At 44.8% G+C, this 288,358-nt stretch overlaps 1 protein-coding gene across 3 annotated transcripts; it reads right to left on the bottom strand.

Moving 5' to 3' along the window:
- Positions 1-34,833: 34,833 nt before the first annotated feature.
- On the bottom strand, positions 34,834-192,895 carry TEX2 (testis expressed 2). Of its 3 annotated transcripts, XM_029600740.1 has the most exons (13): positions 192,628-192,895; positions 169,406-169,706; positions 159,317-160,981; positions 135,684-135,884; positions 124,742-125,087; positions 115,436-115,683; positions 110,101-110,247; positions 101,384-101,483; positions 85,073-85,205; positions 73,670-73,792; positions 68,043-68,252; positions 57,177-57,297; positions 34,834-36,747 (listed from the first exon to the last, which is right to left on the bottom strand). In XM_029600740.1, exons 3-13 carry the CDS (start codon positions 160,955-160,957, stop codon positions 36,631-36,633), a joined length of 3,387 nt encoding a protein of 1,128 aa, XP_029456600.1. In that variant the 5' UTR covers positions 160,958-160,981; positions 169,406-169,706; positions 192,628-192,895; the 3' UTR covers positions 34,834-36,630. The 3 variants fall into 3 exon arrangements, with proteins under 3 accessions (XP_029456600.1, XP_029456601.1, XP_029456599.1); XM_029600741.1 differs by lacking the exon at positions 169,406-169,706 and having other exon boundaries at positions 73,670-73,786; XM_029600739.1 differs by lacking the exon at positions 169,406-169,706 and having other exon boundaries at positions 192,628-192,894.
- Between the last annotated feature and the right edge of the window lie 95,463 nt (positions 192,896-288,358).

The raw sequence follows: 288,358 nt of genomic DNA on the forward strand, positions 1-288,358 counted from the left end.
TTCATCAGGAATGCCCAAGATGTCTTTCATATAAAATCCTCTATAAAGTTCAAAGTATGTTTTTATTCTTTAGGCATTTTGAATGTCCAATCGGAATGGAGGAGTAGCCTAGGGGTTAGAGCAGCAGGCTACAAACCAACAAAACCAGCCTTCAACTCCCACTGCCACTCCTTGTGAACTTGGGCAAGTCACTCTACCCTCCATTGCCTCAGTCTACAGACTTAGGGGTAGATTTTTAAAAATTGCGCAAGTGTGCACACATGGACACACACGTTATAAAATGCCGGGTCAGCGCGCACAAGGGGGGGGGGAGGATTTTGGCAGTTTTGTACTGCGATGCATCAGGGCCTTCCCTAGTTCCCTCCCAGTCCGCTCCAATTAATGAGTGGACTGGGTAGGAGCTTCCCAACCCCCTAGCCTGACCTCCCTTCCCCTATCCTAAACTCCCCCAAAATCATTAACCTACCTTTTGTGCCTGCTTCTGAGCAGGCGCAAGTTGCGTGCACCGGCATGTGATCCCCCAGCACAGCGGCAAATGGCTGCTCTGCCGGGTGCCTCTAGCCACGCCCCGCCCCCTGGACCGGCCCTTTCACAAACCCTGGGACTTTCATGTGTCCCGGAGGTTTACGTGCGTGCTGGGCCTTTGAAAATTGGCCCGGTGCGCGTAGGTGATTTAAAATCTGGCCCTTGGAATATAAGCCCTTGAGGTATAGGGAAATATCTACAGTACCTGAATGTAATCTGTTTTGAAGTGTCAAAAAGCAAAATATAAAATTAAAAGCATTTCTGATATACTCACAGCTACATAGGGATCAGTAGAATATTTATTATTCACTGTACTACCATAATACTCAAAACAAGGCACAAGGTTATCAGATGGTTTAAATAAGATAGATAAGGATTACATTTAATACAATAAGTTACAGTTACATAAAATAGTTATGATTTCATATAAGCTAAACAGCATAGGGTATATGCTGGTATAGTACAGTTTATACAGGACTGGTACATATAATACAGAACAGTGCAGTGTGGAATAAATTAAGCAATCATGTGCTAAAAGGATAAATATGGTTTACTAGTTTGGCAGTCTAGTTGGAGAGGCTGTGTTTTGCTGCTTTGTTTAATTTGGCAGGGCAGGGGATCAAGTGAACTGGGTGATGGGATGAGCTCAGACAGGATCTTGTTGATCGGGTTGTTGGAGACCTCTTGGAAGTATGAGTTGGTTATTAAAGGTTTCTTGGTTGTGCAGGTGGACAGGGTTGGTGAGTTTGAGTGATGATGTGCCTGGTTTTGCAGTAGGGCTCTCTAGGTCTGGATGGAGCTTCAGGATTATGTTGGCAAAGTGGCAAGCAAAGTTTTCAAAGTCAGGGGAGAGTGGTGGGCTGTTATGTTGGGGTGCAATTAAAGATCTTGGTGGATTCTGAACAGTTCTTTAGTGTTGCTCTTGGCATTTGCAGTTAGTGATGAGAAGCAGCTTTCTGGCAAAGACAACGGCTCTGTTGTAGGCAGCTCTGTTTGTTGGATGTGGAGTTGGATTCTGCCAGTCTAAGCATCTTCTTTTCTGTCATAGAATGCAAAGATCGATGATGAACTATGGCAGGAATATATGTAGCTTTGGAACACAAACTCTCCTTGGGGCTAGTATTTCAAGGGTTCTTGATAGTTCTCTGTTTCAGAGATATTATAGGTCATCTGCTGAGTTGATTATTATGTGGCAGGTTCAAAGTGGAGATTCTCAAGGAGGAGTTCTGGGGTGATCCCCTTGGTGTTGTAGGTTCTTGTAGCAGATGGCAAAAAATGGTGGTGTTCAACTAGGTAGATGAGAACCAGCATCGCTTTGTCTGACCAAGATAAGGGGGATGATGAGGGGATTCAATTGGTGTATGCCCAGCTTTTGTGTGTGGGTGTTTACACACTGGGTAAATCCAAGGGTGGTCAAGCCTTCAATGAAGTCTCTTGCTGATTTGTAAGAGATCGATTAAGGAGAGGTAGTCAAGTGGAAAAGATTAGTTCAAGGAGGTCAGAAGTGTTATTGGTGGGTGAATGGTAGATTAGGAGGAAGGCGAGTTTCTTTTTGGAATCTGATGTTGCTAGTAGGCATTCACAACCTGGTATTTGCAGAATGGTAGAGCATGTGAGTCTCAGGGTATTGTGGATGAAGATGACAATGCCTCCTACGCACTTGTCACTTCTGCTGTTGAACAGGACTGAGAAGTCAGGGGGCACCAGAGCATCAAAGCAAACAGGCATTGAATACATCCTTGGGGTTTCAGGTTTCTATGAGGAATAACAGCTCTAAGATGGTGGGTATCTTTTTACTGACTGATTTGCTGTTCAGAATTCTTGTTAGATGGGAAGGATGAAAGGGAAACTGCTCAGGGACCAGTAAATGGGAAACTTGAAGGGGACGGTCCTTGGAAATCCCGTCTGTGCTTCCTGTTTCCCCAGACAGTTTTTATGGTGGTTGAAAATTAGCATGCCTGATGGCCTTCCCCGGCTGCAGGGGCAAGACATTGAGTGGATTGGCAGGTGCTTGTTAAAAACTGGGAGAGTGGGTGCAGGGAGTTGTGTGATTTGCTCCTGGTAGGACCGGTGAAGCAGGGGAAGTGCAGCTGGGCAGATGCTGGGTGGGGTCCATTTCCCCTTCCAGTTCAATTCAGCTCCTGTACCCAGTGGAGCTCCTAGAGGTAGGGTGTATATTGAAGGGGAAATCCATTGGGGGTGTGTCCTTGGACCTTCAAGCTTGGGAAGGAGTGTGCAAGGGAGGCAGCCCTTCTTCTCTGGACCCTGCAGTACCGGAACCATCTCGTTTTAGAGGCTGGTTGGTTCTCCCTAATGACATCAGCACAAGGGGGGTAGGTTAAGGAAGCCTTTGTTCTAACACTGCCTCTGGGTGAGGGGACACTGCCAGCTGGCTCTTGCCTTACCCCTGCTTCAGTTGCCCAGGGTCATCTGGGGAGGGGAGCCATAGGGTCCAGCAGTTTTCTTAGAGAAGTACACAGAAAAATATGCATAATAACAGATACATAAGACGATGAATTTGCACAAGTTTAAAACGTGATCAGTAATGCTAATTGTCAAGGCTTCAACCCTGGCTACTGTCCATTCACACATCTTTCATATACATTCATAATGCAATAATCTTGTGGCAGAAATCATATAACATGTTATGAAAGTTAATGGGAACAAATACCACCACCTTGACCTTATTATACAAATCATACCTCATGTTAAAGGTCTGGAAGAGCTCTTATGTAAAAATAGCTTCTAATATACAAATCCAAGTTCCCATTTAAAATTTCTTCAATTGCTATTCAGAATAATGTGTCTCCCTTACTTTAAAAATAATTGAGACATATACTACTCTGATTTCTTGGACAATGGGACTTTAGAATGTCCCTGGGAATATTTTTTATGGCAAAAGTTTAGAAACTAACTGCTATTAGTTAGTAGAAAAACCCCAGAAATAGCCATTAGATAATCACTTTGGGCTTGATTCATCAAGCCATTTTCCCATAGACACAGAATGGAAGAAATGCTTTAATAAATCAGGCCCTCTAAAGAAACAAAATGCATATCTGATGGCAAAAACTCCCCCACTATTCTTACTTGCATATGTACTTATGATTTTTTTTTCCTTCTCTGTTTCCACAGCCCTCGAGCAGGAATGTGCCGGTCCCAGCCAGAAACACCCAGGGACGAGCCGGGATGTTCCTGGGACCAGCTGCCCAATACAGACCCTTAGCCATATATGCACAGACACAGTGTGAGGAGGAGCAACAGGAGGCACAGTGATCACAGGCCCTTTATGTTATGCAGTCCCCAGGCTCCAGAACTCCAATTAATGTTGACCTAGATCTTGACAGCTTAATAGACTGGCAACATTTGGAGGAACAGCTGCCAGGAACCAGTACCCCATGCCACTCTGAGACAAGCTCAGCTATGCCCACACTGGAGCCTCTGACACCATCTTCACCACTGGTACCAACACTGCCACCATTGCGCCAACCACCAGCAACATTCACATTGCCTCCATCAGGGCTCCCACCAGCAGCACCCACACCGCCGCCATCAGGCCCGCCCCCTGGAGGTGCTGGTGGTGGTATCTTGTCAGCAGAGGTCCGGCAGTTGCGGGGAGAAATAAAGGTCTTGCGAAGAAGTATACAGTGGCAAAACAGGATCCACCAGCAAAGTATGGCAGCCAGCACCCAAAATGTAATCATGATTGCTGCTGCCATTGGCAACCTTACTAATGTGATAACACAAATCCTGTAACACATGGCAGACCAGCCATCTGAATCATCTGCGACATCCCTTGGCTAGACACCCTGCAGCAGTCCCGTAGAATCACTATGGCACAGGGGTCAACGCCCCCAAAACAATGCCCCTCCCTAAGTGGGAAGTCACGGTGATGCAAGGCGCCTTGAAAACAGGAAAGGCCTTTTTAGTAAGGGCCAATAAAGCAATGTAATGAAAATGCAGAGTTGCTTACCTGTAACAGGTGTTCTCACAGGACAGCAGGATGTTAGTCCTCACATATGGATGTCAGTGGATGGAGCCCTGACACAGAAAACTTTTCTGTCAAAATTTCTAGAAAGCTTTGACTGACACTGGCACAAAGTGCACTGAGCATGCAATTATCCCTATGTCCACAGGTGTCTCCCCTCAGTCTTGTGTGTAGCAAAAAGTGTGAGCGAAAAATAAAATAAAACGTATGTAGACCCAACTCTGTGGGGCGGCGGGCGGATTTCGTGAGGACTAACATCCTGCTGTCCTGTGAGAACACTTGTTACAGGTAAGCAACTCTGCTTTCTCACAGGACAAGCAGGATGGTAGTCCGATGGTAGGAATGAGCTGAGGATGCCCGAGCAATGCACCAAATGCCCCCAGCTGTGCAGCAGGCACAACAACAGGGGTGGAATTTGGTAAGGAGGGCATCCTGAAATCCTGAACGGGTTGGTGGAAGGATGTTGGTAGTTAAATTGAAAAGAAATTGCATAGAACAGATTGGCTGAAGATGAAATCTTGTCTGCCAGCTACATCTAAGCAATAATGGGCTGCGAAGGTATGGAGAGAGCTCCAGGTCGCGGCCTTACAAATATCAACAAGTGGCACAGACTGAAGGTGAGTTACTGAGGTTGCCACGGCCCTAACAGAGTGTGTTTGCACACGACCTTGTAGCGGAATGCCTGCTTGCTGGTAGCAAAAGGAGATACAGTTTGCCAAGCAGAAGGAAAAGGTCTGTTTGCCCACTGGAACTCGCAGCTTGTCTTTTGTCAAGAAGGAAAGAGTTAGGTGTAATTCCTATGGAGTGTAGTGCGGTCTAGATAGAATGCAGTTGCACTCTTACAGTCCAAGGAGTGGAAAACCCTCTCGCCCTGGTGAGAGAGGTGTTGGGAAAAAGTGGGCACAGTATATGCTGAGTATGGTGAGAGGCTGTGTCTACCTTAAGAAGGACATGAGGGTGATTACGTAGAACCACTTGGTAACGGAGGAATGCAGGGTCGGGTGAGTATTTAACAAGGTGTGGAACTCACTGACCCTGTTGGCAGAAGTGATGACTACGAGGGAAAGAGTTCCCATGCCAGAGTGGTAAGTGAGAAGAATGTAAAGGCTCGAATGGGGCACATAGGAGTCTTGTAAGCCCTAAATGTAGGCCCCATTCCGTAACCAGTGAAAATGGAGGCGGCTTAATCAGTGGATAACCCATGGTAAGCTGACTCAGAAGGGGATGAACCATTAATCGGGCATCCTACTCCCAAGTGGTCCAACAAATTGGAACTGAGGTGTACCCATACGGAGGATGTGTGGAGAGCAGAATCTGAGGGAGTAAGAGAAAAGAGTGGTGTAGAAAAAAGGGGGTAATACCCTTTTGTATACGCCATGTGGTAAATCATGCCATTTGGAATGGGAAGATTTATGTGTGGAAGGCTGCTGTGATGCTACCAGTACCTGAGAACATCAGTGAGTCCGTGATTTGAGACTGACCTGTGAGAAGGTGAATTGGTTACTGGTGCGATAGGTAGAGAAGTATGGGAAAAACATACTTGTCACGGTCAGAACGTGGGGCTGAGAAATAGTGAACCTTGTCCTGCTGCAACCTAATGAGAGTTTTGGCTATGAGAGGCATCGAAAGAGACACAGAAGAGGCCTTTGTTGTAGAACAAGCAAAGGCGTCCATGGGAACGCATTCTGAGACATGTGTAGGGAGTAGAATCTGTCCCCAATAAGGTTTGGTTCAGACAGAGAGGGCAAGGGCAGTTGACCTTAGCGCTAAAAGATTTCTCGCTACACCTGTAGTCTGAGATCATTCGAGAGGATGGAAACATCTATGAATAAGGTCTGCTAGTGCGTTCAGCAAGTCTGTTAGACAAGTGGCCCGGGAATGCATGGAGTGTGCAAGGGCCAAAGGCTAAAGCTGCGCAGCTTCCTGGCAGAGCAGCTAAGAGGTTGTGCATGCTTGTGTATTGGAATACCACATTGCCACTATGCTATCTGTATGCACAAAGGTTTGTTGCAGAGGCAGTATTTTAAGCATAAAAGGCATAACGCATGGCTGGAAGATCCAGGAAGTTGATGTGAAACTGAATGGAGCAGAAGAGATGCATATTGGGTTGGGACGACGTGAATTCGAACTCTTCAACCCTAAGAAAATGCAATCGTGACCAGGACCATCTGAGGATTTGGTTCTAGATTAGTAATATGGATCAGGAACAAAAGCGATTGAACAGCTTAGAGCCACTGATAATTGAAAATTTCACTGAATCTTACTCATAGCCAATCTGGGCAGATGAATAAAGTGGATAGTGAAAAAACCCCGTGGCCCATCAATGAAAGAATGAAGGGCTGAGGTTATTTTGCATGTGTGTAGGAAATTGTCAGTATGTCTGCGCAGTTGGTGGGCAGGAATTTCATTGCGACTGTAGTGCCCAGAACTGTTCCATATGGATTTATAGTACTTAAACCGCAATCCCAGGTAGAAGATTTATAGTGAGTCGTGGAGAAGATAGAGCCCCTTGCTTGGATTGACTGCTGTTAGACAGTTATGCATGCAAGGAAAGCGTGAATGATGTTTTACTCCGTAGAGAAACAGCAGTCCCTGCTAGTGAGTTTGGTGAAATACACAAGTTGCTGAAGCAAGTGCACCCGGAAAAACTTGGGATTGGAATGTTGTTGACTCACTATGAAACACATAGAAAAACTAGAGGAGAGAGGCAACCCACTTATTGCGGTAAGGGAAGCATGGTGACGAGAGACACCATTTTACCTGTCCCTTCTGAAGAAAGTTGACATTTCTGAGGTCCAGGGTGGGCAGAGAGCATCTACTTTCTGTTGAAAGAAAGAATAGTGAGATTAACCCCCCCTCCCCCCACCACCACCACTTTGTAGCATCTGGGGGACTGTACCCTGAACCCAGGTACTAAATGGGGTGGCCACTCTGATATCCAGCAAGTTGGGAGACCAGGAGGTGTTCAACTGGCAAAGCTGATGTAATCTAGATATCAGCTAGTCTTCCACAGGAGCATGAGCAGTAAATGTTTTACCTGCATCTCTGTCTGCTGTGCAAGAAAACATCGAGAGCTGTCACCAGGTCTCGAGGTGGGCTTGCAAGTGAGGCAGTGTCTGCTGGATTTTGTGCCTAGCAGACCAGCTGGTGTATCTGGGACTTTGGACCGTAATCAGGATCCAGAAGTCAGAGTATTATCAAAAATGGAGTCCCGTTGCTGAAAACGGGAGCATGTCTCGATGCAATCCCAATTATTGGTAGAGAGATTCTCTTGGCGTTGTGTCAATCATAGCCAGCAATAGCGATATGTGATACTAACACAATTCTTGGAAGATAACACGACCTAGAACCTTACAAAACCATGTGGCCTGATTTATGACCAAGGCTCAATGGGATTGTCGCTGAAGCGGGTGTGACACTTTCACCAGTCCATACACCGTCAATTGCGTCAGTTCCAGGGTCCAATCCCTGAACGAGCTTTTCTGACCACTCAAAAACTCAAATAGAAGTTCAAGGTTACTTATCTTTACAAATCCTCAGGCGGGGTTTGAACCCTCCCAGCCTAGACGGAAGGCAAAAGCCCTCCCCACTGAGCCAGCAACTCAATTTCCAAAGGCTGGCTTCAGAAGTTCATCTCACAAAGTCCAAAGTCTGGCCCCATGGGCCTAACTGCCACCTCCCTCCGTACCTCTGGGATATCAACTCTTCCCCAAAGGTACAACCACCCACTGGCAGTCTCTCAAACATTATCCTTAAGTAGGCACATCCGGATAGTCACACAGCCTGTATCTCCCAGCTCACCTTCCTGGAAGTCACACCAGTCATCTATCTTCCATCTAAGCAGGCACACCAAAGTTCCAGTCTTGTATAGCAGCAGGTAGCATGGTCCTTCTCCTTCAGTCCCCAGCAGGAGACTAAGACTGCTCTCCTAGGGAGTCCGTTTTATCCTGTGGATACTCCTCCTCCAACCATAGGTGATTGGCTCGGACAGGATCCTCCTCAATTTGGCCCTCCTCAAGTTGGAGCTCTGGGAACCAAGGATTGGTTCCCAGAGCTCCAACCTCAACCTCCCACACCTGTGGTTCCTCTGGTCTTGTAACATCCGGGGGAAGGAACCAAGGGACGTCTCTAGCCTGGTGTTGCCGTATTTTCCTTCCCCCCCCTTCTCTTGAATCTTTGGTTCCTGGGTTTTTAACTGACCTTTCAGGTTTGGGACATAGACCCTGTCACAGCGGGATTAGAGAACTTATCGTCCTCCGTGGTGGATCACAGGACAAATTGGTGAATCTCGATGGCTCCGTGGATTTCGGGAGGCATCGAGGACAGCCTGAAGGACGGAATGTCCAAATCGATTCTGTAATCTGGTATGGTAGCGCAGCTACAGAGGAGACAGGCTAGGCATGTCTGGCGCTTCCACATTATTTTCTGGTGGCTCAGAACCCCGCCCCGGTGTCTGTTGGGAACACCTTGGGGCCTCGGGAGCAGAGGAGCACATGACTCATGAACCCGGGCCCACTTTGCAACTGGCTCAATGTACAATGACGCCAGTGCGGAATAGGTATACCTTGGAACTTGGCCCGGTCATTCTCCAGCACCGAGGAACTGCCACTGATGTGTGAAACAGAGGCTGTGGCAGTGGCGATGTCTGTCTCGGCACTCGGCCCGGTCATTCTCCAGCACCGAGTAAGGTAGCACCGATGTCCTGGATTGCGTTGGTGGCGGACGGTCACCGTGCTGGTGACGATGATTGCCATGGTGCTCGGCCAGGTCTTTCCCCAGCGCCGAGGTGGATGCCCTTGCAGTCTTGGATGGCTAGTGGTAACAGACTTTCAGCAAGCCTGCACTGCTCCTGGCACTGTCTAGTGCCCTAGGATGATACGGGCTTTGGTTAAGACCCCGAAGCATGGAGCATTGTTTAGTCGAGGGCATTGTGTTTAGGTGCTATGATAGTATTGACGGTATCGATGGCGGCATTGAAGGCGGCCTTGAGGGTAACGTCAAAAACATCGATGAAAGTGTCGATGGCACTGGCGGAGCACTGATAACATTGACAGAAGCACCGATGGTATCTGTGTAGGTATCGATGGAATTGAAGAGCCATCGATGGCATCGGCGAAATCGATAATGGCATCGTTGGGATCAATGGAAGCATCGACAGCATCAGTGGAATCGATGAAGGCAATGATGGCATCGATAGAATCGATGATGGAATCGATAGAACATCACGGTTGTCAATGGCATCGATGAAATTGACACTGCCCTCGATGGCATCGATCCGGGCCTCGATGGCATCGACGGAATGGACCCAGGCATCGATGGCAACAATGGCACCGATGTGGGCATCAATATCATCGACGTGGGCATCAATGGAATTCATGGAGAGAACAGTGCCATGGATATAAACATCGATGGCACTGTCAGAATCAATGTGGGGATCAATGGCATCGATGGACCGGGGGGGGGGGGGGGGGGCATCGATGGAGACAGGACGGCATAGGTGGAGGCACCGATGGTATCGATGGGGGCATCGACCGCTACTAAGGTACCGAGGGAATCTATGGAGGCCTGGATTCGACAGCGGCCCTGGTGGCAATGGTAACCGTGGATGTCCCTATCCCACTAGCCCTAATAACCAGGTGGAGGATCGCAGGAGGACACTTGTAGGCTTTGTGGGGCTAAAAACATGGGGAGAGGGAAGGCTGCAATTCGGTTGGTAGGCCTGGAAACCATTAGTGAGGTGACAGGAACCTACCAAAAATCATGGCAAAGTACTCACCAAGCGTCGAATAAATGTACGTGAAGGGAGACCCGTATAGGGAAAAATTATTTGTGAAGTAAAACTTCAAGTGTTTCCATGAGGAAAAGTTGTGAGAGTTTCTCACAGAGCTCCTGACCGTGATGCTAACTGCAGTGCGGAAAAAAGAAGACTGAGGTGAGACACCTGTGGACACAGGGATAATTGTTATTTATTTATTTAAAATCTTTTTATACCTTCATTAAGTTATTTACCATCACAACGGTTTACAGGAAGGCACATATAGTAAAAAAGAGTATTTAAACCAGGTAAAACGTTATAAAAAGTGCCAAAAATGGTTCGGTAACAAAGTATATTCAAATATACAATTATATGATGAGTTTGTTTGACTTGTCCTTTTGCTACATGTGTTAAAGTTTACCTTAAATGTAGGTCTCTCTTGTAATTCATATTCTATATCAAGTTATCAGTGAGATGTTGGATAAAAAAAATAATAACTAAGCACAACGTACTCTAAGTGCTGCGTGCTGAGTATATGATGCTTGCCTTTATTTACTTTCTCCGTTCTCTTTGTAAAACGCCTGTTTAAAAAGCCATGTTTTTAAAATTCCCTTAAATATTTAAAAATTTCTCTGTAATCTTATCTCATGCTGAGTGCACTGAGCATGCTCAGTGCACTCAGTGTCAGTCAAAGCTTTCTAGAAACTTTGACAGAAAAGTTTTCCGTGTCAGGGCTTCGTCCACTGACGTCACCCATATGTGAGGACTACCATCCTACTTGTCCTGTGAGAACCACATGGACACACTCTTGACAGAGTTGCTGTGCCATCTAGATCAGTGGTTCCCAACCCTGTCCTGGGGACCCCCCAGCCAGTCGGGTTTTCAGGATATCCACAATGAACATGCATGAGAGAAAATTTGCATGTTATGGAGGCAGTGCATGTAAATTTTCTCTCATGCACATTCATTGTGGATATCCTGAAAACCCGAATTGCTGGGGGGTCCCCAGGACAGGGTTGGGAACCACTGGTCTAGAAGGAAGAAACCGGCTCATCATCTGCTCACAACAGAGTTGCTGTGCCATCTAGATGGAAGAAACCAGCTCATTGTGTGCTCACTACAAAGTAGTTGTGCCATCACGCACATGGGATGCTGTTATGCCAAGCATTTTCAAGCAGCAGTCACTAACAAGCAGTCCTTCAGCCCCTGGGCCTATTAGGGCATAGTTTAAGTAGCCTACAATGTCTTGCCAGATGCTGTCTCTTGTGAGGCTGTCCTGTCTCCGGCTCCAAACTGCGGGGTGTCCTCATCTCCTGCACATGCTGGCTCCATGCCTCGGGGTGTCATCTTCTCATCTTCTGCAAGTGCTGGCGTCATGCTGCTATGTCTCATCCATGGCCTCCTGCCTCTATGCTGCTCTTGCAATGGTGATGGCTCACTCTGTAGTCTGACTCCTGCTGCCTACGTGCTGGTTCTCCTGCTGCGTACATACTTAACTGTTTGCTCTTTGTCCTGCTGCCTACATGCTGAGCTGTGCTGATCTGGCCCCTTAGGCTGTCCTCTTTGAGTGCACTCTTTGAACAGGCTCTGTCTGGTGACTTTCCATGTACACACAGTTGTGCTTTTTGTAGCTGTAATTTGACAGCAATACTTGAGTTGTAGGGGTGCCACTTCCTCTTTCGGGGGCTTATTTACTAAATGATTTTTCCCAGTCTATTTCAATGGGAAAAATGCTTACTAAATATCCCCCAATGTAATTGGTTATAATAATTCTGGATTAAGGATAACATGCAATACCTGTATATGTCATGATGCTGCTTGCATGTATTAATGTACAGGTTAACACAGAATGTACTGTAAATGAAATATACATTGTTCAGTGCTATTACCTATCTTGTCCTTGCAGAATGTGATAACCACAGAAATTGGCTGAATTTAAAACAGTGCAGTACATGTGTTTGTTAATAAAGTGCTCACTGTTTGGAAAGCTTTATTTCTGGTGGTGGTGTTTCATTGTGTGGTTTTACTGTTTATGGTAGCAATGGTTAAAGGTTTGCTCTCAACATGACCTTGCATGCTCCAATGCCTTGGCACATAAAAAATGTGCATTTATGGAGCAAGGAAGACCATAGGGGCCATGGCAGTACAATAAAAGCTCAGAGGATGCTGGTTAACAAGACATCCAGCGGTAAATAAGACGACCCTTACCGTGGCCTTTCACTAGTGCCTCTTGTTGCCTTTTTCACATACCATAAAGTTTGCTAACTTCTACTTACATAGGCCTGAATGTCACGAGCTCTGTACCTTAAAAGCCAACATATAATGTAGTGTGTATGTAGAGGCTGGATGGAGAAAAGGGTGAACTTAGTGTTCAGCACCCAACTTCTTTTTTTTTCTGTCCAATTATTTCAGTCAGGAGTGCAAGGGTATGTGACCCCATACATTTGTAAACCCTAAAAGTTGGGTACTTACTTTGTCTTCTTAAAAAGGCAAGGCAATAGTCTTATAGGCAATGTTGCTAGCAAGGTGTGCAGAAATGTCATGCACAGAATTAGTAAGTACGATTGGCAGTAATTTGAGTATTTGCATGTGTTTTCACAATTCCTTGCTTTCCCCCCATGACACGGTGTTTTGGCGTGGCTTCTTCGGTAGGAAGTATGCATGTATGCTGCTATGTGTCTTTCGATTATGTTATTACACATAGCAGCATGAATACTTCCCGATGATGAAGGCACGCCAAAACACCATTCCCTGGGAGGGGGGGGAACCAAGGATTTGTCAGAACACATGCAAATGCTCAATATACTGCCACTAGTAATTACTAATTCTGTGCATGGAATTTATACACAACTTGCTTGCAACATTGCCTATAAGAATGTCCAGACCTCAGAACCTTTCACAACACATGCCATGCCTTCTTACCAATTTGTAGATGTTGTCATTTAACATTCTTACACATCCTTGGTGATGCTTACTTAGGGTTGGTACACAAGTCTCAGCTGCTGGCTCCAAAATAGGGATGATGAGTGAGGGAGTACCATGTGCTGTAAAATGGCCATGGGAGATCAGCAGAGGCCCTAGAAGGCTGTTGCAGTTGATGGGGACCAGGCTGCTTTTTTACACAGTTAGGGTGATACCCCGGTACTGGGCTGACTTTGGTATCTGGAGGCAATGTGAAAGGAGAGCTTAAACTTACATGTAATCTAATGCCCCCCTAAGGCAGGACAGTACAGGCATAGCAGGCTGGCTGCGGAAGTCTGCCTTGTGCACAGCACCAGCAGCACACCTCGTCCTGTGCTCTGCACCTCTGCAGATGGTGTAGCACACCGTAATCAGTCACTCCTCATCCCTACTTGTCATACAGCAGCTGAGTCAGTGCTGCACGATTCACCAAGTACACAGCGTACTGTAACACAATGTTTGCATACTGAACGTGTGAAGCTCCTACAGCGTTCAATAAACAGTGGCCCATACTTTTGTACGTAAGTACAGGCGGAACATATGTAGGTTGGCTTAGAAAAGGTATTGTTTCATATGGGCGATAGACAGCAGACATTCCCTTCCTACGTGTACACAGCACAGAGGGAGTGATAAAAAAAAAAAAAGGTGCCCTGGTGTGGCTACCTCTATGTCAACTATGGCTGATATTAAATACTTTAACCAACAAACATCATACATGGAAACATATATTGTTGTTATTGTGGGTGGAGACCTCATATGTGGTACCGAGAGCTTCTATGTGATAACTCTCGTCTAGAGACTTTGCAGTCTAGGCTTTTTCCACCACAATTAAGTCAAGATTAATGATTCTGGTTTACTTTTCAATCATTGGTCTCCACACACTAGTTTTTACAAACATTTTTTTGAAATTTTTAAGAATTTTTTGAACTTTCTCAGTGACAAGTGAGAAAACACTTATCGTTTCTTTGCGGTCTTTCAAAGGCGATTGAATGCTAGGGGAGCTGCCCAAATGTCCTGCCTGACATGGCTCATGTTTCATTACTTCATCAGGGGCATCGGATATATTCTAAAAATCATCTATAATGTAAAGGCAAAAATCACTTACTCACATTCACACCAAGAACTGGATTATCATGAATATTTTTAACCTGTAATTCCATACGCTCCATCATTTCTTGTCACCCGCATACATCTTGCTTCAGCATTTCCAAACAAGATCCTCCATTTTGATTTACAAGGTATTTAAACCTGCATTCCACTTCAGCTATAGCCAAGCCCTAACCTCCAAGGACATTCCCATCAGCCAGTAGGGGTTTACCAAATACCTTCAAATTAACGTCATCCGCTTGATGCTGTCATTCATACCGCCTGGAACTTGAGAAGACAATTTAAAGATCCACCATTGCTCCCAGTAATTTAATTGATGTTGTGAATCTCCTCCCCGATCTGAAACCTGCAATTTATCTAGGATGGTCTATTGAAGTTGTTCAAACGTGTGTTGGTTTTGAATACAATGTTTAACTATAGATGCCTCGACGTTCCCAGCACGTAAGCGGCTCCTATGTTCCCTCAAACTTATCTTAATCTGTCTGCTGGTATGACCCACATAGATGGAAGGGCATGTGCATTGTATTAAATAAACAACGGTTGAGTCACAATTTGTTGCCCATTTCTTTTTAAACAATGCTCCCGTTTTTGGATGTTGCCAAATGTTTCCAGTAATTGTGTCAGCACACATATCACACTTGCCACAAATATTATGATTTCCCTCACTGCATTCTTGATCAACCTTTTGTAGAGAAGCGTGAACTACTTGGTCTTTGGTGTTTCTGCTTCTCTGATATGAGAACAGTGGTAAATCGGAAAAAATGCCAGTGTGTAATTGCAAAATATGCCAATGATGTTTTATGCTTTGGGCTATTAGGTATGCCTTGTCAGTGTTTTGTAAAACACAAACATTAGTGGCAGTGCTGCGTTTTGATTGGTATTCCAACAAAGCTGTATGGGGAGAATATAGCGCTCGCTTATATGCTTTGCGTACTACCGAATGTGGGTATCCTTGTTCAAAAAATCTTTTTGCCATCTCAAAAGCTTGTAATTTGAATTCTTCATTTGTTGAGCATAATCTCCACATCCTAAAAAATTGGCTAACTGGAAAGCCGTTTTTGAAGGCTTTGGGTGAAAGCTGTGATACATTAGATTATTCCTCTCTATAGGTTTGCGATGTACAGTTGTTTTCAAAATCCTTCCATCTTTTTTAATCAGAATATCCAAAAAGACTATTTCATGCATACTATATTGGAAAGTAAATTTAAGGTACAGAAACTTCTTTAAAGCTTGTTCATCCGATGTCCAAAAAAATAGTAGATTGTCTATGTATCTGACCCAAAACAAAATTTGTGAAAACCAAGGATTATATAAATGCATTGGCATTCTAGACAGTCCATGACCAAATTTGCAGCAGAGGGGGCAACCGACGACCCCATTGCAATTCCATGTATTTGCAAATAAAAAAATCCATCAAACAGAAAATAATTGTGTTGCAATACCAGTTTGGCAATTTCAAGCAAGAATGAATCTGGTGTTCTTTTTTCATCTGATTGGTTTATTAGAGTTTCCCCAATAATATCCAGTGCCACTTCCTGAGCTACATTAGTATACAAGGATACCACATCCATGGATACCATCATAACTAATGGGGATGGTAAGACCTCATTTTCCAATTTATTTAGTACTTGAGTGGTATCTTGCACATACGATCGCATCTGTTTAACACATGGATGTAAAAATTTGTCTAGAAATATTGCCAAGGGCTCCAATATCGCACTGTTGCTTGAAATAATGGGGCGCAATGGTGGATTTGATAACATTTTATGGATCTTCGGGACTCCATATAATACAGGAATCTGAGGATGTTCAACCATTAAATATGCCCATTCTTTCCATGTAAGAAAAGGAGTAATTTTCTCAGCAAGTAGGTTTTTAATTGTTTGCTGTAATTCTGAAGTGGGGTCATGCTCTAATTGGCGATAATATTTTGTATCTGATACTTGATCTGTCAGTGCTTGGATATCTTCACAATCCTGTATCACAATGCTACCCCCCTTATCTGCGGGTTTGATTACAATCTGTTGATTGTTCGCTAGTTCTCGTAATGCCAGCTTGGATGAGGTGGTTAAATTCACATATGGCTTAGTGGGAGTATGTTCAAAGTTTTCAATATCTTTTAAGATTAAATCACGAAATGTGTTGATTTGTGGGTCCATTGGTCCCGGTGGGACCCATTTCGATTTAGGTCTTACAATGGACAGTGAATCAGATGGAATGTCATTAGTTGCACAGTGTAATTTGATCTGTAGTTTTCTAATGAATCTCGCAATCGATATCCTGCTTTCAAAGGCAGTCAGCACGCGATCCCTCGACACAGCGGCAGGCAGGCGCAAAAGGTAAAACAAACATTTTGGGGGTGGTTAGAGTAGGGCTAGGGGGGGAAAGGTTAGCGGAAGGGGTGGGACGGTCAGGTTAGGGGGGAGGGAACGAGGGAAGGCAGTGCAGCTCGGTGCACCCCCTTGCGCGTGCCGACCCTTGATTTTATAACTTATGTGCGCAAGTTATAAAATCCGGTGTACATGTGCGCGCGCTGGGTAACGCGCGTACCTTTTTAAAACCCACCCCTAAGTGTTTTGCATAGAGGTGCTGAGGCTATGTACTTTTCAGGGCCTCAGAAAGAACACCTGCACTGTTAACAGTAGTAGGTGTAAGTAGGTTAATACTGAACATTGTGCTTATGTAGAGGGAACAAACATATGTGCATACTGCTGCAACACATGATTATCTGTGATGTATTACCCATTATTACATTCCAGCAGATGACAGTGACCCTATGTGTGACAGGCCAGTTAAAGGCACGTAAACCCTTGGCCTGTATGAGGTCAACAGTTGATGAGGAAAGATATGGCTGCATGAAGAAGGGGGCGGTGCCAAAGAATCAGAGGACCAACTTGAGAGGAGGGGAGGGTGGGTGAGAGAGAGAGTTGGTACTGGAATCCTGCAAGGCATCTGAGGCCAGGAATTTTGCTACCCTAGGTACAGGCCTAGTGTCTCTATGTAAATCTAAACCTGTAATAACATCTAGCATCCACATTAGAGGCACTAGGTATTTAATTTCTGCAGAAATCGGTTGGGAGTCATGAGAATAGACAAGAGTTGTTTTAATTTTAATTTATAGAACTAGGTTTGTCTTTAGGTGCAATCACGGACAGATCAGGAGCAGCAGCAAATGGAATAATAAGCACTGAAACTGCTAAAAGTTAAGAGATGGGTGCTCCAACAAGATTTTAAGATATGCAAATCTGACCAGACACTTTGACATTCCAGCATGTGAAAGCATACATTTTATCCTATTTAAACAATTTGTTTTAAAAATAATTTTAAATACTTTTTTATTCTAACATATTGTGATGTTTAATTGTACTGTAGCACTAAGTGCATGGAGATAGTGTTAAAGCTGTGCAAGTTAATAATGAAAATACCTGGATAGATAACTCTTTCCAGCTTAATCTCTTCAAATAAAATAACTATACTGCAATTACATAAAGAATAACCTATTTTAACATTGTAATTTACCTGAATTGTTCTGGAGTGGCTACAAAAAAAACCCAAAAAACTACAGACTACATTTCTTTCCTCAGGTCAGTGCAGAATAGCTTGCTAAGGATGATGTATCATGTTAACCAAAAGGGACAGGTAAATTGTAGGGTAGATGACAGTGGAGGTGTTTGTTTCCAAAGCTGTAAAAAGATGTACAGGAAGAGGTGTGGGAAGAGGCTATCAATTAACAAAAATTCTTGACATACAGAGTCTTTTTGCTCTGAATCTAATAAAACCAATTTTGATAAGTACAGGATCATAAAAAAGAAATTAAATATAATAACCTGGCTATAAATTGCCATACAGACAAGCAGTCTTTCTAACAGATTTCCAAAACATTCAACATTACAAGAATGCTGTACAATTATTTGGTATATTGTTCCAGGCCCTTGTCATTTTCACCACAACTTCCTAAGCCCTCACATTTTGGTTTTATACAAACAATGGTCAGTGAACCATCTATTATAGCAATTACATTTAATTTTCAATTTCTATTCCACAGGATTAGAGGGATTGCTACAGCAGATTACACTGTTACCATTACAAGCAGATTACACTATTTACAGTTAAAGTGTCAGGCTGGGGACTGTATGCCTACATATTGCCGGCTGAAATTGTATACAGAAGCAGCAAAAAAAGAACATCAGACAAGTCTGTAGATGTACTTGGTTGGCCCGATGGGGGGAGGAAGTGTGTCAAAGGCAGATGCGTTGGGCCTATGGCTTTGGTGGCCAAAGAGCCATGTTTTCAGTTGGCAACAAAATGCCATGTAGACATTAGTGGCCTGCAAGGACTGGGGGAGCGTTTCACAAGTCAGGTGCTCTTCATTGAAGCTTATGAAACTTTTTTTTTTTTTTTTCAGCCAGAGGGTCTTGAGAGGAGTCATCTCTGGCTTTCAAAGATTTCAGGTAGGATAATAATACTTAACTTTCTCTGTCAAGTAGGTGGGTCTGATACCCTTTATTACCCGAATTGTAGGAGTTGATGTGATGCTTCAAAAGCTATAAACTGGCGACTTGGCCTATGACCAGAGAAGGAGTAAACGTCCTAAAATACTGAGGCTAGGAATGTTTATTTTTCAGCATTACAACATCAATGTAACAATTTGGGTTTTGTAATTGGAAGAGGGAGGAGGTACTTTCTGGCATTTTAATATTGGCAATCAAATATTTAAGTTTTAGTGTACACATGTAACTTAATGCCACTTTATAGAAAAGAATACAAAAGAATCTATATAATTTATGTCTGGAAGAGGTTTGAGTTGGCATGCAACAATGAATCTCTGTCCTGAAGCAGATAATGTGATTTATTAGCCAGGTTCAAACAGTAAAGTTCATCAGTGGTCATATTTTGAAAATGTCTTATTGCTGTATCACTTTTATTCTTTTCAGTTTAGAGAAGAAAGCAGATTTCCAAATGTGCTCATTTCATTTTCATATGGTAGGTTATTTGCTTTCTTACCAGTAACCAGGTTTCACCTGATTAAAATTGTAGCTACTTGTATTGGCTAGCTTGACAATGCTGTATTGTTCCTGGCGGGGCAAGATCTCTAGCATTTTTCCAAATTACAAACTAGGGGTCTAGGTTTCTCTTCTATTCTGGGTTTTTGGGAAAAATGATTAGTAAATGAGGCCCTAGAACCCTTAAAATTGGAGAAATTACTTACCTGATAATTTTGTTTACCTTAGTATAGACAGATGGACTCAGGACCAATGGGTATAGTGTACTTCTGTTAGCAGTTAGAGATGGATCAGATTTCAATCTGACATCAGCCCTAGTACATATACCCCCTGCAGGAAGTGCAGCTCTTCAGTATTCTCCTCGAAAAGCATTGTGGATATATGTGTGACTGACTGATTAACTTAATAATATGATTAACTTAAATAACTTCATAACTTGTTAGAACGTTTAAAACATGATTAACTTGAACTGGAGACCGCAGGTGTACTCAACCGGAAAGTGTCAACACCTGGCAGGGTGGATGCCCTAGGTAGATGAAAACATGGCTTACCCTTGATTCATTGACAAAAAAAATGTATAACGGCAGCCAAGGGTGGGATGCTGAGTCCATCTGTCTACACTAAGGAAAACGAAATTATCAGGTAAGTAATTTCTCCATTTCCTAGCGTGTAGCAGATGGACTCAGGACCAATGGGATGTATAAAAGCTACTCCCGAACCGGGTGGGAGGCTGCCCCTGGTCCACTTAGAATTGCCCTTGCAAATGCCGTGTCCTTCTGAGCCTGCACGTCCATACGGTAGAATCTGGAGAAGGTATGGATGGAGGACCACGTTGCCGCCCTGCAGATCTCGGCAGGTGACAACATTCTAGTTTCTGCCCAGGATACCGCCTGGGCGCTGGTAGAATGGGCCTCGACCTGTAGAGGTGGAGGTTTTCCAGCTTTTACGTAGGCCGCCTTGATGACCTCTTTGATCCAGCGGGCAATGGTTGCCCGCGAGGCCGCTTCTCCTTGCCTCTTTCCGCTGTGAAGGATGAAAAGGTGGTCCGTCTTTCGTACTGGTACCGCCATTTCCAGGTATCTGGATAGGAGTCTGCCGATGTTGAGGTGGCGTAGACTACGGGCTTCTTCCGAATTCTTCAAGCCATCCATCGTTGGTAGTGAGATGGTTTGGTTAAGGTGGAAGTGGGAGACCACTTTGGGAAGGAAGGAGGGCACCGTGCGTAGTTGGATGGACCCCGGGGTGAGTCTGAAGAACGGTTCACGGCAGGACAGTGCTTGTAGTTCCGAGATGCGGTGGGCCGAACACACGGCCAAGCAAGAACACCGTCTTTAAGGTTAACAGGCGGAGAGACAGGCCTTGGAGGGGTCTGAAGGCAGATCCCGCTAGGAACTCCAAGACGAGGTTGAGGTTCCATAGAGGTACTGGCCACTTTAGTGGTGGGTGGATGTGTTTGACTCCTTTCAGGAAGCATGATACATCTGGGTGTGAGGCTATGCTGTTGCCCTCACTCCCGGAGCCGTAGCATGACAATGCTGCCACTTGTACCTTGATGGAGTTGAGGGACAGACCTTTCTGTAGTCCATTCTGTAAGAATTCCAGGATCACGGGGACATTGGAGGAGCATGGCCAAGCATCAGTGCAAGAATATCAGCTTGTTAGAACTGGAAATCTAAATAAAAATGTGTGGTTTGTTTTTTTTTTATTTAAAGCAAGTTATACTTTTGGCATTTTCTTACCAACACAAACACTTGTATTGTTAATCAGGCTTATTTTTGATACAAAACTTTATGTAAAAATCCATTTCTTATTCATCTTTAAGGTAGAAAAGTTTAATGAGCCTGTCTTTCCATAGAGGTGAAAGACAGTGATGGGTTTGAATTATTTAACATTTTTATATACCGACATTCGTCCGGAAACATCACATCTGTTTCCAGTGACCTAGATATGCAGCTAACGGAGCTTTACAGAGAACGGTATTAGAACAGTATTTAAACAATATGGATACATTAATAGTTAATAGGGGCTGAGGGGAAACAAATACCAAGATCATTCTAGTTGTAGAATATGTAATTACAGGCATGATTAAAATTGCATAAATACAGATATCATTAGTGTTGGGTAGGGAATTAAAAGTTGCTGATTAATAGGGGCTGAGGGCAGTAAAGCGTAGAGGGGAAAAAGTTAGAGGAGGCTGAGTGAAAAAAGAAACTTGGAAGTAATATGTAGAGGGGGCTGAAAGGGCTTGTAGAAAAGAGAATCACTGAGTAAGGCGGGGGGGGGGGTGGTAATTACAGTAGCCTTCCAGGAAGGAATATACAGGATATTTACAGGATATTGAAGAGATGGTTAGTGGGTGCTGGAGGCGAATAATGAAAATTGAAGTAAAAGTTAGTGTGTGCTGAAGGTGATTATAGAAAAGAGAATCATTGATTAAAGGCCGGGGGGGGGGGGGGGGGGTAATTACTGGAAAATTACTAGGAAAGTATTTAAAGGGAATTTTATTATTTTTTTTTAATTTGGGGAAAGGGGTCTGACATTCAGAAATGGTGCTGAAATTGGCTCTAACATTTCCATAATTTTATGATCCATTTACTCCTGGGGGAATTCTGCGCAAATAAATTTAAAATTCTGCAAAATTTATATTGGTCAAAATAACACAATTTACATGACAGTCTTTAAGTCATGACAAAACCAAAATACCACAAGTACTGTAAATGTATAGAAAAGACGCTTATGGTGAATAATGACCAGTCATAATAGGCTTCATCTTATAAGCAGCATTGCTAGATGATTGGCCTTATTCTTAATCATCGGTCAAAGGCCCAAGTGGTGGGTTAAAATTTTTTTTTAAGTATTTTCATTTGCAATATGTGTACTTCATGCAGTTCATATAACTTAACTTGTAAATCGCTGAAGCCCGTGAGTTGTCAACAAGCCCGACATGGGTCCATGTTTCGAACGCTTGCCCGTTCTTTATCAAGGGCTAGAGTTCAGCGTTGTACTTGTAGTCCTTCAGGATTCAACAATTCAACAATGGTGTTTCCGCTTTCATTTCCTATCTAATTAATTGTTGAATTCTTGAATCCCGAAGGACTACAAATACAACGCTGAACTCTAGCCCTTGATAAAGAACGGCAAGCGTTCGAAACATGGACCATGTCGGGCATGTTGACAACTCACGGCTTCAGCGATTTTACAAGTTAAGTTATATGAACTGCATGAAGTACACATATTGCAAATGAAAATACTTAAAAAAAAATGTTGACCCACCACTTGTGACTTTGACCGATGATTAAGAATAAGGCCAATCATCTAGCAATGCTGCTTATAAGATGAAGCCTATTATGACTGGTCATTATTCACCATAAGCGTCTTTTCTATACATTTACAGTACTTGTGGTATTTTGGTTTTGTCAGATCTGTGTTTTACCTCAGTACCAATATTCACTAATATTGGGTTTCACATGAGTCATTGTTGATAGTCTTTAAGTAATTACATTTTAAATTAATACAGAAAAAAATTATTAAAGATGCAGAATTTTAAATATTTTGGGCAGAATTTCCCTAGAAATTCATGTAAGAGTGTCCCTTCCACTCACTCTCCCTACTCCCCTGGCCACTTTGCCCTCTCAGGCTCCAACTCCTCCACCTCTAGGCTCAACCCCTTCCACTCTATTGCCAGTCCCAGATTTGACCACATTCTCAGTACTGCCCTTCACACAGGCTCCCCTCTGTCCCTCCCTCTCTCACACACATGCGCTCTCTCTCTAATACACCTACACACACCCTCATACAGGTTCCCTCACTCTCTCGCACACACATGCCCTCATACAGGGCCCTCTCTCTTACATACACACCCACACAAGCTCCCTCTCTCTCTCACACATACATCCTCATACAGGCTACCTATGTCTCTCTCTCACATACCCTTTTACACAGGCTGTCTCACACATACACAATACCTTCACACAGGCTAGCACCCTCACCTACACACAATCCCTATTTCATACATACGAGCTCCCAATCTCTCACACACATACACACTCCTTCACAATCTCCTCATATAGGCACCCTCTCTCTGAAACCCAAACTCAAGCATCCCCTCCGCTCTCTTACCTCCCATGCTCTCACCCTCCCCTCCCCTCATATAGGCTCCCTCTCTGAAACCCACACTCAAGCATCCCCCCACCCCCCTCTTACCAACTATGCTCTCTCTCACACCCTCCTGCTCTCTCTCACCCTCCCCTCCCCTCTCACACACATTCTCTCACTGGCATGCCATGAACGGAGCACATCCCACGTCTATTGTGTTAGTCCTCACAGATGGCTGACACCATCAGATGGAGCCCTGACATGGAACACTTTTGTCAAAGGTTCTAGAACTTTGACTGGCACACCGAGCATGCCCAGAATGCCACTAACCCATTCAGTCTCGTTTCAAAGTAGAAAAGTACGAGCGAAAATAAAACAACAAACTGTAGGTGAACCCAACTCCGCGGGATGGCGTACGGGTTTCGTGAAGACTAACATCCTGCTGTCCTGGGAGAACACCTGCTACAGGTAAGCAACTCTGCTTTCTCCCAGGGCAAGCAGGATAGTAATCCTCACAGATGGGTGAATAGCAAGCTACAGGCTGCTCCTGAAACAAACTAGGCCAAACAGCACCCAACCATGTGCAACAGGCACAACAACTGGGGTGCTGTTGGCAACAGTGGGGCAACCTGAAATTCACAGTGGGCCCTAGGTAGGAAGAGTTGGGTTCTCACACTGGAAACAAATTACATAGGACAGACTGGCCAAAGATGCTGTCTTGTCGACCATTCTTGTCCAGACAGTAATGGGCTGCGAAGGTGTGCAGGGAGTTCCATGTTGCGGCCCTGCAGATGTCGGCAATAGGCACTGATCGGAAGTGTGCTACTGACGTCGCCATGGCTCTTACTGAGTGTGCTTTTACTCGTCCCTCTATCGGAAGGCCTGCTTGCTGGTAGCAGAAAGCAATACAGTCCACCAACCAGTTAGAGTCTGCTTGCCCACCACAACCCCAAGTCTGTTCTTATCAAAGGAGACGAAGAGTTGGGTTGACTGCCTGTGGTGCAGTCTAAATAAAAAGCGAGTGCACGCTTATAGTCCAAGGAATGCAGAGCTCACTCACCGGGATGAGAGCGTGGTCACGAGAAAAAGGTGGACAGTACAATGGACTGATTCAGGTGGAAGTTAGTCACTACTTTCGGCAAAAACTTAGGGTGAATGTGCAGTACCACCCTGTCGTGGAGGAACCTTGTGTATGGTGGATAGGTCACCAGGGCCTGCAGCTCACAGACTCTTCAAGCAGATGTAATCGCCACCAGGAAGAGGACCTTCCAGGTGAGGTGCTTGAGCTCGTAGGAGTGCAGGGGTTTGAATGGAGGCCGCATGAGTCATGCCAGCACAACGTTGAGGTTCCAGGCTACAACAGGGGGATGTAGTGAAGGATTTAGCTGTAGTAAGCCTCTCAAAGCGCCGTACCAGGGGTTGCGTCATTACCGGGGCATCCCCTACCCCTAGATAGTAAGTCGCAATGGCACTGAGGTGCACCTGGATAGAAGTAGTTTGCAGACCAGACTCCGAGAGGTGCCAGAAGTAGTCCAGGAGCCTCGGTGTGGGGCAAGAGAAGGGATAAAGACCTTCTTGTGTGCACCACAAGGAGAATCTCCTCCATTTTGACCGATAAGATTTCCACGTAGAAGGCTTTCGTGAAGCTACTAGGATCTGTGAGACATTAGTAGAAAGGTTGAGGGATCGTAAAACTATCCTTTCAACTTCCAGGCTGTCAGGGACAGGGACTGGAGGTTTGGATGGCGCAATTTGCCCTGATCCTGTGTGATGAGGTCGGGTGCCTTGCCCAGGCGAATGGGCTCCTGGACAGAGAGGTCGTGGAGTATGGGGCTATGAGGATCATTGAGCCTTGGTCCTGTTGTAGCTTTACGAGAGTCTAGCTTATGAGTGGAATCAGAGGGTACTCAATATAGCAGGCCCGCACTCCAGGAATGGTGAAAGGCATCCACAGCTGGTGTCCTTCGATCCTTGGGTAGAGAGCAGAATCGGTCCACTTTTCGGTTGTGGTAGGGCGCAAAGAGATCGATGTCCAGCTGACCCCAATGGTGGAAGATCCTGCTCACGACAGAGGGATCTAGGGACCACTCAGAGGGCTGGAAAGTCCTGCTGCGGTGGTCCGCCATCACATTCTTTGTGCCCGCCAGGTAGGTGGCTCGCAGTAGCATGGAATGCAACAGGGCACAGGCCCAAATCTGTGCCACCTCTTGGCAGAGCATGTAAGAGCCCGTGCCCCCCTGCTTGTTCAGGTACCACATAGCTACCTGGTTCTTAGTCTGGATTAAAATGACCTTGTTGGACAGGAAGTCCTGGAATGCGTAAAGGGCATACCTCATCACCCGGAGTTCCAAGAAATTGATCTGGCAGGCCGCTTCGGCCCTGGACCACACCCCCTTGTGTTTGTAGGGCGTTGACATGAGCTCCCCAGCCTAGGCTGGAGGCGTCCATAGTCAAGGTCACCTGAGCAGCCGGTGGTTGGAAGGGAAGCCCACTGCGCAAGTTGGACTCGTGCGTCCACCAAGCGAGGGATAGTCGAAGCTGGTCAGTTATTTGGACAACTGCTGAGAGTTTCTGAGTGGCTTGATTGCACTGAGACCTCAGGGTCCATTGCGTGACCCTCATGGCTAGGCGGGCCATTGGGGTGACGTGGACTGTTGATGCCATATGACCTAACAACGTGAGGAGCAGGTGAGCGGAGGCTGTCCACCGGCAGCGGATAGAGCTGACCAAGTTGAATAGTGTGGATGTGCGTTCGCTGGGGAGGAACGCCTTGGCCACGGTGGTGTCTAGGTCTGTTCCAATGAAGGAAAGTTGGTGGGATGGAGTCAAGTGGGATTTCGGGTAATTTACCAGAAAACACAGTGACTGAAGAAGTCGTATGGTCAGGTGGAGGGCTCCTTCTCTGGATGGGCTTTTGAGGAGCCAATCGTCCAGATACGGGAAGACATGGACGCCCCTGCGGCGCAACCGTGCTGATATGACTGCCAGGCACTTGGTGAACATTCTGGGTGCCGAGGCAAGGCCGAATGGCAGTACTCTGTACTGGAAATGCCGGTGTCCCACTACAAATTGCAGATATTTGCGATGGGGAGGAAAGATCACGATATGGGCGTAAGCGTCTTGTAGATCCAGAGAGCAGAGCCAATCCCCTTGTTGTAGAAGCGGGAACACGGTGCCCAAGGACACCATTCTGAACCACTCCTTGCAGAAGAACTTGTTTAAGGCCCAAAGATAGAGGATAAAACGGAGGCCGCCGGTCTTCTTTGGGATAAGAAAATAGCGGGAGTAGAACCCCCTTCCCCGCTGAGCCTTGGGAACCAGTTCTGCGGCTCTGGCTTGCAGTAGGGCCAAGAGTTCTGACTCGAGGAGTGCTGTGTGATTGCTCAGGTTCCATGCCGGGGCGGGTGGGAAGTCTGGGGGCACAGTAAGGAAATTTAGATGGTAACCGTGGGTGATGATGGACAATACCCATTGGCCGATGGTGATCAGGTGCCAATTGACTGCAAAGTGACACAGGCGGCCTCCCACCGGTGAATTGAGTGGTGTGGTCAAGGGGGGGTGGCTGCTGCCCTCTGGATGCGAGTCAAAAACCCAATGTAGGTCCAGCTTGGGGAGTTGGCTGCGCTCTAGGAGCCCTCTGCTGACATGGCTGGGCTCTCAGAGGGCTGGGCTGTACTAGTATGGGATGCAGGAGGGTAATACCTCCATGGCCTGTAAAATTGTTTACTGGTGTCCCTATGTGGGCCCCTAAGTGCTATGGAAGGGGCATCTGAGATGGTAGTGGATAGTTGACGCAGGGTTTCATGATGGTCCTTGAGCTGGGCCACTGCATCCTGAATCTTGTCCCCAAACTGGTTTTCTCCTGTACAGGGGAGATCAGCCAATTTGTCCTGCATCTCTGGGCATAGGACCAAGGCCTTGAGCCAGGCCCAGCGCCTGGCATTAATGCCCGCTGCCGAGACTCTGGATGCTGTCTCAAAAGAGTCATTGGCTGCTCTGACCTCGTGTTTTCCAGCTTCCAATCCTTTCTGGAGGATGGAGGCCAAGCCCTCCTGAACTGCTGTGGCAGGGTCTCTGAGAATTCTTGGACTTGTTTCCAGAGATTCCTATTGTATTCGGTCATGTAAAGTTGGTACGCTGCTATGTGAGCAAATAACATAGATCCTTGGAATACCCTGCGGCCTAAGGCGTCCAACGCCTTCTGGTCCTTTCCAGGAGGGGCAGAGGGGTGAGGATGGGTCCTTTTAGCTTTCTTCTGGGCTGATTCCACAACCACAGATTGGTGGGGTATCTGGCTCTTTTGAAACCCCAAGGTAAGCTGTACGAGGTAGGTTGCATCGGACTTCTTGCTGACCGGAGGCACCATACCTGGATGTTCCCAGAGATGGTGCAAGAGGTTGAGGAGAACCTCGTGCCCCAGGATTGCCATAACCTCTTTTGGGGGATCCACAAACTGTAGGACCTCCAACATTTTGTGTCTAGCGTCCTCCTACATTAGAAGTTTGAATGGAATGGTCTCAGACATCTCCCTTACAAAACTGGCAAAGGAGAGGTCCTCCGGAGGGGAGCGCTTCCTCTCTTCCAGGGGTGGAAGCTCTGACATAAGTTCCTCGGAAGCCTGTGAGGAATGGTCTGAGGGGGCATCGTCCCATGGATCATAGGGAGGCTCCCCTTCACCCATTAGATCTCCAGATGGAGGGAAAAAGCCAAACTCGAGGGAACAGGAAGGCAACACCGATGGATGGTGAAGCGGCACAGAGGGCACCAGGGTCAGGGAGGGGTGCCGAGGCACTGGTAGTCCTGACGGCTCTGGAATGGGTTCCGGCATCGGCGGGTCCCGTGCAGGGGATGGGCCAGGGGCCGCATCTTCTTCCTCCAAGGAAACCGGAATCTGAATTGAGACTGGGGGAGGCATCGGTGGTTGGCTCGGTACCAAAGGAGCCGATGGAATGGGTTGCGATGGTTGGGTACCGATGAGGGTGTCCAAGTGCTCGAGGGGTGGTGCCAACACAGAGGGTGCCGGTTCTAGTGCCGGTATAGGAGCCGGAGGCGACTGGAAGCCCCGAAGGGCATTCAGCACTGCCCGTTGGACTATATGGTCAAACTCCTCCCTAAAGGCTGGTGTGGATAACACGGCGCCCGGGGTAGAAGGCAGGCTAGGAGTCACCGGAGCTTCCATGGGAGTCTGTGGAGGCTTGGTGCCCGGCACCGATGTCGGTGGGGAACACCTCGGGGTCCTGGGTCCAGAGGAGGATGGGGGCTCCTCTCCCCGGGCCCTCTTCGGAGGCAGCTTGGCTGAGGCTGCTCCAGTGTCTGTGACGGCACTGGATGGCGATGCATGTTGGTGCCGGTGGCAATGTTTTCCATGATGCTTGGTCCGTTCTTTCTCCGGCACAAAGGACGATGACACAGAGGCCTTGGAGTGGTTTGATGTCGGGGACGGGTGGTCTCCTGCTCCTCGGTCCTCTTGACGGAGTATCGACAGAGATGGGTCTGAGGAAGATGGACCCCCTTGACTCGGCACACCTTGCACCGGGGGGAGGGGGGGGGGGGGTCGATGGAGCAGAGCACTTGGATTCAAATAAGTGCTCCATCTTCCCCAGTCGGGCATGGCGGCCTTCGGGGGTCATCTGGGTGCAACTCGGACACCGATGGATGTCGTGGGAAGGCCCGAAGCACAGGTCACAAACGTCGTGCAGGTCCGTTATGGACATCTCACACGGGAACTCAGGGCACTTCCGAAAACCGGCCGCCATGTTTGAAAAAGGGCGGTGTTCGGTCAGTCACCAAAGGTAGACCACCGGGAACCGACCACCGGGAACCGACCACAGAAAAATGCGGAACAGACTAACAGAGTGTTGGAGGAGTCTGTGTGCGATGGGGGACCCCGGGACGGGGAAGGAGTCGAAGATAAATGTAAAAAATTTCCGTGAAGGAAAGTGTAAGAAAAAAACTCACAGAGCTCCAGTAACCACAAGGCAACTGCTGCACGGAAAACAGAGTTGCTTACTTGTAATAGGTGTTCTCACAGGACAGCAGGATGTTAGTCCTCACTTATGGGTGTTGTCAGTGGACGGAGCCCTGTCACGGAAAACGTTTCTGTCAAAGTTTCTATAAAGCTTTGACTGACACTGGCACACTGAGTGCACTGAGCATGCTCAGCCTGCAATTATCCCTGTGACTACAGGTGCCTCCCCTCAGTTTTGTGTATAGCAAAAAGTGCAAGCGAAAAATAAAATAATAAAACGTATGTAGATCCAACTCCGCGGGGTGGCGGGTGGGTTTCATGAGGACTAACATCCTGCTGTCCTGTGAGAACACCTGATACAGGTAAGCAACTCTGCTTTCTCACAGGACAAGCAGGATGGTAGTCCTCACATATGGGTGAGTACTGAGCTGAGGATGCCCGAGCAGTGCACCAAATGCACCCAAAGACGTGCAAAAGGCGCAACGACAGGGGTGGAATTTGATAAGGAGGGACATCCTGAAACCCTTAACGGGCTGGTGGAAGGATGTTGGGTAGTTAAACTGAAAAGAAGTTGAGTAAAACGGACTGGCCAAACATGGAGGCTTGCTGGCCAGCCTTGCCTAAGCAATAATGGGCTGCAATTGTATGGAGAGAGCTCCAGGTCGCAGCCTAACAAATGTCTACAAGCGGCACCAACTGAAGGTGAGCTATTGAGGTTGGCACGGTCCTAACAGAGTGTGGTTAACACACGGTGTTGTAGCGGAATGCCTGCTTGTTGGTAGGAAAAGGAGATACAGACCGCCAAGCAGGAGGAAAAGGTCTGTTTGCCCAGTGGAACTCACAGCTTGGCTTTTGCCAAAGAAGGAAAGAGTTAGGTGTGATTCCTATGGAGTGTAGTGCGGTCTAGATAGAATTCAAGTGCACTTTTATAGTCCAAGGAGTGGAAAACCCTCTCGCCCTAGTGAGAGAGAGGTGTTGGGAAAAATTGGGCAGAATATATTTTGAGTAATGTGAGATGCTGCGTCTACCTTAAGAAGGATGAGGTTGAGTACGTAAGACCACTCGGTCATAGAGGAACGCAGGGTCGGGTGAGTATGTAACAAGGTGTGGAACTCATTGACCCTGTTGGCAGAAGTGATGACTACGAGGGAAAGAAGTTCCCATGCCAGACTGTTGAGTGAGAGGAATGTAAAGGCTCGAACGTGGAACGTATGAGTCTTGTAAGCACTAAATGTAGGCCCCATTCTGTAACCAGTGAACATAGAGGCGGCTTTATCAGTGGATGACCCATGTACGCTGACTCAGAAGGGGTTGAACCGTTAATTGGGTATCCCCACTCCCAAGTGGTACGGCAAATTGGAACAGAGGTGTACCCATGTGGAGGATGTCTGGGAAGCAGAATACGAGGGAGTAAGAGAAAAAGAGTGGTGTAAGAAAAAAGGGGGTAATACCGTTTTGTATGCGCCATGTGGTAAATCATGCCATTTTGAATGGTAAGATTTATGTGTGGAAGGCTGTTGTGATGCTACCAGTACCTGAAAACATCAGTGAGTCTGTGATATGAGAATGACCTGTAAGAAGGCGAATGGGTTACTGGTGTGATAGCTTGAGAAGTATGGGAAAGCATACTAGTCTCAGCCAGGATGTGGGTCTTAGAACAGTGAGCCCCAACCCGGTGCAGCATAATAAGAGTGCTGGCTATGAGAAGCGTCGAAAGAGACACATATAAGAGGCCTTTGTTGCAGCAAAGGAGTCCATGGGAACGTATTCCAAGACATGTGTAGGGAGTAGAATTTGTCCACCGTATGGTTCGATTCAGACGAAGAGGGCAAGGTCTGTTGACCTCAGCGCTAGAAGATTTTTCTCACTACCATGTAATCAGAGACCATTCGAGAGGATGGAAACATCTATGGAGAAGGTCTGCTAGTGCGTTCAGTAAGTCTGTAAGATAAGTGGCCCGGGGATGCATGGACTGTGCAAGGGCCAAAGGCTAGAGCTGCACAGCTTCCTAGCAGAGCAGCTAAGATGTTGTGTGTTCTTGTGTGTTGGAAATACCACATTGTCACTATGCTGTCTGTCTGTATGCACAAAGGTTTGTTGCAGAGACAGTATTGTAAGGCATAAAGGCATTACTCATGGCTCGAAGCTCTAGGAAGTTGATGTGAAACTCTGCATGGAGCGGAATAGACACATACTGGGTCAGGAAGATGTGGATTCGAACTCTTCAACTCTAAGTAAATGTGACCATGAGCAGGACCAGCCGAGGATTTGGTTCTAGATCGGTAATATGGTTCAGGGACGAAAGCGGTTGAACAGCTTAGATCCATTGACAATTGAAAATTCTACTGAATCTTACTCATAGCAAATCTGGACATATGAGTAAAGTGGATAGTGAAAAAATCTCGTGGCTCAGCAATGAAAGAATTGAGGGGCTGAGGTTATGTTGCATGCACGCAGAGATATGTAGGAATTTGTCAGAATGTCTGCGCGGTTGTTGGACAGGAAGTTCGTTGTGACTGTAGTGTCCAGAACTGTTCTATATGGGATTTATGGTAGTTAAACAGCAATCCCAGGTAGTAGATTCATAGTGAGTCGTGGAGAAGATAGAGCTCCTTGCTTGGATTGACTGTTAGGCAGCTGTCCATGCAAGGAAAAGCGTGAATGATGTTTTACTCCGTAGAGAAACAGCAGTCACTGCTAGTGATTTGATGAAATACCCAAGTTGCCGAAGCTTGAGCAACCAGCAGAACTTGGGATTGTAATATTGTTGACTCACTATGAAGCACATAGAAAGACTAGATGAGAGGCGCAATCCACTTACTGCGGTAAGGAAGGCATGGTGACGAGAGACACCATTTTACCTGTCCCTTCTGAAGAAAGTTGACATTTCTGAGGTCTAGGATGGGCGGAGAGCATCTACTCTTTGTTGAAAGAAAGAATAGTGAGATTAAAAACTCCCTCCCCACCCCCTGTGCTTTGTAGTGTCCGGGGGACTGTACCTGAACCTTGATACTAAGAGGGGTGGCCGCTCTGATATCCGGCAAGTTGAGAGACCAGGAGGTGTCCAACTGGCGGGGCTGATGTAATCTGGATATCAACTAATCTCCCACAGGAGCGTGAGCAGTAAAAGTCTTACCCGCATCTCTGTCTGCTGTGCAAGAAAACGTTGAGAGCTGTCGCCAGGTCTCGAGGTGGACTTGCAATTGAGGCAGTGTTTGCTGGATCTTGTGTCTAGCAGATCAGCTAATGCATCTGGGACTTCAGGCCTTAATTAGGAACCAGAAGCCAGAGTATTATTGAGTACAGAGTCCCGTTGCTGACAACGGGAGGGTGTCTCAATGCAATCCCAAATTATTGGTAGAGAGGTTCACTTGGTATTGTGTCCAACATAGCTGGCAATAGCGATATGTGATACTAATACAGTTCTTGGAAGGTAACACGACCTAGAACCTTTTGAAACCATGTGGTCCGATTTAGCGACCAGGTCGCGATGGGATTGTTGCTGAAGCAGGATTAGAGTACTTACCGTCCTTCGTGGATCGCAGAAGGACGAGCCGATGAAGATCGATGGCTCCATGGATTTCAGGAGGCATCGAGGACAGCCTGAAGGACGTAAACGTCTGACTCAACTCTGTAATCTGGTATGGTAGCGCAGGTACAAAGGAGACAGGCTAGACGTGTCTGGCACTTCCACATTATTTTGTGGTGGCTCAGAACCCCGCACCGGTGTCGGTGGGGGAACGCCTCTGCGTCTCGGGTGCAGAGGAGCACATGACTCATGAACCCAGGCTCGCTTCGCAACTGGCTCAATGTACCCTGATGCCAGTGCAGAATCCCTCGGAGTTCAGCCCGGTCATTCCCCAGCACCGAGGACTGCCCACCGCTGTGCAGAACAGTGGTGCTGGCAGTAGCGATGCTGCTCGGCCCAGTCATTCTCCAGCACCGAGTAGGATAGCACAGACGTCCTGGATTGCGTCTGTGGTGGACGGTCACCGTGCCAGTGACTATGATTGCCATAGTGCTCGGCCCGGTCTTTCCCCAGCATCGAAGTGGATGCCCTCGCTGTCTTGGATGGCGAGTGGTGACGGACTATCAGCATGCCTGCACTGCTCCTGGCACTATGTAGTGTCGTAGGATGATATGGGGGCTTTAGTTAAGAACCCGAAGCATGGAGCATTGTGTTTAGTCGAGGGCACTGCATTTAGGTGCTATGTCAGTATTGACGGTATTCATGGCGGCATTGAAAGTGGCCTCGAGGGTATCGTCGAAAACATTGATGGCCCGGGCAGAGCAACGATAACATTGACGGAGGCTCCAATGGCCACAGGGTTAGTGGCAAGCTGGGCATGCTCAGTGTACCAGTCAAAGTTCTAGAAACTTTGACAAAAGTGTTCCGTGACAGGGCTCCATTTGATGGTGTCGCCCATCTGTGAGGACTACCATCCTGCTTATCCTGGGAGAACTTCACATTTCCTTACCTCACAGATAAGCCTCAGTAAGAGAGATCTTGGAACTCAGAACTGAGCCAAAAACCAGAGGAGTGAATTAGAGAAGCAAGATGAAAGTATTGGTGTAGTGGATTTTTTAATCAGATGAATCTGCTGCCATACAGATTACAATCTCAGCTAAGGAGGGAAGAGCACACTTTACCTATACTCTGCCTCTCATAATAGCCTACTTTCTTACTTTTACCCCTATTCTTTTGATGTGCAGACTTCTTTTGTTCTCCCAAAACATGGAGATAATGTGAAAGAAGCCAAATTGTCTGCTTACTGGTATCCCAAGGTTACTTTCTAGAAAACCCTGGCTCAGTCCTGGGCATCATTATGCCAACAGGCCTTGCAATGCTATGTCCTAGGATACTGCACCCACAATACAGCTCTCAGATTGCTGGGATAAAGCTTTTAATATCACGTTGTCATTAATTAGAACAGAACATGAATTAAATATAAAGAAGAATCCCACTAGGCTCTAGTCTTATCACTTCATAATCATGAACAAAGCTCAATTAGGGATGGATATTGTAGTACCTTTTCCAGCACAGATTTAAACACACTTCCTTTAAAATGATGATTCCACCCAGTTTTGGAAAGCACCTGCCTTTTACACCAGTACATAAAATAAAAAGTAAAGTAACATAACTAGTTCTTTCAGATGATGCTTGCTGTTAATGGCATTCACAACAACAATCTGTAATAATGTTCACTTTAAATATCTAAAAATGAAGACCAATTTCCCTAAATGAAATCCATGCATAAATGAGGTATTCTTCTTTTATGGAAAAATACCTAGAGACGGTCAATTTTACATTTTCATGAAATCTATGACAGAAAGCAGCCTTATACCAGATCTGCCCATAAAGGACTAAAGCATAATGGTAATAATTGTTGAACCGTTCATCCAAAGAAATATTTCCAGAAGTAACCATGCTATATCCAGGGTCAGACAAGAGAAATTTATTTCATAAAACAAAGCGAGCAGATTGTAATGACTGACATATAATTGTGATTATGAATAACAATCTGATGATCATGTTATAAATCTGAATACTGGATTACACATTAGTGCATCTAGTCCTTGGACTTGAGTTATTGCACACCAATGAAATCATATGGAGACCTGCGTAAGACACATGCCAAGTTCATGAAAAGCAAATAGTGCCTTCAGAATTAGAAAAATCAGAATGCACAATAGTTCTAACATATTCTGATACTGGAATTAAAAGTAAACAGAAATGTATTAAAATATACCAATTTTTAAATATATTAAATGCTAAATCTTTTATTATGTTTACAGACAAGTCCACTTAAAAAACAAACGAACAAAAACACCTTCACTTATATTTTGCCAGACAAGGTAAATCATTGAAACATTTGCAAATTAATTTTGCTTTGCATCATGTGGTGCTTTGAACACAAATACAAAAATTTTAAAAGATGTTAATTCTTGACAAAAATATATTAAATTTATAAACTAAATTAACATTCTCTGACAACCATAAAAAAACAACAAAAAAAGTTGGCAACATTAAATATTGGAACAAATTTGACAGCTCAAAAGTGTCAGATTCATTAGTGTTCAGGTATTGATTTTACAATCTGATCACAAAACAAATTGGAAGCAGCTCCCTTTTGCACAATTTTGGCCATTTAAATAGAGAAGGGAAAAATGTTCTTAGCTATGTAGTCAGTTTATGGTCAACTTTATTTTACGAGTCAATTCACATTTCACATACAAAACTTGCTGTTAAATTTATATAGCCTTTGTAAGCATGTATTGGCATTAGGGTTAGTTCACAGTAATTGCAAGTCTCCTATGAGAAATGTATGGTTTCTTCAGTCTATTGAGGCTGTCTATACTCAAACAAGATAATATTTCTTGTCATTAAGTGCAGTGTTAAAATATTTTTACACGTGCTCTGTATTATCTTTACTAAAACATTAAGGTTAGGTTTAGCAAAGGCTTTTCCTGTAGGTACCTTTGACAAACAGTCCCCTATTTTATCTGTCACAGTCCATGGTGATTGTCCCTCACTATACAAGGCTTGCTCTGGTTTGATCTCATAACTTTGCCTAAATCTCTTCAAAATCACAAAACTCCTACATCTTTCTCTCTCTCATATGCTCATATCCTGTATGTTTTATGGCTACTTGTTTCCAAAGCACAATTTTATATTTTACAGATTAATAATTTACAATACATACCCCAGTTTATAAAATTACCTACATGTCCTTTGCCCCTGAAAATATGTTATGTTTTGATTGCTTGAAACAAGCTAAGGACTGCAGAAATGAAAATAAAAATAAAGTAGTTCAAACTGTGCATCTTTCTATGCCAAAGTCTAGGAAAAGGTTTCTCTAATTGTATCAAATTCTTTCGTTCATGAGTGCTCATTTTATTGGGCATGTGGTGAATTATCACACGGAAATATCCTGTGTGCTGTATGCATAACCACACTAAAAGAAACAATCTGATTACCGAACGCTCAAATTTAGTACACTTAGTACAAGGCATGGGCTCCAGTGTTTCATTTTGAACCTTATGGCAGACTTGCATAATTAACAGAAAAATGGAATGAAACTGAAAGAAATCAGCCAGGCAAACTGAGCAAAAACATAGTACAGCTGTTCTCTTAAAAAAGGGTGGCACAAGCTAGGAACCAACACAGCACAGTTTAACAAACATGAGAAGAAACTTCATAATACTGTAAACTAAGTCTTCACATTCACTGTTAGCCAACAGCCTCGGTGGTGAGGTCCTTCAGAGAACTTGTAGAGGAACGGGGATCCATGGCTGAGTGCATTATAGGGATATAAACATCATCCATGTTTGGCATGACAAAAATTTTCTAGGGAATATACACACAAGAACGTTACAAACATCCGTGACAAATTTCTAACATTGCACATACAAAGGTAAATCACTTTTTAGGCAGGAAATATCTGTACCACAGTATAAATATTATAATCATTATACATCTTATATATATTTTTAAGCTTTTATCCTTTTTAAGGCTCTTGGTTTTGAGGAATTAGAAGTGAGTGCTTTTCTGGTCTTGGGGACCTGCTGCAACACATCAACGAAGCTCAGGAATACGAGGTGCCAGGCATCTCACTTAAGCAACTTCCTTTACACTTTCTCTTGTTAGGAAGGGATGGAAGTTGGCTAGGAATTGCACCAAACACCATAAACAACAAAAATATGAATTTAAAGCAACAGATGGTTCAATCAACTGATAAAGAGAAAATGTTTTCTTTAAATTTAAAGGCCTTTTATGCAAAAAAAAAAAAAAAAAAAAAGTTTCATCCTCCCATGGTACTCTGAATAGGCAAATAAAGCAGAGTTACTTACCTGTATAACAGGTGTTCTCCGAGGACAGCAGGATGTTAATCCTGACATATAGGTGACATCATCGGATGGAGCCCGGTCTGGAACTTTGGTCTCAAAGATTCTAGAACTTTCAAACATGTCCTATTGAACATGTGCAGCTATTGCATTACCCTGCCCCCTAGGCAGAGTCCCTCAGTCCATGATATAGCTCATACTTTGAGAAACCAACTCCCAGGGCAGGCAGGTGGGTTTCTTGAGGACTAACATTTTGCTCTCCTCAGAGAACACCTATTACAGGTAAGCAGCTCTGTTTTCTCCAAGGACAAGCAGGATGGTAGTCCTCACACATGTGTGATTCCCAAGCTATAGGCTGTCTGAGCAGGAGAAAATAGGAAACCGCACAGTGCTGAAAGCACCACCTCTCTCCCTTTTGCCTGTGAGGCAGCCAACCCAACAAAGGGGTCTAGGTAGGAAAAGAGTTCGGTTCTACAAAGAGAAAACCATGGAAAAGACTGAGACACAAAACCCCAATGCGTAGCAGAGGTGCTCAAGGTAAGGAAGTGATGCGAATGCCAGCAAGAAATATACTCCACATCATAGAAAATATTACAAGCAGGGTTTCAGATCAGTAAACCCTGACAACGACAGTAGGTCTAGAACCTCCTGGACACAGGAAAAAGTCTAGAGATGCAAACAAGAGAGAACTCTTGGACGAAGACTGAATAATTTCCATCAGTATTACAAGACAACCTAAAAATCAACTGGGACCTGAGAGCTCTCCAAAAAGACACTGCGGTCCACTGGCATCTGAAGGACAGAATGCATCTGCTGAAGAATGCCCCATGTATGGTTGATAGGCACAATGGGCAGAAAAACCCAAGCAATGCTTGGAAGAATAATCAGCAACAACGGCAGGGTCTGCCAAAGTACTAGACTTAGCTGACCACACAGGACAGCATCAAGAGTTTCAAGGGATGAATGCAATCCCTGAATGGGATCGCTAGTCCAAACTCTCGATCAGGGAGATAAGTTAGGCATGAAGCATACCCACACACTGCACTCTGTCAAGGGCAGAGCTATCTTTCTTCTACAGGATAGTTCAGGTGAGCAGGATAGCACTTTGGACAACCCAGTTAAGTGAGAACAGCTAAAGGCAGTAGTGGCCAGAACTTGGTGAAAAAATAGGGAAAAAATGGTGTATTGTTCCCTTCAGGTATACACTAAGGGGTAGATTTTAAAAGAAGCGCGATCAGCCTACTTTTGCTTGCGCATCAGACTCAAGCAAAAGTACGCTGGATTTTAGTAGATACGCGCGGAGCCGCGCGTATCCACTAAAATCCTGGATCGGCGCGCGCAAGGCTATCGATTTTGTATAGCCTGTGCGCGCCGAGCCGCGCTGCCTCCCCCCGTTCCCTCCAAGGCCGCTCCGAAATCGGAGCGGCCTCGGAGGGAACTTTCCTTTGCCCTCCCCTCACCTTCCCCTCCCTTCCCCTACCTAACCCACCCACCCGGCCCTGTCTACACCCCCCCCCTTACCTTTGTCGGGGGATTTACGCCTCCCGGAGGGAGACGTAAATCCCCGCGCGCCAGCGGGCCTGCTGTGCGCCGGGCCGCGACCTGGGGGCGGGTACGGAGGGCGCGGCCACGCCCCTGGGCCGTAGCCACGCCCCCGTACCCGCCCCCAAAACGCTGCCGACACGCCCCCGGAACGCCGCGACGACCGGGCCTGCCCCCCGACACGCCCCCGACACGCCCCCCTCCGAGAACCCCGGGACTTACGTGAGTCCCGGGGCTCTGCGCGCGCCGGGAGGCCTATGTAAAATAGGCTTCCCGGCGCGCAGGGCCCTGCTCGCGTAAATCCGGGCGGATTTACGCGAGCAGGGCTCTTAAAATCCGCCCCTAAGATATACCATGAATATCCTAGCTTTTTTCCCCCTCCCCTCGACATTCCAACTGGAAGTCGGAAGGAATGAAGAACACAAGAAGGCACACCACTTGACTACAGGGGTAAGAACAAGTCAGTAGGTTGTGTATCTCAACCCCAAGTGAATAATTCACTGCTGATTCCAATACAAAGTTACCCCCCCCCCCCACTCGAGATAGAGCTCTCCGCTTGCTTGGAACAGCTGAAACTGAGAGCAAATCCCTAAGGGAAGAAATCCAGAAACACTCCACCAAGAGACAGGAAGCTGGGGTGCCACAAGGGCAAACCCCTGTAGAACAGGATTCCTTCACCAGCCTGGAAACTTAAGGCTGGTGAAGGAATCCTTACGATTCCTTCACCTTAAGTGAGACCTTAAGGTCTCACTGACCCTGCCCTGCATATCAGGGCAGGGTCAGTGAGATCTCGGAATAGACTGCCCACCAACCTGGTTTAGGTATTAATCTCTCAACCATGATTACATATACTTCCCCCCTGGAAGCACATGGTCCAGTAAATGGAACAACCGTTGCATGAAGGGTTATCCCTAAAACGGGAAAGTATAACTTGCAAGCTACTGTAACCAAAACGTAGCACCTCTGTTGCGGGGACCCTCATCCTCCAACTCCTTCAGCCATGGATATGGTGAGAGGTTGAAAAGCATACTTGCCAATTAGATGGACTAGAACCCTCCTCACAGAGGTAGGGTCCCACAGGCCCACTGAGCTCAACAAGTATCAAAGGTGACTCCTGGATGGGAGAAACCCCTAATCTTCACTGGGGAGCTATCACTAAGAAATGACTCCTACTATGACAGGGAGTCTGAATCTGGAATGGCTCCCTCGCAAAACAGACCTACTGTACTTTAGGACGACCTAGGGAGAGCTCTACCACCCGACTGGCTCTCGGATCTCATGAGGAACAGAAAGCGACTGCCAGTCAGAAGCAGTGACATCCCTTCTCCTGGAAATGGAGAACAAGGGCCACCCATTGTAGGAGTGGACAACTAGGCAATGGGAGGAATCCATAAGGGTCACCCTGGAAACTGAGTCATATCTCCCCTTCCTGAAGGGACAGGAAAACAACAGGAATTGGGGTTTTCCGATCCCAAAAAACCTTCCAACTCTCCATGTGAGAGTTGGGTTACAGTCACTGATTGCTGAGGTTCACAAGCGATCAAATCTCCCACTTGTTGCCACCCTCAGACGGGGTAAGCCACCATGGTAATCAACGAAGGGACCCCAGCAAAACAGTCCAATGACCACTGCTGCTGTCGCCTGGTCCTGATCTACAAGGAGATGTACTGATTCAAAGGAATCGAGGGTCTAGTTCAGCGATAAACCTGCAAGGGATGGAGCCCCTGGTGCTTCCCCACAAAGGGGATTTCTAACATGGGAGGAGTTGAAAGACATAGTTCTCTTCTGAGGAAGGGGAAGACTCCCGACACTACCCTCATGGTATCCACTTTCATAGGGGTTCGACCAGGAATGCAGTCACAGATCTGTCCTGTGGCTGCTGCACACAACCTGTTGTGCTCTCATGAGGGAAACATACACACACCCATACAGTAGAGGGCAACTGTAAAGGCACGCTGACCAGTACTCAAAGTGGTATCCCATCCTATGGATGGTGGCATATCTACAAAACCCACTCACCGTGCTTGTGGTTAGAATCCCACGCACAACAAGGACCGAGCCACCTGTTAAAGTCAGTGGCTGCATGCTGCTAAAAAGCAATCACAGAGTGTGTGATGGTGCCTTCTTCGCCAGCGCTCCCTAGCAACTTATGGTGCAGAATAGATGAGGAAGCTGATACACTGACGTGACGATGGCAGAACCCTAGCATCGTTGTGTACTGCACAGAAGGAAAGAATGTCTCCTGCCAGTGCCCGAGGCGCTTACAGAAGTAGATGATCCTTGCTGTACCTGACCGCGCATGCTGTACTCCACTGTCGCACTAACTCCCAATGGAGTGAATAGGAGCAGTGTGACAACAGCAACCCCAGTACCACTGGGGCTCTGATTATGGCATGGTGATGGGTGGCATTCTATGGCATCACCTCTATGTTAGCTCCAGTACTTGATAATGCTCCAAGAGGCTGAACACAGCCCTTGAAGTGGCGTTGGGAATGGCTTACAGCCATTTCCCTCATGGAACGGCAGCAGTGAAGAAAATGGCAACTGATGGCACCCATAGTGCTCTGCGGTAGTGTCCTGTGGCATCTGACCACATCCACTGGTGCCCACCATGGTGATGGTGCCCATAGCACTCTCACGCTCACCAATGATGGATCGCATCAATGGCACAAATGATTCTGCACCCAGGGCTTTGACGGGGCTTGATCGTGTCTTGACCAGTTCGATAGGTATATAGCTCCATCCCCAGCGTCCCAGGCACCTGCAAACATTGACAACCTGGCAGAGATAGAGATAGAGACCCCAGTGCCTGAAGGCACTGATGGACTGGCAGTAAAGAGAATGCCACGGGCGCCTGCAGGCAGAGGCTCTATGGCCCCAATATGACTCATCAGTGCCCAAAGGAACCGATGACTTCCAGCAGCATCAACGGTTCCCCTTCGCTCACCTATATTTCTGAGGGTGTCTATGCTGCAAACTCGATGGTGTCCCTCGCCAGTGGCTATGGCTGACGATAGACTCGACAGCAGCCCTAGTGCTCATTAGCACTGATGATGCATGAAGCCAGACGGGGCCTCTGATGCCCCACAATCCCAGTGGCTCAGGGCCCCTGAGATCATCGGCATTCATGGTGCCCGATAGCTGTAGGCCAGTGATGGGACACAGCACGATGCTCCTTGGTACCCCACCTGGACACTGCAAAGGAGCCTCAAGGGCACTGGACCACTGCACCTGGATGCCTCAGTGCTCCAGGGTGCCTCGGGTCAAATGATGACCCTGGTGCTCAACAACATAAAGGTCGTCCAAGGCCTGAAACTCTGTCTTCCGAGGGCATCAGTGGCACTCGAGGGCTGTCAGGATGCCCTGCAGTCAATGGTCTTGAGGGTGACCAGGATGCTCAATGGAAATCCCAGTGTCTTGTCAATAGTACTAGACATCGTTGAGAGTGGTAATGAATGGCATTGCTGACCTACATGCCCGATAGACTCGATGGAGGATCTGCACCTCAATGACACCGAGGGATTGAGGGCAGCTACGCACACACCTCGAAGGGACTGAGGGTGTCAATGGCAGCTCCAAAGACATTGAGGGGGAACATGGCACTCAATAGCAGTCCTGTTCCCAGACGTGAACCGGATCAGGACAGTGGAGGTTGGTGCTGCTACTCTGCAGCATCGAGGCCCAAGGCGCTTGATGATGCTAAGGTTGTTGCTATTCCTCCAGTGCGAGACTCTGTGGTACCCAACACCTACAGCACAGAAAGCTCAGCCAGCATGCTCGAAGTGTGCACAGCGCTTGATGGTGGCCACATGGCCCTTTTGACATAGAAGACAGCCATGCACTTCAATGGGATCGAGGGCGCCCCGGCACCTCAACGATATCAAGGGTGATCATGGCAGTCCTGGTCCCCGATGTGGTGCTGACATTGACATGTCAGACCATCGGTGCACTTGCATGGATGTACACAGGCAACAGTTACTGGGCAAGGCATTGAAGGTGCAGCAGCAATGCTGCTTGCCGAGGTTCCTGCTCTCCCTCTCTCACAAGGAGACTGCTCTGCCAGAGGCAAGCAGGAGGGGAGGCTATGTTGTTCAGGGCTTCTGCCCATGGAGACTAATTCCTCTGAATATGGGGAGGATGAGCTCTTCCCCCCACTGGAATGGTGTGGTCCTCGATCTCGTCTCTTTCCAAACTTCCATTGATGCTAATTGATTGGTAAAATGACATGGAACTCCTGCCCGGGTAGAACTCAGGTGAGTCCCCAGACTCAGTGGCCTACATAGTTCACCCGAAGACTGCATTCTGACAAGGCTATGAAAACCAGACAGAGCAAGGAAGGGACATATATACTGCACCTGCAGTTTAGTATATTTAATAAGGGTTAGTATTAGACTCTGCTAGGCTACACAGTGACTAAGGCTCGCCATGCAGCCGGCAGACAGTGGAAAGAAGAGGAAAAGAAAAAAAACCCAAAACTCCTGTAAGTTAAAGGAAAGAAAAAGCAGAGTTGCTTACCTGTAACAGGTGTTGTCCTAGGACAGCAGGATGTTAGTCCTCACAGATGGGTGACATCATCAGATGGAGCCTGGCATGGAAAACTTTTGTCAAAGTTTCTAGAAACTATCCATGCGGAGTCCCTCTTCAGTCTTTTATCTTAGTGAAAAAAAGACGAGCAAAAAAATAAAATAAACTGATGGAGAACCCAACCCCATGGGGTGGCGGGCGGGTTTCCTGAGGACTAACATCCTGCAGTCCTAGGAGAACACCTGTTACAGGTTAGCAACTCTGCTTTCTCCTAGGACAAGCAGGATGGGAGTCTTCCCAGATGGGTGAATACCAAGCTGCACGCTGCCCCCAGCAATAAAGTGACCAGCAGCACTAAACCATGTGCCAATGGGCACAACAACAGAAGTGCTGTGGGTTGCAACGGGAGGCAGCAAGAACCAGATACTGGGAAGTAGGTAGGGAGAGTTGGGTTCTTATGCCTGGAACAGATTCCAAAGGACAGACTGGCCAAAATTATTGTCATGTTGCCCATCCTTGTCCAAACATTAATGGGCAGCAAATGTGTGTAGGTAGCTCTACTTCACAGCCCTGAAGATCTCAGCAATGGGGACCATACAAAAATTTCGTATAGGGTGGATACGTCACCAACACCTGAATCTCACTGACCCTGCGTGCGGAGATGACCGCAACCAGAAAATGACTTTCCAGGTGAGATGTTTAAGCTCACAGAAGCGCATTGGCTCGAAAGGAGGCTGCATGAGCTGTGCGAGCACCACATTGAGGTCCAAGGCCACAACAGGAGGACATAGAGGGGACTTCAGTTGCAAGAGGCCCCTCATGAAGTAGCCCACCAAGGGCTGCACAGAAATGGGTGTACCACTTATCCCCTGATAAGCACTGATAGCACTCAGGTGAACCCTGATAGAGATGGTCTGTAGTCCAGACTCTGAGAAGGACCACAAATAGTCCAACAGTCGCAGAGTGGAATACGAGAAAGGGTCTAGGCCTTTCGCCTCACACCAGATGGAGAATCTCCTTTACTTTAACCGGTAAGACTTCCTGGTGGAAGGCTTTCGAGAAGCCACCAATATCCGCGACACGTTATCAGAGAGGTCGAGGGACTGCAAGACTACTCTTTCAAAATCCAGGCAGTGAGGCTCAGCAACCTGAGGTTCGGATGGTGCAATCTGCCTTGGTCCTGCATGATCAGGTTGGGGGAGGTGCCCAGGTTTATGGGCTCCCGAATTGAGAGGTTGCGCAGGACCGGGAACCAGACTTGTCGCAGCCGATATGGGGCAACCAGGATCATGGTGCCCTTGTCCTGCTGGAGCTTCACGAGAGAGTCTTCCCCACCAGTGGAAACGGAGGATACGCGTACAGTAGACCTTTGCCCCAAAACTGAGCAAAGGCATCAGAGGCTGGTTCTCCGTCCTCCCTGTTCAGGGAGCAAAAGCGGGTCACTTTGTAATTTCGAGGGGAGGCAAAGAGATCCATGTCCAGACTGCCCCACAGGTGGAAGATTCTGTAAGCCACTGCTGGGTTGAGCAACCACTCATGGGGGTGGAACGTCCTACTCAGGCGGTCTGCCCCCACATTCTCGGTCCTGGCAAGGTAAACTGCTTGCAAAAGCATGTCCTTGGACAGGGTCCAGGCCCAAATCTGTACCGTCTCTTGACAGAGCAGGAAGGAGCATGTGCCCCCCTGCTTGTTTATGCACCACAATGTGACGGTTGTCAGTCTGGATCAGAACCACTTTGTGGGTCAGGTGATCTTGGAATGCAGAGAGGATGTATCGGATTGCACACAGCTCCAGGAAGTTGATTTGACAACTTGCTTCCTGCTCCGACCACATGCTCTGCATGTGGAGACTGCCCACATGAGCTCCCAAACCCAAGGTGGAGGCGTTGGTGATCATCACCAGTTGGGGGGATGGCGTTTGGAAGGGAAGACCTCTTTTCAAGTTGGGCAGACTCTCCCACCAGGAGAGGGAGGCCCAGAGCAGTGAGGTAACTTGGACTGGTGCTGAGAGGGCCTTGGAACCATTGAGAGCGGAGAGTCCACTGTGCTACTCACATGACCAGCCGGGTGAGTGGAGTGACATGCCCCGGTGCTGCCTTGTGGCCAGTAAGCGGAGCAGTACTCTGGCAGAGACCGTCCGACAATGGCGGACAGAGTGCGCCAGGAACGCCAGGGTTTGGGCACAGTCCCGGGGAATAAACCCTCTGGCCAGGGTTGTGTCCAGCAGAGCCCCAATGAATGCGAGCAGTTGGGATGGATTCAGCTGGGAATTTGGGGAAGTTGATCACGAACCCCAGTGATTGTATGTAGCAGCTCAGCTGTTAAGCGGAGGGAGTGAAGAGCACCGTCTCGCGTTGCGCTCCTGATGAGCCAGACTAGGAAGGGGAAGACGTGCACACCTACTGTGGTGCAGATGTGCTCCTACCACTGCCAGATATTTCGTAAAAACCCATGGGGCTGAGGCAAGGCCGAACGGCAGCACCCGGTATTGGAAATGTCTGTGGCCCACTTTGAAGCGGAGATACTTCCTGTGAGGTGGGAATATCGCTTGTGGGCATAAGCGTCCTTCAGATTGAGAGACTAGAGCCAATCTCCTTTTTGAAGGAGAGGAATCAGGGTGCCCAGGGAGACCATTTTGAAGTGTTCTCGCTGTAAGAACCTGTTTAGGGCTCTGAGGTTGAGAATGGGTTGAAGGCCGACTGTTTTCTTTGGTATCAGAAAATATCTCGAGTAGAACACCCGACCCTCCTTGGAGTGGGGTACAGGTTCTACTGTGCCTGCCTGCAACAAGCCTGAGAGTTCTAACTTGAGCATTTCCTGATGCTCTGACAGGTCCTGCCCTGGCAAGAGCGGAGAATCCACAGGAATTGTCTAGAAATTCAGGCAGTAGCCGTGTTGTACAATGGCCAGAACCCAGCGGTCGGTGGTAATAGGGGGACAGCGGTGTGCGAACAGGCACAGCCAGCCCCCGACCAGTGGGCAGGGATCTACGGGCATCGCAAGGTGGGTTCCATCCTCTCGTCGCCAGTCAAAAACCCACAACTGGACTAGGCTGCAGCACAGGCTGATGCCTGGGGGTGCGCTATTGGCGAGGCTGGCATCTGGTTGGAGGATGGGATACCCTGGTGTGGGACGCTGGAGGGTATCGCCTCTGGAAGTAGAAGGATTTGCGAGGATCCTGTTGCAGGGTCCTATGCACGGAGGATGGCAGGTCTGAGTTTCTGGCGGAGAGCTGCTACAAGGTCTCATGATGGTCCTTGAGCTAAGCGACTGTGTCCCTGAACTTGTCTCTGAAGAGATTCTCTCCAGTGCAGCATAGATCCGCCAGTCTGTCCTAGACCTTCGGGTGAAGGTCAGAGGGTCGAAGCCAGGCCATATGGTTGGCTCTAATGCCCACGGCTGAAACCCTGGCCGCTGTCTCAAAAACATCATAAGTGGATCTCACCTCATGTTTGCTGGCCTCCAGTCCCCTTTGGACGATTGCCTCCAGCACATCCTGCTGCTGTTGAAGCAGATGCTCTGCCAGTTCTGAACTTGTTTCCACAAGTTCCTATTGTACTGGACCATGTACAATTGGTAGGTGGTGAGATGGGCAATAAGCACTGCCCCTTCAAAAACTCTCCTGCTTAAAGCATCCAGGGCTCTATGTTCTCGGCTTGGGGGGGGGGGGGGGGGGGGGGGGTGGAGGAATGCACACGAGACCTCTTGGCCTTTTTAAGGGCAGATTTCACGACCACAGATTGGTGGGGGAGCTGATGCTTCTGAAAGCCCAGGGTTTGTTGAACTAGATAAAGGGCATCAGTCTTCTGTTTAACTGGGGGTGGGGGGGGGGGGGGACGACAGAGCCTGGGTGCTCCCAGAACCTGTAGAGGAGTTCCAACAGGATTTAGTGGATTGGGATGGCCACCACCTCCTTCAGTATGTCCACAAACTGGTAAGCCTCCAGCATTTTGTGGAGGGTGTCCTCCTCTGTGAGGAGTTGAAAAGGGATGGCTTCTGCCATTGTCCTAATGAAGCCCGTGAAGGAGATGTCCTCTGGGGGAGCGCAACATCTTTTGTCCAGCGGAGAAGGCTCAGACGGCAAATCGCCAGTGTCCTCGGACAAGGAGTCTGAGGTATCATCACCCAGGGTTCGTAAGGCACATTCTCCTTGCTGACGTCCACTGGGGGATGGCGAGGAGCCCAGCACCCATGCTCTTCGGCAGCGGCATCAAGGGTGGTCTTGGTTCTGGAGGCCACAAGGGCATCAATGGTGCCTGGGGCACCGAAGGCCCAGAGGGGACCAAAGGCTGCAGAGCTCCCGATGGCCTGGGGACATGCTCAGGCAATGGAGGCACCATTGAGGGCTTTGGGCGTGACACAGAATCTTCCTCCTCCTCGGAACCAGGGATCGGTATCGCTCCGGAGGGGGACCTTGGTGGCCGACTGGGAACCGAGGGAGCCCCAGGAACCAGTTGCGTTGGAAGGACTGTCAAGAGGACATCAAAACACTCCAGCAGTGGTGCTAATAGTGCAGGCGCTGGTTCCGGTACCGGTATGGGAGCTGGCGCTGGGGCAGTTCAAAGCCTTGGAGGGCCTGGAGCACCGCCTGCTGCACCCTGCAGTCTCCAGGAAGTCCAGTGAAGATAAGGTGGACAATGGGGGAGGAGATTGAGACATTGCCAGAGCCTCCACGGGGGGCCGAAGAGGTTCCTTGCCCACCACCGCACTCGGTGGGGAATGCCTGAGACTCCCGAGTTTGGAAGAGAATGGGGCCTCTTCACCTCAGGGTCGCTTAAAAGGAGGCTCAGCATGGGCCGGTGCTCTTCCGGAATCGGCACCGGTGCCGTGCGAGGGCGACTGTCGATGTTTCCCTCGGTACTCGGTCTGGTCTTTCTCCAGCACCAAGGTTGATGATGATTTGGATGCCTTGGACCGAACCAATGATGGAGAGGGCCAGTCCCCTGAGCCCCTCTCTTCACAAGTAGGAACCAAACGGGATGTGGAAGGTGACGGTGCGTCACAAGGGTCTCCGCGGCCCTTCGGTGTCGAGGATCCTGATGCCGAAGTCGATGGAGCTGACCTTTTGGCGCCAAAAAGCTGCTCCATCTTGTCCAGCCAGGAATGACAGCCCTTAGGGGTTATCTGAGCGCAGTTGGGGCACCCGCGGATATCGTGGGAAGCCCCCAGGCAGAGGACGCAGACCTCATGCGGATCCTTGAGAGACATGGTCCGCGAGCACTGGGGGCATTTATGAAAACCGGGCAATGCCATAAAAACAATCCAGCGAGTGGTCGATGGCCAGCAGCCTCCGGGACGCAACATGCTCAGGAATCGACCACAAAGAATGAAGGAAAAACACCTATCGAGACGCCAAGGGAATCGACAATGAAGGGGGACCCCACATGGAGAAGAACAGAGGAAAAAAATCCTCAAAGGAATCAGAAATTGAAAATTTTGGAGAGAGCACCAAGGACCGTGAGGCAACTGCTTTGCGGAAAAAACGAGACTGAAGAGGGACCCTGCATGGCCACATGGATAATGGCATGCTGGGCATGCTCAGTGTGCCAGTCAAAGATTCTAGAAACTCTGACAAAGGTTTTCCATGCCGGGCTCCATCTGATGATGTCACCCATCTATGAGGACTACCATCCTGCTTGTCCTAGGAGAAACAGCTGCAGCTCTAGAAAAAGCAAAATTGCTTACCTTATAATAAGTGTTATCCCAGGACAGCAGGATGTAGTTCTCACATATGGGTGACGTCACCAACGGAGCCCTAGTGCGGGAAAACTTTCTGTCAAAGTTTCTAGAAACTTTTGACTGGCCCTGTGAGGCCACTGAGCATGCCCAGCATGCCATGATATTCTCTGCCACAGGTGTCTCTCTTCAGTCTCGTATGTAGCAATAAGCTTTAGCAAAAATAAAATAATAAAAGGTATGAGACCCAACTCCGCGGGGTGGCGGGCGGGTTTCGTGAAGACTACATCCTGCTGTCCTGGGATAACACCTATTACAAGGTAAGCAATTTTGCTTTATCCCAGAACAAGCAGGATGCTAGTCCTCACATATGGGTGATTAACAAGCTAGAGGCTGAATCATTTTGTAGTGAAGCAACAGTGAAGTATTGTTGTTGAAAATGAGGCAGCCGACGATCACAGCAGATTGGATGTAGAAGGAGTTGGGATTAAACTGGAAACATGTTCTTTAAGACAGATTGTCCATAGGCTGAATCTTGTCGTCCTTGCTTGTCCAAACAGTAATGAGCTGCAAAGGTGTGAAGAGAACTCCATGTTGCTGCTTTACATATGTCAAGAATTGGCACTGAACGATAGTGTGCTACAGAGGTTGACATTGCTCTTACTGAATGCGCCTTTACTCGCCCTTGGAGAGGAAGGCCTGCTTTTTCATAGCAAAACTGTATGCAATCTGCTAGCCAATTGGATAGAGTATGTTTACCCACTGCTTTTCCTGGTTTGTTTGAATCATAAGATACAAAAAGTTGAGTGGATTTTCTGTGGACTGCAGTGCGGTTTATATAAAATGCTAGTGCACGCTTACAGTCCAAGGTATGTAAGGCTGTTTCTCCTGGGTGGGAATGAGGCCTTGGAAAGAATGTGGGTAAAACTATGGATTGGTTCAAGTGGAATTCCGTAACTATTTTGGGAAGGAATTTTGGATGAGTATGGAGAACCACTCTGTCATGTAGGAACTTTGTGTAGGGTGAGTACGTGACAAGTGCTTGTAACTCACTAACTCTTCTAGCTGATGTAATGGCTATGAGGAAGATAGTCTTCCATGTAAGAAATTTAAAATCACATGAATCTATGGGTTCAAAAGGGAAACGCATGAGCCTTGTTAAGACTAGATTCAGGTCCCATTCTATGACTGGTGGCTGAATTGGTGGTTTTAGATGCGTTAAACCTCTCATAAACCTACTGACAAGAGGTTGTGTGGAAATAGGTGCATCTCCTACCTTGTTATGGTAGGCTGAGATTGCACTTAAATGTACCCTTACCGACGAAGTCTGGAGACCAGAGTCTGAAAGGTGGTATAAGTAGTCTAGTAGAGAAGTAGTGGGGCAAGCAAAAGGGTCAATTTTTTTCTGCCTACACCACAAAGTAAACCGTTTCCATTTGAAAGAATAGTTCTTTCATGTGGAAGGTTTACATGAAGCTAGAAGCACTTGAGATACATTGGTTGAAAGATTGAGTGGCTGTAAGATCAAGCTTTCAACATCCATGCTGTCAGGGATAGGGATTGAAGGTTGGGATGGCGCAACCGACCCTGATCCTGAGTTATGAGAGTGGGAGCTACTCCCAGACGAATTGGATCCCTGACTGAGAGGTCTAGAAGTGTGGGAAACCATACTTGTCGAGGCCAATATGGGGCTATGAGTATCATGGACCCCTTGTCCTGTTGTAGCTTCACTAGAGTTTTGGTTATGAGTGGTATTGGAGGATACGCGTATAGAAGGCCTGAGTTCCAAGGACGAGAAAGGCGTCCTTGGCTGGCTGGTTCTTCTGTTTGTGAAGAGAACACAATATGTCCACTTTGTGATTCAGATGTGATGCAAAGAGGTCTATTGTCGGTTGACCCCCAACGTTGAAAGATCCTGGTCTCTACTGAGGGATCCAGGGACCATTCGTGTGGTTGGAATTGACAACTGAGGTGATCCGCTAGTACATTTTGAATGCCTGCCAGATAAGTGGCCCGGAGAAACATTGAGTGTGTTAGGGCCCAGGCCCAAATCTGTGCAGCTTCTTGACAAAGGAGATACAAGCCCGTACCTCCCTGTTTGTTGATGTACCACATGGCTACTGTGTTGTCCGTTTGGATTAGAACAGTCTTGTGTGAAAGGCAGTCCTTGAACGCATGTAGCGCAAAACGTATAGCTCAAAGCTCTAGGAAATTTATTTGAAATCTTGCTTCGAGGTTTGTCCAAGTCCCCTGTGTTTGCAGATTGTCTATGTGAGCTCCCCAACCCAAGGTGGATGCATCTGTAGTTAAAGTTATCTGTGGGACTGGTTGCTGAAAAGGTAGGCCTTTGCGCAAATTGTCCATGTTTGTCCACCAAAGTAGAGATGATCTTAGTTGGTGGGTCACTTGAATTGGATAATGTAGTGGTTGAATGGCCTGGATCCATTGTGATCTTAAAAATCCATTGGGTAACTCTCATGGCGAGCCGTGCCATAGGAGTGACATGAACTGTGGAGGCCATGTGGCCTAGAAAAGTTAGAAACTGATGAGCTGTCGTTTGTTTCTGTAAGTAAATGGATCTTGCTAGTAGAGTAAGTGTCTTTGCCCGATCTACGGGTAGAATGGCCTTTGCTAGATTGATGTTCAATTCTGCTCCTATGAATTGAAGCAGGTGAGTTGGAGTGAGATGGGATTTTTGATAATTGATGAGAAAGCCCATGGAGTGAAGTAGGGCAATTGTTCGAGTCAGAGAAGTGAGAGCTCCTTGCTGAGATTGACTCCTGATGAGCCAGTCGTCCAGATATGGGAAAACATGGACACTTTCCTTGTGCAAGTGTCCTGCTATTGCTGCCAGACGTTTGGTGAAGACTCTGGGAGCAGATGCCAGTCCGAATGGCAGAACTCTGTATTGGAAATGTTGATGGCCCACCATGAAGCGCAGATATTTGCGATGAGGAGGGAATATGGGAATGTGAGCGTAAGTGTCTTGAAGATCCAGAGAACAAAGCCAATCTCCTGTTTGGAGTAGTGGAAGCATGGTGCCTAGAGAAACCATCCTGAATTTTTATTTTCAGAAATTTGTTGAGATTTCTGAGGTCTAGGATGGGACGTAGGCCTCCAGTTTTCTTTGGAATGAGGAAATACCGGGAGTAGAATCCTCTGCCCTGCTGAGTCCGGGGCACTGGCTGTACAGCCCTGGCTCTCAGATGGATGGATAATTCTACTTGTAATTGAATTAGTTGAGAATTTTGTTGTGGGAAGAAATTTGGTGGAGATTCTGGAGGAATTGAGAGGAAATTTAGTTTGTAACTTCGAGAGACTATGGAGAGTACCCATTGGTCTGATGTTATGTTTAGCCAATGGGGCGGATTTTAAGAGCCCTGCTCGCCGGTGAGCCTATTTTACATAGGCCTACCGGCGCGCGCAGAGCCCCGGGACTCGCGTAAGTCCCGGGGTTTTCTGAGGGGGGCGTGTCGGGGGGGCGGGCCCGAACCGCGTGGCATTTTCGGGGCGTGTCGGGAGCGGGCCCGGGGGCATGGCTACGGCCCGGGGCAGTCCGGGGGCATGGCCGCGCCCTCCGGACCCGCCCCCAGGTTGCGTCCCGGCGCGCGGGGATTTATGTCTCCCTCCGGGAGGCATAAATCCCCCGACAAAGGTAAGGGGGGGTTTAGACAGGGCTGGGTGGGTGGATTAGGGAGGGGAAGGTGAGGGGAGGGCAAAAGAAAGTTCCCTCCGAGGCCGCTCCGATTTCGGAGCGGCCTCGGAGGGAACGGGGGTAGGCTGCGCGGCTCGGCGCGCGCCGGCTATATGGAATTGATAGCCTTGCGCGCGCCGATCCAGGATTTTAGCGGCTACGCGCGTATCTACTAAAATCCCGCGTACTTTTGCTTGCGCCTGATGCGCCAGCAAAAGTACGCCAAATCGCACGGTTTGAAAATCTACCCCAGCGTGTGTGAAAATAGGATACTCTTCCTCCCACTGGCAGGTCTGGTTGAGGATTTAGGGGATGGATTTGTTCTCTGGCCTGTATTTCAAAAGCCCGCTGCTGGGCCTGTCTGTGCAGGAGGTTGCGGGCGGGTAGGCCTAGGCTGTCTGGCCTGGGACCATTGTTGTGATCTAGTTGACCTACCCCTAGAAGTTTGGGGGTAGTATCTTCTTGGCCTACAGTAAGAACGCCTGATTTCTCTTCGAGGTAGGCGACGAGAAGGTTGTGTAGAGGGGTTTTGTGGTATTTGAGACAGTTGACGTAAAGTCTCTGTATGGTCTTTAAGCTGTTATACTGCTTCTTGGACCTTTTCTCCAAACAAATTGTCTCCGAGACATGGTAGGTCCACAAGTTTTCCTTGGACCTCAGGCCTGAGGTCCGAGGCCTTAAGCCATGCCCATCTACGGGCGGTGATTCCAGCTGCTGCTACTCTGGAAGCCGTCTCAAAGTTGTCATAGACCGCTCTCACCTCATGCTTTCCGGCTTCTGGGCCTTTGTTGACTATGGCCTGTGCTGGTTCCTGGAATTGGGTAGGCAAAGAAGTAATAATTTCTTCCATCTGCTTCCATTGGTTCCTCTGATATTGTGTTATATACAATTGGTAAGCAGAGATTTTTGTGTTCAAGATGGCACTTTGATACACTTTTCTGCCTAATGAATCGAGAAACCTATGGTCTTTACCAGGTGGAGTTTATGAGTATGGGCTGGTACGTTTAGACTTTTTCTGTGCAGACTCTACTACCACAGATTGGTGTTGTAGTTGTTGTTTTTGATATCCTGAAGTTGTCTGCACTAAATAGGTTGTGTCCACACGCTTATTTACTGCGGGGACAGAAGATGGATGCTCCCAGATGCGGCGTTGAAGATTCAAGAGAACCTCATGGATTGGAATAGCCAACACTTGTTTAGGCGGGTCTACAAACTGTAGAACCTCTAGAGTTTGTTGCCTAGTATCTTGTTCTGCTGTTAGCTTGAAGGGAATGGAGTCAGCCATGTCCTGTATGAATGTTGAGAAAGATAAATCTTCTGGAGGTGATTTTTTTCTCTGGTCTGGAGGTGAAGGTTCAGACATGAATCCCTCAGAAGACGTAACAGACTGCTGGTCATCCCAAGAGTTGTCTGGGTCATCTCTATAAGGAGACTGTGGGGAAGATCTGGGAGGGTAATGAAGGCCTGAAGGGCCTGGTTGTGGATCATCGGAAGAAAACAAATGTGAAGTGTCCTGAGGCTTTGTTGTTGGCAGGTTGTCGATGACATTTTGATATCTTTGTAAAAGACGTCGATAGAATGCGAGATCCTGAATTTCAGGAGGCTCAGATGATTGTTGCCTCGATGATATAGTAGTTGTCATCGATGTAGTCGTCGGTAGAAGTGTTCTCGAAGACTTCGACGTCGTTGGAATCGAGATCGGCATCGAAGAGCCCGATGGTATCTGGGCGAAGATGGACGTCGATGACGTGATGAGTCTCAATGTCGTAGTGATCGACTCCATGGTTGTCCTCGGTGCCAACAAGGACACCGGCATCGGTGGGCCCACCGGCATCGGTAATACAACTGGCATCAATGCTGGTGGCATCGGCGGGATCACCGGAGGTGTTTGATCCTTTAAAGCCTGAATGACCGCTTGTCTGATGAAATCAGACAATTCTGGCTGTGCAACTGATGGAACCAGAGCAGTTGTAAGCAGTAGCGGAGGCTGTGATGACGCATCCTGTACAGAGGTCTGCGGAGGATCTGGCATCGATGGAGGCAAAGGCCGAGGTGTTGAGGGGACCGCTATTTCCTGGGTCCGTGGCCGCTTTGCTGTCGAATCCTCCTGGGACGTCGACGGATGATGATGCAGATGGCGATGCTTTAATTTAAGTTGGTCGGTCGACTTTGTCGATGCTGTGGACGATGGCGAGGACGGACGATCACCCGATCCGTCCGGACGAGATTTCTTAAGTAATGCTCGCTTAGTCACTCCGGCCAGAGACGACTTCGATGATTTTGAAGGGGAAGGAATCAGTTGTAGTTGGAACAAATGTTCCATTTTTTCCTGGCTAGCCTTTCGCCGTCATCTCAGCGCATTTAGGACAAGTATTCACGTTGTGCTTTTCACAGAGACAGAGGACACATTCAAGATGTGGGTCGGTGATCGACATGGTTCTGTTACATATGGGGCATTTTTTGAAGCCCGTAGCCATTTTGTTATTGATGGCCGTCGAAAGAGAATGGGAACTCGTGAGAAAAAAAAAAGTTTCCAAAGATGAGAAATCGAGACAGAGGTACTCACCAGCCGGTGAAAGCAAACCCCAGGAGACTTCTAAGAGAATATTGGAAAAACTATGACTTTTCAGTCAGAGAATGTTGTGAAAAAATCGCAATGGCTCCTGTCCCGCGATGCCTGTAGCAGCACGAAAAAACAAAGACTGAAGAGAGACACCTGTGGCAGAGAATATCATGGCATGCTGGGCATGCTCAGTGGCCTCACAGGGTCAGTCAGAAGTTTCTAGAAACTTTGACAGAAAGCTTTCCCGCACTAGGTCCCCGTCTGTGACGTCACCCATATGTGAGGACTAGCATCCTGCTTGTCCTGGGATAAAATCAATTACAAAAACTGTAAGGAGAGAGCAAAACTGAATACCATGACACACACGGCTCCACGGAAAAGAAAAGAGACTAAGGAACTCTGCCTAGGGGTCAGGGTGATAACTACAGCTGCACATGCTCAGTAGGGCATCTTTTAAGGTTCTAAAATCTATGAGATCAAAGTTCTGGACCAGACTCCATCTGATAATGTCATCCATGTGTGAGGTCAACCATCATGCTTGTCCTCAGACAAAATAAACCTTACCATATTTTACTACTTAATATGTGCTAATTATGGTTTTAGGAAAAAACCCTAATAAGAGTGCTAAAGTTAGCTAACCCCTGTGATCTTCAATTAAATTAATTTGCACAGTTCTAAAGTTTTAACATGAATTTACAATTTGCAAAGTATTCCATCATTCAGATGTTCAACTGTGGATTCAGCATTAAGACCAGATAGTGCATGCTTAACTCCATCACCACAAAATGCATTGGGTGTATTGTCAGAAATAAAACCAAAGAAAAAGGGGCTCAAAAAATGCTGTAATGTGCAAGCACAATATGACCTGACATGTCCTAATTTAAAATATCTGATATACCATATCTGCCTGACAACAGATATATTATCCCTAAGACGCTTCATTTACCATTCACAAAGCAGTTTTCAGCCATAGCCACATTAGACACGTAGTAGGGCACTCTGGATTGTATGCTGTTGGTGAATATTGTCAAATCTTACAAGTGTTCGGCATCCTGCCTTTAAAATTCAGAGATTGCCTGGACAGAAACCAGTGTTATATTGTACCTATTGTGGGACTGTCATCAGCACTATCAGGACAATACTGTAAAGTGCATGGCAAAATAGGCGCTCAGAGTTGAGCACTCGCTTTCCTAATGCATGCCCAGCCACCTCTCCTGGGCGCACGATACCATATTTAAATGAGGGTGTCGCGCTGAAAAGGAGATGCTAGGGGCAATAGTGCACCCCTAATGCCTCATTAGCAGTGGAAGTCCAGGAGAGGTGGCTGTCAGCGGGTTTGGAAAACAGACACTCAATTTTTTCGAGCGTCCATTTTCCTAACCTGCGCACAGCCATGAGTTAGAAAAATGGACACTCATAAAATTGAGCGTCCATTTTCCTAACCTGACCCACCGGCACATTTTTTAAAATTTAATTTAATTTTTTTTTACCTTTTGGTTCCTCTGACTTAATATCGCCATTTTTCCAGGCTGCTCAGAAATGAATGCCTGCCCTTTGGCAGGTGCTAATTTCTGAGTGTAAAATGTGGGGATCGGGCGCACATTTTTCTTTCTGTATCTCGGGCGAATAACTAATAGCCTCATCAACTTGCATTTCCATGTGATGAGCGCTATTAGCTTTCGGGGGGTATGGACGCGCTAAACCCCTTATTGTATAAGGGTTGTGGACATGCGCCCAAAACGCGTGTCCAACCCGAGTTAAACAATGCACTCAGCTAAGCACACTTTACAGTATCAGCCTGTATGTCAGCAATGATTGAACACTGTCAATTAATATTGTTTTGAATTAACATTTTTTAAATAAAAAACTGGTCTAATAAAAAAAACCCAAAAAACCCCTAAAATTCATTTATGGTTACTCAAAATGGCTTTACCTGAAATTCCTGTTCCAGTTTCCTCTCTATCCAGTCAGTTACATGAACTAATGTTACTTCTCGCTCACCAAGTTTAGGGCGAGCTTTCAGTTCCAGGAATGGCGGTTTTCGGAAACCATACCTTTGAAAACAATGGGAGAAAATAGCTGTATATTAAAATGGAGTATAGTATTTTATTCATCTAGAGGGCTATTAGAAATTTCATTAAAATATTTTGCAGTGAAGGATGTCTTAGGGTAGGGCTTCCCAAACCTGTCCTGGGGACCCCTACAGCCAGTCGGGTTTTCAGGATATCCACAATAAATAAGCATGAGTTAAAAATAACATATACTGAGTGTCTATGATAGGCAAACGTGTCCTGGTGATTCCCGTGTCCTGGGGGTAAAATACTAATGCAATTTCAGGCATTAAAATGGAAAATGTACACATTTATCACAGGCTTTTGATTTATGGGCCTGTGTGAATGATTTATGGGCCTAAGTGTGAATGTAAAGTGGGATGTGAGTGAATGAAAATTATAAAAGTAAAGGGGGAGGGTAATGAAGATCTGAAATGAAAATTTACAGAGAGGAATATGCAATGGATTTTGTATAAGTTGTATACCACTGTACATTGTGGCTGTGATAAAATGTATTGTGAACTTTTTATGTTTAGATTTGACTAAAATTATAAAAATATATGTAACTGTGTTTGCAAAATTTTGCATGTGCTATTTTCCATTTTAATGTATCTAATTTAGTGTTTGCTAAGTCATTTGTTAAAAAAAAAAGAAAAATTGAGCTGAAAAGCTATACAAATCAGCTCATTAGCAATTCTGCATGAGTTAAATCACACATGAAACATTTTGCAAAAGCAAATTTCTTTGCAAAACTACTATGTCAGGGAGATATAGTTACTTTTTTTGTGATAAAGTCTGTGATTTCATGCTACCACAAGAAAAATGCCACAATTTGAATTTGCATACTTAAATGAGCCAGCACTGCAAGAAAATCTTCTTGTGATGCAGGCTTTCTTTTTTACGAAAAATCATTGAGGTCTATATTCAGTCACTGTCCAGATTACAAAATTAGCCAGATAAACTTACCCAGCTGATTTTGGAGGGATATTCAGTAATGTAGCCTTATCCAGCTATCTTTAGAGATGCTCTCTGGCATGACCCTAGTTAACTGGATATATTATCAAAGTTAGCTAAATAACATATCTGGCTAACCTAAGTCCACCAGAGAAAAGCCCCTGAATGCCCCTATGATATCTGGCTAAATTTTAGCTGGATAATAACCTGGCTCTTTACATTAGCATACCCAGACGTTGACCAAACTTAGCTTGCACTTTCACCCCGCAGCCCACCCTTTCCCCCCTCCTCCTCTCTGCCTCTCCTTTTCTCCCCCTTTATTCACCCCAAGCAAAGACTCCAAAATATAGTGTTTCTCCCCCCTAAGCAATGACGCCTAAATTCTGTTATAAGTTTCCCCTCACCCTCCTTTAAGCCTACCCTACCATTCTCACCCCCCCCCCCCCCACCTCTCCCTGTCACTGCCATCACTGGTCTGGTACCTACCAGCCCACCTGAACATATTGTCTATTGTTAATTTATTTTCTTCAAATGTTCCTATCAAATTTCTCTCTTTCCCTATCCTTCCTATTGCTGTCCTCTCTCCTCCTTCATTACTGCTCTCCCCTTCCCTTCCCTGTTTATTGTATTTCTCTCTCTTGTTATTTGGTTACAATGTAAACTGGCATGATGTTCTGACGAATGTCGGATTATATAAATATCAACAAATAAATAAATATCTATAAGTGCCCAAAATATTCAAAAGTCAGCATTTAGCCAGATAACTCAGACGTAATCTGCCTAAATGCTGCTGAATATGGACCCCTTTGCATTTTACTACATCAACCCCCGCTAGAGATGTTTGCATCTTAAATGAAGGCAAATAAATAGCATTATAACCAAACTAAAAATATTTTCCACTTCCCAAGAATTTCTGTTGCTATTCGATATACACTCTAACAGACAGACTGTGCCATTATCCTGATTAATGATGCATTAACAATATCCGCCCAGCAGGCATTTAAAAAATATTTTGCCATCTTTGATGCACATGTACTGTTAAAAGTGAAATTCTTGAGATCATGTGGTGGTGTGAGAGGGGAGCGATGTAGCTTTTCTCTCTCAGGCTTCCCTACCCTTCATCCACCCCCATCTGGCTATATTTTCTGGTGACCAACGAGTTCAAACAATGGGCGAAAATATCTGCAATCGGATTCAATCGAACAACAGGTAAGTCAACTCGTCTGGCTAAACAGGAACAGGATAAAGATAAGCCGAAATCTGGGGATTCCTAAAATGGCAGATGCCCATTCTAGTGAAGAGCAATCCCTGAAATGAAGACCGTGGTGAGAAGCACTGGAACCAAAGTTCAAAAGAATTTTTGACAAGTTCACTGAAGTTTCCTTTACCTTGATTGGTTCTGAATGCTGCTTTACTGAGGTGGAGCTGCGCATGTCGAATACGCAGGATACTTTGCACCAGCCCAAGACCGAGGTAGCTGAGCTCCAAGCGGCCCTGCACCAAGCATGACGAGCGGCTAGAGGACCATGAAAATAGGTCTCGCTGCAAAAACCTACAATTTATTGGATTGCCAGAAGCTTTGGGGGAGAGAGGGCTGACAGGCTTTCTGGAGCTGTGGTTGCCTCAGAAGCTAAATATTTCTGGAATGTATGGTAAGCTGCATATTGAACAGGCTCACTGGCTAGGCTCTCGTAGAGATAATGTGGACAGGCTGCATGCAGTTATTGCTCGATTGCTTAATTTCTCACACAAGGTAGAAATCATTCAGTCTCTCAGAGCGGGGAAACAAATTAACTATAATGGAAAAACAAATCTGTGTATTTCAAGATTACTCAGCAAAATTGTCAGCGCAATGTGGTGAGTTTACACCTTTGTGCTCAAAGCTTTTTTTGCTGGGCATATGCTCGGCGCTACACTATCCTCTCAAACTTAGAGTTGCTCATACTGACACGATTTCAGATCCGTCCTCCAAGCCATTCTGTTCTCCAAGATCGACTATTGTAACTCCATTCTGCATGGTCTTCCAGCCTCTACCATTAAACTGCTTCAGCTGCTACAAAATGCAGCGGCAAGGATTTTGACAAATACCAATCGGAGAGAGCATATTTCTCCCATCTTAAAAGATCTCCACTGGCTCCCAGTAAATTTCCGGATCCTCCATAAATCTCTCACAATCATTCATAAAAATATCCACCATCAAACCCCGCTTGACCTGTCTCATCCTCTCAGACTGCACTCGACAGCCAGGCCTTTAAGGGATGCTTACAAGGGATCTTTACACGTTCCTACTATCAAATTAGTGCACCACGCATACCTCAGAGACCGGTCTTTTTCTACCGCAGGCCCTTCCATGTGGAACGCCATGCCTCCGGACCTCAGACTGGAGACTTGTCTAACAACTTTTAAAAAGAAACTAAAGACATGGCTGTTCAGCCAAGCCTTCCCCTCTACAAACTCCAATGCCTGATCTAGAATTGTACACCACACATCTCTGTAAACAAAACTCTCCAAATTTTTCATACATAATATCCATTAAAGAGAGGTTGGCTCCTTGCCCCCTCCTCTGTATATAGTATTTATTCTATTTTATTGCACTTTATATATTTATTGCTCCGTTCACCCCTTCTTTATTTTCCTACTCCAAGTTAAGGCTTCCTTGTTATAATGTAACTGTATGCTCCGTATCTCTTGTTGATTGGTTAATTGTATATTCTGCTTAGTTCATTGTAAACCGAATTGATTTGATTTGTATCAAGAAAGTCGGTATATAAAAGCCTTAATAAATAAATAAATAAAAAAATAAATGATAAAATGGTTCCAACTTGATCACAGAGGCAAAATATGTTGTGGAAGAATAAGAGAAAAAGAAGCATTAGTCACCAAGGATCAGATGGGTGAGCTGACTCTCCCTTGAGCTGGCTCCATACTTGTTGCCTAATTTGGACCTGGTCAAACTGTTAGAACTGTTGAGGTACTTCATAGGAACAATCCAGTTATATACAGCTTTTTGCATCTGATGGTTGAACTGAACTAGTAATGGTTACCCAATTTTGTTTTTTTTAAATGGGGACTGTGCTTCAATCTTTCGGATTTTGATCCTAGCCTTTTGCTTTGCGAGGTTTATGCAATACTAAGATACAGGGTGGTGAGGAAAGGGAGGGAGGGCCTTATACCCAAAACTTGATGTCCAGTAAGGAAATGGATGATACAGGGAGTGGAAGGGAAGGGGGTGAGTATTTTTGGGGTAATTACAGAGGTAGTAGATATGAAAATAATCTCCATATTTCCATGCTATAGGAAGACAGGAGTTCCTGGGATGGTTCTTAGGTGGAGGCCTGGGCTGAGAAGACTTCATCCCTTTCATTAAGTGATGTTTATTGATACTGCTTCTTATGCCCTTGGTTTAATGGGCTAATTTAATGTCTCAAACTGATGTCAGCATAATGTCTTGGAATGTATGCAGGATTAACTTGCTGATCAAGAGAACTAAAATACTGATGGCCTTGAAAAAATAAAAGCAGATATTGCTCTGCTGCAAGATACCCACCTGAGTGTGGTAGAACACCAAATGTTAAAGATATGGTGGGTCGGAGAAGTTAAATATGTTTCAGCTACTACTAGATCAGTTGGAGTGGCCATTCTAATTTGAAAAAAATCTTCCTTTCATGATCAAGCAAGAAATTGTAGATCCCAAGGGCCGTTAATGTGATTTTGATTGCTGAACTATATTGTAAACCATTGGCATTGTGTAATCATTATGCTCCTAACACTTATGACCACTCCTCTGTGGAAACTTTTCAATATCTTCTTCCCTATTTAGAAGATGGTTTGGTGGTAGGAGGAAACTTCAATCTAGTTTGTGATCCAATTTTGGATAGATCTCAGAAGACCCAGGGAGATAGAGTATGAACTAATAGAGGGATCGCTTTTTTGGAGGAAAGTTTGAGTTTGGTGGATTCTTGGAGACTTCTTCATCCTCAAGAAGGGGATTTCACTCACTTGTCTAGGGCTTATTCTTTAAATTCTAAGATTGATAACATTTTAGTTTCCAAGGATATATTTCCTCATGTCACTTATTTGGGTATAGGTGATATCACTTTATCAGATCATGCCCTGATATGGATTCATATGACTAGAGGAGATGGGAACCATCTGAGCTGTCTATTATTTCCATATTTTATTGTCACTGAGCCACACTTCCAAGATTATATTAAATCTAAATAGTTAGATTTTGAGCGCCATAATGCCTTACACAAAGATGATCCCATTCTATATTGGTATACTGCAAAGGCAGTAATCAGGGGAGAAATATTATTTATTTATTAGGTTTTATATACCGTCACTAAGACAAGCCATTGTAACGGTTTACAACACGTAGGGGCCGATTTTAAAAGTTACGCGCGCGGGTACATTTGTGCACACCACCTGGCGCGCACAAATGTACACCCGATTTTATAACGTGCGCGCGCTGCTGCGCACATTATAAAATCCAGGGTCAGCACGCACAAGGGGGTGCATACTTGTGCACCTTGCATGCGCCAAGCCCTAGGGGAGGCCCGATGGCTTTCCCCGTTTCCTCCAAGGCCGCTCCGAAATTGGAGCGGCCTTGGAGGGAACTTTTTTTTTTGGTCCCCCTCACCTTTCCCTCCCTTCCCCTATCTAACCCACCCCCCAACCCTACCTAAATCCCCCCCACCTTATTTCGTCGAGTTACGCCTGCCTCTGGTAACTTGCACGCGCTGGCCAGCTGCCGGCGCGCCATGCCTCGGCACAGACCACTGTGCTGGAGCACTCGGCCCCACCCCTGGACCACCACCCCGCTCCCGGCCTTCCCCTTTTTCGAAGCCCCAGGACATAAGAGTGTCCCGGGGCTTGCGCGCGCAGGGGTAGGTTTTCGGGGGCTACGCGCGTAACCCTTTGAAAATCTACCCCATAATTTCTTATGTAGTGAAAAGATGAAGAGATCTTGATAAAAGATTGAGAACCTTGGAATCTGAGCTCAATAAAGCTAAACATCTCCTGATAAGATCAAATACAAGGATCAATAGCTTATCTAGCTTTATAAGCAGCTTTGAATTCTCTAGTACATCAGAGAACTAAAAAAGTATTAATTACTATAAGTTGAAACGCTACCAACATGGTAATAAAACTGGCAATTTACTGGCAAATTTAATAAAAAATAATTCGGGCTCTAGATTTATTGCCACACTAAAATCATCTAAGGGAATCATGCCAACTCTAACCAAGAGATTGTTCAAATTTTAAAGGGTTTTTACAAGGAATTATATACATCAGAAAGGGGTAATATGGATGAATGTAATTATTTTTTTAATAGGATAAATCTGCCCAAATTTACTGAGGAAAATCTAGTCTGGTTGAATAGGCCATTCAGCCTAGAGGAGATTATGGTAGTATTTGGGAGGCGAAACTTTTAAGAGCCCCGGGTCCTAATGGATACAATGCAGAATTTTATAAGATTCTAATAGATAGATTTTAAATTCCCTTGTGTCTTACATAAAACTGCTTTTCTATGCACCCTCCGACTTAATATCATGGCTTTATTAAGTCGGAGGCCCCAAAAGTAAAAAAAAAAAGTAAAAATTAAAAAAAAAATAAAAATTTAAAAGTCGGCCCACAGCTCTGAAGAGGGACGCTCAGTTTTGCTGGTGTCCGTTTTCCGAACCCATGGCTGTCAGCGGGTTTGAGAACCGATGCCAGCAAAATTGAGCGTCTGCTGTCAAACCCACTGACAGCCGCCGCTCCTGTCAAAAAGGAGGCGCTAGGGACGCGCTAGTCCCTAGCGCCTCCTTTTACCGCGGGCTCTAATTTGCATAGACCACCCTCCTGAATCATGCGCCCAGGAGAGTGGCGTGTGCGCGCGCCGGGAGAGCGGGTGCTCATCAGTTCTCCCGCGCGTTTTTCTGAATTGGCCTGTGGGTCAGGTTGATTTTGTCTGCAGGAGATATGCTTTGATGAACATGTCTTTTACCGACTGCCTTTTGTTGAGTAGATAGCCAGATCCCCTACTTGAGAGTCAGCTTTGACTCTGAAAAGGCGTTTGATAGAGTGGAGTGGCCGTATCTTTTCTATCATCTAGAATACATGGGGTTGAGAGAGAGAGTCCAGCAAGCAGTAAAATTACTGTATAGGAACCCAAGAGCGAGTATAGCGGCTAATGGCATTCAATCTGAATTATTTCCCATAGGGAGAGGAACCAGACAGGGCTGTTCCCTTTCCCCTGTTTTGCTTTCTTTAGAACCATTGTTGAGCATTATTCAAATGTCTCAGGAGATAGAAGGGATACAATTGGGTGTGCAAGAATTCAAATATGCAGCATTTGCTGATGATATTCTAGTACTCCTTATTAACCCCAAATCATCTCTGTCTGCTTTAATGAACGTGTTTTTTGAGGTTTGGGGATTTTTCTGGCTTCCACCCCAATAAAGATAAGTCTGAGGCTTTGGCTTTCCTTAGATCTCTCAAAGAGCTCTAGGCTGATAATTTTCCATTGAAATGGGCTGCAGATAGCTTTAGATATTGGGGTTTGCAGATGACTATGGACTTGGGATATCTTTATGCCTTAAATATTTCTTGCTTTTAGATCATACTAAAGTGAAGCTTTGAGCTTGGCAAGGTTTGCCATCATCTCCAGTGGGAAGGATCAATTTATGTAAAATGGTAGCGTTTCTGAAGTGGTTCTATATTCTCCAAAATCTACTGCGTTTAAAAAAAAACCAAAAAAAAAAAACGACATGAAAAGATTGGGCATATTGTTGATTACTTTATTATGACAGGGCAAGGAACCCAGTCCCTTTGAAATGCCTGAAGAGTGCTTGGAAGAGGTGGGGTTTAAGGCTTCCAGATTTGAAGACTTATAATTTGGAGAATAATTAGGGACTTATACAAGTTTGTCTATGTTAATTTCATGGGAGAACAAGCATTAACTGCCCCTCTCGACTTGAAATTTGTTCTACATGCTGCATATGGTAAATTACCAGATGGTTGGTGTAAGCCTATTTTGATAGCCCCTCTAAAATGGGCTTGGGTGAGATTGACTAAACTGCTTAAAAGGTCATCAGTTTGCTCGCAATTATTACCGATTCAGGGAAATTCAGGCAATGCAGATTTTCAGCACTGGAAAATTAAGGGCATAACTCAGTTGCAACATGTTTTGGAGGAGAGAGGTACGATTTTGTCTTTTCAAGAGTTGAAAAATAAATATGCTTTGAATAGCAGCAGTTTTTTTTCTTATGTTCAGTTAAGTCATTTTGTAGTCTCGTTACCTCTAAAAGACCTGGACTTACTTTTCCTTGATTCCCTTGAAGCTATCATCAAACATCAAGAGACAAAAAAATTATCCTTATCTACAATATGTCGAGGCCTTCACAAATTTGAGTCTAATGCTGACTTCAAAACTGCTTGGATTTACTGGTCTCGTGAGAGTGGATTTGCTATTTCAGAGCAATATTACAATACTGTCATAAACATATCAAGGAGCTCAGACGGCTGAGGGGGAATATGATAGAGGTCTTTAAGATCATGAGAGGTCTTGAACAAGTAGATGTGACTCGGTTATTTACACTTTCGAATAATAGAAGGACTAGGGGGCATTCCATGAAGTTAGCAAGTAACACATTTAAGACTAATCGGAGAAAATTCTTTCTCACTCAACGCACAATAAAGCTCTGGAATTTGTTGCCAGAGAAGGTAGTTAGTGCAGTTAGTGTAGCTGGTTTCAAAAAAGGTTTGGATAAGTTCTTGGAGGAGAAGTCCATTAATGGCTATTAATCAATTATACTTAGGGAATAGCCACTGCTATTAATTGCATCAGTAGCATGGGTTCTTCTTAGTGTTTGGGTAATTGCCAGGTTCTTGTGGCCTGGTTTTTGTCCTCTGTTGGAAACAGGATGCTGGGCTTGATGGACCCTTGGTCTGTCCCAGCATGGCAATTTCTTATGTTCTTATGTTCTCTCAATATGGATATAAGAAAGTTACAATATAAATTTTTGCAAAGGGCTTATGTTTCTCAAATACAGGTCTTCAAAGCTGGTATATCACATATGGAGATTTGTGTTAAGTGCAATGTGGCAGAGAGCTCTTTGACACATTGCTTTTGCTCTTGTACATTGATTCAGCCTTTCTGGACGAAGATAGTGCATTACACTTCTAATATACTGGGTTATGAGTTTGTGAAAACTCCTAAAGCAATATTATTTGACCTCCAAGGTCACTTTGGAACAAGAGAGATGGATTATTAATTAGAAAAGCCTGTATTTTAGGTAAAAAGTCTATTTTTATAAAATGGAGAGAGACATCTTTTTGGAAATGGTGTAATTTGCTGCATAAAATGATGCAGATGGAAAAAATGGCATCCAATGCCTCTTTTAAGCAATGCTTAGGGCCAGATTTTAAAAGCCCTATGCGTCTAAGTCTCGGGGCTTTACTAAAGGGGCGGTCCGGGGGTGGGGTCAGAGGTTCCTGGCACTGTGGCCATTTGCGGCTGTGCCAGGGATCGTGTGCCGGCAGTCAGTCAGCTGAAGTAAGTTTTGAAATTTAAAAAAAAAAAAAAAAAAGAAGAGAAAGGTAGGGGGGAAAGTGTGGGGGAGGTAGGGGAAGGGAAGGTGGTGTGGGGGGGTAGGGAACGGGGGAAGGCAGTGTGGCTCGGCGCGCAAGATGCACAATTGTGCACCCCCTTGCGCGCGCCGACCCCTGATTTTATAACATGCGTGCGCCTACGCGTGCATATGTTAAAAAATCGGGCGTATCTCTTAAAATCTACCCCTTACTGTTTATGACCATCTGGGAAAAATACATTCAGACTTTACCACCGAAAGCAAGGAGTTTGGTTCTAAATACTGGTTCCTAATTCCTTTTAAAAAAAATTTTCCCATTAAAATGGAAGTATTCCATTTTAATGGGATCAATGAGGACGAGCACATCTACTGGGAACTTTTCTCTGAGTTGTATCCTACCTTGAATTTTGACATTTTATAATTATTATTGGCATGTATTCAACATAAAGTGACTGTGAACTTAATATGTTATGTTGGGGAAGGGTGGGGGTGGAAATGGGGGGAAGGAGATAGGGGTTTTCTTTTTTTTTTCTTCTGTATTGGGTACAAATACAAAAGGTACAAATGTTATATTTGTAATGTTCACAGACACCTTTGGAGTACATAAGAAAACTTGTGCTTTGAAGGTCAATATGCTTTGTTACTTTACATCTGATAATAAACAGTTTAAACTAAAAGTGAAATGCTTTTACAGAAGGGAGACATTATATATCAGTGACATCATCAGAAACTCCAGTGGCTCTCTGCATCCTTTTACAGAACGAAAACTGAAAATTAAAACAAACAGCAGTTTGTTATTAGTTGAAAGTATAAATATTATGGACTGAAATATTTGTTCTCCATTAAATTAAAGAGGCAAAATTTTAAAGACAATACAAATATTAAAGCCACAGTATTTGCTTTTAAGGTTAAGCAAAAAAAACCATAACTAGTGACCATTGTTTTTAGTTTGTATTATATTTTTCCTGGGAATTTATTATTGTTTATAGTAACCAACAAAAAAATGGGAGAAAAAAGTAGAAAAACCATGAGTCATTTTTTCCCCCACTGATTTTCTCCCATTTTTGTGTATTACCATAAACACCAATAAACTCCTGTGAAAAATAAAATGAAAATTGAAAACAAAGATCTATCACCCTTTTATGTAAGCATGCATCTCTGAACTTTCATGCTACAAGAATACTATTCACGAGCTACCCCATCTCTTATCCTCATACGTACCAGATCCTGTCTGTAGGAGGTGGAGGAATGTTTACTGCTAGCATCCCTTTACACTCTTGTACTTCCACTGTGAGCAGCAACGGAGTATTTGAGACTTCTTCAATCTTTTTTTTAATGAATTCTGTCTCTGTGGCCTTCTGAAAATATTTAGACTTGGTAATTTTATCCACAAATCTCATGATTTTGCTTGTTCGGTGTGGTCCAGCATACCTACAAAGTTGGAATGAGAAAATATACTTCAACCAAATACATAATACAATCATATATCATCATAGCAGTTGGCATTTGGCCCATCAGTCTTACCATTCAGTATTTGCATCTGAAAAACATACTGTAACTTATCCAGCTCACAGTCTTCATTAAGAAAACAGATGTGCTATGTGCACTAAAGCAATTGAGTAAATGGTAAACTGGAATTTTATATACTAATACCTTATCAAATGAAGCATTATTCAGCAGCTTCTTTCCCCAAATCTATAATTATAAACTCACCAGTATGTGTAAATGCACTTCCTATTGTCTTTCATGCAAGGTTGAGGGTCTTGAAAGGGTAAAAGCTTAATTTTTCCTAAAATTAGTAGGGTTTTCTTTTTTTTAAATATGGACTTATAAAAAGAAACAAAATAGGACTCCATACAGCTGCTGTTACAGCAGCCAGTGTAAAATAGGGCTATTGCATGGCTCCCACAGGCCTGTGTATCACAGGATGCAGGACATTCCCTCCCCAGGCCAGGGGGCAAGAGGGAGGGAGGGAGAGAGAGAGAGAGAATCAGCTTGGGTTCAGGTTGTTCACTCCCTGGACCATCCAGGGCTGGGGATGCTGCGGAAAGAATCAGTCATCGTGCATTGGTAACATCCGCGGTCTATGATTGTAGGTAGTCTAAGAATCTTGGTGCATGATCCCTGGCCAAAGATTGTCACTGAAATAATTGGACTAAAAGAAAGTAAGTTGGGAAGGTATATAAAACAGGGAAAATCCTCATCTAATAGCCAATGAAGGCTCATAGCCCCATAACCCAGCCTTAGCTCCGACTGACTGGAAGCACAAAGCAGTAGGTTCAAACTGCCGGGCTTCCCCTGCTTTTTAGAAAAAACATCAGTGCAGGCCATGAATTTCCCTTTCCCTCTGCTCATTACCAAGAGGCAAGGTGATGAGCAGAGGGATATGCTGTACTAGATATGTGGTGTCCATTCTTCTATTGACTGGCGGGACTGAACATGGATGTTCCCACAATCTATGTTGGATCTCTACCAGGACCTCATGAATAGGGATGGCTAGGACTTCCTTAGGGGGATCCACAAATTGAAGAACCTCTAAGGTTTGCTGTCTTGTATCCTCCTCAGACACTAATTTGAAAGGGATTGTGTCTGCCAAGTCTTTTATAAAAGTGGTAAAGGATAAATCCTCTGGAGGAGACTTCTTTATTCCCTCAGGAGGAGGTGGTTCAGACATTTATTTATTTATTTAGCATTTTTCTATACCGACCTTCAAGGTTAAATACCTTATCAGGTCGGTTTACATCGAACAGGGACATAAAAACAGTAAACATAAACAACTTATTATAATCAGGAGAAACAAAGTTACATTTAACAAGGACTGCAAAACTTGGAAGCTTAAACAGCTGGAAAGAAAGGCTTAAGAGGGTAGTAAATTAAGAAACTAAGACCTAATGATGATGAATCAGTGATGAATCAGTGAATGATGAATCAGTGATGAATCAGTGAATGATGAATCAGTGTTCCTAACCTCCCAGGAGTCATATGGTGTATGTTTGGAAGGAGAAGCCAGAGGAGATCTCGGTGGTATCGACGTTATAACTGGTCTGGACAGTCCTGAAGGTCCTGGTTGAGGTTCATATAGTGGGGATGAACTAGGAGTATCTCCTATACCTGCTGGCTTAGTAGGGATAGGTTGTGATGGAAAAACTCGATGCCCTCATCTGTGCTATGCCATTAATGGTTGAAAAATCGATGCATCTGGTTGTATTGGAGTCCTTGATAAGGGTATTGGCATCGGGAATGGTGATGGTATTGGTGATGGCATCGGTGCTGATCCCAGCAACGGTGCTGGTCCTGGCATCGGGGATGACACCGGCATCGACAATGGTGTCGGCTTCGACGAAAGCATTGGAGGAGTCATCGGTGTCGATGGATGTAAGTCCTGAAGTGCTTCTCGCAGTGCCTGTCGGATGAATCCGCTAAGTTCCTCTGTTATAGCTGTTGCAGGCAGAGCAGCTATAAGATGGTGGCAGTGAAGGTGTCATCGGCTCTACCACAGGGCCCTGTGGTTGCTCGATGTCCGGCACCTCTAGAGGTGGGGAATGCCTTGGTGTAGCAGGCCTCGGTGTTTCCTGTAGATGAGGTCTCTTGGCTCCTGGCTGTTCCGGTGATAACAGGGCCTCCAGAATCGAGGAATGTCGATGCAGATGTCGATGTTTTAGATGATGTTCAGTGGCTTTTTCAAGCCCGGATGTTGACTTTGTCGATGCCGCAGACGGGGTCGGTGATGACCGGTCTCCCAAGCCCTCCACTCAACGTTTTTTAATAATCAAACGTTTCGACACTCCGGCCGGAGACGAATGGGTGGACGTCGACGTGGAAGGCAGTACCTGGATGTAGAAAAGGTGTTCCATTTTTTCCTGACGTGCCTTTCTCTCAAGCAAGCTTTCTTGAAAAACATCACATAAAAGTCATTATGCCACAGCATCAATTGTGTCAAAAGAAAACAAAAGATATATTAAAAAATACAAAAACAAGGAGATGTTGAGTACTGAACCTCATCGCGTCAAAAGTTAGGAACACAGTTGACTACACTATGATGTTCATCCCGCGTTGTCTTTAGATGAAAATGACTCACTGGAATTTCTTCTCAGAAGACATCCTCCCTTCCCCACTCTTTGCCACCACTGGACTGTAATCGCACCATGTCCATCACAGACCACTGTAGATCTTCTTTGAAAACTGATGTTCTGGCTGTTCGCTGAAGCAAACTTGGAATGGTGATTCCCGCGCTGGACAAAATGGCTGCTGCTTCTTCAATAGTTTTCACTTTAGATGTAGTACCCCGGATCGTCATCGCTATGCCGAAGGGTTATAACAAACAATATTTAAAGCCCTCTTTTTGCAAAGTAGAGATAATTTCTTTAAATTCCATTATCTTTTAACAGTTACTGGTGATAAATCAGCATAAATAGAAATAGTGTCTCTCCCAGGACCAGGTGAATTGCTTCCTTGCTGCCGTCAACACTTGTTCCTTGACTACATATCGATGGAAACAAGCAATTATATCCCTAGGTTTATTAGCCACTTTAGACCCTAATGATAGTGTGCCCGTTCCAATTCCACTCTCGGAGGTTCAGTCAACATGTTCTCCGCTCCATTTTGCTGTAACAGAAACTTGCAAATTTTTTGCACTACTTCAACACAACCAGTATATTTGTTATTTTCCAGAAGACTGCGAAAATGCAAATTAAGAACATAAGAACATAAGAAAATGGCATACTGGGTCAGACCAAGGGTCCATCAAGCCCAGCATCCTGTTTCCAACAGTGGCCAATCCAGGCCATAAGAACCTGGCAAGTACCCAAAAACTAAGTCTATTCCATGTTACCATTGCTAATGGCAGTGGCTATTCTTTAAGTGAATAGCAGGTAATGGACTTCTCCAAGAACTTATCCAATCCTTTTTTAAACACAGCTATACTAACTGCACTAACCACATCCTCTGGCAACAAATTCCAGAGATTAATTGTGCGTTGAGTAAAAAAGAACTTTCTCCGATTAGTTTTAAATGTGCCCCATGCTAACTTCATGGAGTGCCCCCTAGTCTTTCTACTATTTGAAAGAGTAAATAACCGATTCACATCTACCCGTTCTAGACCTCTCATGATTTTAAACACCTCTATCATATTCCCCCTCAGTTGTCTCTTCTCCAAGCTGAAAAGTCCTAACCTCTTTAGTCTTTCCTCATAGGGGAGCTGTTCCATTCCCCTTATCATTTTGGTAGCCCTTCTCTGTACCTTCTCCATCGCAATTATATCTTTTTTGAGATGCGGCAACCAGAATTGTACACAGTATTCAAGGTGCGGTCTCACCATGGAGCGATACAGAGGCATTATGACATTTTCCATTTTATTCACCATTCCCTTTCTAATAATTCCCAACATTCTGTTTGCTTTTTTGACTGCCGCAGCATACTGAACCGACGATTTCAATGTGTTATCCACTATGACACCTAGATCTCTTTCTTGGGTTGTAGCACCTAATAACGGAACCTAACATTGTGTAATTATAGCATGGGTTATTTTTCCCTGTATGCATCACCTTGCACTTATCCACATTAAATTTCATCTGCCATTTGGATGCCCAATTTTCCAGTCTCACAAGGTCTTCCTGCAATTTATCACAATCCGCTTGTGATTTAACTACTCTGAACAATTTTGTGTCATCTGCAAATTTGATTATCTCACTCGTATTTCTTTCCAGATCATTTATAAATATATTGAAAAGTAAGGGTCCCAATACAGATCCCTGAGGCACTCCACTGTCCACTCCCTTCCACTGAGAAAATTGTCCATTTAATCCTACTCTCTGTTTCCTGTCTTTTAGCCAGTTTGCAATCCACGAAAGGACATCGCCACCTATCCCATGACTTTTTACTTTTCCTGGAAGCCTCTCATGAGGAACTTTGTCAAACGCCTTCTGAAAATCCAAGTATACTATATCTACCGGTTCACCTTTATCCACATGTTTATTAACTCCTTCAAAAAAGTGAAGCAAATTATAGCGCCTCTCTCTATTTTCCATGTCCTCTAGTTTTTCATGTAAAGAAGTGCTCTCCAAATCCAAGTGTGCACATTGAGAATGCAAATTCTTAATATCATCTGTGTGATGGTCCAGCTGGACATCGCATGCGTGCACTCGATTACCTATGTCAGCCATGTCTTCCCACAAGCCAGTAATCATAGAAAGTATTTCTCTTTTATTATCTTTCATCATTTTCTGGAGGTCACAAAACCACTGATGGGATTCATCCCGAGAAGGGATTTGGCTCATGTCAGCACTTGCATATAGCTTACTACTTTCATTCTCACTTTCTGCAGGCGACATGCAAACGGCCTCCTCCATTTCCCTCAAGCTTCTTCATTTCCGTCGTGGTTTTTACATATGAAAATTGTTTAAAATCAGGAGTTTTTTTCCTTAGAAAACATGGCTGTAACATTGTAAATCAAGTTCAGCAATTAGCAGTTCAAACTGATGAAGAATGTGACAGATCTCTAAAAGATTAGCTTGCTCAGGGGCAGGAGTTCAGTTCCTAAGCTGCCATTGCTATCAGTCGGAAGTTAGGGTTTCTAATTCAAAACTGGACAGGACAAGTACATGCTTCTATGGACAGTTGTCTATCACCCCCCCCCCCCCACCCCCCAAGTTCTTGGCAGACAGACACACAAAAATACCCATATCCATGCACATAAACAGGTATTCTGCTAATTCTAATCTAATCTGTAATAAAAGTAGGGGGACACAAAATCTTATAACCTTTTCACATAATGCACCAAAACCTTGAAAGACTAGCTCAATCTACCTGGAAGGAAAATCAGATTATTTAAAATCTATTCTAAAACTTACCCTTCAGCTCCTGGAATTTGTGGCTTGTCTCCAGCGACTTCAAGAGCATCATCTTCATCTGAAGACCCTGCACTGGATGATTCCTCGTCACTGTCAGCAAGACAGTATGCTCTTGGTCTAACCCTGACCGAGAGAATTAATTTTTGGTGTCAGTCATGATTTATATTTAAATATCAGCTGTCCTGATGCTTTGCACATTGAAAGATGCATCCTTGGGCATGTTCACACCAAATTTGTAACTATAAAGCTACATGACAACTTCTAGGCCACACCATACAGTCTAGACCATCTTTCACTTGACATTAACCATCTTTTTTTTCGCCAGCTTTACTTTTATTATACATGAAAATGATGTGATTTCTTAAAGCCGAGCATGCAAATTTAATCATGCACTAAAATATGGTTCTGTATAGTAAAATGCTATAATACCAAAATACTTATGGACTCTAAAATATAGCACCATATTAAATAATTCCAAGAACTCTGATCCTCATATGACAATTTTCTTTACACTCCATTACAATTTAATCATAAATAAGTTATGATATAACTGCGGGACACATAGGATGGGCAATTCCGATGCTTAAGAGCCACAAACAAGTCTGGTTTTCAGAATAACCAAATTATGCTAATTAATGGTTTTTGGAACAAATGTGTGATAAATATTCATTCTGGAGTTTATGAAATCCACACCTGTGTGTCTTTTGAGGCCTGGACTTGCCTACCCTCAACCACCCATGCAAAAATATATAGTTAAGATAATGACAGGTTTAGATGGTGCTTGTATTTGGAAAGAACAGAATGACATGGTAATGGATCTCTACTAATATAGCATTTCACAGCTTGTTAAGAACATGCAAAGACTTTGGGTTTTCTTTCCTACATACTAAAGTTACAAGACATTCTCTGCTAATAAGGAAATTGATACCATCAAGAAAATCAAAATACTTCAATAGACATGTCTTCTCACTATCCTGGTCTTACCAATTGGCCAAGATAACAACATTCGTGACAGTGGGCTGAAGTTTGATCTGGGATAAATTTCAGAATTATTATTTTTTTTTTTTTACCAAATTCTTAATGCAAAAAGGGCATTTATAAGATGTCCCTGCTGTTTTTGTTTGTACTGCATTTCTTCAATGCATAGATTTTTTTTCAATATAAAAGAAAGAAAACCCAACAGAAGGTTTATTATACTATTAAATGAAAATAATATACCCCATACATAATGAAATGCTAAATTTTATATTTGCTAAATACCACTCACCAAATACACATCCACAAATTGATGAAGCCAAAAGTGAAGGAAAAAATATATAAAAATATAAATTAGTGCACATAATATACAGTATTTAGGTTCTCTATCCTCAAATACCTTTCCTCAATAGAAGATTCAATTAATTTAGCACACTAAGAAAATGAAAATTTGTATATTATTATATTTATGTTTCAGAAATTACGTGGAGGACATGTAATTTAGTAGCATTCTCTATGATAGAAAATCTGATGACCAGACAACCGCATATGTCTGAAGTTAGATGTCCTAAGGCAAGGGAGTTACTAGACTACTACTTCTTAACACTTCTATAGCGCTACTCAGCACACAGTCTCTGCTCAACAGAGCTTACAATCTAATCAAGACAAACATACAGGGCAAAAGAGACGTGGGGAATTTCATTTAAGACAATGGTTAAAACTAATGAGGCTATAAGTGGGACAATCAGGGGTTAAGATTTAAAAACAACCTCAAAATACTGGGTTTTTAGACAGGATTTAAATAAGACAAGAGAGGAAGAATGATGCACCAGCTCAGGAAGTCCTTTCCAAGCATATGGTACAGCCAGGTGGAAAGCACAGAGTCAGAAATTGGCAGTAGAAGAGAAGGGCATAGGAGTGACTAGCCTGATTAGTGGAGTGCATGAGGAAGTGTGAAGATAGAGATAAGAGATGAGAGGTAGTAAGAAGCTGGAGAGTGAAGGCTCTTGTAGGTAAGAGGAGCTTAAACTGTATACAGGAACAAATAGGGAAACAATGAAATGACTTGAGGAGTTATATGAGTGTAGTGATTTTGGCAATAGTTCTACAACTGAATTTTGGATAGACTGCAGTAGAGACAGATAGCTCAATGGGAGACCAGTGAAGAGCAGATTGCAATAGTCTAAGCGAGTTCAGAAAGGAAGGTATGGATTTTGGTGATGTTATACAGAAAGAAATGGCACATTTAGCAGTGTTTTAGATATGTGTAGAGAAATAGAGAAAGGAGTCAAAGATGACTCCAAGGTTATGAGTTAAGGGGACTGGGAGGATTACAGTGTTATCTACAGAAATAGAGAAAGGAGAAAGTGGGCTTTTTTTTTTTGGGGGGGGGGGGGGGAGACAAGGAGCTCTGTCTTGGTCATATTGAATTTAAGGAGGTGTGATGACATTTCTGGTGTAGAGGGGTAAATCTGGGAATCACCAGCATAAAGTTTGAATTGAAAGCCATGAAATGAAATCAGAGCACCAAGTGAATTAGTATACAGAGAGAAGAGAGCCCAGGACAAAACCCTGAGGCACACCAATTGATAGTGGTATGGCAATAGAGGAGAATCTGCCAGAGGAAACACTGAAAGTGTAATGGGAGAGGTAAGAAGAGAACCAAGACAGAAAAGAGTCCCAAAATCCAAGTGAGGACAGAGCATCAAGGAGTAAGTGTTGACCAACAAGCAGCCAATACGTCAAAGAGGATAAGGACTGAGTAACAGCCTTTGGTTTTAGCCATAAACAGGTCAATGGAGACTTTGGGAAGGGCTGTTTCTGTGGAATGTAGAAGCAAAAACAACATTGGAGTGAATTAAGAATGGCTTGAGAGGAAAGAAAGTCAGGACAGCGGTGATGAACAATACATTCAAATAGTTTGGAAGCAAAAGAGAGAAGGGAGAAGGGTCAATAGCTGGCAGGACAGTTGGGGTCCAGAGAGGGTTTTTTGAGGAGTGAGGTGATCACAGTATGTTTGAAGGCAGCAGGAACAGTAGCAGTGGAAAGTGAGAGATTGAGAATATGAAAGATTAAAGAGATGACTGCAGTGGAGATACAGCTGAGGAGCTGGGTAGAAATGGGGTCAGAGGAACAAGTAGTGAGTTTGGAGGAGGAGAGAAGATGGGCAGTTTACTTCACTGTGACTTCAGAAAAGAAGGAAAGCATGATGAAGGCCAAGGGAAGAATAGTGGAAAGAACTGGGGGAGAGGGTGGTAGAGGTGTCCTGGTTGATAATTCAAGACTACTTCCATGATGAGATTCACAAAATTAATTAGCCATAGTTTGGGCAGAGAGTGAAGAGGGGGGAGGGAGACTAAGGAAGTTTGAGGAGGGAATTGAGAATGGCAAAGAGATGGCAAGGGTTGGATGCAAGAGAGTTTGTCAGATGGTTGTAGTAGTTTTGCTTGACAAGTGCAACAGCAGACTGGAAGGAGGTCAGCAAGAATTCAAAATGTATGAAGTCTGCATGGGTATGGGATTTTAGCCAGAGACGTTCTACAGAGCAAACACAGGAACTTAGGAAGTGAATTCTAGAGGTGAACCAAGGCTGGTGTTTGGTATGCCTTACAGGGCAGTAAGGGGAAGGGCAAGTGTGTCTAAAGCAGAGGAGAATACAGTGATGTAAGAAGAAACTGCTTCATCAGCTGACTCGGACAATGTAATGGAGGAAAGGAGAAATGAAACAGTAGTGGAAAGGATATAAGAAATCGACAGCTTGGCAATTCCTGAAGGTGTTAGTGGTGACCAGACAAAGCTTCGGGGGATGGTAGTTTAATGTGAAAATTATCAGATGATGGTCTGAGAGAGAAAGAACTGAGGTGGAGAAGTCAGAGACAGCAGCTGGAGGAAAGGACTAGGTCAAGGCAGTAGCCATGGTTGTGCTTAGGAGTGGCAGAGCAGAGTTGGTTAAGGAAAGGAGTTTTGATGCATAAGAGTCATCAAAATGGAGGTTAAAGTCACCAAGAATAAGAGAAGGGGGAAGATAGGTAAGGAAGAAGGAAAGCCAGGAATCAAAAGTTGGTGAGAAAGGAGGATGGGACTTTATCAGAAGGTCCATAAATGACAGAGGAAAATTGGTTATTACCTGCTAATTTTCGTTCCTGTAATACCACAGATTAGTCCAGACCAGTGGGTTATATCCTCCTACCAGCAGATGGAGGCAGAGAACAAACTTCGAGGCCCAGCTATATAACTCTAGTGCCATCTGCAGCTCCTCAGTATTGGTCGATGTCCAAGCAACAAACCATTGAAAATAGCTTTTAAACATCTATTCACCCTGAAGGTGAACATCCAGAAAATAGGAAAAACAGGAGGGTTGGATTCTCCTAAGGTTGGAAACCCTACCCCGACTCCGTTAATATTGGTAAAAGGAGCACTTCCTTCAGAATTCTTCAACACAGTAGCTCCCCTAAGGGACAGCCAATCTTTCGGCAGCCACGTCTGGGCGGGCCTCTGGACTGATCTGTGGTATGACAGGAATGAAAATTAGCAGGTAATAACCAATTTTCCTTTACTGGACATCCCCAGATCAGTCCAGACCAGTTGGATGTACCAAAACCACACTACACTGGGGGGGTGTCCCCGAAAGACCCGCTCGAAGCACTTGTTCCCCAAAACTGGAGTCCTCTGACGTCTTAACATCCAAGCGGAAATGCTTGGAAAGGGTATACAGAGAGGACCAAACCATGGCCCTACATATCTCCTGTGGAAAAACCAGCTGGCACTCTGCCCAAGAGGCAGCTTGTGCCTGCGTCGAATGCGCTGACAAACCGACCGGAACGGCGCGGCCATTGCAAAAATATGCTGAAGCAATAGTTTCCTTCAGCCACCTAGACAAAGTGGCCTTGGATACCTTGTCCCCACACCTAGGACCACCAAACAGCACAAAAAAGAAGGAATTGGAAATCTTCAAATAGAGCAATAAAAACGTACGCAGATCCAACAAATGCAGGTCTCTATCTATTGCCGAATTGCAGAACCAGTCTGGAAAGCCAGGGAGCTCTACCGCCTAATTCATATGAAAGGCGGACACCACCCTAGGCAGAAAGGACAGCACTGTACATAAGGACCCTTTGTCCGCTGAAATCCGCAAAAAAACGGATCCTGGCAGGACAACGCCTGTAATTCCGAAGCACATCACACTGAACAAATAGCCACTAGGAAGACAGTCTTCAGGGTCAGGTCCTTGAGAGAGGCCTGACCCACTGGCTCAAAGGGTGGTACATACAACGCCCGTAGGACAAGGTTCAAGTTCCACTCTGGCCATAGTTTCCAAACAGGTGGATTCAAATGCTTGACTCCTTTGAGGAAGTGAACCACATCGGGGTGGCAGGCCAGGGATCTGTTACCTATTTGTCCCTAAAATCTCAGAGTAGAAACTTGAACTCGTAGGGAATTAAACTCTATGCCCCTGAAAAATCCCTGCTGTAGAAACGCCAGAATATGAGGGACAGACGCAGACTCTGGCCCAATCTCCTGTTGTGCACACCAGGACTCAAAAACTGACCACACTTGCACGTATGCCCTGGAAGTGGATGGGCACCTGGCCTGTAGCAGCGTGGCAATCACTGGTTCTGAATACCCCTTCAGTCTCAGACGCTGCCTCTCAAAGGCCAAGCCGTAAGAGGGAATCTATCCTCCTGATCTGTGAAGATAGGGCTCTGGCGCAACAGGCTCGGTAACTGCTCCAGCCTTAATGATTCGACTGTGGCTAGTCGTACCAGATCTGCAACCATGGGCGATGTGGCCATTCTGGAGCCACCAGCACTACCTGACCTCTGTACTGTTCCACTCGTCTGAGGATTCGCCTGATGAGAGGTCAAGGAGGAAAGGCGTACAACAAAATCCCTGTTGGCCCTTTAGATACCAGGACATTGAGACCTACCGACCCCATCTCTTTCCGTTGACCGAAAAGAACTCGTCATCTTCACGTTGAGGCTGGTCACCATGAGGTCCAACTGGGGAGTCCCCCATCTGGTACAAATGAGGTTCCACGCTTCTCTGGACAGCTTCTATTCCCCTGGATCCAGCTGTTATCTGCTGAGGAAGTCCGTCTGGATGTTGTCCATGCCTGCCATGTGTGAGGCAGAAATGCCCTCCAGATGGCGCTGGGCCCAGGCAAAGAGAAAATGAACTTCTCAGGCTATGGCAGGGCTCTTTGCACCGCCCTGGCAGTTGAGGTATGCCACCGTGGTGATGTTGTCTGACAATACTCGAACCATCCGACCCTGACCCAGATCCAAAAATGCTTCCAAAGCCCTGCTTTGTTCTGATTCCAGCCACACGTCCTGTGCCGCTCTGCCCAGGCACATCGCCCCCCCACAGCCTTGGAGGCTGGCGTCCGTGGACACTACTACCCAGTCTGGGGTTTCGAGGGGCATTCCTCTCTGGAGACTGGAATCCACAAGCCACTATATGCCAGGCTGGATCTGGACTGTGAGGTGAGGGGCAGCTGACCCTAATACTGCTCAGACACTGGGCTCCATCAGGACAAGAGAGCTTACTGCAATGGCCTCGAGTGAGCGAATGCCCATGGGCCGAGATCTATTGCTGAGGTCATAGATCTCAGAACCTGAAGATAGCCTCACGCCTTAGGAGTCTGTGTTCTTGAGTAAATCACCTGCTGTTGCAATTTGCGCATCCATTCTTCTGTCAGAAACACCCAGCCCAGATGAGAGTTGAAGCGAGCCCCTAGGCATTCCAGGACCTGGGAAGGAACCAGGTGACTCTTCACAAGGTTGATCACAAATCCTAACGACTGCAGCATGTGGGTCACATGACGAATAGTCCGCTGACAGTCCTCCTCAGACTTTGCCTGGAGGAGCCAGTCATCGAGGTACGGGTGCACCAATACTCCTTCCCGCTGAAGGGCTGCCACAACTACCACCATAACCTTGGTGAAGGTGCGGGGAGCCGATGCCAGCCCTAAGGAGAGTGCATGAAACTAGAAATGCTGTCCAAGGATCAACCACCACAGGAACCGCTGATGATCGCTCCGGATTGGGATATGGAGGTAGGCCTCTGTGAGGTCCAACGAGGCGAGGAACTCTTTCTTGTGTACTGCCGCAGACACTGTGCACAGGGTCTCTATTCAAAAAAGTGGGATTTTCAGACTGCTGTTCACCTGTTGGAGGTCCAGAATGGACCGAAATGTCCTCTCTATTTCTGGCACCACGAAGTACATGGAGTACCGTCCTGCCCCTCATTCCATCTCAGGAACTGTAACAATGGCCTGCAGGCTTATCAGACGGCGTAGCGTGGTTTCCACCGCGGCTCACTTGTCTGTGGAGGAACAGCGCGACACCAGGAAGGAATCACTGAGCGGGTGAGAAAATTCTAAGGCGTAACCTACGAGGATGACCTGCAGTACCCACTGGTTGGTCGTACTTCTTGCCCACTTCTCGTAGAATTGGGACAGCCTTCCCCTTACCACCATCTCCGGAGAGTGGGAACTCCTGATGTCATTGGGAGATTTTGCAGGCTGTAGTTCCCTGCCAGAACCTCCTCTCTCAGCCTGGTTGGGTCCCAGAAAGGACTGCTGACGTCCCAAGGAAGGCCTGGATCCAGAGGAAGCAGAGGAACCCCTTCTTCCTGACGTAGACCTTCTGGAATCTCTGACCTGGGACCTTGGGGCAAAGGCTTTCTACCCTCCGGGAGCCTATTCCCTCTGGATTCTCCCAGTGACTTTACTAGCTGGTCCAAGTCCTCGCCAAACAGGAGCTTCCCCCTGAAGGGAAGGTTACATAAGCGTGCTTTAGAAGAAGAGTCAGCCGACCAATTCCAGGGCCACAGCAAGCTTCAGGCCGCTACTGAAGAGGCCATGGAATGCACCGAAGTCCTTACGAGGTAATACAGGGTATCCGCTGTGTAATCCACTCCCGCCTCCAGGTGCGCCACCTGCGCCTGGGACATGGTCCCCGAGGCTGACGGATCCTGAGGTTGCTGGATCCAACCCAGACAGGCGCGCTGCATCATACTGGCACATATAGCCGCTCTGAGGCTCAAAGCAGAGACTTCAAAAAGGCGCTTCAGGTGGACTTCCAATTTTTTTGATCCTGGGCATCCTTCAGGGCCGCCGAACCTGCCACAGGAATGGTAGATTGCTCAATAACGGCAGAGACTGCTGCATCTACCTTGGGGGTCCGAAAGGACTGCCAATTCTCCTCTGACAGCGGATACAGCTTGGCCATGGCCCGTCCAACCTTGAGGCCGGCAAGTGGGGCATCCCATTCCCTGCTGATAAGCTTCTGTATCTTCTTCGGAATTGGGAAAGCCGAGGGGGTTCCTCGCAGCCCATCCAAGACCAGGTTGACTCCTTCGCTGTTCGAATACTCCTGTAACAGTTTGAGCCCTAATTCCTCCAGCACCTGGGGAATAAGGGGCTTAAATAGCTGAACCACCCGCGGGTCATCTCCCCCAGGGGCATCCAGCAACAACGGATAGTCCCCGCCAGCCTCTGGGTCCGGATCAGGGTCAGAGTCACCCTGGGGCATGGCTGCCCTAGGGCCTAGAGAAGGCAGGACCTGATTCTTTAGATGCATGGCAGAGCCACCAGTGCTGTCCTGGGACCTCCTCTTTGCAGCCTTCCTAGCCAGGAAGGCCTCATGCGTTAATAGCACAGACTCCGGGAAAAAAAACCTTCGGGTCCCATATCCTTGCTACTGGAATCCAAAGCTATATCCTTCGAGTCTCCCTGGCCCGGTTCCACCACTGCTAGGAAAAAGCGGGGGGGTGGGGGAGCAAAATTCCTTAGCCTTCTTCCCCTGGGTAACCTTCGACCTTGGGGGTATAGAGGTCGATCCTGCTCTTCCCGCAGGTACATTCCTAGGCTTTCTGGGCTTCTGACCTTTGGCAGAAGAGCCCTCCCCCTCTGCAGCGCATGAGGCACAGAGAGTTTGAGCATCCAACTCTAAAAGCAGGACACAGGCCTATAAACCTTCACCAGGGCACTTTCAGACATGGCAGTCCTTCTCCTATAGCACGACTGGGTTACCAGAAGGAAGAAATCTGACGGGCTGGGTCTAGCATAAAAAACAAAATGGCTCCCAGCCTAGCCCAGGCCAAGCCGATTAAACTGCCCAGGCCCTCAGAATGCCTGCTCGGAGGCCAAAATATTTCCAGGAGCTACTTCCCCACCCGAGGTGGCTCCGGGAATTAGGATGCTCCTCCTCCCCCAGCAGAGCACTGCCTGAAAAGGCAAGCTTCAGGGAAAAGCCCCTACAGAGAAAAAAACAAAACAAAACTGAAGGCAAGAAAAATTTTTTTTTTTCAACTCAGAAAGTAAGAACAAAAAGTACCAGGGGTACTTTCCTTTAGGAGGCGCTGGAAGAGGGCTTCAGGAAGCAGAGGGAACCAGCCCCCTGGCTATCCAACTCCCCGGAATCCAAGGGCTGTACAGCTGGAGGTATCCAACCCCCCATTCGCCCTGCTCCACCCAAGGGATGGCCCGCGATTGGAACCTCACACCTCGGGGAGCTCAGCCAAAACTCAGTCCAGAGCTGCAGGATGCATGACCACCATCTGCTGGAGACAGAGAAATACTGAGGAGCTGCAGATGGCACTAGAGTTATATAGCCGGGCCTCGAAGTTTGTTCTCTACCTCCATCTGCTGGTAGGAGGATATAACCCACTGGTCTGGACTGATCTGGGTATGTCCAGGAACTACCCGGAGAGGTAAAGGGGTGAACAGGTGGATGGAGTGGGCCCCAAAGGAAGAGAGTGGGACTGAGCGGTTCAAATCTACAGGAGGGGGAGAGCAGCACTGCAATTCCACACCGTGGCCTACTGTGTGAAGTGTATGGAAGAAAAGAAAACCTCCATGACAGCAAGCAGCAAATGAAGTAGTGTTCTCAGGGAAAAGCCAGGACTCAGTCAAGGAAAGGAGATGAAGAGTATGAGAGATAAAAAGGTCATGAATATAGGCATGCTTGTTGGATATAGCCATTCTACAGGGAGAAAGAGAAAGGAAGAGAAGGAGGGAGAAGGGGACTAGTGGTAAGATTGGAGGGGTAATGGTTTAAAATGCACCAATGGGGTGAAAATTGCCTTGGAGGGTCAGGATTGGGATTGATATCACTGGCTGAGAGGACGAGGAGCACGAGAATACATAGAAGAGAGGAAGAGGTGTGACAACAGCAACAAGGATGAGATGCTGTCGAGGAGAGTGGAGATGGCTGGATGAGAGAAAGAAAACTTTGAAGTTCAAGAGCACTGGACAGTGCAGATGACAATGGCAGGTGAGAAAGAATGTAAGGAACGACAAAAGTGATTTTGTTATTAGTAGTGGTTTGGAGCAGCTAGGAAGTATTAGCATCAGAAAGAAAATACAGTGGAGCCATAGGAAATACAGAGACTTGCAACCTCCCCAATATCTAGACAGCTGCTTAAGGAATGTGGGGTGGGAGCAACTCAGTCCTGAGTGCATTCTAGTGACTTCTGCAGTCAACTACCACAACATCTGGGAGAAGTATGCAGATGGGCTGCAATCTCCCCAGTACCCGGCCAACTGCTCAGGGAGTACTGGGTCAGAGCAGCTTAGGCCCGAGGTTGGTTGTATTGACTTCCGGAGTCAACCACTGAGGCAACTGGGAGAACCATGCAGATGGACTGCAACCTCCCCAGTACCAGGCAATACACAGTGCACGGTCTCTTAAAATGAGATTTACAATGGTTAATAAAAATCTTAATGTTTCTAATATCTCTCCTCAAGGGAACAGGAGTGGACTAATAGTGCACTGGATGATGATTTAGGGGTTGCCATGGGGCATAAGTTCAAGTCTCTTCTCTGTCCATCATTCAAGGACATTCAGTGATTTAGTACAGAATCCTTCTGACCTGTACTATGCAAATCAGTCACTGCTATTATTCAGCTCTCTCATCAGCCAGCTCATAGGTTCTCAATCCTGGCTGTATAGGGGTGTGCACTAAAAAAAATGTATTGTTTCTTTTTGTTTTGCAATTTTCATTTTGTTTATTTGAAATATCAAAAAGAACTGGAAAAAATAGAAATAAATCTAAAATGAAACCAAACGACCTGGTTCCCATCCCCTACCTGCCAAAACAAAACTCAGCATTGATGAAATTAAAAAAAAAAAAAAAAGGAAACCTTTTCTCCCCATCCCTGGGCCTTCCCCTATGCCTACCCTACATCCCCATCCCCCTGAATGCCTCTTACCCCTTCTATGTTCTTAAGTTCTTATAGGGTTAGGAGCAAACTCCAGTCACTCCTCTCCTGTCAATTCCAGATTTGAAAATGACCCCAGTTGGCTCAGAGATCGGCACCATTTTGTTCTATGGCCATAAGCTAATTAAAACATTTTCTTTAATGTACAAGTATTATATTTTATATGTATCACACAAATACATTCTAATCAATGATTGCCTTACCCTTCTTTGCCAATTTCTCCAACTTTCAAAACATCACCAAGAGGTTCTTTACCAAGTTTGGTCAAATTCATTTTGGTCTCAAGGGTCATCAGAAAAGACCCATTGTAGGATATTTCCAAATCAACCCATAGCCCTAGGAATAGACAAAAAATTAAGTTTCAAGTGCAGTTTCCTATTAACATTACAAGCTGGAGTTACAACTAATCTCACCTTCTGCTTCTTAATGACACTGTACAAAAGAACCAAAGCAGATTTGCTCTTGTTCTGTGACTTTTTGTAAAAATCATTTGGTAAAGGTGTACAGTTCAATGCAGTAAAGTAGCATTTAAAAACTGTATGGGACACACCAAGCCTAAAGCCTTGTTTCTCATTTGTCAAAATATTCAAGAAAGCATTGGACAAGTACAGGAGATCTCTGAGGGACTGGTAGGAATTGTAAAGCTGAACAGTTGGTGTGGATGGACAGACTAGACAAAAACATGATTACAGAAAGAGACCATACATCCTATGTTTCTATGTATGAAAGACAATTTGTAGGTGATATTTTTTTAATTGGTTAGACAATGCATTTGGGGCTACCTTTCAAGAGCTATGATCATCTTATCCGGTCAATGCAGAATTAGTTCATGATTGTAATGGTTGACTTTGGAATGGCATTAAATATTTGCCTTTCCAAAAACTGCCCAAGTACAAAGATCATACTTGTTATACGTAAGGAAGGCTAGCAAAAGGCAATGCAGTGAAAGGAAGGGGACACAACTTTACATCTCTTTCTTCCAATGTTAAAAATATGTAGAAATTGCTTTAAGAAGGCAACGCGTATGTTATGTAACATAGTAAACTAAAGCAGAAAGACCAAATGACTCATCCAGTCTGCCCAGTTGAGATTCATCCACTTTTGAGTAGCTGCACATGCACATATAAATTCCCATATCCAACCAAACGTAGGCTCCATCTTCCCCAATGTCTTTTACTTGAACTTTCAACCTATTAACTGCCTTTTGTATCTGTCCCAAGCATGCTTAAAATCTGTTACAGTAATAGCCTCTACCAGTGAACTCTTTCCCTTAGCTGAGCTTTCCAAACTTTTCATGTTGGTGACACACTTTTTAGACAAACATAATTTCACTACACAGTAAATTCAGTCTACTAGCAAACCAGAGGTTAAACGAACTAAACATATTTCAACAATTTATGTATGTTTCCTTAAAGATATACATAAATAAAATGTTTCATGACACAACCTATCTCATGAAAACCTTTCATTTATATTAAAAATATATAATATTCCAAGGTTAATGTTATTGTTATAATTTATGAGTAACAATAAAACAAATTGTCTACCCCCCACACACTTATCACTCTCCCCCCCCAGCACATGTCTGTCCCCCACACACATCTCTCTCCCCCCCAAGCACATGTCTGGCCCTCACACACATCTCTCTCCCCCCCCTCCAAGCACATATCTGGCCCCCACACACTCATCTCTCTCCCCCCCTCCAAGCACATATCTGGCCCCCACACACTCATCTCTCTCCCCCCCCCAAGCACATATCTGGCCCCCACACACTCATCTCTCTCCTCCCTCCCCAGCACGTCTAGCCCCCACACACTCATCTCTCCCCCACACACATCTCTCTCCCTCCCAAGCACATGTCTGGCCCCCACACACTCATCTCTCTCCCCCCCTCCAAGCACATATCTGGCCCCCACACACTCATCTCTCTCCCCCCCCCCAAGCACATATCTGGCCCCCACACACTCATCTCTCTCCCCCCTCCCCAGCAAATGTCTGGCCCCCACACACTCATCTCTCTCCCCCCTCCCCAGCATGTCTAGCCCCCACACACTCATCTCTCCCCCACACACATCTCTCTCCCCCCCCAAGCACATGTCTGGCCCCCACACACTCATCTCTCTCCCCCCCCAAGCACATGCCTGGCCCCCACACACTCATCTCTCCCCCCCCCCCCCAAGCACATGCCTGGCCCCCACACACTCATCTCTCTCCCCCCCCCCAAGCACATGCCTGGCCCCCACACACTCATCTCTCTCCCCCCCCCCAAGCACATGCCTGGCCCCCACACACTCATCTCTCCCCCCCAGCACATGTCTGTCCCCCACACTCATGTACCTCTTCTTTTTGATTGTTGCCAGTAAGTGCTTCACTCCCTTCAGGGTTCAAGCCTGCCATGGTGCATAACACCTTCCATGATCACCAGACACTGTTGCTTGCAGTCAGTACTCCTCGTGGCCAGGCTTCATCGGCAGCAGCAGCCAATGACAGGGACAGCTGAGCTCAAGTCCCACCCACCAAGCCCAAAAAAGCCACGACTGACAGCAAAAATCGCCCAATAATAAGCAACCCTCGAACTGAAAAAAAAAAAAGTAAATTGCTAGAAAAAAAAGCCCAAACTTGCGTCAAGAGTTGACGGTGCGGCGTCACATGCTGTCGCATGCATGTGACGCTGAAGGGGAGCGGCTATGTGGACTGGGCTTGCGCGACACACCTGCACGCTGCAGGCGACACACTAACGTGTTGCGACACACAGTTTGGAAAGCTCTGCCCTAGCATATGCCTTTAAGAGGCATGGGGTAAATATTCATTCCATTATTACTACTTACTATTTCTATAGCTCTATTAGACATATGCAGCACTGCATGTAATTAATACTAAAATTATACCCAACAATTATTCAAAGCAAAAAAGTTATCTAATCTTGTTAGCCTTTTTTCATTCTATTTTTAACAATTTGTATCTCAACTTAACATGATTCCACTTCACCTACCTGCACAAATTAACTGAGATGGGCATGTACAAGTGAGCTCACTCAGCATTTAGAAGCAATGACCATACACAAACTTACAAGTAAGAGGATGGAGGGAATCAGAAGGCTCTCAGCGGAGCTGTTAAACAGAAGTAACTAAACCATTCCATTTACAATTCTGAATGATAATCCACAACACCAATCAAAGAGGGGTATTTAATTCTAGTTCTCTAGGGTTGCACCCTGCTCTGGTTTTCAAGATATCAACAATAAATACAAGTCAATAACATTTGTTCTAAGAGTCCAGTTAAATTATGGGTAGAATGGGGTTTATACAATCCTTGATTGTGTAGGAGTCACTATGTTTTGTAATATATTTTTTTGTTTTTCTGTTTTATAGGGTGTGTGTGTTTTTATGGATTTGTATATATGGTCCTTTTAAAATAATGTTTTGTGTTTACTAGACCGTACACTGCCTTGAATAGGTTTTACATGGAAAGGCAGGTTATAAATTGGTACATTAAATTAAACAATTGAATACCCCTGAACCAAAACATGTCCAGTTCTCCTGTATGATCAGGAAAAATGGACCATTAGTATTGAAATGTTTCAAATACCACTTCCAGAACCAAAGTCCTATAAAAGAATTTCTAAATATGTCAGCCCCCTGCAAGTTTAATTTGCAGGGGGCTGTGAGCAATAATAACTCTAAACTACAGTTTTCTATTTTGACTTGCAGTTCTGAGACAGTGAGTCAGACTGATACCGTGTATCAGTCAAGCAAATGTAAGCAATAAATAAAGCAGTTGTAAAGGATTCAACAAAATTTTTTATTTTTTTTATTTATTTATTTATTTTTTAGTGTTCATGCTTGCTTAGTCCTAAATGCAAGCAGACTTAAAAACTACTACTAAATCAAAACAAGAAAAGGTTATCTAACCCAAAGCAGGATTTGGTAATTTCTTTGTTTACTAACCAGCTTTCACCCATGAGAGTAATTTGTAATTTTGGGGGTTTGAGCATATCATCTTTGTAGTTAAGATTGCTTATTTTTATTTGAGGGTTATTCGGCAGATTTGTTGCTACCTGCACCAACATGATTTAAGAACAGAAATCCAGACCTTGGTAATTTCAAGATAATATGTAATATGGTTTTCCCTAACTCGGCTCTAGTTAATCCAGAATACTGTGGCAAGATTTATTGGGAACTTGAAAGCAAATTCCATATTTCTCCTAAACCTCATGAATTGGATTTACTGCCAGTTCAATATCGTATTCGGTTTAAACTATTAGTGCTGCTTTTTAAGATATTGCACAATCAAGCTCCACAATACCTTGTAAAGGCAATTAAAAAATATGTTCCAGGCTGTGCACTACCTTCATCACAGCAAGAGTTACTGATGGTGCCAACAGTTAAGGATGTTGAACCGGAGAAACATCATTCTCAAATGTTTTCGGGGCTTGCCCCAAAGAGACAGAATGTCCTCCCTTCTAAGTTGAGCGAAATACTGGATATATTCTGTTTTTGAAAAGCCTTAAAGCCATGGCTGTTCATCCAAGCTTTTAGTTAATTTGGAAATTGACTGGGTGGGCCTGTTTTGAGGAGATAATGATGGGCTATTCTAGTACTGGTTTAATAAGAGGTGTTATGTGTTGAGTGTTGCATTTTGGTTCTGTTTTAAATTGTATGTTTTTAGTTGACATATTGTAAATCGCCTTAAGATTTTTTGTAAGGAGATACATAAATACGATAATAAAAAACATCAAGAGTTATCTTTATTCATTTCTCCCTTCCCTATTCAACCGAATAAAATTATAGGGGTCCATATTCAAAAGCATTTAGCTGGCTAACTCAGAAGTTAGGAGGCTAAATGAATATTTGAGCACATATCTGACTAAATTCTAGCTGGCTAATAAGTTAGATGGCTAGAATTTAGCCGGATACATTAGGGGCATTCCGGGGGCATAACTAAGAGGAGTTGAGTTTGCAGACTTACAGGGTCATTTATCAAAATGCATTAGGGAGTTATTTTTCGTATCTTGAGATGCATATGCAAATTTTTAAAATTTAGTCAAAGGAGAGGAGTTTATAAAAATGGGTGTTTAACATTGCGCGTCTTAGTGAAATGCACGTTTTAACGCTAGAAATAACTACTCTTTTTTTTTCCTGGCAAAAAAGGGAGAGAAGGGAGAGAGCGTGAAAGCACTACGGAGTGGGGAGGATGAGAGTGAGAGAGAGCATGTCTGTGTGTATGTGCCTGTGAGAGCATGTCTGTATGTGAGAGCATGTCTGTGTGTGAGTGTGAGACAGAGCATATTCTGTGATTCAGCATGTGTGTATATGTGAGACAGGAGAAAGATTGTGAGCAACAACCCTTCTCTCTCCCCTGCTAATCCACAACAATCTCAAGGAATCTGTAAATCAAAAGATCCCAGGTATGAACAAGCAGGGGATTTTTAATTCTTTTCAGGTTTTAAGTATTGGGTGGAGTTTGTGTCTGCTGTTTTGAAATCTTCTATTGGTCTTTGGAAAATTTATATGAGTTTTCAATTACTGGATGTTATTCTGTTTGTCATCTGTCATATTCTTTTTCCATTGATTATTTATATTTCCTGATTTTGTTTGATGTTTTATAAGGAATTGTAATGTCTGTTTTTCCACTGTTGCGCTGCATACACAGTCTGGCTTATCATGGTTTACAGTTCAATTTTTGTTTGCACATTTGTATTATTAATTTAGGGTCACTTTATTCTGCATTTGGTGAGGGTCTGTTTGTATACTGCCTGTGTGACAGAGTTGACATATTCTTCTAGTGTGTAGGTTCTGTGTAGGGATCTATAGCAACTCGCTTTGTCTGTTTTCCTAATAGGTTCATTAGCGCTTTAGCCTGATGTAAATTGTAGTGTTGCCTTTTCATAAGTAGGGCTGCTAGTATTTGAGTACTGGCAGTTATTGCAGTTTTTGTATGGGAAATTTACTATATTGAAATTGTAATTCAGTTTACTCCTGGCTTTATGAGGGCCAAGCCGATACCCAAAACACATTACAATAGGCCTTATACCAATTCAAGGGTCTTTTAAACTTTTTTGCAGGGTTTTAATGCACTGCATGTAAAGCAGAGTTGCTTACCTGTAACAGGTTTCTCTTAGGACAGCAAGATGTTAGTTCTCACATATGGGTTACATCATCAGATGAAGCCCGGCACGGAGAACTTTGTCTGGCACACTGAGCATGCCCAGCATGCCACTATCCTCATGCCCATGCGGGGTCCCTCTTCAGTCTCATAACATAGAATTACAAAAAAATAAAACAAAGGAGAAACTCAACTCTGCGGTTTGGCAGGCGGGTTTCCTCAGGACTAACATCCTGTGATCCTAGAAGAATACCTGTAACAGGTAAGCAACTCTGCTTTCTCCTAGGACAAGTAGATGGTAGTCCTCACATATGGGTGACATCATCAGATGAAGCCTGACACGGAGACCTTTGACTGGCACACTGAGCATGCCACTATCTATGTGTCCATGCGGGGTCCCTCTTCAGTCTTGTAACAGAATTACAAAAAAATAAAATAAACAAAGGAGAAACTCCTTACCAAGCTACAGGCTGATCCTGGCAACAACAGTGACCAACAGACACTTAACCAGGTGTCAATGGGCACAACACTGGTGCTGTTGGTAACAGAGGGAGACAGCCTGAACCTGAACAAAGGGCCCTAGGAAGAGAGAGTTGGGTTTACAGCTGAAAGAGATTCTGAAGGACAGATTGGCTGAAGCTACTGTCATGTCCAAACAGTAGTGGGCAGCGAACGTGTGGAGGGAAATCCACGTTGCAGCCTTGCAAAAGGAAAATTGGTTCTTACCTGCTAATATTTGCTCCTGTAATACCACAGATCAGTCCAGGCCAGTGGGTTATGAACTCCCACCAGCAGATGGAGTCAGAGAACAAAGCTTCGAGGCATTGGTATCCCAAGTGTGCCAGCTGCGGCTCATCAGTATTTATCATACCCAAGCAAAGTATAATTGACAAAAAAACATCTAATTCCCGAAACAAGGGCGAACAAGGAAAAAATTCCCTCAAGGGTCCGAAACAAAAGACCCCAAATACCTGAAAATCAGGTTTGAACCACGGTTCATAACAAAAACCAAAATATTACAGAATCATGTTGATAGATTCCCTATGTACAGCAGCTAACCGTTAGGCAAATCAGTCTTTCACAGCAGTAGCACATGGGCGGGATCCTGGACTGATCTGTGGTATTACAGGAACGAAAATTAGCAGGTAAGAACCAATTTTCCTTTCCTGTACATAGCCAGATCAGTCCAGATGAGTGGGATATACCAAAGCCACATTACACCGGGCGGGAACCCGAAAGACCCGCTCGCAAGACGCTCTCCCCAAAAAGCGCTTGGTCCGGATCCCTGACAGCCAGACGATAATGCCTTGTGAAGGTATGCAGGGAAGACCAGACTGCGGTTCTACAGATCTCCTCAGGCGACAACAACTGATACTCCGCCCAAGAAGCCGCTTGCGCTCTCGTCGAGTGAGCTTTCAAACCAATCGGGACAGGGCGACCCTTCCCGATGTTGGCCAAGCAAATTATTTCCTTCAACCAGCAAGCCAAGGATGCCTTAGATGCCATTTCACCCTTCTTCAGACCTCCAAAGAGCAAAAAAATGTGATCCGATTTTCGAAAAGAGTTAGTGACCTTCAAATACCGAAGGAGAACCCGGCAGACATCTAACAGATGAAGATCTCTTCCCATAGCGGGGTCACGAGCCCAATCAGGGAATCCGGGTAACTCCACGGACTGATTAACATGAAAGTCAGACACCACTTTCGAAAAAAAAGGAAGCATGTCCCAGAAGCTCAAAAGGGGGATCACGAACCTCCCTCAACACCAGATTGAGATTCCACTCCGGGCATAACTTATGAAGAGGACAACGAAGGTGCTTCATCCCTTTCAGGAAACGAACAATGTCAGAGTGGCTGGCTAGAGGCCTGCCACCTACCCGCCCTAGGAGACATCCCAGGGCCGAAACCTGAACACTCAGGGAACTAAAAGCCAAACCCTGCTGCAAAACCACCAAGACCTGAGGAATGCTCACCGACAACAGCACTATACCCTGCTGGTCACACCAGACTTCAAACACCTTCCACACTCAAGCATATGCCATAGACATCGAGGGCCGCCTGGACAGAAGCAGGGTGGAAATCACCTGTTCTGAATAGCCTTTCATCTGTAACTGCTGCCTCTCAAACACCAGGCTGCGAGAGAGAAGTGAACCTCCTAATCCGAAAAAATTGGCCCTTGTCGCAGTAGGTTCGGCAGATGAGCTAGGCATAGTGGGCAGTCTGTCGCCAACTGTACCAGGTCCGCAAAACCATGGCCGACATGGCCACTCTGGTGCCATCAGAATTACCGAACTGGGATGGTCCTCTATGTGCTGGAGAAAGTGCCTGATCAGGGGCCAAGGAGGAAAGACATACAGAAGTATTCCGGTTGGCCACTTGCAAACTACGGCGACTACTCCTACCGCCTGATTTCCTTCTTTCGGCTGAAGAACCGGACCGTCTTGGTGTTGACATGGGTCGCCATGAGGTCCAGTTGGGGAACTCCCCATTGGGCACAAATATGATTCCAACCTTCCCGGGATAGTTCCCACTCCCCTGGATCCAGCTGTTGACGACTGAGGAAGTCCGCCTGCACGTTGTCCACGCCTGCCATGTGAGAGGCTGCGATGCCTTCCAGATGAAGCTCAGCCCAAGCAAAGAGGTGTGCTTCCTGTGCCACAGCCGGACTCCTGGTTCCTCCCTGGCGATTGAGATATGCCACCATGGTGGCATTGTCCGAGAAGACTCAAACCATTCTCCCCTGCACCAGGGACTGGAATGCCAACAACGCTTTGCAGACTGCCCTTGTCTCTAGGCAATTGATAGACCATGACCGTTCAAAGTAAGGACCAGGTTCCCTGCGCCGCATTACCGAGGCACACTGCTCTCCAGCCTTGAAGGCTCGCATCCGTTGTCACGATCAACCAATCTGGGACTTCGAGGGGCATCCCCTTCTGTAAGTTGTCTTCCGACAGCCACCATTACAGGCTGGACCTGATTTGCTGCGACAAAGTCAGGGGCAACTGGTATTGCTCTGACATTGGGTCGCACCGCAACAGTAGATCTCTCTGCAACGGTCTCAGGTGAGCGAAGGCCCAAGGCATCAATTCCAATGTCGAAGCCATGAACCCCAGAACTTGTAGGTAATCCCACACTCTGGGGATTGGAAGCTGTAACAAGAGACCCACATGCTGCTGCAATTTGTACATCCTGTCATTTGTGAGAAACACCCTGCCCTGGAGGGTGTTGAAAAGAGCTCCCAAATACTCCAGACACTGAAGGAGTCGGATGACTTTTCGCTTCGTTGATTACCCAGCCTAGGGACTGGAGACAACGGATCAAACTAAGTACCGTCCACTCGCCTTCCTCTTCCGACTTGGCTCGAATCAGCCAACCATCGAGGTAAGGATGGACCATTATCCCTTCGTTCCGGAGGGTCGCTGCCATCACGATCATCACCTCAGTAAAGGTGCGCGTGGCCGTCGCCAGTCTGAACAGCAGCACCCGGAACTGAAAATGCTGACCCAGGATCTTGAATCGTAGGTATCTCTGGTGAGCACTGTGAATCGGGATGTGTAGATAAGAGATCCAAGGAGGGGAGGAACTCTCCCTTTCGAACCGCTGCAATGACTGTTCAAAGTGTTTCCATTCGAAAACGGGCACCTTCAAGCAGCGATTCACCTTCTGTAGGTCCAGAATGGGTCGGAAAGTGCCCTCCTTTTTGGGAACCACAAAAAAAATGGAGTACCGTCCCCTCCCCCGTTCCTCGGATGGCACGGGGACGATCGCCTTCAGGGCCAGCAATCTTTGCAGAGTGTCTTCTACCGTGGCTCGCTTGCTGCGGGAAATGCATCGCGATCCCACAAAGACTGGCACGAGAGGCCAAGAAAATTCTAAGGCATAACCTTCTTTTACCACCTCCAACACCCAGTGATCGGAGGTGATCCTGGCCCACTCCTCATAAAATTGGGGCAACCTGTCCCCGATCATCCCGTCTGAGGAGTGGGCGAATCTGATTACATTGGGCAGGCTTCCCAGTTCCAGTTCCCTGACCGAAACCACCTCTGGCAGGACAGGTGTTCTCACAGGACAGCAGGATGTTAGTCCTCACGAAACCCACCCGCCACCCCGCGGAGTTGGGTCTACATACGTTTTATTATTTTAGTTTCGCTTGCGCTTTTTGCTATAAGACGAGACTGAGGGAAGACACTTGTGGTCACAGGGATAATTGAAGGCTGAGCATGCTCAGTGCACTCAGTGTGCCAGCGTCAGTCAAAGCTTTATAGAAACTTTGACAGAAAGGTTTTCTGTAGCGAGGCTCCGTCCACTGATGTCACCCATATGTGAGGACCTACCATCCTGCTTGTCCTGTGACAAGTGATATTTTTACCTCAGAAGACTTTACTTTAAATGTTCTTGTTCATGTCAAATCTAAAATCTATAAATGCATAATTTTAAATTGTGTGTGGGGAGAGTGTGATCGGGGGAGGCAGCAAGCTGTAAATTTTACCTAGGGCACTTAATACCCTTGCATCGGCCCTGCCTATTCACAAAGGTGCATGATGATTTATCGCAGGCCCCATTATTTCCAATAAAGCGTGTTTTTCGCATTAAAACAGTAACACACTTTTGTGACTCGGGCTGTAAATCAAAAACCAGAAATTCCAATAAAATATCTGCGCAAAGTCCTGTAATATCTTCTCTCCCTTACCTCCCACCCCCCTCCAGGTGTAATGGCGTTGTCAAATCTCAAGTGATTACCTTGAATTAAGTATCTAAACAGCAATACTGCTAAACAAAAGACTTCAAAAAATTCATTTGAAAGTTAAAACAAAAAATTTACTACGTTTCCTTGCTCTTTCAATTTTTATTTCATCAGAGAGGAAGCATTAAATGTTGGAGTCTGGCCCTTTCAATGATTTGAAATGCTGCAGAAAAGGGGAGGCAGGCAGATGACAAGAGTTTCTGAAGAGGTATGGCAGATAGGGTGTCAGTAAATATTCCTAAGAAGTTGGAAAACCTGTCATACTCTAGGAAACCCTACTACCTGCCTCACCTGTTCTTCATATCTGCATCTATCCTCTGGGTGGGGAGTGAATAGCATGGAGATGCATCTGTGGCATACTCGCTCTACTCACATTCCTCCATACACTCTCTCTCTTTTTCTTCTTCCTTCCTCTTACCCCTTTCTCCTCCATCCCCATCCCCTTCTCTTCTTCCCTCTCTTTCACTCACTGCCTCTACACTCCTCCACTTCCTTTCCTGCCTCTCACCCTACACTCTTTTCACTCACATTCCCTCCTCTTCCTTTCACCCACTATTTCTCACTCCCTCCTCTCCTCTTACCCCCTCATTTCTTTTCTCTTTTCACTCACAATCCTTCACTTCCAACCCCCTCTTCACTCCTCACTTGCATGCCTAATCCCCTCCTAACACTTCTTCTCTTCTTTCCTTTCCTCCACTCACACTTGCCTCTGACTCACAGGACTTTTGCTGACCTGGGTTAGGGACCCCGCTGGCACTTCCTTCTGCCTCTGTGAAAGACTTGCTGTCTTGCTGATGGGTTGGGACATCACTAACACGTCTTCTTCCTGCTATCATTTTAGTATTGCTGGCAGGGATCCCGCCTGCACCTCCTACTTCCATCGCCAAACAAGAATTGCTTTGGCTGGAGTTGAGGACCTTGCCAGCACATCCTCCTCCTGCTGTTACACAACACTTACTGGTGAGGATTGGGGATCCCGCAAGCACTTTCTGTTTCCATCGCAGCTGTGTGTTTAAAAAAAAAAGGGTAAACTGCTCCATGGGCCGGAAGAGTCCTGCAGGCTGTAGTTTGGGGACCCCTGATTTAAAACAACCATGATACCTGAAGACTGGAAGGTGGCCAGTGTGATGCCAATTTCTAAAAAGGACTCCAGGGGTGATTCAGGAAATTTCACACCTGTGAGCCTGATATCAGTGCCAGGCAGAATGGTAGACACCATTCTTGAAAATAAAATCACTGGCCATATAGACGTGGCTTAATGGGAAAGAGTCAACATGGTAAAGCAAAGGGAAATCTTGCCGTATCAATTTTTTTTAGATTTTTTTGGAAAGTGTAAATACACATGTAGATAAAGGTGATCCGATTGTTTATTTTAGATTTTTTTATATTCCACTTTTCGCAGCACTTCAAAGCGGATTACACATTCAGGTACTGTAGGTATTTTCCCTTTCCCCAGAGGGCTTACAATCTAACAGGTCTATCCAGTACCGAGCGGTAGGAAGAGCTGCGTTAGTGCCCGGCGCACCCGCGGTTGCCGCACGCACAGTGCAGCTCACCTACCGCTCGATCCTGAACTATAATTTCATGCAAATGTAAACCGCGTCTAAGAAGGGTCCGTGAAGCGTTAGGCCCGCGCAACCCATTTTACTGGATAGAGCGCCTATACAGTATCCTGGGTGCGCGGGCCTAACGCTTCACGCCACGCTGGTATCTGTCATTTCAAATGTCATTTGAAATGACAGATACCAGGAAGTCGGGACTGCCAGTCCCCCCTCCTCCCGAATCAGGGCGCGAAAAGCAGCCTTGCTCCGGGAGGAGGGGAGAAGGGACTGGCAGTACGAAGCGACTTACTTTTTGCAGCCCCCTCCGGACATCGGACGACCTCTCCTGCCTCCAGCTGCTCGCGAAGATGGATGCCTGCAAAAAGTAAGTTGCTTCGCCGCTTCACACTGTCAGTGTCTCTTCTTCCCTCCTCCCGGAGCAAGGCTGCTTTTCACGCCCTGCTTCGGGAGGAGGGAAGAAGAGACACTGACAGTGTGAAGCAGCGAAGCGACTTACTTTTTGCAGGCATCCATCTTTGCGAGCAGCTGGAGGCAGGAGAGGTCGTCTGATGTCCGGAGGGGGCTGCAAAAAGTAAGTCGCTTCGCCGCTTCGTACTGCCAGCCCCTTCTTCCCTCCTCCCGGAGCAAGGCTGCTTTTCGCGCCCTGCTTCGGGAGAAGGGAAGAAGAGACACTGAGTGTGAAGCAGCGAAGCAACTTACTTTTTGCAGCCCCCTCCAGACATCGGACCTCTCCTGCCTCCCGCTGCGCGACTTACTTTTTTTTTGCAGCCCTCCGGCCATCAGCAGGAATGGATCGCGGCTCCCCTGCCTCCCGGCGAAGATGGACGCCTGCACGGGGGAAAGCGGCCCCTGTGCGTGCAATTGGCCGCTCAAGACGTGACGTCACGACGTTTGGCGTCACGGCATGTGACGTCACGTCTTGAGCGGCCAATTGCATGCACAGGGGCCGCTTTCCCCCGTGCAGGCGTCCATCTTCGCCGGGAGGCAGGGGAGCCACGATCCGTTCTTGCTGATGGCTGCAAAAAAAAGTAAGTCGCGCAGCGGGAGGCAGGAGAGGTCCGATGTCCGGAGGGGGCTGCAAAAATTAAGTCGCTTCGCCGCTTCACACTGTCAGTGTCTCTTCTTCCCTCCTCCCGAAGCAGGGCGCGAAAAGCAGCCTTGCTCCGGGAGGAGGGAAGAAGGGGCTGGCAGTACGAAGCGACTTACTTTTTGCAGCCCCCCTCCGGACATCGGAGGGGGCTGCAACGTTTTTTTTTCGCTTTTTTTTTTTTTTGCTTCGGGAGGAGGGGAGAGGACTGGGGCTGCCCCGGAGACCGGCACCCATGATCGCGGCCGGGGCAGGTGAGCGGGGGCTGGGGAAAGCTTGCCGCCTACCCTTACTCCTGCCTCTAACGCAGGGGTAAGGGTAGGCGGTAAGTTAGCAGGTTAAACGCGCGACAAAACGGCAGGGAAAAATAGCGATAGTCGGGGCGCGGGTTATGGGATGCTAGGGAATAGCTAATTCGCTCGTTTGCATGCAATATACATGCCGCGTGCGGAAGGGGTTGCCCGGGGATTTTAGGACGCGGTAGGAGTAGGTTAAAGGGGATTCGGGATCGCAGGAAGGGCTAACGCGGCCGGAAAGTGAGTAGAATGCGGGTTAGGAGCGGGGTAAACGCGGCCGCACTTTACTGGATAGACCTGTAAGTTTGTATTTGGATTTTGAGAAGGTATTTGACAATCTACTAGATAAATGAAACTTGACCGACGTGCTGCAAATGCGCAGTAGAGAGCAACTCTACCGCGCATGTGCGGGCAGCACATTGGTCAGAGCTTGCCAGTAACAAAAATGGCGCGGCGAGGAACAGTAGCAGCGGCGGCAGCGATGAGCAGTAGTGGCGGCGGCACGCGCGAGGGAGGGAGGGACCTTCCCCGGAGATCTTCCGTCTGCGCCATCCGAAGTGGTTGTGAATGAGCTGAGAGAGGGGGAGTGACTGAGGGGAGGGAGGAGGGAGTGACTGAGGGTAGGGAGGAGGGGGAGAGAGTGAGGGGAGGGGGGAGGGAGACTAGAGGGTGAGGGAGAATGAGGGGAGGGAGGGGAGAATGAGGGGTAAGGAAATGGACTGAAAAAAAAATGTTAATGTAGCCCGTTGTTACGGGCTTAACGGCTAGTATCCTCCATAAGAGACTCCTCAGGAAATCACAAACTCAAATTCCCAGTCCACAAATCCTACTGTGGTCTGGGAATTGGTTAAAAGAAAGGAAACAAAGGGTACGATTAAATGGTCAGTTTTCCAAATGGAGAAAGGTCATTAATAGAATACCACAGGGATTGTTACTGGGATCTGTGCTATTTAATATAATCATAAATTACCTGGAAAAAGTAAGGTAATCAAATTTAAAGCTATCAAATTAATTAAAGTTGTTATAACAGCAGTGGGTTGTGAGGAACTGCAGAAGGACCTTATGAGATTAGGAGGATGGGAATATGAATGGTGGATGAAATGTAATGTGGAAAGGTTATCTATTCTGAAGTGCTGCACAATTCTTAATATTTAACAAGTTTCCAGAAAGAAATCAGAACTACCAAATTAATTTACTTGAAAAGAATTTGTCCATCTTGTTCATGAAATCTGTGCAGTAATGCTTCTTCAGAAGACACCCAAGTAATTAGTTTGGACATCTGTTTTCAATCCAGAGTATGTCAAGATATGCATTTAACTTTGTGTCTGTTAGTTTTAAATATATAGAAAAGAATAAAGATATTTTTAAGACAGAGCTTAGGTTTGTTGATAGAAGTTTTTTTTAAAGTGATTTGTACAGGACAAATTTTTCATTCAGATAATGGGTGACCAGTTGATAAATGATCTTGGGAACATTTTAATTGTGGAAGCCTCGTTCCCATTAATAGATCAAAAGATGGCAGATGACTGTACAGCAATATGTGGCATGATACCTGTTTTCTAATAAAACAATCTATAATACCAATCAATTTATTTTAGTAAAATACATGTTTTAGACCAATAAATGATTTCCTCAATGCTAGGTTAAGATATTTTGAAAGATATGTCTACTAATGTTATTGAGTATTCTATCAACCACTGGCACCAGAAGAGTTGAGTTAATCTCCATTTTTATAAATTTTTTTAATAGATGGTTGGAAATACAGTTCTCTCAGTTTTTTTTTTTTAAATAGGTTGTTCAATCATTGCCAAACCTGCTATATGGAGCTATTAATAATCATATAAACATAATACAGCACTCATATCCTTTTTGCTGGTAAGCCTACAGCACAGTGCTTTAATTGATACAACCAATGCTGAAATCTAAATGTCCAATTAAATGTACACCTGAGTCTGTCTTTTTACTGCTTTAGCTGAAATCAGAGCATTTAATTTTCTTATCCATGCCAATAACCTGTAATAAAATAGATCGTTAACTTGTGTCTGTCTTCTAAATATTGCAAAGGTAGTTTTCAAAGGTCATGTACAGCATTATCTTTGGATAATTGTGTTGGTCCAATAAAAGATATCTCACACAGTCCCACAGGGCTACTAGAATTTTACACAACTACACAAAAGTCATTACACAATGAACACACATTTAAAAATGTTGTCCACACCCTGTACTGTTTTACATTTTAAAAACTGTTAACAGTATTCATTTATATTTAATTAGAAAGGAAAAAATACAAGTCATGAATTTTCTCTGTTGATGTCAACACACTTTATCATAGAAGTAAAATGATCTTTGATAAAGATGAAGTTCTAAAATGGGGGGGGGGGATGGGGGAGATGGGTAGACTCAAGAGTAAAATTAGAGAAAATGCTTCTTCATGGAGGGGGTAATGAATGTGGGGAATAGCCTCCTGGTGGAGGTAAACGTTGGCAGAATTCAAGAAAGCTAGGAATCTCTGTTCTTATCCCAGGCTATCAAGAAATAAAGGGGTCTGTGACATTGAACTAGGAATGATCCTGGACAGATTATGCTGGTCTCATGATCCTTTGTCTGCTGTCATATTGTATGATGTGATAGTTAAAGAAAGCCTATGCCCATTAAAAAAAAAAAAATATATATATATATCTAGACCAAACATGGATGAAAGCATCTTTAAATTAAAGTTACCTTTATGGTCAATGGTAGGTTTGTAGGCCTGGAGAATTTTCGGAAGAGCAATTCCCATGTCAAGTTCGGTTAAGGTCAGTTCATTCATGAAGTATGGCAGCTGAAAACAACAAAAGAATGCCCAACTTATTCTGTAGGGTATAAAACTACACATTAATATATTTTGGAGGTCAGTCTGTGGAAATTTGGCTTTTCTAATATTTATACACAAGCTTGTTAGCATGTAATTTTTAATACAAGTTATTCCTCTTTACTATTCAAATTAATAAAAAGGAACCCCTCAGGATTTCTGTTTTTTTGGAAAATCTTCTGCACCTGATCCTCACATGTTGGGGGGTGGGGTTGGGAGGGGAGGAGAAGGATAAGAGTTCTCTGCTTATGACATCAGTCTGCTGCTGAGGTGTTGCAATCCATAAACACAGTAAAAGAATAGTTTCATGCTTGCTGAATCCCTACCATTTCAACAGAATTTGAACTCACTCCTTTGGTTCAAAGAATAAAATTCTACCTTTCCACTAACTGCTGGCTGTATAAGATTTCAACCTACTGTGACTCATTACTCATTATTTCACTCCCATGAGAGGAACAGATAAAAAAAGGAACAAATTAAGTCTAACAACTAGCCAGATTTACTACTGGGTCCTTAACTACTAAAAAAAATAAATAAATAAATACAAATATATTTACACTACTGTAAATAAAACCAAAAGATCCTGTTTCTGTGCAAAATGCTTCTTGGAAAAATGAAGGGAAACCCCCAAAAATGTACAATATGCATATAAAACTGTACAGCATTGTATATACTTAGTGGTATTACAACATATCACTTAGGGCCAGATGACTAAGAAACATAGTAACATAGTAAATGACAGCACATAAAGACCAAATAGTCCATCCAGTCTGCCCAGCATTGCTTATGGTAGTAACTGTCGCTCCGTGTAGGTTACCTCATGTACAAATTTTACACCTAAAATTAATATAGGTTACCCCATTTCTTCATTACCATCCTCTAGCCTCTAAGGATCCACAGTGTTTATTCCACATTCTTTTGAATTCAAAACTCTTTGGTACATCTGGTCCTTACTGAGGTATTTGTAGCTTAGTGAATGAAAAATTAAAAATGCAGAACAGAAATCTTGCTAGAGACTGCAGACCCCATTCTGCAGCTGGATAATTAAAGAATTAAGAACATACAAAGGAAACTGTTTCAGGAAGGACTATCACAGATTTCTCTTTAAGATTATTACTGTAATAGACAGAAGACTGATTTTCTTAGCCTTTCTCTAGTTAAGATTATAGTGTAGGGTCTGATTTATTTGCGGAGGGTGGTCTCTTTTTGGCATTTTGGCTTAGATTGGTAACCTATACAGTAGGTGAATTAGTGAAAATGGTATTTTTCCATGGACAGCAGAACAAACAGCCACACAAGTGGGTGACATCATCCAACAGTGCCATGTCAGAGTATCCTCTCTCTCGAACTCATGAATAGGCCAATTTTAAAACAAGCATGCATGCGCCCATACATAGGCATATCAGCGCATGAGCAGAGATATATATGCTGGAATTTTAAATCATGTGCACAGTTGCACATGTATGAATTAAAATACGTCTACCACACGTAAGTATGCTCCTAATTTTAAGAGGCTACTCAAGCTGTTTTTAATGCACATATGTAAGCAGATTTTAAAACATGCTCGAGCGAAGAATATTCCTAGTTTTTCCATTTACTCCACCAGTTTGCCCAGTCATCAAAATCTTCCAGACCCCTCTAGTTCTTCATTCTGTATGCCCCCCAGCTGACCGGGAACTCTCACCCTCTCCTCTAAGCCCTAAAATGCGAGATCTAAAGACTTGCTCCTTATCAGAAGCAGCAGTAAAGTTACGCGGCTAACACCTGCTGCGGCCTCCAGTTTTAAAAAGGAAAGTTGGTTTTTACCTGCTAATTTTTGTTCTTGTATAACACAGATCAGTCCAGACAAGTGGGTTTTGCATCCCAACCAGCAGAAGGAGGCAGAGAATAAAAAAAACCTTTCAGGCATTGCTACATAACAGAGTGCGCCACCTGTTGTCCCTCTATATTGATCTGTACCCAAGCCAAGTAGAGTGAAAAATCTTAAACTACCCTAACTAGGGTGAACAGAGAACTCACGGTTCCTCATCAAAGGAACTGAAAACCATTGTAACTCTACCAGTTCTGAATATATTCTCACAAAGAAGTTACAGACTGAGTCCATAAAGGTCTTTTGATAACAGGGGCATGGGTCTCTGGACTGATCTGTGGTATTACAGGAATGAAAATTAGCAGGTAAGAACCAATTTACCTTTCCTGTTCATACCTAGATCAGTCCAGACAAGTGGGATGTACCCTGGGCGGGCAACTGCTTGCAACACACTCTGGCCAAACATATACTTGTCTGGCGTCCTGACATCCAATCGGTAATGCCGGGTGAAAGTGTGAAGGGAAGATCACATTGCAGCCCTACAGATCTCGAGGAGAGACCAACTGACATTCCACTTAGGAGACTGCCTGCGCCCTAGTAGAATGCGCCTGCAACCCCTCTGGAACCTTCTGGCCCTTACAAAGATAGGCTGAGAAAAAAGTCTCCTTTAACCACCTAGCAATTGTAGCCTTGAACACTTTTGTTTCCTTTCTTTGCCCCACCAAATAAGACAAACAGATGATCTGAACGCCGAAAGCTGTTAGTGACCTTTAGATAACGTAACAGGAACTGACTCACATCCAACAAGTGAACTTCCCTGGACCGACGTCTCCAAGGCCAGATTAGGAAAGGTTGGAAGCTCCACTGTCTGGTTAAGATGTAAAGAGGAAACTACCGTTCGTAATGATACCCCATGCTCCATTATCCGCAGAAAAGGCTCTCTATAGGGCAAAGCCTACAGCTCCAATATTTGCCTGGCCAAACAAATTGCCACCAAGAAAACCGCTTTCAAGATCCTTCAGGGTTGCTCTCTGCATCAGCTCAAAGGGCTCTTCACAGAGCACTCACAGAAGCAAATTCAAGCTTCACGCCAGACACAACCTGCGCACTGGAGATCTCAAATGTTTGACCCCCTTTAGAAACTACGCCACGTCCGGGTGAGACACCAAGACAATCCAAAGCCGCCATTTGAACGTGGAGCGAATTATAGGCCAGCCCCTTAGCCAAGCCCTGTTGCAAAAATGCCAAGATATGTGGAATATCCACTCGCAAAGGATCCAACCCTTGAACAACACACCAGGACTCAAACACCCTCCACAACCAGACATAAGCCATGGACGTGGATGGTCTTCTAGCCTGGAGCAAAGTGGTAATAACCAACTCAGAGTATCCCTTCAACCGCAAACACCACCTCTCAAAAAAAGTCAAGCTGTGAGACAAAAGCGATCCTCTCGATCCGAGAAGACCGGTCCTTGTCGCAGCAAATCTGGCAAATGAGCCAATTGTACAGGCCCATCTACCATGAGCCGAACAAGGTCCACAAACCATGGGCGACATGACCACTCTTGCACTGCCAGTACTACCCTGCCTGGATGTCTCTCTATGCGCCGCAACACGCCCTACCAGGGGCCATGGAGGAAAGACATAGCAGGATCCCCACTGGCCAGGAAAGAACCCGACCTCTCTCCTGCAACTGAAAAAGAGAGGCACTATGGCATTTTTCCAAGTTGCCATTAGATCCATCTGTGGGTTGCCCCACCTGGCGCGAATCAAGTCGAAGGCTGCCATCGACAACTCCCATTCCCCTGGATCCAACTGTTGCCTGCTGAGATAATCTGCTTGCACATTGTCCACTCCAGCTATATTTGAAGCCGCTATTCCCTCCAGATACTGTTTTGCCCAAACAAAGAGTTCCTGTACCTCGAGAGCTACTCAGTAGCTGTTCACCCTGCCCTGATGGCCTGCCCATTGTGGCCTTGTCAGAGAACATGCTCACCACTCACCCATGAACCTGCGAGAGAAAACACAGCAACGCTCAGCGCACCAACCTCATTTCTAGACGATTGATAGACCAAGCTGCTTCCATTCGTGATCACAGACCTTGGGCAGACCGCCAGACAGACCACCCCCCAACCACTGAGGCTGGCATCCGTGGTCACCACGACTCAGTCTGGAGTCTCCAGATTCACCGCTTTCTCCAAATTGCGGTGAGAAAGCCACTAGGACAAAATGGATCTCTTGTCCCCCTGAAGCGGTAATGGCTGCTGAAAATCCTCTGACAACAGATCTCATCGGGACAGTAAAGCTCTCTGGAGAGGACACATGTGGACAAAGGCCCATGGAACCACTTCCAGTGTAGATGCCATTGAGCCCAGCACCTATAAATAATCCCAGGCTCTGGGGATCGGAAGGTGTAAAAGTATATGTGCCTGCAACTTCGCCACTCTCCCCGGAGTCAGAAACACCTTGTCAACCTGGGTGTTGAATAGCTGGATAACTCTTTGACAAGTGTATCAACCAGCCAAGCACGTGCAACATTTCCATGACCCTGTCACTGCCTGAGCACATTCCATCTGCGACTTTGCTCCGATAATCAGTCGTCCAGGTACGGAAGAACTAGAAACCCCCTCCCTTCTCAGGGCTACCGTCACTTTCGTGAACGTCCCCAGCGCAGTTGCTAGCCCGAAAGGGAGAGCCCAAAACTGGAAATGCTACCCTAACACCATGAACTGCAGAAACTTCTGGTGCTCCAACCTTATAGGTATGTGCAGATATGCCTCCATCAAGTCTAAGGATGCCAGAAACTCTCCTTTCTGCACTGCTGCTATTACCGTCTGGAACATTTCCATCTGGAAGCGTGGCACCCGCAGCACCATGTTGACCTTCTGAAGATCCAGAATAGGCCTGAACATGCCTTCCTTTTTGGGCACCACAAAATAAATAGAATACCTGCCCTTTTGTCTCTCCGCTGGAGGCACAGGCTCTTGCAGATGGAGCTAGTGGTCTCTTGGACTGCCTCCCGCTTGTTTCAGGATATGCAGAGGGACACCATAAAAGCGTCTCCCAGTGGACAAGAAAATTCTAAGTGTAACCATCTCTTATCACCTGTAGAATCCACTGGTCTGACATGATCTTGGTCCATTCCTTGAAGAAAAGGGTTAAATCTTCCCCTCACTGCTTCCACGGGACTGGCTTGACTTCATTGTGAGGCCTTACCGGCTCTGGCCCCGATTGGAACCCTCCCTGGGCATTCCGAAAGGACTGCGGTTGTGCAAAGGTTTGCTTCTGCCCTGAAGCTGGCACCCCCTTGCCTGACCAAAAATGCCTCAAGTCTCAGAAGCGAGAACGCGATGGAAAAGTCTTTTTGACTGCTTTCTTGTCCTCCAAGAGTTTATTCCCCTTAAACTCCCCTAACTGCTTCATCAGCTGTTCCAAATTCTCTCTGAATAGAGCTTTCCCTTAAAGGGAAGATTACATAATTGCGACTTGGACCAAACATCTGCTACCCAATTGCGCAACCACAGGAGCCTGTGAGCCACCACTGCTGAAACCATGTTCCTGCCGAAGTACACACTAAATCTTAAAGTGCATATGCCACACAGGCCACCCCGGCCTCCAATTGGACCTCCTGTCTGGAATTATCAACTGCAGTATGCTCCGCCTCCTGCACCCAACACAAGCAGGTCTTTTGCATCAGGTTCTCACAAATGGCCACCTGGAGAGTCAACGCTGGATCTCCAGCTTTTGGTCCTGAACATCCTTCAGCACAGCCGAACCACAGGGATGGTGGTCTTCTTAGTGACCGCTGATACCGCTGCATCAACCTTAGGTAGTCTCAACAGCTCCAAGGTCTCTTAGGTCAGTGTGTACAATTTTGCTTTTGCACTGCTGACTTTCAAGCCTACCTTTGGGGAATACCACTTCCGGTTCACTAACTTCCTTATCTTCTTGGGCACTGGAAAAGTCTTTGGTGGCTCCCCGAAGTCCATCCAGGACTGGGTCCCACACCCTCATTGTCTGAGTACTCAATCTACAGCTCCTCCAGAACCTGAGGAATGAGAGGTCTCAACTCTTCCTTCCGGAACAGCCGGACAACCCTCAACTTCATCCGGATCAGTTGCGTCCTTAGCCCACAGGCGGGCATCCAGATCACTATCTGCAGGATCATCTCCAGGCCCATGTGCAGGGTCATACCCCCCTCCCCCCCTCTGCATCTAGTGGGTCATTCAAGTCCTCCCAAGGTCTGTGACCACTGTCCTCATCTCCTGAAGTGCCTCCCAGACTCAGGCGATTCAAGAGACTCATGGACCCCTCTTTCAGAGTCATTCTAGGCCTCTTTGGGGGACACTGCAACCTTCCCACCAGAGGCCGTTTCCCCTCTGTCCCTTTCCTTTCCAAACAGGCCTTATGCAGGAGCAGAACGAAATCTGTGGAAAATTCCTCCACAACAGAGGGCTCATCACATGGCATGTCCCCCTCAGACTCCCCTTCACCAGCAAATTCCTCAGAATTATTCAGACTCACGGGAGACAGAGTAGGAGGGGAATCCTTGGGTTTTCCCCGCGTTTGCCTTCTGCCATGTGCCCCCTTAGAAACCGTGGTTCTTGCAGCCCCCCAGGAGCCTCTGGCACAGGGCCCGCCAACCACACGACTCTGCTCAAGCCTTTTACCTCACTAGAGGATCCCTCCCCCCTGGGAGAAAACGATGGACGTGGGAGTGTGATTCCCGATGGACCTGGGAGAGGTTCAGGCATCGGTACTTCCTTTACTATTTCTTCTTCCCTCTGTGTTGGCATTGGTACATCTGGTGATTTTACCACGATGGCTCCGATGAGGGTGTCCATTTTTGCTAAAATTGGTGCGAAAGGACATATCCAGCATCAGCATTGGTGTGGGTTGGAGTGGAACCGGCGATGGCATCGGAATGGGCACCAGTGACAGGAGTGGAACCGGTACCGGCGATGGTGGAATCGTGCTCGGTGCTGGCATCGGAGGCATGTCAAGGAGCGCGTCTCTAACTACCTGGTGGATGTAACCGTCCAGTTCCGCCCGCATAGCTGGTGAAACCAGAGCAGTTATGGGGGGAGGCAGCGAAGGCGATACCGGTACTTCCGCAGGGCCCTGTGGAGGTATGGTTCCTGGCACCAATATCGGTGGGGATCGCCTAGGAGTGGAAGGCCTCGATGGACATGGAGCGTCCTCTCTCCAAGGTTTCTTCGGCGCTGATTCGAGACCAGTCGATGGAATTCCGGTTATCGGATTGATTTCGAGATCGTAAGGCCTCCGATATCTATGCTTCTGCCTGTGCTCAATGCCCTTCTAGATGACAGACGTAGATTTTATCGAAGATTTTGAAGGGGTCAGTGACGGCCGATCCCCTGCTTCATCCGGTCTACGTTTTTTTAAGGACGACCTTCCTGATCGCTCCAGCCGGAGACAACTGTGTGGATGTCGATGTTGATGGCATTAGTTGGAGATGGAACAAATGCTCCATTTTCTCCATCCGCAGTCTTCTGCCTTTCGGCATCATCTCGGCGCATCTTGGGCACATCGAAACGTCGTGTCCCTCACCGAGGCAGAGTACACACTCGATGTGTGGGTCCGTGATGGATATGATGCAGCAACAATTCGGGCATTTTTTGAAACTCGTAGCCATAATGAGAGTCGGACAGCCGTCGATGACTTTCGAATACGGTTTGACGGTAGCGGAACCGACCGGAAAAAGTTGAAAGACTCACCGCGATGGAAAAAAGGGAGACCCCTACGGTGTTCTAAGTTTTTCAGAGTTTTTTCAATTTTTTCTCTGTAGTGAAAATTCACCACATAGGACTCCTAGAACCACGAGGCTAACGGCTTTGCAGAAAAAAGAAGACTGAAGGGAGACCCCTGTGGCTCGAGGGATCATGGCATGCTGGGCATGCTCAGTAGGCTCAGGATGCCAAGTCAAAAGTTTCTAGAAACTTTGACAGAAAGTTTTCCGGGATAGGGCTCCGTCAGTGACGTTACCCCAAATGTGAGGACTAGCATCCTGCTTGTCCTGTGATAAAAACCTTTTTTGGAAATAGTATGCATTTTAAAAATCAGCTCTTTTTTATATTTTTAATATGGGAAAAGATAGATGACTTGCAGATTTTCTAATACTGCTAGTTTTCAAAAGGAAAAAAATATAATTTAGATACAGATTCTATTAATCATTATGTTAATACTGAAAGGATACAATGAAGTTTGAAAATTTAGTTCATTTTGTTTAGGATTAAGGATCTTATGTTCAAACTTGTTTTATTGAAATGCAAATACATACAATTGCCCAGTTTGCATTGGTTCTTTTTGCACACTAGGCTAATTTGTCCAAACACAGTTTGCAGAATTTTAACATTTTTCATCCCTCCCCCCTGCCATAAGAGTCATAACAGTCAATGCAAGTCCCACAAACTTTCCTCCCTGTTCTCTAGGTATCCAGTTATGAGCATGTGGATCTACTCAAACCCAATTAAAGATTTAACAGTCTCCCATATGAGGATTGGTGGTTGATGGGTAGGATTAAGGATCTTAAAAAAAACCCAAAACAAAACATTTACACAACCTATAAATATTTGTACTCATACATATAATACTGACATTTACTCATAAGAATTAAAAAAAAATGGGCATTTATGCTAAAATTTTAAAGTATCTCTATCCTCCCCAAAGTCCATTTGCTTTTAACAGAAATGGTAGAGAAGGGGTCTGATGAGAGACTACACTACTCAGAACACAGTCAGCAGGTGAAATAGGTACCTTTATTTTACTGAGTTTCATTTGGATCTTCTTGGATACCAGGTCAGACCAGTACTTTTCTCCTAAGAAATCCCAAAACATCCTACCCAACAAAGCATTCACCCAAGCTTCCTGCTCCTCTCCTTCTGTTGTCTCGGTAACTGGCAGCTGTGGAGAGAAAACAGAATTGGATTTAGTCACTCTAGCTGGCTCTTACATTCCACCTAATCTAGTTTAATAATGCAATCCAATATTTGCATTATTAAACTAGTTTAGTTTTAACACAAGAGCCACGTGAGAATTTCTATAAAAGAATATGCAGATCTAGCTCATTTGACAGGGCAAACAATGTTTGAGAAACTGAATGACAAATTCTGAAACTAAGGAGGAGTGTAGTTGCTTTTATTTCCATAAATCTAGTATGGAGATTACTACTATTATCCACATACAGCTCTTTAAATAGCAATATGGGATAGGATAAAAGTAAGGTTTCTTACTTGTTTTGGAAATTATTTCATCTGACAGTTTTTTCCTGTTCCTTTGCACTTTCAGCTCAGCGAGAAACAAACTTTACTGTGCCTTCATTCACAAATACCTAGAGCTTTCTGTTGTGATACTGCCGCTGGACAAGCTGTGAGCGGCCTCTCACCTTCCCTGCTGGCTGGATGCCAGCTCTGTTCTCTCCCCGCGGCATGGAGTGCTGCTGACACTGCCCGTTTCTGGCACGGCCTGAGGCGCTGTTTTCCTCGGCAACCTCAACGCCTTATGTGACCAGAAGCACCGCTGACATTGCGATCCTTGTGGCTCTGGAATGCCACCAACGTGCTCTCTTCTGTGCGGCCTGGACTCACTGCCGTCTTGCCACTCTTGCACTTGACATCCCCTAGGTGCGTGCCTCTGCTCACAATCTAAAGGGCCTGTGGCAGGAAAAGCCTCACGGCCCTTCAGATGACATCACCTTGTCATGCCTTCAGCCCTATAAGGGATTCCCTGCCAGTTCAGTTTTGCCTTTGCAAAGAGTTCCCTTGCTCTTGGAATTCCTGTGCCATTTCTTCATTCTAGGAGTCTTTGCTTCTTCAAGGTCTTGTGTTTCTTGTTCTTCATGGGAGCTCCTTCATCTTGCCTGTTCCATGTTGCGGTCTCTCGTCGGTTCCTTGTCAAAGTCTTCTGCGCCTTCGTTTCATCCAAGTCTTCAGTCACATTCCAGATGTTCCAGTCCTCGTTTCCAACTTCTGTCTTCCAGCTCCTCGCTCGTCTTTCTTCCAGGCATACAAGCGTCGTGACTAGCCCACGGCAGGTTCTGTAGGGCGCCTCCTGGCACAAGGCCTGTCTCCAAGACTGTCTTCACTGGGTCAAGTCCTCGGAGTCCATCCTTGTTTTAGAGTTCCAAGTCAAGTTCCAAGTTTTTAGTCATGTTCTTAGTTCTGGTCTTGTGGACATTGTCCAGCTAGCGGATCTCCTTATTCCTCGTTCCAAGCCATGTTCCTCGTTCCAAGCCATGTTCCACGGGATGTCCTGGCTTTTGTCCATGTCAGAGTCTCTGTCCAGAGCCTGCCCGCGACCAGCTGTCGGGCTGTGTAGGGTGCCCAGCAGGATGGCATGGTCTGCAACCAGCTCTCAGGCTGTGTAGGGTGCGCTGTGGCACAAAACCTGTTTGAACCTGAACCCGAACTGGAGCCTTCGTCCATGTACCTAGTCTCCAGTGCCTTCATCATGTCCTTGTTGCCAAGCATCTTCATCCTGTCATGTCTTGTCTTGTGTCCTCGACCTCCGTCTGTCCTGATGCACAAGCCATTACTAGCAGCAAGTCCAAAAGGGCTATTGAGAGGCTGGAGGGCTACCCCAGAGTCCAACATTGCATTGTTGGGTCTCTCTCGGTGCGTGCAGGTTCAGCAGAGGCCTGAGTGAGCTACATTCCAAGTCCAAGCTACGTTCCAAGTTCAGCCCATGCCTGGATACATTCGCCTCCCCCGGTGCATACCTTGGAGCCTTGCCCTGAGATAGTGCCAAGGTCCAAGGACTCACTCTATCGAGCAAGTGACTTATCATTAAAATCATCCATTGTACCTGAAGACTGGAGGATAGCAAATGTAACCCCAATATTTAAAAAGGGCTCCAGGGGCGATCCGGGAAACTACAGACCGGTTAGCCTGACTTCAGTGCCAGGAAAAATAATGGAAAAAGTGTTCTAAACATCAAAATCACAGAACATATAGAAAGACATGGTTTAATGGAACAAAGTCAGCATGGCTTTACCCAGGGCAAGTCTTGCCTCACAAATCTGCTTCACTTTTTTGAAGGAGTTAATAAACATGTGGATAAAGGTGAACCGGTAGATATAGTATACTTGGATTTTCAGAAGGCGTTTGACAAAGTTCCTCATGAGAGGCTTCTAGGAAAAGTAAAAAGTCATGGGATAGGTGGCGATGTCCTTTCGTGGATTGCAAACTGGCTAAAAGACAGGAAACAGAGAGTAGGATTAAATGGGCAATTTTCTCAGTGGAAGGGAGTGGACAGTGGAGTGCCTCAGGGATCTGTATTGGGACCCTTACTTTTCAATATATTTATAAATGATCTGGAAAGAAATACGACGAGTGAGATAATCAAATTTGCAGATGACACAAAATTGTTCAGAGTAGTTAAATCACAAGCAGATTGTGATAAGTTGCAGGAAGACCTTGTGAGACTGGAAAATTGGGCATCCAAATGGCAGATGAAATTTAATGTGGATAAGTGCAAGGTGATGCATATAGGGAAAAATAACCCATGCTATAATTACACAATGTTGGGTTCCATATTAGGTGCTACAACCCAAGAAAGAGATCTAGGTGTCATAGTGGATAACACATTGAAATCATCGGTTCAGTGTGCTGCGGCAGTCAAAAAAGCAAACAGAATGTTGGGAATTATTAGAAAGGGAATGGTGAATAAAACGGAAAATGTCATAATGCCTCTGTATCGTTCCATGGTGAGACCGCACCTTGAATACTGTGTTCAATTCTGGTCGCCGCATCTCAAAAAAGATATAATTGCGATGGAGAAGGTACAGAGAAGGGCTACCAAAATGATAAGGGGAATGGAACAACTCCCCTATGAGGAAAGACTAAAGAGGTTAGGACTTTTCAGCTTGGAGAAGAGACGACTGAGGGGGGATATGATAGAGGTGTTTAAAATCATGAGAGGTCTAGAACGGGTAGATGTGAATCGGTTATTTACTCTTTCAGATAGTAGAAAGACTAGGGGGCACTCCATGAAGTTAGCATGGGGCACATTTAAAACTAATCGGAGAAAGTTCTTTTTTACTCAACGCACAATTAAACTCTGGAATTTGTTGCCAGAGGATGTGGTTAGTGCACTTAATATAGCTGTGTTTATAAAAGGATTGGATAAGTTCTTGGAGGAGAAGTCCATTACCTGCTATTAAGTTCACTTAGAGAATAGCCACTGCCATTAGCAATGGTTACATGGAATAGACTTAGTTTTTGGGTACTTGCCAGGTTCTTATGGCCTGGATTGGCCACTGTTGGAAACAGGATGCTTGGTCTGACCCAGTATGGCACTGTTGGAAACAGGATGCTTGGTCTGACCCAGTATGGCATTTTCTTATGTTCTTATGACTGCATTTCTGTGCTCACATTTTCCCATATTTAAAAAAAACACCTTTTCCTGCTCCATTTAGCCCAGCTGTTACTGCAGTAGCCTTTAGCAAGAAGCTACAAACCACGAGTCACTCAGGAGGCAGGTAAATACATCCCTTTGTCTCGCCACTAGGTGTCACCATTGTGTGATAGCAGGGAATCCCTTCTATTTCCTTAACCTTGTAGCTACGTAAGCACTGCCTCAGCCACTCCCTAGCCAGCCAAAAAGGCAGAGGCCAGGTTCACACAACACTGCTCACTGTGCCATCAGAACAGCTCAGTAAAAGTGTTTTGTTTTTTTTAATTGTATATCAGAATAAAATACTGTTTCCCCTTAATAATGGAAGTTATATATGTAACTCCCAAACTGCTGACACTAGAATTTTACTAAAAATTTATAAAAATATCTTTTGGGCAACAAAACCCTGGGCTTGTATTTTTCAAGCTTGGACATGAGGGCAATATGAAAGCCATACAATTCCTTAAAGCTTCTGAAAGGATTCAATAGCTACCAACTAAACTAATATATGTAAACCATTTGAAATAACCTGAAATTAAATATTACAACTTGGGTAATGAAACAAATAGTCATCCTGTAGGTTTAACTTTTCAAAATGCAGACATTACCACTTCTTGTAAAAATGTAAAGCCAAGAAAATCAGCTTTTTGGGATCAGTGATCACCTACCAGATCTATAAAAGAGGAAGAGAGAAGAAAGAAAAGAGAACCTCAGGGATACCCACATATCTATAAGCAAAGCAAAAATAAAAACAATTTGTATAGTTTTTTCTGGGGTGGGGGAAGAGGTAGGACCAGCCATCTTTGACTTCTAGGCTTCCAGTCCAATTAGCACTTGCTTCAACGCTACTCTCTGAAACCTATGGCAAGGTGGCCTGAAATGAGACACTATTCGCATGTTAGTCAATATTTTTCCCCTTAAATTTCTTCAGTCAGTTGCATGTCACAGCAACAAATTTCTAATCCCAGGACATGGCCTGAGCTCCCTTTGTAACCCTACAGAGATATTACCATGAGCCAAGTAGCAGGCATGGCCGGCTCTAAGTTAAATGGCAACTCCCTCCTCCAGTCATTCTCTCCCCCTATTCCTTCTCTCCCTCCAGGCATTCTCCCCCTTCTCCCTCTCTTCCATCCATTCTCTCCCCCCTCCTATCCTGGATCTTCCTCTCTCTCACTTTGTGTCTCCATTTCCCCTCTCCTTAACCCCAACTCCATACTACCCCCACCTCATGTACAGTCTCCTCCATGTAGGTCTCCTTCTTCTTGTCACCCCATCCCCACCTCTATATAGCTCTCTCTCTAATGACCCCTCCCCATGTGATCTCACAGCTCATGCCACAAGACAAGACAAGCACAGCACAGCCATTAAGTACCACTCGTTCTTCCAGCCCAGTGTGGTGGGCTGAAGGCAGATCCAGCCCAGCCCAATGGGCGATTCTGGTGGCATGAAGGTGCCCCTTGTCTCAAGGAGTCCTAGTTTACTGCCCAGCTCACCTTACCCTTCAGCCAGCCCTGGAGGCAGATACTGCTGTTATGCGTACACAGCCTCCAGAATTCCCTTCTGGGGGCTGTGGATATTCCCTCTTCATTCATTTATTCTTGGCTTAAATGTGAGTCACCACTCTACTGCAGGACCAAAAATTGCTGTAAAAAGTTATACATAAAACCATTTATGTGGAAAGTTAAACACAATGCCTTACTTTTTTTGTAGCCGTTGGGCTGCTGTCTGTACTGTGAATTGGGCTAACTGTAGGGCTTCTCTCTTCTAGTGGAACAAAATTTGCCATGTATACACTGTAATCCAAAAACATCTTCTGTCGGATGGTTCCTGCCAGATCCTTTTGTTTGGACTGTGGCAGGATTTCTTCCAGGCTTCCTTTACTACTGCTCCGACTGTGACTGAAGATTCCAGACTGGCTATTTTGCCTACTGTGTGTTGACAAGAACCCTAGATGGAAGGAACACAGATAAGATTAAAGAAAAAAACAAAACAAAACAATAAAAAAATATAAAGAGCATGAGGCACCTATAAACACATACAAAAGTGTAGTCTCTCTCCTTTTACAGCTCTTTACTATGCTCAAAGAGATCATCATGTACAATTTCGGTACTTTTCAAACACCAGTACATTAGTAGTAAAAGAAAGATTTAGACAAGTCAGCTGATAGTCAAAAAATTTATTTAACTGCCTTTTTTCGTCTGATTTTTATTCCTGTGATGCAGAGTTACAATTTTGAAAGGTTCTCCTACTTAGCCATTCCCAGTCCTACAATCTAATTAATTCGAAGTATTGCAGTGCTTACCCATATTCAAATCCCATATAGGTAGGGACTCAATTTTATAGCAAGTAGAAAAAATATAAAATTACCAGCATCTAACAATGTGAAATTGACTACCATTGCAGTTTAGGGCTGGACACAAAGGACGGTGTAATATTGGCAGACTGCAGCCAGAGAGGGCAAGAGCGATTGCAATGGCAGGAGAATGTAGCAGGGGACTGTAGTGGCAGATTGGGACCCAGGAGGGAGGTGGAGACAGCAGCGGTAGATTATAACCCAGGAGAAAAGTAGGTAGGGGTTGCCACACGGCTCCATTTCATAAGGAACAGGCTAATCAAATTCTGGTTTTACCCTATTGCATGCAGGGATTTGTAGTTCTGATTGTCCCAGGTAAATCAACGGGACAATTAGAACTACAAGTCACTATGTGCAATAGGGCAAAACCAGAACTGGATTATTCTGTTCCTTATGAAATGGAGCCAGGTGGCAACCCTAGAGAAAAGACAGCAACTGCAGTGGCAGCTGAGGGCCAGGGAGGGGTTTTCATGTATGGATGTTTCAAAAAGTAACAAAAAATGGAAAAAATATCTTTTCAATGAGGTGCTAGAAGAAAAATACAATAAAATCTGATCCTTCTATGTAGACATCGCTCAGATGTCAAGTATGAATACAGCGGGAAGAGTTTTAAAAACAGATAGCCATGGACATAATAAATTGTGCACAAATCTTATTCTAAAAAGTTATAAAAATAATCATAGTAATCAATAATATGAGGGGAAAGGAGACCTATAAATAAGACCAAAAGGAAGGAGAGACAAGAAACAAGCAGAGTAATATTTTCAACTATTGAGCTAGTACTGCATCTTTAAAACAATAGATCTGTAAAAAAAAAAAAATTCTTCACTAAAATGACCATTTGTGAAAAATTATTCAAGAGTCATATTCATGGTGGAGGCCCAAGCAGCAAAGAAAGCCAATTGAACTGCAGAGTTTCTTACGTGTAATAGGTGTTCTCCGAGGACAACAGAATGCTGGTCCTCACACATGGGTGACATCATCCAAGGGAGCCCAGTACAGAAAACTTATGTCAAAGCTTCTGAAACTTTAATTGTGCCTTACTGAGCATACCCACACATGCCATTATGCCACATCAATGCAGGTTCCCTTCAAGTCTTGTAACTTAGGAATTAAAAAAACAGAGAAACCAACTACAAGGGGAGATGGGTGGGTTTCACGGGGAACAATGTCCTGCTATTCTCGGAGAGCACCTATTACAAGTTAACAACTCTGCTTTCTCCAATGACATGCAGGATGGCAGACCTCACACATGGGAAATCCCTAACTACAGGCTGCACCCAATGAAAAAAGGGGGGGGGAACAACAAAAGCCAACAGGTGCAACAATATTTTTTGTCAGCAACAAGTGGGCCTTAGGAGGGAAAATAGTTGGGATCTACATCTTAAACAAATTCTGGTGGACAGATTGGCCAAACTTATTGTTGTGTCGGCCATCCCTGTTCAAACAATAGTGAGATGTGAATCAATGACGAGAACTCCAAGTCATAACCTTGCAGATGAGCCACACACCCTGTCATGGCTTGGACAGAGTGAGCCTTGACATGGCTTACCAGATTCATCCCTGCCTGAATGCAACAGAAGGAGAGGCAATCTGCTAGCCAATTAGATATAGGCTGGCAATAGCAATTAGGGATGTGCATTCATTGCAGTAATACGCACATATCTCATCATTACATACACATACATCATCTGTTTTGCACACCTAGTATCTATTCGTGAGTTATGCACATACTGCCGAAAAAATGAAATGAATGGAGCAATGAATGCACTTCCCTGACGGCAATCCCTAGTCCAGGGGTCGGGAACCCATGGCTCGCGAGCCAGATATGGCTCTTTTGAGGGCTGCATCTGGCTCGCAGACAAGTGTCGCCATACTTCGCGGTTCCCCGCTGACCCAGCTGCTCCCCGGTCCTCCGCCGCCCGGGCTTAAAATGCTGTCAGCCCGGGCGGAACGCGGCAGGACAGCTGGAGTCAGCGGCACCGGCGTGCTCTCTTCTCCTCCCCCCCCCGGCCCGGAAGAGGAAGTGGAGAGCATCGGGTGCCTGCGCGGGAAGAAGAGACCACACTAGCGTGGTCTCTTCTTCCGCGCAGGCACCCGATGCTCACCACTTCCTCTTCCGGGCCGCCGGGGGGAGGAGAAGAGAGCACGCCGACTGGAGTCATCCGGGTGCCTGCGCGGGAGTCATCGTGTGTCAGCCGGGTGCCAGCGCTGGAGTCATCGGGTGCCTGCGCGGGTCTTCCCGCGCAGGCACCCGATGCTCTCCACTTCCTCTTCCGGGCCGCGGGAAGAAGAGAGCACGCCGGTGCTCTCTTCTTCCCGCGGCCCGGAAGAGGAAGTGGAGAGCATCGGGTGCCTGCGCGGGAAGACCCGCGCAGGCACGCTAGTGTCCGATGGGAAGAAGACTGCAGCGCGGCTCGGAGGAAAATGAAAATCTTCAACCGCGGCCGATGGGGACTCCGCCTTCGCCTCCGCGAGGGCTGAAAATGAAGGAGGTTAGCGTTGGGAGGTGGCTGCTGCTGCCGCGAGTTCCCGGGGGGGGGGGGGGGAGAGAGAGAGTGAATGAGCGAGCAAGCATGTGTGTTTGAGATCCTGTGTGTGTGAGTGAGAGATTGCATGTATGTGAATGATTGAGAGCCTGTATATGTGAAAGAGAGTATGTCTGTGATTGAGATCCTGCCTGTGAGAGAGAGAGCATGAATGTAAGTTTACCATTGGGAACCTGTATGTGTAAGTTTGTAATTGAAAACCTGTTTGTTTGAAAGAGTATGTGTGTATGATTGAGATCCTTTGTGTGTGAGAGAGATCATGTGTATGTATGATTAAAGAGCCTGTGTGTATAAGTAAGAGAGAGATCATGTGTGTCTGTGTCTGATTGACAGCTGGTTTAGGTGATGGAGCATGTGAGTATGTGATTGAGAGCCTGTGTTTAAATGAGAGAGAGAGACCATGTGTGTCTGTGTGATTGAGAGCTGATTTAGGTGAGGGAGCATGTGAGTATGTGATTGAGAGCCTGTGTTTAAATGAGAGAGAGAGACCATGTGTGTCTGTGTGATTGAGAGCTGATTTAGGTGAGGGAGCATGTGAGTATGTGATTGAGAGCCTGTGTGTAAATGAGAGAAAGAGAGGACATGTTTGTAAGCATGTGAATGAGAGTCTGTGTGTGAGAGAAAAAGACAGCATGTATTTATGTGATTGAAAGCCTGTGTGTGTGTAAGCGTGAAAAGATAGACAGCATGTGTGTAAATGTGTAATTAAGAGCCTATATAAGTGAGAGAGAAAAAACATTTGTGAGTGACTGAGAGCATGTGTGTATAGGTGTGTCATTGAGAGCCAGTGTGAGAGAGAGAGCGCTGGTATGTGACTGAGAGAGGAGAAAGTTCCAAGCAAACCACCCCACCTCCTGGGGTGGATATCAAACGTTCCCAGGTATGCAGAGCAAAAAAATTTTTGTATCCTTATTATTTTTCATTACTGGATCTTTGTGTCTGCTATTTTGAAATATTTTGTTGGTATCTGGAAATGTTTTATATGAGTTTTTAATTATTGGATATTCCACTCATCAGCTGTTTCGAAATATGTTCTTTTTGTTAGTACAGTTTTACTGCTGATGATTTTATATTTCTTGATTTGTTTTATAAGGATGTGTGATGTTTCTTTTTTCCTTTGTTACACTGCATACAGAGACTCTGGCTTGTTGCAGTTTCCAATTCAGTTTTTGTCTGCATGCTTCTTGTTATGCGTTTTGGTCTCTTTATTCTATGTTAGGTGAGGGACAGCACGTGATTCAGGTGAGGTTTTCTGCTGGCGTGTAGTTTCTGTGTAGGACTCTATAGCAGCCTGACTTGGTCCGTTTTCCTAATAGGAGATGTATTGGTGTCTTAAGGCCTGGTGTAATATTTTCAGAGACTTATTGTACTTTAAAAGTGTGATCTTACATAAAATGCACACATTTACTTGTATTTAGTTTTAAACATATTGTATGGCTCTCATGGAATTACATTTTAAAATATGTGGCGTTTATGGCTCTCTCAGCCAAAAAGGTTCCTGACCCCTGCCCTAGTCTGTATCAAAACAAACAAAAAGTTGGGTGGACTTTTAATATGCTTCAGTCCTCTCCCCATAGAAGGCCAAGACTATTTTGCAGTCCAAATTATGCAATGCTCGCTCCCCTTTTTTTCTAAAAAGGGGGGGGGGGGATTAAAATCCCACCATCACGAGGCCCGAAAGGTGCTCTGCCCGAGCCAATACCATCAAAGAAGAGAGTGCTGTATTGGAACCACTGCTTCCAGTAGGAGGGAACACTATGACAGGTAAGTTGGGGTAGGGGGGGCAAGACCATAGGTTCGCCAAGGGTGCTAAATATTCTTGCACTGGCTTTAGTCTGCTGGTGGCGATTTCCTCCTCGGTACTCTTCCTCCAGCCAAAATCTCAAGGATGGGTGCATTTGGCTGGATCCAGAGGAGCTCTGACAACCTGGGAAAGCTCCCTCCCCTGAGGAGCCAGAGATCAACAGCAGGGTGGTAGTCATCGACCATGACTCCCCTTTGGGCATCAGCATCAAATCCGGCATCAGTGCCTCGCCAATGAATACCTGCAAGGAATTGAGCAGAGGCTCAAGGGTCCACAGCACTTGCCTAGGTGCCCTTGATGCCCTGCAGCACCTTCTCCAAGGTTTGCTGGCTCCTTCTATACAACTCCTCTTTGAAGACTGCCTATACCAACACAGACTGAGAGGCCAGAGGGGTGACCACATCCTCCTTGGAACCAAAAGGTGGATCGGTGGTAGACACCTGGATCAATGGAAGCTGTCCCGCATCCTGAGTCTCTGGCCTGCTTAGAGGTACAGCTCTCCTTACCACGGGATCGCTTGGAATGGGGCAAGGGATTACTCAGCATGTGCCAAACTGTTCCCACTCCCAGAATCGAGCACTGATGGAGACCAATGCCAATGCTTCTTCCTTCAATGCTCGGATAGGTATCTCCTCAAAGGAGGTATCGAAGAAGCAGAACCTTTTCTTCAATCAGGAAGAGTCAGACAAAGGTTCCCTATTGGCCGGTGGCATCCAGGGAACAGATGGTCCACTCAATGCCAGTGGTGGTCTCTCCACTGATGCAGCTCTGAGGTTTGGATGTTGATGCCCGAAAGGTTTTTCCACTAGTTTCATGAAGGACTGGCACCTTTTTTTGGGTCATGGTCACATATTTTAAACATCCTTAGACACCAGGCAGAAGATACATCTATCATGCATTGAGGGCATCGCTGGAACCCATTAGACATGACTGGCCAAAAGATGAGGGAAGAAAAATCAAACTAAATGGTGGCAGTGACTCGAAATCCAGCAGGTACTGATGGCGCACCACCATGGAACAGAGTACGAAGTTGAACAGAAACTTAAGAGAAAATGACAAAAAAACAAACAAGCAAGCAAATAGTGGGACCCATGACAAATGATACAGGGAATCTGGAAAAAACCCAAAAGGCCCAGAAAACAGGAGCATGAGGCACAAAACCATGACTAAAGGGCTCCACGGAAAAAGAAAGACTGAAGGGATCCCATGTGGACATGTGACATAATGGCATGTGCGGGCATACTCATTAAGGCAAAATTAAAGTTCTAGAAACTTTGACTGAATTTGGCACAAAAACTTACATCAGACGATGTCACCCAAACAGTGGTGGGACCAACTTTTTCTGCACTTTGTGCAAATATTCAGAATTATTCATCTCCCCTCCCTTAACCTACAAGTGGCTGCTCCAGCACAGTGCTTTCTTCTTTGGTGGCAAAGGCACAACTGTCCCTCTGGTGGTGTCGGCTCCAGCAAAGCACCCCTTCTCTCTCCTCTCTTATTCAGCATGCTTCTTTTTCTCTTCCCCTCCTTCCTCTGAATCCCACACAATCCATTCTCTGGCCTGAATCCCCCAATTTCTTGCCCCCAACTCTTTCCCCGCATCCCAAGCTTTCTCTCACTCCATGCCCTGCAACCCCCCTCTTTTTCTCTCCCTCCACTTGCCATGCCCCTGCCACTACTTGTCCAGCCACTTGTCCCTGTCACTACTTGCCCAGCATTCCCCTTTTTCTCCTCCAGCCACTCCTTGTCCAGCGGCATCCCTCATCCCTCCCACTCATCCCTTGCTTAAAATCTTCCCTCCACACCTCATCACCTGCACAGCAGCAGCCCCCTCCCCCTTGCCCAGCATCCCCCTCTCTGCCAACCAACTCTTCAGCAACAGAAGCCCCCTCTCCCCAACACCCTGCCCAGCAGCATTCTCTTCTCTCTTACAGCCTGCTGCCCAGTGATCTGAGTCACTTCTCCTTCATCCCTCTTCCCAGCAGCATTACCCTCTCCTCAAAAACCTCCTTTCCCAGCAGCTACAGCTCCCTATCCTTCATTCCTCTGCCCAGCAGTAGCAGCAGCCCCCTCACCACCCCTCTGCCCAGCAGAAGCAACCCCCTCTGCCCACAAGCTGCAAACCCCCCACCCAATAACTGTCCCTTCTTTGGTTTCCCCTTTCACACACTGCCCAGTGGCAACATCCTCCCCCCAATATCACCCTTTTATTCCCTCTATTCTCTCCTATGCCAATGGTGCTGCAATGCTATAGAAATGTCTGCAGCAATAAAATCTGCACAGGGGTTGTGAGCCATCATGCACCCACAGGCCCTGAGGCATTCCTGATCCTTCTCCCATTCAAGCTTATTTATTGTACTGATTGGAGGTCCCCCAGGATGGGTTTGGGAAACATTTCCTTGGGTCCTTGTGCCCCTTCTCTAATGAATTTTCAGGCCTATAGCCACCCCCTGGATTTTGAAAATCAAACTCAGTAATCATTACGACCCCACCACAACCCTTCCCAGAACAATCCTGCAAAATGATATAACTGGAAATCATTTTTTTTTAAATATTAAAAATTGTGTGTATGTATGTGATTTTTGGAGACAAATTGCAAAAAACAACAAAAATCCCCAAAAAATACCTAAAATCATCAATTAAAAGATTCATACTACACTAGGTGAAGGTAATCTCTGAAATGGCTGGTTGGGCTGAACTGGAATATTTTCTCCTCACTGCTCAACAGGGAAAAACATTCAAATTCTATTGTCACTACAGTAACAGTGATACAAAGTCCCTCCGTTACCAGGCACTTTGTGAAGTAATACAAAACCCTGCAGAACGTCACTCAGAACCTACAGTATATAGCAAGTTTGCTATACCAAAACAGCATTAATTCCCAGAACTCAAACAGCAACAACCCTGTATGAAAAGGCAACACTGAAAATATTCTACCTGGCCCTTAAATACCAATGCACCTTCTAATGGGTAAGCAGAAAACGTTGGGACTGCAACAAATCCTACACATAACCTACTTGCTAGCAGAATGTTTCAACTTTCTCTCACATACAGAACACAGACCCTCACCAAATACAGAACGAGGGAGCACAAGTTTTGTAAATAGAAACATGCAGACAAAAACTGAATTCTTCTTTGTTCTACTATCCACTCCAGTTGCTCCCAACCATACACAAACACTTTCTGTTCTCTGCAGACAGAAGGGCTGGGGCAGAGCAAGAGATGAGAAGGGACTGGATTAGGGAGGGGGGGGGGGGGGGGAAGCTTTTTTTTTTTTGGCTTTGCATTATGCTTTGTCTGTGCCAGGCTCACCCCACTTCCCACATACTTTTCCTTGCATGCTGCGTAGGAGGGGAGAGGTTGGAATAGGAAACAGAGCTGTTCTCTGCTGCCTGAGATTCTGGTCAGTGGCCAATAGATTCATCAGGGCAGAGCCTTGTGTAATTATGCCCATAGGCAGAAGTAGCTCTGCTGATGGTACTCCCTTAGGCTTGACACCCGGAGCAGCTGCCCCCTCGCCGCCCCCCCTGTAGTGCTGGCCCTGTACCCATGAGGACTGCCCCCTGCTTGTCCTCAGAGAAACATGACAAGGAGTAGCTGCCTGGTAGTTAGAAAAGCAGGCATCAAACCAGGGGAAGTCGGAATTCAAATCCCCTGATGCCCCTTGAGACCTGGGGCATGTCACTTCACCCTCCATTGCCGCAGGTACAAAGACTGTAAAGCCCTCTGGAGACAGTGAAATTCCTAATGTACCTGAATGCAATCCACTGTGAAGTAATGGACCAGTCATGAAAGGTGGAATATGGAAACAAAATCTTTGTTAATGAGCCAATTAGTAAACAAGTCTGCCAGCTCCTCTCTGATTTACCAGCAGCTACTAATGAAGCTCAAGGTGAATACAAGTGATTTCTATCAGCTTCTTTACTGAAATCTCCTTCATTTTTGATCAATTAATTCTTAAGTGTAAAATGAATGCTAGAAACAATTTCAATTCTGCTTCAGATTCTGCTTCATATTTTAGATGCTTGTCTGTTTATATTATAAAGATGTAATAACTCAAGAGAAAAACTTATCAAAAAACCTTAAACTAGGAATAAATAATGAAATACACCAAACCTCCTTCTGTGCACCCATATACAACAGAAAGCATTTGGGAGAAGTAGGCAGACACTGATTTGTATGTTATTACTTGAAAGAACAGGAAATATTGTAAAGGGGCCACCAACACATTCCCCCTTTTTCACCATCAAACACCCTCTGTCTTTATAACTTCTATCATATAGAGAATTTTATCATTACCAGGTTTGCTTCCAGTCAGACTCACTGATTTCTTCAACTCAGATTTGAGCTTGGAAGCCAGAAGGAATCTTCGGAACCATTCCTCCTTTTCCCTGCCTGTCCTTCCAAAGAGATACAGAATTTGATCCTTTTGGCCAACAGTTTTTCCTCCTTCTTGAAGAGAATTTGATTTCTTGTATTCTTCAAATGCTACATCTCCTTTTTCTGAAGGTGGCCTCTCTTCTAGGTTCTCTTTATCTGTCTGGGTCTTTGACATAAAATCTTCTTGTCTAGCAAGTTCAATGCAAATAGGATACTTTTTATTCCATATCCGCTTTCGAGCCAAGCTCCTGGGAACAAGATAGATCTGTAGAATACAAATGTAATACTTAAACAAAGAAAAGAATTATAGGAAGCTTTTTTTTTTATTTTACAAGCTTTTAAAGTGTAGAAAAGATATAGTACACTATCCATAACATGATCATTTTCTTGCATTTTATGAATTAGGAGAAAAATACTTGTGTAACAAAACTATTTCTGAACTGCCAACAAGGAGCTGCTTGGTTCTTCAACATTTGGGGAAAGAAACAATGGTCAATTATTTAGAACATAAGATTTGCCATACCGAGTCAGACCAAAGATCCATCAAGCCCAGTATCCTGTTTCCAACAGTGGCAAATCCAGGACACAAGTACTTGGCAGGATCCTAAAGAGTAGATACATTCCATGCGGCTTACCCCACAGATAAGCAGTTGATTTCTGCAACTCTGTCTTAATAATGTTTTTTGTTTCTTGTAATCTGTTTTGTACAATTCTGTTCATAAAGGCAGAAAATAAGCAAATGGTTTATAGTTTATTGTTTTTCTAAACCGTCCATCAGCTGTAGCCTTCACAATGGTGTACAATTATATTTAAGATAAGAAATACAACAAATTCGTAAAAAGATAACCGCTAAAAATACTAAGAGATGCACCCTCATCTTGAGTATTGTGTGCAGTTCTGGTCACCATATCTCAAAAAGGATGTTGCAGAAATAGGAAAGTATAGAGAAGGGTGGCCAAAAGGACAACAGGGATGGAATGATTCCCCTAAGAGGAAAGGCTAATGAGTTTAGGACTCTATGGCTTGGATAGGAGTGGGCTGATAGAGGTCTATAAAATGATGAGTGGAGTGGGAAGAGTAAACATGAATTGGTTACTCTTTCAAAAAATACAAAGACTAGAGGACACAAAATGAAGTTATTAAGTTGTACATTTAAAACTAATAAGAGAAAATATTTTTTTACTCCACGCATAATTAAGCTCTGGAATTCATTGCCAGAGGATGTGGTGAAAGCTATTAGAGTAGCTGCATTTAAAAAAGGTTTGGACAAGTTCCTGGAGGAAAAGTCCATAAACATTCATTAAAGTCAGCAAACTATATAAATTACCACTGTATAAAATCCTATCATAGCATCAGCAATAATAAAAGCACCCAAATTATTCTGTTTCACAACACTGGCCTTTCTAATCATGGCTGTCAATTTATGATCTCTGTATAAGCCTGATTGAACAAATACATTATCAGTTCTTTTTGAAATTTTTTCATATCTGGCTCTAATTTAAGAGTCAGTGGAAGACTGTTCCACAGAACAGGTGCAGCAACTGAGAATGCCCTAGATTGCACCATCTGCAAGTGGTACTCCTTCACAGGAAGAACACCCAATTGCCCATACTTGGATCATAAGGGCCACCCAAGAATATAAGCGACCAACAGTTTTAAATATTCTGAGCCATCTTTCTGTAATGCTTTAAAGATTATCTTGATAAATTTAAATTGTGCCCGGAATGCTACAGGAAGCCAATGGAGTTCCCTCAATGTTACGGTAATATGCTTCCTTCAGCCAATTCCCACTATCGTTCTTTCAGTGCTATTCTGGGATATTTATTTTATTTATTTAAAATCTTTTCTACACCGTTCTGAAGTTATCTTCATTTTTTTTTTTTTTGGAAGACCCACATAAATAGCATTACAATAGTCCAGAGTAGACAAAATTAACCCTTGTCCCACTGTACACGTCATTTTTGCATAAGTATCTAGGACACCTGAACACTCTTAACTTGAAAAAGACTGTTTTTAATACAGTTCTAATCTGAAATTTGAATGATATTCTAGAACCTAAAACAAGTTGGAGCGGAGGAATAGTCTAGTGGTTAGAGCAGTGGGCTATGAACCAAATCCAGGGTTCAAATCCCATGGTCACTCTTTGTGACCTTAGGCAAGTCACTTTACCCTCCATTGACTCAAGGACAAAATTAGATTGTAAGCCCTCTGTGGATAGAGAAATACCTTCAGTACCTGATTATAACCTGATTTGAAGTGACAAAAAAAAAAAAAAAAAAAAGTGGAATAAAATAAGTTCTCAAGTTCCTGACAAAAATGAGTAAAATTTCCCATCAAATTGATACTGGGGAATTTCATGAGACATACTGCTGCTAATTTTGCAGTTCTATTGATTTTGCAGATAGGTAATGGGCAAACTATTTCAACACAGTTTTTCCAATTACAATTGCAGACAATCTGGACAATAAGATCTTGTGAAACTTGCCAGGTTCTTATGGCCTGGATTGGCCACTGTTGGAAACAGGATGCTGGGCTTGATGGACCCTTGGTCTGACCCAGTATGGCACGTCCTTATGTTCTTAACATACTGAATGCAGAAGAAATATCTAACAGCATTACAGCAGCAGATTTTCTTTTATCCATTTCCCTTCAGAGTGTGTTGACTAGAGACCCCAATAAGGTTTCTGTGCTATGGTTTGACCATAAAGTACACTGGTTTGGGTTCAATATGGCATTGGACATTATTCAATTGACACAAGGCACATTTTTCTACAAATTTAGATAGACAAAAGTAAATATGGGTCTTAATTTACCAAATCCCATGTGACAGCTGCCATTCTCTTTAAAATTGGCAATACTCTCGCACCTTTAAGGAGATGGACAGATGGTCCTCCTGAAATGAGGCATTAACAATGCTTGCAACTAATTCTGCAAATGTATTTTTCAACAAATCAACCAGCCAAAATGAACATGGGTGAGGGAACAACCCCCCCATTTTTTTTTTTTTTTACAGAAAGGATGGAAATTACATCATCTTCAGTTACAGGATGAAAAAAGATCCACCTTGTATCAAAAACATTTTCAGGCAAGAAATCTGAAATTTCTAATTTATCCTGTCTTCCACTAACATTCTTTAACACCTGACCTAAGAGTAATAACTTTCAGCAAAATAGTTGACAACAGCATTACCATGAATACAATTGTCAGTTACTTGATCAACGTTTGAAGATAAAAGTTGTTTTGTAATAGCAAAAATTTCTAACAGCAGATTTAAAGAGGTGATCCATGTTATGTCATCTACTTGGATTTCAGCAAAGCTTTTGATACAGTCCCACATAGGAATCTTGTGAATAAAATGAGAGGCTTGGGAGTGAGTGCCAAGGAAGTGGGGTGGATTACAAACTGGTTGACGGATAGAGGGCAGCATGTGATGGTAAATGGAACCTACTCTGAAGACAGAACAGTGTTAAGCGGAGTGCTGCAAAGATTGGTGTTGGGACCGGTTTTGTTCAATATCTTTGTGAGCGACATTGCAGAAGGGATAGAAGGTAAAGTTTGTCTTTAAGCAGATGATACTAAGACCTGCAACTGAGCGGACATGCCAGAAGGAGTGGAAAAAATGAGAAGTGATTTAAGGAAGCTTGAAGAGTGGTTCAAGATTTGGCAGCTGGGATTCAATACCAAGAAGTGCAGAGCCAAGCATTTGGGGTGTGGTAATGCAAAAGAGTTGTATGTGATGGGGGGTGAAGGGCAGTTGTGCAAGGAGCAAGAGAGGGACCTCGGGGTGATAGTGTCTAGCGGATCTGAATAAGTGAAGCAATGTAACAAGGCGACAGATAAAGACAAAAGAACGCTGGGCTGCATAGAGAGAGGAATAACCAGTACGAAAAAGGTGATAATCCCCTATAAAGGTACTTGGTGAGGCCTCACCTGGAGTATGGTGTTCACTTCTGAGACCGTATCTCAAAAGGATGGACTGCCTCCATCCTGTCCAGAGACAGGATGGAGGCAGTCCAGAGAAGGATGACAAAACTGGTGGGGGGACTCCATCAAATGACATATGAGGAGAGGTTGAAGGACCTAAATATGTATTCTCGAGGAGAGGAGATGCAGGGGAGATATGATACAGACAGGAAAATTGGTTCTTTCCTGCTAATTTTCGTTCCTGTAATACCACAGATTAGTCCAGACCACTCCCACCAGCAGATGGAGTCAGAGAGCAAAGCTTCGAGGCACTGGTATCCCAAGTGTGCCACCTGCAGCTCATCAGTATTTATCGATACCCAAGCAAAGTATAATTGACAAAAAACCATCTAATTCCCGAAACAAGGGCAAACAAGAAAAATCTCCCTCAAGGGTCCGAAACAAATGACCCCAATACCTGAAAATCAGTTTGAACCACGGTATTACAGGAACGAAAATTAGCAGGTAAGAACCAATTTTCCTTTCCTGTATATACCCTACCCCTGGGGGAACTCTGCGCTACTGCGGAATGCAGAATTTGCGCAGAATTCCCCCCTGGCAGAATTGCTAAATTCTGCGCAGAAAATATCAGAGGAGCCCCCGGCATGCCGTGAACTGAGCGCGTCCTGCGGCACACGCTCCGTTCACGGCGAAGATGGAGGCGCAGCGCGCCGTTCTCGGCGAAAGAGGAAGGCCCCCATGTGCCGCGGGACGCGCTCCATTTACAGCAAAAATGAAGGCACGGCGTGCCGTTTGCGGCGAAAAGGGAAGGCCCCCGTGTGCCGCAGGACGCGCTCCGTTCGCGGTGAAGATGAAGGCCCGGCACGCCATGGCCTTCCCTTTTCGCCGCGAACGGCGTGCCGGGCCTCCATCTTTGCTGCGAACGGAGCGCGTCCCACGGCATGCAGGTGAGAGAGAGAAGGGTGAGAGAGAGCAGGAGGGTGTGAGAGCATTGGGGGGGGGATGCCGGAGAGAGAGAATGTGCATGTGAGAGAGGGGAGGGTGACAGAGAGCATGGTTGGTAAGAGGGGGATGGGGAGGGTAAGAGGGGGGTGGGGAAGGTGAGAGAGAGCAGGAGGTTGTGAGAGAGAGCATGGGCGGCAAGAGAGGGTGGATGGGGGGATGCCGGTGAGAGAGAGAGAATGTGTGTGTGAGAGAGAGGAGAGGGGTGTGGGGGAGGGTGAGACAACTTGGTTGGTAAGAGGGGGAGTGGGGGGTATGCTTGAGTGTGGGTTTCAGAGAGGGAGCCTATATGAAGGGAGGGTGACAGAGAGCAGGAGGGTGTGAGAGAGCATGGGAGGTAAGAGAATGGGGCTGGGAGATGCTTGAGTGTGGGTTTCAGAGAGAGGGAGCCTATATGAGGAGATTGTGAAGGTGTGGGTATGTGTGTGTGTGTGTGAGAGATTGGGAGCTCATGTGTTCATGAAAAAGGGATTGTGTGTATGTGAGGGTGCTAGCCTGTGTGAAGGGAATGTGTATGTGTGAGACAGAGCCTGTGTGAAGGGATGCGTGAGAGAGAGACATAGGTAGCCTGTGTGAGGATGTATGTGTGAAAGAGAAAGGGAGCTTGTGTGGGTGTGTATGCAAGAGAGAGGGCCCTGTATGAGGGGATGTGTGTGTGCGAGAGACTGAGGTAGCCTGTATGAGGGTGTGTGTATGTGGAAGAGACACTCTTACAGTGAATTTCTAGAGAAATTCTGCAACTTTAAGTAATAACTTTTTTCTGTAATAATTTAAAATGCAATTACTTAAAGACTGTCATGTAAATTGTGTTATTTTGAATATAAAGTTTGCAGAATTTTAAATAATTTTGCTCAAAATTCCCCCAGGAGTAATATCTAGATCAGTCCAGACCAGTGGGATGTAACAAAGCCACACTACAGCGGATGGGAACCCGAAAGACCCGCTCGCAAGACGCTCGCCCCAAAAAAGCGCTTGGTCCGGATCCCTAACATCCAGACAATAATGCCTTGTGAAGGTCTGCAGGGAAGACCAGACTGCAGCTCTACAAAATCTTCTCAGGTGACAACAACTGACACGCCGCCCAAGAAGCCGCTTGCGCTCTCGTTGAGTGAGCTTTCAAACCAGTCGGGACGGGGCGACCCTTCCCAATGTAGGCCAAGCAAACTGTTTCCTTCAGCCAGTGAGCCAAGGATGCCTTTTCATCCTTCTTCGGACCTCCAAAGAGCACAAAAAAATGTGATCCGATTTTTGAAAAGAGTTAGTGACCTTCAAATACCAAAGGAGAACCCGGCAGACATCTAACAGATGAAGATCTCTTCCCATAGCGGGGTCACGAGCCCAATCAGGGAATCCGAATAACACCACAGACTGATTAACATGAAAGGCAGACACCACTTTCGGCAAAAAGGAAGGGACCGTGTGCAGGGACACCCTATCAGCCGAGATGCGAAAGAAGGGATCCCTATAGGAAAGAGCCTGCAATTCTGAAATACTCCTCGTGGAACAGATGGCCACCAAGAACACCATGTTCAAGGTGAGGTCCTTTAAGGAAGCGTGTCCCAGAGGCTCAAAAAGGAGATCACAAAGCGCCCTCAACACCAGATTGAGATTCCACCGGGCATAATTTATGAAGAGGAGGGCGAAGGTGCTTCACCTCTTTCAGGAAACGGACAATGTCCGAGTGGCTGGGTAGAGGCCTGCCACCTACCCGCCCTAGGGGACATCCCAGGGCTGAAACCTGAACACGCAGGGAACTATAAGCCAAACCTTTAGATAAACCCTGCTGCAAAAACCCCAAGACCTGAGGAATGGTCACAGACAACGGCATTATACCCTTCTGGTCACACCAGACTTCAAACATCTTCCACACTCGAGCATATGCCATAGACATTGAGGGCCACCTGGACTGAAGCAGGGTGGAAATCACCTGTTCCGAATAACCTTTCATCCGTAACTGCCGCCTCTCAAACTCCAGGCTGCGAGAGAGAAGTGATTCTCCCGATCCGAAAAAAATGGGTCCTTGTCGCAGGAGGTTCGGCAGATGAGCTAGGTGTAGCAGGCCATCTGTCGCCAACTGTACCAGGTCCGCAAACTACAGCCACTCCAGTGCTACCAGAATTGCTGAACCGGGATGGTCCTCTATACGCCAGAGAATGCACCCGATCAGGGGCCTTGGAGGAAAGGCATACAGGAGGATTCCGGTTGGCCACTTGCAGACTAGGACGTCTAACTCCTATCGCCCCAATTTCCTTCTTTCGGCTGAAGAACCGCTCCGTCTTGGCGTTGACATGGGTCGCCATGAGGTCCAGTTGGGGAACTCCCCATCGGGCCCAAATGTGATTCCAACCCTCCTGGGATAGTTCCCACTCCCCGGGATCCAGCTGTTGACGACTGAGGAAGACCGCCTGCACGTTGTCCATGTCTGCCGCGTGAGAGGCTGCGATGTCTTCCAGATAAACTCGGCCCAAGCAAAGAGCGAGAGCTCCATTTGGCCCAATCAACATGGGGTTGAATTAGCACGAGCCATGATAGGCCCAAGATGACTGCATTGATAGCTTTAGGAAATACATAAAGACTGAATTGCTCTCCATGCAGAATCCCTGTTTGCATGGTAAGTGGTACGGTGGCTCTGGTAACATGTCCAAGCAAGGGCTTTCTATATACGGATGAGAGTGAGAGCAGAGTATCCAAAAGAACTGTATCTGCTAGGCCTCATGGATGAAGCTGCTGCCAGTGCCAGTATCCGGAGGCCGCTTTCGCCGCCGGCTCCCTCTGCCTGGATGAATGCACGCCCACCCGGCCACGGCCTGGATCGAACACGCGCCCACCTCCTTGATTTCATCAGTTGTGGATTGTAATTTGGATAGCTGGTCTTCTAGAGCCACCAAGACTCTTTGAAATAGTGAGTATTACTTCATGCATCCATTGCAGGCTGTGGCGATTCCACCATCTTAGAATCAGGCAGATGTCCCTTTTCTCGTGTTGTTCTAACACACTCCTAACTCTCTTTCTGATCACGAGAGTCCATTCGAGACCAATGTGCTTTGGCAATAATAAATCTACATCCAGTTCACCATTATCATGTCCGTGTATCAGTTTAAATAGGGGGGTCCCCCGAAACTCACCACCATACGTGTGCTCAGACATCTGCCATTAACTTAAGTCCGCTTATTTTTAAGATAAGTGATTTAAGAAAAATGATTTTTATGTAATTTTGAGGTACTTAGATTTTTGGGAATATAAGCCTTTTTCAACATAGCCCCAGTGCTTCCTCTCTTCCCTCCCTCATTCCCCGTGCATTTCATTCACTGCCGGCGGGGGGCGTGCATTCATCCAGGCAGAGGGAGCCGGCGGCGAAAGCGGCCTCCGGCTCCCTCTGCCTGGATGAATGCACGCCCACCCGGCCGCCTTGAGCGCCGAAATCGGGAGGAGAGGAGAAGGGACTACCGTAGCAGGCCCGAGCCTAGGATTGCCCGTCTCTCCCCTCGCTCTCTTGCTACTTTTTTGGTTTTTTTTTTTTGCTTCGGGAGGAGGGGACAGGACTGGGGCTGCACCGGAGACCGGACGCGGCCAGGGCAGGTGAGCAGGGGCTGGGGGAAAGTTTGCCGAGCATCGGAGAACATAACTGTCCACTTCCTGGTACCTGTCATTTCAAATGTCATTTGAAATGACAGATACCAGCGTGGCCGTGAAGCGTTAGGCCCGCGAACCCAGGATACTGTATAGGCGCTCTATACAGTAAAATGGGTTGCGCGGGCCTAACGCTTGCCTAACGCTTCGCAGCCGCGGCATGCATTTGCATGCAATTTGAAGAGAGTATCGAGCGGTAAGTGAAGAGAACTGTGCGTGCGGGGAACGAGGGTGCGCCTGACACTGCCGCACTGTTTCTACCGCGGCCTTAGAGTATCGATCTGTTAATTAGGCAGCGACTTGCAAAGTGACCAGACACAGCACAATATAGACAAATAGGCTGAGATTATGGCACCTCTTCTCTGCAGATAACTTGAGGCGGTTGACCTGCATGGCCTCTACTGGTGCTGGTCCCGACTTAGGTGGTGAGCGGGAGGCCACTGGTCACTGAAAAATTGGGGAAAGAAGGGAGATGATGAGCCGAGCCCCTCTCCTAGGCCCTTTCCTGGAGCCTCAGGTCCAGACAGATGGATAAGCTGATTAGGCTCTCCAACATATCAGGCAGGTCTCTGGGCAGCCAGGTCATCTTTAATGCACTCAGAGCCCTTGCCTTAAGATTGCAATCAGAAGGTCACTGCCTCACTGAAGTTCGGAGACCAGAGTGCAGAAGTGCACACCCCCACAGATCGAGAACCTGTTTGATCTGCAGGAGTTCGGATGCCTTTTGATGAGCCTGGCATGACCAGGCTCAAAGATCTGCCAGAATTCTTGAAAGAATCGATTAAAGTACCCCCTAGGTGCAGATCATCTCTTTCCCAAAGGCGTGAGGCTAGGGTATAGAATATAAGTTACTTTGACGCCATCCACCGGGATCAAAGGTGCCTACAATTTGATGTGTATCTGACATTGATGTAGGAAAAATCCACATTTCACTGAATCTCCATAGTACTTCAGGAGCGGAAGCAAGTGAAGCATGGGCGTAGTAGGTTATATTGTAGTGCTGGAGCACAAGCCAGAGAGGACCAGACAGCGATACTCTGGAGGTACCCAGTCATGATATTCAGCTGGTCCTGCTGCTGCTAAACCTGGTGCGCTAGCTGAGTAATAGTGGAGGCCTGAGGAGAGTCCTCCGAGCTCATGGCCTCAGCAAACTGTGATGAGTGGCATGGGTTTGAGCCCTTGTTGCTGTGGCATAGTTGATGCAACCTCCTAGGTGAACCTACAAGGCCTATGCCAACAGCTTGTGAACATGCCCTGAAGTGGGACAGGCTAGAGCTTTACCTATACTAGCTGCCTCCCTCGTAGGTTGAGCCCTTGAGTTCCGGAAGCCGGCAGGGCTTAGGTGGGACCCTAGGAAAGTCAGGTAAGCAAGAGCATGCCGGGGTCAGGAAGGCAGAAAACTTGAGGAGTTGAAGGCAGGCCAAGGTCAGGGCTGGCTATGGACAAAAATGGTCAGGTGCAATCAAGAGGTCAGGTCCAAGCAGCAGGCAATCATGGTCAGATGCAAGCAAGAGGTCAGAATCTGGAAGTCAGGTCAAGAGTGGATGAAGATACAGAAGATATTGGATGAGATGGACAGGAAAATACAAGGCAAGACAAGAATCAGGAACACAAACAGGAAACAAGAACCAAGATGCAGGAGCAACAGGCACTGCATATGCAGGAGACCCATTGCTGAGGTGAGGAAATGCTGCAAGACCCTTGCTTAAATAGGTCAGTCTGCCTGACGTCATCAGAGGGCACCACTCAACGTTTCGTGGCGGTTTGGGAGTGTCAGCAGTGTCTGGAGCTTGCAATGATGGTGGTGTTCTGCTTTGATGTTCCTGGGCCTGTGGCGGTATTGGTGTGAGCGTAGCTGGGCACAGTGGCTTGCACTGACTGGCAAACATAACACATTGCACTGCCAGTAAGTCATCTAGTTCATGAATTATTCTGGAACCCTATACACATGAGATGGCTTCTCATAGATGCCCACCTTGATGCATTTTTCTAAAATCATGTAAATGATTGAACTTTGCAAATACTTCCATCATTTGCCATCTAGCTACTAAAATGTTTCAACAGGTTAAATTTAACACAGACTTCTAAACTGCTAGCAACATGAACTTTAGATAGTTCATCAATGGACTGTGGTATTGGAAAATGTTGCATGAAACACTTGGAACAAACATGACAAGGAATTGGGCTATTCTGTTTAAATCAATTAGTTTTCTTGGAATTTGTTGGTAAGATTCTTTAGGAAATCCATAAAAATACAGTAATATATTCAATCACATTTTACAGGAGAAAAAAACTTTGTACTTACTTTGCTGTCTGAAAGATCATAAATTTTCTGACTGATATAGGTGACATCAGGCTTACTCTCATTGTAAACAGCCCTTCTGGAAACATTTTTATTGGGTTTTGAAAGTCTCAAAGTGTCTCCTTCCAGCCGAACAAAGACAGAATGAGTCAATGTAGCATGGTAAGTTTCAGGATCATAACTGCAAATTTCATTCATCCATCCCTGATGAAAAATCAATTTAAATAAATAGTATTCAGACAACTGAGCATGTAGTATAGAAAAACATTTATAGTACCAATTTCCAGATATTATTTTTATTTTCTTTTATTTATTTATTGGTGGATTTTATATACAGACATTCGTCGGAACATCATGGCGGTTCACATTACAACTGCTTAAACAAAAAGGGCGAAAGTACATTAAACAGGAAGGGGGAGAGGGGAGCAGTTGGGAAATAGAGGAGGGAGGACAGCAAAAGGAAGGATAGGGAAAGGAGAGAAACTGATAGGAACTATAAAGCATACGTATTAAAACTAGAAACAATAATTATACATGTTAACTAGAGGGGTACATGACCATTTGATGGGGGGCAGGGAAATGGAGGCAGGATAGCTGGGGGAGGAGGAGGAGAGCAGAGGGGCTGAGGGGGGGGACAGAGAAGAACACAGCACCCTATAGGTCAGTTATCCCAGAGACAAAAATCAGTCATCCCTTAGTATAACAGGTTTAGATAGTTTTGTTCTTCATTCAGAATCATTTGATCTTGAAGTCTGCCATGACATACCCAATTTTTTTTTCAGTTGTAATTTTTTATTACAACTGTATCAAACAATAAATGCACAATGAAAGCAAAAATAGCATCACTATATACATCGCTACAATACCAGGTTTGGATAGTCACAAATAAAACAGATTATAATACTTATGCATGAATCATGCCCAACTCCCATATAAAAATAAGCCATTCCCCTTCCCCCCCACCCAGGTCATTCTAAAAGATGTGACAATGACAAATAATAAATAAAAAGACGAAAAAGAAAAAGAAGAGGAAAAGGAAAAATGGAGGGAACTGAGTGGATCCCCAATAAACTCAGTCCAATAATAAAAGCAAACCCGCAACAAAGCTCAATAGCAGGTAATAAAGAACAATATAGAGCTACTAATGGTACAAAGAACGCCGACGTGAGAAACAGGGTCACTACCCTCCTCCTAAAGAAAGAAAACTGCTAATACAAAGAATGCCATTGTAAAAATGAGTCCCATACATGGTAGAACCTAGACAGAGTCTGATTTTTCAGTGCAGTTAATTTATTCAACATGCATATCTTTTCTATCATCAGCAATACCTTCACCATCGAAGGTATGATAGCTGACCTCCAACCTACAGCCAACTCACATCTGGCAGCTAGTATAATTTGATGGGTCAGTAACCCATGTGTTTTCCGGAAAGTCCAATGGTAAATTCAACACATTTTTAAGGAGAAAGATGGACAGAAGTGCGGGTCACCTTCTGAACAAGCAAGGAAACAGGCCCCCAAAACTGAACAATCTTTGGGCACTCCTACCACATATGAAAGAGGGTACCTCTCCCTCCGCAGCTTTTCCAACACAAATCATCCCTAGATGGATAGGCTTTATGGAGGTGCACTGGTGTAAGGTGCTACCTCAATAACACTTTATAACTATTTTCCGATAGATTCACTGAGATCAAGCTTTGCTTCACATTAAAAACTATCACATCTGTCCCAGGCCACATCTTTTTCCCAGGCCCTAATAAATGCAGGTCTAACAATGGAGTCCTTATTAAGATGGCCATAAACAATAGTGATCAAGCCTTTCAATCTATCAGCCTGGTCACACAGATGTTCAAACTGAATTTTACCCAAATGCATGGCCTCCCCCACCTTTTCTGCTGACATAAAATACCGAATTTGTAGATACTGAAAAACATCTGTACCCTCCAAGTGTTGCTTGTCTTGCAGAGCAGGGAAAATTAAGAATCCTGCAACCCCCCCACCGCTGACCTAGACAAATAATTCCCTTAGCCACCCATTTTCTAAAAACTGTGTATTCACGCCTGCTACAAAGGAGCTAAAAGAATACCATCTCCTATCCACCAGGTTATGTTGCCATTGCTTCCAGGCAGGCAATCGGCAAGCAAATCAACCAAGGTTGCCATATCAATGCCCACAACAGCATATTACCAATGATAAGACTGTTCCAACAATAACTACACTTTATTCTCCCCTCCTATTCCAATCTAAAATAGCACACATTTGTGCAGCTACATAATACCAGCTGAAATTTGGTAGCCCTAGACTACCCTGCAGTTTAGGCTTGTACATTATATTTCTAGCAATCCAGGGGTGGGGGGGGGGGGCTTGCGCTTCCACATGAAAGCAAAAATACATTTCTGCCAGCACTTTAGAGCAGCAGTAGAAATGTGAATGGGTAATGATTTAAAGAAGTAACAGAGCCTTGATAGGACATTCATTTTTACAGTTGTTATTCTGCCCATCCAGGACAATGTAAATCCCAACCAAATATCTAGATCTTTAAATATGTTTGTTAATAAGGGGGAATAATTCATCTCAAACAAGTCATCTAAATTATTGCTAATATGAATATCTAGGTACTTAATCTTCTTTTTGGCCCATTTCAAAGGAAATGTGTTTCTTAATGAGGGAAGCTGTTCTACTGAACATAAATATTAAGCAGTTCAGATTTGTCCAGATTTAATTTAAAAGCCAGACACCCTACTGAATTCAGGCAAAGCTTCTACTGCTCCTAATTAAAAAGTGATGAGACTTAAACAATGTAAATAAAATATTGTCTGCAAAACGTGACAACTTGTAGCTAGTGAGACCCACTGTAACCCGAGAAACAGCACGATGTGCGAATCTGTATTGCTAATGGTTCCAAAAATAAGGCAAATAACAATGGAGATAAGGGACAATCATGCCTAGTCCCCCTCCTGAAAAGTAAAAAGATCAGAGTAAGAGCTGTTAACCTTAATACAAGCTTTTAGTTTGCTGTAAAGCTGGTGCAGCCAACTTAGAAAAAAGGGCCCAAAATTCATCCTTTCTAGGGTACAAAATAAAAAAGGCCAGTGCATCATGTCAAATGCAATACAGCTGGGATCTGTTCTTTCCGCATCCACCATATAAGGTCGATAATTTTGCACACAATGTCCACCGCCATCCTGCCCGGGATGAAACCAGCCTGGTCAGGATGCACTAAACAAGCCATCACTCTATTTAAATGATTGGCCAGGATTTTTGTTAAGATCTTAAGGTCCACATTGAGCAATGATATAGGCCTATAGGACCCGCATACCGCAGGATCACGGCCTGGTTTGGCCAAAATGGTAATACCTGGCACACTGGGCAATTCTTTGTTTCCTAGGTACAATCACAAAGAGTTAAATATCGCCAATAAAGACGACACCAGCTCTGGTGATAATTTCTTATAAAACTGAGCCGAGAAACCATCCAAACCCTGGGCTTTATTTATTTTAAGCTCTTGAATCACCTGTAATATCTCAAACTGCGTTATTTCTTTATCAAAAAATTGTTTATCCTCCTCAGATATACTCGGAATATCAAGAGAATTTAAATAAAGATCTATCTGATGGTTGGTAATATTAGTGTCAGCTCCATATAATTCCCCAAAGAAATGCATAAACCTTTGCCGAATGGCCTTAGAAGAGGACAACATGGACCCATCCACATACCTAATCTTAGTAATTTGGTTTTGAGCTATATATTTTTTCAACCTTCTGGCTAAAAGCAGACTAGCCTTGTTTCCCCATTCAAAATGCTTGTTTGACCATATTTAACTGTAATGTAATGGAACCCATTTCTAAAGAATATAAAGCATTTCTAGTTTTCTGCAGTTTTAAATACACTGAGTGAGACTGTGATTGTTTGTGAAGCAAAGTTAGAGATGCAATTTCTGCTTGCAATTTCTCTTTCAATGCTAATTTCTTTTTAAAAGCTGCTTGAGATATTAACTGCCCATAAGTGACAGCCTTTAAACAGTCCCAAAAAAGGGAAGGTTCAGTGATCCTCATACCATTATCCACATATTCTCTGATACCCTTTGCTAATAAAGAACAGAATGCCTAGTCTGCCAATAGTGAATCGTTGAATTTCCAATACCTTTTCCTGGTAGCAATACCTCTATCACTATAAATCTACCCACATAGGGGCAGGATTAGACCAAGTGATTAGTTTTATTTCCATATTAGAAACTCAGTTACTAACAGCCTTATCAACCAAGAAGAAATCAATCCAGGAATAAGATTTATGGGGACTAAAGTAAAAGCAATAATTCTGTTCATGGGAGATCGATGTCTCCAGACATCAATTAGGTCCCATCTCTTCATAAAAGACTTAAGACAGGTTCTGTTCTTATTAGTACCCAATCTACCCCCCCCCCAAATTATCTAATTGGAGCTGCAGAGTTAAATTAAAATCCCCTATGATCAAATGACCGTCCCCCTTCTTTATTCAAAAGCACCTCCATAGTATCAAAAAAAGGAGTTTGCTCCATATTGGGGGCATAAACATTCAATAAAGAATACACTTCAACCCCCAATCTAAAATTTTACCAAAAGAAACCAGCCATTAGGATCCGCATAACTCATCTTAATAAGACATTCAAGATTCTTATGAATCAAAATCCCCACCCCCGTATATTTCTCAATTTTAGAGGCTGCTGCAAAGAATTGAGAAAGGAAAAAAAGGCCACTTCAAAAGATATTCAGAATGTCATTTAAGATGGGTTTCTTGTAAAAGTTCAATGGAAGCTCCAGCAGCCTGAATCTCAGACTGAAGAAGTTGTCGTTTGCGGGGACTATTTAATCCCTTAACATTAAGGGATAAAATCCTAGTGACTGTCATTGTTTGATATCAATAAAGCACAATGGTAACCCCACAAATGAAATCCCCAGCCCCCAATCTGACCAGACTATATCACTAAATTCCCCTTCTAGATCCACGAACCCCACCTAGAATTCCCTTCTGCAAAGCATATCGCATACACACTAACCCTCCAGTGTTAAAAATAAACAAAAATAAAATCCCCTCCTCCCACCCCAACCCTTACCCCATCCCTCTGCTATTAAGCCATAGCAGAACTGCAAACACAGTGAGAGGAGGAAACACACAGAATGCCATCTGAGCTCCCCCGAGCATAAATGCAAACATTATATGAACAAGAAAACAAACCACCACACAATCCAACTGTAAATAAAAGCAATTAGTGTCCCAGGGCCTTTCTGGTCTTCATTAAATGAGAGGAAAAACCTGAAAAAGTATCACTGAAAGTTGAGAGTAACACTGTTCATCCTTTGCCACTGTCTTTAGAGGAAAGTGGATCTCCCAAATGTCTATGCAGCCTCCGATCTCCTTTTCCCATTTTCTGCCATCTTGGCGTATCCTCCCACAGTGTAGATGCTGGAACCTTCTGAATGGTGGCTGACTTAACCACTATGCCGGCTTCCTGGAAAATGGCCGCCGCCTCATCAACGGCCTTTACTTTAGAATTTGTACCCTGAATAGTCATGGCTAACCCAAAATGGGACAGCCAACAATAACAGATCCCTTCTTTATAAAGCACAGATGTAGTTTCCTCGAAAATCCATTCTTTTCCTAATGGGCACCGGCAAGAGGTCAGCAAACACTGATTTATTATGCAATACCCTTAGCCAAGACTGATGCTTCCTCAGCACAGAAAGTACTCTCTCCTTAAGTGAGAAATGATTCAAAACAAGAGACATCACAGGGTTTATTCCCCACCTTGGGACCCAGTGTTCTATGTGCCCTCTCAATTTCCACAGCCAAAGCCGCAATTGGTAGTTCAGATTCTTTATTCGGTCCCAAAAAGAAAAAGCATAGTTGCTGAACCACCGCAGTACAATCTGAATATTTATCAGTCTCGGGTATGCCCAGAAAACGGTCACACCTGTGGTTCTGATTCTCCAAGTCCTCTATTTTTGTTTTGCAGTTTCCCCACTTTATCAGCTTGTGCTTCTAGGCGCATGTCACACTCAAATCAGACATCTCCTCACGCATGTCAGCCATCATTGCAACCAGTTCCTGTTTAGTATCTCATGTCTTTGCGTAAATCACAAAACCATTGCCAAAACTCCTCTCTTGTAGATAGCTTGTTCGAATTCGTCCCTGATGTACCCGCACCCGGGTCAGCATCTATTGCTGAGGTAAGACAGTCTGCGGCTTCTTCCTCTCATTCAGGCCCTTCGGGCTCCGCAGATCCCTTAACATAGGAGAATTGCTTAAAATCAAGTCCTTTTTTCCTTAAAGCCATTGGATATTAATAGTCTCTTAGCCAGGTAGTGAAAAAGAGCCTTGATGGAGGCAGATGTGCAGCGATTGTGATGAAAAAAGCTTGGGGAAATTTAGAGCTCAGATTTAAGCGGCCATCTTGTTTTGTGACATCACCAGCCTCCCCCCAACATACCCAGTTCAATGCCAGATCCCTAAGGAGTAGAAAGAGATGCAATACAGCAAATGTATTCAATTTTATTATATGCACTAAAGTAATGTTTGAGTTATTACATATTTCAGGAACACAGCACTGAATTGAAAATAAAAATGAATTCAACTTTATACTCCTAAGATCATATTGGGCTCACATTTAAGCTTAAAACATTTACTATATTAAGTTTGCTGTGTGAATCTGAATATTAGAAATCACTAATCACAGACTCTCTGTTCAGTGTTCTAGAGGCTGCCACCTACTGCTCCTACCAGGGATATGCTTTCATTTCCTGGGGATTACATCCACTGTAAACCAATATAATTTTATCTATGTTCCCCTACATTTTCCTCCTCCTTTCAGTACCTACTCTGGATGGGCAAGCATTAAGCCCCAGTGCAGACTACTCATTCTTACCAACTATTAGGCTACTCTGTCTTACTTACAAAGGATTAGTCTCCAGCAGCCCTGGATCTCCAGCCATCTGATTCTTTTATTTCCAGTGCTATTAAGCTCCCCCTTGTCCTCCTTACAAAGGATCATGCTCTCCAGCAGCCATGCCACCTTGGATCTATGGCCATCTCATTCTTTTAAGCCAAAGCGGCAGAAACCCAGCAATTGAAGCACTCCCCTGGCAGAGTGTTTCCCTGTCTGCTAAGCCCCAGTCAACATCCTCTTGCAGGAAGCATGATTTCCCAGCTGGGTTGGAGAAGAAGATAAAAGCTTGGCTCAAGGGATGACTTTCAATATATCGTAGCAAGATAGCTGCTCTGCTATGTACAAAACCCTGACCCAGGCTCTCCACGAATATGCAGTGCACTATAGGAGAGAAGTGGCCCCCATCTGTCTGCATTTTGGTACCGAGGTGAGTGGCTTGACTTGCCGGCCAGACAGCCAGCTATCCCAAGCCAGCTGAGGCTCCATGACACTGCAGTATCATTCTGTTTGGGGTGGAGGGGTGGGTTCTGATTTAGAGGCGTTCAATCATAATTCCGTAGACTGTAGCTTCATCCCACTGGCTCCTCAGTCAAGCAGATACACTTTGTGGTTCCTCTCATACTGAGCAAGATTACTACTGCAACAATAAATCATCAGTAGGGTAAAACTGTCTCACAGTCTAAATCCAGTTCATTTTCCCTATTAGTAGGTGAACAATCCAATTCATGATAAATTCTGCTTCACGATGATAGGAAGAACCAATATCAAAAGATCAAAAAGCAATATCACTACAAACACTAGCGTGCCTTAGAACTTGAGTTACGGTTTGAGAGGTCTACCGTTCCAGTCAAATTCCTGACCTGCCACTGTCCCCATAACAGGTCCCACCCAGCATGCATCAGGTGCTAGGAGTCAAAAATCGAGAGCTACACTGGGCTTGCCTCCCTACTTCACTGTGTAAATGAAAAAACAAGAAGAATAGAGGTATTTCACCACTGGCCTGAAGGTCTACCACTTATCCTACACTTCATGTCTCTTCACAGTGCCAGACTAGAATTAAGCTGAACAGGGTCTTCTTTCCCCACCAATTCAGCCAAGACCATTCATTCCCTTGGCTGTGGTTTTGCTAGATAGTAGGCAGGGACAGTGGGAATCTTGTTCATCCATTCGTGTGTGTAACTAACTAGAAGACAAGTCATTTGGCTACCTTAAGAGAATCACAGTTACTCCCGCCATTTACCTGCACATCATTGAATTTCTTCACTTTGAAATTCAGAGGACTGGGCAGAAATTACATTGCATCCACACATGCCAAGTGCCTTCTCAATGTTTTGATTTTATTAAACAGTCAAGATTTCTCTGGTCCACACCAGTTGTAAGTCAGTTGCTAAGTGCTGGCCAAGGCAAAATGCTGGCCTGCCCCACCACCTAGAGAGGGATGGGTGTAAAGATACCCACCACAAGAAGGATCTGGATCGCTTTTACAGTCACCACTGCCCAGAGAGTGGCACCTCGAGCAGCTGTAGCATGTGTCCATCCCCGTTTTGCACCCTAATCCTACTGACCCAGCCCTTAGAACCAATCTTTATCCCAAAGTTACAGATCTGACTTACCAGCTTCCCTTACCTACATTGTTCTAACATGCCAGAGGTTGCTCATCTTAAAGACTTGCTGCAGATATGGGTATGGCCCAGCACGAAATTTACTCCCTGTCTCCCAGATTTTCAAGGGCCAGCAAGAGATCACTGGATGTCACTGGAAACATGACGCTTTACAAGGCTCAGGTCCCTCTCTCAAAGTGAACCCATTCCAGGACATGCTGCCATTCACAAAGAAAAGATTGCTCCCTGGGGCAGATTCTGGCTTCTTCAGGATCAGCTGCATTATTGCACTAGACATCTTGAGGTGCCCATCTCCACCACTCTAAGTTCAGAGATTTGAACTTGACTCCCTTTTAATTGGCTGAGGGTAACAGAGGCCATTACTCATCTCTTCCGATAGACTAATCCATATTCAAGTGCTGCTGACATGGAATCTTCTCCATTTCGGCCTTCAATTGTTCTCATTTGAATATTTGCTACCACCAAGATCTGCACTTCAAGTGGCTCCAACCTGGCCCACACCACAGGTTTCCATGCCCACTGCAGTAGCCCTACTACTCATTGCAGCTTAGCACCCACAGCTCTCATAGCTGATGACAGCTGGGTATGAGCCGAATGCGCCATTTTCAGGGGTAATGATAGAGGTATTTAAGATCATGAGAGGTCTTGAACGAGTAGATGTGAATCGATTATTTACACTTTCGAATAATAGAAGGACTAGGGGGCATTCCATGAAGTTAGCAAATAGCACATTTAAGACTACTCGGAGAAAATTCTTTTTCATTCAATGCACAATAAAGCTCTGGAATTTGTTGACAGAGGATGTGGTTAGTGCAGGTAGTGTAGCTGGGTTCAAAAAAGGTTTGGATAAGTTCTTGGAGAAGACCATTAACGGCTATTAATCAAGTTTACTTAGGGAATAGCCATTGCTATTAATTGCATCAGTAGCATGGGATCTTCTTAGTGTTTGAGTAATTGCCAGGTTCTTGTGGCCCAGTTTGGCCTCTGTTGGAAACAGGATACTGGGCTTGATGGACCCTTGGTCTGACCCAGCATGGCAAGTTCTTATGTAGTTGATTCAGCAGGTGAGTTGTTACACACTCCTTAGAAGATTCTGATTTCCATGGCCACCATCCTGCTGTCCATATCAACCAACACTCTTTCTGGGGTCTAATAAGCATTGTCATTGGGTATCTTAACAAGGCATTTAGTTAATTCTGCAGCACCAAAAGTGGCCCATTAGGCACTCATATTCAATGCCCAGTTCCACGCCAGCGAGTCAGCCTCTTACCATTTAAAGTCTGAGAACAGGTTGAGGCTATTTTGGCCCCAAGACTTCTAATCACTTGCGTTACCAGATAAAGTAGAGTTGCTTACCCGTAACAGGTGTTCTCACAGGACAGCAGGATATTAGGGCTCCATCCTGATGATGTCACCCATATGTGAGGACTATCACGGAACACTTTTGTCAAAGTTTCTAGAACTTTGACTTGGTCCACTGAGCATGCCCAGCATGCCACCAACCCTGCATCCAGCAGGGTTCCCCCTTCAGTCTCGTTTATAGTAAAAGTACGAGCAAAAAATGAAATAATAAATCGCAGCGAACTCAACTTCGCAGGGTGGTGGGCGGGTTTCGTGAGGACTAACATCCTGCTGTCTTGTGAGAACACCTGTTACAGGTAAGCAACTCTGCTTTCTCACAGGACAAGCAGGATGGTAGTCCTGGGCAGCCAGCTCATCTGATCGAATGGCGCAGTCTTCCGATGACGATGTCGGTGCTTGTCTCGATGCTCAGTCTTCCCCGTGCCCGGTGCCGAGGACGCAGAAGCAGATGTCTGATGTCGATCGAGAGTCATCAGTGTCCGATTGATGCAGAGACGTGGAAGGCGACGGTGCTGATGACGTGGAGGCTTTAGATGGCGTGAGCTGCTTTGTATGAAAAAGAAGGGCCATATTTTCTAAACGGGCCCGACGGCCCTTAGGGGTCATTTGGGCACAGATGGTATGTTTCCACATCGTGGGCAGGGCCAAAACAAAGCACACAGACCTGACAGACCTGATGAGAGTCTGTGATAGACATTGTCCGAGGACAGTCGGGACACCTGCAAAAACCCGTCGCCATCGTTGCCAACAAAAATTTAAGCCGCGGTGCAGTCTGTGACCATCATGCCGAAAAAGAGAACAGTTGGTAACTGACCAAAATAGAGGTAAACCTTACCTTACGGCCGCGGGTATAGACGGCCGATAGGGGGACCGCAGATGGGGTGAAAAGTTTTGAAATGTTTTTTAAAAAATCCCTGAGGAAAAATCCTGTCAGGAATCTGAGAGAGCGCTCCTCAATCCGCGTGGCTAATGCTGCGCGGAAAAAGAGAATCTGAAGGGGGACCCCTGCTGGATCTTTTAGGTTGGTGGCATGCTGGGCATGCTCAGTGGACCAAGTCAAAGTTCTAGAAACTTTGACAAAAGTGTTCCGTGATAGGGTGCCATCCTGATGTCACCCATATGTGAGGACTACCATCCTGCTTGTCCTGTGAGAAAACTGGGATGTCCAAAACACTAGCTATCCAGAGGGAAACTTCAGAAGGAACCAGCTACTAGATGGTTTGATTTGTCTTTCACTCCATACCTAGGTCAGATGACTGATTTGGATGTCAGGACCACTACAGACCGCCACCAGAATTTTTTCTGGCTTTGCTTATAAAACGTATTAATGCTGAACCTCATTGACTGGGCAGGCAAGATGGGCCAGTGGTGCACCCGCCACCAGATGCAGCGAGATCCCACCTCAGCCAGCATGTGCCGGCCCTCACCTTCATTGCTCCACAGGATTTCAGAAGGCCCTCTGACTAGTGCACGTTAGACTCCTTTTTACTACTATTATTACTTATATAGCACTACTTGATGTACACAGTGCTGTAAAAAAAAAAAAAAAGACAGTCCCTGCTCAGTACAGCTTACAATCTAAATCAAAACACACAAGGCTTAAGAGACTTTGGGAATTTCATTTATTTAAAAAATGGTTAAAAATTTATGAGGATGCAAGCTGGACAATCAGGGATTAAAATTTAAAAGCAGCCTCAAAAAGTGAGTATTTAGGTGAGATTTAAAGAAAGCAAGAGAGAAAGCTTGACACACCAGCTCAGGAGGTCTATTCCAAGCATATGATGTTCTCTTACAATGTCCACCATACTCAAGGGATTTTGTCCATCATCTTTACAGACACTTCAAGGGAGTCATTAACAGGCTTCTATAGGCAACTGCTGCATTGTCCAGAGATCATGTCCCATGGTGGTAATAGGTCAGAGGCTGCTGATGGAAGTGGTTGCTGACTGGCAACCTGCTCTTTCCTCCTTATCCACACTATCGCTAGGACTCTCATTGTCCCATTCCATTAGCCTAGCCACCAGCTTCTTTTTCCATAAAGAGATGTCTTCATAATGGCAGACAATACTCCCTTTCACCTTTGGCCAGCATGTAACAGTCCATGGAAGAGGTTTAAGATGTTTTTGGAATTGAAGCTACAAAGCTTGAAGCAGCACCAAGGCTGCTCGTGTCATTCCCTGCTCCTGCTGGAAGTTCTGTAAGGTCTTCTCCAAGATATAGACTATGGCGATAACCTCATCAATGCTGGTGAAGGTTGAATTCAGAGCATTCATGGCATCACTATACGGTTTCAGTACATACACCAACTGCCTGATATGTAACCAATCCTGAGCCCTGAGAGGGTTCTCCAAACCAATATCAGTCTCCAAGGACAACTCCTTAATTGGTGTCTGTTCAAATAACCTCTAAAGCATGAAGTAAATGGTGCACACATCCTGGATAAAGCAATTCTGAGGTATCTCTAGCAATGTCTACTTCTCCATTAGCTATTGACCAGTTTTCACAATTTGGTGGAAATTAGCAGCTATTTTCTGACACCTATCAGATCACAAAGGACAGGCTGCTGCACTGCTTGCCTCTCATACTTAGGGCATCCGTCAGGAACAGGTGCAGTAAATGAGCAAAGCAACAAATGCACTTGTAGCCTCCATTGCACACTGCTTTAATAGTGTTCTGCCCGTTGTCCATCACAAAAAAAGCCAACAACAGCCATAGCTTTCTGGCTCAGCCAACCCTCCATTCTCTAAGATGTTAAATCAGGTATGACTGATCCATTACCTGGGTGTGCAGCAAGCCTGCCTGTACCCTGCCTACATCCTAATAGAGATGCTCCTTGTGCCAGCCTCATCCAGCTGCCACCAGTGCACTGTAAGAGAGTTAAACATGTATTGCATTTTAGCTGATACAGAGGTCGCTGGTGAAATGCATGCTCTATACTTTTGCCATGGGAAGATGTGCCTGCATGCCGACACAGCACTGAGTGCACATGGAAGGTATGATACGGCTGCTAAATGTTCTCCTACTGAGTACCTTGTAGCTCAGAGCTAAAAGGCCAAGCAGCTGCTTAAAACCAACATTCTCTACCACCTGCAAGGGCCAGTCATCCACTATGAAAAGTAAAAATGCTATAGAATATAATACGTATGTATCTAAAATACAATTTGGGGGTAGGGTAAAGCTATCCTTATCTTATACATAGTACTGCAAAACCATTAAAAAACTACTGTAAATGTTTGCAACATTTTTTTTCCTAATAGCCAAAGCAAGAGGTTTAAACCTATGATCGTAACATTGTGGGAGTCAGGTGACATGTCATTACACCCCTCCACATTGCACTGGTTCTCAATCTTAAACCAAAAGGTTAAGAAGAGAATGGCCACAGCTCATAATTCAGATGCTGTACTTGGATCCCAGCCAGACAGAACCTGAGGAATTTGTTTCATACATTATGTTCAATTCAAGCAAGAAAAAAAAAAAGAAAAGAAAAAACAGCACTTATTTTTCAATGTTCTCCTCCTCCTTAATGAGTTTCAGTGACAATGTCACTTTATCTCACTGATACTGGCCACAGGAGCAGTATGTAGTTAACATTATTGGATTACCTCAATTATCACCATTCAGTCTTCTGATTAACTGAGAATCCTATTTTCTAGTTACTCCTCTTAGTTCCTAACCAATTACTTTTGTACAACTATTAATGGAATTAGAAGCCTTATTTCTGCCATACATTTCATAGATTTGTAATGGGCACTGGAGATACAGATATATAATAGGGATGTGCAATTGTTTTTCCCGAATTAGGTAATGTCAACGAAATTGCCTAATTTGGAATGGTTCGGGAGAACCGAAAAACGATTTAATGTTTTTCTGAAATTTTGGAAAAATTCATTTTTGAGTTAGCGCGCACTAACTCCCGATAGTGTGCACTAACCTGAAAATTGGGGCCCCCGAAAAAAAAACAAACCCCCGAACCACGGGAAAAACAAAATTCTTGCGGGGGGCGCCAAAACGAAGCCCAACACGAAATTTTTACCTGAAGCACATTTCTACTATATAATTATATCATGGTATATGTTTTACATCTAAAAAATGTTGGTGCTATTGCTCAGGCTGTAGAATATCAGAATGTTGAGATACCCTAGCCATCAAGGCTGGCTGAATCTGGTCGAGATGCAGCATGCTGAGGCTCAGGATCAGTGCTACCATGCAGATAATAAGACAACCTGGGGAGACAAAAACTTGCTGCCACTCCCCAAGGAATCCTTCACAGGTGGCTCTCTGGCTTCCACTTCCCGTATAACAAGTGTTCAAACCTATTTTTTTCTGCTTCTCCAATCCAACACATGCAGAATCCTTTACCAAAGCAGCATCTCAGCTGTAGGACCCCAGGAGCCAGCTGTTATCAGCAGTAGCACCAGTGGTGCAAGTCCAGCCCTAAGCATGGAGCCTACATGCCAACATGTTTGCAGACTCTAAGGTATCACCGCCCCTTCTTTCTATCCAAAGAAAAATCTGGGCACTGGAGGAGAGAGGCACCACCATTGCAGACATAGTAAACATGGGCTAATCCACAGTCCTTGTTCTCAGGGTCAGACCGTTGCCACTGGTGCCATTACAGATAGCAGCTAATTCCTTGGGCTCACAGGGGAAAGGCATGCTTTGATAAAGTGGGTTGGTTTTTTTTTAATTAGCAATTTTTATTGTTGTCCATTAGAACAAAAACAGCCAAAATATCACAATAAAGAGTTCAGCATTCAGTTTGCTAGGACAACAAATATGAGTTTTACAATTATTAGTAAACCCTCCCCCCTTCCCTCCCATGCTGCCTGTATCACAACTATGTTTACAGCAATAGATTAACAATAGAGTGTGTATTCCCTGATATACCATAGGATATGTTCATGTTGCTAACAGAAGCCATTATTCAGCATTAATATCATTGATATATGAGATCACAATTTGTTTTAGCTATCAAGATAAAGCCAAATGTCTCCAAGTAGGGGGGGTCCCATATGAAGGAGAATCTACCAAGTTTATGATGTTTAGATGCTATGATTTTGCTCATGATGCAGACTCCATCTATTCGAGATATCTATCCCTGGCTCGTGGGTGCAGAGTCCTGTTTCCAGAACAATGCTATCTCCATTCGTGTGGCGATGCAGAATTGTTGGATTAAAGTCTGAGTGGATGAGTTTTCATCGGGAAACGGATGATTCAGAAGCGCTGTTGCCTTTGGGGGATTGATGGTAATCTTCAAGATCGTAGATAGGACAGAGAATATCTGTTACCACAATAGTCGAACTTGGGAACAGTCCCACCACATATGGATAAAAGGTCCTTGGGAAGAACCACCCCACCAACACAAATTGCTTGACTAGAGACTAAACTTATAAGGCATGCAGTGCCATCAAAACAATAGCTTATAGCTATTTTCTAACAGTGAGGAAATCGAGGAAGTTTTGATCGATTGAAAAATAGTGACCCAGTCCTCTTTGGAAAGGAAAGATCCTAGATCATTTTCCCAAGCTTTTATGTGGGGGGGCTTGTCCCTGAGGCTGGTATTCAGTAGCATGTAGATCTTAGAAATCAATCCTCTCTTATGCACAGCCTGCGAGCAATAACCTTCAAAAAGTGATTTCTCAAGTGACAAGAGAGATCTCCCCTGCAAATCTAATATAAAATGTTTAATCTGTAAGTAAGAAAGGAATTCTGAATGAGGCAGTTGGTTTTTGGTTTGGAGAACATCGAATGGAAGGATCATTCCATTCAAACAGACATGCTCCATTGGAAAACTAGAGGATAATTTCTTAACATTAAATGATTGAGTAGGCAAGCATGGGTTGAACATTAGATTATGAAAGAGAAATGTTGATTGAAAGTAGGAGGCTGATCCCACCAAGCAATGCTTCCATCCTGACCATAGATTTAATATGTGCCTAGTAGTGGGCACCATATTGGGGCAAGAGCGCCAGGAGTGCTGTGGCTGCCATGGGGTAGCTTGTACAGGCATATCCTTCATCCAGAATTGTTCTATTTGAACCCGCTGTTTCACCGTTTTAGAGTTATTCCAGTCTATTATGGGTCAAATCTGGGCCACTATATAATGCCATAATAGATTATGTACCCCTAGACCTCCATTAAGTTTAGGTTGGAATAAAATAGCATGTGCAACTCGGAGTGGCCTGTGTCGCTGTATAAAATGGAGAAGTTTCTTTTGCCATATTTTCAATTTAGAATTAGATAGTGGAAGGGGAAGGGTCTAAAACAAATAGAGAAACCTAGGTAAGGTATTCATTTTAACTGAAGAGATCCTGCCTAGCGATGTCAAAAGGAGGCATTCCCATCTATTTAGATCTTGTCCAATTTTCTTAAGAAGGGGTTCATAGTTTAACGAATATAGGTCTTTCAAGTTCCTACCAATCTGAACACTTAAATATTTAAGTTTATGCGGAGCCCATTTAAAAGGATGATGTGATTTTAAGTAAGATTCTAACTGCGCATCACAGGTAAGTAGCTCAGACTTGTCCCAATTAATTTTAAAACCGGAGACTTCACTAAAGGAAGCTAGATTCAATAGCCAGTAAGAATGCAGGTTGGTGATGGTAAATAAAATAACATCTGCAAACAGAGATAATTTGAAAGAATGGGGTCCTAACAAAGCCAGAGACAAGCAAGTCATTCCTAATGGCAATAGGCAGTGGCTCTAGGAATATGCGAATAATAAGAGAGAAAGGGGACGGCCTTGCCTGGTTCTCCTCTGAACCTCAAAAGAGTCAGAGTAGCCTCCATTGATTTTTAATATGTAACACACCAACCCCAAGATCCACCAATGTAGGTAATTCTTCAAATACTAAAATCAACAACCCACATAGAAAACTTTTTTTTACATTTGTTTTCCTTTCTTGTCTTCCATCAACTTATAAGTCTTGTCTTCCATCAGCTTATAAGTCTCCAACCTGGATCACAAACATTATTCCAAGCTCTTTCTTCAAGACAAAAATTATTTTCTACAAAAAACTTTTAAAGAGGATAGCGGTCGTTTCATAAAGGTTTAAAGTTACCATCCAGGTTAACTTTATTACTATTTTTTAATCACGAACCACCACCATCCCCCAATGTTTTATTTACTATTTATTCAAAAATTATTTATAACTTTTTTTTTTTTAATTAATTAAATCTTGTCAAAAATTAATTTTTGTCAAAGACAGATGGAACACGCATAAGTCCCGGGGCTTTCCTGGGGGAAGGGGCGCGTGTCGGGAGGCGTGTCATGGCCGGTGTGTCATCAGGGGCGTTCGGGGGGGGGGGGGGGGAGTCGTGGCCGGCACGTCATCGGGGGCATTCCAGGGGCGTGGCCGCGGCTTCCGGACCAGCCCCCGGACTGGACCATGGCGTGCTGGTGGCCGGCCCGGCACGCGAAGGTTACTCCTGCCTTGTGCAGGCGTAACTTGTGCAACAAAGGTGGGGGGGGGGCTTAGATAGGGCTGGGGGGGGGGGGGTGGAGGGAACGGAGGCAGGCTGCGCGGCTCGGCGTGCGCAGGCTGCTGATTTTGGGCAGCCTTGCGCGCGCCGAGCCCGGATTTTAATGGCTATGCGCGTATCTATTAAAATCCTGCGCTCTCTTGTTTGCGCCTGGTGCGCGAACAAAAGTATGCGTGGGCGCAGATTTATAAAATCTATCCCTCTGTGAATAAAAGCTTTAAAGCAGTGAATTTACTGCGCTATCATTATGTTGAAAAAACTCATGGATGACAAAGGTGGCTGTTTTAATATAGGCCAGATCCTGTAAGAGTGAATCACTGAGGCACCACAATCTCTTCTCTGTATCATAATGATCAAAAGTAATATCTAGGAATATTGGGACATGAACAGACTAGGAAATAATTCCCACCTCTACCTTCAAGACATTGTGGGTTACTGATTTGTCTATTAACAGGTAATCGATTCTGGAGTGAGAATCATGTGCTGCAGAATAGAAAGTAAAAGAGCGTGATCTGGAGTATCGGAGACGCCATACATCAACTAGTTGCAAATCTTCCATGAGAATTTTCAAAGTGGCGGCATGGGATTTGTCCAGGCAAGAGATACCTTTGGAGGTGTCAAGGCAGCTAGGCAGAGCTACATTAAAGTCGCCACCTAGAATTAGGGTTCCAAAACTATGAGTAAGGAGAATTTGATGTAATTTTTGAAAGAAGGTCGCCTGGTCCTTGTTTGATAAAGTGTTGTGTGGATAGGGGAGGTAGATGCAATATAGACCATAAATCTGACTTAGGCCAAGAGCCATTTTCCTTGATCTATACTAATATGCAAAAAAAGCAGTCTTAAGATTTAAAAAATGCAGACATTACAGAAAAACAAAATTATAAAACTTGTTTGATGAGGCTTCAGCAATTATTTGCTTTCTGGCCTATCAAACTAAAACTACATGGACTGGACACTGCTTATCTCTAAGCATTCCTAAGATTATGCTGTCACATACTCAAGATGAACTCTTAAACAAAACAAAAAGCGTCCTTTCATCAAGAGCTGAATTTGGTTCTTATCAATATTCATATATTCTTGCCTTTGCATGTGCGTGGAACCCAGAAACAAGACAGCAAGGTAAGGCCATAATCATAGTCTGCCATCATCCTGGGGCCCAACCAATCAACGGACATGCCTTTGGGACCAGAGTTGCCACCTCTGGTACTCAAACATATCTGCATTCCTGCGACTTGAAGACAGATGCTGACTGTAGATCCCTACACAGAATCATCAAGCTGAAGATTCCTACACAGAAGCTGCATCTCTGCCTGATCTCCTGTGACCAGCCTAAAAATAGTTAACACTGAAGTCACTGCACCTGACACTCAAGCCAATGCAATACTGTGCGCTGGCTGCAGTGCACAGCTCGACATTTATTTATTTATTTATAGATTCTTTTATACCGTGGTACATATCGTTATACATCACCTCGGTTTACAGTAAAACAATAAATTAGCAACAGGCTTTACAGATTACAGTATAAACATTAGAACATTTAACATGACATGCATTCATAACCCCCGTGCAAAACGGGGGTTAGCGCGTCCAAAACACGCATCCAATCACGCACATCACATGTAAATGCATTATCTATTCCCCTGATGCAAAAAGAAAAAAAAAATGTGTTGGGGGGGGGAGCTGACAGACAAAGATCGGCCCTATTGGTATTCCTCAGAAAACTGTGGAGGGGGGGGGGGGGATTTTAAAGTAGATGAAAAAAAGGGGAAAAACAACAAAAAATGTGAATATGAACTGGCTCCCATGTACTGCAGGAGACTCAGGTTCAAATTTCCTGTCTATCAGAGACAGCAGGATATGGGCACATTATGGAAGTAATGCGTTCAAGCTCCAGGCAGGGAAAGAAGGTGTCTGCTTCACAGGAGCCATCCCTTTTGATACAAGGAGGAGAGCGTCTGACTTTCTATCCAGCCCTTGGCAAGCAAAGGAACAAAGTCAATTGAGAAGTCGTTTGGGACAGGAGGGCAGAGAATGAAATACAATATAAAATTACATTTACTAAAAATAAGCAGAACTCTGAAAAATGTTAAAACAATGCAACTCAAGGATGGAGGCTTTTTGTGCCACTGTGCTATAAGCAAGGAGATTCTACTGGCTCTTTCACAATCCATAATAGGCAGGCAATGGTAAAACAGAGAACTGATCTGCATCTGTCTTTATTCAATCAAGAAATTTTGGCAACAGTATCAGAAAAGCAATATCTAAAAGGTGCTTTTTAAAGTCATGCTATTGTGTTTTAAATGCTGTAAAAATGGATTTCAGCTGTGTATACAGCTTAGTTTCTTGGCAAGACTGTCCTTTGTGGTAATATAACACCCCAAGGATCAACTGTTCAGAATACTGTTGCACTCTTATTTTGGCAGAGAAAGAAACACCAGGGTTTTGTGCAATGTATTATTATTTGAATTATGCTGAAGAATCTCCTTCAATTAGTTAAAACATATGTGATCCTTCATACATTCATATATATGTAGTCCATATATAAAATATACAGTGATGCCCAATCAACAAAACAATCATGTGACAAATTCTGTTTGCTATATTTAGTTTAAAAATTTGTTTCAGAAGATCTCAGGGACAAAATTTGTTTTAACCCATTACTAGTTTCAATGGCTCATCATGATGGAAAATTTTCATATCAGTTTGTAAACATTGATATGTTATTCTCCTCACTAGTTCCCATTCTATCTCACTACCAGAATATTTTTAAGATTCCAAGTTTTATCCTGAACTTAAGTAGTTATATCTGAGGCCTTTTTTTAAACCTGCAAAAGTATAGCTTTAGAGCTTTTCATGTCTTCAGGTGTTACTAAAAACTGAGAATGGCTAAGACTACTACACAGTGGAAATCTTAAATATTACCTGTCAATTACCTTCAAAACTAAGAGGATGAGCATCTCCTTAGGGAAGGGATCCTTGTAGTACAGGGATAGATGAGACAAGTCAAGTGTCTTCACTGCACATTTACAATATAGCCAGTCATGCTGGGACTCACTATTACATGACAAGGCAAACTCAAGACTGCCAGACCTTTACTTAATGGTAGAAAAAGCAAGAACCCTTAGTGCTCCTGCAAAAATCTCCTATTACAGGCTGCATCTCCACAAAACTAACATCTACAATCAGGAAGAACAACTGGCCTTTAGGTCTAGTGTCCCTGATATTTATAAGTACAAAGTTTAAGAGTACAAATGGAATAACTAAAAGAAGAAAATTCAATCTACGTTAAGAATAAAGAGAAAGTTTGCTTACTAACAGAAGTATTTGGTAGGTAGTCACAGATTTCAAATGATTTAATTTTTTTAATTTGTCAGACAGCCAAGAAACAGACTATTGCCAACAGACTAAAGCAGAGATGAGCTCTGCAAACCTAGAAAATAAAATTTGATTGTCCTATAATCGTATTTGTAGCAGACTACGTGCCATATCTCATTCTGCAAAGGATCAACAAAATGTGGAATTCGGGTTTTGATCAAAGAGCACATAAAATGCTATTTGTGAGATAAGTGTTGTAGAATGTACAGAAAAACACATGGCATTCTACTGCTAGGCTGCAAAATGATTCCAAATGCATAGAAACAGTCTACTATTTAGCACTATCATACCTAAATAAAGTTATTGAAATTATACAGCAGCTATAACAATGTCGCATTTCAATGTGCCTGCAAAGACACATCAGATTCCAAAGACAATGTTTTGTTTTTTGTCACTGTCCCAAGTACAGGTATTTTACTCAATATTCATTCAGAAAACCTGTCACAAGGTACTTATGTCATTTTCAGCAAAAAGATCAATGTGTCCCATTTTTATTCCTAAGTAGTAAGTAGATTCTAGTCAATCTTAAAAAAATAATAATTTGTAATTGAAGCAGTCCAGGAATGGAGGAGTAGACTGGTGGTTAGAGCAGCAGGCTGAGAACAAGGGAAGACTGCTTCTCTCACAGATACTCCTTGAGACCTTGAACAAGTCACTTTACTTTCCACTGCCTCAGGTATAACTTAAATTTTAAGTCCTTTCTCTTGGGCAGGGAAATAACTAGAGTACCTGAATTATAACTCGCCTTGAGCTCAGATTTGGAAAAGGAAAGCAATTAAAATCCAAATCCAAAATGTTCATTTTTGAAAGCAAGATTTCTGGCTAACCTATATGTCCCATTCATGTCATACATTACTTTTATTACAAATATTTAAAAATATCTTTTACCCACACAATCCCAGCACAGTAAAGAAGTGACTGAGGGCTTAGCAGCCATTATCTCAGTTTTCTAGGTAGCAGACATCTGGGTATAGGAGAAAATTTCTGAAAAGCTGAATTAAATGTAATAAGCTTTCTATTTCCTTGTAAATTAATCTGGTACATGTGGCTTAACTGTTATATCTCAAATTTAACAGTGCTAAACAATTGTGTGCATAAAGAAAAGAAATGATGTGTTTGCCAATCAATTTAAATATTAGGTTATCCTTAAAAAGGTTATGAAATATTTATTTCATATTACTAGGACCAGAAATTATTACGTTCCATAAGATCTATATTGCATTGTAGTGTACAAGTTCCAGTTCTGTAAAATATTGGAAAGGTGGATTTTTATTTGAATAACTTTTTGACTCCAGGGAAGACTGCAGACAAAAAAATCTTTTATATTACTATACACTCTCAAAAACAGCAGTGTAGAATCCTGTGACACCCTACATTGACAGACTATATATGGCATACAGAAGAAAGTCCCAAATTTGCAGACAAGTCATAAAAGTTATTTATCTCCTTTTGGGGGGGGGGGGGGGGGCCAGGGAAGCATTACATTTTAGAACTGCAAACACTTAGACTATTGCAACCTAGTAGATTCAGCTCACTGAAAATGTTTCTTAAATATTAAGAGTAAAAAAAAGCAAACCTCTAGACTATTAACATCATTGAAATTATGTTATACATTCTGTCCATGTGTATTGTATATATCTTTGCTAATTATGTATGTAACTATTGGTTTGTTAACCACTTGGTTATTTTTTGTATATAAGTGGTATATTCCATACAATAAATAATAAAGTATAAACTAATGGCATTAATGATTGTTTTATTAAGCATATAAAGGAAATAATTCAAAATACAAATATATTTGAACAGAAAAATGAAGTAAAAAAATGCTGCAGCTAAACTGGTCAGCTTTATTCCACTTAAATTTTCCATTCAATACACTGAAATGTTGTGCTATCTAATGCCATTCAAAGACTGGATACAGCAGGATAGGAGTGGGTGATTATGCTAAGTTAACCAAGAAAGGAAAGGCTGGTTGTAACTGTGGGTAGGTCTGCAGTGACAGGGCATGAACTGTTTGTGAAGGAATAGACTTTGTGAGCTAATAAACATTGACTTTTACTGCTGTGTGGTGTTTCTGGAGACCAATGGTGGTCCAAGAAAGGGCACAAGTGTGACTCTGTTAAAATGCCTGTATCGTATTGTCTACTTAAAAACAGACTTTGAGAAAATGTACTACAGAAGAACTTATTTCAAAGACAATACACAAAAATAGATGCAAAGCAATTTAGTAAGTCTTCATAATAACTGCATAGCAAGGAAAGTCACACAACATGATATGTTTCATATTTATCTAAGTTCTCTCGTGGATGTGCCAATGTAATAAGATATGCTCTGCAGAGCACACAGTGTTACTCACAGTTGTGTGCAAACATGACTTCTAATACAGCAAGGAGTTTTCTGTGCAAAAAATTATATGTATGGGTTAGTGCCCTCTCATGGAAATCCCATGCTAATGATGGCCTTAGCTATGTCACCTCCCAATGCAGAGAGGTGTGTTGGCTTATCTTGTTTTCTTAAAACTGGAAACTTAACTCCTATTCTGAGGTGGAGTCAAGTTTCCAGGACCACTGACAGAAGCTGTAGTTCTGGAGCTGGATCTGTACTCAGGATTTTATGCACAGAAAACACGCTTTGTGCACACTTTACTCACGTAAGACCCTTTGAAAATGACCCTTGGATCAATTTCCTAGTTTTAATGTATTAGTAGTTTAGACTTCATTCTTTTAAAGGCTTAAGTGTTCTGAAAATGTCATTAGTTAGTTAAAACAGAACATGTACTACATTCTCATGTTTATTACTATTACTATAAATATCTTACAAATCAGTTAGCATCAACCTCAGGGATAATATAGTCAGAAAAAAAAAATCCCTCACCTTCAATATTTCAGGTTCTTTGATGTCCAGAGATGCTATAGCCCAGTATTTCTTAGTTTTATGCAATTTATCATATCCATGAGCACTTGGTGGTGTAAGAAGCCAAATCACAGAAAGGGCAATAATGAATCCAATGGCAATGCCCAGAAACAGTCCACTTATATAAGTAGGGAGAGGGAGTACAAAGAAACCATATACAAGCAATACAAAGAAGTATAATAACGTTATTGGTGGGACTGGTTGCTCCACATACTGTTCAGCTTCATCTTCACTATCAAGTACTAGACTATTTTTATCCTGTGTCTTGAGCTCAAGACATGTTTCTGGAAGTTGATCAGATTTACTTTCTTCTTCAATGTCCAAATCAAAGTCTTCAGGATAGAGTTCACAAAACTCCTCATCCTCTTTGCTTGCCAAAGCAGACAAGGAACATTTCTCCAAAACCAATGGAGTCTTCAAATTAAGTTCCTTTGTGTTTCCAGATTGCAAGTTTTTCGTATCCAAGTCTTTTGTTAGTTCTGCGGGAGATTTAGATTTGTCACTTTTACTTGTATAGAACTCATTTCCAGAAAAGTCACCTTCAGAATCACATTCCTCCTCTTTGATGCTATAGTTGTTATTGCTTTCCAAATGACCATTCAAACTGGAAAGATTTGAGAGCTCTGAAGCACTTGAAGATAAGGCTTTGGGCCTGTAACTATTAGATTCTTCACCAATTATTTTGCTAAGAAGTTGAAAAGGTTCATATATAACTTCTGACAGGCGTCTTTTAGTGTCCTCAATTTTAGCCTCCACCTCAGTTACTTTAAAAAATGAGCGACTATCTAAAGGAGAGGTCAGTGGGGATGACGGAGCTGTTTTAGAATCTCCACCTGTGACTCGAGGCTGGGTAAACTGTTTAAATAAGTGCAAGTTCAATTTAGAGTCAGGTGGCTTGAATGACACAGTTTCAGACTCCTGTTTAGAAGTATCTGTTGACAAAGACTTAACAAGGGTTTTCATTAAATGTCTATGTCTCAGAGGTGGTGTTGACTCTTTTGGTTCTATATCTGTTGAAAGGGACTTCACTAAACTCATAAAAGGCTTTGCACTGGAAATAGGGGATGCTGATGCACTAGATGACAAGACAACAGACTTAGATGGGGAGGTGACAGAGGAAGATGAACTTGTTTTGTGTTCCAAGGGTGATGAAACAGTGGACAAACTGGTTACAGGAGATGGATGTGACGAAGATGACAGAACTAATGGCACTGCACTAAATACTTGCGATGCTGAGGAAAATTCTAATGATTTTATAGTGTTTTCAATTGGCATAACAGGAAAAGATGATAATGATGAAGATGCAGAATCTGAGACTGCAATGCCTGATGAGGTAGCAGGACCAGAAAAATCATGGCCACCGTATCCAAAAGAAAGGTCCTCCTTGGCTTCAAGTGCTGTTACAATGTTTTGGTTGCCCAACTCCTCACAAGAAGAATCATTAAACTCTTCTTCCTCCTCCTCTTCCTCCTTCCCGAATGCCGAAAAATGAATGGTGATGGTTTCTCGGGAAACAGATCGCTGAACCTGCACTTTTGGTGTGGATTGTTTTGAAGATGTTGGACCTGTTTTCTCTTCATGGCTGCTATTCAGACTTGTCATTGCAGTCCAAAATGTTTGTCAGATCTGAAAAAGACATATTGAAAATGAGAAGCAATATCTACCAAGTACAGCTTGTAATTTTAAGCAAAAGCTACAGTAATTCCATTAGGCAAGTCGCTCAACAATGGTATTAAAAAGCTCAAGGCTATTTTATACTTAACTACATTAAATCTGATTTAGTTAGAATATAAAATGAATTATTTTTAAAGTTATCCTCTGTGAATAAGTATATTCTGAAATACATATTTAAAAAATCTAACAGAATAAAAGTTAAGAACAATCTGACTACTGATCCAGAAATAAACTTAAAAAATAAGACTAACTATTCAATGAATTTCAGAAGAATTAAGCTAGGGAATCTGAGTTCATCTTGTTGATTAAATGATTTTGGAGCACTTACAGGATCATCACATTGAAATAGATAAGTCACATGAGATCAGGACAGATCTTTTCTCAGAATTAGTGGTTAGAGCAGCAGGCTACAAACTAGGGAAGCAAGAGTTCAAATCCCACTGCCAGTTCTTGTGACCTTGGGCAAGTCACTTCAACCTCCATTACCTCACCTACAAATTTAAATTAGTTATTTCATATCCCCAGAGGGCTCACAAAGTACCTGAATATAATCTGCTTTGAAGTGGCTGAAAGGCAGAATATAAACAAACAAAATAAAGAGTGATCAGCAGCTCAGGTCCCAGTTCTGGCTTTGCTACAAAAGATATCTTTCAAGAACATGGCCAATTTAATTTCAAAATATCAAACTACAGTAGAGTATTTGGATATCTGCATCATAATAATAATCCTTCATAACTCAAAATTTCACATCCATTCAGAAAAAGCAGTTACCAAAGGGAATGTCTAAAACTGAAAATGTATATAAAAAGTCTCAATACATTCTATAAAGCTGTACCTGAAAACGATGTGCAACATAAATTAATAAAAGCCTAAGTCAATTTAATCAATGTGTTTTCTCAAGCCATGGTGCACATACCTCACAAAAAAAAAAAAAAAAAAAGCAAGCACACAGTCTAATCTACCACAGTGCTCCATTTTTGTTACTTTAATACTGAGTTGTCTTTTCAGCAGTATTTTATAGGAGAAAACACAGCAGGGTAAAGCAGAGTTGCTTATCTGTAACAGGTGTTCTCCAAAGACAGCAGGACATTAGTCCTCACACATGGGTGACATCATCAGATGGATCCTGATGCGGAAAACCTATGTCAAAGTTTCTAGAACTTTGACTATGCACACTGAGAATGCCTAGCATACCCTATACCATGCGCCCATACAGAGTCCCCTCTTCCGTCGTGTAACAGAATTACGATTAAAAATAAAAAAAATAGGAGAAACCCAACTCCATGGGGTGGCGGGTGGGTTTCGTGAGGACTAACATCCTGCTCTCCTCTGAGAACACCTGTTACAGGTAAGCAACTCTTTCTCAGAGGACAAGCAGGTTGGTAGTGCTCACACATGGGTATATACCTAGCTTCAGGCTGCTCCAACACAAAAAGGGACCAATACAAACCTAACCAGGTGCCAATGGGCACAACACCACTAATGCTGTTGGTAACAGAAGGGGAGACAGCCTGAACCCAAACAGGCCCTAGGTTGGGAGAGTTGGGTTCTACACCTCAAACAGGCTCCGAAGGACAGACTGGCTGAACCTACTGTTGTGTCAGCCATCACTATCCAGACAGTAATGCGATGTGAATGTGTGGAGAGAATTCCATGTCGCAGCCTGCAGATCTCCTCCATGGGAACTACTCGCAAGTGGGCCACAGATGCCACCATGACTCTAACAGAATGAGCTTTGACATGACCCCCAAGATGCAGTCCCACCTGGGCATAATAGAAGGAGATGGAATTTGCTAGCCAATTGGATAGTTTCTGTTTGGCAATGGCAACGCCCAACTTATTCTTGTCAAAAGAAGTAAAAATGTTGGGTGGACTGTCTATGGGCTTCTGCCCACTCCAGATAGAAAGTTAAGGCTCGCTTAAGTTCAACCTGTGCAGGGCTTGTTTGCCCTGGGACGAATGGGGCCTGGGAAAGAATATTGGCAGAACGATTGACTGGTTAAGATGAAAATCCATCACTAGCTTAGGCAGGAACTTAGGGTGTGTACGCAAGACCACCCCGTCGTGATAAAATTTAGCATAAGGTAGATAAGTCACTAAGGCCTGAAGCTCGCTGACCTATGCGATGAAATGACCAACACCAAAAATATGACATTCCAGTTCAGGTACTTCAGGTCACAGGTGCGCAGCGGTTCAAAAGGAGCTTTCATCAGCTGAGCTAACACCACTTTTAGATCCCAAAACACATAAGGAGGCCTTCGGGGAGGCTTCAACTGAAGCAGGCCCCTCATAAAACATACAACTATAGGCTATACAGAGATGGGCGTCCCATCTATTCCATGGTGGTATGCGCCAACTGCACTCTGATGAACTCTAATGGAGTTGGCTTTCAATCAGCCTCTGATAAGCGTAGAAGATAATTAAGCAGCTTGTGTGTGGGGCAGGAGAGCAGATCTAGGGCCTTTTGCTCACACCACATAGAAAACCTCCTCCACTTCAGTCCATAGGACTTTCCAGTGGAAGGTTTTCTAAAAGTCACCAGGACCTGAGACTCATCTTCTGAAAGATCAAGCAGCAGCAGAATTAACCTCTCAACATCCAGGCTGTAAGCGACAGAGACTGGAGGTTGGGATGCCACAGCCTGCCCTGATCTTGCGTGATGAGATCTGGGGAAGTCCTCAGACTGACTGCATTCTGGGTGGACAACTCCCGCAGGAGCGGAAACCAGACCTGTCTCAGCTAATGAGGGGCTATGTGGATCATAGACCTTCTGTCCTCATGAAGCTTCAAGAGAGTCTTTGCCACTAAGAGAATTGGAGGATATGAATACAGAAGACCCTTGCCCCAATGAAGTACAAGGGTGTCTGAGACTGGTTTGTCTGACCTATACAGGGATCAGAACTGAGTCACCTTCCAGTTGTAAGGGGATGCGAACAGATCTACATCTGGCCTCCCCCAAGGTGGAATATCTGATTCGCTACCCCCCTGGTCCAGGGACAACTTCTGGGGTTTGAAGGCTTGACTCAGCCTGTCTGCTTCCATGTTCTACATCCCGGCCAGGCACATGGCCCTGAGCACCATCCCATGGGACAGGGCCCATGACCAGATCTGGACTGCTTCCTGACGCAGGAGGTATGATCCCTTGCCTCCTGCTGGTTGACATGCCACATGGCTACCTAATTGTCAGTCTGGATCAGGACAACTCTGTTGGACAGCCGATCTCCGAAAGCCAATAGCTTGTACCGGATTGCCCGAAGCTCCAGAAAGTTGATTTAAAAAGAACATCCCTAACGGACCAAAAAAAGTTCCTGAGCTCCCCACCCCAGGGTAGATGCATCAGTGGTTAGGACAATTTGAGTGGGGAGACTCCAAAACAAGATCCCCTGTTCCAGATTGGAAAGTACCCACCACCAGGACAATGAGTCCCAGAGAGATGGGGTGACTCGAATGCAATCCTGGAGGCTCTGAGTGGCCTGGCACCACTTTGACCTCAGGGTCCATTGGGCTCCGCACATGTGCAAACGTGCCAAGGGAGTAACATGGACAGTTGCAGCCATATGGGCCAACAGCCTCAACATGTGCCAGGCCAATACCTGCTGGCTCTGTGGAATCTCTGCCACAATGGTCACCATGGCAAAGGCCCTTTGGTGAGGCTCCTATGAAGCACAATTGAGGTGATGGGCTGAGATGAGACTTTGGGGAGTTGAGAACGAACCCTAGTAACTCCAATACACGAATGGTCAAGCGCATATACCTGATGACCCCTGCCTAAGATGTGCTCTTAACCGGCCAATTGTCCAGATTCGGGAAGACATGCACTTCCAGTCTGCAGAGGTAGGCTGCTACCACAGCCAGGCATTTTGTGAAGACCCGTGGAACAGACGCAAGCCCAAATGGCAACACACGGTACTGGAAGTGCTGTGTTTCTACCACAAATCAGAGATACTTCCTGTGACTGGGGAAGATCTCAGTTTTAGTGTATGCATCCTTTAGGTCGAGAGAACATAGCCAGTCCCCTTCTTGCAAAAGGGGAATCAAGATGCCCAGGGAAATCTTGAACTTTTTTCTTAGAAACCTTTTCAAGGCCCTTAGTTCTAAGATGGAAAGGAGGAGCCCTGCTTTTTTTGGAATCAGGAAGTACCTGGAGTAGACCCCCCGCCCTCTTTGCCCTGGTAGTACAGGTTTGATCTCTCTGGCTATTAAGAGAGAGGAGACCTCCACTTGTATTACCTCCTGATTTACTACCAGCCCCCAATGTGGGCACGGAGGACAATTTGGCGGGACACCCAATAGATTTAATTGGTACCCCTGATGGACGATGGACAGAACCCACTGGTCTGAGGTTACACTGGATCACTGGTTCACAAAGAACCGCAGCCTGTCTCCGACCAGAGGGTCCATCATCCCAGGTTTGGGCAATTGGCTTATGATACCTACGGCCCAGTCAAAACCCCATCCCTGAAGTTGACTGAGGAGCTGGCTGGGGTTTGGGAGTTCTCTGCTGCCTGGAATGGCCATGGGAGCTCCAATGGTATTGACGGGATCGAAGAGGTGGAGGATAGTACTTCATTTGTGAAAGAAATACTTTCTTGGCCCCAATCTCAATAGCCTCCTGGATGAGGACAGGTCCAGAGTATTAGCGGAGAGTTGTATAGTAGCCCCGAAGTTGGCCACAGCATCCCTCACCATATCTCCGAAGAGATTCTCTTCAAGTGCATAGCACATTAGCAAGTCTTTCCTGTACCTCCAGTCAGAAATCAGAGGCCTGCAGCCATGCCATTCTGCGGGTGCGGATTCCCGCTTCAGAAACTCTCGATACTGTCTTGAAATCATAGGTCGCATAGACTTCATGTTTTCCACACTCCAGACTCTTGCGAACCAGCAACATGAGGGTGTCTTGCTGCTGTTGAGGCAACTGCTCAATCATCTCCCAATCCTGCTTCCAGATGTCCCACAAACACTGGCTCATATAGCGCTGGTAGGAAGTTATGTGGGCAATAAGCATGGTGCCTTTGATTGCCTTCCTCCCAAAAGTGTCCATCGCTCTGTGATCCTTCCCCAGCAGTGCCAAAGAATGAGTCCGAGTGCTTGGCCCTTTTGAAAGCAGATTCGATCACCACTGACTGGCGAGGCAGCTGACGCTTATGGAATACAGCAGCCTTCTGCACAAGGTAGACTCCGTCCAACTTCTTGTTAACAGGAGGCAATGTGAGGGGGTGGTTCTCATAGCCTCAGCAGCAACTCCTTAAGGATCTTGTGTACCAGGACTGCCATGATTTTCTTAGGAGGTTCCATGATCTGGAGGGTCTCAAGCATTCTGTGCTGGCATCCTTCTCTGTCAAAAGTTGAAAAGGGATAGCCTCCACCATCACCTTCACAAACTCTGCAAAGGCTAAGTCCTCAGGCGGAGACTTCCTTCGTTCATCTGGAGGATAATCGTCTGATGGGAGACCAGAGTCCTCAGAGAACTCCCTCGAATCATCCCCCCCAGGAGGTCATAGGGACCCTCATCCTCACTGTATGCTACAGGGAATGGGGCTCTAGGTGCTCTGCCTACCCCCAGAGGTGCAGGCACCAATAGAACTGGATGGGGGGCTACAGGCCTTGGCGTCTTTGCTGGCCTCTGTGGAGCTTCTTCCTCAGAGGAACTGGCCATGACCATTGTATCGGTAGGGGGAGGCCTCTGTGTCCAGCCGGGCACAGACGCCATCCTGTGAATAGACGCCAGCTGGGTCGGTAATGCACAGATGAGGAAATTGAGCTTCCCCAGAAGCGGTACGAGGAAAGGTGGCACTGGCTCCGGTGCCACAAGACCAAAGCCCTGCAGTACCCACTCCACTGTCAGCTGGACTAGGCTCTCCAGCTCCTCCTCAAACATTGCCAATGCTAACACTGACTGGAAGGAAGGAGGGGTGGCCAGATCTTTGGACCCATGAAGGGGATCGGTGACTGGCACCAGGATCGGTGGAGACAGTCATGGATCCTGGGCTCTCCTCACTATGGGGCCGCTACGGGGGCATCACACAAAAGCCGGTGTATCCTTGAATCCAGCTCTGTGCATTGACGAGGACCAATGCCGATGCATCTTAGGCTTCCTTAGATGCTCAACCCAATCTTTCCCCAGTGCAGAGGTCGAAGACAACAATCCTGGCATCCTTGGCCTGGAGGAGATCAACAATGGTTGGTCTCCGGTGCTCCCATCCACCAGCGGTCTTGACGGAACCAATGGTACCGCTGATGTCGATGGCGTGATGTCCATTGGTATGGCTACGAGGTCCTTTAATGCAGATGCCGCTGATATAGATAGCTCGACTTCCTCAACCTGAAGAGCTGATCCATCTTGTCACGTCAAAACAGACAGACATCCCTTTGGGGTCATCTGGGCACACAAGTGCAACCTCAGACATCATGCAATGCCCCCAGGCAGAGGATGCATATCTCATGAAGATCAGTGATCAACATGGTTCTTGGGCACTGAGGTCATCAACGAAAACCAAAACATGGCCATGACAGGGTGAAACAAAAGGGCTGCAAGTTGAAAGTGATGGCAGCAAGTGTCGATGGCCAGCAGGCACCGAGCCACCGCCACCACAGGGGAATCGACCGCGAAAGAAAACTTACCTGAAAACCCTGACTAGGGACACTACGGGAAGGCACAGCGAAGAACTCAGTGATGGAGCGAAGAAAAAATGCAAAGAGCAAAAGGTTTTCCACGAGGCAAAAACCAGCCAAAATGAGCTCAATCACACTGTGAAACTTAAACTCTACAGTAGAGAGACTGAAGAGGGACCCCGCGTGGAATAGGGCATGTTGGGTATGCTCAGTGTGCCCAGTCAAAGTTCTAGAAACTGACATACATTTTCTGCATTGGGGTTCCATCTGATGTCATCCATGTGGGAGGACCACCATCCTGCCTGTCCTCAGAGAATTCCTTTTATTACCATTATTATCATCACTATTTATTTATATCATACTTTTCCATCAGCAGAGTTCAAAATGTGTTACAGTAATATAAGCATACTTTGAGGGAAAAAATGCTTTTCAATAAGGTCTATGCCAGTGGCAGCAAAATTTGTAAAAAACTATATTACATATGCATAGCATTACATTTCATCAGGTACCAAAGTTCCTCAACAGTCTGCCAAACTAATTTGTCACTGTGGACCCCTTTGTGCAATTGCAAATGGACTCTACGCATATGTCAAAAGTTCCGGACTTCCAATATTGTTTGGAAATAGTGGACAGAGGCCTATCTAATACTGTTGCCAGTGACAAAATATTGCTGAAGGAATACATTTTTCACCTGTGTACTGACAATGATCAAATACCTGAATTTCATAAGATAATTGAACAAGTTTCCACTGCAATGGGTATGAAACACAGACTTCACTAGTCAAATTGAAAGGCCTCCTTATGACTAAAGCCGTAAGAGAAACTGGGTTACCCTGACTAAAAAAGTGCTAAAAATGCTCTTGCTTGGTATTAAGAGTACTGTAGCCAGAACTACCAGTCTGTCATTTGGTTGCTGAGTGTCCCATGCCAATATATTCAGCTTCAGGAGTTATCCTGATTGAATGGGACTTGTCTTGATTAATAGATTCTATGATTTCATATTGAAAAGTATTAATTGAAACCTTGAATCAATGTAGCACATGGAATACGGCCAGGTGATGCTGTTTTAATCAAAACTTTCTCCAAATGAACAATTTAAAACCACGCTGGGAGAGACCCTACCAAGTTTTTCTCATGACACAGACAGCCATGAAAGCAAAGGGAAAGAAAACCTGAATCCAAGCTTCACGTGTTAAAGCTTGAATTCTGGTCTAGGCCAAGATGCAGATAAGTTCAGACCAGGAAGTGGACGACTGCAGACAAGGCAGAGAAGTATACGAATAATTGTGGTGAGGAGTGACACTAGGAGTAGGCCCCTGAGTTTGTGTTGTGTTTTCCCAACAGGAGCTGTATTGATTTTTGTACGGTCTGATGTAATATTTGTAGTGCTGCCTAATCAGATGTAGAGTTATTAGTTTGGGAGTTTTGTTAGCTAGTGCCTCTGTAGTATGGCAGGTTTGCTATGTACATGCCAAATGTTTTTTTTCCAGATTTTTGTATTTCATACCAATGTGCTTGGTAGTGGAGAACATTTGTTACTTAGATGACACCAGAATTTTTTTGTATGGCAACATGTAGGGGACAATATGCTGCTCTGCCCCCATGATTAGAGGGGTGTGTGTATGTTGGGGTTGGGGAGTTATGATCACAAAATCCATATTTTACAGAGCTCAAAGTACAGAATTTCTATAGAGTTTGTCTTAACCCAGGGTACAATATTACTGGGTATAAGCCCAATCTCTGCTCGTGCTCGTTAATACTTACACTGTGCCAAACAGCTTCTCGCTGAAGTTTGATACGGTGTTATATATTCAGGCAACATATTGAGGTGAACATGGAAGTTCTTTTTAATCAAGTGAGTGATGTCCAAACAAATAGGACTGTTTCTGTATCTTTAGGCCACATTTTCTTTATCTTTGATTGCATCTCTTGGTACTTGATCTCTCTCTTCATAGACAGTATAGAAGTCACTTAGTACTGATATTTCTTTTTACTAGTAATGCCATTTTTGTCATTTTTCTCCTTTACTGCTGTTTGGTTTTCTAACATCAAGCATTTAGTTTGTCTGGGAATGAATAATTAGAACAATAAGATAAGATGACATTAACTGTGTTACATTTGGCCAGTCGCAGGGCAGACCCACGACTGGCTGCACTCACCAACAAGACCACGAATGCCAATGCCCAGCCTCCGGACCCACCATGCCATCCTTAGATAGGTGTGCACGTGTGCAACTCACGCACTTTAAAGTCCCTGTGGCAGGAAAGCCCTCTGCCAGTACACACAGATTTAGTCAGCGGCTCCTCTACTTAAGCGCCCAGCCAGCACCTTCAATACTGCTCTTGCCTAGAGCAGTGCATGTTGTTTCTACATTCCTGATTTTTCCTGTGTTCCTACGTTCCAGCCTTGCCTTGCCCATCCTGCCTCATCCAGTGCTTCCTGTATGTCTTCGTCCATCCATGGCCCTATCTCCTGGTACTGACCACTTGCTTTTGATCTGATCATGGCTGAATGCCGCCTGGACTTAACCTCTTGTCTTACACCACACTACGCTTGCTTGCCACCTGACCATTGGCCTGTTCCTGGTATCTCCAGTCTTCTGCCTGTCCTGACCCTAGCATGCCCTTGGACTCTCTCCACAACCCTAAGGACGAACCTAAGTCCTACCAGCTGCCAGAACCCAAGGGCTCAACTTGTGGAGAAGATGGCTGGTATAGGCAAAGCTCCAGTTTGTCCTGTTTCAGGATGCATTCACCAGCTGTCAGCAAAGGCCTTGTAGGTTCACCTATGCCACAACAACAAGGGCTTACTCTCACACAACTCATCACAAACTGTATATGTAAAGTAAAAAATTGGCTAAATTGGCTATAAAAGCACTCTGCTGAACCTGAAATCTGGCAATCACAGATGAGTTTGCTTTGGAGATGGGGGGGGGGGGGGGGTGGGGAAGAAGAGGGCTGTAAATACTGAATAAGGTTAGTGATATGGATGGAGAGTACTGACCCCAGTAAAACAGATTGGCTGTGGTTATGGAGGATGTAAACCTGGCAAGTACTGGGCCTGCTAATCCTGCTAAACTTAAAAAGCAGTGATATACATATATACTATATACAGATTACATAGATAGATGTCTTATCTAGACCCTACGCATTAAGACGACCTCTATGGACAATATGACTGCTGGTACTTGCATATAATGTCACTATGGTACCTTACTGGTCCGGTTGTTCTTAATGTACAAATTGCACTAATTATGTTTACAAGGTAGTAGGATAGAAATATGACAAGACAGAGTATTCAGAGGAGATACATCAGCAACCAACTGTTATGTTTTGGTATGGAAGTGAACCTTGGGCCGAGGTGAGAGAAGTAGAGGAGGGAGGTGCCCAGTGGGCCTCACTGTCGGTAGGCAAAATCTCAGAGGCTTAGGACACAACTATAAGGAAACTTTATTATAGGAGAGAAAAGGTAGAACCCAAGGAGCGGGGTACTGCAGTAGAGAAACAGTTCTTGAGCAAGGGTATGTCCAGGGTGATGCTTCAGAAGTAGAAGTTCAGTAAAGGACTGCGGAGCAGGGAATGCCAGATAACCTTAGTAGTGGAGCAATTACCTCAGGTGTACAGATACGGTAGTGGCCCGCAAGCAGGGTATTCAGAGGATGACAGTACAGGTGGAGATACGGAGGTAGTCAGAGGTATGGAGGCTCAGAAGGCTCAGATGACGGTGAGGCAGCAATCTGCAGCTCAGAGAGTAAAGTGAATCCCGCTGAGAGGTGCGCGGTAGTGGCCCGTGGTAAGGGGTACACAGCAGGAAATCCCAGCAAGGCTTGGCAGAGTAGAAGTACAGGAAGTACTCACGAGACGTGGTTCCAAAGGAAGTCCTGAGAAGTAGAACAATCAGAGTTCAAAGGCAGGAAGGCCCTCCGAGGAGCGGATAGCCTAGGGACACGGAAGAGCCCCCAAGGAGTGGGTACTCAGAGCGTTTCCCACAGCAAGCCAGGAACAGGAACCGAAGGTCCAAGTAGGGGGATTCAGCAACGAGGAAACTCCTTGCTAACTCTTCAGTGTATCAGGCTGGTCTGTTTAAGTACAGGTAGCGAGACTACGTCATCAGGAGGGGACGCCCCCGAGGTTCCTGCCATGACGCACCTATGTGACTCCAGAATCAAGATGGCGGTTGGCAGCGCCCACGCCATCCCGGGAACGCCAGGGAGGTCAGCGGTGACTGGCGGAAGCCGCCACTCATCCCAGACTACATGGTGCAGCGAAAAAAAAAGAGGTAAGCATTAGAGATCGCAGCCGTCTGCAACCGACAGGCGCAACACCAAGCTAGAGAAAATAAGGATCTCCTACCATTTGCACTATGAGAGTTATATCTTTAGCTTAAGAGAGTGCTGGCTCTGAAGCCAAAAGGGTGTATCTTCAAATACTAAGATCCTGCATTGGGAAGATAGAAGTTCTAGAGCCTATTTATCATTTCTTAAGCGCTATTACAAATATACAGCACTATACTAACACACATAAGAGCATCCAAGCTCCATTAAGCTTACAATGTAGTCAAGAGAAACATACAAAATAAACAAGTTTATGGGAAGTATTTATTATAAAGAAATGCTTATGATTTAAAAGCAGCTTTAAAGAAGTGAGTTTTTTAACTGGATTTGAATATGGCCAGAGAATAAGCATGTGCACTGCCCCCCGGCTCTAAATGCTGCCTCCTGAGCCACTGAAAATGTTCAATTCTAATATATATTTATTTGCTTAAAAGTGAAGAACATAAAAGCAATCATTGCATTAAAACAGAAAATATCAATATCAAATTAAAAACTGCACAAAATAAGAGTGAAATTCAGCAAACTAATTGTAACAATGGGCCAGCCATGGGACGATCCTGCGACCAGTTGACTCACCTTAAACACCACCAAGCCCGTTGGCACTATCTCCACAACTCCATCTCAGCCCTGCTGCCTCAGGCTGCCTTAGGCACATGCATGCAGATCTCAGCACTCATCAAGCGCTGGCTGGATATTTAAACTCAATCCTTGCTCCCAGCCGGTGCCTCAGCACTTGGTCCTCCTGCTCTCTAGTGTGTGTTGCTTCTCTTGATCCTGTCTTTGCTTCCAGTTCTTGATCCTCTTCATCTCTCCAGCTCTTGACCTCACCTTGCCTCCAGTTCCGTTTCAGCCTTGCCTTCCGCCCTAATTCCTGCTCTTGCCTCTGGCTCCCTGGCCCCATCCCCCTCTCTCCACCTTGCATGTTCCAGTTTCTGCCTCCTGCCTTGCCTTCTGTTGCTCTTTTTCCATGCCTTAGCACTTTCTTTCCTCCGGACTGATTTCTCATCCTTGATCTTCACCTGTTATCTGACTCTCCCTGTATGCTGCCGACTCTGACCTCTGCTTGGTATTTGTCTCTGCCTGAACTCCACCTGAGTGAACGCTGCCTGCCCTGACCTTTGTCCTATCTCTCTTCGCTCATTTGGACCACACCTAAGTCCTGCCGGTCCCTGAACCCAAAGACTCAACCTGCAAGAAAGGAGATGGTAAAGGTGAAGTCTAGACCTTGTCCACGAATGTGTCTGCCTACTGATGGCATGGGCCTAGTGGGTTTGGCTGCTAGGTTGAGTCAATCACGCCTCAGTTCAAAGGCCTCATTCACTGTGAATAAAATAAAATACTGAAAAATAAAAATACCAGTGTATCTTTAACCCTACCCAGAAAATGAGCAACAACATAACCTCAAGGGCATCAACTGAGATTATAAGAGTATTTCCCTGCCCAATAAAATGCTCCATTTGCCCTACAAGTCAATCTGGATCTAAGAACAAAAGGCAATTCTCTCTAGAAGGCATAAACATGGCTGATAGTGTTTCCAATGATTCTCTCTCCCCTCCCCAAGTACAGAGAACTGATCTGATTAAAAACCTCATACAAACATAAAACTCCTCACAACTATGAAACTAACAAAGAATCATACAACCATTTCAGAAGAAGAAAAAGGGTCTAATTACAACAAATTGTTTGGTAAATACAGAATGAAGCAAACATATAGCTCTAAACAATCTCTCTGCATCCAAGCAAATATAAGCACCGATATCATCTATGATGGAAACCTTAAAGGCAATTGTCAAACAACAATATATGATAAAATAGTGGGAGTAGAATCATAGAAGCCATAACAAATAAGGGCTATAATAAAGAAGCCATGTTTGCAGAAGCAAGACCTCTCAGCATACTAGCAGGCAGACCACAAGTACATATTTAGTCAATAAAAGTTATACTTGCTACAATTCAACTTTAACTTAATTTCACAATATAATATAACTGCATTAAGATACATCTATGTGAAAATTAGCCAGTTTGGTTTGGAAACCCTATCATGTCATTTCCTGGAAAGTGTTTGATGCCTCTTCTGCCAAGAAGAGTTTTTCCCCACATATAATGATTGCTTGTTTCATGCTTAGATCAGTATCATGGCATGTCACACCTGGGTCATACCACAAGCCTAGATTCAGGCAGGTCGGATTTCCCATTAGGCACATGCTTACAGGTACCTGCACCCATGCAGGTCACTATGGGTTAAAGGTAGGTGGAGCCCCATGCTTGAAAGATGAACTGTAGGCCGGGAAGGGAAAGACACTGAAGATTCTGAGTCTAGGGTTGTATGAGATAAATCCAGCCCTCAACTCGGCATTACAAATAGGAAGACTGGTATCCTTGCTGAAATACACATGCTTATTGCCAGAGTAATTCAATTATAATCACTTACAATACCATTCATTATAAGTTCCATGGATAAGAGACAAAAATAAAACTGTTACCACCAAGAGAAGTTTTTATAAGATGACACTATATTGTATTATTATTGAATGATAGTTGTATTGCAGAAATGGTAAATTAAAGGATTAATTCATTAATTAATTTATATATATACTATTCTTATTTTTTGCTTACATTTGCATACTGTTTGATATATGATATATAACAGAGATATGAACTGGTTCTCTGATCACCTTCAATTCAGAACATCAATCCGCCCAACCAGATTCCAGCATTTAGCTAAACTGAAGATCCCTGCACCCAACCTGACTAATCTGTCCTCTACAAAAGAACGTTCTTTCATCATTGCTGGATCCAGACTATGGAACACTATGCCATCAGAATTACGACAGGAAGATTGCTACAAAAAATTTAAACAAAACTTAAAAACCTGGCTATACAAAAAAGCCTACTATGCTTGAACTGGGTCCTTTGCTTTGCGTTCTAGTTTAATCCCACAGTCACTCATATTCTGATATTTATTTTCGTTATACAAAGTTTTTACATGGATTTGTATTCTTTCAGTTTTTAATGTTATAATGTAAAGCAATATGCTGAATTAATGTTTGAATGTAAACCGAGGTGATGTTACTTACGTGTCCCAATATATAAAAAACCCGTAAATAAATAAATAAATATAGGATATTGAGGAAATCTGAAATGATATCTTATGGATAAAACACAATAGTCCTTACTGTTACTCTTGTTTTGCTGATAGCCAAGTACAAGTGCGTCTTATCTCCCAGTAGAGGGGTGAGTAAACTCCGGCCCTCCTCCTACTCAATTTGTCCCATTGTAACCAGCCCACCAGCACCTTACAATGTCAATGGCCTACATTGTGGGCCTTTGTTGACGTCAATCTGGGAATCAGCCAGCAGCAACATCTCCCTCAGAGGCATAGCAACATAAGGAAAGTAGTGTGGCTGGCGGGGCGGAAAGAGGAAGAGCATCATGGCCCTGCCGGAATCAGCAGTTTAGCCTACAGGGCCTTAGAAAAGGAGCTTTGTAGCCTTACCGGAATTGGTAGCTTGGCCGGCAGGGCCTTATTTGTAGATTTGTTTTTATTTTTTTTAACTTTTTTTCTATACCGTCGTTAAGATGGATACAGTCACAAAGGTTTACAGTAAGGCACATAATGCTGCTAAAATATCAAATTACACAGGTGCCATAAAGGTTCGTTTGTAGACTATATTAATTGGTAAGTGATAAATCAAATCCATTTCTCACTGTATCAGTTTTGGATACAAAATTAGCTTTCTCATTGTAATTTTATCCTTTATTGATGAATGGAAAAAAAAATGATGATAAAACTAAAATACAAAATAAAAACTACACACATATTGATTTTGGTTCTGTGTTTGGGTGTTCAATTGTTTGTGCCTTGCACTTCCCTGGGTTCTATTCTCCCTTCTCTATTTGATAAGCTTGTTTAAAGAGCCAGGTTTTTAGATTTTTTCTAAAGGTTTTGCTGTCTCTTTGTAATCTTATATACCATTGTTTGGTGCTAGCCTTCACAACGGTTTACAGTTATAACAAACATAAGAAGATTAGAATCTGTAAGACACAAACAGGTAACTCACTGATGTAAAGTTCTTAATACATCGAACTGAAAATAAATAAAAAGATTAAACATGTATACATGCAGAACATAAGATTAAATTGAGTAGATAAATGAACTAATCAGGATAGGAGGAGTGGTGTGGCATGGCTCTCTCATCAAGAGAATACACAAAGAGAGAAAAATACTATTTGTCTAATAATTACACACTAATTTTAATAGGGAGTATACACATTTATACAAAATGTACACTTTTTTTTTATTTAATTATAAATATATCATTATTGCTGGTAAAATCCCTAACACTTAAAAATCTTCCCACCATATATCATACACATTCATTCAAACCCCTACAAACAAATCACTCATACAAAATCATACGAATAAATTACAAAGGTGAATATCATCACATGAATATTAAAAATAAACACAAAATATGTCTTAAATGTAATCAAAGACAAGATATTTAAATCAATGTTGTGATTACCAACATGTTTCATTCATCTGAAATTTTGAACCTAACTTTATATAAAGTTATCTCTAAGAACTTCCCTTGTCATTTTTTCCATTGTTAATTCTTCTACAATGTTCAGCACAATTTATACAAAGGTTTCTTTACAGACTTCCCTCCTCAATCTCTTTGACTGTTATTCATCGGGGCTGTAATTGTTTGAACAAAATTTTCCTTATACTAATCCTGACAAAGAATTCTTCGTTTCACCCTCTTTGGTAAGGGCTTCATCAGGGGGAAACTATTAAACTGAGTATTCCTACAATTAAAGTGGAAAAGGGATACAATCAATGATACCTCTCATAAAAGAATATGTATATATCATGCCTACTAATAAGAACTAAAGGTGATCTAAAAACCTTAATCTCACCATCTACTCCTTAATACGACTTCTTTCAAATGCTCAGTTCAAATAAGTACAAAACGAAACTAGTGCCTCACTCCATAGGCATAGCGAATTTCTATAGCGTTTAAGTATGTTTAACCAGATCCATTCTCCAAGCCAGCAATATAGACAAACGAAAAATAGAAAAATGAAAAAATACTATTAACACAAGCTATTCCTCAAGTTCATATTAACCTTATTTCAAGACAACACTCTCCAAGGAAAAAACCTATACTCTTCACGCTGCTTATCTTGAAACCGGAAGTAACCGTGCTCACGCACACAACAGAACTGTGAAGGACTTCAAAGGGGCGTGGGATAAACACTGTGGATCCATAAAGTCAAGAGGCCGCCAATGAAGAGTGGGTGACTCGCCAGAATGATGGCTACTGCCTGGACACAATACCCTTATTCAATAAACATACACATGGTTACTGTGACTCCAACATCACTCTAAGCTTCAACAGCAAGAGGAAATGTGGAAAAAAGGATTTGCACTCACAAAGCCGGGAGTAGCTGGCTTGTTACGGCGGTTACTACCCCAAACCAAATGTGCCTGATACTTCACTTTCGATGCACATCCAGCATAGCTCTCTGCTCCAACGGCAGGGGAGAAGAAAAACTGATACTTCACGCATATCCAGCATAGCTCTCTGCTTCAACGGCAGGGGAAAAGAAAAACTGATACTTCACGCATATCCAGCATAGCTTCAACGGCAGGGGAGAAGAAAAAAGGATTCACACTCACAAAGCGGGGAGTAGCTGGCTTGTTACGGCGGTTACTACCCCAAACCAAATGTGCCTGATACTTCACTTTCGATGCATATCCAGCATAGCTCTCTGCTTCAACGGCAGGGGAGAAGACTGATACTTCAAACATATCCAGCATAGCTCTCTGCTTCAACGGCAGGGGAGAAGAAAAACAACCAATAAGGGCTGTATAACATAGTCTGGGTTAAAACAAATAAGCATGGGTGTAGCTTGCTTACTGCGGCGGTTACTACCCCTAACTAATCAAGCTAGATATTTCACTTGGATGCAGCTCCATCACTGCTCTCTACATTAATGGTGGGGGAGGAAGGGAAATAGAACCAAGAGCTAAAAGAAACAGATAAGTATGAGAGAAAAAATGTGTGAAGCTTGCTGGGCAGACTGGATGGGCCATTTGGTCTTCTTCTGCCGTCATTTCTATGTTTCTATGTTTCAGCATTACGTGATGAGAATGACTAAAGTGCTTAAAATACTCACAGCAATCAGGAGTGCCAAGAGAATAATAAATCAATAAATATTGATCTTACAAAAAGGCAAGTCCACTCAAATTTGGTTAATTCAAGCCACTCTGTGCTGCAGTATTCAAAATAAAACACTCTTCTAAGTGTCTCAAAGCTTGAGAAAGATCTCCTCCATTCTTCAATTGTACTTTATGTGCAACAAAAAATTTTAAGTCCTCCACAGAATGATTCAAATTTACCCAATCATCTACTAAAGGAGCTTTTTTTTTTTTTTTTACTGACCAAATGCAGCTCTTGTGCTCTATAATCCTTAATTTAATTTTTCATTTGGTCTGACCGATAAAAATAAGATTACATGGGTGGATGATGGCATAAATTACACCTTCAGTGTTGCAAGTGAAAAATTCAGGTAACCTGTAAGGATATCTCAAACTAGGATGATTAATGGTATTTAATACTAGAATATGCGGGACAGACCCGAACATTCTCATGTACTTTGTCCCTTGTAGCTATCAGTCGTACAGCCCGACGGCTCAAACATGTACGCAAATTTCGCCTTTTTTTTTACTGCAAAGATAGGATTTTCTTTGAAGTTGTTTAAAGATGATAGACTAGGCCAGTACTGAAAAACAATTCTTTTAATACCAGATGTCTTAGATGAATACGGAATAGAACAAATTAACGCTAGCAGCCGCCACTTTAATCCACATGACCATCGTCCCTACCTTCCGGCCCCCTTACCGTACCTTAGTCAACGTTTATACATTCGCTTTTGTAAACACAGAAACTGTCGGTGGTATAAAGAGGCTGCCAGCTTTTATTTAACACATCATAAAAAACTTCCCTGGGTACCCGAGCCGGTATGATGTCTCCGCTGCTGCCCGCCGTAGGGACCAAGCAAGGCAGCCTTACTCCATGGGCCCCCGACCATCGGCGCATTCCGCGCCCCCAACTTTTTGTGCCGCTCAAGGCGCTGATCGGCTACTACACTGTCCTGTGATGCTACCGGCACCACTTGCAATATGCCCAACCGGCCTGGGTAACCGCCAAGACATGAGATAGGGAGGACCCTTTCCCCGTGTCCCCCCAACTAATGAATAAGCTGCGGCCTGTGTCTTTTCTCTTTGTCATACCATGCCTCGATGGCATCCTGTTGGGCACTATTAAATATGTTGTAACCCACATCTGACAGGTGTACTCCATCAGGTCTGAATAGTCATTGACAAAGATCATCAGCCCACTGGTGTCTTATCTGCTGGCCGCCACGCATTTGTGTCCATACCCCAACCTGCCAGTTAACTTTCTTGCAACCTCGGCTCCATAATTTGGAGTCTTTCCACTTGAGCCAAGGGATGTCGTCAGACCAGAAGGCGGCATTTGGGTACAGGTTAGTTATCTTGGCCAGGTCACTTTTTGCCTTCTTTATCAGGCGATTGTAAGTCAATGAGCACAAGTCATTGCCCACCAGATGTATTATTATTACATCCGGAGCAGTCCTCGAGTCCCTCAGGCGCCATAGGAAGGGCAACAACTGTTCCCATCAGATGCCGGGCTTTCCCATCCATGTGACAATCCACCCTTGCGGTGCCAGTCCAAAGTGTGGTCCATAGGGTTGTCCGTGTGCTCTCTTAGCAGCCCACAGTATATAGGAGTGACCAAAGATCCAAGCTAAATGCTGGGCCCGCGGAAGCTCTGCAAGATATACCGTATTTTTCGCTCCATAAGACGCACCTGACCATAAGACGCACCTAGGATTCAGAGGGGGAAAATTTAAAAAAAAAAAAATTGTGCTAAACCGGCTCTGCGTCTGGGCGTCTTATGGAGCAAATTAGGGGAGTGCATAGTTTTTTTTTTCTCCCCATTTTGTTTTCGGGTCTGGGGAGGGCCATTTCGGTCCACTCCCCAGATCAGAAAACTTTTCTTTCTGTGGGAACCCCCAAACCCCCCCCCCCATCCCAACCCTTTAAATTAACAACCTCCACCCCCCTGACCCCCCAAGACCTGCCGAATTAATTTCCTGCAACCCCCCACCCTCCTGACCCTCCCAAGACCTGCCGAATTAATTTCCTGCAACCCCCCACCCTCCTGACCCCCCCAAGACCTGCCAAACGTCCCTGGTGGTCCAGCAGGGGTCCAGGAGCGGTCCGGGAACGATCTCCTGGGCGTGAGCCGTCGGCTGCCAGTAAACAAAATGGCGCCGACGGCCCTATGCCCTCACTATGTCACTGAGACCGACCGCTGCTATTGGTCGGTCTCAGTGACATAGTGAGGGCATAGGGCCGTCGGCGCCATTTTGTTTACTGGCAGCCGACGGCCCTATGCCCTCACTATGTCACTGAGACCGACCAATAGCAGCGATCGGTCTCAGTGACATAGTGAGGGCATAGGGCCGTCGGCTGCCAGTAAACAAAATGGCGGGGGTCCGGGAATGATCTCCTGGGTGTGGGCCGTCGGCTGCCAGTAAACAAAATGGCGCCGACGGCCCTATGCCCTCACTATGTCACTGAGACCGACCGCTGCTATTGGTCGGTCTCAGTGACATAGTGAGGGCATAGGGCCGTCGGCGCCATTTTGTTTACTGGCAGCCGACGGCCCACACCCAGGAGATCATTCCCGGACCCCCGCTGGACCACCAGGGACGTTTGGCAGGTCTTGGGGGGGTCAGGAGGGTGGGGGGTTGCAGGAAATTAATTTGTCAGGTCTTGGGGGGGGGGTCAGGAGGGTGGGGGGGGTTGTAGGAAATTAAGTCGGCAGGTCTTGGGGGAGTCGGGGGGGGGGGGGGGGGGGGGGTTGGTTGTTAGATTTTTGTTTGCTTTTTTTTTTTATATTCGCTCCATAAGACGCACATACATTTCCCCCCCCCCTTTGGGGGAAAAAAAGTGCGTCTTATGGAGCGAAAAATACGGTAATTAAGAATTTTGTTAGATGTGGTCACTTTATCCAAATGGACATAGGTACTGACTGCATTGGATCGCCATTGTCCATTTCTCTTTATCGTGGCTGCTTGAAGTCCAGCTTGTGCCGCGCTTGTAGCCACACCGATTCTGAAAGAGTGCGTGGTGAATTTCTGTGTGTTCAAATTCATTTTCTTAACTGCTGCTTTAAGTACAGCTGCAAACTGATATCTGGTTAAGGGGGTTCTGTCTGCATGAATCAGCAGATGCACCCCCCCCCCCCCCCAATCTGGTTGCACTGCCAAATACTTTTCCGTGTTGTGTATCGGGCAGGTATCACACCCCGCAACACATTTAAGCGACAGCGTGGCTCCTCTTCCAGATTGGTCTGTCTTGGACTTGTGTATGGTGATGGTTAACATCTCTGGCGTCCAAAACACGTTCCTCCTAAGTAATCCACAATGTCCTGTGTCCTCTTTGTTGGCGACAACCAATTCACTCACTTTCAATGCTCCAAAGAAAGCAAGTGAGAAAGCCAGACGAAATAGCACAAACTTAGATGAGCAAATCGATGCTAATAGGGTCCAGAGAGTCCTCAACATGTTGTGTGTAATGGGGGGTGTCTATCGATGGTAGGCCCTACTTTCCTTGACCATCCTGTCATCATCTTCTTCAGAATGAAGGACTTAGTAGGGTCACCCCACCCACTTGCTTTAAAAAAGAATGACAGGCCAGCCAGGTGTTTTATCACGGCATTCCTAGATACACCATTCTCATTCGCCGTGGTGACGTATTTGACGATTAGGTCGTCGGTAACAGGGCCTTGCCTCCATCCGTTTTTTTTCTCAGGAACTCAGTCATGTAGTCATAGCTCCAGCAGTATGACGTCCATGTAAATGGTGCCACCGATCTGCGTACTAACTCGAAGGTGGTTGCAGACCAATCCTCTATAGGTGTGCCGGCATGGGTGTCCCCGCTTCGCCTGCTGCTGGTACCTGCTTACAAAAAACAAATGCCATTTAGCACGAGATAAGGCATCTGCAGCGCCATTACATTCCCCAGGAACATACCTAGCTCGCAGTGTTGTATTATTTTGCAAGGCCTCTAACATTGCTACCCTCAGGAGATTTACAACCTTTGGGCACTTGGCCGATTGTGAATTCAATATCTTAACCACCACTTGGTTTTCGCACCAAAATATTATGCGCTTGCTCCTGTCTGTTGCTCCATAATACTAGTGCCACCGAGATAGGGGAAAGCTCCAAAAACGTTATGTTCTTCTTGAGTCCTGTAGTAATCCATTCCACTGGCCTCGGTTCTGCACACCATGCGCCTTGGCAAAATGCCCCAAAACCCCGGACTCCTGAGGCATCAGTATGAATATCCAGATCTTTGCTGGAAAGCGGTGGCCCTTATATGATGGATACGCCATTGAAGTTGTTGAGAAATGAGCTCCATTCCTTAAAATCCACACGTATATCCTTTGAAACTCTTAGGAAATGATGGGGTTGCTGTATCCCGACTGTGGCCGCTGCTAATCTTATCATGAAGGCTCTTCCCACGGGAATAATCCGACATGCAAAGTTCAAGGTTCCCAGGATGGATTGCGCAACTCGTAGCGTTATCTTCTTTTATGATGCCGCTTGCTGTATTATCCTGTTGAGTTTTTCGACCATCTCTTCGGAGAGTCTGGCTACCATCTTGTTGGAATCCAGCTTGATGCCAAGGAAGGAAATGATTGTTACCGGACCTTCAGTTTTGCTGTGTGCCAAAGGAACACCGAACTCCTCGGTGATGGACTGGAATTCTCTTAGCAGGCGTTTGAATCTCTTGGCCCCATGAATAAGAAGTCGTCTAAATAGTGAATAATGTTGCCTGACACTGTTTTTTGCGCTGTCATCCAATGCAGAAATGAGCTAAATAGCTCAAAATAAGCACTTGAGACTGAACATCCCATAGGCATGCATTTATCAAAGTAATATTGTTTCCTGAATGCGAATCCCAGTAAAGAGAAACTTCCTAGGTGTACTGGAAGGAGTCTGAAGGCCGATTCTATGTCAGCTTTTGGCATAAGAGCAGCCGCGCTGCATGTTCTGAGCAACGCCACTGCTGAATCAAAGGATGCATACTGCATCAAGAACTCCTCAGGGGGCAATTATTCATTCACAGATGCTCCTGGGGGGGTATGACAAATTCTGAATGAGCTGAATTTGCCTTTTTCTTTCTTAGGGATGATGCCAGTGGTGAAAGGAACATGTTCTGGAAAGGTTGACATGGGAAAGGACCGGCCATCCTTCCGAGTGCCAATTCGATCTCTAACTTCTTTTGCACTATGTCTGCATGTTGGGTTGCAGATGATGCATTGCTAATCTTTGTTCCCTTTATCTGGCCTTGGATGGAATGATGAATCCTTCCCGAAATCCTCACCATATCTTCTGTGCATTTTGATGGCATGGGTAAAGTTCCAGCCATGGTATCATTGCCTCCAGCTTGATGGGTGATGGTGCTTTTTCGAACTCAGATTGTTTTAGCCTTACTCCCTATCGTGAATCTTTTTGGGCACTTCGTCAGTGGGTGTGGAGCTGCGCATGCTGAACACGCATGCTTAAATTTGCAATCTTGGAATGTGCATGCTGTTTTGTTATAATGCCAGCATGTGTTGTCCTGTGACTGCGCCTGCCTGACTGAATGCCTGCTGGGAGACTACCTTCTTGGGTTTCTTGAGCGTATTCCTTGATCCGCCATTTTGCATGTCATCTGCTGTATCCAGAGGCTGACATCTTGAGTTCCCCATGCCATAAACTGATTCTCTTCCATTTTGTCCCAGAATTTCTAGTCATAGTTTAGCCAGGTCCAACCTTCGTGCCCTTGGTACGCTTGGTGAATGTTGACTGCGTAACTTAACCTGGGACCATATTGTGAAGGGTCCCGGCGTCCCACCACGCTTGTCATGTAAAGAAACGCCTTTATCCAGTTAATGATGTTCTTTGGAATCGTCATCTCCTTTTCTGTCAGTGTCGATCCGTCCTTCAATTTCTTTCTGTCCTCGGATCTGTGTTGTCCATGCAGGATACTGAAAATGGAGAAATTACTTACCTGATAATTTCGTTTTCCTTAGTGTAGAGAGATGGACTGTGGACCAATGGTATTGTGCTCTCCTGATAGCAGATGGGAGACGGAGTCAGATTTCAAAGCTGACGTCAGCCTACATATACCTGTGCAGCGTGCTTAGCTCTTCAGTATTGTCTTCGAAAAGCCACTGTGGACATATGTTGCTTATTACTTGATTAGACTTGATTAACCTTGAACTGGTTCAACTGATTATATATATCAAACTTTTGAAACTGGAGACTGCCAGTGCACTGAAACAATAAAACGCCGACACCTGGGTAACTGCGGGCGTCGGATTAGAGGTAGGCCGTGGCTTACCCATGCTTGTTCAGTCTCGAGATTTGATATCAGAGGTTCTCTATTTCTGGAGCAGTGTGGACGGGATGCTGAATCCATCTGTCTACACAAAGGAAAACAAAATTATCAGGTAAGTAATTTCTCCAATTCCTACCGTGTAGCCAGATGGATTCACGACCAATGGGATGTACAAAAGCTACTCCCCCTATAGGGTGGGAGGCTGCCCATGGCCCACTTAGTGCTGCCCTTGCGAAGGCTGTATCCTCCTTGGCCTGAACATCCAGGTGGTAGAACCTGGAGAAGATGTGTAGGGAGGACCATATTGCCACCCGACATCTCAGTTGGCGAAATCAGCCTGGTTTCAGCCACGGAGACTGCCTGGGCCCTTGTAGAATGCGCCTTGACCTGTAGAGGTAATGGTCATCTATGTAGGCAGCATTAATTACTTCTTTGATCCAGCGGGCTATGGTCGCCCGTGATACCGCTTCCCTTTATTTCTTCCCGCTGTGAAGAACGAACAGGTGGTCAGTTTTGCACAAGGATTCCGATCTCTTCAGGTATCGGGGTAGGATTCTGCCGACATTCAGGTGGCGAAGGAAGCGTGAGTCTTCCGAATCCCTGTGCTCATCTGGTGATGGTAAGGATATGGTCTGGTTCATATGGAACTGGGAAACCACTTTTGGAAGGAAGGATGGTACCGTACGCAGCTGTATGGTGCCCGGGGTGAACCTGAGGAATGGTTCCCGACAGGATAGTGCTTGAAGTTCAGAGATGCACCGAGCTGAGCATATTGCGATCAAGAATGCTGTCTTTAAGGTTAAGAGATGTAGAGAAGGCGCTTGTTGGTCTGAAGGACTCCCCTGCTAGGAAGTCTATTACTAGGTTGAGGTTCCATAGAGGCACTGGCCACTTTAGTGGTGGTCGGAGTTGTTTGACTCCTTTCAGGAAGCGAGACACATCAGGATGAGTTGATAGTCTGATACCGTCCACTTCGGACCTGAAACAGGCCAGTGCTGCGACTTGGACCTTGAGGGAGTTGAGGGACAATCCCTTCTGCATGCAGTCCTGTAGGAATTTGTGGGAATCTTGGCTGTCCTCGGGAGGAGACCGTGGTCTTCACACCAAGCTTCGAATACTCTCCAGATCCGTATGTAAGACGAATGTGGAGAACTTGCGTGCCCGAAGCAGGGTGTCAATCACAGCTTTTGAGTAGCCGCACTTCTTTAGGCAAGTCCTCTCAAGGGCCATACCCTAAGATAATCGAACCGGGTCTTTGTGGGAGATTGGTCCCTGCTGAAGAAGGTCCCTGTATGGCAGTAGACGCAGAGGATTCCCCTCCAATAGTCTTCGCATGTCCGCGTACCATGGTCTTCTTGGCCAATCCGGGACGACTAGTAGGACTAGTCCCCTGTGGTGTTCTATATTGTAGATGACCCTGCCCAGTAGTGGCCAGGGTGGGAAGGTGTACAGGAGGCTTTCTTCTGGCCAGTTCTTGGCGAGAGCGTCGATTCCCTGAGATTGTGGTTCTCGTCTGCGGCTGAAAGATCTGGGGACCCGGGCATTGCGACAAGTTGCTAGTAGGTCCATGGCTGGGAGACCCCATCAATTTACCATCAGCTGGAAGGCTGTTTCCGCCAGGGACCATTCCCCTGGGTCTAGGCTTTCTCTGCTGAGGTAGTCCGCGGAGATGTTGTCTTTCCCCGCGATGTGGGGGGACGAAATCCCTTGTAGATTTATTTCTGCCCACTCCATGAGGGGGTCTATTTCGAGAGACACCTGCTGGCTCTTGGTTCCTCTCCCTGGAGGTTGATAAAGGCAACAGTCGTTGTGTTGTCCGACATGACTGACTCACCTCGGAGTCTGTGGCTGAATCGTAGGCAGGCTAGTCTGACCGCTCGAGCTTCCAGGCGGTTTATGTTCCATCCTGCCTCTTCCCTGTTCCATTGTCCCTGGGCTGTCAGTTCCTGACAGTGGGCTCCCCACCTTTGCAGGCTTGCATCTGTGGTGAGCAAGATCCACTTCGGTGCGGATAGGTTTATTTCTCTGCTTAGGTGTTCTTCTTATAGCTACCATTGAAGCTGTTCCCGAACCTCTGTCGGTAGTTGGAGGCAAATTGAGTAGTTCTGGGACACTGGGTTCCATCGTGACAGTAGGGAACGTTGTAGCAACCGCATATGGGCCCTTGCCCACAGAACAACTTCCAGAGTTGATGTCATGAGGCAGAGGACTTGAAGGTAGTCCCATACCTTGGGGCGGACCGAGGTCAACAGTTTTTGTAATTGACCCATCAGCTTCCTTCTCCATGGAGGTGGAAGGTAGACCTTGTTCTGTTTGGTATCGAACCGGACTCCCAGGTACTCTAGTGACTGGGAGGGCTGTAGACAACTCTTGGCTGTGTTTACGACCCACCCAAGTTCTTGTAGTAGATTCTTGACTTTGGTGGTCACATGGCGACTCTCCTCCGGAGACTTTGCTCTGATCAGTCAATCGTCCAAATAAGGATGTACCAGGACTCCTTCTTTCCTCAGTGCTGCCACCACTACCACCATACTTTTGGTGAAGGTTCTGGGGGCGGTGGCTAGTCCAAAGGGTAGCGCCCTGAATTGATGATGGCCCAGTATTGCAAATCGCAGGAAGCGCTGATGATGTTGATGGACCGGGATGTGAAGGTAGGCTTCGGACAGGTTGAGGGAGGTTAAAAATTCTCCCGGTTGTACTGCCATTATAACAGAGCATAGGGTTTCCATGCGAAAGTGTGGTACCTTCAGGTAACGGTTGACGGTCTTGAGGTCCAGGATGGGCCAGAATGTTCCTTCTTTCTTGGGCACGATAAAATAGATGGAATAGCGGCCAGTATTTTGTTGAAGTGTGGGCACCAGGGCTATTGCCTTCAGGCTGAGTAGTCTTGCTAGTGTGGTTTCCACTGCCAGTCTCTTGGAGTGGGAGTGACACGGCGATTTCATAAATTTGTCTGGGGAGATGCTTTGGAATTCCAGAGAGTACCCCTCTCGAATGATAGGACCCACTTGTCCGAAGTTATCTCGACCCATCTTTGGTAGAAGAGGGTAAGTCTGCCCACTATGTCTTCTTCCTGTGGATGGGTCTGCGTCTTCTCATTGTGGGGTACGTCCAGGGCCTGCCCCTGAGCTTGCTCCTCTCTTAATGTGCCTGTTCCAAAAGGACTGGGACCTTCCTGAAGGACGAGATGCTTGGGACTGTGTATCGGAGTTTGACATACTCCACCTGAACCAGCATGGCTTTAGGAAAGGACACTCTACTGAGACCTTATTGTTATCCTCTTTTGACACTTTCCTTAGAGGTTTCGATTCTTATACTGATTATGTGGTCATTTTATTAGATATTTCAGCAGCGTTTGATACGCTGGACCATAAACTATTGATGTCTGCTCTACAATTTATAGGTATAAAATCTACAGTCTTAGATTGGTTTGGGAGTTTTCTCTCAGATCGTATCTGCCAAATTAATATAGGTGCTTGTTCCTCTCAAAGTTATACTCAATCAACAGGTGTTCCACAGGGCTCTTCATTGTCCCCAATACTGTTTAACATTTATCTCTTGCCTCTGTGCCAGATTCTGGCTTCTCTGAATGTCCAATTTAAACTTTATGCTGATGACATTCAGTTATTTGTTCCTTACAATTCATCCTGGTCTGATACCTTCTCTCTGATTCAAATATACATCAGTACAATCGAACAGTGGATGGCCCATAATAGTTTAAAACTGAACAAAAAGAAAACAGAACTTCTTTGTCTAAGTTTTATATCTAATCCTACTAATGCCCCCCCAGCTAGTGTAAACTTAGGTAAAGAAGTGATTCAGGTTACTAAGTTAGCACATAATCTTGGAGTGTGGATTGACACTAATCTATCTCTAACGCAACATATTTCCAAAGTGGTAAAATCTTCATTTTTTTAAATTACATGTTTTAAAACGATTACATCCTCTTATTTTTCCATGATTATCGTTCAGTACTGCAAGCGCTGATTTTGTCAGGCTTAGACTATTGTAATGGTCTATATATAGGATTACCTGAAAACACCATTAGGCCTTTACAACTGGTTTTGAATTCTGCGGCTAGACTACTTACTGGTACCCCACTAAAACAACATATTTCACAAATCTTGTATAAACTACACTAGTTGCCAGTCAAATATAGAATTCAATACAAAATTATCATGTTAATACACTTTGTTGAACAATACTGATTCTTCTTGGCTATGTTCCACGTTGCGAGTTTATAAACCTCAGAGAGAGCTCAGATCAACAGGCAAAAACTTACTAGAAATCCTTCAGCAAAAAATGCAGCACTGAATGTGACAAGGAATAGAGCTTTCTCGGTTGCTGGTCCCATTTTATGGAACGCCTTGCCAGTCTCTATAAGGTTAATATGTAGTCGAAAGGAGTTCAAGAAGGCTTTAAAAACTCATCTTTTCCAGGAAGCATTTAAGGATTTTGAACCTTCTAGTCAAACTAAGTAAGGTTAAGTATGTTTAAACTATATTGACTTGCTTGTTACTCTATTTCTGTTCTTTTAGTTCTTTTTAATGGCCAAATTCTTACTTTGTCATCATTGTTTTTATTGATTGTGTAACATATTGTATTTTTATTCGTACTTTGTTTTAACTTTACTTTTATTATTTATCTAATTTTAATTAATTTTTTGATTTTGTTTACATTATTTTTGCTATTGTAAACCGCTTTAGTCAGTTATTTTTACTGGTAAAACGGTATATAAACTTGATAAATAAATAAATGACAAATAAATTCTTGTAAGGTTTAAAGCGCTGCGATCCTCTACCCTTGGTTCTTCTGGGGGAGGAGCGCTGATATGCTCTTTTGTTCCTGTCTTCAGGTAATCGGGGTACTGGAGATTCACTCCATTTGTTGGCTAATTTCTCCAGTTCGCTCCCGAACAGGAGGGATCCTTTAAAAGGCATTTTTGGGAGGTTCGCTTTGGAAGTCGCGTCTGCCGACCAATTCCGGAGCCATAATTGTCTTCTTGCCGCGACTGCGGCGGCGACACCCTGGATGAGGTTGCACGAGGTCTGCGGTAGCATCGGTGAGGAAGGAGACCGCAGGCTCCATCGCTTCTCCGGGCATGGTTGCGTCTCTGGCAAGGATCAAACAGGAACGTGCCACTAATGCACAGCAGGAAACAATTTGTAGCATCATTGCTGATACATCAAAGGACTGCTTAACGATGGCTTCCAGCCTTCTATCCTGGGTATCCTTTAGTGCCGCTCTTCCCTCCACAGGGATCGTGGTGCGTTTTGAGACTGCACAGATCATAGCATCCACTTTGGGGAAACGCAGAAGTTCGTTAGCCGTGGGTTCCAGCGGGTATAGGGCTTCTAGTGTCCGCCCCACTTTGACAGTGGCCTCTGGAGCATTCCATTCCAGGTCAATCAGTTCCTTAAGGGGCTCCAACATAGGAAAATAGATAAGGCCTTACAGAGGTACACCAAAATGGGATTCTTCTTTGGTTCCGCTGTGGACTCCGTGCCTGGAAGTCCCAGTGTCTTCATAGTCTGGGACACTAGGGTTGGTAATTCATCCTTGTGGAAGAATCGGAGCATGGTCTGGTATGGCTCCATCCCTGGGGGAATTTCTCCTTCTCCCAGGAAGTCTGTTTTGTCCTCTGAGGTATCTGGATCCCCATCAGAGGGTCTCTTGGTTAGGAGAGGCATGTCTCGAGAAGGCCAGGAGGTGCTGGGGAGGGCTCGTGCTTCCAGCAGGGTTTGAGTCAGGTGGGCAGCAGGGGCTGGTTGTGCGTGGACAAAGGTTTGCAGCCCTTTGAAATATTTCACCCAGGAGAAGGTTCCTGGGTCCATGTTGATCCCAGGAGGGGTTGTAGTGGTGGCCCCGGAGGAATTTTCCTGTGGGGGCGCAGAGTTGGAAATACTTAGGTCCGGGATGCCATCAGTGGTTCCGGATCCCTCTCTTGGCTGTAGAAGGTCTTGATTTGGTTCTCCCTGGTTCTGTTCGCACTGTTGGCACAAGAGGGAGTCCAATCCAGGCTGCGCAGCTCTTAAGTGGCAGGCTGGGCAAAGGAAGGGGCCCTTGGCTTTTTTGGATGGCGGTGCCATTGTTGGTGCATGTGTAGAGCTTAAAAAGTTGCTTGTGCGTGGAGTTATGCGCACGGATGCGCTTAGTTGTGCGCGTCGGGTGTGCAGAAGTTATGCACACGAAGTGCGCACAAGTTGTGCCTGCGGGCAACGGAGTTTGTGCGTACAAACCAGATGTGTGTTCGCCCCGTAGATAAGCGTTTAAGTTAGGCGCTTCGGGCCTCCGGCCTGCCCCGTGCGTACTGCCAGTTGAGGGGGGAAAATGGCGCCGATGACCCTTAAGGCAAGATGGCGACCCCCCCACCCCCAGAGGGTCTCCATGTGTGTGGACCCTCGTACAGATTCGGGGCCTGCCCAGGGAGGGCTGCTCAACCCGATTTTAAAGCCTTGTCGAAGGAAGGACGGTACGGCTATTCGAGCCTTGGAAGTAAAGGTTTCTACCTTACCTGGTCTCGGCGCTTACCGGTCGCGTGCCGGGCGGTCTCCAGCTGCGGGGAGGAGAGGGAAATACCTTCACCACCGTGCTCGAATCTGCACCCGCTGCCTTTCAGCCACCCTGGGGGCTCACACCAGGATTCGGCCGTCAGACCAAGGCTCACCTCTGAGGGATATAGAAAATCACCTCAGGAAAGTCTCGACTGGGGGAGGGACCATTAGGTTTCACCGCAGGAGAAGCGGGGCTCTCTTAAGGTAAATTTTCTCTCTTCTTTCTTGCTGTAAATGTTACACTATTCTTGTTTGGGATAGTGTCTGCATCAGCTATGGAGACGGAGAAATACTGAAGAGCTAAGCATGCTGCATGGGTATATGTAGGCTGATGTCAGCTTTGAAATCTGACTCCGTCTCCCATCTGCTATCAGGAGAGCACAATACCCATTGGTCCTGAGTCCATCTGGCTACACGCTAGGACATATCTATGTATTTTCTTTTTCGAATTCTTTTGCGCAGTTGCTTGGGCACACCTTCCCATAGTTCTGATAGGGTGGTGAGTACAGGTGGGCCTCTGGACTCCTTGTCTACTGCCCTTAGTTGTCTGTTGCGGGTCACTGCCGCTTGAGGAGTCTGAAGATGTTATGGAAGAAGAGCTGTCTGAGCTGGAACTTGTCCTGTGCTTGTGCTTCGCCTTGCGCTTTTTTCCAGCTGTGCTGTTGCGGCCCCAATTCCAGTCCCTCTTCCACCCTTGTCTCTGTAGTGCGCCCAGCAGCTGACATTGCCTCGCTTGCTTGTGGTTCAGCAGGTATGGTCGCCTGTTGCTGCAAACTTCTCGACTGGAACCTCGGCTGCCGCGAGCCTTTTTCCGACTGTTCGCCGCTCTTGTTCGCTTTTCATACATATACTCCCTGTATTTGTACTGCCTTCCATATTTCTTTTACAGCCATCGAACGCACTGCACATAGTTTGTGTCCTGTTTGTTCTGCCTCTGCCGAGGTGCTTGCGGGAGTGTTGGTGGCTGGACCAGAAGGCTTTTTTTTTTTATATACCCGTGATTGCCACCAGCCCTCTTTAACTCTTCCGCCGCTCCCCCACCCCCCTTTTTTTTTTTTTTTTTTTTTAATTTGAGCAGGGGGCAGCTCACCCCTAACTATTGCTCCAGCTATTTGCTTCGGCTCCTATATTTTTTCGGACTTCCCACTGTAGCTAAAATATTTCACTCTGTTTCCCAAAGCTGGATTCCAACTCACAGCCCCTGGTACTCCAAGAACACCACCTCACTGGCCAAGCCACAAGGAACAGGAATATCTTTTTATTTTTTTAATTATATGTGCCTGTGGCTAGTTCTATCCGCTCTCTCTCTTTTTTTTTTTTTTTCTAATTGGGAATTTGAACTGGCGGCCTACTGCCATGGCCCTTTCTCCCTATTGCCCTGGTCCTGGCTCCCCCCAAATTACTTTTTTTATTTTATTTTTTTAATTTCTACCACGTGGGCCTGATTTTCTCCTTCTCGCAGAGCTCTTGCACCCTCGCGATCCCTCTCCCCTGGGCTGCCTCGGACTCCCCAATCAAACAAAGCAGATTGCCTCCTCCAGATCCCCAACTCCCACACCGCCCAACTCCAACGACCATCTGTCCCCTTCCCCCTCCGAACGCGCTTGCAAACCTGCAAAAACGGACCCGCGCTGTTCTCCTCTCTCTCCCCACTTCCCTTTCTTGAATCTACTCCCCTCTGGTCAACGCTGAAATCGTGCGACTCGCAAAGAGCTCTCTTGGTCGTGTGTCGGGTCTCCGCCGCACGGCCCTGACGCTGAAGATCCCGATGCTGGCGGTGGCTCCCGTTACTGGTGCGATCAAAAAGGGGGTTCCTAGGCCTCCGCCACGGCCGTTTAAAGGGCCGTTAACATCATCGGCTGGCGCCACTGACTCTCCCTGAACGCGCTGAAGCCCGGGGCAGGGCTTAGCGCCGCGTCATCGTGCTCGCGTGGGAGGTGAGCTGAATTGCGCGTCATTGCGCCCCCCCCCTCGTTCCGCCGTCCCCTTGGGGGCCCGGCGCGTCCGTTAAGGGTGGGCTCTGGCCAAGAGGCGCAGGTCCACTTATAAAACGAGAGGGAACTTCTTTTGCAGATTTAATTAAAAGATTTTCTCTATTAGCGGACAAAGCTTGCTTATAGGCTTTCCTAACTATAGCTCTTGAATAACTTCTTGCAATAAACCTGTCCATAAGGTTTTGTGCCTGTATTTTATATTCTGTGCTGGTGGAACATAAATGCCTGAATCTTAAAAATTGGCCCACCAGTATATTATTTCTTAAATTATGTGGATGAAAACTAGAGTTGTGCAATAAAGTATTCTAAGCAGTTGGTTTATGTGATACTGTGGTAGCAATACAAATTGTCTCAAATGTATACACAAATATCTAAAAATGAGTCTGTCACCCTATCATGTTTCAAGGTCTGGGAAATCAGAGAGAACAGCCCCTGTGACTTGAACTGAAGATGAGCTCCCCAACCCCAAATGGAAGCATCATCTAAGGCAACTCTGGTTTAAGTGGGGCTCCCCTCTCCAGCATCTCTGGGCAGAGCACCAATGTATGTCTGTTTTCATGAAATCTGTAATGAGAATTTTGTCTGAAAGGGGTTGTAGGAACAGATTCCATTGAGTCCGTAACCCCCACTGTAGATGTAACATATGCAGATGGGTTAAGGGGACCACATGTATTGCAGCAGATAGTTGCCCTAGAAGTATTAGGATGTGTTCAGCCAAAGTGAAAGTCTGGAGATGTAAACGGCTTGCTATGATACGAAGTTTCTGAGCTCTGTCATAAGAACATAAGAAATTGCCATGCTGGATGAGACCAAGGGTCCATCAAGCCCAGCATTCTGTTTCCAACAGAGGCCAAACCAGGCCACAAGAACCTGGCAAGTACCCAAACACTAAGAAGATCCCATGCTACTGATGCCAGTAATAGCAGAGGCCATTTCCTAAGTAAACTTAATTAATAGCAGTTAATGGACTTCTCCAAGAACTTCTCCAAACTTTTTTTAAACCCAGCTACAGTAATTGCACTAACCACATCCTCTGGCAACAAATTCCAGAGCTTAATTGTGTGTTGAGTGAAAAAGAATTTTCTCCGATTAGTCTTAAATGTGCAACTAGTCCTTCTATCATCCGAAAGTGTAAATAACCATTTCACATCTACTCATTCAAGACCTCTCATGTAAATAACCATTTCACATCTACTCATTCAAGACCTCTCATGATCTACTCATTCAAGACCTCTCATATCCCCCCTCAGCCGTCACTTCTCCAAGCTGAACAGCCCTAGCCTCTTCAGCCTTTCTTCATAGGGGAGCTGTTCCATCCCCTTTATCATTTTGGTTGCCCTTCTCTGTACCTTCTCCAGGAAAGCTCTGGACTGTAGCGAGTCTATCTGAGCCCCTATAAACTATATGGATTGGGGGGGGGGGGGATGTAAATTCGACTTCTTGTAATTTATTATAAATACAGCATCTCCAGACAGGTAATGTTTTTTTCTGTGTGGGTGCACAGGGAATTCCTTGAGGAGGCTGTCATCAGCCAGTCATCTAAGTATGGAAAAATCCATATTCCCGTGCGACGTAAATAGGCTACCACCACAGCTCAACATTTGGTAAACTATTGTGGCTAACAATAGGCCAAACAGTTGTATTGATAGTGTTTTTCTTCCACTGTGAAGCAGAGGTAATGCCAAGAGCATGGGTGCATAGGTTTATGTGTATATGCATCCTTGAGGTCTAGCAAGTACATCCAGTCCTGTGGCTGAATGAATGATAAAACTTTGCCCAGAGATGTCATCTTGAATTTTTCTTGTCAAAGATATTTGTTGAGAAATCTGAGATACAGGACTAGGTGAAGACCTCTGGTTTCCTTGGAAATGAGGAAATATTTGGAGTAATACCCCTGGTTGTATTGAGAGCTGGTCAGTTCTTGGATGGAGTTTTGCTTCAGGCATGACTGCACCTCCAGATCCAGAGGTACTGATACACAGACATAAGGGGAAAAAGCACAGGACTGCTTCTATGGCCAAGTCCATAAGCAAAGCCCATCAAGCAACACTGAAGTTTGAAGAAAGCTCATCACCAAGTAAAAGAAACATGAGAATAATGTGCACAGCATGGCACATACTACCATAAGAATCTTGCTGGGCAGACTGGATGGCCCATTTTGGTCCTTTTCTGCTATCATTAGTAAGTTGCTATGTTAGAATGGATTTCTAGGGCTGCTTGAGTGGGAGTATAGCTAGGCGAGGTGTCTGAGGCCAGCTTTTGAAGTTTAGGTGGTACCCTTCCTTTAATATCGTCAACACCCATCTATCTGTAGTTATCATGGACCAGTCTAAAAATTGATGGATTCTGTCCCTGACTGGAATCAGCTGCTGTGGAGATGGTCATTTTAAAAATTCTGTTGCGACCTTGCCGCTGGCTGTAGCTGCGGCTTCTGCTGACATCAATCTCTCTGTATCCCTTGATGTTGGGCGGCTGAGGACACGGCGGTTGATGTACAGGTCTGAACGGTAGGCTTGATATGGCCTGTAGGATTTCCTGGGAAGAAGGCTCATTTATACTGTGGCTAAAACAGTTTTGGTGTGTTTAACTGATCTCCTTTAGTGGACAAGGACTGGCCTGTGACATTCTGCTTTTTTATTTGGGAGACCATTTCTCACAATTTTTCGCTGAAGAGGTTGTCGTGTAAACAATTTTACATGGACATCTTCCTTGATGCCATTTGCACACAGCCACACCATGCATCCCACTGCTATGGAGGCTGCTGATAATTCTGGCTGCCGTGTCAAAGCCCTCGTATACATATCTAAGAAGATGACACAGTCCTCCTTCTAAGTCATAAAGAGGCTGTGGTGAGACCGTTTGGCCCTCCTCTGATCTAAATGTATGGTTTTACATATTGCACACACTCATACAAATATTGCACATATAAAACTGATGTTGATGGATCCGTGAGATGAGTATCACACTTTGAAAGACCTTTTTTTCCCCAAAGTGATCGTTGTGATCTTTCCCAGGAGACGAATTACAGTGAAGTCTCGTCTTTTTCAACTTCCTCATCACAGACTCAAAGATTACTGAGTTATGTGGTAGTTGCACCATACTGTATCCAGACATCTTTTTTAACCAAAATTTCAGGTCTAATTTGCATGCCATTGTTCTCCCTGCAAAGGGGGATTCCCATGTCTTCATCAATAACTTAGCCAGCACTGCATGAGATGGAAGGGCAGCCTGCTTTGCCAGGATCTCCAAGATTTTTAAAATTCCCATAATCTTGGCACGAGGATTAGGATCTTTTCTTATTTATACTTTTACAGATGTTCCCATCTTCTCAATGAACTGGGAATAATTTAGATCCTCCTGTGGGGAGGAGTGATCCATAGGCTCTTCAGGTGAGTCGGAAGGTATGCCTTTTGAGCTTCCCAGGAATTCCCTAGAGATGGTAGTATGGAACTGTCTGATCTTAGAGGAGCAGGTGGTGGGAGTACCTCCATGGTGTCCTCCAATAATGTAGATATAGGAAGCAGAGGTGCTCCTGGCAATTGGAGAGGGTTCATTTTGCCACAGGAGTACCCAGCCTATTAGAATAGTATGAGATGCTTCCATTGTTACTGGTAGAATGGGATACACCAAAGGAAAACTCAGCTGATGGACTTGTGAGAATGATGAAGAAAATACATTTCTCACAATTTCTGTTATCTAGTCCACCGCTTGTTGTGATGTAAGGCCAGGAGATTGCGCGGCATCCTCTTCAAGTATTAGAATGTGTTCTTGTTCTACTGAATTCAAAGGGTCCCTTGGCAGCAGAGAACAAATAGGCCACAGAATGGAAGCTAGAAAGGAGCTTGGTCTCCTTGAGGGTACATGGACTGCCATCTCAGACTACCATGGGGAATCAATTTTCTTATAAGTGATGGAAATGCTGCTGCCAATATTTCATGCTTTGACATGGGCCCTAGGGGAAAACTGGATGGAATTGGCCAGTCCTCCTTATGCTGAACTCCCTCCTGGGAATTGTGAGACCGGAGTAAACTTGGCTCCCACTTTCCCTGAAAATTTCCGAGGGCGATCTAGATCTGTGTGGTCTCTGATGGAGAGCTGAATCCTTGAGAAGTCATTCCCCTGGATGTGGAGGTCTACTCATGCTCTTTTCGCTTCATTTCAGTAAGGCCTCTTCTTACGCTGGTCTTTTGGCACTTGGCGCCTTTTTAAGAGTACTGGCATCGTGGAAACTAGCTTTGCGCAACTTCTGAGCCATTTGTGTTGCGCCCTGCACCATCTATAGCATATCCTGCATTATATGGGATAGTGCATCATGCATCGTTGAGATTTTCCTGCTATGCATCGTCTGCAGCATATTATGCGTCTGCTTCAGTGCTGATGACTTGTTCTTACAGGTAGCAGTACTATACGACAAGCTGCAGAATGGAGTCTTTCGACAACACTGCCAGTGCAGGCAAGGCTCCTGTGGAGGTCAGTCGGCACTCCTCAGCATGGGAGTGTTTCGGTTGTCCCAACAATGATTTTGCCAACTTGCGAAGTTCTCCTACCTCTCCAGATGACAATGAAGCCTAGGCCAAGGAGTGTTCTGCAGGTGTTGCCAGCATGCCTTCCACCCGGAGGTGGGCAATCTTGTCTGCCCTTTGCTTCTGGGCCCTCGGAGACATCCTGCAGCAATTGACCTGGTCGTGGTTAGACCCCCAGGTACAAACAGCAATAATTGTGGCCATCTGTGAGGGGTTCGCCAAGGTGAAAAAAATAGAAAAAAATAAGGAAAGGAATAGAGAAGCAGGATGAAAAAAAAAAAAAGACTGAGGAGACTTCTGGAACACTTGATCACACAGGAACTACCACATATGCCCAGTAGAGCTAATGCTCTCAAAGACAGCTCTGCCTAATGCAGTCTGTCACCCCAATAAGCAGACTGAATTAGCCATGCTGATCGATGGAAAAAATAGTTTATTTACAATAATTTGTATTCCGCCACATAGGTCCGCATATTAGTTCTCTAACTTATATTCAGTCCTCCATCCTTAGCTTTTCTGTACACCCTCCGACTTAATATCATAGCGATATTAAGTCGGAGGCCCCAAAAATAAAAAATCTGCCCGCAGCCCGTGGGTTGGAAGACGGATGCTCAATTTTGCCGGCGTCTGTGTTCCGAACTCATGGCTGTCAGCAGGTTCGACACCGGTAAAATTAAGCATCGGCTGTCAAACCTGCTGACAGCCGCCACTTCTGCCAATATGGAGGTGCTAGGGACGCGCTAGTGCCCCTAGCACCTTCTTTTTACCGCGGGCCCTCATTTGCATACTGAATCGCGTGCCCAGGAGAGTGGCCTGGGCGGCGCGCGTTGGGAGAGCAGGTGCTCGCCTCAGAGCGCCCGCTCTCCCGCGTGGTTTACTGAATCGGCCTGAAAGAGGATTGTCGTACTGATTTGTTTTCGAAAATTCAAACCTCAATAAAAGTCCACTTCATCAGAAGCAAATGGCAAGCAATGCTGTTTGTTGATTATCTCAGCTTGGGCAGAGTGTCAGAAGCATTCTATGTAAAAATTAAGTTCAATGTTACAGTCATCTGCGGGTGACCGCATGGCATTTCTCTTTTTGTAGTTTTGAGCAGATGTATCTTCTTCCATATTTGATTGAAGAGGTAGTGGTGTGTGTTGGTAAGCTGGTTGAAGAAGACGTATCTGATAAAGTAGACTCTTGTGCTCAAAAGCTCATGCCTCAATAAATCGATTAGCCTAGAAGGTGCCCCCCAGCCTGTTGTTTTTGCAGCTACAGACTAAAATGATTACCCCCCCTGGAAGTTAAGTGCATGGAACTTTATGGATCAATGGCACTATTGCTCACAAGTTTCAAACATGTCCAAGTTTGAACCTTTTTTGCATTTGTTTCCATGTGCCAATAAATGAGCATATATTTTTCAGTGAAATTATAATTTAGGTGTTCTTTGCATATGTACAAAGGATACCTTCTGTAGAGAGTCTTGGGCACCTGGGATCATCACTTGGCTGTGAGACTGCTAGGAAACAGACTTTTAATTAAACGTCTATAAGACTAAACAGAAATAAACAAGCTTTGAAAATGTATTTAGGAAGAGGATGGGGATACATCTAAATCAAGCTTGACCTAAGTCTGACAAGCTTACTTTAGGATGTATTCAGAAGGTAGGCCTCACTGGACTCAGTGTTACCACTAACCCCAGAATCATGTGACTATACAACAAGTGTGGAAAAAGAAGAAGTAAACAACAGATGCTCTGTGGTGAGGGAGCTGAGTCACAACAGAAAGCCAGTTGCTTTCTCTCTCTGGAAATTTTGGGAAATCAAATGCAATCTCTCAAAATATAGTTTCAGATGTGCAGATGAAAAAAGGTATAAATTAACAAACACATGGGGGGAGGGGGGAGACAGATTCCCAAATCTTTAGCCACCCCTCTAATAACAGTAGGAAGCATTTGTGCTACATTATTGCAGCTATTGTCTTTATTACCTTTGCTGTGGTACTACTTTCTAGAGCATAACCTAGCATTAGGAATAAAATACTGGTTATCCTGGAGTCTACAGTTGTGATGACTTAGAGCGTGAACGTGTGAGTGTGGCATGCAGTGCTTTGTGTAGCAGATCCTGCCAGGAATACTGGCTTTGGGTTTCAGGGCAGTGGATAAATACAAAGAATTTCAGGGCAGTGGATATATGTGTTAGTACACCAACAAAGTGATCCTGCAACAGGATTGTAACAATTTATGATTCCTGCTATATTTTTAGCCTCAATCCCCAAGTCAGTATCCTAGCTCCTTCACTTTTCTCTAGACCAGTGGTTCTCAACCTTTTTTCTGTCGGGACACACCTGACAGATGGTTCTCACATGCATGACACACTGACCCATGATCGTCACGGGGCTAGATGTAAAAGTACAGTTTCCATCCACGGGAACCCCCCTGTCCCACAATAATGGATGTAAAGCAGAATTACGACATTCCCTATACAACTCACCCTACAAAAAAGATGTTCTGGGGTCATTTCAGTTCCAGGCTCAATAGCCCTACTTATGAAAAGACAGCAGTTTACCACCAATGTATATCCTCTTGAGAAAATACAACAAATAAGACTGATACAAACGCTTATATGCTAGTAAAATACCTCATCTCGGTAACAGACACAGAACCGACCTAACATACTCCCAGGATCTGTAGTAATGCACATAAACTAATCCGCACACAGTTACACCTGTATTATGGAATTTACTCAAACAGGAGCAACCCTATCTATGAAAAGGCAACACTACAAATATTAAATCAGGCCCTAAAAACCAATATACCTCCTATTAGGAAAACAGAACAAGCCAAGCTGCTATAGATCCCCATACAGAAATAATTGTAAAACTATACTAATAAGCAGAATAAATGTTTCAAAACAGCTATGAACAGAAAAACACAATAACATCCTTTGTATCCAAGTTATCTCCTCCCTGTTCTAAGTAAGACAATGACTGTTACTGTCTGTCTATGGTTTATGGTTGTAATGTAAACCGGAGTGATAATTAACTTTGTTAATTGAACTTCGGTCTAGAAAAAATTATAAATAAATAAATAAATCCAACAATTAAAAACTCATACAAACTATTAAAAATTCTCCAAACACCAATAAAATATTTTTAAAAAGCAGACATATCACATAATATTGATACATTCGTCTTGTGAATTCGTCCAAACAACGGTTATCCCGCCCCGGAGGGTTAGAGGCATGCAGTTTAGATTTCTTAGAGCGCTGCAAAGCAGACTCAACCACTATGGACGCATGTGGCAACTACAGTAAAGTGTATTGAGACTATTTTTGCATATGGAATTTTAAATCAGTTTTCCTCGAAACAGCGGGAAGAGAGTATGGAGTTTCCCAAGATTTTTCAAGTACCCTGTCCAACACATCCTGTGGAGGAAAAGAGGTTGGTTTCCCTGGGACATCAAACATTTTTAAGAGCCCTAGTGTTTCAGCTCTCGGATCAGGGAGTTTTTGGATGTCTAAGTGCAATATAGCTCCCATCTTGTCTAGAAACTTCAGATAGGAATTTTAAAGACTGTCATTCCCAGGGGGCAAGATGGTGGCATAGCCAGTCACGTAGGCGTTGAGCTCTGATCTCTGCTAAATATTTTTTCAACTATGCCCGCAAAAAGAAAAGGCAAACTCCGAATTTTCCCTTCTGATTCACTGAGGAAGCATTGTCTCTACCTGGAGAAGTCACTCTTTCTCTCCCGGATCCACCAAGCCTGAAATAACTCCACTTCCCGAGAGCGACCCGGTCAGGAGGAGGTCAGGAGGAGGTCAGAGGGCAGAGGGCAGACGGCAGAAGGCACCAGCACTCTGGAGCAGCCTTCAGCGGGCCCTGAGACAACGTGAGCCGAAGGTTTGACCGCGGCAATCCCGGCATCTACCCCGACTACGGAGAGGGTGGCTGAGGGGCTTGAAGGAGCGCTGACCAATCCTGGAAGGGAAATCTTGCTGGCGGGACTATCTCCAGTGTAGAGAATGGGTGAGTCAGTTTCTAGACCCCGTTTTCAAATGCCTGGTAGGCTGGACAAAATAACTTTGGAGGCGATTTGGGATATAATGGCTGCCTTGGTAAAAATCAATCGGGGATTTCCAAGACAACTTAGATGGTGTGGAACAAAATTTGGTGTTTTTCGACACACAGATAAAAGAGATGAAACCGAGATTGGAAAAAGTTGAAATTGAGACGGGGAAAATTCAAGACTGTAATGTGAAAATCATAAAGGATTTAAATGTTGTATCTAAGAGACTGGAATTTTTAGAGAATCACTCGCGACATCTGAATTTAAGATTTCTAAATTTTCCGAAAATAGTTGGAATTACCCTATGTTACCCTTATGAAATATTTCAAAGAGGTGTTAAAATTTAAAGAAGGTGAAATACCATCAGTAAATAAATTGTATTTTCTACCTATATCTCCTAGAAATAGAGAAAAACAGCAAATAGATTTAGATAAAGGTAATTTGACCAGGTATTTCAACATCATTATGAGTGTGCCACATTGTTAGTTTCATTTATAATTGAAAAAGATATAACAGAGATTATGAAAAGATATTTTAAAAATGTTGATCTCCAATTTAGGGCATCTAAGATTCGTGCATTTCCAGATTTTGCCCCCGTCACTCAGGATAAGAGACGAGCATTTCTTGCCATGAGATCTCAGGTGATTGCTCTTGGTTTCTCATATGTTCTTAAATATCCCTGTAAGTGTAAAATCATCAAAAGACTGTTATATTTCTTCTACCCCGAGCAATTAAATTCTTTTTTGAATGCAAGGAGGGTAATTGTTACCCCTGGATTAAAGCCTTAAGCAAGGATCAATATTGAATGATGGCCACTAATCTATGCAAAGCCATTTATTTGTAATTGTTTGCTTTATTATCTTCCTATATGTTTGTCCGCCTATTCAGATTTCTAAAAAGGGGAATGCTTTTCACTGCATATGATGGGATATAATGTGTGGTTGTATGTTTCTTCTTCTTGAGTGTAAAAGCGTTTCGTTTTCTTTGTAAGTGAGTTTGGTTGACTTGCTTTGTAATTATAAACGATTAAAAAAAAAAAAAAAAAACTTCAGATAGGACAAGTTTTCGGGTGGTGAATATGGTTCTTGTGGTTGATCTGGTGGGTCTGATGGATACCCGGTGGAAAAATTTGGAGAAGATTGAGGGGAATCTAAGTCTAAGGGCGATAGAGACCAGACAGGAGTGGCTGTGATGACTGCAAAGGCTCTACTGATGGCTCTCTGGAAACTTGCTGTGGTTCAGGAGAACTGGGGGAGGACGCATGAGGTAATTTGAACGTGGGTTGAAGAGACTCAAAAAATCCGGACAATGCCTCAGACAAATGGGAGAATGCTTGTTGAGTTTGTGGAGGCATTTGTGGGCGAGTAGGCTGTGACGGAGGTGCTATTGAGCCCAGTATGTCAAAGTCCGGGTGTGAAGATTTTGTTGCTGTGGGTCAGGCATGTGTTTTGTCTCTTTGCTTTTTAGGAGATGGTTGAGAGGGATCATCATCCAAGGGCCGTGAACGTGATCGTGTGAAGAAGAGGAGGCAGAGGAAGAAGGTACATGCACCCAGTCTGCCTCAGAGGCAGAGGTAGCTGTTCATGCTCGTCCATGATGGGAAGAACTGGATTCTGAGAGGTGTGGGCTAGTCCTACGTCTTGTCCTGTCATTATGTCCATGCCTATGTTTTTTTATGGTGGACATATCCTTGGTGGCGTTCGCCTGAATCTGCAGCATGCATTTTTAGATGGCTGGTCCCAGCTCCTGGTGATAGTCGTCGACGTTTTCGTGACGTATCCGTGTTTTGCGATGCTGGTATAGGGATCTATGAGTGTGCGTCGGTGTAGTCTCAACTGAGGTGGAATACATCGAATGAGACTTACTGTGAGACGAATGCCTTTGTTTCTGCGCTGGGTGTCCTGCACCATGCGCGTCAGCTTCGGCGCAGAGTGTGCATGCTTCAGCGCCGGTTGAATCTGTTCCGGCGCCCGGAACAATGTCTTCAACTGCGGATGCCCTGGTTTCGGTGCCGCATGCAATGGTGGTGACCTTGGGTGCGCCGGCTTTGGAGCTTTCGAATCCTGCTTCGAAGACAGAGTCATGGGTGTTCGCGGACCAGGTCCCTGGTCTTCACTGTGAGTCGCACGTACTGGATGCGATTCTCGGCTCTTTGCTGACATTTTCTGCTGGGCCTGTTGGGACCCATGAGGGTCTTCATTCTCTCCTTTAGGTCCATGAGGGTCTTCATTCTCTCCTTTAGGTCCCATCTTGTCTCCAAGCCTGGAGATCTTGGGATCCAACGATGAGGCCCTTTTCACTGAAGGGGCTTGATGTTTCGATGGCCCCGGAGAAGAGTGTGCTTCTGATGGAGGGGCATAGGGGCCTCCAACGCTGCTCTGAAGATCTTTTATTTTGTGGACATGCTGCCTCTGGGCCCCTCGGCGACATGCAGCCACAATGCTCGCATTTGCCTTGATTATGGTCGGGTCCGAGGCAGTGGTAGTACTGATCATGTCCATCAGTAATGGACATGATCTTCCCACAGGAACAGGGTTTAAACCCAGATGGCCTGCTCTGCTTTTTGAACATTTTCTCGTCAAAAAGTAAAAAAACTGCTGAGGAGAAAAAAGCTCCACGTGCGATCCCGCGCACAGAAAAAACAGACTGAGGAGATTCTGTTTTCCTGCACGGGAACACACGCGTAGCCGCAGAGGCCAAAAACTCTAACCTCTGCTTGGAAAGCTCCGCCTCCTGGGTCCTGAAAGACAGTTCCCATGACAGCATGTCTAATTCAGCCCTGCTATCAATGGGACAAACTCTCACCCTGGTGAGAGTGAGGCCTTGGGAAAAAGGTGGGCAAGACTATAGATTGATTCAGATGAAAGTCGGTTACCACCTTGGGAAGAAATTTAGGGCGAGTATGGAGGACCACTCGGTCATGCAGGAACCTTGTATAGGGTGAATATATGACAAGTGCTTGTAATTCACTGACTCTTCGAGCAGATGAAATGGCTACTAGAAATTTAACATCACAGGAGTGCATGTCCCTAGCGCTTCCTTATTGGCAGAAGCGGCAGCTGTCAGCGGCTTTGACAGCCAACACTTAATTTTACCGGCGTCTGTTGCCGAACCCGCTGACAGCCACGGGTTCGGAAAACATATGCTGGCAAAATTGAGCGACCGTCTTCCAACCTGCGAGCCACGGGCGGATTTTTTTTTTTTTTTACGATTTTTTATTTTTTTTAATTTTTGGGGCCTCCGACTTAATATCATAGCGATATTAAGTCGGAGGGTGTACAGAAAAGCAGTTTTTTCTGCTTTTCTGTACACTTTCCTGGTGCCGGCCGAAATTAATTCCTGACTTTGGGCAGGTGTTAATTTCTGAGAGTAAAATGTGCGGCTTGGCTGCACATTTTGCTTTCTGTATGGCGCGGGAATAACTAATAAGCTCATCAACATGCATTTGCATGTTGCGGCCGCTATTAGTTTTTGGGGGGTTGGACACGCGTTTTCCTCGCATGTTCTGTATTGGCCTGTTAGTGCTTATTTCCAGATTGCAATGAGAAATGCACTTTTGTAGTCCTGTATGATTCCAATGATCATTTTTTTTTCTAGCACATTTTAGGATCAAGTTCTCCTTTTGCTAGAAATAGCTTGGTACCTTGCCACCTATACAGGCCACAGTGCAAGGTCACACATACAAAGTAGAAACATGACTTAAGAAAACCACTTATTTAAGAGTGAGACAGGAAATTGAGAATTTAATACAAACAGCTCTCTCCTAGTGCTGAATGTTGGAATGAGTTGATTGGACTTCATCTACCTGAAGGGCATTTTGGTTGGATGGCACTAAGGTCAGGCCTAGCCATCCAAGGGATACAGGTGATGGGAGGAGTCATATCAAGGAGATAAAGGTATTTATATATGACCTAAGAACCGTGGGTTTGGGTCCACTGCTTTACGAAAGGGAGCAAAAGTATGGGTACAACAAGAAAATGGACCTCCAATATCCACCGATGTAATTGCACAAGGACAAGATAACATGGTATTGATAACAGAATCAGGACAAAAAAATGGAAATATGATATCTACTAGTAATTTGACTTATACTCTGGAGGGTTATTTATTTATTTTATTTATTTATTTAAAAACTTTTCTATACCGTCGTTTAGTGGTATACCATCACAACGGTTTACAAATAGGCACATAAATAAGTTCGAATTGGATTTACTTTAACCAGAGGGTGCCATAGTTGTTCAGATACATGATTCGGTATTATAAGCTATATGTATGGATATGAATAACCAATATGTCTGTAGTGCCCGTAGTTCTGTATAGGAACCTGGTTTATTATAATTCCAGGGAATATTCGCTATTTTGAAGTTATAGGGCCTCAGATAGAACGTATGATTACTAATAACAAGATTGGAATCCCAGATATTTCATTACCCTTCAGCGAGTGTCTATATAATATCACTAAATTTGGTGGGACAATATGTATTTGTTGGCTCCTATTGAAAAACAATTCTGGCAAGACATCTGGCAATGTATCGTGGATACAGTCTCCTCATTATAGCCTCCTTCTAGATATGCTCTATCACTGTGGGGCGGATTTTCAGAGCCCTGCTCGCCTAAATCCGCCCAAAACCGGGCGGATTTAGGCGAGCAGGGCCCTGCGCGCCGGGAAGCCTATTTTACATAGGCCTCCCGGCGCGCGCAGAGCCCCGGGACTCGCGTAAGTCCCGGGGTTCTCGGAGGGAGGCGTGTCGGGGGCGTGTCGGGGGGCGGGCCCGGTCGTCGCGGCGTTTCGGGGGCGTGTCGGCAGCGTTTTGGGGGCGGGTACGGGGGCGTGGCTACGGCCCGGGGCGTGGCCGCGCCCTCCGTACCCGCCCCCAGGTCGCGGCCCGGCGCGCAGGAGTCCCGCTCGCGCGCGGGGATTTACGCCTCCCTCCGGGAGGCGTAAATCCCCCGACAAAGGTAGGATGGGGGTTTAGACAGGGCCGGGCGGGTGGGTTAGGTAGGGGAAGGGAGGGGAAGGTGAGGGGAGGGCAAAGGAAAGTTCCCTTCTAGGCCGCTCCGATTTCGGAGCGGCCTAGGAGGGAACGGGGGTAGGCTGCGCGGCTCGGCGCGCGCAGGCTATACGAAATCGATAGCCTTGCGCGCGCCGATCCAGGATTTTAGTAGATACGCGCGACTACGCGCGTATCTACTAAAATCCAGCGTACTTTTGTTTGCGCCTGGAGCGCAAACAAAAGTAGGCTATTCGCGCTCGTCTGAAAATCTACCCCTTAATGAATAATACCTTGGTGCTGCCACATCATATTGGTTTAATAAACAAATCTATTTTGGAACATGAAATGCAGGCAATTGTGACAAAAGGGCAACTGTTAAAATTAGCAACTAAAACAGAAGCTGATACAGCCCATAGATGGTGGGACAATTTTAGTGGGTGCTCCACTACTGCCACTAATGTGTTAAATATTTTGATTCATCCGATTTTAGTAGTGATCTTAATCAGTATCTTAATTTTTATTGGAATGTTAATTTTGTATTATCGCATGAAACGATTGTATGATTCTTACATAGATAATGCTTTGAAAATTAAATGAATATGTTACCAGGAGATTACTTTGGAACATTGAAACATCAAGGGGTCAAATGTAAATAAATTGTTAATGTGCTCTGATGTTTCAAGGTCTCAAAGTCACCGTCAAAGTAATGCAAAGTCACCCACAGTTGTATATGCCAAATAGCACATGTTGTGTATACAGGTGGTAATGGGAGGATGACTCATGTCCCTGGACGTCTGACCAACGTCCCGTGATTGGGATTTGCCCCTGCCTGGGTAACATCTGCCCTCTTTTCGCACGCACACTTGTCTGTGCAGCAGTATAAAGATCGGGGATTCCCAGGGACCCGCAGAAGTCTCACCTGTGGAGCGGACGCGCTGCCCAGGATTTTTCCCATAACACTGAGGCTCCCGCTCAATCGTACTGGGGACTTCCAATCTGAACATAATAGCGGGATGATGAGGTAACTGTTTGTGTTTATAAGTATTGTTACGGTGAAGTAATCGATTGTACTGTATAGTTGTAGGATATTTCTTGGTGATGTATCTTTCTTAACCATTGTTACGTTTGTTATACAATAATGATTGTGTATATATCCGTTGGAAATCAATAAAAATGACTTAATATTTAAACATATAGGACTGCTGCGTGATTTAAAAATAGCAATGCACTGCGCAATTGACGCATCTGCTGGCTCCCTAAAATCTGAATGGCAATTTTTTGGTCTGGATTTCATTCTTTGCACTTGGGGAAGCGTGAAAGGATTTTCTCTTGCCCCCATCAGTATTGTGACTTCTGCCCGAGGAGGAATTACCTGTTTTGATTACCTGTTCTCCATCCTGAGTCGAGCTATTTTGTTGGCTCTCGAGCTGAGCCCTCAGGGACATGGAGCTGCAGTCCCAGCAATTTGCCTGGTCGTGTTTGGGTCCAGGCACAAATAATAATTAGGGCCATCAGTTATGGACATTATATGTCCATAGGGACAGAATTTGAAACCTGATGATGGATGCGAGGCCATGGTAGCACTGAAAGGTGCTTTTGTTGAGCCTGAAAACAATGTGAAAAAAGAGTTGTGAAGAAAAATTAGAGAGACAGGATCTCCTGCATCTATTCAAAGTGCGGATGAAAAGAGACTGAAGAGATTTCTCGAATGTTCGTTTGCACGGGAAATCCCATGCATGCTTAATAGGCTAAAAAATGTTTACTGGCTTTGAGACACAGCTTCGCTGCTGAGTTAGAGTAAAAACTCGAGAGAGTTGGGGCAAACTGATTATGTTGCATGCAAAATGTTTTTCAGAAATGCCAAATAGGCATTATATCAGTTCTCTGCAAGTTACATAACTGCACCACTGCATAGTTAGCCGCTAATTGAGGGAGCAGGAAAATTTGGACAATCCAGATTCTCTAGTTACTTGCCCAATGTTCAAATTCCTACATATTTTTCACATAATCAGAAACACCTGGTAGAACTGGTTTATCTTGCTCTAAATAGTTTGGTAAAATTATCCTGTCTCCAATATAATTAAGAAGCTTATTTACAAGAGCCAGCATTGTTCCACAGGATTAGTAATAAAAGTAAACACAAACCAAGTTTCTGCCTTTAAAAGGAACAATAAACTTAACTCTAAAGCCTGATATCACACATGGAAATTAATTATTAGTCTGCAGGGCTGTGATAATGTTTCAAGTACTTATTATGGGTACCAGAAGCAACAGAAGATAAAATAACTTGTCTAAGACCATAAGGGGTATGAATGGTTTCCTGGTCTCCAATTCATTGTTCTAACTGTTCCCTCTGCTAAAATATGAATTTCCAAGTGACACTTCTAACCAAAAAAGGTAAAATAAAATTGGCAGTCATACACTTACCATTAACAAAATTCCATCTTACTTGTATGTTTAGACAGTCACACTTCAGTGACTATTTTAAAATATCTGGCCAATTAAGACTATGGAGAAAAAAAAAAGGTTAGTAGCCTTATTAGTCCTAGAAAATTTAAATTCCAGAAAGACACCATCAAACCATAACATTAAGAAACATTTTATAATCTGTTTTTTTTATATTTTTCAGAACTCACTAAATGCAAACTGTGCTGAATGTGCATGTGACAGACATTTACTGGCTTTATCCCTATCCATGCATACAAAGGAGTGACCACAACCTTGGAGGTGCTCCGCCTTTGGATCACAGAGAGGGGTGGAGGCTGGTGGGTGAACCAGTGAACTCAATTTAAGCCAAGGCCAACTCACCCACCAGCTTCTGCTTTCAGCAGTTTTTGGTAAAGTCTTGCTTCTTTTAATTCCTGTCCCCATGTCTACCCCCAACTCTTGCAGCCTACCTGGAGCTTCCAGCTGCAGGAGTGCAGCTTTGGAGAAGCGTTGCCTCCTGGGCAGCAGTCCTCATCGCTGTTTTGCCTCTGAGGGGGTCTAGCACGCTGTCCCTGTAGGTGGGGGCAGGCATGAGGGCCCATGATCCGGGAACCATACAGAGTGCAGTGTGCCTTCAGCTCAGGGGTGCCACTCCCAGTTCACGTTTCCAAAGCCTGTAGCCTCTTGGGGGTGCAGCCTGTTCAAATAGCAGGTGCACACAGAGAGAGAAGGCCCCTGCTCTGGCACCTGTTTAAAAAAAAAAAAAAGAGTTGGTCTCCTAGGTAGCTTTTGAGCTGGGTGGGCAATGGACCCCGGCAGAGTGGCACGCTGTTGCCAGGGGGCATTTATGCTGGGGCTAAGGCTTATGCTGTTGGGAGGACCTTGGCCACAGTGGGGTGAAGGAGCCTCCACTAAGCATTCGTGGACTTCGGCATGTCAGTAGTGTTCTTCTTCCCCCACCAGCATGATCAATACGGAGCCAGCAGCTCCATATGGCAGTACAGGGACAGAATAAGTCGGTCATTCCACCCCCTCTTTTTCTCCCTGTGGAGTGCAGCCACCAGCAATTGTACAAGGCTGAGCATGCTGCCAGTTGAGCTCTGAACTAAAAATAATAAATAAATTATATGTCTGGGCGTCAGCGTGCGCCGAAAGCAGCGATGCAACGGCACCTTGCAGAGCATCAGGAGGTCAGCAGTCTTCAGGCCTGTGCAGATTTGGAAGTTGAGGAATAGGAATGGGTGTCCCATAGTGAGCTGCTGCATGGCAGCAGGGCAATCCCCATTCACAGGAGGCCATGCCTATGCATCCCCTCCCCTTCCAATGCAGTCATGCTGTAGTCATCTGTTCTTTAGCCCTTATCTTTGCCTTGGGGCAGTCCCGATGAAACTGATTGCTAGCCATCGAGAGATTCAGCCTGCTTGCGCCAGACTGGAGGAGCAATTTTTCCAGAAGTGATGGCAGGCAGTCAAGCAGTACAGCCCACATGTTCTTGCTCTCAGGATCAAAAGCAGAGGTGGTCTGTGCAGACCTGTTGGGGTAGTGGGCTCGGTGGGTAGGTTACACGGAAATTAATTATAGTGAGTAATGATATACACGATTGCTTTGGCTGCTCTTGCATGGTGGCATGCTGACAGCCAGGTCAGGGCTTGTCCATCCTCCTTCACGAAGCCACATGGATGCCCTCGCCCCCTATCCTAGATGAGCATCCTATTCTGGGTATTTGGGTGGCCAATTTTATCTGAGAGCAAATAGCCACAGCACTCATAAAAGGAGTGGCAGAAGTCAGCTTGTAATATAGTCTTACATGGGTCAGGATGAGATTGGCTCTATAGATGGGATCATATTGGTGTTGATCAAAGCATGACTCCTGTGTCTTGCAGCTTCCCCCATGCATGGAATGTATCATCAGGTACTCATTATGCCTGTACTGAACTTTTGGGAGTGGTAGGCAGATAGAGTTGCTTACCTGTAACAGGTGTTCTCCTAGGACAGCAGGATGTTAGTCCTCACATATGGGTGACATCATCAGATGGAGCCCTGTCACGGAACACCTTTGTCAAAGTTTCTAGAACTTTGACTGGCACACTGAGCATGCCCAGCATGCCACTAACCCTGTAGCCACCAGGGGTCCCCCTTCAGTCCTCTTTGCAGCAAAGGTACGAGCGAAAAATAAAACGTAAGCGAACCCAATTCCGCGGGGTGGCGGGCAGGTTTCGTGGGGACTAACATCCTGCTGTCCTGGGAGAACACCTGTTACAGGTAAGCAACTCTGCTTTCTCCCAGGACAAGCAGGATGGTAGTCCTCACATATGGGTGAATAGCGAGCAACAGGCTGCCTCAGAAGAATTCAGGCCAGCAGTACCCAACATGTGCAACAAGCACAACAACTGGGGTGCTCTTGGCAACAATGAAGCAGCCTGAAATTCACAGCGGGTCGTGGTATACGAGTTGGGTTGTCACACTGAGTATAAAATGTTAAGAACAGAGAGGCCAAAGGCAGAATACTGCCATTCGGCCTGGTACATGTAATAGTGGGTTGCAAAGGGTGGAGAGAACTCCATCCTGCAGGTGTGCAGATATAAGCAGTCGGTAATGAACAGAAGAGTTTTACTGACTTTGCTATGGTCTTGACGAAATGCCGTCATTCGTCTCTGACGTGGAAGGTTTGCTTGCTGATGGCAAAATGTAACGCATAGTGCCAAGTAATGAAGATGGGCTGCACCTCCACTACAACCCTAGGGACAAAGAGTTGGGTGGATTTTTGATGGAATGCGGAGCGTGCATATAAAATGCAAGCGCACTCCCATAGTTCAAGATATGTAAAGTTGAGCACTCAAATGAGTGTACAGACCTGGAAGAGTATGGACGGAGTTAGATGAAATCAGTTAACTCCTGAGGAAGGAAAGCAGATGAGTGTGGAGAAAAACTATGTCATGGAGTAATGTTGGGTAGGGTGAGTTGCCACAAAAGGTCGTAACTCACCGATTCTGCAAATAAATAGAATGGTTACAAGGAACAATGAAGTTCCTTGCTAAGTAATTTAGTTCGCAGAAACATAGTATAAGCACAACAATGTAGTGTTATACTATAACTTGTGGTCGTAGAAGAAGAGGAAGCTGAGATACCCTTGTTACAATCAACTCACCAAGGGTGGAACTATTATGGGGCATCCCTTATGTTTTTTTGTTTTGTTTTTTAAATATAGGAAAAAAATAGCACTAAAGTGAATGCGAGTTCACGAGATGCTATAACATAATAGGTGCAATGTGGACACGAAGGGATTAAATTCTTCGGTGTTTAGCACATGGTAAACGCTTCCGTTAAGAATTTATTATGAAAGGCTGCCATGAAGCTATGAGGACTTGAGAGATGGCAGCAGAGAGATGGAAAGGCAACTTGCCACCGGCTAAATAGTCCATGATTGTCATGGAGCTTTTGTCCTGGAGTAGCTCCACGAGAGTCTTGCTATAAGCAGCATTTGAGAGCATGCATATAGCAGACCTATGTTTCAGGGACAGGTGAAGAGAACCGTGGAAGGTTCTCTTCGGTCCCTGTGTTGGGAGCAGAAGTGCCCATTCTGCAATTTAGGGTGGCTGCAAGAACCGATGGTCAGTTGATGGTATCAGTGTAGTACTCTGCTCGCAACAGAGGGATCCAAGGATCACTTGTTGTACTGGAAATGTTGGCTGAGTCGGTTGTCCAGTGTAGTTACTGTGTGTGCCAGAAAGTGGTGCGCATCACACTGGAGTGCCATATGGTGTATGCTCAAATTTATGTAGTCTTCTGGCGAAGCCGAGAAGAGCTCGAGCAGCATTGTGCGTTCACTCATTGGAACGTAACATGGTGGTCTACGAGAATGAAGACCATGCTGCTGGAGAGGCTTTCCATGGATGCACAAAGGACATCCCGAGTCTTCCGAAAACAACAGGAAAGAGAAATGGCAGGTCATTTCGGGTGATATCTAAGTTCCTTGAGTGATCGTCCTTTGACTGTGTATAGCTGGTGAGATTGGGCAGCGTGAGTGCACAATTATTAGGGATATGCATTTGGCTACTTGTGAAGCTTAGATCAGATCTCAAAGAGCAGAGATGAGTAGGTAATATCGCATGGGATTTTTGGTAGATGATTAAAAATCCCAGAGAACATAGGAGTCATATAATGAGTTAATGGAGTCAAAGTTCCATGCCTGGACTGGCTGGTACAGGACAGTTGTCCAGATATGAAACCTGGAAATGACTCCAAGGAGTAGTGGAGCAGCCACTACTGCCAAGCTCTTTAGGAACAGTAGTGCGCATATGAACTGGACTCATGCTTATGAAAATCCAGAGAGTAGATCCCTTCTCATTGAATAGCAGAGGAAGCCTGGTGCCGAAGGATATCAACGTGTAGCTTTTATGTACAAGGAGATGTGTATAGGGCACAGAAGTGCAGAAAAAGTTGGCGTCCAACTATCTTCTTTTTTTTTTTGTTTCCTACTAAATTCAAGTGAGAAATGGAACTGCTGTCTGGAAAAATTTAGAATGTAGCCGAAGGAGCAGCCTGTGAAGTTGGCTCTGCTCTAGGTGTCCTTACTTGTCGTGTAGTTCCCCTCTGAGGAGTTCTAGCCCCTCGAATACAGGATGCAGGGGGATAATATCTGCGTGGTCTATAAAATTCTTTCCTGACGCCCCCTCTTGTTTCTCAACGGGCTTCGGAGGAAACATCTGGGGAAACAGAGGACAATAGACGCAGGGTCTCATGATACTCTTAATTGGGCCACTGCGTCTTGAACCTTGTCCCCGAACAGGTTTGTCTCCTGTACAGGGAAGATCCGCAAGTTTATCTTGTACTTCTGGGCGTAGGTCTGAAACTTTAAGCCAGGCCCAGCATCTAGCACTGATGCCTGCTGCTGAGATTCTAGATGCTGTTTCAAATGAGTCATAAGCAGCTCTGACCTCGTGCTTGCCTGCTTCTAGTCCTTTCTGTAGGATGGAAGTTAGGGACTCTTTGTTGCTGTGGTAAAGTTTCAGCAATTTCTTGCACCTTTTTCCACAGATTTCTATTGTATTGGGTCATATACGGTTGATATGCCGCTATTCGTGCTATCAACATTGACCCCTGAAAAACTCTGCGTCCCAATGCTTTCTGGTCCTTTCCAGGGGGAGCAGAAGAATGAGGATGTAACCGTTTAGCTTTTTTCTGGGCCGATTCTACCACTACAGAGTGGTGTGGCAGTTGACTTATGAAAGCTTGGGGCTTGTTGCACCAGGTACGTTGCATCAGTCTTCTTGTTGACTGGTGGTACAATACCTGGGTGGTCCCAGAGCCTGTGTAGAAGATCCAGAGGTACTTCATGTACTGGTGTTGCCATTATTTCCTTTGGAGGATCCACAAATTGCAGAACCTCCAACATCTGGTGGCGAGCGTCTGCCTCCATAACTAATGGAAAAAGAATAGTTTCAGACATCTCCTTGATGAAACTGACAAAGGAGAGGTCTTCTGGAGGAGAACGTCACCTCTCTTCCGGGGGTGAGGGCTCTGAGAGCAATTCCTCAGAAGTGTGTGAAGAGTCATTGGAGGATTCATCCTCCCAAGGATTATAGGGGGTTTCCCCCTCTCCTTGTGGACATCAAAATCAAGAGGTCGGGAAGGCCTCGATGGATGGCAGAATGGCTTTGATGGAACCGTTGCTGGCATCGATGGAACCGGTGCTGGCATCGTGGGCGTTTAAGCTAATGAGGTACGCTTAGGCCTCGATATCCCCGATGGTCCCGGTGTAGGTTCCGGCACTGGTGGCTTCCATGGAGGAATCTGGCCGGGAACCGCCTCATCTTCCTCTGAGGAACCATATGGGAATCGGGACCTGCGAAGGCCTTGATGCCAACATGTCAGGCAGCATAGGATGAGTCGATACAGCACCGATGAGTGTATCTAGGTGCTCGAAAAGCGGTGTGAACATCAAGAGTGCCAATCCAGGTGTCGGTATGGGGGCCGGCACCGGTGGCGAATGGATGTCCCGAAGGGCTTTAAGCACTGCCTCTTGGACTATTACGTCCAATTCCCCCTTTGAAGCTGGCATAGGTAGCACTGTGCCTGGGGTAGGAGGCAGGCTAGGCGTTACTGACTCCTCCACAGGGATTTGTGGAGACTCAGTACCCGGTACAGATAAATGTGAAGAACACCTTGGGGACCCGGGTCAAGAGGAGGATGGGGGGCTCCTCTCCCCGGGTCTTCTTCGAAGATGGCTCGATAGCCGTCTGTGCCAGCACCGGACGGTGACTCAAGTCAGTGCTGGTGTTTCCCTCGACGCTCGGCCTGGTCTTTCTCCGGCACAGAGGATGATGACACAGATGTCCTTGAGGGGGTTGGAGACGGACGGCCACTCGCTCCATGATGCTGCTGAGTAGGCATCCCCGAGATCAATGGACCCTTTTTGGTTTGCAGCACCCGAGTTGGAGACGATTGAGCAGCGTGCTTTGAACCAAAGAGCTGCTCCATTTTCTCCAAATCGAGCCCGACGTCCCTTAGGGGTCATCTGCACGCAACTCAGGCACTGATGAACATAGTGCGAGGATCCTAAACACAAAACACAAATTTCGTGCGGGTCCATTATGGCCATGGTCCTCGGACATTTGGGGCACTTCCTAAATCCGGTCGCCATTACAAAAAATTGGCGCACGTGCGATCAATGACCGTCAGACACCGAAAGAATGCTGCCGAGAATTGACCGCAAAACACGGGGATACACTTACCGAGCGACAGAGGGAACGGATGTCGATGGGGGACCCAAGTGAGGGTAATTTTATGAAGATATACTTTGAAAGGTCCGTGAGGAAAAGTTGTTAGAGTTTCTCACAGAGCTCCTAATCCCGAGGCAACTTGCTGCGTGGAAAAAAAAAGAGACTGAAGGGGGACCCCTGGTGGCTACAGGGTTAGTGGCAAGCTGGCATGCTCAGTGTGCCAGTCAAAGTTCTAGAAACTTTGACAAAAGTGTTCCGTGACAGGGTTCCATTTGATGATGTCACCCATATGTGAGGACTACCATCCTGCTTGTCCTGGGAGAAACTAGTTGCTGTCTTCCGGCTATGCTGAATTGCATTTCACAGAGCACAGCCATCTGGTAACCAAATAACAGCCCCTCACATGGAATACAAGATTTTGAGCACAAAAGAATGGCAGCTTCAATGGCTTCAGGTTCTTGGTGGGTTTTGGTTCCAGAGCACCTTCCCCACTTGCAGATAGACTTGTTGAAAGGGGTCTGGGTCATATGTCCTTGGCTAAGTTATGGGGCATGACTCTTCCTCTCTTTTACCAGCAGTCATCATGAGGGCAAAAAGGTGCATCTATGTATGGCTGGCAGGCATTTGTCGTAGCCATGTATAATGCATGGTAATGAACATCTTGAGAGGCAAAGCATGTGCTCGACCTGTGATTGGCTATTTTTTTACACTCACATATTAAGGAGTAGTGACAGCCATCCTGGAGAGGTCAAGAGAATACAGTAATGCAAAGAGGTAGCACATAGTGGGAATATGCATCCCTGTAACTATCACACAGCAAATATAGGTGCCCAAAGTAGGTTGCAAGTGCCTTGAGGGATCCTAAAAAGATTAGTTTGATCTCTGACTGCTTATATCAGTGCTTTTGAGAAACAGCCGGTACATCAATCCCAGCTATGGTACCCTTTCTGCATGCCCTCTCTGAGTTTGACTATCCTCATCATAATGCCTTCTTTCAGGATGCATACATACGCCTTGCAACTCAATGCCCTCTGCTAACATTTGTGTGGTTCATTTCTTGTGCTGTGTCCCCTTTTGTTGAGCTGTAAGTTTGGCAGATAGTCGGCAGTCATGGAAAAACTGTCTTCTTCAGCATGCAACTCTCCCTCTCATTTTCATCATCCTAACAGAGGGTAAGAGCAGCTGCGGTCCAAGGTTTCATGCCTTGCAGTCTCAGATATGCTTTGTTCACTTATTTTGCCTGGGTACCTGTTTCCTGCTCACACGTGACATATATCCTTGTAGTTCTGGCATGACTGGGGGTAGCGGCATTAGTTTCATTCTCTTTAAAGACTGTTCCGTATAGAGTGTCTACCATTACCCCCTTGTGCCACTACAATTTTCTATGCACCTATTCCTATTATAGAGAACATCAAAGCCCTCTCCATCAGTGCCTGTCAGCCTTTTTACATGTGCTCTTTTCTGTTCTTCGACAGGTCATCTATGGGGCAGGTCATCTATGGTAATCTATGGTCATCAGGGCATCAAATACCTGCTCTGACTTGTTTCCGTGGCAGCAGCACATGTGTCACTTTGCCTTCAATAGCTTGCACATGGCGAGGTTAAGAAATTAATGGATCATCCCCGGGTCAGTAAGTTATTTAGTGCATGGGCATCTGTGGCATCTGCCCTTCAGACCAGCTATATGTGGGTTAGCAGCTCCAGGTGAGGCTGGTAAGCTTCTTTATCTCCCTCATTCTAGAAGAGATAGCAGTACCCTCTGTGCCATCCATACTTGCCCAATTTTGTTCTCACTAGTCAAGAATTTCACAGACATGTTCCCTACTCTGTGCTACATTATATCTTTTGTGATTATTCTGTGATGTTTCTTAACAGCCATATCTGTTGCAAGTTGTCTCTACATGTCACTGAATGCATGTACAATCCTTGGACAAATTTAGCTGTCAAGAACGATTGCCTCAGTCAATAGCCGGTCATCTCATGGGGAGACTGTTCACCTTAGGTGCTTCAACTCATTGTATAGACGTTATAGCCACAATGGCTGCATTACTACTGCATATACTTATTCCTATAAGCAAGTGTGGAGTAGCAGCCTAATGGTTAGCGTAGCAGGCTGCAACCCAGGGAAACTAGGGTTCAAATACCTTCAAATCCCCTTGTTACCTTGGGCAAATTACTTCACCCTCCATTGCCTAAGGTATGAATTTAGAGCCTGATTTACCAAAGATTTTCTTTCATTCATTCTATGTCTATGGGAAGAAAGCTTAGTAAAAATGAAGCTCTTAGATTATGAGCCCTCCGAGGACAGGGAAATACCTACAGTACCTGAATGTAATCTGCTTTGAAGTGCCAAAACAAGAATAAATAAATATTATGTTCAGCATGGTTATTCTCACATTCCTGATACCGCCTTTAGTGCAGATGAGAAAACTGATAACCAATGAGTAACCCAACACAGTAATATCGCAGATGTGCCACCATCTTAGGTCTTCCGAATACACCCTACTCTCTGCCTTGCTAGTTCAACTTTAATAATTTCATTGGATGGAGCCCGGCACGGAAAGCTTATACTAAGCACACTGAGCATGGCCAGCATGTCCTATACCACACGTCTATGCGGGTCCCTCTTCAGTCTCGTAATACAGAAAAGCAAGTTTGCTTACCGTAAACGATGTTTCCGTAGATAGCAGGATGAATTAGCCATGGGTCAGCATGGCTAATTCATCCTGCTATCTATGGAAACGCTGTTTACGGTAAGCAAACTTGCTTTTTCCCCCTCGATAGCAGGGCTGAATTAGCCATGCTGTCATGGGAGTCCTAAGCTCCACATCACACTGAGTGAAAGTTGTTAGTCTCCGATATCCCTGAAGTGTGATGAAAGTGAGTGACAGTCGACTCTGTTACTCTGTGGATAAGGTTTGTAGAAGAATTCTTCCCAGTTTAGCATCTTCTGCGGTCTGTTGATCCAGACAGTAATGGGAAGTGAAATTATGAAGAGATGCCCACGTGGCCACCTTGCAGATGTCCAGTGGCGCTATGTGTTGAAGATGAGCCAATGAGGTCGCCACCGCATGTGTTTGATGAGCTGTGGGTTGGGAAGACAGTTTGCACTGTCGTTTTTCGTAGCAGAATTGAATACACTGGGTTATCCAGCTTGAAATAGTACGTTTGGCTACTGGAAGACCCGGAGCATTGGGGTTGAAGGAGTCAAAGAGCTTTGAAGGTCTGGTCTGCGAGTTGGTTCGTTGCTTATAGTACGCCAATGCTCTTTTACAGTCTAAGGTGTGCAGTAATTTCTCCTGTTCGTTGCAATGAGGCTTTGGACAAAACATTGGGAGCTCAATGGACTGGTTGAGGTGGGATTGGGAGATAACTTTTGGTAAAAAAGTTGGATGAGTACGTACAAGAACCTTATGGTGGTAAAACTGGAGATACGGGCTATAATGTACTAATGCCTGTAATTCACTTACCGGTACTCGTCGAGCCGACGTAACCGCTGTTAAGAATACTACTTTCCAAGTAAGGAATTTAATATGTGCCGAGTCCATTGGCTCAAATGGTGGTAACATTAGTTGTTCCAGAACCAAATTGAGATTCCAGGGTACTGGAGGCTTGGAGACTGGCGGTCAAAGATGGACTAGACCCCGCATGAATCTAGAGATGGACGGGTATAGTGAAATCGGTTGGCCTTCATAAAGCCTATGGAAGGCAGCAATGGCACTGATTGTGAATTGTCACCTCCTTAGGCAGGAACTTCAGGTGCATCGCAAGACCATCCTTTTATGAAAAAACAGTGTAAAGTGAATGAGTCATTAAGGCCTGGAGCTCACTGACCCTGCATGCTGAAGTGACCGCCACCAAAAATATGACCTTCCAGGTCAGGTACTTCAGGTCACAGGCACGCAGCGGCTCAAAAGGAGCTTTCATCAGCCTAATTAGCACCACGTTGAGGTCCCAAGATACAGCGGGAGGCCTTAGGGGAGGCTTCAACTGAAGAAGGCCCCACATGAAATGTACAACTATAGGCTATACAGAGAATGGCATACCATCTAAACCATGGTGGTATGTGCTAACTGCAATCCGATGAACTCTAAAGAGGTTGGGTTTCAAGCCAGCCTCTGACAGGTTTAGAAGGTAATCAAGCAGTTTTTGTGTGGGGCAGGAGAATGGATTTAGGGCCTTCTGCTCACACCGCACGGAAAACCTCCTCCACTTCAGTCCACAGAGTGATCTCAAAACTTTTAAGAAAAATTTAAAAACATGGCTCTTTAAAAAAGCCTTCACTAAAGAGTCTGGAGGGTAGAGAATGAAAGTACAGGGAAATGCAGATGAGAATGAATTTATTCAATCCTACAATACTTCAAAGAGATAGTAACTCAATAATACACCTGGACTAGACCAACATTAATCAAATATTGATTTTATTGATGAAATTGTAACCGAACTTTATTAGCACCTGTTAGAATGTACGATAACCTACATTTACATACCTTAGTCTATGTGCCTATTTGTAAACCGTTGTGATGGTATATAACTTAGCGACGGTATAGAAAAGTTTCTAAATAAATAAATAAATAAATAAAAATACTAAAAGAAAGCCTTGACTGCTCATTTACTGTGCAACATATTTTGACAGCAGTGGGACCTCTGCACTACATAAAGGTACAGCGAGAGATCCATGCCCCAGAACAGAAGTTGTCTGGAAATCTATGTGCTCTAAATGCTGAACAGATCAGAAGCTTGTGTTTTAGAAGATTAGAGCAGCAGTGAAGTGCTGAAGCCAGAAAAAAAAAGGAAGAAAAGATAGAAAAAAGTTGTTTTTTTTTAGTTAAGTTAGTGAGCTTAAAGCAAGTCACATGCTAAAAGAGACTGGAGAAGAGAAGAAAAATTTGTTATACAGTAAGTAGAGAGCAGCAGTCTGGAGTAGAAGCAGAGCTGTTAAAGAGGAATGCACAAAAAGTAGAGAAAGGGCTGTGGGGTCAAACTATGAACACAGCATAGGAGAAGAGGCTATGGCTGTCAGGTAATAATAGGCCAAGGAGACTAGCTTCAGCTGAGAGAGAGAGAGTCAGTTAAAGCTGGGCAATCAGAGCTTTTTTTTTTTTTAACCTTTTCCTGACAGAAGAAGAAAAGAGAACAGTCATGTGGTAGGTGTGTGAACAGGGCGCAGCCCTCTGTAACCAAGGAAACCTTGACCCAGTGAGTGTGGAACTGAATTGAAAATGGAAGCTTTAATTCAAACACTCCTGGAAGAGCAGAGGCAATTGAAAGAGAGCTTTGTACAGAGCCTGATTTCCTAGGCTTACACTGAAACAGATGGAAGCAAGGTGTGCACTCCTAGCAGCCAGCATCCCAGTTGTAAAGCCAGAAATGGGTTTGGAGTCCCTGGAATTAAAGTCTAACAACCCTGTAAGATCACCGATTATGAGTGTACCGTACAGGGTCAGGAGAACCTAGGAAAAAGAAGCCAGGTGAAAGTATCTACAGTAACCATGGCTCAGGTGCAAGGAAACCCACAGTGGGACCTTGCAGTTTGGATTTCATTGAACCCAGTGGTTATTACAGACTGGCCTGAGGAAGGTAGCATAGAGGAGCCAAATGAAGGCGCTACAAAGAGGCCAGACAGAAGAACTGCAGAGAGGCCAAATGAAGGGACTGCAGAATGGCCAGCGAGAGGCTGCATAGAAGAGCCTGACGGCACAGAGGAGTTGGAAGACCCTGTGGTTGGAAAGAAGATGGACCCTCATAGAGGACTATAGATGGACAATGGACAAAAGGCACAATGGGTAGTAATTGGGAAGTGGTTAAGGATAATCCTAGTAAGAGGGGGAGAACATAACCCTTTAATTGGCAAGAGGCTTGGTGAGGAGAAGAGTCACTTCCCTGGAAGGGATCCAGGGTGAGCAGAAACACTTGTCCTGACAGGTTCAAGCTGTGGGCAAGAGTATGAGAAGGAGTGGCCCTAGAACTCCTCCTTAACCTTTACATGACCAGGCATCTAGCCTGGTCCACTTTAACAGCCAGAGAGACAGAGAGCTCTGGGGGTGGGGCCCCTCAGAGTAGGAATAAGAGCTGGGACCCAGGTGGGAATAGTCAGAACAGGCCCAGGTCTCGAGGACAAGGCAGCTCCTGACATATTGCTGGCCCAATGGTGAATCCTGTATGTGAATGCTCAAGATAAGTGTGAATACTGCTGAAGGTAAGCAGTAATGCTGTGTTTATATACACTGTAAATAAAAACCTTGATCACATTTACCGTGTCACAAGGATCCTGTGGTTAAAACAAATATAAAGGTACAAGACAAGGCAGATGCAAAGAGGCAGCCCAACCAACAGGTCGATCCAGTAAAGTGTGCTCCGTCGGAGCGCACTGTCACCCTGCTCTGGACGCGTGTTTTCCCTTACCCCTTATTCAGTAAGGGGAGGAAAACACGCGGCCCACCCGCGGCACCTAATAGCGCCCTCAACATGCAAATGCATGTTGATGGCCCTATTAGGTATTCCCGAGCGATCCAGTAAGTAAAATGTGCAGCCAAGCCGCACATTTTACTCTAAGAAATTAGCGCCGCCCAAAGGTCGGCGCTAATTTCTTCCGGCGCCAGGGAAGTGCACAGAAAAGCAGTAAAAACTGCTTTTCTGTGCACCCTCCGACTTAATATCATAGCGATATTAAGTCGGAGGTCCCCAAAAGTAAAAAAAAGTAAAAAAAAAAAAAATAAATTTTGAATTCGGCCCGCGGCTGTCGGGCCGAAAACCGGACGCTCAATTTTGCCGGCGTCCGGTTTCCGAGCCCGTGGCTGTCAGCGGGCTCGAGAACCGACGCCGGCAAAATTGAGCGTCGGCTGTCAAACCCGCTGACAGCCGCCGCTCCAGGCCAAAAGGAGGCGCTAGGGACGCGCTAGTGTCCCTAGCGCCTCCTTTTCCTCGTTTGCACCGCGTCGCCTAATTTAAATACTGGATCGCTCGCACCGGCGAGGGGCCGGTGCGCGCGCCGGGAGAGCGGGCGTTAGTCCGCTCTCCCACGGACTTTACTGGATCGGGCTGAATGTCATTAGTATCTCTCGCTGCAAAGAGACCTAGATTTGCTTCCACACCAATGCTCCTTTTCACACTGGATGGGTATTGCATCAAATACTGTTCTTCTGAATACCTAATGACCCGTCAAAGCACAGCTCCTGAAAACTGTAGAGAGCTGAAGCCTACTGTAAATCACTGGCAGATAAGAGAAAAACACAGGAAACCAATGGAGGTCTCAAACATAATGCAATAAAATAGAAGTTATTATAAGATTTGCCAGTATTGTTTTTGACAGATTTGCCAGCCCACATTTTTTCCAAAGTAGTTCTTAACCATCTACAACATGCATTCCAATATGAACAACTATTTCAAAAACTTGGAAACATATAAACTTATTAAAAAATAATTCAGCACCATGTTATCCTTCAGCTTCTTTCCCCAGCACAGAAGATACAAATAAGTGTGTTACATCTTGCTGCACAGAGCCTTGAAAAGCTTTTTGGGAAATCTGATTGTTATCCGTGGTATGGAAAGGAATATTTTCAGCTGCTCAAACACAACTGTACCATACACTCACAAAAATAACACTTATAGAAATCCTTTAAATCCTCATTCAGAGCCCAAGAGGAGTTTGATTTGTTATGCTCAGTAAAGTGAAAGTTAACTTATAATTATACTTTCTTTGCATCTTTATATATTAAAAGAAAGATGCAAACATGTGGAAGAAATGTAAAGCAAAATGAATTCTATAGAAGTATAGAACAAAGGCTTGTAAACCCTGGGAGTCTATGATTTTAATATTCTATGCTCTTATATCTTGCTATTTTCTATTCCTTAATATAACCAATGAACCATGTTCTATCAGAGAGAGAAAATTGCCAGAACTAATTCTGTATGCCATACAGTCCGAGTTTCCTTCTCTGCCTCTGAAGATAAGCTATTTCTTATAATGAAAGACTGTCCATTTATACAGCAAATTATAGTTATTTGCCTTAAGTAAGCTGATAAAAATTACCTTCTATATTTTTTCATTGTACATTATACTGGTCCTGTTTTGAAAGGCATTGTTTGGTAATATTGCACATATATAAAATTGTAGCACTACTGTTTGGAGCTATGTTTTGTTTTTTGGGGGTTTTTTTTTCAAACCATATTTATTGGTTTAACCGGAGTATAACAAACACAGGCAAATGACAGTATATGCGTCCACAAATATGAAGAGTAGCATTGTACTATGGGAATTGAACAAACATACAGCTGTCAGCAATACAAAGAAACGTAAGATAGCACTCTCTAACAATAAGGACTGCCTCGCCAAACTCTCCCCTGAATCCCTGTCCCTATATTCTTCCCTCCCCCTTTTCCCATGCATTAACTAGATAACATGATACAGAAAGCAATTTAGTGTTCACTTGGTAGCATACAGTAACATACATTCCATAGGGTAAATGAATCATCACAGAGATATACTGAAAGTTGGTCCCAACACCTGAAAACCACAACATATTATCTACCTGACCCAATACCATTTTCTGATCTGGCTCAAAGAGGAAAGGCCTTCCTCTCATTACAGTAAGAAGCAGGAAGAAGTGTCTACATCGTGAGGAGATGTAGTCTATAAAATTAGACCAAATGGAAACCATTTCATCATATCTTTTGGGAGAGCTAGATCTAGCTATAAGGTAATCAAATGTAAAAAGTTTCATCGTTCTTTGAAACCAATGTTCAATAATGTGGACCACCTTCTCCTACCCATCCTGTCAGAATCACCTTTTTACCTGTTAGGCTGGCTTTCTTTATACAGCCAAGATTACCCATAGAAGTTAGCGTGGGTGTCCCCTTATTATTGCCAAAAAGCCATAAGTTAGGGGCAGCTGGTAGATCTGTTCCCAGAATAACACACCGTTGCCTGACTTGTTCCCAAAAGCTCTTTATAATGGGACATTCCCAAAAGCAGTGATAATAGATACCCACTTCTTGATTACATTTGGTACACATGCTTGAGGGACAGAGGCGGGCCTGACACATGCTGTCCGGGGAATAGAAACATTGCTATAAGAACTTGTACTGCTTTTCGCACAATAACACATTTCCGGATATTTTAGTAAGCTCAGAGAAGCAATACTTAATTCTGGAAAGGACAGTCAAAACTCTGACCAGCCCTGCCATTTACTATATAACAAAGCAAGCTCATCTGTACCAGGTAATGATCATAAGGCTTTCGAAAACTGGGCTGTGGAAAGCTGACAGCACCCTTCCCTACTCAATATAGTTATTAGGGATTTAACGGCATCTGAGAACTGAAAGGAGGTATAGTGTTCTTTAATAAAATGTCGTAATTGCAGATATGCATAACAATCCCTGTGAGGTAGTGGAAATTGGCCTTGTAATTCTTGAAAACTGAATAGAAAGCCAGTTCGTGGAGCAAATAATTGAGATATGGCAATCAGCCCTAGCTCTTTCCATCTATGAAAAACTGATTCACTCTTCCCTGGCAGGCCTGGTGAGAGCCTATTAGGGTGCTGTACCAACTTGCATAAACATAACCAGGCAGCCCTACAGGATTTAAGCAAGATGTGTTGTTGTAAAGTAACAGGGAGCAGCTTACTATCTATCTGAAGAAGATGGTTTAGGGAAGGTACCTTATACCAACTGCTCCAATAGAGTATGATAAGCGATCTCCTGGACCCAATCTTTAAGATAATGCAGTATGCAAGCCAGATTATAAAACCTCCAGTTTGGGCACCCAAGTCCCCCATCCTCTACTGATTTCATAAGGATTCGCAAATCCTCACTCTCCTCTCCTGCCATAGAAGTTCATAGAAGTTTTTCGATTTGCTTGTGACCTTGGAGATCCACAGTGAGAACATAAAGCCACCTCGGAAAACATTTGGAGAACATAAAGCCACCTCGGAAGAATCATCATTTTAATGAGTTGAAGCTTCCCTATTAAAGACAAAGGAAGCATGAGTCAATAACTTGGACATGCTCTGTAAGAGCATTTTTATTTTATTTAATATTTCTGTGAATTGCTTTACTGATTTAAAAAAAAAAAATCACTTGAAGCGATGTACAACATATTAAAGATAATTCTAATTAAGATTTTAAAAATGAAATAAAAATACATAAAACATCAAAATTAAAATATTAAAACACTTCATCACTTTCATGCCACTCAATTCCCTCCTCAAATTTCCCTTACCTCCCTTTCTCTCTCTGCCCAGACTATGGCTGACTACTTCCATTCTATTTCACCTTTACTGTTTCTCCCCCACTTCTTTCCTCTACCCTTCCCCTAGCCTCTGCCACTCTCTCCTCCTTTCTGAAGCCACAGTGGAGGAAACTGCTTGTCTTCTCTCTTCCTCCAAACACACTACTTGTTCCTCTGACCCTGTCCCCAACCAGTTTCTCAGTTCCAATTCCAATGCATTCATCCCTTCTATCTGCCACATCCTCAATCTATCACTCTCCACTGCTACTGTTCCTGCTGTTTTCAAACATGCTGCAATCATACCACTCCTTAAAAAACACTCACTGGATCTTACCTGTCCTGCCAACTATTGTCCTACATCCCTTCTCCCTTTTATTTAGGCGTTTTATATACTGTTGTTCCAAAAGAAGATCAACGGTTTACAGTATTAGCATTCATATTCATGGTCAGCGTTCATATGCTTTGTGTTAACGTTCAACCTTCTAATTCAATACCACAGTGAATACATATTCTAGTTCGTTGTTATACATCTTCAAGGATATCACAGTAGTTCCTATCTAATTTAGTTCATATTAATTCTTTCTAGGTCTACATAACAGAAATTCTAATCCTACTAGAAATACCTTTATATCATTCATTATATATTGTTTGTTCTACTAGCATTATCTCAGGTACTGTCAATGCAATTATTAGCATTATAGTAGTTTAAATTAAATTGTACGCCTTTCTAAAGAGCCATTTTTTCAGTTCATGCTTGAAGCTCTTTCTTTCCATTATCTGACATAATGGCTCTGGAAGCGAGTTCCACAGCTTGGTGCAAGCTACTGCAAACATTCGGTCTCTTTTCGTTAGGTATGTATTCCAAGTGGAGGGTACCATTAGGAGACCTTTGTTTTGTGATCTTAGGTCACTCTGTGGTGTATAGTGTTGTAGTGTCACTCCTAACACGCATGGGTCGATATTGTTGATGATGTTGAAAATTAGGGATAACACTTTATAATGAATTCTGGATTGTACAGGAAGCCAGTGCAGGGCTATCAGCGAGAGGGTGATGTGTATGAATTTCTTTGACTCTAGGAGTCTTGTTGATGCATTTTGAAGTAACTGTAGTGGTTTTAGTAGATTTGTGGGGATGTCTAGTAAAAAGGGAGTTGCAGTAGTCTAAGTTTGAAAATGTAAGTGTTTATAAGACAGTGTGGAAGTCTTGTATTGTTTGTATTGTTAACAGAGGTTTTAGTCAATGTAGAATTCTCACATTGGAGTATCCTGATTTGATTAATTTGCTTATATGCTTTTTCATAGTGAAGTTCTCGATCTGAATTCCAAACTACTTAAATTTGCTGGGTACCGCTACTGTCTTTACTTTCTTACACCTCAAGCTATTCTTGATCCATTCCAGTCTGGTTTTCACCCTCTACATTCAACTGAAACAGCCCTTGCCAAAGTTTCCAATGACCTGTTTATGGCTAAAGCCAAAGGTCTTTATTCTGTCCTTTTCCCCCTTGACCTGTCTGCTGCTTTTGACACTGTTGATCACCATCTACTCCTTGATACTTTGTCCTCGCTTGGATTTCTGGACTCTGTCCTGTCTTGGCTCTCTTCTTACCGCTCCCATCGCACTTTTAGCATTTCCTCTGGTGGTTCTACCTCTACTGCCATTTCACTATCAATTGGTGTGCCTCAGGGTTCTGTCCTGGGCCCTCTTCTCACTATGTACTAATTCCCTTGGTGCTCTGATTTCCTTTATTGGCTTTCAATACCATTTTTATGCTGACTCCCCCCAGATCTACTTTTCTACAACAGAAAGCCAGTCCCAGATATTGGCCTGCTTGTCTGACATCGATGCCTGGATGTCCCACTGCCACCTTAAACTCAATATGGCCAAGATGGAGCTCCTTATCTTTCCCCCCAAGCCCACCTCCCATCGTCATCCTGTTTTTGTGGATAACATGGTTGTCATCCCAGTCCCATAAGCCCGTAACCTTGGAGACCTCTTCAACTCCTTTCTCTTCTTCTCTACACATATCTAAAACACTGCTAAAACATGTCATTTCTTTATAACATTGCCAAAATCTGTCCTTTCCTTTCTGAACACACTACCAGACCTCTTATCTCCTCCCACTTAGACTATTGCAACCTGCTCCTCACAGGTCTCCCGGCAAGCCATCTCTCTCCACTGCAATCTGTCCTAAATTCAGCTGCACAAATTATCTTTCGCCAAAGTCGCTATGCTCACATATCCCTTCTGAAGTCACTGCATTGGCTCCCTATCTGCTCCGGCATACAGTTCAAGCTCCTCTTTCTCACCTACAAATGCCTCCACTCTGCAGCACCTCATTACCTCTCCTCTCTTATCTCTCTCTACACCCCTCCTCGTGAACTCCGCTCGGATAAGTCACTCCTATCTGTTACCTTGTCTTTCTTTACTGCCAATTCCAGACTCTGTGCTCTCCACCTGGCTGTGCCGTGTGCTTGGATTAGTCTTCCTGTCACTGTCATATAATGTTTCAGACCCCCTCCTTCCCTCTAAAGGCTGTGAATGCTCCCCTATACATTATCCCCAGCCCAAGGCTTGGATATAAACCTACATATTTCAAATAGCAGCACACAGCTAGTCCACCAATTCATCAAGCTGCACCACAGTAAGAAAAAATTCTACTGCTTGTGGCACTTAAGGCAAAATGCTAAACTGCATAGGGACTTTACACCTGACATACAACAATTAGCTAATTTGTTTTACTATTTATTATAGAATTTTGCAAAGAAGTTACAAATATATAAGAAAAAATACAAATCAGAAATTAAAATCTCATGATGTTAACCTTCTATTAAGCCCCCAAGAGAGGTTCAAATTAGCTAATTTAAAAGCATTAGTTTAGATTATTAAATTATATTAATATGCTGATGCTGTTTAAGCAGTAAAGCCTACTTCTGGGGGAATTCTGCTCAAAAAATATTAAAATTCTGTGCACAAAAACTTAAAATTCTGCAAAATTCTGCATACTTTATATTGGTCAACATAACACAATATACATGACAATCTTTAAGTAAGTACATTTTAAATTAATACAGAAAAATGTATTACTTAAAGATGCAGAATTGTAAATATTTTGAGCAGAATTTCCCTAGAAATTCACTCTAAGAGTATCCCCTCCACTCTCTCTCTCCCTAGTCCCCTAGCCACTTTGCCCTCTCAGGCCCCAACTCTTCCACCTGCCAGTATCTCTCCCCTCCACCTTTAGGCTCAACCCCTTTCACTCTATCTCCACTCACAGAGTTTGACCCCGTTCTCAGTACTGCCCCTTACACAGGTCCCTCTCTCTCTCTCTCTCTCTCTCACACACACACCCATGGGTCCTCTCGCTATCCCACTACCCACATATGTATCTTGCCGCTAGCACGAAGGACATACACACCAGCTATACTAGAGGCTGGACTACTTTCTAGTAGATAAGCAGACACAGAATTGGGTGACTGATGCTGGTATTGAGCCCATTGTATGGTTCGATCACTCTCTGGTCTGGATCCGAATGCAACTTAATAACCAGGATCAGGGTCAGAAGTTCTGGCGTTTAAATGAGGGACTCCTCAAGGATCCTCTATTTGTGCAGAACCTAGGGGCAAAGTTAACTGAGTACTATTTTCAAAATCATCTCACTGATTGTACACCCAAGCCGACTATATGGGAATGTTCCAAAGAAGTTGCCCGTGGCATACTTATATCGCATGCATCCTTCCGTAAAGGAGAGAGGGAGAAACAGAGGCAAACCCTTACCGCAGATCTTGCCCAGTTGACACAGCAACATATGTGGACACAGGGCCCTCTGATTCTCCAAAAAATGAATAACATAAGCGATGCCCTTAAGATGCTTGATGCTGAGAAACTTGCTTTCCAATTGGATATTGTCAAACAACAATATTTTGAAGGGGGCAATAAGGCGGGCCGTTTGTCAGCTCAATGCCTAAAAACGGTTCTGGCCCAAAATAACATTACTAAAATCAAAGACCGGGGGGAACAACTAGTTACATCATCGGAAGGGATTCGGAAATGCTTTACTGACTTTTATGGTCAGTTATATAGTAGGGATAAAGATATTGCGAGCATTGACATAGATCTTTACTTAAAAGATCTGCCCCTGCATACTATCACGGCCGCACAGCAGAAGTATTTAGATAACCCCCATCCTCCTCGATGAGGTTCAACGGGCGATTAAAGCTTTAAAGCTGGGAAAATCTCCGGGCTTGGATGGCCTGACTGGAAGCTATTATAAAAAGCTTTCTCATATAGTGGCAGAACCCCTAACTGAGATGCTTAATTCTTTACGGGGTACGGAATCCTTAGCGACTAATGCAAACGTCGCTGGAATCACAGTTCTCGCTAAACCAGGCCGGGACCCTATACATTGTGGGTCGTATCACCCGATCTCACTCATAAATTTAGATTTGAAGATCTTAGCCCGGATCCTGGCAGAACGATTAAAGGGCATTATTTCCTCACTAGTACACAATGATCAAGTGGGATTCATCCCCTCTCGTATGACCAGTGATAATATCAGGAAAGTGGACAACCTGATAGACTGGGTCCACCATCACCAGTTGCCCGCTGCGCTATTGGCTATCGATGCGGAAAAGGCCTTTAACCTAGTTCATTGGCCTTTTCTTTTCCGGATATTGGATAAAATGAAGTTCGGTGAGTTCTTCCAAACCTGAATTAAAAAGCTATATGAGATGCCGCAGGCTAGAGTCAAGGTTAATGGGGGCTATGGCCCGTTACTTGATATACAAAGGGGTAGGGATGTGCAGAGCAAAATTTTATGTTCATATTTTTTATGTCCGAAAGGGGGTCCCACTTGCGGCCAATATGGACATAAAAAAAATCCAATGAGTTGGGTATATGTACATATGTGCAAAAAAAAAATTTAAACCCCCTCACCCTCCTTAATCCCCCCCCCAGACTTACCACAACTCCCTGGTGATCGAGCGAGGAGTGAGGACGTCATTTCTGCAATCCTTGGCGAGAAGCATGTGACGTCGGTGGCATGTCGAGTGACGCGGCGTCACGTGATTCCCGGCTCGTTCGCGCCGGACGGCTCGTTCGGCCCAAAAAGAACTTTTGGCCAGCTTGGGGGGGTCAGGAGGCCCCCCCAAGCTGGCCAAAAGTTCTTTTTGGGCCGAACGAGCCGTCCGGCGCGAACGAGCCGGGAATCACGTGACGCCGCGTCACTCGACATGCCACCGACGTCACATGCTTCTCGCCAAGGATTGCAGAAATGGCGTCCTCACTCCTCGCTCCATCACCAGGGAGTTGTGGTAAGTCGGGGGGGGGATTAAGGAGGGTGAGGGGGTTTATATTTTTATTTTGGCTCAACAATCGTGATTTCCCACATATCGAACATATCTATGTTCGATATGTGGGAAATCCGATCGTTTATGTCGAATCAATTTTTTAAGTAAAAAAAAAATATGAGTTGCGTTTTACTAATGCGGTCAATCCGAATGCACACCCCTACAAAGGGGAACACGGCAGGAGTATCCATTATCACCCATGCTCTTTGCCCTTTTTCTGGAGCCCTTTGCTCTGACAATCCGAAGGACGGCGAGTATCACAGGGGTCCAACTTGCTCACTTGCATTTTAAATTGTCATTATTTGCGGATGACATCCTTTTTACGCTGATTGACCCTGAGGTATCCCTTCAGGGAGTTACAGATGCTTTGGAGCAGTTCCATCGGGTGTCTGGCTTCACAGTGAATCTAGAAAAGTCGGAACTCTTGAATCTCACCTTGCCTAGCCAAGTGGTATCGAATATCACAAAGAAATTTCCATTCAGATGGGCGCACACTTCTCTTAAATATCTGGGGGTACAGATTGGCTCACACAACTCACAACTATACTCACTTAATTACAATCCCCTCTGGAAAAAGATAGAGATCTGCTGACCTGGTATAGGGAATATTATTCATGGTTGGGGAGATTGGCTATTATTAAAATGGTTGTCCTGCCGCACCTGTTATATTTTTTCTCTACTATCCCCATTTTTATCCCCACAGCACTTTTAAAGCAGTGGCAGGCTAAAATCTATGGCTTCATTTGGCGAAAGAGGCCTCCTCGGGTGGCTAGAATGACCTTATTTTTATGTAAACGAGCAGGGGGATTGGGAGCACCGAATCTAATTTGGTACTACGCTGCCGCACAGCTACGGTATGTGGTAGATCTCTACAATAGGGCTGATATTAAACAATGGGTCCAATTAGAGCAGGAACAGATAGGGGCTATGCCAATCCAGGCCCTGGCGTGGCAGCCCAAATCTACGTGGCAGCCATTGATATATGTAACGCCAGCTTTGCATACTACTTTAAGGTTATGGAAGACTTGGAAACCCAAGCTAGTAGGGTCCTCTGAATACCATCAGTCGTCCCGTCTATTCCATAACACTCTTTTTAAAGGAGGCATGGAAAATCCACAAATGATAGTGTGGGAATAACACGGGATTACTACATTTGGGCAGGTTCTGACTGGCATCTCAATGCGGGGTCTTGAAGCTTTATCTGTTCCGGGCCCACTTGACCTGGGACAAATGCTTGCCTATGCACAGGTACGACATTTCCTAGGTACACTGATCTATGCCAATCAGATCCACCCGACTAAAATACTTTTTGAGTCCTATTGTAAACATTCAGACAGAATGAAGGGTATTCTTTCCAAAATCTATAAATTACTGATTTCAGGCCAAATGGCGACCTATGATTCATTGGTTACACACTTAGAACATGTCCTCCTCTGAGATGCGACATAGCTCTTGGTTTTACTGTGTACATACACTGACATGATGACACGATGAGGCCTGATCAGCAGCAGGCAAAAGATAACAGAGACAGCTCCAATTGTTTACAAGTATTTTATTTCATACATATTCTGTTTTTTTTTTTTTTTTTTGTTACAGTACTTTTCTTACATAGCTTTTATATTCAGCGGTGACCTGGAAAGTGGGGGGGGGGGGGGGGGGGGGGATTTGGGAGCTGAGTTATGTTTACTTCAACAGAACATTGTAATGTACATATGTCAGCTTATGAACCATTATTTGGCACAATATAGTGCATCGATCTGGGATGTTCAGAACTTGGAGACAGTGTGCGTTTACTATATATTTCATCTGCTTGTTGTAGCTGAAGGTCTATGAACCCCTGTATATTCATCTTTGCTTCAGTTCCATTTCCTTTGCGGTGTTAACGCTCTGTTTAAAACTGTATATGTACTACACTTCAATAAAATATAAATTGAAAAAAAAAAACAGTTATTCTCTCAGCTGGTCAGGATAGGTGTTTGCTCCCGAGCTCTGCTCAGTGTATAGAAGTCCACATTCCCATTACTTCTCCACTGGCAGATTAAAAGGTGAAAACTGTTACATGTCACTTTCAGTTAATGTAATCCATATTTAAAGCTTAAATGCTGTCTTTCACCCGCCAGTCATTACTTTTACATGAAGTACATAGCAAGTATCTGTAATTACCAGTAGATCACAGGACAACTTAATGAAATCATTCTCTTAGTATCACAAGATATCCACTTACCACTGTACAGAGGATACTCCTTGGATCACTTACCTACTCTGCATTAAAAATTAAGGCCAGGTTTCCTAACACAGATGTTAGTATAAACAAAACTTTTTTCTTTTTTTTTAAAGTTCAAAAGGGAAAATATTGAATTGCAGCAAGAAATAAAAACACGATACACCCATAACAAGGATATTTTCACAAATCTGAAGCAAGTATGAGCTATCCCAACTTAAACCTCAAAATAGAACAAACTGGAGCATTAAATGACAAACCTTATTTACAAAAAAATGGAAGTGCTTGGACAAACATAAATGAAGTATTGGTCTGACTTGCTCTAATACTGCAAAAACAAAAGCCAGTATTATGACAGTGGCCATTTCAGATTGCAGTACTGTTCCCTCTAAACTATGCTCATGCACACAAGCTTGTGAACCCCATGCGCACAGCAAAACAGTGCACACAAGAAAGCCTGATATTATTTGCATTATTCTGGCTCATAGCACACAAATTTGAACTCAGCTGTATACAAAAACAAAAAAAAAAGCACAGTCTTTCCAAAATTAGAGGTAACACTGGATGACATTCAAAATGATTCCTTAAGCACTCCAGAGAGTATTCTGACATTTCAGCTGATGGTGCTCTGTCCTAAAACAAAAAATGTAGCACCTTGGGACAGCTGGACCCAGAAAACAAAGGCAAAGTGTCTTCCTACCTCTGTGAAGCAGGGCGGGTATTACCACCTGCTGGCTGGTGTTGGAGTATGGCACTGCAGCTCCACTGAAAAGCTACCAACTCCCCTGTGAGAATAGGTGATCTGACTGACAACTGTTTCAGAAGTCATAAGTGTAAGCAAACACATACCTGACAGACCTGAACATGGCATATAAGCTGAGCTCTCAAAAAAAAAAAAAAAGTCCACACTCAACTAAAACAACATTAGTACATGATCAGTAGTCTAGCATCCTGTCTGTTGAACCCTGAACTCTAATCAAACATGAAAAGTAAAAAAAATTCCAGGACTATAAAGTTCACAGGTTATGTCTATTTCTTCTACCAAACATAAAAATACACATAAAAAAATAAACACAGACTGACCATACCACTGGACAATCAAGCAAGCCTTAATATTCCATCTTGAATCTGATGAAAAATTATTCCATTAATCCACTGAGGTTTTAAATACTCTGCATTTGTGATCAAAAGGAACAATGAAGATCCATTTTTGGACATTTTATGCTAAACTTTGAGTTGACAGTAAAAATTTAGTTCAGTAATTCTTTAGAAGAAAAAAAAGCAAAATTAATGCATAGATGACAAATTGCCAGATTTTTTGTAATAGTAAAGGTTAAATTTCAGTAGCTCCGACTAGACCAACTTTCATTGAGTCAGAGAACCAGAAAGTTAATTCAGGGGAGAGTGTTAGAGGTAGTGATCTTTGATTTCAGCCATGTCTGACAGTTTATTAAAATGTGATAGTTCGCTATTCCTGGAAGCATCACACTAGACTATGTACATAGACTTATAAACGCACTGCCTGCCCTACATACATATGGGCCCTAAAGTGACTGGGGAGTGGGAGGAGATAAAAGGACAGCAATGGAGTGAATTCAGTCTAAGGAAACACGGTTGCCAGTGATGTGCCATAGGGATTGGTCTTCAGTCTGGTTCTGTTTTAACTTTTGTGAAGTAATATTGCCAAATGGCTATTGGGAAAGTTTTGCCTTTTTGCACGATACCAAAAAAAGCAAAAAGACAAACACCCTGGAAGGTCTACTCTGCTGCTCAAGGGTAGACCAATGAGCTCCTTACTTTTGTGTTTTTCCCCACAATCCTTTCTAATAAAAGAGTTAAAACCCAAACCTGTATATATGTATATATACTCCTGCATAGACCCCAGCCTGCCAGTATTCTCTTCAAAAGCAACTGTGGACAGACTAGCAAAAAACTTGGATTAAAAACAGGCAACCATAACTGTATTCAACCAACAAGAAATACTGAACTCAACGTAAGAATCTAGGTACCCCAATCTAGGGACTGGATGAACACTTACCAGTAATCCCTTGGGACCCAAAGCCCAACAGGAGGACTATGGACACATTCATGCTGCAGCCAAAGGCGGGAAGCTAAGTGCATCTGTCTACACTAAGAAAAGCAAAATTATCAGGTAAGTAGTTTCTCCATTTCTTAACATGAAGACAGATGGACTCAGGACCAATGGGATACCCCAAAGCTACTCCCTAAGAGGGTGGGAGGCTGCCCGCGGTCCAGTCAATACATCACATGCAAAGGCCTGCACATCCAGATGATAAAATCTGGAAAAAGTATGTAAGGAAGGCCACACTGCAGTTCAGCAGATAGATATCGATGGGGGACAACAACCTAACCTCCGCCCATGACACTGCCTGAGCCCTAGTGGAATGAGCCTGAACCTGCTTAGGCAATAGCTTTTCAGCATCCACACACGCAGCCATGACCACCTCCTTAATCCAGAGAGTTATTGTAGCCCGCAAAGCTGGAACGCCCTGCTTACTTCTGCCATGGAGGACAAACAGGTGATCCATCTTCCGGAAAGGTTCAGAAACCTCCAGATACCGCATGACAAGTCTCTTGACATCCATGGGGTGCAGGAGGCAATACTTCTCAACATCCCTCACTTTATCCAGAGACAGCAAGGAAATGGACTGTTTCAAATGAAATTCCAAGACCACTTTGGGCAAGAAAGATGGAACAGCACGCAGCTATAACGCCCCTGGACTCACTTGAAGGGACAGCTCCCAGCAAGACAAGACCTGCAGCTCAGAAATTTGAGGAAAGGTAAATATGGTTCCCTTAACTTAATAACTAGAAATAATCCAGTTTATAAATCAAAAAAATTATGTCACTGGTCTTCTTTAGTACCCATTTTTCCTGCGTTAATTACTACTCAATCAGTTAGGAAGAAAATACCTATCCTTTCAGATCTGTTGCAGATTAACAAACCTGATTTTTTTTATTCTGACAGAATCCTGGCTCACAGATTCGGACTCAGTCACGATAAATAGTTTGTGCCTGAATGATTATTGGGTTATATCAGAACCTAGACTAGGTCATAGGGGAGGAGGCCTACTGGCTATTATAAAATCCTCCTTAAATCCTATAAAAAAAACCCAATTTATTGCTAGGGCCCCATTTGAATTTTTGCTTATTGTTACTGATGCTTTAAATATTTGTATTACGTACTGCCCCCCTCGAACTCTGTATTCAGATTTGTCTAGTTTTCTGGAAACTGTCTCTGCTCTACCCGTGGATCTAACTAAAACTATACTTTTTGGAGATTTTAAACTACATATTAACAACTCTCCACTTCCGATAGAAATTTCTTTTTTGGATGCTATGTCAGGCCTGGGGTGTGAACAACTTATTTCTGAACCCACTCATAAACATGGTAATATTCTGGACCTAGTTTTTTGTAATCCCTCCTTGAGGTCACCTGCTCCAGGAAAACTCACCATTAATCCCATACCATGGTCTGATTATCTTTTGATTTCTTTTACGTTGAATCTAGTAAATGTTTTTTCAAAAAAAAAAAATTGTAATGCTCCGATCTACAAACATAAATTTGTTCCCACAGATACTTTCATAGAAGCTATAGTGCCCAATTTGCCAACTGATATAGACTCTAATATACATGATACTGTCGCTAAATGGAATTCCTCGATTATTAAAACATTAGATGTCTTAGCCCCTTTACATATCACATCTCAAAATAAAACTAAACTTAAAAGCCCCTTGGTACACTAAATCTTTGCATAGCCTTAAAATATTACTAAGATGTAAAGAACGCTCATGGCGTCGTAAAAAAAAACTCCTGAGACAAAAAAATGTTTCATTACATTCTGCGACAATACAACAAAGAATTAAATTTAGCCAAAAAAAGTTACTATGCTAATAAATTTTCAAAAGCAAATGACAATCCAAATATTCTCTTCAACATTATAATTGGTCAGAATTTACCCCTGTTTCTGAAGCTACCATACAATCTATTATTCAGAAACAAAATATCTCAAATTCCCCATATAACCCATGCTCGGGTCCCTTCTTTAAAGCATTAGGATTGCACGCTAGCTCTTTCTTGTGCGCTCTAGTCAATCAATCCCTGGTTTCAGGGATATTCCCAAACAGTTTGAAACAAACTTCTGTTCTGCCCATAGTGAAAACCAAATCCAAAGATCATAACGATGTGAGTAATCTCAGACCTATTGCTTCTTTAACATCTTTAGCCAAACTATTAGAATCTACAGTGCTTCATCAACTTACAGATTTCTTAACTGACCATGACATTTTGCACTCTAGCCAACACGGATTCCGCAAGGGACATTCCACTGAGACCTTGCTTCTTGCCTCTTTTGACACCTTAATTCGAGACTTTGACAATAACACAGACTACATCATGGTGTTTTTGGATATTTCAGTTGCATTCGATACCCTAGATCATAAGATCCTTCTCTCTGGTCTATAAGCAATAGGCATCACTGAAACAGTATTAAATTGGTTCTCCTCATTTTTATCTGGTCACACACAAAAGATCAATATAGGTAACTACTCTTCTGAACAATACATTATTTCAACTGTTGTTCCACAAGCTTCCTCTCTATCACCTATTCTATTTAACATCTATTTGCTTCCATTGTGTAACATTCTATCATCGCTTAACGTTCAGTTTAAAATATATGCTGACAACATCCAGTTCTTTGTGCCGTTTAACAGCTCTTGGTCTTCTACTTTATCTACAGTTACATTATACTTTAATACCATTAACACAAGGCTCTCACGCAATCATCTTAAACTAAATATATCTAAGACTGAACTTGTCTATCTTTCGTCTATTTCTGACTCTAGACTCGCTCCACCTTCTCATCTTTCCTTAAATGGAATCTCTGTCCCTATTACAAATCAAGCAACTAATCTAGGAGTTATAATTAATTCTGACTTATCTATGACTCAACACATCTCAAAACTTACAAAAAAGTCCTTTTACAAAATTCGTTTACTAAAAAGACTTCGTCCTTTGCTCTTCCTATATGATTTCCGTACAGTTCTTCAATCTTTAGTTTTTTCCAGTTTAGACTACTGTAATTGCATTTTATAGGTTTACCAGATTCTACACTGCACCCACTTCAACTAATTCAGAACACTGCTGCATGCATCCTAGCAGGTATATCTCAACGTAATCATATTCTCCGGTACTTCAATCTTTCCACTGGTTTCCCATAAAATCAAGAATACAATACAAAATTCTAACAATAATCCACTCTCTCATATATAATCCCTTGTCGACTTGGTTATGCTCTTCTCTTCTATCTATCAACCTGTCAGACATCCAAGATCAATGTCAAAAAACCTTTTAGAAATTCCTTCACCAAAGCTTGCCAGACTACACTTTACAAGAAAAAGTGCCTTCTCTGTGGCAGGTCCGTTTCTCTGGAATTCCATACCAAACTCACTTCATCAAATTGCTAACAGAAATCAATTTAAAAACAATCATTAAAGACATATCTCTTCCAGTTGGCATACAATATTCCACTAAACGAACAGGTACAATGAATAAACAATCAAAATGTATTTCAATTTCTGTTTAGAGTTTCACAGGCACTATTTTTCTCTCTCTTGTTTTGTAAAATAACGCTCATTTAATTGTTTTTTTATTAACCAGTTTTATGTAAATTTTTTACTCTATTTTATTTTATGAATTGTAACTATATTTTATTTCTCATGTCTTTTGTAAACCATTTTGATCAATCTTACTTGTAAAGGCGGTATATAAACATTTTAAAATAAATAACTAAAAATAAATATAGCCACCAGGAACATTGTCTTCAAGGTCAATGAAGCAGTCGAAGCATAGGGTCTGCCAAAAGGTCAATGGAGCAGTCGAAGCATAGAGTCCGCCAAAAACATCAGCACCAAATTAAGACTCCACAATGGAACTGGTAACCTCAAGGGAGGCCTAAGATGCTTCACTACCTTAAAAAAAAACAAACAAAAAAACACATTAGGATAAGACAAGGAATCACCATTCACCAGGCCTCTGAAACAGGCAACAGCTGCAACCTGTACCTTCAATGAATTAAGGGTCAATCCTTTATGCAACCCATCCTGCAAAAATTCCAGAATGTGTGGGATCTTAACGGAACAAGGAAGAACACCTCACTCCTCACACCAGGCCTCAAATACTTGCCAAACCTGCACATAGGCTAAGGAAGTGGAGAACTTTCGAGCGTGGAGAAAGATAGCAATCACCACAGAAGTATATCCATGCTTCAACAGACAAGTCCTCTCAAGGGCCAAACCTTAAGACAGAACAGAGTCAGATCATAAGAACATAAGAAATTGCCATGCTGGGTCAGACCAAGGGTCCATCAAGCCTAGCATCCTGTTTCGAACAGAGGCCAAACCAGGCCACAAGAACCTGGCAATTACCCAAACACTAAGAAGATCCCATGCTACTGATGCAATTAATAGCAGTGGCTATTCCCTATCGGGCGGATTTTAAATGCCCTGCTCGCGTAAATCCGCCCGGATTTACACGAGCAGGGCCCTTGCGCGCCGGCGCGCCTATTTTGCATAGGCCGCCGGCGCACGCAGAGCCCCGGGATGCGCGTAAGTCCCGGGTTTTTTTTAAGGGGGCTTGCGGGGGCGGGACCGGGGGTGGGACCGGGGGCATGGTGCCGGCCCGGGGGCGTGGTCGAGGCCTCCGGACCAGCCCCAGGTCGGATGACGGCGCGCCAGCAGTCCGCTGGCGCGCGTAGATTTACGTCTACTTCTAGCAGGCGTAAATCGAGGGACAAAGGTAAGGGGGGTTTTTAGATAGGGCCGGGGGGGTGGGTTAGGGAGGGGAGGGCGAAAGAAAGTTCCCTCCAAGGCTGCTCCGATTTTGGAGCGGCCTTGGAGGGAATGGAGGCAGGCTGCGCGGCTCGGCATGCGCAGGCTGCCCAAAATCGGCAGCCTTGTGCGCGCCGATCCAGGATTTTATAAGATACGCGCGGCTTTGCGCGTATCTTATAAAATCCAGCGTACATTTGTTTGCGCCTGCGCGCGAACAAAAGTACGTGATTGCGCTCTTTTTTAAAATCTACCCCTAAGTAAAAATGATTAATAGCCATTAATGGACTTCTCCTCCAAGAACTTATCCAAACCTTTTATGAACCCAGCTACATTGACTGCACTAACCACATCCTCTGGCAACAAATTCCAGAGCATTATTGTGTGTAGAGTGAAAAAGAATTTTCTCCGATTAGTCTTAAATTGCTATTTGCTAACTTCATGGAATGCCCCCTAGTCCTTCTATTATTCGAAAGTATAAATAACCGAGTCACATTTACTCGTTCAAGACCTCTCATGATCTTAAAGACCTCTATCATATCCCCCCTCAGCCGTCTCTTCTCCAAGCTGAACAGCCCTAACCTCTTCAGCCTTTCCTCATTGGGGAGCTGTTCCATCCCCTTTATCATTTTGGTTGCCCTTCTCTGTAACTTCTCCATCACAACTATATCTTTTTTAGATGTGGCGACCAGAATTGTACACAGTATTCAAGGTGCGGTCTCACCATGGAGCGATATGCAGGCATTATGACATTTTCCGTTCTATTAACCGTTCCCTTCCTAATAATTCCTAATATTCTGTTTGCTTTTTTGACTGCTGCAGCACACTGAGCTGACGATTTTAAAGTATTATCCACTATGATGCCTAGATCTTTTTCCTGGGTGGTAGCTCCTAATATGGAACTTAACATCGTGTAACTACAGCAAGGGTTATTTTTCCCTATATGCAACACCTTGCACTTGTCCACATTAAATTTCATCTGCCATTTGGATGCCCAATCTTCCAGTCTTGCAAGGTCCTCCTGTAATGTATCACAGTCTGCTTGTGATTTAACTACTCTGAATAATTTTGTATCATCCGCAAATTTGATAACCTCACTCGTCGTATACCTTTCCAGATCATTTATATATATATTGAAAAGCACCGGTCCAAGTACAGATCCCTGAGGCACTCCACTGTTTACCCTTTTCCACTGAGAAAATTGACCATTTAATCCTACTCTCTGTTTCCTGTCTTTTAACCAGTTTGTAATCCACGTTTTATTCACCATTCCCTTTCTAATAATTCCCAACATTCTGTTTGCTTTTTTGACTGCCGCAGCACACTGAACTGACGATTTCAATTTGTTATCCACTATGACACCTAGATTTCTTTCTTGGGTTGTAGCACCTAATATGGAACCCAACATTGTGTAACTATAGCATGGGTTATTTTTCCCTATATGCATCACCTTGCACTTATCCACATTAAATTTCATCTGCCATTTGGATGCCCAATTTTCCAGTCTCACAAGGTCTTCCTGCAATTTATCACAATCTGCTTATGATTTAACTACTCTGAATAATTTTGTGCCATCTGCAAATTTGATGATCTCACTCGTCGTATTTCTTTCCAGGTCATTTATAAATATATTGAAAAGTAAGGGTCCCAATACAGATCCCTGAGGCACTCCACTGCCCATTCCCTTCCACTGAGAAAATTGTCCATTTAATCCTACTCTCTGTTTCCTATCTTTTAGCCAGTTTGCAATCCACGAAAGGACATCGCCACCTATCCCATGACTTTTTACTTTTCCTAGAAGCCTCTCATGAGGAACTTTGTCAAACGCCTTCTGAAAATCCAAGTATACTACATCTATCGGTTCTCCTTTATCCACATGTTTATTAACTCCTTCAAAAAAGTGAAGCAGATTTGTGAGGCAATACAAAGTGCATTAGAAGAGGAACAGGAATGGAATCCCCTTATGTTGTACTGCACATTCGCTTTGGATCTGAGGAAGTGAGTGTTAACTCCCAAAATCTAATCAAAAAATATATTAGTCTAATAAAAAAAAAAGTATAACTTTATTATTTTTTTTGTTGACCTTTATTTCTGTGTATTCAACATTACAATTATGTTACTGTTGCAAACTACATGAGCGTGAGCCCCTCTTGCCATGGAGCAATGGACTCAACCTCAGGGGCTGGGCCCAAAGGTTGGTGTCGATGGCGAAAGAGCGAGTCTTAGCACGGACTAGGTTAAGACAGAGTACTAGAGTCTATATGGTGACAAGGCTAAGCCTGAAGACTTATCAAAGACAAGGCTGTGGCATGAAACAAGGCTGATAGTCTACACAGATGATGACTGAAGCAGGAACTGCAGACAAGGAATTTAAATAAACCTCCCATCGTTGCACAAAATCATGTTTTTTCCTATACCACTCTATTTTCTCAATGTATTTATCTAAGACACAATTATGGTGGATGAGGTTTCATAATTGTGTCAGAGTAGGTCGGTCACCTGAGAGCCATTTCTGTAATATGCACTTTTTAGCCAGTATAAAGTGTTTTGGGTCTAAAGCATATTCAACTTGTAACTCCTTACAGTGTATGTGGTTATCCTCATCTACCAGATGAACAACTGTTTGAATACATTTACCATGCCATGTTTTAAACACAGAACTATGCATGCTGGGACTGAAATCCCTGTTTTCCAATATAGGTAGATAGTGTATAACCTAATACCTCATCCCCATCCGGTTACAGAACCAGAGCCATGCACGTAAAGTTGATTTGAGGAGAACACTATGGTGTAGGTGAAGCGGCAGAATGTGAGTTGTTTTGTGTAGCACATAGAGCAGCTCTAAAGGATACACCTGACTGCTTCAAGGAAAGAGATGTATAGAAACTGGAATTCATTATCCAGTCTCCAGGTGACAAGTGACATTATAACATTTTAGATCTGCCAGACCCAGTCCCCCTTGTTTCTGAAGCAGTTTAAAATGTGCCAACGCTATGCAGGGCCTGCGACCCTTCCAAAGAAATGAGCGAATCTGTCTAACGATATCAAGCAATTACTTTTTAGTCCAAATGTCTGGATGGTAATCAATGAGGAGGTCATAAAATATTGGAATTTTTTTTTAATGGAATGAGCATTGATTAGAAAAAGAATTATAAGTGTTAGTTTAAAAGAGTTAATAATATTTGAAGTTGGTATTGAAATGGGATTATGTGAATTGTATTTACGAATTTGTTTTTCTTTTCTAGTGATGTGGTTGTATGATAGAATGGGAATATTTTTGTAAAGTGTTGAGTTTGGCATAATTATAAATAGCATTGAAATAATATGGTGAAGAAAGTATTGAAAAAGAGTCTGAGCAAAGGGTCTGCGCAAAGGAGCGCGCCAAGGGGCTTGCTCCTTTGGTTGTGCTCCTTTAGGCGCACAACGCAATGATGCGCGACGCCAAGGAGAGAGTCTCAATTTAAAAGGCAACTGGTGTCCCGCCCTCGATGATGTCAGAGGGGGCGGAGTCAAAATCGGGAGATCCAGGAAGTGGCTAGAAGGAGAATTTCAAAAGAAACAAAAAATAAAAACCCCCATTGAAGTGATCTCAATGTAAAAAGTATTTCAATAACATCTAAGCAGGTTTCTTGCAGCATGGCGATATTTGCTTCCCATCTTTGCAATACTTGTAATATTTTATAATGCTTGGTCTCTGACCTAGTACCACCCACATTCCCTGTAACACAGTGAATCATCACTGTCATCACATAATATTTAGATTTCTCCTATATACTATAAAGATTGCTATTATTCCGTATGTCTTGATCAAGGCCCCCCAGCTTAGGCCCCAACCAGACCTTAACTACATACCCAACGAAATGTTTAGCCCCTTTAGGCATCTTGAAATCATGAGATGAAATAGGAATCTGTACTCAATACTTCCCAAATCTCCCAAATCCCCTTTCCCATCCCCTCAATCCCCCTTTTCCTCAATCCCTCTCCTCCAACAATTCAACCAACAATGCACAAATATCATAATGTACTTGCTCAACCATGAGCAAAGTGGACATGTTAATATGTGCTAAGGCCCCACTCCTTAAATTAACAAAGTATGCCATCCAAACTCCCAATTTAACTTCTATCCCCCCCCCCAATCAATCACAGTCAGAAGTTTTCTTTTCTGTTAACCCACTCAAAAAAAAAAATCTGCCCGCTTAGAGCTCTTTAAGCTCTTCATTCTCCCAGGTATAGGCAGAGGGAGTGTTTCTGATGTCCATGGCCTTCATCTCATGAGAGTACAGTTATATTCTCTATTTTAGCCAACTGGATTAATTGTCCCCTTGCCAGCATCCTGAACTTCCGTTTCTTTCAGCTTGGGGTGAAAGAAAGCCTGTGCCTCTGCAGCTGACTCAAAGAGTCAGCTGCAGAGGCACAGCGTGTTGTATTTCAATAAAACACTCACAATTTGGCTGGAAATTGGAGCATGAATCGGATCTGGTTTCATACCAGTGTCGTACAACATATCCCTGTGAAGGATTTGCACCAAGCGGAGACTGCTGCAGAGTAGTCTGAGAATATTAAAATTTTTGTCCTTCATAGAGATCTTAGCTGCCTGTATTGACGCAAGATTTCTTCTTTGTGCCTAAAATTCAGCACTTTAAAATTTGCTGGCATAGGCCTCTCTTGCTAACTTCTCCGGGCTCCCAGGCGGTGTGCTCGTTCAATTTGGAAGGCCACAAGCATGTCAGGGGAATTTAATCATTGTGGCAACCACCTTTCCAGTTTGTCTCTTAGATCATGATCTTGAATAGCTTCCAGTAAACCAATTAACTGAAGATTGCTCCGACGCGAGTGGTTCTCAAGATCTTCCAGTTTTGATTCATACTTCGCCATTTCTGTCTTTACTAATACCATTTCCCGCTCTAGAGTCTGCAAGCACTCCTTCACTTCCACTATGCGCATCTCTGCTTTCCCAATATTTATTTATATTTATTTATTTAAGGTTTTTCTATACCGGCATTCATGAAAGCATTCACATCATGCCGGTTTACATGAAACAGGGGTGTGAAGAAACAACCAAGAACATAAAGAAACATAAAGAAACATAAAGAAACAACCAAGAACATAAATAAAAAACATAAATAAATAAACATAAATAAACAACCAAGAACATAAATAAACAACCAAGAACATAAATAAAATATGCAGCGAATGGTCTGAGAGCAGGTTCTCAAATCATCAAACTGTGAGTGCAGCTTGTCTAACTTTTCGTCCATCGCTGCAAGAATCACTGCTGCAGTATCCCCCGATTCTCCTGTAGCTGCTTACGGGGACGGGGGGCTACTCGTGGCATCAACCATTTTACTCACTGCTGACTTTTGTTTTTCCTTCTTGACCGTTTTTGTGGCCATACATAATGTTAAATCACCGAAAAAGGTTTGCCTGATCCTAGGCTTGTTGATCTTAATGAGAAAGTAATTGTCTCAATGTTTACTTTTTTGGAAGAGGTCAATTTAGATGGATATAGGGAGTGGGGCCTTGGGGCAGCTCAGAATCACATCTGTGCACTCTCACCACATCACGTGACCTCTCATGTATTAGATATTTCAGCAGAAGGTTTGACCTGATGGACCTCTGGTCTTCTTTCAATAAAATCAGCAAAATATGTATTATTAAAATATTACTGAAGTCCCCTGTACTGCGTGTATGACTGTGAATATTCAACATCAATAGCATTAAAGTCTGCTATGAGAGTTGTAGTCTTGTCATTGGAGCGATCACACCTGGACTGTAACTCCATGACCTAGATCATCATCATCTGTTACCTCTCAGAGAAGACAATGGTAAATGGAAAGACTGATGTTGCAGAGAGGTTAGAAGGAAAAGTTTGCATTTTTTGTAGATAACACTAAGAACTGTAACAGAGTGGACTCAGCTGAGAGAGTAGACAGAATGAGAAGTGATCTAGAAAGTAATAATGCACAAGACATAAACCTTTTTTTGGAAAGTAAATAGTAGAACTAGGGGGTCCTGGGATGAACCTCCAAGGGGTAGAATCAGGAATGGCATTAGGAAATAGTGGATAGTGGATTCCATTGAAAAGGTTTCCACTACTTGTGCATTAATACCATTCAGGTATTTAAATGCCTTCTGTCTCTCTTGGTCTCTAAGGTATATGTATATAGGTTCTTAGGTATTATTTCTTATGACTTTTGGTGCAGACACAGCACCATTTTGATTGTATTTATCTGGACTGTCTCTAGCCTATCTGTATTCTTTTGGAGGACTTCCAACCTGAACACAATATTCTAGCTGAAGTCTATCCAACAACCTGTACAGAGGTATTATTACTTCTTTTTTTTTTTTCTGCTAGTTATGCCTCTCCCTGTGCATCCCAGCATTCCTCTAACTCTGGACATGCAATTATATAGTACACCGGATTTGTTCTTGCCTTGGGAAGTCTGCTCTTTGATTACAAACTTTTACAGGTTACTCATTCAAAATTACTGAGTTGTGACTAACCATCAGAACTGAGGTTGTGCCTTGTCACATGTTCTACTGAAACTTATATGATTGGCTGTAACACTCTTCTGGATGTGTTTGACATAAACAGGTCAATTAAATCATTAATTTAGGGAGAGGTTGTGATTACAAACCTTGGAAAGTAGTCCACCATTTCCTACCCATGATAACCCAAGGAAGAAATGGCACATCCACATCACCTAGCTTTCTATATGTCATAAGAGTGTTTGTTTTTGCAGGGTGTTGCTGTTCTATTCCTGCTCTTGACAAACTATTTTCACTCACTATGTCATTCTCTTCTTCACTGTGTGTCAAACACACTCCCAAACTCCACCAGTACTATAATTATTACCATCATATGTTTAGTAGGAAATTAGGAATTAGAATTCTATGTGCGTTTGGTGCTCATTCATCTATAGCCCAGCAGTCATAAAAAAAAAAAAAGCAGATCTTCCATTCCATCCACAAGCTAGTAGTTCTGTTTTTCCTTAGAGTTCCCAGGACCAAGTGAGGACCTTATGTTCCTCCAAAATTAGAGTTCTCTCATTTCTGGATCCCCATCCCTCATTTTTTTTTTTTTTTTTATGTGTGTGATGCCCCCCCCCCCTCCTTCCAAGCAGGACCTACTAACCCCAGATTTCAATGGGAATGAAGTTTTCAGGACTTTCTCAACTGGCTTCAGACAATCTGGAGCCAATTTGTAACCCATGTAGATGACACTGTCTTGCAACTGCAAAATTAAACTGTATTAATTCTGTCTTGTTTTCAGGTACAACTGCCTTTCTCCTACCAGCTAGTAAAATCTGAGGAACTTTCTCCCAGGCTTCACATCTCAGATTTGAAGGAATGGCTCAGGCTTAGACTTTTTTTTTTATTTCACAGAGAAACATTATGACTTACTAGAAACATGTAGTACTCACTAAATAATGTAGCTTGCACTCTGAGGTCTTTAGTAAATTACTGCTGGCTGTACCAATTAACAAGATAGAATGGAAGTGTAATGAGAAGAGATAGTGGAACAAGGCAAAGAAGTAAATACAGTAATCAAAGGCCTGGATAACTTAGCAGAAAATCATTGAGTATGTGATCAGACATTTCCAGAGCACTTTGCTGGCCAGTTCATGCCTCATTCTTGTCTCACGCAGTTAAGTAAGGATTTGTCTTATGCTGATGACCTAAACCATGGAGTAGGAGTGCAGCAGCCAGCTGAGTTTCTGCAAGAGAGAGAGAATGGCATCAATAATGTTTGTACTCCATGGTAATTTGCCTGGAATGAAGTTAGGGGGCATTCCATGAAGTTAGCAAGTAGCACATTTAAGACTAATCGGAGAAAATTATTTTTCACTCAACGCACAATAAAGCTCTGGAATTTGTTGCCAGAGGATGTGGTTAGTGCAGTTAGTGTAGCTGTGTTCAAAAAAGGTTTAGATAAGTTCTTGGAGGAGAAGCCCATTAACGGCTATTAATCAAAATTATAAATAAATAAATAAATAAATAATCAAGTTTACTTAGGGAATAGCCACTGCTATTAATTGCATCAGTAGCATGGGATCTTCTTAGTGTTTGGGTAATTGCCAGGTTCTTGTGGCCTGGTTTGGCCTCTGTTGGAAACAGGATGCTGGGCTTGATGGACCCTTGGTCTGACCCAGCATGGCAATTTCTTATGTTCTTAACAAATGAGACAAATGCTCAATTATGCAGCTGCACCAGGAGAATAAATCAAATCCTTGTACCGGGCTGAAGATTACTACAACATCTTCTCCTCTAACTGTGTGAGACATGGAATGAACCAAAAAGGATAACAATGTTAGGAAACAAGGAAAGATATTTTTTAATACAGTGCCTGTGTCTGCTTAGAGAAGGCAGCGTGAACTGGTTTCGCGCTGCCGCTTGTAACATGGGTACAAGCTGCAGGGAGTGACGGTGCCAGAGGGTGGGGGTGGGGGGAGGGGAAGAGGATGGATAGCAATGGCAACAATTTTAAATTGCTGCCTTGCTATTGGCCACAGGGTGTTCTTGGTGGGGAGGGTGGCGTGAGTAACAGCAGTCAGAAACCAGCAGCGAAGCAGAGGTCTCGATATGAGTCATTGTTATTTAGGGTGGCGTTTTCCCTAGCTTTTTTCGGGGCCATGAGAGTCGGGGGAATTGGTCACTCGATCAAAGGTCAACACGGGGGGGGGGGGGGGTTGCAAGCCCAGGACATGTAGGTATACGAACGTAAGGTAACTTTGCACATTCGAAAATCCAAGACGGACCAGAAAGGTAAAGGGTGTTGGATTTCATTGGTACAGGCGAGAGACGGGATAGTGTGCCCAGTCAGGTGCACGAAAGCTTTTGAACAGGTACGACCGCAAGTCGGGGGATCATTCTTGATTCACGAAGACGGTTTACCATTGACGATCTTTCAATTCGCTCGTGTGTTGCAGTGGGTAGTCGAGGGCTTGGGGTGGGATGCGGGGGTTTATTCACCGCATTCCTTCCGATTAGGAGTGGCAACCACGGCGGCAGAGTTAGGATGGTCCGGGACGCAGATTCAGACGATGGGAAGATGGAGATCAGAAGCTTTCCGGGCGTATGTGCGGAAATGAGGGTGAGTGGGGGAGTGGAGGGGTTTACACGATAAAGGCTAATGCAGTCCTTTGTTTTTGCAGATATGAAGGGGGTGACATCCAAACGTGAATGTGCCTGGGTCGTGGGTCATTCATTCGTGCATCGTGTGCAGCGAAGGGCTGTGAAGAGGCCTTACGGAAAGCAATTAAATTTGAATAGTTGTAATTGGACAGTGCGGTGGTTTGGGAAGGGAGGCATGCGTTGGGGGGGAGTTGCGATCTTTCCTCCAAAGGCGCGTGCAAATTTAGGGTGCTCCGCAGATGATGAGTCTTCATTTAGGGGGTAACGACATTGGAAAAATGTCATGCCGCAAATTAGTGGCAATTATAAGTTAGGACTTGGCGAGTATTATGAATGACATGCCAGTCACAAGAGTGGGTTGGTCTGATATTATAGTTCGGATCAAACACTGTTCAGAGCTGTTATGGCACAAAGGGGTCAAGAAACTGAACCGACAGATTGGCAAATGGTTGGTTCAGCAGGGTGGTTTCTGGGTGCGGCATAGTTAGTCGTGGGAGGTGCTTGGGGGTTTCTTTTTAGGGGATGGGGTTCACCTTTCCGAGATAGGATTGGATTTATTTAACAATACCTTGGAGGAGGGATTCATGCAACAGCTGCGTGAATAGAGGGCCGCAGTGGGGGAACAAAGGTAACTGGGGTTACATTTGTTTGTGGCGGAAAACCCGAGCCTGAAGTTGAAATGTATTGTGTTTGGTTTGCGAAGGACTTTGGAGGGGGGGGGGGGAAATGCTCGTGTAGGTTGGGGCTGCTACACGGAAGGCCTAAGAGCAAGGCGGGGGGGGGGGCCGATGCTCAGGCCGCACGCTTACCCTCGCTGTAGCCATGGCAGGGTAAGAATTGGGGGAGCATCAACTGAGTCTTACCACTGGGACGTGGTGGTGAAGAGGGGCATGATGGAGGTGGGGGAGGGGAAAGACATTTAATGCTTATGTATAAGTTGCTGGGCTCGGGTTAGGTTTTGTAATAAACTGCGGCCTTGTGTTTAACGCCATAAATTGTGTCGATGTTTTGTTTGGGGGGGAGAGGGGGTTGTTGGGAGTGAACTGATGGTCCTGCTTTCCTATGTTACAGAAGCACTAAGTATTCTTCAGTATTTCCAAAATTAATGGAAAACAAAGACCTTTGTGTAAGAGTGTCACCAAAGTGTCCCTTATTGATTGCATTAGAATCTTCACAGATCCTGGATGTGTGGGGTCAGAGAGAGTGAGAGTGCTTAGGTTGCTTGGCATTTCCCAGTCAGAGATGTCTTGCAGGGAGTATGTGTTTAACAAAACTCAGGAGTCCAATTTCGCTTGTCTTCTGTTCCTTCAGTCTCCTATCCAGAGATGGTGGCTGGGACCCAAGGGTGGTGTGCCTGTGCCTTAGGACTTGGTAGATTTTCTTGGCATTCAAAGAGGAGAGGGAAAAGGACCAAGAGGTGATCCAAAGGAAGAGGAAGTTAGTCTGATACACCTTTTAATCTGAGGAGATTACCTAAGTATTCTGAGGAATGGATTTCTGGTTGGAGTCGGTTTTAGGCCTGTCAGACTGGGAAAGCTGCTTGCAGAGCTGCTTTTGGAAGAATCTGTCAGCAGAGACTCTTCTGAAGTATGTTGGGAGGAATTTCCAGTTTCTTACTGGAAGGCGTCTGCATCCAGCTTGTTAGGTACCAAGGAAGTGCCCAGGGAGGGTCCCTTATTAAGAGGACCTACTGCCAGGAAGTGCAATGCAGATTTACCAGTGACTGATTTCTTGGATTTTCCTTTCTGTATTGAAATGCATTATTCCAAAGTGTACAATCTGTGAATTATTCATCTGCAATGAAAAGGTGAAAAGATCTATTTCTGAACAAGCTTAACTTGATGTTTTTTTGTTCTCTTTTTGACTGGGTCTTCAGTAGAAGATGGTAATGAAGCCTGAGGTCATGAAAACTTTCTTTTTCCTGTTCAGGAAAGAACCCAGGAGAATGGGTCAGAATGCTGGTCCAGAACTCCCCAATGTAGCCCTAAACCCTATTAACTAGTGGAACAGGGGCTAAATCTAAAATGTCACAAATTACTTACAAATATATAATATAGCAGCAGATAAGGACCATAATGCTCATCTAGTCTGCCCAATTTAATTTCTGTTGCAATACCATAGATGTTTGCCTTCCATCTCCCAGTCTCCGCCGGTTGTCCGCTAGGCTTTTCTCAGCACTCTTATCATTTTGCTCCACTCCACTGTTGGAGCTCTCCCGCCTGATTCCCTCTGCAGGATCCCTGGGTACCTGGGGAGCCTCTGTACAGCCACTCTCTCTCTCTTCTCATGTCCTCCTCCTTTCGGGTTCCAATGCTTTCTTCCCTCTATGGCTCCTTCTCCTTCCTTAATCAGGTCAGCACCTGAGCTCTGCTCCCCATCACTTCCTGCCCTGCAGTTCCCCTCCCCCAACAGTTTCCTGTCCTGTTTTTACCTTTCTCAGGTCCTTTCCCCTAAGGGGCACCAGGATTGGGATGTACTTCCCATTACTTACCTCCCCCCCACCCCCCTGTTTTTTTTTTATGTCTGGCCCTTTTCCCTCTTTAGCAGGGATAGCTTCTCAAGACAGAAAATCAGCATTCTTATTTTCACTGCTGGCCCGATGCTGAATTTCAAATCGAAAAGGCTGTAAGACTAGATGCCCCCTAGTAAGACAGGCATTGGTATTACGCATCTGATTGAGCCATTTCACACTGGTGACAGATCATGCCCCCTTGAACAGCTTTCCCAGCAAATAATACTGCAGGTTTTGAAATCTAAATTATGCAGCACAGGATGCTCACATAACCTTTCTTTTATTTTTTTTAAATGCTTCCTCTGTTGCCATTCCCATTGACCTTGGTTGGGCTGGTCTTTTCTTAGGAGGTCAGAAAGTCGGGCTGTCAGACTAGCAAAGTTTGATATAAATTGTTAATACCCTGCTAAACCCAAATTGCCCTCATTTGTTTTTTTTGTTCTTGGAATTGGGGCTTTTTCCTCTGCTTCTATTTTATTTACTAGAGGTTGGGGGTAGCAGCATAGTATTTCCACTTGTCCTGCTTAGATGTGGTTTTCAAGCAGCACTAGAGAAGATTTCTGACTGTTCCTGGAGTCACCCTTCAGTAAGCAACACGGGCACCCTCCCAGGCATGTGAGAGCTCTCCTTCTCGGCTCCCAGCCACACACCGCTCCAGACTACTTCATCCCTGTGCACCAGGTCTTTGAGGGATTTGACTCCAGAGGTCCCATGGGGCTGCAGAGGCTATCAGCAATGGGCAGTCAGCTTTGCGTGTTTCGTGTACATTGGCAGCACTTTCCGCCCTGGAAGAGAAAAAGATATTAGCGGTGCCTTTGGAACAGCCAGCAAGCAAGCAGCCAATGAGATTTAAAGTGAGATATAGACACGGCAGCTAATTTTATGCTTGCCAATGCTGCTTCACCTCCCAAAGCTTCTTTCTTCCAGTCACCTGGCACCTCTCTCTTCTGGGACGCACTCCAAGAACCACCTACAGCCTACCACCCTGCGGGGGTTATCTCCTTGTCCCTGGGGCCTTTCCACCACTATGCCTAGAGCTCCCTGCTGTGCCGGTACCTCGCCTCCTGATGGTGCGGACCTGTGGGGCTCCTCCCCACAGGCTGTAACGTACCTCGGGCCAAGGGTCCACATACCCACAAACCATAACAGCTTGTGATTTATCTACTCTGAATAATTTTGTATCATCTGCAAATTTGATTACGTCACTCATCATATTCCTTTCCAGATTATTTATAAATATATTGAAAAGCACGGGTCCCAGTACAGATCCCTGAGGCACTCCACTGTTTACCCTTTTCCACTGAGAAAATTGACCATTTAATCCTAATCTCTGTTCCCTGTCTTTTAGCCAGTTTGTAATCCACAAAAGGACATTGCCACCTATCTCATGACTTTTTACTTTTCCTAGAAGCCTCTCATGAGGAACTTTGTCAAATGCCTTCTGAAAATCCAAATACACTACATCTACTGGTTCAACTTTATCTACATGTTTATTAATGCCTTCAAAAAAAGTGAAGCAGAGTTGTGCGGCAAGACTTGCCTTGGATTTTGAATGGTTGATTTCAGAAGCCATCCCATTTACACTGCACACAGAGGACGAATCCAGGCACAAGATGCTGGATATCCTCCAGTATGCTAGATGGAGATTTAAATATTTTGAGTAGAATTCCCTTAGAAGTGCACTGCAGGTGTCTCTTCCACCCTCTCTCCCTATTCCCCTGGCCAGGCCCCCTTTCACTCTGCCCTCTCAGGCTCTAAATCCTCAGCTCTCCACTACCACTACTCTTCTTCTCCAGGCTTAACCTCTTCCAATATCTCTCTCTCTCCCCCCCCCCCAGCTCTCCATCCCAAAGTTTGACTCCTCTTCCATACAACCCCTCTCCTAAGGAGATCTTGGAAATCCCAGTCTACAAAATCCTCCAAGAGGTGCTGTTGACAATATGGACAAACCCCCCCCTCTCAGTGACTCCCATCAACAAGAAGGCAGACATGGTTTATCTGTCCAGCAGGCTCATGGATTCAACAAATGTCAGCCACCATCCTGCTCGCAGCCGAGGAACAGTGAAGATGATAGAGCTGCAGGTGGCACCTATCCTGCCTACAGCTTGAAGATGACATGGTGAGGCCCAGAATAATAGTGCACGAGAGGGGTATATGAGTAAGAGATTTGGCGCATGTGTGTGTGAGAGAGGGATTGTGTGTTTGTGTAGGTGCATGTTTTTGCATGAAAGAAAAGGGAAGCCCGCATGCAGGGATGTGTGAGTGTGCAAGGAAAAGAGATGGAACCTGTGTGAAGGTAGGTGGATGTGAGTGCAAGAGAGAGGGAACCTATGTGAGGGTCTGTGTGTAAGAGACAGATGAACCCTTTGTGAGATTTGTGTGTGTGTGAGAGAGAGAGAGAGAGGGAACCTGTTTGAGGGTGTGTGTGCGAGAGAGAGATGGACCCTCTGTGAGGGGGTGTGTGTGGGCAAAAGAGAGAAGGAACCTGTGTGAGGATGGGACAGAGGGAGCCTGTGTGAGGTTGTGGTTTGTGCAAGAGAGAGAAGGAACCTGTGTGAGGGGGTATGTGTGAGAATGGGACAGAAGGTGACTGCATGAGGGGCTGTATGGGAGAGGGGTCAAATTCTGGGATGGAGGGCTGGGGGGGGGGGGGGAAGATAGTGGAAGAGGTTGAGCCTGGAGAGGAAGGGGAGTGGTAGTGGAGAGCTGAGGATTTAGAGCCTGTGAGAGCAGAGTGAAAGGGGGTCTGGCCAGGGGAGTAGGGAGAGAAGGATGCCTGCAGTGCACTTCTAAGGGAATTCAACTCAAAATATTTAAAACTCTGTATCTTTGAGTAATAAATTTGTGCATTACATATAACCCCACCGGTGGGGCCATAAAAGAATTTAGTTTCTTTTCAAGGCTGGACTCACTCTTGGATAGCACTAGCATGTCTCTCTTTCTCAGGGCTAGGAGCCTTTGTTGGGTGGTGGGGGGGGGGGGGGGGGAGTTTACTTCCAAGGCGAAAGGTGATAGGAGTGACCCTTTGTACCTTTGTCTTGATCCCTGGGAGAGGAGCACTTTTTCCTCACTTTGTATGCTGTATGTGCCAATAACCACATGAGAGTCACTTGGATAGTGTCCAAAATTAAATGTATTCATTGTTGCAAAAAGTCAGATGAGAATGGCATAATTAAACAATCCACAGCAACACAGGATTACTTTGTTACAGTTTCTTTCCTCTATCTGTGCAGGATTCTCTTACACCAGGAGAAGGGAACTTATATCCTCCAGGACTTGGAAAAAATAGAGTTCCCAAATGGGCAGGATAATCCTTAGATGGGCAGGACACCTCTTTCTTACTGATAAACGGGCCGATACAGTAAAGTCTGCGGGAGAGCGGGCGAATGCCCGCTCTCCGGGCGCAAGCACCAGCCACTCGCCAGTGTGTGCGATTCAGTATTTAAATTAGGTCAGGCGGTAGATCCGGGTAAAAGGAGGCGCTAGGGACACTAGCGCGTCCCTAGCGCCTCCTTTTTGACAGGAGCGGCGGCTGTCAGCGGGTTTGACACCCGACGCTCAATTTTGCCTGCATCGGTTCTCGAGCCCGCTGACAGCCACGGGCTTGGAAACCAGACGCCGGCAAAATTGAGTGTCCGGTTTTCAGCCCGACAGCCGTGGGCTGAATTCAAATTTTTTTTTTTTTTACTTTTTTTACTCTTCGGGACCTCCGCCTTAATATCGTTATGATATTAAGTCGGAGGGTGCACAGAAAAGCAGTTTTTACTGCTTTTCTGTGCACTTTCCCAGTGCCGGAAGAAATTAGTACCGACCTTTTGGTCGGCACTAATTTCTGAAAGTAAAATGTGTGGCTTGGCTGCACATTTTACTTTCTGTATCCCGCGCGCATACCTAATAGGGCCATCAACATGCATTTGCATGTTGAGGGCCCTATTAGGTGCCGCGGGTTGGACGCACATTTTCCTCCCCTTACTGAATAAGGGGTAAGGGAAAACGTGCGTCCAATAGCAGGCTAACAGTGCGCTCCGTCGGAGCGCACTGTACTGTATCGGCCTGAAAATTAGAAAGTCACTGTCTCTGCAGAGAAAGCCTAAACCTCTGTCTTCCCAGGGTGAAGACTCCAGATGGGTATCCTCAGTATTCTCAATAATTTCTTTACTCACAGTTAGCTGGTTCAGATGAATCCCTGATGGGAGGGATGCAGGCTGGAACAGCAGTTCTGGTTGTTCCTTCTTATGAGCAGGAAGAGGAGCAGCCAAAACTTCCTCCTAGATCTAAGTTCTTACAAAAAAAATATTTTCCCAAAACTGAGAATAACACTGGAAGAACCTGGCATCAGGTCACCACCTCCTCTGTCCTCGCTGAGGGTATAGAGGGGCAGATCTTCCCTAACCTGGGCAATCCCAACACGAGGCTCCCCATGCCCTGAGCCCAGGTGGGGCATAGAATCACACCAGACTGCCTATTAATGTCTCTTCAAAAGCCCCAAATAGTCCTGGGATGCAGACCTTACCTATCAGGGAGTGGAAAGTAAAGGCAGATCCCCGACCCAACTTACAGACTCCCAAGCAGGGTATGCTGGAAACCTAAGAGCCAGTCCAAAAAATCAACTTAAGAAAAACTCTTACATACCTCCTATAACTTAAAAAACAAACAAACAAACAAACAAAAAAACCAGCTCACACTGCCCCCAGAGCCCTTTGTGGAGTGCTGCTATAAAACCTCTCAAAGGGAGGGGCTGCATTTGAATGGTTCCTCCCCCTCCTTCACTATCCCGTACTGCACTACCTCTATAGGAAATACCCAGAGCTTATTGGTATTGGAGCAGGAGGTCTGTTATATACATTTTAAATTAATTACTCAAAGACAGTGATGTGTATTGTATTATTTTGACCAATATAAAGTATGCAGAACTTTGCAGAATTTTAAAATTTTGGACACAGAATTCCCCCAGGATTATAGGACCCACTCCGCGGTGTCCATGGGGAGAGATCTTTGAGCCATGGGTTCTCTTAGGAGGAACGTTTTTCAGGGCACCGTGCTCATTGCCCACATAGCAGCTCTCCATGTGCCAGTACATGCAGGACATTCTGAAGCAGGTGCAGGAAGTGGCAGAGCAGCTTCCTCAGAAGAAGCAAGATGCTTTCCAGTCACTGGTGACCAAGGGTCTCTGAGTATAGAAAACGGAGTCTGTTTGACCTACAATGTTTTCGAGGTGGCATCAAGAATCTCTGCCATGGGGATTGGAGTGTATAGACTCAACTGGCTGGTCACCTCTGATCTCTGACTGGAGGTGCAGGAAAGGCTTCTGATGTGCCATTACTGGAGAGAATCTCTTTGAAGATTGAGCACAATCCATGATCATTGTGTAATGCTCCAAAACCTCTCCACACCTGTTCCAATCTGCCCTCCGCCTCCAGGAGGTATCCAAGGTCAGGGGCATAGGAGGCACTTCTACCCAAAGAGGCACTATCCTCTGCTCTTTGGTCCTATCCTCAGCAGGCTTCTCGTAGCCACCCCAGCAGCAGATGGCACCTAAGCCCTAGACGATGTCCCAGCCAACTCCCAGGATGGGGTTTTGACTAGATTGTGGAGTGCACAGCCAGGATCTAAGTAGCTGTGTCACAAGATCTGCTGGTCAGAGGCAGGCAACAGTTCTATTTAAATCAGTAGGCTAGTATAACCTCAGATACGTGGGTCCTCGGCATTGTTCGAAAGGGGTACAAATTAAACTTATTGAGTGTCCCACCAAATCGCTTTCAGACCAGTCTTAGGTTCAGCCAATACATCAGGAGTTCTACTCCCTCTTAACAGCCAGAGTGGTTGAGCCTGTCCCACCAGGGCAAAGAAGGTGGGGATTCTACTCCATGTACTTCCTGATTCCAAAGAAATCAGAAGACTCCATCCCTTCCTAGAACTAAGGGCCTTGAACAAGTTCATCAAGAAGGAAAAGTTCAAGATGGTTTCCCTGGTCCCCTTGGTCCCTTTTCTGAAAAGGGGACTGGCTATCTTCTCTTGATTTCAAGGATGCCTGTGCAAGCATCAAGATATTCCGCAGTCATAGGAACTATCTCAGATTCGTAGTGCAAAATTGGCACCGCCAATTATGTGTTTTGCTGTTTGGGCTTGCATCCGCCCTGCATGTATTCATGAAATACCTGGCCATGATGGCAGGGTACCTGCGCAAGCTGGGGTACACTGTTTCCCCATCTGGATGATTGGCTGGTCAAGAGCACATTTCGGGCAGGAACCAAGGAGTCCATGCACATGACCATCCAGGTGTTGGAGTTGTTATAGTTATGAGGTGTTGGACTGGATTCTTGGGTACTGCAGTGATGACCACTCCCATGGGGAGGAGTCCCATGAGGAACTGCAGTACCAGGCTAGACTCTAAATATGCAAACACAGAGCAATTGATCTTTATTGTACAGCACGGTGGCACTGCCCGGGAAGCAGACAGCAGTGGAAGGTAGCTCTAGCAGTAGTAGTCCAGGGATCCTCAGCAGAGAGGAACCATTTCACTCTTGAGTAGGTGAAGACAGCGTGGTGAACAGGAACAAGTCCCGGATGTAGAGCACTGAAGCTGTAGGTGAGATAGACTGATAGGTTAGTACTCACTGAAGCAGAAGCTGTATCTTTGGGAAGTCCTGGCAGGTAGAAGTTGTAGAGTGGCAGGCACCAGATTAGGGAGAGCAGGCCCTCGAGGAGTGAGTACCCGGTATCCCAGGATAGGCACCTGAAAGAAAGCAGAAGGGCCCCCGAGGAGAAGGTACCCAAGTTAAAGTAGAATTACCCTGAAGGGCGGAGAGAGCCTCCTGCAGGAGCTAGGAAGCGGCAGAGCAGCTTAGACCGGAGCTATTCCAATCCTTGCTAACTCAGTTTGTTAGCAAACGAAGGGCAGGCTAAATACCAGGATGTGCTGACGTCACTTGGAGGGGACGCCCTCGAGGTTCCCGCCATGAGGTGGATAAAGACGTGGGTGGCGTGCATGCACGCACCCTAGGAGGCCCTTAGGAAACATGGCAAACACCGTCGCCGTTGCCGATCCAGGGATGCCGGGGAGAGCAGCATGAAGACATGGTGGCAGTCAACTTTCCAAGGCTTGAGGAGAGAGAAGGAAGAAAGGTGAGGCACAAAGGTTGAAGCCGTCTGAGACCAATGGACGCAACAGGAGTTACTAGGTTTCTTCATCAAAGTCTCATTTCTGCCCATCACCTCAATTGGAATTTATAGGAGCTCTGCTAGACGCGACTCAGGCAAGAGCCTTCCTCCCAGAACAATGGGTTACCACCCTGATGGCCATAACAGAAAAGCTCCAAAAGAGTCAGTAGTCATCAGCTTAGCTCATGTTGTTAGGCCATATGGCAGCAATGGTACATGTTACTCCCATGGCATGTCTGTACGTGAGAAGAGCCCAATGAACCTGGACGTCGCAGTGGCTTCAAGCCACCCAGAATCTCCAGGATGGAATTCATGTTACTTTGCCACTGTAGGACTTCCTGTCTTGATAGTGAGATAATTACAATCTGATTCAGGGAGCTCACTTCCAAATTCCACAGATTCAAATTGTCCTAACCATGGATGCGTCCAACCTGGGTTGGAGACCTCATGTAGATGGTCTCTGCACCCAGGGGTCTTGGTCCACCCAGGAATGTCAGTATTAGATAAACTTCCTGGAACTCCAGGCAATTCAGTATGCTTTGTGGGCTTTCTGAGATCATCTATCCACCAAGGTTGTCCATTTCCAGACGGACAATCAAGTAGTGATACACTACATCAACATGCAGGAGTTATGTGCTCATACCTCCTTTGTCAGGAAACTGTCCAGCTGTGGTTCTGGGCCATCTCTCAAAGAATGGTGCTTCAGGCCACTTATCTGGCCAGTGTGGAGAACATGATGGTGGACAGATCAAGTTAGTCCTTAAAGACCCCAGGAATGGTACCTGGACCAAGGGGTAGCAAATCGGATCTTCCATCTCTAGGGTACCTTGGAGGTGGATCCGTTTATGGCTTCTTGTAACAGAAAGGTTCATATCTTCTGCTCCATGCACAGGCACACAGCAAACTGGCCTCGGATGCCTTCACCCTTCATTGAGGACAGAGATTTCTGTATGCATATCTTCCAGTTCCACTAGTAGCAAAGACTGTGGAAGCTCAAGGAGGATGGGGGAAACCATGATCCTCAAACCCCCCCATTGGCTGAGACAAACTTGCTTTCAGCTCATAAGAACATAAGAAATTCCCATGCTGGGTCAGACCAAGGGACCATCAAGCCCAGCATCCTGTTTCCAACAGAGACCAAACCAGGCCACAAGAACCTGGCAATTACCCAAACACCAAGAAGATCCCATGCTACTGATGCAATTAATAGCAGTGGCTATTCCCTAAACTTGATTAATAGCAGTTAATGGACTTCTCCTCCAAGAACTTATCCAAACCTTTTTTGAACCCAGCTACACTAACTGCACTAACCACATCCTCTGGCAACAAATTCCAGAGCTTAATTTTGCGTTGAGTGAAAAAGAATTTTCTCCGATTAGTCTTAAATGTAATACTTGATAACTTCATGGAATGCCCCCTAGTCCTTCTATTATCCGAAAGTGTAAATAACCGATTCACATCTACTTGTTCAAGGCCTCTCATGATCTTAAAGACCTTTATCATATCCCCCCTCAGCCATCTCTTCTCCTGCAAGAGATGGCCATTCAGAAATCAATCAAACTGTGGACTTTTCCAGATCTCATCACTCAGGCTCAAGGCAGGTTCCACTATCCCATTCTCTGGTCCTCTTACTCACCACTTGAATGTTGAGGCTAATTCTGCAACCATTTGTCTTTTCTAAGGATGTGTCTCGTGTCCTCATAGCTTCCAGAAATTGTCATCTACTAGGAAGTCCTATGGACTGAAGTGGAGAAGATTTTCTGTGTGGTGTGAGCATAAGGCCCCATATCCTTTCTCCTGCTCCACACAAAAACTGGTTGATTATCTTCTACATCTATCTGAGGCTGGTCTTAAGACCAACTCAGTCAGGGTATACCTTAGTGCAATTATCGCATACCATTACAATGTAGAAGGTAAGCCCATCTCTGTACAGCCTTTAGTTGTATGTTTCATTTGGGGTCTGCTTCATTTGAAAACTCCCATCAGACCTCCTGCTGCCTCATTGAACCTCATCATAGTTTGGTCTCAGCTGATGAAAGCTCCCTTTAAGCCTCTGCGCACTTGTGACTTGAAGTATCTGACCTGGAAGATTGTATTTTGGTGGCAGTTACTTTAGTGCACCGGATCAGTGAGCTTCAGGCCTTAGTAACCTTTCCAGTCTACACAAAGGTTTTTCATGATAGGGTGGTCTTGCACATGCACCCTAAGTTCCTGCCTGAGGTAGTGAGGAAATTCCATCTTAGCCGTCAATTGCATTCCAACATTTTCCCCCAGGCTATATGTTTACCAAGGTGAACAAGCCCCGCACAGTTTGGACTGAAAGATAGCTTTGGCTATCCAGAGTAGACATAAGCCCATAGAAAGTCCACTCAGCTTTTTGTTTCCTTTGACTAGAACAAGCTGGGAATCAACATTGCCAAGCAGATACTCTCCAGAAGGCTAGCAGATTGCATCTCCTTCTGTTATGCCCAGATGGGCTTGAATCTTGTGGGCCATGCCAAGGCTTATTCTGTCTGGGCCATGGCAATGTCAGTGCCTCATATGTGATCAGTTCTCATGGAAGAAATCTGCAAGGCTGCAATGTGGATTTCTCTCTACTCATTCACATCACATTATTGTTTGGATAGAGATGGCTGATGCAACAGCAGGTTTGTCCAGTCTGTCCTATGGAATTTGTTTGAGGTGTAGAACCTAACTCTCTTCCTGCCTAGGGCTCATTGTTTTGTTTCAGGCTGCCTCCTTCTTGGGATATGCATATACTGAATATAAAAAGGATTGTTGCCAACAAAAATATGGTGGTTGTGCCCATTGATACTGGTTTTTGTTGTTCTTTTTTGTTGGGGGCTGCCTGTAGCTAGGCATCACCCATGTGTGAAGACTGCCATCCTGTTTGTCCTCAGAGAAAGCAAAGTTGCTTACCTGCAATAGGTGTTCTCTGAGCCCTTTGAGTGGGCCAGCACCCATCCAATATTTTTGAAAGAGAGTGGCTGGAACAGCTTCAGTGGTTAGGCACTGTCAGGCTGGACTGTGCAGTGGCACAGGGTAGAGTGGCAAATAGGCCGCATTGCACTGGCAAAGTGAGAAATACATCAGTGGCAATCGGGCCATGTTGGGTGGAATGGCACATCAGATAGTGCACTACAGTGCTACCATATTAAAGGTGCCCGAGGGTGAGTTGCATGGAGTGGTGACAGAATCCATCTAGGTCACAGTTTTGAAAGGACTAGCTTCTGAGTCATAGTAACATGGTAACATAGTAGTAAATGACAGCAGAATAAGACCAGTCTATCCAGTCTGCCAAGTTATTTCTGACCAAACCACAAATAACGCATCTCAGCTGCCAGTCATAGAATGTGACCACTTGTAATATATCCCCCTTTGCCCAGGACAATCTGTGCCATCCTCCTCTACCATCAGGCAGATGAGTATACAAGATCTCCTGCTTAGTTCATATTCGGCATCCTTCTGTTCCTGTGTCTGAGGTATATGTTGCCCTGTTTTGTCAAGTGAATATCACTGTTTTCTGACTTCAAAATTAAAATGTGAAGAACTTGCAGCCTCTACCAACCATGAACAAACAGAGGCTGGAAGAATGTGTTACCACAGATACCATCAGGTCAGGCCTAGCAGCAGTACAGGTTATTAATTCCCAAAGAGGATACCGCAGCTCACAAACACACAATTGCTTTCTTTCAAAGAGCAATGATATTTGCTTTCCTTTTAAGAACTGGTACAAAACTGACTGGTAAAAGTACCTGCAGACTTAGAAGCCTGCACAGTTTTGAAAATTGCCCTCTTGATCCTTTAGTTAAGGAAGTCCTCAGACTTAAGACACAGTTTTCAGGAACCAACTGTGTTTTAAGTCGAAGCCGACTGGCCCATAAGAACAATGTTATAAATGTGGGGAATGTTTCCAGCAGCAGGGCCCTACCCCCTGTTATTTTAGTAATCTATAGAAGTGTAAGAATCACAGAAACATTTTAAAGCATTATTTATTTTTTTATTTTTTTAAGAGAAAAGTGCCAAGCCATGCCTATAGAATATTACACTGACACTGTTTTGAGGAGAGGGAGCCCCTGATACTCCTAATGGTGTCCCCTCGCCAGGCCTCATGGTCATCAGCTCACCAATGTGTGTGTGTGTGTGTGTGTGTGTGTGTGTGTGTGTTGGAAGATGCTCGGGTGTCTTAAAGCTGAAACAAGTGTTGTAAGTTGGATAATAGGTGTCAATTTATAAAATCTTAGACACATACACACTTTCTTTTCATAAAACAAGGGAGGAGGACTCCAGTAAGCTCCCTCCAGCACACCATTGGCATGAGTTTCTATGTAAAAATGCTATTCTTGTTCCAGGTCAGAGGGCTTGGGAGTGGTTCCACTCTTCCATTTCCCCTTGTCTCTTGACACAGTGGTACCATGTCTGACCACGGCAGCATTCCAACTGTGTAATCTGGGCCTGAGTAAACAAAACTCAGCACAGCCAAAGAATATAAAGCAAAAGGTTTGTCACATGCTGTCCCTTGTCAGAAATCGCTTCAGAACTGCTGTGCTGAGTGCATGAAATAGTGCAAAACCTCTCTGTTTTCCCTGAAATGTTCCAATTTTAGCAGGAAAAGAGTAGATTACACAGAAAACAGTTAAGAGTCCTCTGGCCAAGTTTTCATTAATTGAATATGAATTCTGAGAAAGCCAATCTGGGCTCCCTGCAGAGTCTTCTTGAAGTTAATAATCCAAATGTGTGCTTTCTGTAGGCATGTCAATCAAAATGGTAGCTGTGGTTGAAATGTTATTTGTAGGAGTATAGATTTAAAATATACTGCTCTGGACCCTAAATAGCAGAAGGTCCTTTTCAAAAAAACAAACTTCTCCTTGGTTCAGGCTGCAGAAAGTCTTCAGACCTGCTCCCATGCTGCAACAGAGTTGGCCAGCAGATGGCGCCATATGAGCGGTCCCCCAGCCTCTCCCTCCATTGTTTCTCCAGCAGAGGTGACTTTTCTCTAAGAGACAAAGCCTGCTGGAAGTCTTTTTACTAGTGTGTGCTTGGCATGATTCTTCCAAATTGCATTTCTTGGGAACTTGCAGGCTCTCTCTCAACTTTTCATTGAACCAACAGAAGAATTATTCAAAGATGATGTACATAAGCTTTTGATGTGTGAAGGGAAAACCAGAGGTCTATGGCATTGTGCCAGGAAAGAAACTGGGCAGGTGGGATGAACCTTACAGGCCTTATCTGCCATCATATTCTCTGTTTCTGCATCTGTATAATAAGAGGTGGACAATCTAAACTTGTAGACGTGAACAGATGTCTTGGGAATCATTTTCAAAATGTCCACGTACCTAACACAAGTTTTCAAAGATAAAACTACCAGCATTGTTCCTCTTTGAAAGATTGAGTGTGTAAAGCGTGCACAATAAACGTTTCCATGTTCTTTGCACCTGCTATCTGTGCAGGCAGCTGGAACAAAGTAGCATATGTACATTTGAAAACTGAATATATAAATAGCACAGACTTCCTCCTGTGAGCTAAACACACCCTCAGGAAGGGCCCCCGACCCCAGCTGTAACAAAGTAGATGCACTAAGGAGCCCACGTATTCTTTTAACTGCTATTAAGCAGGACACTTTTGGATGAGGCCATTTTACCAGGGTAAAATGCATTATGACAACTGCCGTCTGTACACAGCATCCATTTATCCATCCATTTATCCATCACTTGCTGGGAAGAATTTTCCTATTGTAGGCGTGGGTTTAGGCAATTCTCAAAAAAACAGCACTCCACCTAACTTCCTTCCTGTCCACTTCTTAAAAGAATGTGGGCCCTCTCTCTTTCCCTGTCTTAGTTCAGTCAGCTCTGGAGGATTTGTGCAGTTGCTTCTTGCTTTTAAGAGCAGAAAAATCAACTTCCTTCCAGCTCATGCTATCAATAGCCAATCTCAAGATTCCATCTGGATTGTCACCTCCGTTTCTTTCCTTCACCTGCCCCTGGGGGGTCCCCAACTGGACACCCGCCATCTTCTCCATGCTGCAGGGTTAAGGAAAATAGTACTATTAGCAGCCAATTATCTTGTTTCCTGGTTACCAGTGCTACTGTTCCTTGTGAAATATTGTTGATGAATGTTTCAGTAGGTGCTGGTGGGAAGTGCCAGCATTCCTGAGCTGAGTAAGGTTTCCTGTTCTGAAATTCACAGCTAACCACTGATTGAGGAGGACAGTTTTAAAAGCCATTGAACCACATTAAGAAAAACATGTCTCTGTTGCCCTGTCTGAATATTGCCCTCATCAGCCCAGCTGATAGTGTGCATGGGCTTTCATAACATGTCCTCATAGCTGGATTGCAAAGAAGCATTCGGGTGGTAGGGGGGAGGGAGGGAATGGGTGTTTAGTTTAGGGGAATAAAATAGTGCATGCACATGATATTTTTGGAAATGCTGTACTATTTTCCCTTTCTTATTCCCCTGCACAAAACAGAAGGTGCAAAAACTATGCGAGCACTTTGAACATGTGTTCTTTATGTGACTTTTCAAAGGGAAAGAGCCTGTGTGCTTTGTCTTTGAAAATTCAAGTATAGTATGTATAGTACAACTACCTGTATATTTGGGCTGTTTGAAAGTTACTCCCTAAATGTACAGCAGAATGTGCACCCGCAGGCCAGGCAGCACGCACTTTACCCAAGACAGAAAAAATGCTGTGGGCAGGCCGTTGGCTCCATGGCAGTGCTGTGCACTGCCATACAGAAGGTCCCTGATTCAATCCCTGAGTCAGATCCTCCGCTTCCTAGGTCAGTTGCAGCTGGAGATGCTGCAGAGGCAGCATTCACAGCCCCGGGGGTAGGGGGGAGGAGAAGAAAGCCTTGGTCATTGCTTAAAGGTGACACCTAGTGGCTAGATTCTGGATAGAAAAACATAAGAGGCAATGTCTGCTCAGTAGAGCTTACAATCTAATCAAGACAAACATATAGGGCAAAAGATACTGTGGGAATTTCATAGAAGACGGATAGAAGAGAGTGGTTAAGTGGAGTGCCACAGGGATCAGCGTTGGGACCGGTTCTGTTCAACATCTTTGAGAGCAACATTGCGGAAGGGATAAAAGGTAAAGTTTGTCTATTTGTGGATGATGTTAAGATCTGCAACAAGGTGGACACGCCAGAAGGAGTAGAGAGAATGAGACGGGATTTAAGGAAGCTGGAAGAGTGGTAGAAGATATGGCAGCTCGGATTCAGTGCCAAGAAGTGCAGAGTCATGCATCTGGGGTGTGGTAAACCGAAAGAACTATACGTGTTGAGGGTGAAGGGCTGATGTGCATGGAGCAGGAGAGAGACCTTGGAATAATAGTGTCCTACGACCTGAAGTCGACGAAGCAATGTGACATGGCAATAGCTAAAGCCAGAAGAATGCTAGGCTGTATAGAGAGAGGAATATCTAATAAGAAAAGGGAAGTGATAATCTCCTTGTACAGGTCCTTGGTGAGGCCTCACCTGGAGTATTGTGTTCAGTTCTGGAGACCGTATCTCAAAGGGGATAGAGATAGGATGGAGGTGGTCCAGAGAAGGGCGACCAAAATGATGGGTGGTCTCCATCGAATGACTTATGAGGAGAGGTTGAAGAACCTGAATATGTATACCCTGGAGGAGAGGAGGAGCAGGGGTGATATGATACAAACCTTCAGATACTTGAAAGGTTTTAATGATCCATGGTCAACAACAAACCTTTTCCATTGGAAACAATTTAGTAGAACTAGGGGGTCACGATTTTGAACTCCAGGGAGGAAGACTTAGAACCAATGTCAGGAATATTTCTTCACAGAGAAGGTGGTAGATGCCTTGAATGCCCTTCCAGAGGAAGTGGTGAAGACTAAAACTGTGAAGAATTTCAAAGGGGCGTGGGGTAAACACTGTGGTCCCTAAAGGCTAGAGGATGGGAATGAATGAAAAAGCTTGGGGGTAACCTGCATGGAGTGGAGTTACTATACTTAACAGGAACGTGGGGGTAACCTGCACGGAGCGGCAGTTACTACCCTTAACAGAAACGTGGGGGTAACCTTCATGGAGCGGCAGATACTACCTTGGGAAGCTTGCTGGATAGACTGTATAGACCGTTTTGGTCTTTTTCTGTCATCATTACTATGTTACTTTGTTACTATGTTACTAAGACAAGAGGTGGATTGGGTGTTACTTATCTTACTTGGTATTTCATCGCTTCACAATTATGACCTCTTCTTGAATTCCATAACTCCACCCAATTGAAACTGTGGGCTCTTTTTGAACAATTCCTGATAGGAAAGATGCCGCTTTCGGCACTTCCCTGGCAGCCAAAGAGCACCTGGTGGGCTTTTTCAAACACTCCTGTGGCCTTACAAACGATATTAACTATCCGGGCCCACTAGAAAACCAAATTGGTAGGGGAGGGCACTTACTATTATCTTACTCATCTCTTTCATAAAACCTCTTTCCCAATAGGCTTGCCTGCGAAGGCTTTTGCATCTTGGAAAAAAGTGGGGATCACTCAGATAAGGCATTTTCTTTTACATGGTAAACTAATGACAAGGTCCACTCTCAAGGTGAAATAGACTGGAAAGTCTTGGGATTCTCTGGAACACGCTCAAATTCAGAACATTATCCTTTGCCTCCAGAAATCTGCCCAGTTGCGGGATGGAAAATCTATGTTTGAATCATATTGCATACAAGGGAGAAACTGAAGGGGGCAATCTCAAAAGTATATGATATTCTCAATAAGCAGCCTTCTAGTACACCTGCTTTTATAACAGCTTGGGAGTCCGATCTAAGGAACATCTTGAGCAAAGATGAGTGGGAAGATATATTCCTTGATGCTCGTAAATGATCAAAATCTGCAAACCTCCAAGAAAACGGCTTTAAACTTCTGTATAGATGGTTCCTCACTCCAATTAAAGTCCATCAAATATTCCCAACTATAATAGATCTTTGCTGGAGGAACTGCAGGGAATTGGGCATTTACTTTCATATCTGGTGGCAGTATCCTCGAATTAAAACATTTTGGCAGGATATTGCCAATTGGACATCCCAGGTGGTAGACATGGGTGATATATATGACCCAGATATTATTCTAATTGGGTGAAAAATTTTACATTCTACCCATAACAACAGCATTTGTGCCAGGAAATATCTATAGCACCAGATGCGAGATAGAGTCACAGTGGAAGAGACCTGAGATACCCTCTCCTCAAATAATTATCAACCACCTACTTAAACTACAATGGCTAGAGCACGTCACGGCACTACGACACGTCATGGCACTACGACATAACCAAGTTTATATCTGTGGCAACAAATTAAACCTTCCCTCAGGAGTGAGGTATCATCATCGTCATATTATACTGTATAGAGGGCAATGTCCTAGAGGTCTTGTTTGTCCAACTTCTTTGCCATTGTTTGGCACCTGTTTATACTTTTAAGATGTATAGATGAATGTACCTAGATTGGGGATCTTGATAGTTCTCTCAGCAATTTGTTTTCCACTTAAGTCTGTACAGGATGGTGCAAGGGGGGGGGGCCGACCGTCGCCCGTATGACATAGTGAGGGCAAAGGTAGCACCGGCGCCATTTTGAAGATTGGCAATACGGCCCACGTGCAGGAGGTCGCTCCCGGACCCCCGCTGGACTTTTGGCAAGTCTTGTGGGGGTCAGGAGGCCCCCCCAAGCTGGCCAAAAGTTCCTGGGGGTCCAGCAGGGGTCCGGGGGCGATCTCCTGCACGCGTGATGTCGGGAGCCAGGAACCAAAATGGCGCCGGCGCTACCTTTGCCCTGTCACATGATAAGAGCAAAGGGCCACCGGTGCCATTTCTCTTAACGCAGTCGTGGCCAGAGAGAGGGAGATCGCGCCGGGACCACCCCACTGGACCCCAGGTAATTTAAAACATTTTGGGGGGGTTCAGGAGGGTGGGGGGATTTGTTTTAAAGGTTCGGGTGGGTTTTAGGGTTTTTTTGGTGTGCCGTTTTCCCGCCCTCCCCCGATTTACGATTTTTAACGAATTTTAAAAAAATAAAAACACGACGATCAGATTTCCCTCCCCCCCCCCAGCCAAAATCGATCGTTAAGACAATCGATCACACGATTCACACCCCTATTTGATAATGTCCCTCATGGGAGATTTCCTAGGAAATTAAAAAGTCATGGGATAGAGGACAGTGTCTTGTGGTGGATTGGGAACTGGTTAAATGATAGAAAACAGAGAGTAAGGCTAAATGGTTAATTTTCTCAATGGAGAAAGGTGAATAGTGGACTACTCCAGGGATCTGTTTTAGGACCACTGCTTTTTAATATATTTATAAACAACCTGGAAATATGAGGTTCCACACCACCTGCACGAAAGACCTCACTTAACGAGATTTCCCGTTTGTCCCCCACCCCAGTATGTTTGCGACACTTGGGTCCTCTGGCCTCCCTCCTTGGTTGACTCTACCCTTGCTTGGTGACGTTGTCAGTAGGGTGCAGGCTCAGCTCATAGGACGGGAGGGGGGATCTCACGAGAGCCAAGCTTAGGCGCAATTTAAACTTTGGTCTAGTGGTACTTGCAGTATTTGCTGAGTTCACGACATTGGCAGTTGCTTGTACCTGAGTAATGATGGCGCGACTGCAAGGAGTCTTGTGTTGACCCTTTGATGTATCACAAGGTCGCGTGGACTATGATCCATAGTCTGAGGAGGCAGGGAATTGTACAATTCTCCAGTGTTGCATTGGATGGCAGTATTGTGTGTGGGGCTCGCAGCGCATCAGGCATCCGTCCAGCCGGGATTCTGGACAGGAACAGAGGATGTCTTAATGTGGCCAATCCTATGTATCGACCCAAGAAACAAGAGGATAGGTGATCTATAAAAGCCGTTAGGAAAACAAAAACGATAGATGCCTGGGTCTTTTTCAAATCTTTATTGGAGTAGAGGCATGTTTAAAATATACTGCCCAACTCAGGCCGAGTTTCGCAGCTTTCACAGCTGCTGCCTCAGGGGCTATGAATAAATCATACAAAACATATGATTAACAAAATTTAAAATTAAAACATAATAAATAATGGATAAGAACATATGAATTATAAATGAAATTGTAAAATGGTGACATCTGTAACTATTAAAATATGATATAGTGAACTTTTACTTTTACCTATTTGTTAAAAAAAAAAAAGAATTGTTGTGTATGTTAATTTTCTATAAACACCAAATTAATTATATCAAATAAAAACTTTCAAAAGTCTATTCAATTTGTAATCACAAACAATAAACTTTTAAGCAAAGTCAATGGTTTGTGTCATTATTCATATATTATTCATCTTTATCTTAAACACTCATAGAAACATAGAAACATAGAAATGACGGCAGAAAAAGACCAATCGGCCCATCTAGTCTGCCCAGCAAACTTCGACTCTTATTTTCTCATACTTATCTGTTTCACAACCACCAACTTCAGGGCTCTTGTTGGTAACTGTTTGATACAAATTTCCTGCCATCTCCTGTCATTGATGCAGAGAGTAATGTTGGAGTTGCATCAAAGGTGAGCATAAGACTTATGGTTAAGGGTTGTAACCACCGCATCAAGCAAGCTACCCCAATGCTTGTTCACCCAGACTACACAGATCGATGCCTTGTTGGATGACATCTGAATGCAAATCCTGTTTTCCTCACTTACCCCTACCGTTGAAGCAGATAGCAATGCTGTATATGTTTTCAAAGTGATGTATCAGGCTTAATTGGTTTAGGGTATAACCGCCATAATAAGCAGCTACCCTCATGATTGTTTACGCAGATTGGGGCGGATTTTAAAAGCCCTGCTCGCGTAAATCCGCCCGGATTTACGCGAGCAGGGCCTTGCGCGCCGGCGCGCCTATTTTCCATAGGCCTGCCGGCGCGCGCAGAGGCCCAGGACTTGCATAAGTCCCGGGGATTTTTGTCGGGGGCGTGTCGGGGGCGGGGCCGATCGCGGCATTTTGGGGGCGGGACGTGGCGTTTTGGGGGCGGGCCCGGGGGCATGGTTTCGGCCCCGGGCGGTCCGGGGGCGTGGCCGCGCCCTCCGGAACTGCCCCCGGGTTGCGTCGCGGCGCGCCAGCGGGCCGCTGGCGCGCGTGGATTTACTTCTCCCTCTGGGAGGCGTAAATCCGTGGACAAAGGTGGGGGGGGGTTTTAGATAGGGCCGGGGGGGTGGGTTAGGTAGAGGAAGGGAGGGGAAGGTGAGGGGAGGGCGAAAGAGAGTTCCCTCCGAGGCCGCTCCGATTTCGGAGCGGCCTCGGAGGGAACGGAGGCAGGCTGCACGGATACGGTGTGCGCCGGCTGCCCAAAATCGGCAGCCTTGCGCGCGCCGATCCAGGATTTTATAAGATACGCGCGGCTATGCGCGTATCTTATAAAATCCAGCGTACTTTTGTTGGCGCCTGCTGCGCCAACAAAAGTACGCGAACGCGCATTTTTAAAAAATCTACCCCATTGTGAAGTTCAGTCCTTGTTGGTTGTTGCCTGAATGTAAATCCTGTTTTCTACTTTTTCCCCCTGCCGTAGAAGCAGAGAGCAGCACTGTATATGTATTCAAAATTATATATCAGGCTTAATTGGTTTAGGGTAGTAACTGCCGTAATAAGCAAGCTACCCCCACGCTTATTTGTTTACCCAGATTATGAAGTTTAGTCCTTGTTGGTTGTTGTCTGAATGCTAATCCTCTTTTCCACATTACCCCTTGCCGTAGAAGCAGAGAGCAACGCTGTGTATGCATTCAAGTGATGTATCAGGCTTAATTGGTTTAGGTAGTAACTGCCGTAATAAGCAAGCTAACCCACGTTTATTTATTTACCCAGATTGTGAAGTTCAGTCCTTTTTGATTGTTATCTGAATGCAAATCCTCTTTTCCACATTTCCCTTTGCCATTGAAGCAGAGAGCAATGTTGGGGTTGCATTAACCATGCAAGGGATTTTTTTTTTTGTAAGGGTAGTAATCACCAGGTAGTAAACATTCCAGCAAGCCACCCCCATGGCTCTACTCTTCATTCCCATCCTCTATCCTTTATGGATCCACAGTGTTTATCCCATGCCACTTTGAAATCTTTCACAGTTTTAGTCTTCACCACTTCCTCCAGAAGGGCATTGCAGGCATCCACTACCCTCTCCATGAAGAAATACTTCCTGACATTGGTTCTGAGTCTTCCTCCCTGGAGCTTCAAATCGTGACCCCTAATTCTATTGATTTTTCCATTGTAAAAGGTCTGATGTTGACCATGAATCATTAAAACCTTTCAAATATCTGAAAGTCTGTATCATATCTCCTCTGCTCCTCCTCTCCTCCAGGGTGTACATATTTAGGTTCTTTAATCTCTCCTCATAAGTCATTTTATGAAGACCATCCACCTTTTTGGTCACCCTTTTCTGGACCACCTCCATCCTGTCTCTGTTCCTTTGGAGATACGGTCTCCAGAACTGAACACAGTACTCCAGGTGGGGCCTCACCAGGTCCCTGTACAAGGGGATCATCACTTCCTTTCTCTTACTAGATATTCCTCTCTCTATGCAGCCCAGCATTCTTCATTGGACTCAAATTTGTTGAGGTGGATTTAACCTCATAACCCACTATTATTTGTAGGTGATCCGCAATGGTAATAAATCTAGAAAAATACACATAACATTTGTGGGTTATAAATTTCTCCTTAAAACATTTATCTACCTTTGCTGTGTATTGCTTATCCTGTCACAAACATGTACCTTGTCACGTTCAGACCCGATTATGACTTAATAAATTGAATCATCTCATTGCGGCTATAGTAAAAATAATAGTGGTTGTAAATCACTGAAATTAAGCCAATAGTCAGGAGGCCGCCGACAGCATCCCCATGTGGCCCAGAGGCCACTGACCTTACCTCGAGCTCCCGCGGGGAAGGGCCTATCATCCCTGGGCTCTCCTGCAGCATGGAGCCATCAGCAGCCTCTCTTCTGCAGCAGGGAAGTCGGCTCTGACGAGCTAGGCCTGGTTCGGGCCCTACTTCTGTTCCTGCAGTCTTCAGCGGCAGGGAAGCCACTCTCCAAGGTCCTGCCCCGTCTTCCTAAGGGGTGAGGCTGCGCCTTCTCTTCCTTCTTAAAGGTACAGTGAGGGAGAGGTACACTTCTGATGTCAGCAAAGGAGTTTCTCTTCAGCCCTATAAAAAGGACCTGGCTTCACTTCTCTCTTGCCTTCGCAAGGAGCCAGTCCTCCTTTGGACTTCTCTGCAATCCAGCTTCTCGTTGGCACTCTGTTCCATGTTCTTCGTTGGAATTCCATGTCTACGTCTTCATCTTCAAATGGTCTCTTGTCTGACCCTGCGTCTTTTTCTCGTCAGTTCCAGTTGTCCTAATGTCTTCATCCTTTGTTGTTAGATCTGCTGATGTTTCGTTCTTCAGATCTCCAGATCCTCTTTGTCTTGGCAGCACAACACTTCAGACTTTTATCCTCCCAGCATCAGCGTCCATACTCTGAGCCCGCTCGAGTTTCACCCCAAGCCTCACTCCGAGCCCCTGGATCCTGAGGGCTTCCTTAGCCGGAACCCCGGTCTTAATCTGCAAGCTTCAGGTACGGATCCTGAAGTCTTCTCATCCTGAATTCCGTCTGGATCTTCGGAGCCTCTTGTATCAGCCTAAACCCTGTTCCGTTCTGACATGACCGCGCCTTGCCTTCATTGGCCGGGACAGCGCTCCTCGGTTCAGGCCCCGCTGGAGTCTTGTCATACCTTCATCCTGATTCTTCAAGTATCCTGTCTTGGGAGACCTCTAGCGTGGTCCGCGACCTACCTTGCTTGATAGGGTAGGGCTCATGATGTGGCAGTACCACTGCAGAACTCCACTTCAGAACTTCAGATCTTGTGACTCTTTTTGAGTCCACTGTATAACCTAAGGCTCATATTAACCTACAACTCTTCATCTCTTCGTTGGATTCCCTGAGTCTCATCTCATCCTTACAAGTCTTCGTCTCACCTTGAATACCTTGAGTCTCGTCTCATCCCTTCAAGTATCCGTGAAGCCCTCACGTATCCTGAGTCTGTCTTCATTTGATGTCTTCGTTTGATGTCTACGCCCTTCAGCCACTGTCCGTCCTGTTGCATTTGCTGCTCCCGTGCGGCAGGTCCGAACGGGCTATCGAGTGGCTGGAGGGCTACTCCAGAGACCAACATTGCGTAGCTGGGTCTCTTCTATGTGATCGGGTTCAGCAGTGGCCAGGGTTCAGCATTCCTAGATCTTCAGCCCGTGCTTGGACACTCCTCGCCTGCCACGGTGCTTGCTGGAGCTCCTCTGCGGCTGTGTTATGGCCCAAGGGTACACGAAATCCCAGAGATGGGACCGCCTCCAGTGTTCCCACAACACCCATTAGCTAGGGAATCAATTATATTTTGTTTGTTTGTTTATTTTAACAACCAAGGGAGAGGTTCCCTTTGCCAAAGAGGAATCTGAGATGATAGGGATCTTTGGAGAGGGAATACTTTCAGACATCCAGAGGGGAGAAGAAAGCAGTCATCATGAACTTCATTCCAGTTTATTTGGATCTATTGAAATTTTTGAGAGAAGAGGAGTAATGGCAATATCGCTTTGATACTAGAAGGGAGAAGAGAATAAGTGGTGCCATTCATTTACTGTGAGGAGATCAAGGAGTATGAGAAAACTGCATGAAGAGATACATAAATGATTGTTGTATGTGAATCAATATCTAAAACTGGATTTCATTTTTAAACTTTACCTACATCAGAAGAGAAGCACTAAACTTGCCAATGGGAAGGGGAAACAGATTAAAGACTGAATTAATTGGCTTTACCAATTTGAACTTTAAACAGTCCTTTGGGGGGGGGGGGGGATCACGTGATGTGATGCAAGAGTAAAGACATGATTCTTCACAGGTCTGGGGCTCTACACCCTAATCCACGCACATCTTGATCCTAAATTTAGCGATTTACCTGCTGTTAGCATTTGAGGATTCTACTTTTTAGACCATATTGAGGTATAGAGATGAACTTTTAAGTCCTTTAGAATGAACCGATGGGGAAAAGGAAAGCAGACAATTGGCAAAAAGGCGGACAGCGCCAGTAATCCTCTCTCTCCCAGGGCTTCAATTGAGGGGGTAAGTGACATTGCAGCACAAGTTATCGTGGCCTTAGATGGCAGATTTGAGAAGATACATGAAAAATTTGCTGAAATACAAATGCTATTTACTGATAACACCAAGGTTATCCAGGAGCTCAAAGAACATCTTACAGGCACGGATGAAAGGGTATAGACCCTGGAAACTGAATTAACATTGAGAAAATTGGCAGCGGCAAAAGCTGAGCTTAAAATCGATGATCTGGAAAATAGATCTTGTTGTGGCAACATTAGAATAATAGGCCTCCCTGAAACAATAGAAAACAATGCTTTGCCGATTTTATAGAGACATGGCTTGGCAAGGCCCTCAACGTCTCTGAGGCCCACAGCACATTGCATATTGAAAGAGCACCTAGGTTGGGAGCTAAGGTGCCAGCACAATCAAGGTCCCAGCCGGTAATAGCCAAATTTCTGAATTATCGCCACAAGGAAGAAGTAATGCGGCTGTACAGACAAACAAGAAAGTTGAAACATGAGGGAAGCCAGATATTGTTGTTCCCAGATTATTCAGTGGTTATCCCTGCTAAAAGAAAAGCGTTTTCCCCAGTCTATGTTAAACTAGCAAAAGTGGAAAATGTATTTTGTTCTTCAGTTTCCCATGAAAATAAAAATAATGCACCAGAACAAAACTTACATTTACGAAACCGTTGCATGTGCAAAAGACTTTGTTAAATTTTTGGGGATGACCACGAGGCTCGGTGTGGACCTTTAGAGTAATCAGAGGCTGCAACAACAAAATCTCAAATAATACTTCGCCGTGTATGACACTTTAGTTTCATTGGAAACTGAGCAACATTTGCAAATTTAGTGTACTCTGATGAAGCTTAAGTTGGGGAGGCTGAGCGCAGACAATCTCAAGCTGAAATGGGGCTGGATGGGGCCCTGAAATAGGACTGCATTTACTGTTGAAATCTGCCTTGTTATAGTACTGAAATGTACTAGCTTGTCATAACACAGAACAATGGTTTATGCCCTCATATCTTTTTTTTTTCCTCACTCCTTTTTTCTTCTTTGTATTGTTCATTTGACTGTTTGTGCATCTTTGGTGGGAACGGGTCATGCACTGAGGCGATTTACAGCGGGTTGGGCATGAAGGAGTTGTGCAGAAAGAGGGCGTGGGGCCCTACACATGAAACACAGTTCAGTGGCCCATGTTTGGGCCAAGAGTTTTGAAGGAACTTCAGTTGATTGAGGAGGGTTTGAAAGGGGGGGAGAGAGAAAAAGGAAGGGAGAGAAAGGGGGAGGGGGAGGGAGGGAGATTTAGTTTTGCAGATACATAAAAACAAAGCAGTTACAGAATATTACAATTTTGTTAAGAAACTCAAAACATCTAGGAGTCTTGGTCAGCTGGGGCATAGGCTGGGAGGCCAGGGTTGCTGGAACAGAAAAGTCGACATGGTGTACATCAAATACATAATACGGAGTTGTCAGCAGCCCCAGTGAGATGTGTGACTTGGAATGTAGGGAGCAATGGATCTGTCACCAAGCGATGCAAAGTGCTTCAAACCTTACAAAGGCAAAAAACCCAAATTACTATACTATATAGCAAGAGATACATTTGAATGCAGAAGAACATAAAAAATTACGTCAACAATGGGTGGGACAGGTTTTTTTCAGCCCAGTTGGGCATACTTAAAGCAGGGTTGGCAATTTTGATTGGAAAAGGGACACCTTTTCAGGAAACAAACATGGAATAGACTTAGTTTTTGGGTACTTGCCAGGTTCTTGTGGCCTGGTTTTGGCCACTGTTGGAAACAGGATGCTGGGCTTGATGGACCCTTGGTCTGACCCAGTATGGCATGTTCTTATAGAGAAGAGATATTTAATATTATAAGGCATTTTGTATGGCAAACCTATAGTGCTTTGTACGGTATATGACCCTAATAATTATCACCATGCTTTCTTTATGAAAATAGCTCGATTATTACTCCCATAGGCTCAGACAACTTTGATAATTGGAGGAGATATTAATTATACTCACTATCAGTTGGATAAGTTGCCACCTGCCTCAAAGCCCAGTACATTGAAATGTAAAGGTACTACATACTTTTGTACTTGCCTAGATGTGAATGATGCATGGAGAGCCCTTCATCCTTGTGATAAAGAATTCACTCATATATCCCAAGCACACAGCATACAGTCTTGTATTGATTACTTATTTATTTTATTTTATTTATTTATTTAAAAGTTTTATATACCGCGCAATGGGTAGGTAAACTATCCGTCTAGGCGGTTCACATATTCAGACATACATAGTTTAAACACATATTAAAAACATAATGCAATACTTAATACAAACAAAATAATTAATCAGTTGAGGGTTACATACAATAATGTAGATTGAAGATTTTAATATAGATTGTATGCACTGGTGAACAGATGGGTTTTTAATAATTTCTTAAATTCTGAACAGTTGGCTGTCAGTCGGATATGTTCTGGAAGTGAGTTCCACATTATTGGGCTGGCTACAGAAAATGCTCGTTTACGAGTTAGAGATAAAGTAGCAGATTTTATTGACGGTATTTCTAAAATACATTTATCAAGGGAACGGAGTTGCCTAGTTGGTCTGTAAATTCTTAAGAGTGAGCATAACCAGATAGCGTTGGTGTTGTAGAGCAGATTATGAATTGTGGATAAGATTTTGTACGTTATACGATATGAAATGGGAAGCCAATGCAAATGTTGTAAAACAGGTGAAATATGGTCTCGTCGAGATACATTACACAGCATTCGGGCAGTGGCATTCTGTATTAGCTGTAATGGTTGTATAGTTGATTGAGGCAAGCCAAGATATAGTGAATTGCAATAATCTAGAGAGGATAGGATTAGAGCTTGGGTGACCGAGTGAAAATCTCTTGGAAGAAGAAGTGGTTTAAGTTTTTTTAGCATATATATTTTGTAGATTGATTTTTTTACCATGTCAGATATGTGGTTTGTCATTGCAAGTCTGGAATCGATGAGTATACCCAAGTTTTTTGCGTAGGGTTTTATAGTGATAGTTTGATTCTGAAAGATAAAAGTCGATGGTGGTTGAAGCATTGAATTTGGTACAGTTTATAAATAAATTAATTCTGTCTTATTTGTATTTAATTTCAGCCTGTTATGTGAAAGCCATGTTTTTATTGTTGATAGATATAAATCCAGTAATGAGAAAGCTTTGGACCAGGATTCTGTAAAAGGTATGGTAAACTGTATATCATCTGCATAAATTTTGAAATTAAGATTTAATCCAGCAAGAAGACGACAGAGAGGTAGCAGATAGAGATTAAACAGTAAAGGTGACAATGCTGAGCCTTGTAGAACGCCTGTCTTAGTGGCATACCAGTCAGAATGATATTGACCAACCATAATTCTCTGTTTACGATTTGATAAGAATGAAGAAAACCATTGTAGAGCAAGACCTGTGATACCAATCTGCGATAAGGTTGAAAGTAGGATGTCATGATTTAGCGTATCAAACGCAGCAGAAATATCAAGTAATACCAGTAGATAATTGGTGTTGGAATCAAAGCCTCTGATAACTGTATCGAAAGATGATGTAAGTAAAGATTCTGTACTGTGACCTTTTCTAAAACCGTGTTGGTTGTTATGTAAGATGTTATTTTCATCAATATATTCTGATATCTGGTGTAGTGCTACGGATTCTATAATTTTTGCAATGGATGGTATTGAGGCAATTGGACAGTAATTTGTTAAGTCTGTAGGGTCTTGATTTTTCTTTTTGGGAATAGGTAAGATAGAAGTTTATTTTAAAACATCTGGGAAAGTGCCTTGTGATAATGAAGCATTTACTAAGTTTGTAATAGCAGAAGCAAGGTGATCTTTTGAATCTCTAAGTAGAAGGCCTGAGCAAGGATTAAAAGGACTGTTGGAGGGTTTGGATTTTGATAATATGTTGATGATAGTTTTGTCATTAACTGGGGAAAAATCTGAGAAGGTACAGATCATTTGGATCATACTTACTAACACGACAGATCATTTGGATCATACTTACTAACACAACAAGAGGATTTTTCTAGGATTGTCGATACCCAAATTGGTCCTTTGGCAGTGTTGGACCATGTGCCTGTCTGGCTTGATTTAGAAGGGAATCAACCTCTGGACTTGACCAGACTTTGGAAGTCTCCTAAATATCTCTATATTGATTTGAATTTTAGAGAATATCTACTGTAATGGGAAGACTTCTTGCTTCATAATAATGCTCACCAGGACCCAATAATTTTATTTTGGGAAAAAGTGAAAACTGTTTTCCAGGGATATTATAACTTATGTAGCCACACACAGGAAGAGAACTAACACTGCAATACTGGCCCTAGAAAAACAATTGCACCTCGATAAACAGTGGTATGAGCAGTTTCCAGTGGGTCAAAATAAAACATGATTTTAGCCATGCAGAATATTTTCAACACGCTTTTCCATCAGAGAGTTCAAAAAGGTCAAATATATTACAAATGCAATTTCTTCCACTGTAGAAATAAGATTGGTAGAATATTAGTGAATGTAGTGAAAAATTGGATTGGGCCTAAATATATTCCGGCCAGGTAAAATGGTCAATTCTGTAAAAAACTTCGGAAAAAAATTCCGAAACCTACATTGGCTGCCAATAAAATACAGAATTCTACATAAAGCACTCACTCTAATCCACAAATCCATCCACAAACAGCTCACACTAGACCTTCAGACCCCTTTCAAACTCCGCTCTTCGAAAAGACCCATCAGAGAAGCATATAAAGGAACCCTTCAAGTCCCACCTACTAAATCCACCCGTCTAAAATCCACCAAAGAACGTTCCTTCTCCACAGCAGGCCCTGTCCTCTGGAACAGACTACCGACTGACCTAAGACTAGAACCCTGCCTTCATACCTTTCGTAGAAAACTCAAGACGTGGCTTTTCCTTCAAGCCTTCCCCTAAGTCTAAATATCACGTTGGACTCAGCCCAAGGATTTGGGATATTTACTAATCTCTTAAACCGTTATATATTATTTATATGTTGTTTACTTATCTCTTAATCCGTTATATATTATTTATTTGTTGATAATTCCGCGCTGCCTTTCTTCCTGGCTCTATTGCCCCCAAGTTCTACACCCTTGTTATATGTAACTTTGCTTGCTTCGGCCTTTTGTTTGGTTACACTTGTTATTCCCCTAAGTTCCATGTAAACTGGCCTGATGTGAATGCCATTCGTGAAGTCCGGTATAGAAATATATTTATTAATTAATTAATTAATTAATTAAATAAATAAATAAATAAAATCTCAGAAATGTTTCAAGAGTATTATCATCAACTCTATATGGGTACACCTAGGGAGATAAATGTTATTAAGGAATACCTTCAATCTGTAACACTCCCCAAGATCTCTTTGACACAATCAGAAAGTTTGAACTTGCCCTTCCAACTGTCCAAAATTCAAAGGGTAATCAAAGATGCTGAATTAATGAATGCTCCAGGACCAGATGGTCTTTCCACAGAATTCTATAAATATTGGCATAAAAAATGTCTCCCATTGGGGGAAATGTTCAAGCAATTAACTAATCTAGGACATTTTCTTTATGCACCCAATAAAGCTACTCTTGTAGTTTTACTGAAAAAAAGGCAGAGATTCGCTGTGCCCAGCTTCATATAGACCAATTTCATTATTAAATTTTGTTGTTAGTTGATGGCCAAAATCATAGCAGACAGATTAGCGATAGTTTTCCACAAGTTGATAGATATAGATCAGGTGGGGTTCATAAAAGGCCGGTGTTCTGTAATTAATGTGAGGCACATTCTAGCCTCCATTGCAAGTAGCAGGGCCAAAGAACTTCCATCACTGTTGCTCAGCTTTGATGTGGAAAAAGCTTTTTATAGGCTAGAGTGGGATTTTGTTTGAAACTTGTAGGGGTAGATTTTCAAAGGGTTATGCGCGTAACCCTTTGAAAATCTACCCCTACGAGAGGCAGGCATAACTCAAAGAAATAAGATGGGGGGTGGGATTTAGATAGGGCTGGGGGGTGGGTTAGATAGGGGAAGGGAGGGAAAGGTGGGGGGAGCTAAAAAAAAGTTCTCTCCAAGGCTGCTCTGATTTCGGAGTGGCCTTGGAGGGAACGGGGAAAGCCATCAGGGCTCCCCTTGGGCTCAGTGCGCACAAGGTGCACATGTGTGCACCCCCTTGCGCGTGCCGACCCCTGATTTTTTAACATGTGCGCGGCAGCGTGCGCATGTTATAAAATCGGGTGTACATTTGTGCGTGCTGGTAGTGTGCACAAATGTACCCGCTCACGTAGGAATTAAAATTGGCCCCCTAATGTTTTTGGAATTGACAAGTTCTTTGTACAAGCGATAAAATCCTTTATAATGCCCCAAAAGCTACAGTGTTAGCTAATGTTTTTTTTTATCCACAGAGATTAATCTCAGGAGAGGGACTACTTTATGTCCTATCTTTAGAGCCCTTTCTACAAAAGACAAGGGATAATTTGGCCATTAAGGAAGTACCAATGGGGGCCTCTAATCTGCACATTTTTAAGTTAGCTGTATTTGCAGATGATATCCTGGTCCATATTACTGATCCAGTGAGTGCTCTGGCAACTCTTTTAGAGGAACTTTCCATATATGGGCAGTTGACGGGTCACAAACAATTTAAATAAGTCATAGACCTTACCGATACAGGAGCAAGTCCTTCACCTGTAGGGGCAGAACTTTCCGATGACATGGGCTGCACATTCTTTTACATATCTGGGTATTGCCCTCCACAAGAATCCTTCCCAGTTAATCTCAGTAATTTTCAAAAATTATATATCTCCAAAAATGTCTTATTGAAGGCATGGACAAATTTCCCCCTGTCACCAGCAGTCAGGATAGGACTTTTCCAAATGAGTACACTGGTCTACATTTGAAAAAACGGTTTTCTGCTGACCTAATTATTTTTCCTGATTTTACCCAAATGAAAGGTGCTGATTCCAAATATGAAGTCCAAAAACATGCAACACGTCAAATTTTTTCACAAATGAGAAATGTTTGATTAAAGATTATAAAGTCGAATATCAAGGGTAATAAGAAGTTCTGAAGAAGCGATAGCACGTAATATATTTGTTTCATGCAAAAAACGAGTCTATCCTCTAACCAAGAGAGCAATAGTTGTGTAAATTTTAATTGTTTGGGAGAAATTTTCTCTTTTTGGATGCTCTGGAATAGTTATGATCAGGGTTATCACGCTGTAAACACCAGCAGTAGTCTGCCATCATGTTTGTGTTCCATCTGCCTTGATATCTATGTTCCATGGTCTTGATGCCTTGATAGAAGCGTTCTCCTTGTTCTTCACTCATAGCTCCCAAGATTTGAGGAGACGTAGTTCAGGTGGCTATCAAGGAAATGCAATTTGATACTCATGTTTTTCTCTGACCTGCACACTTTATGTGGTGCCCAAGGTTTGTCCTGGTCACCCAGTTTAACCCTGAAATATGCATGATAAGCTTTTCATACAAAGTCAGATATATTTGTCCTTTGGGTGTTGTAAAACAACCACAAATGTAACAGAATACATCAGGATCATTCCGGCACGGTCCATGAACTATTTGAGTGTTGGATGACATATTCAACAAAAACAGATTTAACAGAGTTAAATTTGCTGCAGCTTCTAAGCCTCTTGAACGACTGAATGCTGCCGTCGGTTTTCACGCTGCTTATATAGCCATAAAATGCCGACGTCTGCAGTTTAAAACTGTTTAATAAGCAGTCTTACGATTGCGTATTCAGCATGTCTTTCTGCGCATTAATTATCTTTTTGCATATTCAGCATATCTAAATAATAATGTTACATTATTGCTATAAGAGTTTATGAGTAGACAGTGTTTTGCGGAAAAACCGGACGTGACTGGAGGAAACTGATGTGATTTTTGGATTCAGCACACTAAAATACATAAAGATCACATGTTATCTTGTAGTCAGTAAAATTGATGTAGACCAGTGTTATTCTACCAAAATGGTTATATTTATTTCAAACTATTCCATGTTATATGCTAAGGAGAGATCTATGTCAATTGGAGGGTATTTTAAGATGATATTTTTGGAAAACAGGGCCGACTCACCTTGTGTGGGGAGGGCCCCCCCCTTAACATGGCGCCCGCCGGAGGGGAGGCCCCCCCCCACCCCCCACCGCGAGGCAGGGCTCCTTCGCGCGGCGGCGCGATGCCGTCGGCCCCCGGGGGGGGCGGGGCGAAGCGGGGCGGCATCAGCGCGGCATCGGCGCGATGACGTCAGCTCCGGGGAGGGGAGGGGCGGTGTCTGCGCGGCATCGGCGCGCTGACGTCGGCCCCTGGGAGGGGCGGGGCAAAGCGCACGATGGCGCTGATGCGCCATCGGCGCGATGACGTCGGCCCGCGGGTCTCTCGCGAGACCCAGGGCCTTTAAGACGCCGGCGAGCGCGGGCCTGGATCCTTTTTCCTGGCCAGCGCTCGCCGGTTCGTTGCGGAACATCGAGCAGCGGAAGCAGGCACACGGAGGCGCCCGAGGCCTAAAGCGGCCCACAGGGAGGTCCGGAAGGACGAACGGTGCGACAGGCACTGCAGCGGCCGCCTACTAAAGGCTTGAGGACCCGCGGAAAGAGAAGGAATTAAAGGGGACTGTCCCCTTTGAGACATACAGTGCTGGGAGCGCTGGCAGCGCCGATTCGGATTATAATTTGCTGAGGCAGGCAGGCGGGGGCCACGAGAGCAGCCTAAGCAGCAAGGAGGAAGGGCAGAGCAGCCCAGCAGGCGGAAGCAGCGCTCCGGATCCTGAGTCAAAGAGGCAGGCAGGCAGCGACCACGTGGGCAGCTCGAGTGGGGCGGAGGAAGGACAGAGCAGCGCAGCGCACAGAAGCAGCTGCGGGAAGAACCAGGCAGGAGCTGGACAGCTGAGCTGCGGGGAACCACGTGTCTGCTTGCGGATTTCAGTACTACCAGAAATTTAAAGTCACGGACGTACTACAGGAGGCAAAAGAGCTGGAACCGAGCACAGAGCGACGCAAGGTACCTGCCAGAGCTCCTCCCGTGTGAAGCTACAAACTGTGAGTAAACAATAATAAACAATTAAATAAAGAACAGCAAAGAGTCATTTGTATTTGACCGCGAGCATGCCGGGTAGAGGAGCGCAGAAAGCACGGGGAGGAGCAAGGCAGCAGAAACCCCGGGGAGGAGCGAGGCAGCAGAGGGGCGCTGAGCCGCGGGACGCACCGGCGGTTCCTGCCCCAAGAAGAGGGGAAAGAGGGCGAGAAGCCGGGGGGAGGCGAAGACCACAGGCCAGGAACCAGGGCGAGCCAGGATTGACTGGAAAAGGCAAGAAGGTGCAGGCGAGGAAGAACGGAGGCAGGAGACAGCAGGCGAAACCGGCTTCGGTGGAACAAGGCAGCCACCAGGGGTCGCAAGGCAGGCAGCTGGAGTCGGGGCAAGGCGGCCCACCGCAGTGGGGATGGCCCATCTGGCCGGCGATGGGAACAGGAGCCATGCAGCCAGCGGGAGCACCCGGACACTCGCCAGAGCCGACGACACAAGGTGGGATGGGTGCCCAGCCCTGGATGGCCTCAATGGGCAATCCCTACCAGCATCACATGTACCCCCCATGGTGGCAGGTACCTCCGCCATGGTACAACCCGGCAAATGGGGGAGCGATGGCGCCACAGGACGGGGTCACTGGAGCCCAAAAGACATTGGAGCCCATACAAGGGCAAGAGAGGAGGACCAAGTCGGGTCACCAACCCAAGAAACGGACCGCGGCGAACGGTGCCGGCAGAGGGCAAGGAGCTGAGAGCCGAGGGGACGATGAGGGCTCGCTCGAGGACGGCGAGACACAAGCACCGGACGAAGCAGTGGGCTTGGCGGTCGGATCGGAGGCACCCAGCGAACAAAACAGTGGAGGACGGGACAAGGATGCAGTGTCAAAAAGAAATGGTAATAAGAGATTGAGGAAGGACCGCGAATCTTCCTCTGATTCGTAAGAGGAGGAATCTGACGTGAGCGAGGGGGAAAGAGGGCCCTCGGAGACAGCTGAGCATGCAGCAGCAGGCGCGAGAGCGGTAATGGCCTTGCCACCTTTAGCGGAGCTGTGGGAAAGTGTTCCGAGGGTGTTGCGCAGTAAAATAAGGAAAAGGGAATATATAGATATATTCTCCATATTAGAAGGCAGGAAAGGTGCAGCGGAGAGGAAAAAGAGGGGAAAGAAGGAGGAGAAGAAAGGGGGAGAAGTGAAGGTGGCAAAGAACATAATAAATTGGGCTAGAGCCTTTTTGAGGATGATCAGTGTCACGGGAAGGGAGGACCCGTCGCAGTATGCGCCCATGCTTAGCTACGCAGATGCCATACTCGAGGGTTACAAGGAGTATCAGGGCTGATGCTGGCTAAATTATGATGAGCAGTTTAGGGATAAAATGGAAGACAACAGGAGCATGTCATGGGGAACACAGGACGTTGGTTTATGGCTGCGTCAGATGACTAGCAAAGTCCTGGATACAGGTGGAGCACAGGGGACTGGAAAGGCGGGCAATGGGACTCCTACGCCGGGGAGTAGTTCCTGGGGAGAGAGCGGGAATAGCAAAGTGTGTTGGAGATTCAATAAGGCAGGGTGCACCTTCCACGAATGCAAATTTAAGCACGTGTGTTCCATGTGTGCCGGACCGCACCCAGCAAGTAAGTGTATCAAAAAAGGGCAAGGGCCGGCGGGAAATTTCGGAGGAGGAGGAAAGCAATAGTGTTTTCGGCAAAGCACCATCGCCGATACAATTGGCAATCATGTCGGAATGGCTGGCAGAATACCCTAGAAGTTTAGATGCTGCCAGGCTGAGGGAGGGTTTTAGATACGGTTTTAGAATACCGTTTAAGGGAAAAATTAGGAGCGCAAGTTTAAGTAATGCGGTTTCAGTAGGGAGACATGCGGGCATAGTACAACAGAAGGTACTTAAGGAAATCGAATTGGGCAGGATGGCGGGCCCATTCGCGGACCCCCCCTTCCAGAACATGATGATATCACCCTTGGCAGTAGTGCCCAAGAAAGAGCGAGGGGAATTCAGGCTTATTCAGAACCTGTCCTACCCCCAGGGGATTCAGTTAATGATGACGTGCCGGAGGATGCTTGCAGGGTCCAATACGCATCCTTCGATGAGGCGATCGCTTTGGTAAGGCAATGCGGCCAAGGGGCTTTACTGGCCAAGGCGGACATAAAGTCTGCATTCAGACTGCTGCCCGTGCACCCCGACAGCTTCCCGCTTCTAGGTTTTCACTTCAATGGCAGTTACTACTTCGACAAATGTATGCCGATGGGGTGCTCTATCTCTTGTGCTTGTTTCGAGACGTTTAGTACGTTCTTGCATTGGGCATTGCAGACAAGGGCGGGGAATGGCAACGTGGTGCATTACCTGGATGACTTCCTGTTCGTAGGACCGGCCAATACGAACACCTGTGCACAGCTGTTGGTAGAATTTCAGGAAATGGCCCGTGAGTTCGGGGTCCCATTGGCACAGGAAAAGACGGAAGGCCCCGCTACCATACTGTCCTTTCTAGGCATAGAAATAGACACCCAGACAATGACATCAAGATTACCGTTAGAGAAGGTGTGTAAGCTACGGGACTAACTGCGGCAGACATTGGCATCAAGGAAGGTCACTTTAACCGCGATGCAATCCTTAATCGGAAGTCTGAATTTCGCCACCCGGGTAATACCCATGGGAAGGGCTTTCTTGAGGCGACTGGCAGATGCGACGAAAGGGGTGAAGCGCCCGCACCACCACATCAGAGTAGCTAGACCGATAAGGGCCGAAATTGTAATGTGGTTGCAATTCCTGGAAAATTTCAACGGTATAGCAATGTGGCAGGAGGAGGTAATGTCCAACAGAGACTTAGAGATTTACACGGACGCGTCGGGCGGTTGGGGATTCGGGGCGTATTGCCAGGGTGCTTGGTGCGCGGCGCCTTGGCCGCAGGCATGGCGGGACGATGGCTTGGTAAGGAACATAACGTTCCTGGAACTCTTTCCCATATTGGTAGCGATTACAGTATGGGCCCACAAGCTGCACAACAAACGGATAGTATTTTGGTGTGACAACGCGGCAGTAGTGACGGTGTTGAACAAACAGGCTGCCCACTGTCCCCGGGTGGCTGGGTTGTTAAGGGAAGTGGTCCTGCAGAGCTTGCGATTGAACATGACGTTAGGGGCGAAACATGTACCGGGTGCCCGGAATCAGGTGGCGGATGCGCTCTCGAGGGCTAAGTGGGATCTCTTTCGCCAACAGGTGCCGGAGGCCGAGGCGGAGGGAGTCCCAATACCGGCCCGTCTATGGCAAATTGGAACAAGGTCGAGCAGGGACTGTTGAAGGCGTCGGTTGCCCCGGCGACCTGGAAAGCATACTGCCGGGGATATGATAAGGTTCAGGAATTCCTGTTAGGGCAGGGCAGCGCAACAGGGGTGGTAGAGGCCAATCAGATAGTTCGCTTTATATCCCGGTCAAAGGAGGCAGGCCGGTCCAGAGGAGCCACGATCAATCATTTGGCTGGCTTTGCCTTCTTCACCAAGGCGCAGGGTAGGGGCGATCCGTTCAGCTTCTTCATAGTCAAGAAGTTGCTAGCAGGGTGGGCGAGGGAGGTAGCATGGGAAGGGGATAAACGTCGACCCATCACGCATGAGCTACTGATCAGATTGTGGCACGCAGTACAGCAAGTATGCACGGAGCCATTTGAGGTGGCGTTGTTCAGGGCAGCGTTCTGTACGGTGTTTTTTGCTGCGTTAAGGGTTAGCGAGTTGGTGGCCCCATCCAAAAACGATAAGGGTAATAATGGGTTACTGTACAGCAACGTGCAAGCACAGGACCGTCTCATTAGACTCAGAGTACACAAATCAAAGACGGACCAGAAGGCTAAAGGGGTGGAGATCATATTGACAACAAGGGGGGCGCAGGTAACTTGCCCGGTAAGCAACATGAAGAACTATTTGCGGATAAGGCCGAAAGGTGGGGAGCACTTGCTGGTGCACAGGGACGGCGTTCCACTGACTAAGTATCAGTTCGCAGCAGTGTTGCGCAAGGCTTTAGAAAGCACGGGGGCGGACCCGAGAGATTATGGAACACACTCGTTCCGGAT

Source organism: Rhinatrema bivittatum, chromosome 4 (assembly GCF_901001135.1).
Source record: "Rhinatrema bivittatum chromosome 4, aRhiBiv1.1, whole genome shotgun sequence".
Classification (NCBI taxonomy): Eukaryota; Metazoa; Chordata; class Amphibia; order Gymnophiona; family Rhinatrematidae; genus Rhinatrema; species Rhinatrema bivittatum.

Coding starts and splice junctions, on each gene's coding strand:
- TEX2 (XM_029600740.1), bottom strand. CDS start 160,957: ATGACAAGTCTGAATAGCAGCCATGAAGAGAAAACAGGTCCAACATCT. Junction 101,484..110,100: donor TGAAACTCAGTAAAATAAAG/GTACCTATTTCA, acceptor TGTTGTTTTCAG/CTGCCATACTTCATGAATGA. Junction 57,298..68,042: donor CCTCCTACAGACAGGATCTG/GTACGTATGAGG, acceptor TTGTTTTCAAAG/GTATGGTTTCCGAAAACCGC.